General features: G+C 37.9%; 3 protein-coding genes and 2 non-coding genes across 14 annotated transcripts; 3 read left to right on the top strand and 2 right to left on the bottom strand.

Moving 5' to 3' along the window:
• Positions 1-2674: 2674 nt before the first annotated feature.
• On the bottom strand, positions 2675-81912 carry PUS10 (pseudouridine synthase 10). Of its 6 annotated transcripts, none has more exons than XM_069583230.1 (19): positions 81672-81887; positions 76872-77012; positions 75654-75886; positions 74082-74345; positions 73276-73362; positions 31110-31144; positions 27773-27884; positions 25570-25631; positions 25232-25277; positions 23097-23161; positions 21475-21560; positions 20287-20412; positions 16528-16584; positions 15594-15670; positions 15445-15500; positions 14305-14422; positions 9643-9785; positions 6990-7089; positions 2675-4688 (listed from the first exon to the last, which is right to left on the bottom strand). In XM_069583230.1, the coding sequence occupies exons 4-19, from the start codon at positions 74223-74225 to the stop codon at positions 4650-4652; spliced, it is 1353 nt and encodes a 450-aa protein (XP_069439331.1). In that variant the 5' UTR covers positions 74226-74345; positions 75654-75886; positions 76872-77012; positions 81672-81887; the 3' UTR covers positions 2675-4649. The 6 variants fall into 6 exon arrangements, with proteins under 6 accessions (XP_069439331.1, XP_069439330.1, XP_069439333.1 ...); XM_069583229.1 differs by having other exon boundaries at positions 81593-81682; XM_069583232.1 differs by lacking the exon at positions 81672-81887 and adding an exon at positions 81573-81658.
• Positions 81462-115962, top strand: PEX13 (peroxisomal biogenesis factor 13). The gene is made up of 4 exons (XM_069583234.1): positions 81462-82288; positions 106438-107132; positions 110805-110930; positions 113246-115962. Exons 1-4 carry the CDS (start codon positions 82197-82199, stop codon positions 113542-113544), a joined length of 1212 nt encoding a protein of 403 aa, XP_069439335.1. The 5' UTR covers positions 81462-82196; the 3' UTR covers positions 113545-115962.
• Positions 104674-104745, bottom strand: TRNAC-GCA (transfer RNA cysteine (anticodon GCA)). The gene has a single exon. It is a non-coding gene; the product is annotated as a tRNA-Cys (tRNA).
• Positions 115963-135625: 19663 nt separating the features above from the next.
• Positions 135626-195322, top strand: SANBR (SANT and BTB domain regulator of CSR). 5 transcript variants are annotated; one of them, XM_069583220.1, is made up of 21 exons: positions 135762-135883; positions 148530-148688; positions 151577-151763; positions 152579-152672; positions 154722-154960; positions 157771-157829; positions 159211-159371; positions 162169-162255; positions 163659-163769; positions 166481-166604; positions 168858-169010; positions 175164-175309; positions 176160-176256; positions 177234-177266; positions 178725-178824; positions 184933-185024; positions 186353-186381; positions 186460-186533; positions 187021-187109; positions 191406-191497; positions 192485-195322. In XM_069583220.1, exons 2-21 carry the CDS (start codon positions 148539-148541, stop codon positions 192519-192521), a joined length of 2154 nt encoding a protein of 717 aa, XP_069439321.1. In that variant the 5' UTR covers positions 135762-135883; positions 148530-148538; the 3' UTR covers positions 192522-195322. The 5 variants fall into 5 exon arrangements, 4 of the variants coding, with proteins under 4 accessions (XP_069439324.1, XP_069439321.1, XP_069439320.1 ...); XM_069583219.1 differs by lacking the exon at positions 135762-135883 and adding an exon at positions 143110-143237; XM_069583223.1 differs by lacking the exon at positions 152579-152672 and having other exon boundaries at positions 135626-135883.
• A 25658-nt stretch (positions 195323-220980) lies between these two features.
• Positions 220981-221088, top strand: LOC138438438 (U6 spliceosomal RNA). The gene has a single exon (XR_011256371.1). It is a non-coding gene; the product is annotated as a U6 spliceosomal RNA (small nuclear RNA).
• Positions 221089-240210: the final 19122 nt, after the last annotated feature.

The raw sequence follows: 240210 nt of genomic DNA, 5'->3' as shown, positions 1-240210 counted from the left end.
AACATTTGAGGGTAGGAGGGAGGGGAATCTCAGTGATCTTGAATAAGGATGTGGCAATAGATTGGTTATTTATTAAGGGGAATGATCTATTAAGTAAAATGTTAAGGCTAATAGGGGCCAGATTTCTGTCAGAAAGGAACTGCAAATACGGAAAGGGAGAAAACTAGAAGAAGGTTGGAATTGGAAGTACTGGTATAAGCTCGTGCTATGTGTAGGTAAATATATAGGTGTATGTGTACACATGCATGCCATGAGAGGGCTTGGGAGCAGCAATGCCACAGTAGCAATGGGCACACCTAGTGCCTAGATCTTTTTTCCATCATTTTCCATGAAAAGGAACCAGTTCTTCATAGAGAAATGGCCATTTCAGGGCTGCAGATGAAATACAAGATAAGCCTGAAATGTCTTTATATTAGAAAGTAAGAACATGCTTTAGGAATGACGGGGATATGTCAGAAGGACAAAGGAGCCAGCTGGAAGGGGTATCCAGTGGCCAAGTCAACCTTTAGAAATAAAAATAAATGTCAGTAACAAATTATAAACCATCAAATAAAATAGGAAGCCATGAATCCCCAAGAAGGATGTGGATTCAGTGTAATGCCAACCAGTAAATATAAAATGAATGGTGGAATTAGAAAATCATTTGACAATCGTTGTGATTGGTTCAGGTGAAAGTCTTCAATAAATGCTAAAACTAGTGAATGAAAAATTTGATGGTCTCCCTACAAGATACTTATTAAAGGGGGAAAAAAGGGTTAACTTAAAATTGGAGGGGCTTGGCAGACATCACCTTCATTAACTGATCAAAGCCCAGTCACCAGTAACTGCAGGTATCAAATCATGTGACATCTGAGAAGATGTAAGACGGTAATCTCCCATTTGTGGGTATTCTTGCTAGAAAGGTGCAAGCTAAACCTAATTATAAGGGAGAAACTAGAAGAAGGTTGGAATTGGAAGTACTGGTATAAACTCAGTTTTCAGTATGAGATTCAGTTTGTTTCAGGCAAGCCCAAATGAGGAATAGTCAACAAAATAGCCTGAAATCCTCAAAAACATTAAACTAATGAAAATCAAGGAAAGACAAGTTGTATCACATTGGTGAAGATTCAGTTCAGTTCAGTTCAGTCGCTCAGTCATGTCCGACTCTGTGACTCCATGAATCGCAGCACGCCAGGCCTCCCTGTCCATCACCAACTCCCGGAGTTCACTCAGACTCATATCCATCGAGTCAGTGATGCCATCCAGCCATCTCATCCTCTGTCGTCCCCTTCTCCTCCTGCCCCCAATCCCACCCAGCATCAGAGTCTTTTCCAATGAATCAACTCTTCGCATGAGGTGGCCAAAGTACTGGAGTTTCAGCTTTAGCATCATTACTTCCAAAGTAATCCCAGGGCTGATCTCCTTCAGAATGGATTGGTTGGATCTCCTTGCAGTCCAAGGGACTCTCAAGAGTCTTCTCCAACACCACAGTGAAGATTAAAGAAACTTAATTAAATGCAGAGTGTCATTCCTGACTATGAAGGACATAGTTGGGACAACTGGTGAAACTTGAACCAGGTGTGTGGATTAATTTATAGTAGTATTAGTGGGACTTCCCTGATAGTCTATCGGCTAAGACTCCCATGCTCCCAAAGCAGAGGCCTGGGTTCAATCCCTGGTCAGGGAACTAGATCCCACATGCCACAACTAATAGTTTGCATGCCACAACCAATAATAAAGGTAAAAAAATAGTAATATTAGTGTTAATTTCCTGACTTTGATAGTTACATTGTGATGAAGTAGAACAATGTCCTTGTTTGTTGGAATTTGTCCTTATTTGTAGGAATTACACACCTAGTGTATTTGAGGTGATATATTTCAGGAAAAAACAGTCTTTGTACTTTTCTTACAAGTTTGAAGTTATTTCAAAATGAAAAAAATGGAAAAATGTTATAAAATGTATTTTCTCTATAATAATAAAGGCTATCATTTAAAAAAAATCAACTAAAGAAAGCTTAATCAAAGTTCATTTTCTTATATGGAGTTAAAAATCAGAACAGAAGAACCCCATAAGAAAAGATCTATTTAAATAAGATGCTTTTTATAGAAATAGAAATTTAATTTCTAAATTGATTTCACATAATGTAAATGAAACCACTCATCTTACTAGGGAAATTTTTCATTTTAGCAATTTTTTCTTTCACTTTTCCAGCTATTCAGTGTCTTTCTTAAACAAAACAAGACTGTATTGGGGACAAAGATATACTTAAAGTACAAAGGGCCCTTTCCCTTAAGTGTTACTGAAAAACCAAAAACATACATTTAAACAATAGGAGAAGATCACAAAACTAATTTAAGAATATTTTTATATAGGCAAAAAAATATATATTTTTTGGACTCTATTAATGTTTTCAGTTCTAATTAAATGAAGACCTAAATTAATTTTCAACAGTCTGTCTCATGAATAGTTGGAATAAGTATATACAGCTGTTTCCTCTTGAAATTTTATATAATCCCATTAGAGTAAGTATAATAAGTCTTCTAATAATTGCTAAAGAGGTTCTTAATTCTTCCATCTGGACATCTACTAAATGCAAAGCTGAGCCAAGAAGAAACCTACAAAAGACTATTTCTCAAATTATTTAAATCTCTCTTGTAGCAAAATTTCCCTAGAAAATAAGAAACATTCACACAATTACATTTTTACCACAAGTTTATTTCTATTATCCCTTTCTCATTTTCTGGCATTGAGAACAATGAAAAAGTTATTTGCTATTACCAGGTGGCTCAGTGGTAAAGAATTTGCCTGCCAAGCAGGGGACCTGGGTTCGATCCCTGGGTTGTGAAGATCCCCTGGAGAAGGGACCGGCTACCCATTCCAGTATTCTGGCCTGGAGAATTCCATGGACAGTCCATGGGGTCACAAAGAGTCGGACATGACTGAGTGACTTTCACTTTCATTCACATATGAAATTTTTTCATGTCAGTTAAAGCATTTTCCTGATTCCTAAGGTTAATAATACAACTTAGTATCTCTGAAGCATGTTTTTCTGTTTTTTTGTTTTTTTTTTTTTGTCTTTGTTGCTGTGAGTGGTCTTTCTCTAGTTGCAGTGAGCGGGGGCTACTCTTCATTGCAGTGCATGGGCTTCTCATAAGCGGTGGCATCTCTTGTTGCAGAGCACAGGTTCTAGGCTCTCGAGCTTCAGTAGTTGTGGCTCACAGGCTCAGCAGTTGTGGCATATGAGCTAGTTGTTCTGTGACATGTGGGATCTTCCCGGACCAGGGGTTGAACCCATGTACCCTGCATTGGTAAGAGGATTCTTATCCACTGTACCACCAGGGTAGTTCTAAAGCATGTTTAATGAAGAGATGGGAAACTGAGTAATCCATACTATCTAGGTCACACGTGTTCCAAAATAAGTACAGAAAGTTGAATCATGGTGATGAAAATTGCACTTATATCTGAAATTTTAACAAGACTCCTTTCTGAAACTTTTAATGATCCATCCATTTTCTTTAGGTTGTGCTTATTTAATGATTTTCCTTTTCAGAGTACCAACTGGTGATTAACTAATTAACAAATGGTAATCATATGAGCTCACATGAAATTTACTTGGGCTATTTTTTCGTAAGCTTGATTTGGTATCTAAATTCCAAAAGTCAGTTCTCAATGGTTATGTGCATTAAAATGACATTCTCGGTGCCTCCTTCATGTAGGAGGTGCTCAATAATAAGGTTTTTTAGAAACGACCCTAGAGACCAGGAAACTTCAGTCCTAGTCCCAGATATGGAACTTTAGATGAATTTGAGATAAATCAGTTAACTTCTATTCTTTGGTTTTCATATTTATAAAGTGGAGATGATAATACTCTTATCTACCTGATGAAGATGTTTGCAATTAGATAATATATTGAAGCACTCTGGAATAATATCAGCTTACCTTTGTTTAGCAAGTCAGTTTTTCAGAATCTTATCCCTGGGATTAAAGTCATTGAAGGCACTTGTGTCTCCTCATTTAAAAGTCTCTTAACATGGTATGCCTCAATTCCTAAGGTGTTACTTCCTCTCCCCCAGGAAACATACTGACAATTCTAGATTGTCAGAAGAGTAACTTGGAGTCATTAAGATTTTGACAGATCATACCAAAACAGTATTTCTATTGGTAATCGCTTGCTTGAAGCTTACTGGGAAAAGTATTAATGATGTCAGATTTTCATTTGATATCCTAGAATATTATAAGGATACTGTGCTGCATAAATCTAGAGGTAACTTTTATCAAGATTATTTAAAAAATTTAAAACATGATTTTGACATCTTATGGAGGGAAATTTTGCTGAAAGAAATTAGAGCTTCTCAGATTATCAGAGAATGTATCCTGTTTTTGTAACTAAATGAATGGTTCATTATTCATAATTTGGCTTGTTGGGGATTGGAGAAAAATCATAAGACATCCTTAGAATAATTCAACACAAATTATACACATAGTTAGATCCTGAGATGTTACAACAAATTTAAAAATATATAGATCAACATGATCCAAATGATTTCCAAGACACCGTTGGAAAAACAACCATTTTGGTGGTGGGTAGAAACAACCATTTTACAGTGTATGCTGGATGGACGTCCATGCTGAGCTGGAAAAGCCTACTCTTTGTTTCCAAGTATGAAAGCTAGTCATCCAGAGCAGGGGGCCAATCAACATCTACAGACTAGAAGGAAGAAAACAAGTCATTAACACATTATTGTTCTAGTAAGCATTTACTGGTAATGCTGTACATATTTAACAGTTTTAACATAATGCAACAGAGGAAACTGCATTGGAAGAAAACAGCCACAGAACATCTCAATTTAACACTCTAAAATCCACTGTAGGAGTTGGGGTTCTTGGACCTGAGGTCTCTTCCTGAATTCACTGAGTGTTTGGTTACTCAGCCAGTTATTTAATTGTACTTTTTGATCAAGTTTATAGTATATTTATAAACAAGTCAAGAGTATATTTAAATTTTTTAAATGTTATTTATGGGAAAATGAATGAATGCAGGGGGCAATACCAACTTTCCCTCAGAAGTCTCAGCAACTTTTAGTCTTCATTTTCCCATCCTGCATTTAACAGTACTACATTTAAAGTAGTCTTTATACTTACAATGTTAAATAATGTTAAATAAATGTTAATAAAGTAGTACATTTAAAGTAGTCTTTATACTTAAACAATGTTTGTAACTTAGCAACTAAATGTGAAATAAATCATTATGAAAGATCACCTGAAACTAGAAAAGGATTAGAAATTTTTGCATTCACATTAATAGAATTTTTGTTTCTTTTAAAATTGAATTTATCTATCTCTACTCATCCTGGTTTGGCTCTTCTAGAACAAAACCTTGATCTTTAAGTTATAATGGAATTACAGTAGCAGAATATTGGTCTCCACATAAAATATCATGTCCCGGGCATTAGAAGTATGAAATTCCACTTTGCCTTAACTACCTAGAGGGCCTAATTTAGAAGTTAAAACAAACAAACAAAAACTACAAAAAGCAAACAACAAAACTACCATGCCCACATTGTTTTTAATGCCTAAAGTGTAAAACCTGAAATGACTTACTAAAAATTATTTTTTTAAGTTAATCTATGTGTCAATACAAGACTTGGGAATTATTATTAGAAAAGCCCAAATAAGTATTGTGTGTATCTATATATTTTACAAATGCCAAGAAATACTTTGGTTTCATTTCAGAGGATAGCCATAAACCAAACACCTATATATAAATTTATGGGTGGTTTTGCAAGCCTGAAAACCAAACATTACTGATCACAGTATCTAGTGTGTGTTGAGGACAGGGGAAAGTAGGCATATTTATTGGGTTTTTAAAGTTGTACAGGTGATTGTAGTGGACGGTCAAGGCTGGGAAACTCTGGCCTTTGGCTCTTTGACACTCCTAAGCTATCCTAAGAATTAAGGTCAGAGAAGATGAATGCATTTGGAATTTTCTTTAGGAGAAGATTGTCTTCCTGAAAATGAGAGTCTTACTAAGAAGATTCCCTGCAACCCTCAAGGTGCTATCACTGGTTGTCCCACAGGAGGTGTATAAAATCTAACCCGAAAGAACTCAAGGGAAGTGCTGGTAAGGTAATAATGCTCCAGTGATCATTTGATTACCATGGCTGTTTTCACACCAGGTAATTATACCCACTTCTTTTCATTTATACTGAGATGATTCCCAAGTGCAAAAATCCCCCCCCCCTTTTTTTTGTGGGCTAGGGGGCTGTTTTTAATCAGATATTTACCAAAGTGTACAACTTGTGACTCAATACCTATTGGTGCTCACATGAGGAAAATATGGAGAATTTCCTGAAAGATCCATTTATTCCATCCTTCTAATTAAGAATGTAATGTGATTTCAATTCATACGATATGAACGGAGAATTTCTTTTATACCGTATCATAGAAGCCTTGAGTGAGTGAGTGAGTGAAGTCGCTCAGTCGTGTCCGACTCTTTGTGACCCCATGGGCTGTAGCCTAGCAGGCTCCTCTGTCCATGGGATTTTCCAGGCAATAGTACCGGAGTGGATTGCCATTTCCTTCTCCAGGGGATCTTCCCAACCCAGGGATCGAACCCGGGTCTCCCGCATTGTAGACAGACACTTTACCGTCTGAGCCACCAGGGAAGTGTCCTCATAGAAGCCTTATGGGACTGCTTTTATATATAACCATTGACTCATCCCATTTTCTATCCCTACTTGTTTCTGAGTAGGCTGTCTTAAATTCTCTACAAAAGATACCAAAGGATATGTGAAGGGCACTGAAAATTTCTTTCCTTGCGTGGTTCCAGGGTCTCATGTCATATGTAAAGCACAGTTAGTCAATTAGCTATATATTTGTAAGAATCATAAACGAGACCAATTTCAAATATCTATTAAAGTGAACAGTACTATTTGGCTTAGTGCTGCAAGAGCATAATGTTGGCTGAATTCAGTGTATAAACAGGCATTTCCACAATAAAATGGTTTACCTCAACATCCAGCTCAAGAATGTCTGCAGTCACATCCATCAGAGAGCCAATGTTTGGCTTGGTTCTTCCAAAGTCTCCATGTACAAACTCTTTAATGTAGCTGAGGTTTGTTTAAGGATAAAATGAAGATAGTTGTGTAATACCAACTGTTAGGTGAGATTTGACAGGTTGGAGGGGAAATGACAAAAGCAGAAATGCAACAGAAGGGAGTTTATTTCTGAGCCGTGATTGGGACGTATATCTTAGAAAATATAGCTATGGCAATAAACAAGCTATAGCAAACTGATTCCTACCAGTCTGGGAGCCAACACTGGGGCCTAGAGCCTATGTTTACACCAAACTTACCAAGAGTCATGACTTTTCTTTTGGCTCATCTCCAAGTGCCAAAGTTTGAATATGGATTTTTAAAATTAACTGTAGTTCAATACTTTTAAAAAAAGAACTTCAGCTGTTTTCTTTTTTGCCACAAATTCTATTTTACCATCTTCTTGGTCTCATAATTTTTTAGTAGTGACAGCAGATATCTGCCAAATGGTAGGTTCTCACAGGGTCACTCCTGGTGACATTATTGATGGCTTCTCTTGTAACATGACCCAGTGACACAATAGCAGTAGGATGAAAGACAATGTACATATTTAGACTTAACGAAGGCCCTTCATAAGGATTCTAAATTCTAGTTGTTTGCAATTCTTGCATGGTTGGCAACAGAACTAATGCTTTTGTGTGTGTATTTTTCTTATAGATTTTCAAATTTCAAAGTCAGTGACTAATCCTAGAATTATTCAGATTACCTTAATACTCCTTACACAGAACTCTATTATAATCTTAACTGTATTTTACCTGAGAGAGATGTTTTTGCCAGCATTCAGTAAACACTCATTTAGCCTATGTTATCTATAAACCAGCACTTAGTATAAAAATGTAATATAATTTGAATATAAAAGTTTATTCTCAGATGATAAATATAAAGTTAAAACCATAATATGATGATTTGTTCACTGTACTTTCACCAAATATTTTGACTCAAACGTAAGGTATATAGTTATCTAGTTAACTGTCTTCTTCGCTAAACTCATAATTGCTCAACTGTCCCTTTTCACTCACCTCTTTAGAGAGTGCTACTTCTGAGTAGCAATGATGAGGGAGGATGAGAAAAAGTCCCAGAATAACCAATTAAAAGGTCCATAATAGTTTTTATTCATAGCCAGAGGGATGAAGTATAAGTCAAATGAACTAGTTTGGTATACTGAGCAATATACGAGAAAAATTCACATAATTCTGTGAATTATGGAATCTAAAGTTTTACCATGTAATAGTCTTCCTTGGTTAATGCCTTAGACTTATTCTAAAAGTATGTTAGTGAGATTGAAAAGACATTGGCTTCTCCATAAGACCACTGCATTTCTTCTTAGCACATCAAAACAAATGCTAAAATTAGATGAAAATGTATGTCTTTTATATCTGTGATTTCTCTGAAATTCTACCCACTGTCCATCTACAATAAGCAAATGTGCTCCATGTCCCCTGGTCTAAATAGGTCATCACTTGATTGAAACTACAAAAATTCAGATTTTTGGAGTAAATAACCTGTACTTATTTCAGCTTGGTCAGTCCTGGGGTGGAGTAGGTAAAGAGAAGGGGAGAGAAGACTGATGGAAAGGAGTAGCAGACTAATAACAGAAAGACAGTAAGAATGGTATTTGGTAATTAAAACTTGACTTATTTCCCCCCTGTTATTATATCCAATAAGTTGTCATGAGTTTTGTACCAAATAGAAGGTTTCATACTTCATGTTATTCAATCACAAAATAGCATCAAACCAAAAATCAAATAAAAACTTGGGGCACTTCTGAAAAATAAACTAAAACTAAGGCAAAGGCAGTTCCCTGATATATTTTAACCCAGCAACTAAGATCTGATACAAGGACTTCCCTGGTGGCTCAGATGATAAAGCGTCTGCCTATAATGCGGGAGACCTGGGTTCGATTCCTGGGTTGGGAAGATCCCCTGAAGAAGGCAATGGTACCCCACTCCAGTACTCTTGCCTGGAAAATCCCATGGATGGAGAAGCCTGGCAGGCTATAATCCATGGGGTTGCAAAGAGTCAGACATGACTGAGTGACTTCACTCACTCACTCAAGATCTGATACAAAACCACACAAAGCAGAGTAGATTACTAACATGATTTAAACTGGGACTGTTCTCTTGTTCTGGGCCAGTGGCCAGATAACGTGAAGGTCTGCATGTGAAGTGGGGCCACTCCCATCCATCACCCCTGTTTAATCATCTGGGGCAGAATGCTGAAAGGACCTAAATGTGGTTGTCAATATGTGGCCTGCAAAATGTGTAAAGGCATGAATCAATCAAATGTGTTTTCTGAGCCCTTACTATGCTCTCAGTACCTCAGCATTGTGTAAGACACTACCTATTTTAAGGTTCACATTGAATTGGCTGCTGCCTCGTGATTTACAATGTCATTTTGAAAAACAAATTTAATAGGTCAAAATACCTCAGATAGACAAAAAAGATTCTTCTACAACCCAAACCTTTCCTGAATAGTTTCAAGATAAGGTTGAACCTCTTTCCCAGGGTGGCATGAATTCTCCCAATAGGAATCTGGAAGGATTAGTGCTACACAAGGGTGAAAAGATACGTTCCAGCTTGAGTCTTCAGGTAGAGGCGGAAATGGTGCTCGTCCACATAGCATGTCTCCATGGAGTGAATGATGCGAGTTCTCACAGCCAGGGGCCTCCGGTGAAGGACCCGTAAAGGTGTTTTCTGGTCAATCTTTAAGTCCTAGAGAAAGATATGAGAACCATGTTTCAGCTTTCCTGCCCAGTGAAGCCTGTCTTAGCATCTCCTTTGCCATCCCTGGCTCACTATAGATGTTTTCTTAAGGATCCCATCTATTACTATCAGGATAGAAACTAATACTGTAATAAATTGTACTCTCTAGGGTTCAAACTCTGTGGGACTTCCTATAATCTAGTCCACAATTACTTATCTTCTGGGCCCCAGTACACCATTTAAAAACAAATAAAAAAAAGTATCATTGATTTGAAGTAAATGATACCCAAGGTCTCTTTTGTTCTAACATTGAAAAATTGATTGGACCCTGGAGTGTTATCCTGCCCATTAAACAGAGACCTTCTAGAAGATAATGGTCTTACTTTTTTTCCTCCTAACCCAGCAGAGTGACCTAACAGTGAGAAATTCATACTGAGGTGAGAAATGGTGTTTATAGAAAAATGGACATCAGCATCACTTGTGCGCCTGGGCAGTGTCCATGTTGTAGGGATAATAATAAACCTATTCACAAGGTTATTTCTTTTTGTTCTATAAAAGGAAATATCTGGGAAATTAACAGCTGCATCACTGTCTAGGGTGGTGTTTCAGAATAATAATTATAAGTAAATCAGAACCTCTCAATATTTGTCAGCCCAGTTCAGGTTACTTGAGAATTACATTGCATGTTTTTTTTTTTCTACAGCTCAGCTTTTTAGGGACAAAGGCTTGGTTTTCTCACAATTAGAGATGTCCTTTTATGTCACAAGATATAAATAAAGAAATACAGGTTAATATTGTAAAAGGCCAACTAATTCCCCATTTTAAAAATAGATACTGGGCATAACCAGCAATGTAGGTTCACAAGAACTTTGAATCCTCTGCAATTTCTTGTTGGAACAACTCCTTCCTGATTTATGTGATTAGTAAGTGCCTGAAGCCATGCTGAGAAAAGAAAGATTTCTGTCTGGCCTCTCCTCTATCTAGTTCTCCACCAAGAAAGACGAGCAGGTTCTGACAAAGACTACACTCGAAATGGTATGACTGCTTGCTTTTATCAGAGCAGTGAGTCAATGGCTCCTCCTAACTTGTGGGTTTTACGATTCTATAATTCTTTGATTTTAGAAGCACTTTGTTCGGATGAGGTAAGTTGTCTCCATAAGGTCTAACGTTACTCTGGTCAAAAAGACCAAAAAAAAGAAAAAGGACAAGGCTGAATTATTATAGAATCTATAAAGATATGGTCTCCACTTTAGGGCACAGAAGCAGCTGGGCTTTAAAGGTGTGACTAGGTGCGGGGTGCCCTTCCCGTTTCCTTTACGAGTCATTTCTGGGACTCTGACCCAGGAGCAGGCAATGGAGTTAAAGCTGAGCCATAAGACACACCACCGCTTCCGACACAACACTCAGACTGACACACACTCGTGTGTCTTTTTGGTCTCTTGGTTTTTTAGTAAACAAAATGAAACCACTTCATTTACTCCAACACTGTGCTCTGCTTTCCCATACTGCTGAATTTTTCAGAAACACATATAAAGATACACAAATGATTTCTTCCTTACAACTAGGTTGCCCTGGACTTCCCTGGTGGTCCAGTGGTTGAGAATCTGCCTGCCAGTGCAGGGGACATGGGTTTGATACCTGGTATGGGAAGATTCCACATGCCCCGGGGCAGCTGGACCTGTGACACAACTACTGAGCCCAAGCTCTAGCCTGTGCTCCACAGCAGAAGAGGCCACCACAGTGAGAAACCCGTGCACTGCAACTAGAGAGAGAGCCCGTCTTCATCGTGAAGGTTCAGCGCAGCCAGAAAACACACACACAAACTAGATTGCCCTTCAAAAAAGAGGAGACAAAGTAAATCTGAAATGACTTTTTTTCAGAATGGGGCAGTAATCAGTTTTTATATTTTTGATGCCAACAGGAATATCTGAAAAATGTTTCAACCCTAGCACTTTAAGAAAATGATTAGATGTCAGTTATCATCAGTCCACTTGGGCTGCGGTCCATGAAAACAGACCTTTTCACTACCTAGGGTGTACCTATAACAATCATCTCAGCATTATTTCTGAATTAGCTCTATGTCTACTCCCAAACTGTCACTCTATTGTTAAAGTGGGTTTCTATTTTCCCCACAGCATTCTCAATGACATGTATGCATGTCATGGAGTAGAGGCTTAGAAATTTGTTTCACAATCTTAAAGAAATTTGTCTTAGTATAACTCATTCTAAAGACTCTCAATAATAGAGCCAAAAGCCAAAGGGCCTTAGATATGGAATCACAGAAGACAAGAAGTGGAGGGCCCACTGGGGATCATCTAGTCCACCTGTCATTTTATAGATGAACTTCTCTCAGTAGGTGACCTGTATGTTTTCACCAAAATACTCATTATTAAAATAAACACTATTCTGCACCTTGCTTTCCCCTGCCAGTGTTATGGATGTTCCTACAAGTCATAGATGTAGACCTACCTACATCTTTTTTTCACAACAGTTTTAGACATATATACATACAACAACACAAATTAAATGGGATCACATGTTTTAGTTTTTTTTAAACAGCTGCATAATATTCCAACATGTTCTACCATTTCCTTATCAAAGGAAATTTACTTTGTTTACAGTTTTGTTGATTTTCACACTCTGAACAAAGTCAACAAACATCCTTGTGCACATATCCTTATACACTGAAGTTTTATTTCTTCAGGACAGATTGCCAATAGGGGAAGTACTGGGTAGACCATTAAACTTTTATTTTCACAGTCACTGCCACATTGTTTTCCAAAAGGTTAAAACACTTATATTTCTACTGAAAATATAAGTAACTAGCCTTCTCCCTCCAACCGACAGACATTCTTAGCCTCAGAAGAATAAAGTGATGTCATTGTTGCTTTAGTCTAGAGGTAAAGTATCTTTTCAAATGATTCTTGGCCATTTGGAGTTGCCATTTTTTCAGCTGTCTGTTCAAATAATTTGTCCAGTTTTCTCTATTGGGTATTTATGTTTTTCATAAGTATAAATCCTATTTATGGTATTTCTTTTGCCATACATTTTTTTGGTACAGAGTCATACATATGTGTATATATAACCACACACTTTGTGTGTCTAAATCACAATGTATCATCCTCTATATATTCTTTTATTATTTTTTTAATTTACTTATTTTTGGCTGTGCTGGGTCTTCGTTGCCGCACACGGGCTTTCTCTGGTTGTGGCAAGCAGGGGCTACTCTCTAGTTGTGGTGTGCAGGCTTCTATTTACTGTGGCTTCTCTTGTTTTAGACCACGGCTCTAGAGTGCATGGGCTCACTAGTTGTAGCACACAGGCATAGTTGCCCACGGCATATGGGAACTTCTCAGGCCAGGGATCAAAGCTGTGCCCCTGCACTGACAGGCGGATTCCCAGCCACTGGACCACCATAGAAGTCCTTTATATTCTTATAGCTTGTTTTTTTTCCCCCCTTTAGTATTCATCAGGAACATTTCCCTTTGTCAATGAATATTCATCTTCCATAAAATTTCTAACATCTGGCTAGTAATAGTCCATCATACCAGATAAGCCATAAGACTAAACCAGTCCCCTCTAGATTTTTACAAAACATTGCCCATTTAAACAATGCTGTGATAACTACATATTTGTGCCCATTTTTGCTCATTCCTTGCATGTGAAAGTAAGTTATCTTTACAGGAAGAGGTGGGGGCAGGTGGGAAGAAATACTCAAAGGAACATGTAGATCCTCAAGAGCAACATCCTCATGTGAAGGAAAATCTAGCATGTGCCAAAACATTTGTGCCCTACATATATCCCCCTGACATACTGATTTACAATATGTTTTATCTGTGCAGTTAATCTGAGCACCAATTCTATTAGATAAATTCTGTTTTCTATTTCCTTTCTGCAGATGGTCAAATATAATAATAGCATTGTTGAAGGTTTTCTATATGCCAGATCCTATCATAAGGGCTTTATGTGACTAAACCTGTTTAATTCTTCTAACTAATTTTATCGATGAAGAAACTGAAGCACAAAGAAGCTAAGCAACTCATCCGAAGTCATACAACCAAGAAATGCAGAACCAAGATTTGTACACAGGTTATCTGTTCTTGGAGTCAGACTCCTAATCAATAGCAACACTGCTTCTCAGACAGGTTAGATGAATTACTCAGTCATTTAAGGAGTAAATGGCAGAGCCAGAATTTAGAACCAGGTTTCACAGCCCCTGGTGGCTCAGTGGTAAAGAACCCGCCTGCCAATGCAGGACACATGGGTTCCATCCCTGGGCCTGGAAGATCCCCTGGAGAAGAAAACAGCAACCCTCTCCAGTATTCTTGCCTGGGAAATGCAATGGACAGAGGAGCCTGGCAGGCTACAGTCCAAGGGGTTGAAAAAGAGTTGGACATGATTTAGCAACTAAACAACAGCAACAACTCAAGGGTCCCCAAAGCCAGTGTGCTATGACTTGGCAATAAATGAGAAGACAAAAGACTTTCATAGTTAGTAGAAAAACAGAAGAATTAGAGCACTGAACTACCTTTATGTCATCTAGGAATTCAATGTCCTTCCTCTGTATTGCTTTATTTGTCCATATTAAGGCACTGTAGGTCTTGGTCTTCTCTTCTTCACCTTCTTTCATATGTCCTATTGCCTCTCTAAACAAAAACAATAAAAGAAAGTTTGTCTGAGTTTATAAAATACAGATAAGCCTTGCCCCAAACTTCTCTTTCTTTAAAAATAGCTTTAGTGAGATATAATTTACATACAATTCCTCTGTTTAACTGAACGATTCAGTGATTTTTAGTACGTTTACAGAGCTGTGCAGCAATTACCACAGTCTAATTTTAGAACACCTTAATCACCCCAAAAGAGAAACTCCACACCCAACTGCAATCTCTTCTCGTTCCCCATTTCCCCCAGCCGTTGGCAACCACTAGTTGACTTTATAGACATCCCTACTGGGAACATTTTATATAAAATATGAACACTGTAAAATGTACAATATGTGGTATTTGATGTCTGGCTTCTTCATAATGTTTTTAAGGTTCATCCACGTTGCCACATGTATCAGTATTTTAAAGTAAAGTACTGATATTTTACCACTGATTTTCCACTGTATGGATATACCATTTTGTTTATGCATAGACATTTTTGTGGTTTCCACTTTTTTGCTATTGTGAGTAATGTGACTATAAGCATTCATGCAGAAGTCTCTGTGTGGATGTACATTTTCACTTCTCGTGGGTATATAGCAAAAGTGGGACTACTGGGTCAGATGGCTACTATATATTTAACCTTTTGAGAAACTGCCAAATTGTTTTCCCAAGTGGTACTAGTTACCATCCCACAGGAATGTACAAGGGATCCGATTTCTCCACATTCTCGCCAATACTTGCTGTTTTCTGTCTTTTTTGTTAAGTGGGATCTCATTGTGGTTTTGATGTGCATTTCCCTAATGACTAATGATGCTGAACACTTTTTCATGTATTCACTGGCTATTTGTATATCCTCTTTGGAGAAATGTGCACTTAACATTGTCTCTAGTTTTAATCGAGTTGTTTTCTTATTACTGAGTTGCAGGAGTTCTTTATATATTCTGGATACAAATCCCTTATCAGATAAATGATCTGTAACCAAAACTCCCCTCTTGAGACATCACCAGTGAGCCTACCCTTACCTTGTGACAAGCTGCAAGTCACGGACTTGGATTTTGTTAGATGAGTTATTAATTTTCTGTAGTATTAGAAAAAGAAAAACAATTAGCAACTCTAGTTCAGTTACAGAGTTGCAGAAACATGACAATTTCCATGTCATGAAGTGGTTTACCTGCTGAAGTTCCTTAATTTCTTGTGAAGTGAAATGTACTCTATGAGGATTCACCAGCTCAATTGCAAAGGGCCTTCCTGGCAGCACACACCCCGTCATGAAACAGAAACGTGTTGATGGAGTTAACATTTGGGCTAATGCAAGAGGGTTAGGAGGTGTGAAAAAACGAGTTGAGCGCTAGAGGACGGAAAGTTCAGTGACATGACTACATCTGGGGGAGGGAAGAATGTGTGAAAAGAATCAAGGGGTTTTTGGGGGGCTGCTAAACCCCAGCACAGGCAATATGTGAAAATGACTGCTTTCCCAAAAGTCCATGAACGAGCCTGTGTTAATTTACAAAATCATGTCCAAACAGTCACTAAATGACTTGGTAACACTAATGTAACATTGTTATATGCAGCAATGCCCAGGTATACCAAGTTGAAATACATTCTCCTAGCCTAGTGAAATGAAAAGCTGAGATTCCATGAGAAGAAAGGACTATAAATCTAGAATAATTCAGGATTACTCTCTCATCATCTTTCTTGTAATGCAATAATATAAAATGAGAAAAATGAAGGCTAAGAGAGCAGGAACATCTTTTCAACGAAGATGTACACTTTGAAAACTGTACTGGTACTGAAATGTTATTAAAAGGAACAATGAATAATCAGACTTTCGGAAAAAATCAAGTACCTGTTTGTTAATGCACAACTGTAAAAGTCCCTTATAACCTATATGTATGCAATAAAAATGGCCTCTGAAAAAATGATCCCTGTTAAAACATAATCATATAATTTACAAGGGTAGCTCCAAAATCCACAAGGCTTCCTCTCATGGAGAAGCTCTGGGCTCTGCCAACTTTGATTCTGACTAAGTGACTACAGAAAACCTACTGCCTGAAAAGGGTGATAATCTGAAAGTTAGTTCTAGTCAAGTGAGGTCGTAATCTTACCATTTCCTAATGTTCTCACATCTACATCTTCTCTGCCAGAGGAAGAAAAATTAAAGCCTTTGGAAAGCAGATAAAGAAAAAAAAAAATCAGCGACATAATAGTCCTAGGCTTTCATTCCCACCCTTGGTAGAAACCCAATTTGTCTTAATCTACAGGAGAATCCCAAGGAATAGTTATCATCAAAACTCTAGTCCTAATCTCTACTGAAAATAACAATGATAATAATAAATACTATTTATTGAGTACTTATTACATGTTAGACACTGAGCTAAAATTCTGCATACATTATTTCATTTATTCCTTTCTGTAACCTTATGAGGTAAGTATTAAATGAAAGAATACCAAGCTTCTGAAAGGTTAAGTACTTTCCCCAAGGTAACACAATTAAAGGGAGGTAAAAGCCAGATCTTTCTTATCATCCCATGCCACCATCCCATGGGAAAGCCAAAGGCAGAGCACTGTTTGGAGAAAGGCCCTGCTACCAAACTGGCTACAAACTTATGGTGAAAAATCTTTCTTCTTTTTCTTAAAAGATAACAAAATAAAAGCAGTATTTGAGAATTAAACTCCATGAAAGGAAGGGAAAAGAAAAAGTTTGACTCTAAAAGCAAATTCAAACTTAAGCTGGGGCCACAATAAAACTAGTATATATTTTAAGATAGATGGATCATCACAGACTAAAAGCTACAAATACTGGGGTGGGAAAGTGGAAATATGGAGTGGAGCAGAGGGTGGGGGGGGTGCTTCCATGACAACTTTCTTAGATCCAGAACCAACGGATGATTTTACCAGGGCAAACATTACCACAAGCAGGCTGTAGTTTGTCTTATACCTGCGCACCTCCATCCCCAATCCAACCTCAGGGAACTAGGGCCCTACAGTGACTGAGCCGTAACCTGTGGCTGATAGTATGGAGGGAATGAACAGAACACAGAGACGTAGATCTTCCCGTGACTCCTCAATCAGATCAGAAACCTCAAATTCATAAACTAGCCCAAAGAGCTTCCCCAAAATTCCAGCCCATCAACAAGAAAGAAGTACAGAAAAATAGGCTCTTGAGAAGCCCAAAGGAACAATAAATCCAGACTAAGGGATAAAGGGCATTTTCTTTTAGAAAAAATGTTGCAAATTTGGACCCTACACTGAGAAATACTTTGGAGGGCAAACTTTAGAACTTTATTTGTATGCAATTATGAATAACAGAAATTTAGGGGGGTTCATGGAGAAGGCAATGGCACCCCACTCCAGTACTCTTGACTGGAAAATCCCATGGATGGAGGAGCCTGGTAGGCTGCAGTCCATGGGATTGCTAAGAGTCGGACACAACTGAGCAACTTCACTTTCACGTTTCACTTTCATGCACTGGAGAAGGAAATGGCAACCCACTCCCGTGTTCTTGCCTGGAGAATGCCAGGGATGGGGGAGCCTGGCAGGCTGCCGTCTATGGGGTTGCACAGAGTTGGACACAACTGAAGCGACTTAGCAGCAGCAGCAGCAGGGGGGTTCAGGATGGGGAACACATGTGTACCCATGGCTGATTCATGTCAATGTATGGCAGAAACCACTACAATACTGTAAAATAATTAGCCTCCAATTTTAATAAATTAAAAAAAATGCTCATATTATGCCTTGCCTTATCCCCCAAATCCTGTGAGTTCTACAGACTTCTCAATGGAACAGATATTTCAAACAACAACAAAACCAAGAACAAGAATGATCAAGAACGACAATGATAGGGAAAAACAAGGACATGAATGATAAGGGGTTCAGTGGTCTGTAGTGACCCTCATACTTGGGGACAGACAGACAATGGGACTGAAGGAAGGGCAGAGGTCAGATGATGATGGCCTCAGAATATCAAGTTAAATAGTTTGGACTTTACCCTGTAGCTGAAACACTGACCAGTTTTCAGCAGGCAACTGACATGACAAATATTTATTCAATAAGTGAAGTAATAAATGTATTGGGAAAACATTTCTTAGACACATTGGTTTTGAGAGTGTGTCAAAGTTTCACTTATTAACTAGAGAACTGGCAAGTAGAGAATATGACGTGCCAGTCTGAAGTGAATGAAAACAAGTTTGTATCTCCCACTGAGGGGAAGGACCCTTTATAGAAGTAGTTAGGCTGCTTCATGCAATACTGGCTTATTTTCAGAGAGCTGTAAAGTGTAGAGGTTCAACAGTCAGAACCATCTTCCCGGAGCTGTCAGATGTGAATCACAGAAGTGACAAGTAATATATCTGAGAAGCACAAGTTTAGCAAACTGATGCTACTAATCAGGGATTTCAGACAACAAGGTTTTATTTCATGACAAGGAGCCAATCAGCACAGAGGCCCAGAGGTCTGCTTTTTCTCAAGTGGCTCTTTATAAATTTCCTAAACATACAATTAGAGTTTGCTTTCTTTTCAGTTTGGGGACAATTTTTTTTTTTCCTTCTCAAGTGGACTATAACAAGGAATTACCTCATGAAAGATTGCAAGGGGGAAACATACAGGTGTTCAGAACCCCTCTATAGCCCTCTTGGTAATGGAGGATTCCTTGGAACCCAAAAAATCAGAACTAAATCTTGTATCTTCTTACAGAAGGGAAATAAGGTGGCCCCCAACAAGAGTTTGAAAGAGACTTTTCATGCTAACGCTTTATTTTCACTTCTTTGTAACTTGAATAAGTCTTATGAGATAACCAAAGTGTAAATATTAAATTAAGTAGGTAGAAGTTCATGGCAATAGCCCTGAGTCTTTACTGTTAAGATTTTGGAAAATGTTAGGTTGCTAGGTTACTTTCTTTTCCATTCAGTAAACAGTTCCTAAAAGCCTTTTTAAAAAGGGCCCACCTACCTCACAGGCAACAAATGATAAAAGGGATATGGCTTTGAAGTGCTTCTCTTTCCTTTTGACAAGCAGAAAGCTGGAGGGACAGGGCATCTCATTTCGATCACTTGTCTGCCTTTACTAAAGCACATTTGTCTCAGGTTTGCCAGAAAGAAAGATGGATGTCTAGGTGGTCTTTCAAAAAAGATGTTCTAATTATGCTAGGAGACCTACTCCAAAGAGTATGATACACTTACTCACTGACTATGTTTTTTCCTGATATACATGATTTCCTCTGATTGAAATCTTAGTCCCCTTTCTCTAAGTCTAATCCTGGGTGAAATCACGATGCTTTTTGCTCCTTTGACCTGACAGGCCTACTGAGACAAAGAAAGCATATTCTTGACAGGGTCTGACTCAGCTCACAAACCTGGGCTTGTTAATACCTAAGAAATTAAAACAACAACACTACTATTAAGTCTTTGTGAAATGGTTGCTGTTGATCTATCTTCTCTAGGTCTGAACTCTATTCTAGGACATTTTAGCTGTTAAGATGGAAGCCAGGCATTTGCCAGTGGTTACTCTTGAATAAGCAATGGATATAGAAGCTGTGTTTTAATTTCCTCATATTCCCAATAAGAGGCTGAGGCTAAGGTGTCCCAAGGTCAGAGCTTAAGTGCATTCATTTAAAGTAGTTTCAATTGTTTTGAATTTGCCCAGGAAAAGGCAGTTGTCTTGAGAGAACAGAGAAATCTTAGGGCAGCTTGGCTCAAATCCAGCCGTGGGCAGAGGAGCTCAGGACATGGCAATCCCTGTTCACAGGAAGCTGCCAGGCAAGGGGCCCAGACTTGGTGGTGGTTTACAAAATCCAGAAATCTTTCCTGCCACCTCCAATAAGTCTATCTGTGAACAAGTATTTAAAATATGAATATTATAACACTTACTTTCTGCTTTGAACACTTTCAAAAGATGGTCTGAAATTAATTCTTCTACTGAAGATTCCAGCTTCCTTTCTCCATCAATTATCCAAGGAGTTTGTGGTAGATTCCTGGAGTATTTATTATATCTCCCTGACAAAGAAATATAAAGGTTACCTGGCTGGGATGGTGTGATTAACACAGCAGAATAAAAAGGAAAGTAACAACTATCCACTTAAGTGCCAATATTCTAGGGGCTAAGATACAAAACAAGGCTTAGCCTTCGACTAATTTATAATCTAATTTAGTGACTTAGCACATACACATAATTCAGTGAAAAAATTTAAGGTAGCAATAGAAGAGATTGCTAAAGACATGGTATGAATCATCAATGAGATCTAAAGGAATGCTCAGTATACTTATTAACCTGACTGAGTGACTGAACAAGTTACAATATTATGGAACACACCAAGGATCACTTAAAAAAAGAGCAACTACTGCTTTTACGCCTGATTGATAATACTCTCAGTGTAAGAGTCATTGGTGATAATGTATTCCAAAGAGTTCAAATACAGGAAATTTTGAAGTTTTTATAAGTTAAAAAAAAAAAAGAAAACACCCTAACAGAATATGACTCACTGTTTTATGAATAAAGCTACGTTGAGGCAGGTAGCTTTTATTACCCCAGGGCAGGGTATTATAGTCAAGACTAAAGAGTGATTTCATTTCAGCTATTACTATGAAATAGCTATAGCTTTCAAAACAAAAACTGTCTAACCAGATTTACCTCTTGGGAAAGTCAATGCAACAATTTTTTTTTCCAATCAGAAGCCAAGTGTTTAGCCACTCTGCAGATAAATTTTTTTTTTCCCCAGGACTGACTTCATGTTGTAAAACATCCTCTCTGTTCTCTCGATTAGTTTTTGGTCTGTACATCTACCCATATTTCTATTTGGCCATCTCTGATGTAAACTTAAAATCTGGGATGTATCATTTCCTTTTGGCATGGCATTTTAAATATCAAATCTCTTTAGTGATCCATAAGAATACTTATAAAATCTAAATAAACTTGACTATCAGGTCTAGTGCTTAAAAGAGTTAACTAATCAGAAACTAATAACAACAAGAAGAAGGAAACAGAGGAGAAATTAATTGAGTTTTTCAGAAAGGAGAGACAATTGACAGTGTAAGTATATTCTAGACTAAGTATTTTACCAGCCACAAAAACAGCACCATGAGCACATTCAATTTCAAGAACAGTGCATACAGCCTTTGGTGAGTTTGGAGGACAAGGAAACTGCCTGCAAAACAAAATAAATTTTACAGCTACTATTTTCCAGACATGAAATTGAACCACATAACTAAGATGAATCAGCACTGCCTGAGATGCACGGAGCCTGAGTCTCTCAAGGACTAAGCCTCTCCCGAATTTTAAATTTTGGGAATGTTAGGGTCTTCTGGGCCTCTGGAGGACCACTTTTAATACATGAGAACTGCACTAAGTAAATCAGGGCTCTGCTAATAACATTCAGACTCAGGAGGCCTCATGTTCCCAGATGATAGTTTTCAACATCAACCTTGAGATTTCGGGGGAAAAAATCCACACATATGTAGTAGAAGCCTCTCTGGGTTCATTTTAGTATCCATGAACACTTGCTGCTGCTTACAAAATCCTCAATCATTTGGGTAAAGCTGGTGTGCAGTCAGAGATTGGTCATGTGAGTATGGCACACCGGTGGGGAGGGTAGTCCACCATTTTTTCTCTCTTTTCATTTCAACTATGATCTTGGAAATCAGACCACAGAGCCAGAAAAAGTGAAATGTGGCTGACTCTGTCTTTTAGCTAAGAAACTTCAATCCAGCTGAGGACAGACAGGAGAAAGCAATGTATGACTTTATTCTCTGTCCACCAGCTGGGAACTTCCAAGAACTGGAGTCTCTCTATAAATGACTAAATGTGTGTTTAATCCAAAATGCTTGTGTTGAAATTTCCAGTTTCCCAAGATGTCTTAACAAAGAAATCACTTAGAAACTCAGGCACTACTGCTTGTAGAGAGTAACTGTCTTTTGTTTGTAAAGTTTAATAGGGACTTCCTTGGCGGTACAGTGGTGAGGACTCCACACTTCAACTGCAAGGGGTACAAGTTTGATTCCTGGTGGGGGAACTAAGATCCCACACAGCATGGTCAAAACAACAACAACAAAAAACTTAATAAAAATACTTCTATTCTGAGACATGTTTAGTCAGCAAAATATATGAAACCTTCCTCATAGCTTCCTTGTTTGAAGTTTATTCAAGGCTATTTTGGAAGGATAACTATGATAATATCTTATTAATGAAATGAACACACTGAGTATTAAAATGTAAGATTTATTGTAGTTCAGCATACTTTAGCAAGAAAGGAAACTCATGAGCCTTTTCCTCTCTCTTCTGGAGATGTATGATAACAGGAAATCCAGGATGAGGGATGTAATGGGGCTAGTACTAGCCTGGAGAATCAGGAAACCTGGCTCAACATCCAACACTCAATCTTAGGCAAGTCAACCTCCACTTTGGACCTCAATGTTGTTGCTGTAAAGTCGCTAAGTCATCCTCTTCTAAAAGATAAACAAGTTGGACATGATTCATAAATCCAAATATTACTTTGAGAAACATTTATTGAACACCACTACATGCCAGATACTGAGCCAGGAACTGGGGATATAATGGAGATTAAGACACAATTCTGGTCCCGAAAATACATCCAGTCTTGTTTCAGAGATAATCCAGATTACTTCTAACGTTCTCTTTATTCTAAAATTCCATGATTATTTCTTGTTTCTGTACTTCTACTTACTTGCGGAAATCCTCTTCTTTTATCTTATTCAAAGCTTTCATAACTGCCATTCTAGTGAATACTGACTATATAGGGTAAAATGAAAAGAAAAAAAAAACATTTTATTACCTATATAAGAAAACATCAGAGGTGAAACAGAACATGGTTGGAGAAATTATAATCGTTTTAAACCATACTTAAAAGTGAGAAATACTTAATAGCTTCAAGAAAATAAAGAAAATACAGCAGTGTCCATCCTGTCAGTTCTGGACTGGAGGCTTCTCTTCAATTTAGGCTATGTCTGTAACATCAGGTGGATCTCACAGAATACGTCTTCTTCACTGCACTAGCCCACTCCCCTCAAAATGTGGTATTTTTCAAATACAAAAAAATGATGACATGGCAGGAAATGTGCTTCAAATATTTTTTCTGAGACCTCAAAAGAAATTTAGATGGACCCATCTCTCTTTTCTTCTCTACATCCCTTCAAGGGTCACAGTACATAATTTAGGAGTTGGCTGCCAGGATAAGGGGTAAAACAGAGCCAACTAGCATGTCTTGACATCCAGCAATTCAGTATCACCCACTAACTACAGACAAAGTAAATAAAATCCACTATATTGAATAGAAGAGCATCTATAAATGTCCCACTCTGGGTTTCTCAAAATAAGAAAAGCCAAACTTCCTGGTAGACATACTAGAACTAATTAGGGCATATTCACGTGGTCACTATGATAAGTTACAATTATTTCTTCTGTTATGAGAAACTACACTTGACTGAAAATAGGAACAATGTAAATATCTAAACAGTTCAGCAACAAAAGAAATTATTTTCTAAACCATACTCTGTCAGAGGATTAGAATTCAAAATTAAGTGCTTGTTTGTTAAGATATGAAATCTTAACCCTGGAAGAATCTCAAAAGGTCATTCAACTTATTCCCAGCCATGATGTAGGAAAACTACACTTAAGACTAAACAATACCTACTAGCCAAATGGCATGATGTCTGTGATGGTTTGACAAATATTTCCTTACTCTATTATTTGATGCTGGTACTTACATACTTGCTCAAAGATGACAAAAAATAAAGCTAGATCTTTACATAAACATGGCTCACAGGTCATTTGGGCAGAACTTCCCAGTTGGTATGGCAAAGCAGTGAGCTACAGCTGTACCCGGGTCCTTCTAGGTCACGAGGGTTGAGGGGAAGGGCCTGGAACAATGAGAACCCCTCGGCCTACTGCTCACAACTTAGAGCAACTTCACCTGTTAACCTCAGGGTGCTGGCCAAACATGGTGATGTTCTAGATGTACCATGATGTGAGAAAAGGAGGGAAGCAGGGTTTTAGGCTTGATCTGTATTTCTGATTACTTCTGCACAGGGCATTTGGCAAATGTTACAAACTCCCCAAGCCTCCAATCTCCCCCAGGTACTAAAAGATCCAGCAATTAGTCAAAGTAAGAGGAAAGACCAAAAGATGTATCTTTGATGATAAACATATTATTTTTAGCAACCACAACAGCAAAACATCAGTTATGTTTAACAACCACAACATCAGTCAGTAAAACTAGAATCTCTGAGCCTACACAAAACCAGCTAAGTAACTGGGCTGTGAAAAACAGCCTGTCAGTAACATGCCAGGCCATTCCATCTTGGCATGACAGAAACTAAAAATACAAGCTAACTATTTTTTCTCATTAACATGAAGGCCAGCTCACATCAGACAGTAAGGAGAATTTAAATAAAAAACCCTTTTGCAAATGTAGTCTGAAATAGGTTCTATTAACTCAGGACTGTCCTAAATGAAACAATTTACTTTGGATTATATTTTCAAAATACCAATTTCTAGAAAACAAATATTAGACAGAAGTTTGGAATCGTGATGATACTGAAAACATACTCTCCCAGATGATGTGATTTTGGGGAAACAATTCAGACACTGACACAAGCATGAGAATGTGTGTTACGACTTCTGAGCCACACACAAAGGTGCTGAGAGTTTAAAAAAAAAAGGAATGTAGCAAATGGAAATAGTTTGAGATTGATTCTTAGTATAACAGATTGCCAATATTTCTAATGCATATCCTTTTTGTTGTTAATGTGAATATTCAGCTCAGAAAAAACTCACTAAAGAATAAGAAGCAGAAATCCTTACCTGTTTGTTTTTGGCTGGCTTGAAACAATCTGGGCATATTGCACGTCTAAACAAAATTCAAGTTAATATAAAAGATTAATGAGTTTATTTGAGGGTGGATAAAATTCAAATATTTTATACAACATAGCTGCTAAACTCAGGATATCAGAAGCGGACAAAATGAATCCCTATATGAGCCACATTGGTTTGTCTAGACTCATATCAGAGAGCACACTTTAAACCTTCAGAGACACAACAAGTTCTGATAGGCCCCCTAGAAAGAAGAACAAAACTATTTTCATGAAAATCAAAAGGTATTAATAATGTTGCACAATTGGCAATGTTAAGTTGTAACTTACAGGAAGTGGCAATCCTCAACTGTTTCTGGGTGAGCAAAGACCACACTCACTTCAAACAAGCTCTAAAAATTATAAAGACAGTTTAAAAATGAGCAAAAAGAAACTAACATCTAACAACTTATCAATGGAAACAGAATTAACTCTCAAAGACTGGCTCAGAAAAAGTGACAAGGAAAACTGGAAATATTACTGTTTTCAAATCAGCTTGGTCACAGGGCAGCTGTAAAGGAAATAGTCTTTTTTTTTAACTCCTAGAACTCAATCACTAGTGATCCTACAAAAAACAAGTTTAAAACAAATTAAATTTGTATGATTTTCTTTGTAAAGTATATAAATTAGATACGAAGATGAATGAGAACTCAGGGAACTGGAAAGGGGTAAATGAAACAAACGAAGACATACTCCTGTCAGTACTATGATTAGAATTAGCAACTATTATTTATGCACATGCCTAAAAACTCTGTATGAGGTTTCTTTATTAAGTTCTCAAAGTTTTTAATAGATATGACTTTTAAAAGAAAGATTTTAATTTTTTGTTTCCTTAAAAATATAATACATAATAATATTATAAAATAATGGGTTTTCAATCCCACCCCACTGAGGTAGAACTAGTAACAGTTTGACATGTTCCCTTCTAGCGATTTTTAAGAATATAAACATAAATATATGTACTTCTTCGTATATTAGACATTTAGAAAACTGCTTAATTCAGTTAATATTACGTCATGAACATCTTTTCAACTCTAAGGACTGCTGGACATTTAAGTTGTAGTTAAGTTTTACCATTTAAAAAAAAAGGTACAGTGTTGCTATATGGCAAACCAATACAACATTGTAAAGCAATTATCCTTCAATTAAAAATAAATTTAAAAAAAATTTTTTTAAAAATGCTACAATGAATATCCTTGTACACACAAAGAAGCACAATTTCATACTCTATATACATTTACCTCCATGGAGATTATACAAAATTTCACACTGAAAAAAGATATAAATGTCATATAATAATTCTTCCTTTTTATTGAATTTTATATTTATTGATTGCATTGGATCGTCAGCAGGCCTATTAGCAACTCTTAATCACAATAGTGAAGGACTAATTTTTTTTTGTTCTACTCAAATCAACAAAATAAAAATTAAAATTACAACATATTCCTTTTACTTAAGAAAATTTCATTCACGCTGAACCTATTAGAACATTACTGCATCTTTTGTTTTCTATTTTCTGTTCTCACTGATTCAACATGTAAAATTATCTGTGCTTCAAATTGAAATTTGAGGTAAAAATATTTTGCATCAATGACTTCTCTAATTTCCAAAGTACTTTCATCACCTCGTTTCCTCTTCATACTATCTGTGAAGTGGTTTTATTCTCTATTCTTTCAGTATTCAGTTTAAAGGACAGAGTTTATTCTTACTAACAGAGGGAAACAGAGCTACATAATTCAGAATGAGGAAAATTTTTTCATTGTTTAGCTTTGAAAGATGGTTTTGTGATTTTATTTGAATAGGGGTATGTCTGATACCCAGGGAATTTCCTTCAAGCAAAATGATGAAGCAATGAGGCCATACTATTAAAATCTAATTTAAGATGAGCTGGGAATATGTCCTGTTTCCACGTCTGGAAATCTACTGAGCTCTTTCCTAAAATTCAATCCATTTCAAAGGCTGAAGCAAGGTCTACCCTGGAATAGAGGGGATGGGAAGTGTTCTGGTTTCAAAGGCAGTCTGCTTAAAATTAAAGGGATTTGAGATACCAACAAGGCGGGATAGGTTGAGCCCATGCTCCCTATAGTTGAATAGGTTCTGTCTACATATTTGAAAACAAGACTAGCCACAGACAACCGAAATTAAATAGTCCAGAGTTGACTCCACACTTGTTCATAGTTATTTATGTATAGCTTTATATCAGTAAATCTGTCTAATTAAACTATAAATATACTTAAAGGCACAAATTCATTTCTAACCTTTTAAGGTCAGTTAGGGTACACTGCACCTGTTATAAGTGTCTTGATTACCAAGAAATTTAAAAAAGAAAAACTTTAATCTCAATTTTAACCTCAAATTAAGAACTGTAAAAGCTTAAAAACCTTTTATTGGATTATTGAAAGAAGATTCTTTTGGCTAACCAAAACTCTGCCATATAATGAAGTAAAACTAGTAAAACCAGAGAATAAAATTAACAATGCTGATGACCCAATACCTTTCCATCAATGGGAACACCCAGTTCCTCTGAAAACAGGGGGTGAGTTATCCATTTGTAGGCTTCTTTTAGCTGAACTATATCATTTCTTCCCAGCGACAGACTCTGCTTTCTGAATAACATAAAAATTAATTCACTGATATGAAAAACATCATTTTTATGAAGGCAAGAATTTATGCGATTATTAAAATATATTGAGTGCCTACTATGTGAAGGCACTATTTTACACATTAGATAGAAAGCAGAGACCAAAGCAGACAAAGTTTCCTCAGTTCATGGACCTATATTCTAGTAGAATCAAGAAAGTACTTTTGTTTTTTTAATGGACAAATTTTGAAGTTTCAAAAACAAAGGCATACAAATGAGTTTTTCTGAGATAAAATTGCCAGATTCCAGGATTTATATATCAGAAGATGGAAAGAAGGAATAGAGAAGATTGTTTATTGCTCAGAAATTACAAACTGTCTATTACAATAATTACACCCAGACCAAAAATGTTTACATCTACTTTCTTCCTGATAATGGGGACTGACTTTTGGGAAATCAATGTAAAAGCTGTACTCCTCTTTACTGGTAAAGAAGATTAAATCCTAAAGCATCAGTGCTCTAAAATGTTCATTAAGTTAACAACATATGCGTGTCTTAATAAACATTTTACATTCCCCTCAAATCTACTCATAGCCAATAAATAGGTTTGGGGAAGTCCTAATTATGAATTCTAGCTTTTAGTTTGTAACCTAAAATTGAGATAGAAAGGAACTGAAGTGAAAGAAAAGAAAAGCATGATATGGTAATATTTAAACAGCTCTACTCTGAAATATCACTAATAAACAGGCCCATGTCATTCAAATAATTAAAATTTTAAATCAGTTACAGCTATTTACAGGACTGCTTTTTAACAAAAGAGATGTTTAGGCCAACTTGTGAATCATTTCTTTTAGTATCCAATTTTCACTAAAAAAAAGACAATATAGTCAATATCTACTGTATTTAATTCTTCAACACCCAAAGACACTATGAACTATGAGTAGAAAATCAAAAATAATTTTGTTAATTGCTAAATTTAATTGATCTAAAAATGTAATTATATACACACAATATATAAAGACCACTGTTACTCTAAAAATGTAAATTAAGAAATAGCTGATCTACCCATTTTAATCCAGCTGAGATAACTGGTTAAACTGAATGCTTTCCTATGCTTTGGGTTTGTGGTTTAACAATGAAGGACTCTGATAAGCCCTACATCTGACAAAAAATTAGATTACTTCTCTACACTTATGAATTTATTCAAACACTAAGTGTTTGAGCTTCATAAACTGTTCCTAGTTCTCTGAATATCAGAAACATCTTAGGAATTTTCAAAGACTATCTTGATATTGCATCAACAGTTTAACTAATGATATTTGCATAAAACAGCATCACAGTTGAAAGTAAATAATTAAGGTATGAGCACACATTTTAAAGAATAAAAAGGTGAAAACAGAAAACTCAAGAATGGAAAACCTTTAAAACTGTTTAGACTCTAGAGAGTCTAAAATACAAAGGATTGTAGCCAAAGCCAATCCTAAAAACAGATTAAAACATTACTCATTATGTGTTTAAGAAAATTGATATTTTAGGTCCTTCATGGTTTTTGAAATACGTTTCAATTTAAAACACCTTACTCCAGTTTAAAAACTTCAACTACAGGTATTTTTTTCCTTCCAGATTAATGAACTATAGGAAAGGGCTAACAGACATTTTGGAAACCTTAGCCTCACCTTTAAGGCAAAAATACAGTACTTAAAACACCAGATTTTCAATCCTGCAAGCTGAATGTGGCTAATAGCTTTTCTAATATAATTTAGGGTGAATGTTTTCACAGAGGTCCTTAGCTTATGATTGGTGGTCCTTTAGAGGAATCAGTAGTCATTAAGGTAAATTCAGTACCAATTTAATACTTAGAAACTGCATTTCCCTCTCCTCTGTTAGATAACTAATGATGAGGATATCAATTACAATCACTTTTTCTATACATACAACAGGATAACCATTCTTAAGCAAAGATGAACTAAAATATCCAATACCATTTTCCTTAAATTCCTTGAATCAATTCTTTAATGGCAATCCCTCCACAGCCTTTTGACATTATTATTATAGAATGAACTAGGGATATTAAGAGGAAAGAGTAGTATTCTGCATTTTTTTTCCTGTTTTAGTATGCCTATATTGATCAGGATCTTTTGGAAGAGCTAACCTTGGTTTAAAATCATTCAATAAGAAATAACTACAATAACCAAGGAGGATGGAAACTGGAAACATTTAAAAAACATCATGCTCTGACTATGCTATTAATAAAAAACTTATCAAACACAGGATCAAATTTTATTATGCCAGAATCACAAGCATTTGAGACTAATTTAACATAACCTAACAGAACCCCAAAACCTTTGATAAATATGTGGTTACTACCCTTTTAAAAATGCAGATGTGAAATACAACACACACAAAAATGCCAGATGAATTAATTTTCTGTAAAATACCAAGTATGAGATTCTGATACAGAAATTTGTACTTATCTCTGTGGGTTTCTTTCAGGAGTACACAGGAACCTCCAATAGTCACTTGGCCCTTTTCATACTGGTATAAAATTTTTAGTTTCAAAATCCAGAAATCTCTGGGAAATTAAAGAGCTTTTTCCTTAACTCAGTTGGCAACCAAACTCTGACTTGAACATGTAAGGCTTTGTTTATCAAATTTGGTGTGAATATTGGTATGCTTCACTGAAGAAATATTAATGCTTGATAATACAGTACTACCCCAGAGGAGAGAGATATATCATATATGGTATTTATGCTGTATTACATTTCCAAAGTCTAAAATATTCTAAATTCCAAGACACATTTGCCACCAAGGGTTTCAGATAAAGGACGGTGGACCTATGTTTTCTATGTCTTATCTATGTATAAACTTACTGTTGTTCTGCCTTAACTAGGACTTTACTATGTATCTTTTATAGCATAATTAGGTTTATAATTTAGTTTCTAAGACCAGCATAAAATGTGTTCCTTTAAAATAAGCTGCCAAACTACATTATATAAGTGCATAATGATTATAAAATACACATTTATGTTCATGATAAATCTACCAAAAAAATGAGACTACTAATATGCTATGCAATAAACCAGTTAAACAAGGTTAACACCTAAATATATAAAATAAAAATTTTTCTTTGTGCCAATTTTTCTAGTAGCTAGTGAACTTACTCTAAAAAAAGAGTAATAGTAAAAGTACTTTAAGAATGAAGTAGCTTAAATTTAAATGGTAGTAAAAATTCCCTATGTAAATTACTTACCCCATTTCCTGTTTTACCAGCAACCAAGCAGCATGCTGTAGGCAATTTAGTCACACCCAGAAAGAAGAGAAAAGGGAAAAATGTTCATTGAAATTTGGTTCCAATATCATTACTAAAGTGCTTAAGCAATTTGCTAATCAAACTCTCCCCTGTAGAAGAGGACTTACTGGTCAGAAATGTGCCAATGACCTCAGTCTCATTTAAAATCAGAAATGAGGTTAAGATGCCTCATTTGCAGTGCTGGCTTGCTGTGACCTAGGAATTCAACAGGGGTATCCCCCTCCTCCCCACAGATTTCTATTTCTCATTAATAAATTACAAGTGTTTTTTTAATACGGGTAGCTCACATTTTTCTCTTAAAATATCTTCCTGTTTCATGGGGGAAAGCCCAAACTGAATGAGTACATACTATGTCCCCAAAACACAGATTTGAAGGACTCAGTTTATTTGTTTTTTAATAGGGCTAACATTTTAAAATCAAATTAATGATATCCACATGTAAGTGTTTAGGAGTATTATGTACTAATGTCTATAACTCACTTTGAAATACAAGAAAAACTAAGATGTGTGGGTGGATAAATGTATAGGTATATTAAAAAAAGCAAATATAGAAAAATAAGTGTAGAATCTAAGTGGGTATATGAGTGTTCCCTGTACAATTCTTTCAATTTTAATATAGGTTTGAAATTTTTCTCAATAAAATGCTAGGGAAAATGTTCTGGGAAGGATTAATTTTAAAAACTGACAAAAGTTGCCTAAACGAAAACAATAACATTTACAATCACAATTGTTATGAGGATATAGTGAAATTCATGTAAAATGCTTTGTATACTAAGTGTGTGACACCAGATTTCTCAGTTTGCCATTAGACTTCCATAGCTTTCACCTTAAAGAAAGGTAATAGATGGCCTGCCTCATATATATGGCATTTTGTGAACATGACAGAGGCATAAATGTGTAAGTCTCTGCTTCTACATGTCACAAAAAGGGCCAGTCACCCATTTTAAGACCTGGAGAGACAGCTTTTGTCGTTCATATGTCCTTTTAAACTTCAAATGGCTGGTAGGGCACCAGAGACTTCTAAAGACTTAGGATCATTTAGAAACATTAGGTGCATCAATTTGATCAGATATTAGCTAAGCAGAATAAATTAATCACTAGTTAGGTAAGAACTACAACTGTTCCCAGTGCCTAAAAGTCTCATGAGTACCTTCCAATCTATTAGTCTGTTTACTTCGCTATCTCAAACTAATATCATTTATAGTGCTGCAAGACCCCTTCCTCTGGCCTTCCATTTACTCAAGCCTTCTTTGAAAGTGTATGGTCATGGTGGAATACACAAATTAAGGAGTTGGAAGAACTGGCTTTAGGGTTTACCAGATGTCTGGCACTCAATTTCCTACTGTGTAAAATAAGAGAGTTAGACAAAGATGCCAACAAATTTGGAAAACTCAGCAGTGGCCACAGGACTGAAAAGGTAAGTTTTCACTGCAATTCCAAAGAATGCTCAAATTACCGTACAATTGCACTCATTTCACATGCTAGCAAGGTCATACTCAAAATCCTCCAAGTGAGGCTTCAACAATACATGAATTGAGAACAGTTTGTACAGATGTACAAACTGGATTTAGAAAAGGTAGAGGAACCAGAGATCAAATTACCAACATCTGCTGGATCATAGACAAAGCAAGAGAATTCCAGAAAAACATCTACTTCCGCTTCATTGACTACACTAAAGCCTTTGACTATGTCGATCACAACAAACTATGGAAAATTCTTTAAGAGATGGAAATACCAGACCACCTTACCTGCCTCCTGCGAAACCTATATGCAGGTCAAGAAGCAACAATTAGAACTGAACATGGAACAACAGACTGATTCAAAGTTGGGAAAAGGAGGGCATCAAAGCTGTATATTGTCACCCTGCTTATTTAACTTCTATGCAGAGTACATCATGCAAAATGCTGGGCTGGATGAATCACAAGCTGGAATCAAGGAATCAAGATTGCCAGGAGAAATATCAACAACCTCAGATATGCGGATGACATCACCCTTATGGCAGAAAGCGAAGAGGAACTAAAGAGCTTTTTGATGAAGGTGAAAGAGGAGAGTGAAAAAGCTGGCTTAGAACTCAACATTCAAAAAACTAAGATCATGGAATCCAGTCCCATTGCTTCATGGCATATAGATGGGGAAACAACAGCAACAGTGAGAGACTTTATTTTCCTGGGCTCCAGAGTCACTGTAGACAGTGTCTGCAGCCATGAAATTAAAAGACACTTGCTCCTTGGAAGAAAAGCTATGACAAACCTAGACAGCATATTAAAAAGCAGAGACATTACTTTGCTGACAAAGGTTCATCTGGTCAAAGCTATGGTTTTTCCAGTAGTCACGCATGGATGTGAGAGCTGAACCATAAAGAAGACTGAGCACCAAAGATGCATTTGAACTTGTGGTATTGGAGAAGACTCTTGAAAGCCCCTCGAATTGCAAGCAGATAATACCAGTCAATTCTAAAGGAAATAAATCCTGAATATTCATTGGAAGGACTGAAGCTAAAGCTCCAATACTTTGGTCACCCGATGTGAAGAACCCACTCATTGGAAAAGACCCTGATGCTGGGAAAGATAGAAGGTGGGAGAAGGGGATGCCAGAGGATGAAATGGTTGGATGGCAGATTCAACAGACATGAGTTTGAGCAAGCTCTGGGACATGGTGAAGGATAGGGAAGCCTGGCATGCTGCAGTCCATGGGGTTGCAAAGAGTCGGACATGACTAAGCAACTGAACAACAAGAAGACTAAAGATGACTGTAATTTAAACTTTTCTGGATGGCTAAAGGTCACCATTAATGGACATTAGTGGGTATACTGCTCTGTAACAGGGGCTATTAAGACTTCTAGGACTCTAAGATCATAGAAAAAATAAATAATGGTCTTCTAAAGTTGAAACCTTGGAGTCAGTGTTACCCCACCTTTCTTCAGTCTCCATACTTTAAGAGATCAATAAATACTTGTTTCCTCATCTATAAAGGGATATTAATATTCCCCTTGCAGAGATATGATAAGGATTTAATGAAGTTATGTATGCAAAGAACCAAGTAAGATTTCTGGCATGTACTTAATAAATGGTACCTATTATTGTCATTTTTAAGTTAAAACCTTATCTGTAATTCACAAATAATAAAATTATTATCCCTTTAAAGATTTCCCTTTAAAGAGATTTGATCCCTTTCCTTCACAGCCCAGACTGCTCTGCTGTAGGCAGTCCTGGAACCTCCCTCATCAATGAAACCCTCCTGGGTACCTGTACTATAGAGAACTATCTGTCCTTTTTTTCAGAGGACTCAGACTCTTCTGTCCTTTTTTAGTGACCTCTTCATTTCCTCTTTTGACATCTGTTCTCTATGGTCCCTTCCAGATGATGCCATCTAGTCTGTAATCTACCCTGCCATCCTCTGATTATAAAGTAGTGTAGGGTGGAGGTTGCCAAGGGAAACCAGATTACCATGTGTAACATGTTAAATTAAATCAAATGTCTTTAGTACCTGAAATTTGTTAAAGGGTTTTCCCTTCCTAATCCCCTGCAGGCTCCCTGCTCAAGCATGCCAGCAGGGTTGGATTGAACTAATCACACAGCAAGGGCTGGAAGGCTGAATCGCAAAGTAGTCAGTGTTGCTCAATTATTCAGTTTTACCACGTGCTAATAATGCCATGGACTTCTGCTTAGATAAAAGAAGTACATTCCTCTCCTTCAGGTCACCAAGATACTTTTAATAAATGTTCTACTCCTTAGTCAGGGGAAAAAATTCTTTCTCTGGAGTAAGAAATTTAATTCTTCCTCTCCAATAGAACCACTTAAAGTTATCAAGTTTAATCAAACTTGATACCAAAGGTAGCATGTCACCTCCTAAAAACTCAGGACCCACAGAATTTAATCCTGGACTCAGCTTTGCTAAATGGGTAGTTCAATAACGTGCTTACTAAAGTGCTTGTGCACTTTGGCAACACACAGACAGACACACACATACAGAAGCATATACCCATAATACACATATCATGGAAATTCTATGCCTGGGAATGGCTTTTAATCTTAGAGTTTCGAGCTAGGGGCTCATTCACCAGCAAACAATGAAACAAACAATGGGTTATAGTAAGGCCAGGAATTGAGGCTGTTCAAGCAGGGGAGGCAGGCAGGAAGGAAGGAATGAGAGATGGGGGGAGGTATTAAAAATGGCACTTGTCACATACAGATTAATGGAGAGCCCAGAATAAAAGCCCACACACTGTAGGTGTGCACACCTACAGTCAATTAATCTTCAACAAAGGAGGCAAGAATATAAACTGGGAAAAAGCCTCTTCAACAAGTGTTGCTGGGAAAGTTGGACTGCTCCATGTAAATCAATGAAGTTAGAACACACGCTCACATCATGCATAAAAATAAACTCAAAATGGCTTAAAGACTTCAACATAAGACGTCACAATATAGAATTCCAAGAAGAAAGAATAGGCAAAATGTGCTCTGACATAAATTATTCAATGTTCTCTTAGGTCAGTCTCCCAAAGCAATAGAAATAAAAACAAAAATAAACAAATGGAACTCAATCAAACCTATAAGCTTTTACACAGAAAAGGAAACCATAAACAAAATGAAAAGACTGGTAGAAAATATTTGCAAATAATGCAACCAATGAGAGCTTAATCTCCAAAATATACAAACACCTCATACAACTCAACAACAACAACAAACCCAAACAACTCAACTGAAAAATGGGCAATAGGCCTTAACAGACACTTCTCCAAAGAAAACATACAGATGGCCAGTAGGCACATGAAAAGATGCTCAACATCACTAATTATAAGAGAAATGCAAGTCAAAACTACAATGAGGTACCACCTCACATTGGTTAGAATGACCATCATTAAAAAGGAAACTCATTTTTTGAGACAAACTCAAACTTGTTTGTCTACAAGTAACAAACACTGGGAGAGGATGTGGAGAAAAAGGAACTCTCCTACACTGTTGGTGGGAATGTAAATTAAGTATAGTCACTATGGAGAATAGAATAGAGGTTCCTCAGAAAACTAAAAATAGAATTACCATAGGATCCAGCAATCCCACTTTTGGGCATATACCTGGACAAAACTATCATTCAAAAGGGGACACGCATCCCTATGTTCATAGCATCACTATTCACAATAGCCAACTCTTTGGGGTTGGCAAATAGTTGGACATGACTGAGCAACTTTCACTTTCTTTACCAAATGAGCTATCAGGGAAGCCCCCAAATGGTAATATAATAATAATAATGATTAATAAGATTAGTAAAAATAGAAATACAGAGTGGTAGGGGCTGTGACAGGGAAATATTCTGAGGGGACATTTAAGGCATCCTCAGTTCAGTCTTGTTATTAAAACTATCAAGAAGTAACATCTAATCTGAATTCTGAAGAATCAGTTATTGAGAATTACCTGAGAGAAGAGTGGAGAAAATACAATCCAAACAGGGAAAAACTGTTGTGCAAAGGCCACAGAGCATCAGGAAGCTCCTGGGAACTATAGGTTATTGGTCCCTAAAGAGCTGAGGATGTGTGGCTGCAAAGTACAAAGGAGGAAACAGGATTAAAATTATAGAACTAGTGAACCCATGGTAAGGGGTTTAGATTTTACACTTAAGGCAAAATGGAGCCACAGAAGGATTTTAAGCAAGGGAGTAGCATGATCATATTTGTCTTCAGGAATTCTCACTCAGGTTGCAGTGTGAGTTAGAGGAAGAAGATGGTGACTAAGGGAAATGAAGACATTTGGTAAACTAAAGCAGTAATTCAAGTGGGAAATCATATATATGGCAGTGGTGGTAGGCCTGGAGAAGAGGAGGCAGCTTTAAGAGATAAAGAAGACGCAGACCGGCAGGGCTTGGTGATCAACACTGATGCTGGTGTTTCTAAATTACCACCAATGCCCTTAAAATTCTAAGGTCTTTTGAATCCTACACATCTCTTGGGCTCATTTATGACAGCAAGGATAATGCAAATATAGACTTGTACCTACAGGGAAATGACAATAGTAGTGTGAGCAGCTAGAGGCATGACCCTCTGCTCTTCTCCACCCAGCACACACACACACACACACACACACTCTCTTTCCTTCTCTCTCTCCGACTTACCTACCTCCAAGTCTCCTCATCACCATCACCTCCCTGCCACTCTTCTGTTCCCCAGAATCTCTGATGTCAGACCTGTGATGTAATGACTAACACAGAGTCTGAGTGTCTCTTTTGATAAATAAAAGATCTGTTTTTAGCCATGTTTGAAAATCCACCTCAATCCTCTACATTATCTTTCTCTACAGGGTTGAGAAAAAAGAAAACGAAGCCAGATATATGACCTCACTCCAAATTTTCCTACTACTGTTGGCAATAAAAAAAAAAAAAAAACCTTTAGATAACATTAAAAACATTGAACATTCTATTTGTGACAAAGCAAGAGGAAAAAAGCAAGGACAAACCAGCAAAGATAGAATGAATCTGCAGAGTCAAATTAGATATAGCTCTGTGCTGTGTGCTGTGCTTGGTCTCTCAGTCGCGTCTGACTCTTTGCAACCCCATGGATTGTAGCCTTCCAGGCTCCTCTTCCATGGGGATTCTCCAGGCAAGCATGCTAGAGAGGGTTGCCATGCCCTCCTCCAGGGGATCTTCCCAACCCAGGGACTGAATCCAGGTCTCCTGAATTGCAGGCAGATTCTTTACCATCTGAGCCACCAGGGTACAGCTCTACTGATACAATTTCCAAGAGCATTACTACTTCTGTTTTGTGAGTTTTAAGGAGAATCTGGGGGGAACTGGGGAAGAAAAAGGAGAATTTCCATTGCATTTTCCAATACTCTAGATAATTTTTGCCTACCTCTGAAGGATCTGATTGGAAATAATTACAAGAAAAAATTCTTGTGGGTGGGAAGGTGGAATAGAAGTAGAGGAGGAGAGAAGTAACCGGAAAACAGAGCAGCTACAATGAATGAAGGCTCTGGGACAGATATAAATAAAAACAGGGTTCAGTCTTGTCCTTTGGTGTCATATGCTAATGAGGAGATAACCTGGCAACTGAATTTCAGGTAACTCTAGAGTTAAAGACATCAGTCAAATGGAGATAACAACAAATATCTGTTAGTAATTGGGTGAGGCTGAGAGTGCAAAGGTGTTTCCTCTTAGAATTTGATTTTAGAGAATTAGCATCCACTGCCACCCAGTTAGCATATGACACTGAAGGACACGGCTGAACCTTATTTGTCTTTATTTTTATCTGTCCCCAAGCCTTCATTCATTGCAGCTGCTCTGTCTTTTCGGTTCCTTCTCTCTACCTCTACTTATGCTGGTTAATGTGAAGTGAACCTGCGGATTCAAGAGGCTTCATCAACTAGCTCAATTTCAATAGCCATAAATACAATTTTACTTCAAAACAACTACCAAGAAAAACAGCATTTTAAAAATAAGTTTTAAGTTTTGGAATATTAAGGAGATAAACTAACTTGCCGATAACCTATTAATTGTTGAAAAAGGTCTTCAATAAATAACTCAAGAACTCTATAAAGAGAATTATTTTAAAATTATTCCAGGGTCTTCCCTGGTGGTCTAGTGGTTAGGACTCTGGGCTTTCACTTCGAAGGGCCTAGGTTCAATCCCTGGTCAGAGAACTAAGATCCTACAAGTCGAGCAGTACATCTAAAAAAAAAAAAAAAATTCAAATTAGGAAAATTATAAGACTGGAATCATTCCATATGTTGAACTTGATTTGCACTAAATGTATTAATATTCTTAGGGATAAAGATTTCTTTACTGCATGTTTAAAATTAACTTTTAGATATTACTTTTTTAATATATTAAAAGAATATTATCAAAATAATCAAACTTCTGGCTTCAAGATAGTGGAAAAAGGCCCTTTCTGCTCACTTCTCCGGAAAATCACTGCAAAATAAGGAGAATGAGAAACAGAAAAAGACACTCCATCTACAATGAGACAAGAAGACTCATCACCCCAACTCTCAATGTACAGAAGAAAAGGAATGCAGGAGTGGAGAGTAGCAGAGCCCAGGAAGCTGATCCCTCAGTCTCGGCAAAGAGAGACACTAGCTCCTCCAAGCCAAGCCAAGCTGAGGACTGGAAACCTAAGACAATAGAGGGTGAAATGTGGGCTAAAAAGAAGGGGAATAGTTGAAGGCCTGTATAAAGAACAGATGGACTCCCTCCCTGACACCAAGCAATAGGAGACGTATACTCTGGGAAACCAAACTAGAAGTGTCTACACTAAGGAGCCCCTGGCAAGAGGACAGCTGGAGTGAAGCCCTGCAAGGAAAATAGGAGGGGTCCATAAGAGCTTACAGTCTGAACAGAGAGAACGGCAGCCCCCTTTCCTACCTTGCTCTGGCACTCAGGCTGCTGAGCTTATACCTTTCTTGATGGAAGACTAGAGGATTCTTCTCTGGACAAACTGGATAGTTTTTGAGGGAAATTTTTCAGATAATGTGATATGGTCCTTTCATATAAAAAGTCAATTTGCTACCTGTTCTCTTCTAATAAAACTCAGTCAACAGGCACCACCATCCCACACATAACTTTCAATCACCTTTAATGTTCTGTACTTAAATGAATGCACAGAGACCATAAGTCATTTGAAGAAAATCTCTAACATGAAAGGAAGAAACCAAAACACAAACACAAGTGGAAAGAATAGTGCACAAATTTCCATGTGCCCTTCAAGCCAGCTTCAAGTTATCAACATTTTGCTGAACATATTTTACCTATCTCTATTACCTTTTTCATTTAAGAGGGAGGTGGGCTGGACTTACCATAAGAAAATCTCAAATAATTTCACCTGTGAACAATTCCCAATGGAAACATTTTTAAAAGCAATATTCTTTGTTATTTAAACTTACATTGAAACATTTCTGATGTCAATTTAAACATACTTCATGGGACTTCCCTGGTGGCTCAGACGGTAAAGCGTCTGTCTACAATGTGGGAGACCTGGGTTCAATCCCTGGGTCAGGAAGATCCGCTGGAGAAGGAAATGGCAATCCACTCCAGTACTATTGCCTGGAAAATCCCATGGACAGAGGAGCCTGGTAGGCTACAGTCCATGGGGTCGCAAAGAGTTGGACACGACTGAGCGACCTTCCTTCCTTCCTTCCTTCCTTCATGGGAAATAGATGGGGAAACAATGTAAACAGTGTCAGACTTTATTTTGGGGGGCTCCAAAATCACTGCAGATGGTGACTGCAGCCATGAAATTAAAAGACGCTTACTCCTTGGAAGGAAAGTTATGACCAACCTAGCTGTTAAGCTGCTAAGTCACTTCAGTTGTCTCTGACTCTGTGTGACTCCACAGACGGTAGCCCACCAGGCTCCCCCATCCCTGGGATTCTCCAGGCAAGAACACTGGAGTGGGTTGCCATTTCCTTCTCCAGTGCTTGAATGTGAAAAGTGAAAGGGAACTGCTCAGTTGTGTCCACTCTTCACGACCCCATGGACTGCAGCCCACAAGGCTCCTCCATCCATGGGACTTTCCAGGCAAGAGTACTGGAGTGGGGTGCCATCGCCTTCTCCTGACCAACCTAGATAGCGTGTTAAAAAGCAGACATTGCTTTGCCAACAAAGGTCCATCTAGTCAAGGTTATGGTTTTTCCAGTGGTCATGTATGGATGTGAGAGTTGGACTGTAAAGAAAGCTGAGTGCCGAAGAATTGATGCTTTTGAACTGTGGTGTTGGACAAGACTCTTGAGAGTCCCTTGGACTGCAAGGAGGTCCAACCAGTCCATCCTAAAGGAGATCAGTCCTGAGTGTTCATTGAAAGGACTGATGCTAAAGCTGAAACTCCAATACTTTGGCCACCTCATGTGAAAAGCTGACTCATTGGAAAAGACCCTGATGCTGGGAGGGACTGGGGGCAGGAGGAGAAGGGGATGACAGAGGATGAGATGGCTGGATGGCATCACTGACTCGATGGACGTAAGTTTGAGTGAACTCCAGGAGTTGGTGATGGACAGGGAGGCCTGGCGTGCTGTAATTCATGGGGTCACAAAGAGTTGGACATGACTGGGCGACTGAACTGAACTGAAGGAAGCACATGGTTTCTCAAACTTCTTTTGGGACTGGAGAAGGGTACATAAGTAAAAAAGTTTGAAAAGCACTTCCTGAACCTTAGCATAGACAAAGATCATTAGAAATGAAAAGGGACTAGAATCACATATGCGGAGAAGGGTTTTATTTTTTCTCATTTTCTGTTTTTCCTCTCAGATAACATGTAAAAAGTACAGAATATGCTGGTTTTAAACAATATTTATTTATTTATTTGGCTGCTTTGGGTCTTAGTTGCCCATGGCAACTAAGTGGCAACTTAGTGGCATGTCAGAGCTTAGTTCCAGAACCAGGGACCAAACCTGTGTCCCCTGAATTGGAAGGTAGATTCTTAACCACTGGACCACCAGGGAAGTCCCTGGAATATACTGTTATTTATTGTGGAACATAATTTTCTCTCTTACTTTCTCTGTGTATATTATCTCAACCTCAAAGGTTTTTTGTTTTTCACAAATTCCTGACCTTGTAAAATTTATAGTCAAGAAACAGATAACAAGCAAAATAAATAAATGAATCACATGCTATTTCATGTGATAAATGCAATAAGAAATGATCCATTTATCGGTTCAGTTCAGTTTAGCCATTCAGTCAGGTCCGATTTTTTGCAACCCATGGACTGTGTCACGCCAGGTCTCCCTGTCCATCACCAACTCTCAGAACTTGCTCAAACTTATGTCTATCGAGTTGGTGATGCCATCCAATCTTCTCATCCCCTTTTCCTCCTGCCTTCAATCTTTCCCAGCATCTGGGTCTTTTCCAATTGGTCAATTCTTTGCATCAGGCGGCCAAAGTATTGGAGCTTCAGCTTCAGCATCAGTCCTTCCAAAGAATATTCAGGACTGATTTCCTTTAGGATTGACTGGTTTCCTTTAGGATTGACTGGTTTGATCTCCTTGTAGTCCAAGGGACTCAAGAGTCTTCTCCAACACCACAGTTCAAAAGCGTCAATTCTTCAGTGCTCAGCTTTCTTTATGGTCCAACTCTCACATCCACACATGACTACTGGAGAAAGCATAGCTTTGATTAGATGGACTTTTGTCAGCAAAATAATGTCTCTGCTTTTTAATATGCTGCCTAGGTTGGTCATAGCTTTTCTTCCAAGGAGCAAGTATCTTTTCATTTCATGGGTCCAGTCACCATCTGCAGTGATTTTGGAGCAGAAGAAAATAAAGCCTGTCAGTTTGCATTGTTTCCCCATCTATTTGCCATGAAGTGATGGGACTAGATTCCATGATCTTGGTTTTTTGAATGCTGAGTTCTAAGCCAGCTTTTCTACTCTTTCACTTTCATCAAGAGGCTCTATAGTTCCTCTTCACTTTCTGCCATAAGGGTGGTGTCATCTGCATATCTGAGGTTGATATTTATCAGTTACTGTGGAGAAAACTAAAACAGGAAAGAGGAATGGAAGAAGAGCAATTTGCAAGTTTAAATAGGGTAGCAAGGGAAGGCCTCACTGAGAAGCAAAAAAAAAAAAAAAATTGAAGAAGGTGAGGGAATAAGCCATACATATATCTGAGGGAGAAGTATTTTAGGCAGAGAGAACAGCAATGCAAAGACCAGGAGGCAGAAGTGCACCTGTTGTGTTCAATGTGGCTAGGCCAGTCCGGGAGGAGAGCAAGTATCTAGTGATGAAGTCAAAGAACTAAGGTGCAGTGGTAGGGCAGGGCCAGTATAGGCCCTTGCAGGCAATCAGAGGACTCTTGTTTCACTCTGAGCCAGATGGGGAGCCATGGAGGGTAAACTAAGGAAGGACATGAACAGATTTACTTTTTAAAGTGGTAAGGGACAAGCATGGAAGTAGGGACAGTTTTTAGGAGGCCACTATAAAATCCAAGCAATTGCTTAACCTGCCTCTGGATAAGGGAAATTATATTGACAGGTACAGCAAGGAGAAAGACTAGGGTTGTTTCTAGGATCTCAATGCCTTCAAATTAACCAGTCTGTTAATGGGTCAACAGTCTGTGGCCCATTTGCTGGAAGAGTAAGTTGGGGCTTTACCAGCTAAAACTCTGTCCTAGGTCTTGGCCTATAATCCTCTGCTTCACACTGTGCTGGATTATTCTCTTCTAAGAAGGAGCTCCCAGTGCATAGTGGGCAGGCAGGAGGTACCAGACCCAGGCATCTCACCTGTGCCCTGCAGTACGTCTCCACAGGCACTAGCCTTCAGATCCAGAGACTTCTGGTCATTATGGATAAGAAGATGAAATAGTCCAGCCTGGTGGAAGTTGGGGAGAGGGTACACTCAGGACGGACAGTTGACATGCATAGACTGCAGATCCCAGAAAACTACTGACCACGGGATTCATATTGGCCAAGATACTGTACATAGCAGCCTCAATCTAGGGGCTTTTCTGATCCCTACCTTGGACACAAGACGGGTTTCAAGAAGTCCAATGCAACCGTCAGAGGATGGGGCTGACCTATGATAGCAACTTCCCGGGGGAGCCTCCCATTCTCCCTGCTACGGCTCGGAACTCTACGCCTTTCATCCAGGCCTAATCAGAAGTTGGCCACTTCATGTACCTAAATCAATTCTGTAACCTTGGCCTGTGGACCAAGTCAGCCACAAAAAAGACCCAAAATATTAAGAGGGCCAGTTCTTCCATCTACACTGGGGTTCTGCTCACAAGCACACATGAAGAAATACACAATGAATACATAAAAAACAAAGATGCATGCACATATGTATGTGTACATACAGATGCAAACATATATACAAACATACACACACACACCTATACAGCAGAATATTCCATTCAAAGAAGACGTCAAGAAAGAGTTGATGAGTATGTGCATTTTCAAAAAAACCTGTTAAATCTAGATCAGTGACTCTCAAATTAGTTTGGTTTCAGAGCTTTTAATAGTTTAAAAATTTTTGGAGAACCCAATATAGCTTTTGTTTGTGCTGGTTATATCTACCAATATTTATCATATTAGCAATTAAAACTACAAATTTTTAAAATATTAATCCCAAAAAGAGTCAGACACGACTGAGTGACTGAACTGAACTGAACTCATCTAAAATTGATAAGAAAGTGATAAATCTACTACATGCGAACATAAATAACACTTTAAAAGTACTATATTGTTCAAACAAAATAATTCAGTGACAATAGTGGCAATGCAGTACATGTTTGCAATTTCTTTAGTATACTGTGCCTTCCAAGGAGCAATACTATGCCTTTAAATTCTTTAAAAAAGACATCTGGATTTTCATATCTGCTTTTACGTTCAATTTGCTACAACAGTATGTATGATGTAGCCTCTGGAAAACTCCACTGTATACTCTTGAGAGGATGAGAATGAAAATGGCAAATAATTATATATTACTATGAAAATACTTTTGACTTCATGAACCTCTTACAAGGACCCTGAGTAGTCTCTACACCACACTTATGAGAACTACTGATGTGACTGAAACGGACAATTTTGAAGGAACATACAAATAATTACAATCTGACTAAGATGAATGAACGAAATCATATAGACCAATAACCTTGAAGAGAATAAATTGAAAAAGTAATAAAGCTATCCCCTTAGTACTCCCTAAAATAGTCTGTTAAGAATAGTCTATCAGAACTTCAAGAAACAGAACAAATCACTTCTTTTTGCTAAAATTTTCCAAGCACAAAGGAAAGCCTGATAATTAAATCCACAAGGATTACACAAATATCCAAACCATAATCTAATATGTAATATATTTGCATAATTTAATACCCAAACCAAAGTTAGCATTAAAGTAGTAGATAAGAGGCTATTTTTATTTACATATATATACATACAGACTTCCCAGGTGGCGCTAGGGGTAAAGAACCCACCTGCCAATGCAGGAGACTTGGGTTTGATCCCTAGGTTGGGAAGATTCCCTGGAGGAAGGATCCTACTCTAATATTCTTCCCTGGAGAGCCCCACGGACTGAGGAGTCTGTTAGGCTATAGTTCATAGCATCACAAAGAGTCAGACACGACTGACGTGACTGAGCATGCATGCGCACATATATATAAAAATCCTAAATAAAATATTAATAGTCAAATTTTTATTTTTATTTAAATAAAATCAGGCTAAAAAATGTTATTTAGGAAAACAACAAAAGAAAACCAATTCATTTACTTGACTACAATAATAGTTTAAAAGAAAAATATAATGACTGTAAATACTCATTTTTTATTAAAACACTTACTAAACTTGAAATAGAAGCAAATTTCCTTAAATAGAGAAAGAATATATATAAGAAGAGAGTTAACAATGCAATTACTACTAAAACTTCAGAAACATTCCTATTACTGAAGAGCAAGACAAGAGTCACTATTAGTATTACCATTATGTAACATGTTTTGGAGGTCCTAATCAAGTCTATGAGATAAGTACACATACAAACACACATAGACATATATATCATATATATATATATGTATATATATAGTGAAAAAGAGTAGAAAAGTGATCATTATTTGCAAATAAAGTAACAGTATATTTAGATAATTAACCAAAAAAAGAAAAACACTAGAATTTTTAATCAGTCTAGTTCAGTCTCTCAGTTGTGTCCGACTCTTTGCGACCCCATGAATCACAGCACACCAGGTCTCCCTGTCCATCACCAACTCCCGGAGTTCACTCAGACTCACGTCCATCGAGTCAGTGATGCCATCCAGCCATCTCATCCTCTGTCATCCCCTTCTCCTCCTGCCCCCAATCCCTCCCAGCATCAGTCTTTTCCAATGAGTCAACTCTTCACATGAGGTGGCCAAAGTATTGGAGTTTCAGCTTTAGCATCAGTCCTTCCAATGAATACCCAGGACTGATCTCCTTTAGAACGGACTGGTTGGATCTCCTTGCAGTCCAAGGGACTCGCAAGAGTCTTCTCCAACACCACAGTTCAAAAGCATCAATTCTTCGGCACTCAGCTTTCTTTACAGTCCAACTCTCACATCCATACATGACCATTGGAAAAACCATAGCCTTGACTAGATGGACCTTAGTCAGCAAAGTAACGTCTCTGCTTTTGAATATGCTATCTAGGTTGGTCATAACTTTCCTTCCAAGGAGTAAGCATCTTTTAATTTCATGGCTGCAGTCAACATTTGCAGTGATTTTTGAGCCCCAAAAAATAAAGTCCTACACTGTTTCCCCATTTATTTCCCATGAAATGATGGGACCAGATGCCATGATCTTAGTTTTCTGAATGTTGAGCTTTAAGTCAACTTTTTCGCTCTCCTCTTTCACTTTCATCAAGAGGCTTTTAATAGAGACTAGAAAATTGGGCAATTACAAGATAAATATCAAGACATACAAACATACACATATTGCTTTCCTAGTAACCAAACAGAAAATGTTATGAAAAAAAGGAACCCTACTCAGATTGCCTTTAAATAAAAAATGCAAACATGTTTAAAAAAAACAAAACACATAGGAATAAATTTATGAAATGTGAGATGAAAATGATAAAATAATTGTAAGCCCAAATGAAGAACTGAAACACTGTAGAGACATTTGCTCCTCGTTGAAAAGTTCCATAAAAACTAGAAACTTAACTTTTCTGAGTGACTATAAACAAAGGTAAATAATAAATGACAGACTGGAAGAAAAACTGTATAAAGGATCAATAACAATATGTCCAAAGAGCTCTCACAAATCAGTTTTAAACAGCCAAATAATCAGATAAAAAGGAACCCTAATGATTAACATACATGCAAAAGAAATGTGAAACCTCACTTGAAAATCAAATAGCATAAATTAAAACAAGATAACTTTTGCATGCAGTTTAGAATGTGAAAGAATATGATATACCCAGTTTGGGTGAGGGTACAAGGGTGTAAGACACTGTTGTTAACTGGTAACATCTTGTGGGAGGGCAACTTAGAAATACTTATCAAAATTTCAATTAATTCAAAGACAAAAGCTGTCCATTTTGAATGTAAACCTCATTTGCCATAAATGCAATAGCTCATTTTAGAGGTGCTATGATGATAGGATGAATGTTTTGTAAAGGGTAAAATGTACACACAACACATGCACCCCCTCCCACCCCACACACCATGATCCTGTTTTTGTTAATGAATTTTATTATAATTTGGAAAATAGATTATCAGTCAAGGTATCAATACTGAAGGTTTTCTAAATGTGTTGAAGCAATGTACCAAAAACTTCAAACAAAATCTTTTCAAATACATGATAAACTCCTCTGATCTGGTAAGGTTTAGTGTGCCAACCACTTTTTCTCCCCAGGGACTTGCCTAAGTAGTATCAGAAGCAGGACAGGAAAGAGGTCAAAAAGTATCCTAGAAGATGGGACTGACATACATACACTACTGTGCATAAAACATAATTAATGAGAACCTACTGTTCAGCACAGAAAACTCTACTCAGTGATCTGTGGTGGCCTAAATGTGAAGGAAATCTAAAAGGACAGACGTATACGTATAACTGATTCATTCTGCTGTACAGCAGAAACTAACACAACACTGTAAAGCAACTATACTCCAATAAAAAATTTTTTTTTTAAGTATCCTAGAAAAAGCATGGGATTCTGAAATAGAACTGGGTTCAAGTTCTCTTCCTACTTAGCAGCAAGTCATTTGAGGGCGATTATATGCCCTTTAGTTGCTTGTTTCCTTATCTGTAAAATAGTCAGAATGCTGTTTCTCGTATAAATGAAAATTTAAATGAGATATTCTACCAAAATGTTAGTTGTAGTTTTTATAATGCAGGTCTCCTAACTCAGTCCAGTAGTGCACATTAAACAAAAAGGGGGATTTCCTCAAGCCTTGCCCCTTCCAAACTTTCAGTTCTAGTTTTAGTCTAAAAGTTTAAGGAAGGTCATTTGTTGTGAATTTGAGTATGGAACAGCATCTGCTCTGGGCCAGTTTCTAGCTATGAATGCTGGTTAACAGGTATGCAAAACATAAAGGCAAATGACCAAGGCAGATCAAATCATACACCCAACAACAAAATGCAGTAAGTCCCTGGGGAAAGGAGAAAGGCAGGGGCCCTGGGACCTTCAATCCTGTCCAGTTTAAATCCTGTCAAAATCTTTATTAGGTGACCTTGTGTATTTGGAAGGAGAGGGAGGGAGGCAGTGAGGGAGGGGAGGAAGGTAAGAGAGACGGAAAGGGGTAGAAAGATAGAGAGGATGAGAGAAAAAAGAGGGAAAAGGAACCACAGATCCCTAAGAATAATTTGGGGAAGCCTATCTAATGGCAAGATCTAATGCTAAGCTTTGGCATTTTGGCTGGGAAATTTCAAATGCATTTCTAGAATATGGCAGAGTGATGAACTATTCATATACAACCACTAATTGATACAATATGATATAAAAATAGATGCTACAACAACTAAAAAATTAAAAAGGCCTAAGTTCATGAGCTATCAAAAATGATTATTAAATACACTCATGAGTCTAATTGATAATGAATTTTTTCTACCCTTTACTTCTATCTACCACTCCTCCATTATATAAACTTAAAATATGCAAACATTGTAAGGATCACTATTGGGTATGAGTCCTTCTATTAACTCTCAAAAAAAAGAATATAAACTCTACCACAAATAATTTTTTGTGTGTATTTGTCTGAACTTAATTGATAGATTTTCATTCAGTTCAGTTCAGTCGCTCAGTCGTGTCCGACTCTTTGCGACCCCATGAATCGCAGCATGCCAGGCCTCCCTGTCCATCACCAACTCCCAGAATTCACTCAGACTCATGTCCATAGAGTCGGTGATGCCATCCAGCCATCTCACCCTCTGTTGTCCTCTTCTCCTCCTGCCCCCAATCCCTCCCAGCATCAGAGTCTTTTCCAATGAGTCAACTCTAAGGGTTGTTATTGTATAAAAAAAGTATTTCTAACCTCACAGATGAAACAAACAGGACAGTACACTCTGATCTTAGTAATTTGTTTAATGTAATAAATAAAAATAATGTAATATAATAATTAAAATGAAACAAATGCAAAAATTTACATTTTAAAAGTAAGCAAATATATTTTGATTTCTTGGTAAAGAAGAGCAAATTCAGGTATATATTTTTGCTAATTCTATAAAACACATAATGAGATTTGTACCCAGAATGGGGACAGTGGGAGTGTAATTGGAAATCTGGAAGCTGGAAAGCAGAGGAGTGGTAAGAGACAAAGACACATATACACACAAAAAAGCTGAATCCCAACCAGGCAGAATGGGAAGCTGATACTCTGTGACTAACAGAAGTTTGAAGGGTAAACACCATCACGGAATTCTCAAAGTTGGGATAGAAGGAAGAAAAAGGAAGATTGACTAAAAATATGTTTGAAAAAGACGTAGACCCTCAAATCTACCATACCACTCCATTCAGCCAGGTGAATGCCCCTCCCTAACTCCTGTAAAAGGCTAGTTATTTTTCCTGTAGAAGGTAAAATGAGGGTCTTTTCAATGTGGGTTATGAGTCAAATGAAGGGAAATGACACCAGATGGCAACTTGGATCTCCAGGGAATGAGGAGCACTAGAAACGGTAAATTTGTGGTAAATATAATAGGTAGGTGTCAGGCCTCCCAGGTGGCTCAGTGGTAAAGAATCTACCTGCTAATGCAGAAGACGCAGGCTGGATCCCTAGGTTGGGAAGATCCCTGGAGGAGGAAATGGCCACCCACTCCAGTATTCTTGCTTGAGAAATTCCATGGACAGAGGACCCTGGCAGGCTATAGACCATGGGGTCACAAAGAGTCAGACATGACTAAGCAACTGAGCACATTGTTTTCATCTCTTCTTTTAAAGATACATTTTCAGGGCAAAAATTATAGCACAGTATTGTAGGGTTAAAACGTATATGGACATAACAAATATACAATAATAGTACTAAGAACAGTAAATATAAATATAATGTTGTAAGATTACAATATTTACCTGATAGAGTTAGGATAAAGATGCTTATTATAGTCCCTAGAGCAAAGGCTGGAAAATTTTTACGTAAAAGAGCAGAAAGCATACATTTTAGGCTTTGCAGAACATAAGCATCTAGCACCTCATCAACTCTGCTATTGCTGAGTTGCTCAGTCGTGTCTGACTCTTTGCAACCCCTGGGACTATAGCCCACCAGACTCCTCTGTCCATGGGACTTCCCAGGCAAGAATACTAGAGTGGGTTGCCATTTCCTTCTCCAGGGGATCTTCCCCACCCAGGGATCAAACCTGCATCTCCTGTGTTCGCAGGTAGATTCTTTACCACTAAGCCATCAGGGAAGCCCACAATCAACTCTGCTATTATAGCACAAAAGGAAAAAAGCCTAAAATAAACTATCTAAGCTCCCAATTATAAGAAACAGAAAATGAACAATTAAAGGCAAAATAAGTAGAAGGAAGAAAACAATAGAGAACAGAAATCAATGAAATAGAAACATATATAGAGAAAATCAATGAAATCAAATGCTGGTTCTTTGAACAAATCATTCACATTCATTGGTAAGTCTCCAGCTGAATAGATCACAGAGGAAAAAAAGAGAAGATACAAATTACACTGTCATGGAATGAAACATTAAGCGATAAGAAGGGAATGCTGTGAAAAACTTTATGACAGTAAATCTGACAATGTAGATGAAACAAATTCCTCAAAAGATACAAATTAACAAAACTGACACAAGATGCGATAGGAAACTTGAATAACCCAATATCAACTAAAGAAAATGAATTTGTAATTTTAAAAAAGGGTCAAATATCCTAAGGAATCTACAACAAAACTATTAGAGCTATTTTTAAAAGTTTAGCAAGATTTGTAGTTACAAGTCTGCAAAAACCAATTATATTTCTATAGATCAGCAATGAAAAATTGGAAAATGCAATAAAACTCTAATTCCACTAACAAGAGCACCCAAAACAATGAAATTCTTAGGGACAAGTTATTTAAACTATGTGTGAAATCTGCACAACTAAAAACTATATACCATTGTTGAAAGAAATTAAAGATCAAAATACATGAAAAAATATACTACATTTATGGGTTACAAAAATTCAATATTGTTAAGAAGTCAGTTCTTGTCAAATTTATCTATGCTGCTGCTGCTAAGTTGCTTCAGTCGTGTCCGACTCTGTGCGACCCCATAGACAGCAGCCCATCAGGCTCCCCTGTCCCTGGGATTCTCCAGGCAAGAACACTGGAGTGGGTTGCCATTTCCTTCTCCAATGCATGAAAGTGAAAAGTCAAAGTAAAGTTGCTCAGTCATGTCCGACTCTTAGCGACCCCATGGACTGCAGCCTACCAGGCTCCTCTGTCCATGGGATTTTCCAGGCAAGAGTACTGGAGTGGGGTGCCATTGCCTTCTCTGAAATTTATCTATAAATTCAAGCAATTCCAGTGAAAATTTAAGCAAGTTTTTTTTTTTTAAGAAATTAACAAGCTGATTCCAAAATTAGTATGGAAATGGAAAGTACCTAGAATAGTCAAAGCAAAGCAAATTTTAAAATGGACAAAGTTCAAAGACTTATGCTATATGTTTTTAAGACATACTATAATGTCATAGTAATCAAGACAGTATAGAACTGACATAAAGAATGGGCCAATGTCAATGGAAGAGAATAGGGAACAAATACATTTATATACACATTCAAGCACACTGTCAGTTTATTTTTGACAAAGGTAGGAAGAAAATCAATGGGAAAAGAAACATGAGATGGTACTAGGGGAAAAAAACTCATCAACCTTTACCTCACAATACAAGGAAATTTAACTTGGAATGGATCATACATCTAAACATAAAAGCTAAATGTAAGAAACTTTTAGAATAAAACACAAGAGAAAAATCTTTGCAACCTTATAGTATACAAAGATTTGTTAGCCAAGACACAAATAACATGAATCAGAAGAATGAAAAGCTGGTGAACTGGACTTAATCAAAAGTAAAAACTTCTCCTCTTTGACAGATACCATTAAGAAAACTAAAGAGCAAGCCACAATATGGGAGAAAATATTGGCAACATATTTATAATACAAATTTGTACATGAAACATATTAAGAACTCTTACAATTCAATGAAAAGAAGACAATCCATCTCTTTTAGATGCACAAAATATCTGTTAAGAAAGCCAAATGTGAAGAGTCTTTACAAAGATATATGATTGGCAAGTAAGCACATGAAAAGATGCCCAGTATCATTCAGTTCAGTTCAGTCACTCAGTCGTGTCTGACTCTGCGACCCCATGAATCGCAGCACGCCAGGCCTCCCTGTCCATCACCAACTCCCAGAGTTTACCCAAACTCATGTCCATCGAGTCGGTGATGCCATCCAGCCATCTCACCCTCTGTCGTCCCCTTCTCTTCCTGCCCCCAATCCCTCCCAGCATCAGGGTCTTTCCAATGAGTCAACTCTTCGCATGAGGTGGCCAAAGTCATTAGTCATTAGGAAAACAAATCCACAACCTCTACACAATCACTAGAATGTCTCAAATGAAAGGGAAGGACAGCAACAAGTATGGACAAGGATGTGAAGCAAGTGGAATGCTTATACACTGATGGTGGGACATAAACTTAAACTGATAAATCCACTTAGAAAAATCATTCAGCAGTTTCTCATAAGGTTGAGCACAAAGCCACCCTATGACCCAGATATTTCACTTCAAGGTAGAAAAATGATGACATATAGCCACACAAAGAATTGTCCATAAAAGTAAATCTATAATATCTGAAAGTAGATCAGTAGTTGGCTAGAGTTGGGAGTGGAAGCACTGCAACAGGCACAAGAAACGTTTCCATAGGTTGGAAATGTTTTATATCTTGATTTTGGTGATGGTTACTTGGATATATTCATTGATCAAAATGCAGTAAACCAGTTTTTAACCGGGTACAGTTTACTGTTCATAGTTATAAGTTGAAACATATACATGAAAGGAGATACCATTAACACTCACTGAAATACCAAAATTAAAAAAACTCAATACTGGGACTTCCCTGGTGGTCCAGTGGCTAACGCTCTGTGCTGTCAACGCAGAGGACCTGGGGTTGATCCCGGGGGTCAGGGAAATAGATTCCACATGCCACAACAAAGATCAAAGATTTTAGGTACGACAACTGAGACATGGTGCAGCCAAATAAATAAATACTTTTTAAAAAGACACAATACTAAGAGTCAATGATGATACAACATAACTGTAACTCTCATTCACCGTTGATGGGAATGGAAACAAGTAGAACCTCTTTGAAAATTGTTTGGCATAATCTGGTAAGCTCAAAGAAATGTATTCCTTATGACTCAACAAATTTAGTCACAGGCATATATCATAGATGAACTCCTGCATGTGTGTAAGATAAGCTATGAGACTGCTGATGGTTTCACCGCTGAAAGTAGCTCCAAACTAGAAATGCCCTCAATATCCATTAATAGTAGTATGAATAAACTGTAGTATATACATGCAACTGAATACTGTACAGCCATGATAACACAGTACAGTTTCACATGGCACTATGAATGGATCTCTTCAAAAATAAAATCAAGTGAAAGAAGCCAGACAAAAGATTTATCATGTTATGATTCCATTTTATATAAAGTTCAAGATCACATCCATTTCAATTCTAGCTTGAGGTGTAAAGACAATGGTTACCTATGAGAAGAAGGAAGGGGTTAAATGCTGATGAATACAAAAACAGTACATTACTGAAAAGAAAATGAAAATATTTAACCTCTGTGTTTTCTATGAGGCAATTACTTAAAATGTGAGAAATATGAAAGATAAAACAAACTAGAAAAAGACTCTCTAAGATATCCAACAAGCTATCCTACATACCTACTATATCACAAGCTCAGAGAAAGAAATCTCTATGCTAATTGATATTGTTTATCTGAACACTCACTCTGACTTATTACACTATACCTGTAGTGAGTGTGATTAAAAGCTCTTCAGAAGACACGTGTGGTGCATCTTAATCTTATTTGCAAAATAACTCAAGTTGCATCATGAATAAAAATGTGATCCAACAGAAGTGCCCTGATTATATGTCTTCATTTTAAAAAATCTTTTGAAATACCAATTTAGCATTCATTACTGATTTACTCACTAGGACTTGAGCGTACATGCCCACTTTCTTCATCAGGAAAGAATTTCACCTTGATAGGTAATGCTTTCAGAAATATGATCCAAAGTCTCACCAAAATCACTCTCCCATGGTTTTTAATAGAAATTTATAGTGGTAATAACAAATGAATATTATATTATTAAAACACATAACACCAGCTTCATGGAAAATTTAAATCCTAAATGAGAACTGAAATCTAAATGGAAACTATTTTATGATTCTTTTTTATTTACTTACTTTTTAAAATTTAAATTTATTTATTTTAATTGGAGGCGAATTACTTTACAATATTGTATTGGATTTGCCATACATTAACATGAATCCACCACTGGTGTACACGTGTTCCCTGGCCTGAACTCCCCCCTCCCACCTCCTTCCCCGTACCATCCCTCTGGGTCATCCCAGTGCACCAGCCCCAAGCATCCTGTATCCTGCATCGAACCTGGACTGGCGATTCATTTCTTATATGATATTATACATGCTTCAATGCCATTCTCCCAAATCATCCCACCCTCTCCCTCTCCCACAGAGTCAAAAAGTCTGTTCTATACATCTGTGTCTCTTTTGCTGTCTCGCATTCTTTTTTAATTGCAATAAATTGGTATATAACATTATATAAGTTTCAGATGTACAACATTATAATTTGACATCTGTATATACTACAGAGTGATCACTACCAAAAATCTAGTTACCATCCATCACCACAGTTTGGCCCCTTCACTTATTTCACCCACCCTGCAACCCTCTTTGCCTCTGATAACAACCTATCTGTTCTCTGTATCTGTGGATGTGTTTTTCTTTTGCTTTATTTGTTCATTTGTTTTTCCTTAAGTTCCACAGGAGTTAAATCATACAGTTTTGTCTTTCTCTTATTTCATTTATCATAATATCCTCAAGGTTTGTTCATGTTGTTGTAAGTGGCAATATTTTATTCTTTTTATGGCTGAGTAATATTTCATTGTGTATTTATATCACATCTTCTTTATCCATTCATCCTTCAGTGAACATCTAAGTTGTTTCCATATCTTGGTTATTGTAAATAATACTAAATGAACATAGTCAATAGTGAAGCTGGATTTGCCTGACTTCAGGCTGCTACCAGGTCCCTCTTCTTGGACATTTGGATATACACATGACAAAAGAACATCACTGAAGAGCCTAACTGACATGTCCGATAATAACTCTAATTATGGAGGGAATAACATGATAATTCATTATCACACAGGCTGAACAACTGTCTTAAGATCAAAGGAAAATCAGAAGTGGCTCCTCACAAAAATGACTGGAAATTCCTCTATAATAGAGATATCTGCCTTGATAAAATATTTTATTTAAAACCTCTTCTGTACAGTCAACTGATAACAAAACTTGAATACAATCATGGTGAGGAAGTGCTAAAAAATATAATGTTAATTTTACTTTCAAAGTGGTAGTCTTAGAGAATCACCAAATAAACTGTTGGTTTATCATCATGCTTGTTAAATTTTATATATATTGTTTAATCAAGAATCTTTTCATTAAGTTTGAAGATAATGGCCCTTTTGAGTGTGAAGATCAAAACCTAAACGAGGTCTCTCCTGTAAACATAGATATACAATAACCTACTTCTGATATCTAGCTGACCAAATCACATTATAGGCAGTAAGTAGGGCATGGATTATGCATGCTCAGTCGTGTCCAGCTCTTTGCAATCCCATGGACTGTAGCTCACCAGGCTCCTCTGTCTATGGAATTTTCCAGGCAAGAAATACTGAAATGGGTTGCCATTTCCTTCTCCAGCAGATCTTCCTGACCCAGGGATCAAACCAGAGTCTCTCGAGTTTCCTGCATCAGCAGGTGGATTCTTTACCATTTCCACCACCAGGCATGGCAATAATCAAAAGCATATACTTTGGAGCTGGATCCATGAGTATTAAATCCTAGCTCTGTTATTTATTAGCAGTGTACCTTTGAGTTTCAGTTTCATCATCTATAAAATAGAGATAATAACCTCACCTACTTCACGGGGCTGTTACAATTAAATGAGACAGCACAGGCAGCACGCCATCCTACAAATACTAAATGGTGGCAGCTACTGCTCCCTGTGTTCCCAGGAAAGGGGTGATATCTTGCTGCTCCTAAAACATCAGCACACATTGTGGTGTGGCTGTTTCACAAATAAATGATCACTTTATATACATATATACATTTATATTATACATATAAATTATTATGAGTGATTTCTCAGGAATAATAATTTAATAGCTGGGAAGTACTAAGTCTAAAACAACGGAGCTGATCTCAGCAGAAAGGGTAACTGAGATGACTTCTCTATGTAACAAGAGAAACTCCAATCTGAAAAAGGCAGAGTCTAATTTAGAAGTTCCCTTTTTTCTGAAATTTAGTCCACTCAGCCACACAGTCCTAAAACTGAGTGAAAAGAAAACGTTTGACAAGGAAATAGTTGGTAAGTAGCAATGTGCTAAGTAGCAACAGCATTCGATGGGGAAATAGAAAAAAGATGCGCTTTATATCTTGTATTCCTATTTAATTCTTTTATATAACCATTTCTCACTATAAAATTTAAAGATGCAAAAATATGACAGTTCATGAGAATAAGACCATACAAATTAGAACAATAAATTTCAAAATTTCAAGGCTGCCTAATGCTCTTAACACCCTCTGCTCCCTCTCAACCACCCACACTGGTGGATTGGCCACAGCAACCTTTTCTTTCCCATTGCCTCCTCTACCAGTGCTTAGCTGGGTCAGGCCGAGAAAAAAGCAAAGCTTGGAAGTAACCATATGCATCTTCAAGTATTTAAACATACATCTGAATACTCTGCCAATAGCATTCCTGAACCCAACATGCATTCTATTTTTGTGGTGGCTTTTAGAATTAGTCTTGATCCTAGTTCTATTGCACCATGCCATCTCATTCGCAGGAATGTGATTTGTTCCTCCTTGCTGCAAGCCTCAGTGACCTTAGGAAAGGGCTTTTGCTTTATTTGTTGGCCTCCCTGCACCTTATCCTCCAACTGGGAGTTATTAAACCATTCAATACTTACTCTGACTCCCTGACAGCTAGACTCCTGACTGCTCACCCTAACCAGAACTTGGGTTCTGTACAAACCTTGACTAACCACATGTCACTCATCCTTTCTCCCTGGGAACACACGTCCCACTTGTAGATCGAGTAACAGAATCCTAAACTTGCTCCCATGTCCAGTCCCAAGGCCCCCAGTGCAACACCTCTGCCTGGACTGTATCATTCTTGTGTCCCCTGACCTTTTTCGAGTGTATGATTTAACAAGGGCAGTAGTTAGGAAAAGGCAATGCCCATAAAGCCAAGGTAGTTAAGTAAATAAAACACACCTAAATATAAAAGATGGAGAGACAACACAGATTTAAAACAAAAAAAGAGCATGAATCAGGGAGACACATCCAAATTCCAATAAATGTGACACATTGGACAAGCTTTGGTTTTTCCCTCTTCACATGAGATGAGATGACTAGTGAGGTAATCCCAATCACCCAAACATATCCTCTTTCCAATTCACAGACACTGGGGATCTGTTAAATTTTCAGATTGAAAAGTGGGGAACTGCTGGCTCTCCATTAGAGATTCTCCACTAGAGATTTTAATGCATTTACACCTGGGGTGGTGGCCTGACCAGACGTTCATATACTGATGTGCTCACAGAGGCATGCTATTGGGGTTACCTTTTATAAGGAAGATGGGTTTCAGTTGATGCCTGTCCTCTGAATGGTTTAAAATGCTGCAGCCTATGTATGCAAAACATTAGCAAGGTTATTTCCCCCCAACCCATCCATAAAGAGTACTGAAAAATCTTTAAGAGGCAGAGACAGTGATTGCTATAATTTTGCATGTTTTTCAATGCCTCAATCAGCAACCTTGTAAAAATGCATTGCATGGATAAATGGATCATATAGAGATCGCAGCACATGCTACCTAACTATTCCAACCAAAAAATAAAGCTACAGATTCTGGAAACTCCTTAGTAAACCTAGAAAATTTGTCGATTGAAGTGAACCTTAAATTGGTGTTATACTAAATGGTGGGTAAGAAAGAACAAGAACTGATTTAGGCAGGATGTTTGTCATACAAATAAAAATTGAGAAGTCATGAAAAATGAACAAAAAGTAGAAAATACGCATGTTAAATGAGAGTTGGGTTGATGAATGGAGAGAGCCAGCTTAGGCCTGTATATACAACATGAACTTGAAACTGTATCTCTCTGTACTCGAAGTCAAAGAGATATCATCAAATTCTGTTCTATGAGCTAAACATAATTAGAAAAGGCACTGCCCTTTAGACAAAATAAGCACATGAGTCAATTATAGAGGGTAAAATTACTGGAGTGTCCAGTTAAGAAAGATCCTAGGTTAATGATTGGGAGTTTAAGAAGATTAAAGCTCAACATTCAGAAAACGAAGATCATGGCATCTGGTCCCAGCACTTCATGGCAAATAGATGGAAAAAGTGGAAACAGTGTCAGACTTTATTTTTGGGGTCTCCAAAATCACTGCAGATGGTGATTGCAGCCATGAAATTAAAAGACGCTTACTCCTTGGAAGAAAAGTTATGAGCAACCTAGATAGCTTATTCAAAAGCAGAGACATTACTTTGCCAACAAAGGTCAGTCTAGTCAAGGCTATGGTTTTTCCAGTGGTCATGTATGGATGTGAGAGTTGGACTGTGAAGAAAGCTGAGTGCCGAAGAATTGATGCTTTTGAACTGTGGTGTTGAAGAAGACTCTTGAGAGTCCCTTGGACTGCAAGGAGATCCAACCAGTCCATCCTAAAGGAGATCAGTCCTGGGTATTCATTGGAAGGACTGATGCTAAAGCTGAAACTCCAATACTTTGGCCACCTCATGCAAAGAGTTGACTCATTGGAAAAGACTCTGATGCTGGGAGGGGTTGGGGCAGGAGGAGAAGGGGACGACAGAGGATGAGATAGCTGGATGTCATCACCGACTTGATGGACGTGAGTTTGAGTGAACTCTGGGAGTTGGTGATGGACAGGGAGGCCTGGAGTGCTGAGATTCATGGGGATTGCAAAGAGTCGGACACAACTGAGTGACTGAAGTGAACTGAACTGATAAATACACCCAAATTTTTGAATATGTGCATTTTTAGGACAAGGAAGTCATTACTTTCTTTAGATTCTTAATGAGGTAACATTACAAACCGGTTAAGAACCCACAGGTTTAAAATTCAAAGTCTTTTGCATACCCATTTGTCAGAATTTAAGGAAAAAAAAAACAAAACAATTTTGTACTGCTTTTAATTTTGGCTAATTTCCCGGGGTTATGTATAATTTATAGTACTTAGTGCAAAGCCTGGGGCTATTACAAAGTATAACAAATGAAAGGGAAGGGAAAAGGTTTTGAGTTGACAAATAAAATCCAAACTATATCAAGTTGCATATAGAGAAGTAGCTGTTTCATAAAACCAAAGTAACATTTAAGGGACACTAAATCCATGCAAAGTCAACAGTAATAAGGACCTACTGTATAGCATAGCACAGGGAACTCTACTTAATACTCTGTAATGACCTATGTGAGAAAAGCATCTAAAAAAGAGTGGATATATGTATATGTATAACTGACTCACTTGGCTGCACAGCAGCAACTAACACAATATTGTAAATCAACTCTACACCAATAAAAATGAAAAACAAAGCAAAGTCAATAGCAAACAACTGTTTCCACATGCAGCTCCTCTGGTGGGGCCACTATGCCAAAATGATAGTACCATATTGCCCCCTACTGGACTGGACTGGGAAAGGTAAACCTAAACAGGACTTTTATATTAAAGCACTTAACTTTTTTTTTTTAACTGTTTACTTTTAAAAGGACTTAATTGGAATGCTCTTTTCCTACAATTCAAGTTTAATCTAATATTAGCATAAGTCTAGGTTATTCATTCTATTGTAATTTTATTATGGCAATAATTAAATGTGATGGAGATGTTTAGAGGAATCAATCACTAACATAAGGTAACACTATATTTTTCTAAAAACTATACAGGATCTTATAGTTTAAAAAGGCTGAGCAAAGTCTCTAGTCTAACCAACTATATGGTGCACATCTCTGCCAAGTAGTTGCCCAGCGTTGGTTTACACATTCTGGTGACAGAAAACTCACTGTACCTGAAAACAGGATAATTCCACTTAGGGCTGAAAATTACTCTATCTCTCCAGGAGAAAATCCCTCAAATATTTAAGCAGAGCAAATTCATCCCCCTGAATCGTCTATTCTCCAAACTAAGTAACGCAAGTTCCTTTGGCAGCAGCTCCTGCGACTAGGGGTCAGATGTCTCCACCATTCCAAATACACTCATCTAAATGTGTGTTTGTTTCCACTGCTGCTATTATAACAAATTCCTGCAAATTTCGTGATTTAAAACATACATTTAGTATATTAGTATTCTTTAGGTCAGAAGCCTGACACTGGTCTCACTGTATCAACAGGACCACATTCTTTTCTGGAGGCTAGGAGGACCTGTTTTCTTGCCTTTTCTAGCTTGTAGAAACCACTCATTTTCTTTGGCTCATGACTCCCTCTCACTATCTTTAAAGGGAGCAACAGTGCATCTCTCTGACCATTCTTCCACAATCACCTTTTCCTTTTACCACCATGTCAGCCAGGAAGGGTACTTTTAAGGACTCACATGATTAGGTTGAGCCCAACTAGAAAATTCCTGGATGGCTCAGCAGTAAAGAATCTGTTTGCCAATACAGGAGAGACTGTGGTTCGATCCCTGGGTTATATCCTCCGGAGGAGGAAATGGCAACCCATTCCAGCATTCTTGCCTGGATAATACCATGGGCAGAGGAGCCTGGCGGGCTATAGTCCAAAGGGTGGCAAGGAGTTAGACACAACTGAAGGAGCACATTGAGTCGTGTCCGACTCTTTGCGATTCAAGAGTTGATCCAAGAATTCTCCAAGCCAGAACACTGGAGTGGGTAGCCTTTCCCTTCTCCAGGGGATCTTCCCAACCCAGGGATCGAACCCAGGTCTCCCACATTGCAGGCAGATTCTTTACCAGCTGAGCCACAAGGGAAGCCCATAATTACGGATAATCTCTGTTATCTCTCAGAGAAGGCAATGGCACCCCACTCCAGTACTCTTGCCTGGAAAATCCCATGGACAGAGGAGCCTGGTAGGCTGCAGTCCATGGGGTCGCTAGGAGTCAGACACGACCGAGCAACTTCACTTTCACTTTCACTTTTCACTTTCATGCATTGGAGAAGGAAATGGCAACCCACTCCAGTATTCTTGTCTGGAGAATCCCAGGGATGGGGGAGCCTGTTGGGCTGCCATCTGTGGGGTTGTACAGAGTCAGACACGACTGAAGCGACTTAGCAGCGGCAGCAGAAGTGGCTGTTATCTCTGCATCCTTAATTTTAATGACATCTGCCAAGTCCCTTCTTTTAAGGTATGGATACATATTCACTAGTTCGGGGGATTAGTACATGGACTACTACAAAATGCATTCCCATCTGTATTTGTTCCTCATAAAGTAGAACATTCTATCTGAATGTGGGACTCCAGAATGACCAGCACTGAGTGAAAAAAGGACTGTCATTTTAACCTTTGCAAATTGTTGTTGTTCAGTCACTAAGTCATGTCCAACTCTTTGCGACCCCACGGACTGTAGACTGCCAGGCTCCTCTGTTCTCCACTATCTCCCAGAGTTTGCTCAAATTCACATACATTGAGTCAATGATGCTATCTAACCATGTCATCCTCTGCCACCCCCTCCTCCTTTTTCCCTCAGTCTTCCCCAGCATCAAGGTCTTTTCCAGTGAGTCAGCTCTTCTAATCAGGTGACCAAAGTATTAGAACTTCAGCTTTAGCAAGTCTTTCCAGTGAATATTCAGGACTGATTTCCTCTAGGATTGACTGGTTTGTTCGCCTTGCAGTCCAAGGGACTCTCAAGAGTCTTCTCCAACACTACAATTCAAAAGCATCGGTTCTTCAGCACTCAGTCTTCTTTAGGGTTCAACTCTCATATCCATTACTGGAAAAAAACCACAGCTTTGACCATACTGTCCTTCGTTGGCAAAGTAATGACTCTGCTTTTTAATATACTTTCGAGGTATGTCATAGCTTTCCTTCCAAGGAGCAAGCATCTTTTAATTTTATGGCTGCAGTCACCATTTGCAGTGATTTTGGAGCCCAAGAAAATAGTCTGTCACTGTTTCCACTTTTTCCCCTTTCTACTTGCCATGAAGTGATGGGACCAGATGCCATGATCTTAGTTTTTTGAATGCTGAGTTTCAACCCAGCTTTTTCACTCTCCGCTTTCCCTTTCATTAAGAGGCTCTTTAGTTTCCTCTTCACTTTCTACCATTAGAGTGGTATCATCTGCATATCTGAGGTTGTTGCTATTTTTCCTGGCAATCTTGATTCCTGCTTATGATTCATCCAGTCCAGCATCTCACATGATGTACTCTGCATATAAGTTAACATGACAATATACAGCCTTGCCATACTCCTTTCCCAATTTGGAAGAAGTCAGTTGTTACATATCCGGTTCTTTTGCTTCTTGATCCACATATAGATTGCTCAGGAGACAGGTAAGATGGTCTGGTATTCCCTTCTCTTTAAGAATTTCCCACAGTTTGTTGTGATCCACACAGTCAAAGGCTTTAGCATAGCCAATGAAGGAGAAGCAGATGTTTTTCTGGAACTCCCTTTCTCCATGATTCAGTGAATGTTGGCAATTTGATCTTGGTTCCTCTACCTTTTCTAAATCAGCTGTACATCTGGAAGTTCTCAGTTCACGTACTGTTGAAGTCTGGCTTGAAGGAATTTCAGCATAACATTGATAGCATGTGAAATGAGCCCAATTGTGCCGTAGTTTGAACATTCTTTGGCACTGCCCTTCTTTACAATTAGAATGAAAACTGACCTTTTCCAGTCCTGTGGCCACTGCTGGGTTTTCCAAATTTGCTGACATATTGTGTACAGCACTTTAACAGAATCACCTTTTCGGATTTGAAATAGCTCAACTGGAATTCTGTAGATTTGTTAGTAGTAATGCTTCTTAAGGCACACTTCACAATCCAGGATGTCTGGCTCTAGGTAAGTGACCACACCATCACAATTATCTGGGTCATTAAGACCTCTTTTTGTAGAGGTCTTTTGTGTATTCTTGCTACCTTTTCTTAATCCCTTCTGCTTCTGTTAGGTCCTTACCGTTTTCTGTCCTTTATCATGCCCATCCTTGTATGAAATCTTCCCTTGACAGCTCTAATTTTTTTAAAGAAATCTCTAATCTTTCCCATTGTGTTGTTTTCCTCTGTTTCTTTCCATTTTTCATTTAAGAAGTCCTTCTTATTTCTCCTTGCTATACTTCTAATATCTGGAGTGAAATCCAAAGAGTTTATCTAATCACATCCATAATTCACATTGGGCTACTAACTAAAACCCCTAAGCCTTGCTATAAACAGAGCTCTGAAGCTACTCCTGCCTCATCCTTTACTTGGCAGTTGTTTTTCTAAACACAAGTATAAAAACATATGTTTAATTCTATTAAATTTTATCTTGTTAGATTTTCCCTATTCTTGAGATCTTTTTGGACCTCAATTCTAACAGTTAACCTGTCTGTTATACTCTTAAGTCTCTGTCATGCACAACTACAGTAAGGGTTCCTCATCATCACATGTTCCATCACCAATGATAGAAATCATGAACAGGACAAGGTATGAAAAGAGTCTTATAGCACACCAGAAATGTCCCTGAAGTTTGGTGATTCTTGAATTCTAATATGTACCTAACTTGTGGAGGGGCTTCTCTGACCCCTCTCTAGAGATCATGATTTAGGAGGTCTGAGACAAGGCCTACCATGTTTTTGACATCTTTCCTAAAGTGAGTTTCAAGTGGTTGATTTGCAGAGCACCTTTGGAAAAACATCCAGTCTGATACCAGTCATTAATCAGCTCCTTCTGGGTATGACCAAAATCCACCCAACTGTTTTCACATCCTGGTCACATTTCCTGCCACTTTTTAGGAAGTTACCATGGGAAAGAAACCTGATCAAATGCCTAGTCCCAGTCATATAGGTGCTACTGCATTCCCCTGTTCTACCAGTCCTGGTTCGGGAAGATCCCCTGGAGAAGGAAATGGCAACCCACTCCAATATTCTTGTCTGGGAAATCCCATGGACAGAGGAGCCTGGCAGGCTACAGCCCACGGGGTTGCAAAGAGTTGGACACAACTGAGCACGCACAGACAAACCAGTCCCACTAGACTGCAAATGCAAGAAATAATACAGACGTGACTTGACTTTAGTGAATTTGTTCAACTAAGTTTTCCTTATCCTCACTGTCCACAATTTACTCTTTAGTTTCTGATCTAGAATCTTGCCGGGCTTTTAGATTCAAGGTCACCAGTTGGTAGGTAACAAAACCAACTTTCCTTAGCTTTGGAAAGTTACAACTGCCCTCATCTGTCTCCAGACATTTGGAAAATCTGCTTTTGAAACCTCTCAATGGTCATAGAGGCTGCAAGTTTCTTCTCAATCTATTCTGGAATGTAATTCATCCAGATCTGAACACCTGAACCCATTTGGAAATGCTTAACAATCTGGACTGGGGACTGGGGAAACAGACTCTTGGAGGGCACAAACAAAACTCTGTGCACACCAGGAGCCAGGAGAAACGAGCAGAGTCCCCACAAGAGACTGAGCCAGACTTGCCTGTGAGTGTCCAGGAGTCTCTGGCAGAGGTGTGGGTCGACAGTGGCCTACTGAGGGGTCAGGGGAACTGAAAACAGCAGTGCATGCACAAGTCCTTTTGAAGGAGGCCGCCATTACAATCCTCACAGTGACCATAGTTTGGCCTGGGCCAAATTAACAGGGAGGGAACACAGCCCCACCCATCAACAGAAAATTGGATTAAGATTTACTGAGCCCTCAGTTTCCCCCACAGTCAGTCTCTCCCATGAGGAAGCTTCCATAAATCTCTTATCCTTATCTATCAAAGGGAAGAGAGAAACTAATCAAACTGATCACATGGACCACAGCCTTGTCCAACTCAATGAAACTATGAGACATGTCCTATAGGGCCAACCAAGACAGATGTCACGGTAGAGAGGTCTGACAAAATGTGGTCCACTGGAGAAGGGAATGGCAAACCATTTCAGTATTCTTGCCTTGAGAACCCCAAAAACAGTATGAAGAGGCAAAAAGATAAGACACTGAAAGATGAACGCTAGGTGTCCAATATGCTACTGTAGAAGAGTGGAGAAATAACTCCAGAAAGGATGAAGAGGCAGAGCCAAAGTGAAAACAATGCCCAGCTATAGATGTGACTGGTGATGGAAATAAAATCCAATACTATAAAACACAATATTGCATAGGAACCTGGAATGTTAGGTCCATGAAGGAAAGCAAATTAGAAGTGATCAAACAGGAAATGGCAAGAGTGAATGTTGACATTTTAGAAATCACTGAACTAAGATGGACTGGAATGGGTGAATTTAATTCAGATGACCATTATATCTACTATTGTGGGCAAGAATCCCTTAGAAGAAATGAAGCAGCCATCATAGTCAACGAGAGTCTGAAATGCAGTACTTTGGTGCAATCTCAAAAATGACAGAATGATCTCTGTTTGTTTCCAAGGTAAACCATTCAATATCACAGTAATTCAAGTCTATGCCCCAACCAGTAATGCCAAAGAGCTCAAGTTGAATAGTTCTATGATGACCTACAAGACCTTCTAGAACTAACATCCATCATGGGGGGCTGGAATGCAAAAGCAGGAAGTCAAGAAACACTTGGAGTAACAGGCAAGTTTGGCCTTGGAGTACAAAATGAAGTAAGGCAAAGTCTAACAGAGTTTGCCAAGGGAACACACTGGTCATAGCAACACTCTCTTCCAGCAACACAAGAGACAACTCTATAGATGGACATTACCAGATGGTCAATACCAAAATCAGACTGATTATATTCTTTGCAGCCAAAGATGGAGAAGCTCTATACAGTCAGCAAAAACAAGACCAGGAGCTGGCTGTGGCTCAGATCATGTACTCCTTATTGCAAAATTCACACTTAAATTGAAGAAAGTAGGGAAAAACCACAAGACCATTCAGGTATGACCTAAATCAAATCCCTTATGATTATACAGTGGAAGTTACAAATAGATTTAAGGGATTAGACCTGATAGAGTGCCTGAAGAACTATGGACGGAGATTTGTGACATTGTACAGGAGGCAATGATCAAGATCATCCCCAAGAAAAAGAAAAAGGCAAAAATGGTTGTCTGAGGAGGCCTTACAAATAGCTGTGAAAAGAAGAGAAGTGAAAGGCAAAGGAGAAAAGGAAAGGTATACCCATCTGAATGCAGAGTTCCAAAGAATAGCAAGGAGAGATAAGAAAGACTTCCTCAGTAATCAATGCAAAGAAATAGAAGAAAACAACAGAATGGGAAAGACTAGAGATCTCTTTAACAAAATTAAAGACACCAAGGGAATATTTCATGCAAAGATGGGCACAATAAAGGACAGAAATGGTATGAACCTAACTGAAGCAGAAGATATTAAGAAGAGATGGCAAGAATACACAGAAGAACTATACAAAAAAGATCTTCATGACCCAAATAACCACAATGGTGTGATCACTCACCTATAGCCAGACATCCTGGAATGAAAAGTCAAATGGACCTTAGAAAGCATCACTATGAACAAAGCTAGTGGAGGTGATGGAATTCCAGTTGAGCTATTTCAAATCCTAAAAGATGATGCTGTGAAAGTGCTGCACTGAATATGCCAGCAAATTTGGAAAACTCGGCAGTGGCCACAGGACTGGAAAAGGTCAGTTTTCATTCCAATCCCTAGGAAAGGCAATGCCAAAGAATGTTCAGAGTACTGCACAACTGTACTCATCTCACACACTGGCAAAGTATTGCTCAAAATTCTCCAACTTAGGCTTCAATAGTACATGAACTGAGAACTTCCAGATGTTCAAACTGGATTTAGAAAAGGCAGAGGAACCAGAGATAAAATTGCCAACATCCACTGGATCATTGAAAAAGCAAGAGAGTTCCAGAAAAACATCTATTTCTGCTTTATTGACTATGATGTCAAAGCCTTTGACTGTGTGGATCACACAAACTGGGGAAAGTTCCTCAAGAGATGGGAATACCAGACCACCTTATCTGCCTCCTGAGAAATCTGTATGCAGGTCAAGAAGCAACAGTTAGAACTGGACTTGGAACAATGGACTGGTTCCAAATTGGGAAAGGAGTACATCAAGGCTGTATATTGTCACGCTGCTTATTTAACTTATATGCAGGTTGAGTCATGTGAAATGTTGGGCTTGATGAAGCACAGGTCAGAACCAAGATTGCTGGGAGAAATATCAATAACCTCAGATATGCAGATGACACCACCCTTATGGCAGAAAGTGAAGAAGAACTAAAGAGCCTCTTGATGAAAGTGAAAGAAAAGAGTGAAAAGGCTGGCTTAAAACTCAACATTCAAAAAACTAAGATCATGGCATCCAGTCCCATCACTTCATGGCAAATAGATGGGGAATCGATGGAAACAGTGGGAGACTTTATTTTCTTGGGCTCCAACATTATTGCAGATGGTGACTGCACCCATGAAATAAAGAGACACTTATCCTTGGAAGAAAAGCTATGACCAACCTAGACAGCATATTAAAAAGCAGAGATATTACTTTGCCAACAAAGGTCCATCTGGTTAAAGCTATGGTTTTTCCAGTAGTCATGTATGGAGTGAGAGTTGGCCTATAAAGAAAGTTGAGCACTGAAGAATTGATGCTTTGAACTGAGGTTTTGGAGAAGACTCTTGAGAGTCCCTTGGACTGCAAGGAGATCAAATCAGTCAATCCTAAAGGAAATCAGTCCTGAATATTCATTGGAAGAACTGATACTGAAGCTGAAACTCCAATACTTTGGCCTCCTGATGTGAAGAACTGATTCACTGGAAAAGACCTTGATGCTGGTAAAGACTGAAGGCAGGAGAATGGATGACAGAGGATGAGATGCTTTGATGGCATCACCAACTTGATGGACATTCTCAAACGCAAGCTCTGGAAGTTGATGATGGACAGGGAAGCCTGGCGTGTTGCAGTCCATGGGGTGCCAGACACAACCGAGCAATTGAACTGAACTGACCATGTGGAGCTTTCATTCTCTTAGCAGTGACCATTCGACCCTTTTCATTTGCAAGTCATTTTCCCTGGAGAAGGAAATGACAACCCACTCCGGTATCCTTGCCTGGAAAATTCCATGGATGGAGGAGCCTGGCAGACTACAGTCCATGGGGTTGCAGAGAGTCAGACATGACTAAGCGACTTCACTTTCACTTTCCTTAACAAACAAAATAGGATCTTCAGGGTTCTGCTTTCTTTATATCATGCATCAGCAGTATACCTTCAGTATCAAAAAGCAGATCTATTCCCCTTTCCATCACTTTGTTGATCTAAATATAACTTTAAGTACCCTGAGTCTTCCTTAGCAATTCTTGCAAGTTTGTGCTCATTTTTCCATTTGCTATTATTATAGATCTAAGCCTCCTTCTACATTTGCCTTAATTTGACTTCACCTTTTCTATATTTTTTAAAAATTGATCTCAGGCTGGTAAAATAAAAACAAATTAACTGTTGGAGTTGGATAATACACACATACGATTCATTAGGTTAGTCTTATTACTTCTGAAACTTATCAAATAAAAAAGTCAAACAAATATATAAATACAAATGTTTATACACACACACACACAGAAAGTGAGAGAAGATAGCCTCCATTTTTTCTTCATCAGGATGTATTTTTCTCCCTAAACATTATTTTATTGGTTGGGGTAATTTGCTTTATTTTTTGGTCATGCCTCATGGCTTGCACGGAGAAGGCAATGGCACCCCATTCAGTACTTTTGCCTGGAAAATCCCATGGACAGAGGAGCCTGGTGGGCTGCAGTCCATGGGGTCGCTAGGAGTCAGACATGACTGAGCGACTTCACTTTCACTTTTCACTTTCATGCATTGGAGAAGGAAATGGCAACCCACTCCAATATTCTTGCCTGGAGAATCCCAGGGATGGGGGAGTCTGGCAGGCTGCCGTCTATGGGGTCGCACAGAGTTGGACACGACTGAAGCGACTTAGCAGCAGCAGCAGCATGGCTTGCAGAATCTTAGTTCCCCAACCAGGAACTGAACCCAGGCCATGGTAATGAAAGCACAAATCTTCATACCTGGACTGCCAGGGAACTCACACGGATAACCTGGCTTTAACTAAAATCTGAATTGCACTTTCTCTTAATTTCCCAATCCTTTTATTTTCCAGCCCAGATTCCTATGCCAGTTTTTCTTTGACTGCCTTTTCTTCTTAACTGTTTGAAGTCTACATATCAAAAGTCTAGTATATATTCTAATTACGCCTACTTCTCCCATCCTATCAGGAATACAAATTTTAAAAGGTTTTTTCACTTAGGAGTAGATTAGTTCCCCCATTATCCTTTAGAGCAGTGGTTCCTAACATGTGGTCTTTATAGCAGCACCAACATTGCCCAGGAGCTTGTTAGAAATGCAAATTCATGCGTCCCACTCACCTACTGTATCAGAATCCCTGGGGATGGGGCCTAGGAAACTGATTCCTATGCACATCAAAGTTTGAGAACAACTACTTTAAGAAAGTAAACTGTTCCAATTCAAAAGTTGTCAAGACAATGTGCTTTAAATTGTGATTTCCACCAAGTGCCTTAACACCAAAAGTCCCTCATAGTACTGCATACTTTCATGACTCTCTTCATGTGTGCAACTCATCACTTCTGCCCTTGACCAAGGGACATACAACACAGTTCCACTCCTGTCATTGATGCTGTTTCTCTTTTTATGCTTCTCTGGGTGTTCAGCATCCTTCCACTTGCAGGATCTCAGATCTCAATGCATGTACATAATTTCTTGCCACATTGCAATATTACATCTCTCCTTTAAACAAATCTGAATCTTGCAAAAAAAAAAAAAATCCTTCCATAGTTACATTCAAGTGGTAAGGCCAATTTCAGAAAGTCACCATGATAGCTAAGAGATATTTATTACTTTCTCTTATAACTAACTTTATCATCCAAATTTTGTATGCTGTTATGAAGTGAACTCCAGGAGTTGGTGATGGACAGGGAGGCCTGGCGTGCTGCAATTCATGGGGTTGCAAAGAGTAGGACGTGACTGAGCGACTGATCTGATCTGATCTGATCTGATGAAGGCTTTGGAGCATCTAAATATTATATCCAACTAGCTTCCATATTGTTATCTTCTGTGAATCCCTGGATACGGTCTCCATTTATTCCATTATCATGTTTTACTTGATGTCTAACAGGTGTTTTTGTCAGTTCATCACTTGTTTTTCCACTCTTTAGCAATGCTAGTCTGTAACTGTCCTGACCAGACCAACTAGTCCAGCTAGTTCCTAGGAAAACATGTACAGGAACTGTACTCCATCCCTCCCTCCATATTCTCCCAAACTCAGTGAACATGATGGTGATTATACTAAATGCAAGTTTTTCTTCCAGAGCTTTTAAATTAGCGCTTTTATAATGATGATAAGCTAAAACTATAGCTTAGCCAGAAAGGAACTGGTAGGGCCAGAAATATGGAAGAGTGAATATAAATTTAACAGTTTGATTTTTAATTAAAAAAAATTCTTTATTTAAGCTCATCCCTTTCCTAGGTTCTTCTGTAAAATATAATAAATACTACCAGGCTAATGAAAAATAATTTGCTTTCAAATCAATTTATCTGTGATCATAATTTTCTTCTTTAGAAGTAGGAAAAAGGTGAATGATTTCAACTGACTCAATTGTATATTCCAACATGAATTATGAGATAACCAGCATCAGTGAATAGCACATAGGTTAATAGTTAATTTTAGATATAGACAAATAAGTTCCAAGTTTTATAAGATCTAAGCTGACAACATAGAAGAAACACGGCAATAGAGATGCACAAAATTTATGTTTAAAATACGAGAATATTCTGAAGATGTATAGTTTGTTTAAACTGGGTCGAGTAACAAATAAGTTAACTAGTTTGAAAAGCAATTTATATCCCACTTGGCTAATAAAACATAACTCAAGTCCAAAGAAATAATAAGAGATAGCAATAAAAGTAAGTATCAAAACAGAATAATAAAAGAAAATGACAAAGTGAACCATAAACATGATTTGCTGAAAATATCTGGGTTGCAAAAACAGTATACTGCAAACTTGTGAATAGTTATCATTCTTAAGAAAATATGGGTAAAAATATATTACTCATTAATACAAAGGAAAAACTTTATACACTAAACTGTGGAAATGTATTAATACATTAAATGTATTAATGTATTAATTCCCCAATAATTGGATTAGTTATATATTTCTGCTAAGAGTTTAATGATTAAAAATCAATTATAAAAAGCAAGAAGAGTTTATGAAGAATAATTCTACTTTTTATTTAAAGAAGCATCTTCTATTTCTAATATGGAATATAAATACTTCATAAGTATTCAACAAATATTAAGTTAAGAGTGTTAAAAAATCACATATTTGGTAAAAACGGACACTACAAATTTTAATGTAAAAACATAAACATTCAGATGAAGAGGTTGGTAGCAAGATATATAACCACACTTAGAAAATACATTTCTTTTCTTATCTCTGTTACTCAAATACTGAAACTTTTTGTGAATCAGTTAGCTTTTCAAAGTCTGTTTTTCTCTACCAGAATTGGACCTATCAGTGAGAAATGCATTGATGACTGACTAGAAAATCACTTTAAGTGTTCATGAACCTTGGTATCACATCAGCATCCCCTTTACTCTTCCATTTGCTCTGTTATCTTGTCATCAGCAGAGATACTACTGAAAATCACTCTCCTCTTCTTCACACCCCACCTCTTCTCTATCATTTATTCAGCTTCAATAAGTCTTAAGTTGTTGAAGTATGGCTAATAAACATACTCACCCAAAGAAAGTGATGGTACAGACGAAAGGTGAAGTTTTGGGATTCTTGGGGAAAAGATACTTCATACATACAAATGGTTGTGTTTACAGCTCGTTATAAGTTAAGATTACAGAGGTCATTCTCTCTAGCTACATTTAACAGTTTTAGGAAAGATAGCTTTGTTTTCACATCAGTTTCTACACACAGGAATGTTACGATAATGCCTGCTATTATTTTTTTCACTTACTAAAGAAAAAAGTTAAAATAAAGTACTTTCTCTCCATTTTTCCATTGACTAAAAGAGGTGTCACCTTTTTATATTTTACTTTGGAAGAGAAGGCTCATCAAAATTAAAATGACCTTAGCCTAGGACCATTATAAAACACATACATTTGGCCCCAAAGATCTCTGAGTAGTAGTAGTAGTAATGAAAGTCACTCAGTCATGTCAGACTCTTTGTGACCCCATGGACTATACAGTCCATGGAATTCTCCAGGCCAGAATACTGGGTAGCCTTGCCCTTCTTCGGGGGATCTTTCTAACCCAGGGATCAAACCCAGGTCTCCCACTTTTCAGGCAGATTCTTTACCAGCTGAGCCACAAGAGAAGCTTAAGAATACTGGAGTGGGTAACCTATCCCTTATCCAGAGGATCTTCCCAACCCAGGAATTGAACTGGGTTGTCCTGCATTGCAGGCAGATTCTTTACCAACTGAGAGAGAAGCCCCAAAGATCTCTGAAGTCCTGGTTAAATCTCTTTGACCACCATGTCTCACACAGAGCTAATGCTCAATGAATGTCGCTACTGAATAAGGACCTTTAAAAAAGATGGCAATCCTGTGAGGGATAGACTAACTTGAACCAATAATTCCTTTTTTCATTCATTCACTCAACATTATTAAACATTTATAATAATATAATGCTTTCAGTCATTCAATAAATACACAAATTGTGAAAACATAAGATGGTAAGGAATATTTATACTTCCCTATTTTTTAGGAATTCTATTGCATACTTCACATATTGTTTTATGAATGTAAATGACCTTACCTCTCTTACAGATAGCTGCGGTGGGAAGGAGACTGACAATACCAAGTTGGTGAATTCAAACCCAGAGGCCTCAACCTTTTGGCACACCTAAAAAAGTATTACATAGAAAGTATTTTTTATTTCATAAAAAAAGTGTTATACAGATTTCTAAGAATTGCTGAAAATTTTATAAGAATCTTCATAACTTAAATTTTTGGTCCAAGAGACAGCACTGCAAAACTTCTAAACTTTTATCTTTGAGTAGGAAACTCTCAGAAACACCCTGAAATCAAATATTTGATATCACAGGCACCAAAAGAGCCAGGACTCACCTGCAGAACAATCTATCGAATGTCAAAATACTTTTCTATTAAGTCACCTGATAATTCAGAAAGTATTTTAAACAAAATAAAGCCAAATAGGCACTCTTAACACCTGGCAACAAAAAGCAATCTCACCTTCAATCATGTACCTTTCACAAAGCTGTAATACTCATCTTTTCTAGACATGGAGAAGTCTCAAAAAGAACTGTTTCTCTAACTCCTTAGCTATGTTAAACAGCAAAAGGGAAACTGCCATATTTTGTTCAATTAAACAGCACTCATAACAGAAATACATGAATAGATACTTCATTGATTTTTTTCAGACATGTTGATAAAAAAGGTAATTTGAGAATAGTAGACTTCATTTTTTAAAAAAATTAAGAAAATATTCCAATGATCCATTTGTGTGAAATGAGTTAAAATGAATGGCATTCTTCCTTTGGATACAGGCCTTAGAATAGAAAATCTTTATATATTACACATTGATTAAAAAAACCAGTGTACCTTTTTAATGAACTCTTTTTCACAGAAATCTTGAAGAATTCCTAGGCATACATTGCATACATTTAAATTCGAGTTCTTGGAAGAACTGCTTCCATCTTCAGTCACTGAGAGCTTTCCCTCTCCATTTTGACTCAGACTGTCCATCCCATCAATCTGATCTTCTGGTTCCTGGAGTCGAATTTTCTTAGGAGGTGGGTTTGGAATTTCAGAAACTAATTCATCTTCTTCAGCTTTCAGAAATTTTTGTAGTTCACTGAGCAACTCCTGAAAAGTTAATTTAAAAGAAAATATAATGACTCTTTGACAATATCCTTAACAGGAATGAAAATTATGATATCTCATAGACTTATACAATGCTGATTTACATCAATTCTGGAGCAACAGTTTGTTTTATTAACCAGCACTGGCTTTCAGGAGAATTTAGACGAGATTTACCTAGTTCCTATAATATGTGTGTGAATATTTTTTCAAAAGGGTTTCATACATCAGTGGAACTAAATTCTTAAATCTGAGATGGAAAAGCTCCATTAACAAATTTACTAATTTGATTTGTAGTTCTGTTTTGATTGATGAATGATCATTCACTTGCTAATTTCAGCAACACAAACAAACAAAACAAAAAACTTCAATTCTAATTATTAACAGGTAGAAATGCAAACTGAATTTCCATTCATGTTAGGTTATTTAAAATCTCACAACCATGAAAATCTCATATGCACAATGTTTAATATGAAATCTAAAAAATTAGATTAAAAGTCTACTAAGTAAAAATAATTTCAAGGCAATCAACTACACAAAGGTAAACAGATGCTGGCAATGCTGAAATTTGACATCATAATTACATACCACTAACAGGCAATTATTGAAAAAAGCTCTTTACTACATTCTGGTTTCCCTAATTTCTGTCATTCTTAGTATCAGAATGTAAATTGTGGCACTGGTTTCAAACATTCTCATATTTCAGACATTCCACTCATCTAAATATTCTGAGGACTTTTCTTCTGTTTTGTCTAAATTAGGCAGATATTATTCAGTTGCTGAATAAATATCCCTTTGAAATTCACTCACATTATAATTTACTGACTCCAAAGGGAAAAATCTTTCACTCAAACAAATTTAATTCATTTTATTAAGACATTAGTTTTCCTATTACATCTTTAACAGAGAAATATGTACTCATACATATATACACATACAGGTATATTATGGCCCACACAAATATGTTTATTATTACCTAAGATCTATAATGTCAATGAACATTGTACAGATATATTAATATGTATGTGCACATATATGACATGATTAGAAAATACCAAAATATAAGTATATTTACCCAATAAAGTCCTCAGATATTTTCATGTTTATTTACATAAAATGATATATTAGTTGGTAACACTAAGTCTCTATACAAAACTTACAACATATGTATAAAACAATGTATCTGAAAATAATTGAAGAGAGTTACATAAACTCAATCTTACTACTTTGTAATTATGCATATAAATGATAGATATATTTATTAGTTATCATAGCATATGTACCATTTTCAGTTTTCAAAGTGTTTTCACATACGTTATTAGATATTGTCCCTTAAAATCCTGTGAGGTGGATGTTATCATCAATCCCATTTACAGAGGAGAAAACTGAAGCTGGAAAGTGGTGGAACTGGGGTTCAAATCCATGTCTTCTAGCTCCAAATTCTAGGCTTTGGATTCAGACAGACAGTTCATATCCTAGCTTGCTCACTTAATAGCTGTGTAACTTTGGGCAGGTTGTTTAACCTCTCTGTGTTTCAGTTTCGTCATCTGAAAATAGAGACAACCATAGTATGTACTTACCTGATAGGTTATTATGAGGATTATATGAGCACTTGACATATAAAACTGTATATGAATACTGGACATAATTTCTAATTTCCAAGATAATAGAAACGATTAATACATAGAAGGAATGACTGCTGCTGCTAACTCCTGGGAAATTTTTTTTCTGTCTGTGCCATGTGCAGCATGTGGGATCTCAGTTCCCCAACCAGGGATTGAACCCATGCCCCCTGAAATGGAAGCACAGATTCTTAACCACTAGACAGCCAGGGAAGTCCCTGGGAAATTTTTTTTTTAATTACAGGAAACTGAGCGTGCAGGCATGCGTGTGTGTGAATTTGTACTGCTTATATAAGTACATATTTATATACATAGATAATTACTATCTGCCTCTTAAATGAACATCACTATTGGAGTAAAATATATTTCACAAAATGTTATATATCTTATATGAAATATTCTATAAAATGTCAAAGCTCTCTTATATTACCATAAATATCAAAGACCTCAGTATATTACTTTTTTGTTATGAATAGCAGCAAGTGATGATAGATGATAAGCATTTACTTCTAGAAAGTTACAAGTACCCCTATTTGTAAATGCAAGTGGTAAACAGGAAAAGAAAAAAAGGCAACCAAACTCATAATGCTTTCACCCACTTCTGTTATATTTTACTAAAATCTGGTGAGAAACACTATTTTGTGATATTCTATCTAGATAGTCTTTAGGAAAGGTCTATGCAAACATTAAATGTACCAGGGAATTGTTCCACAAAGCTCCTACTACATTAAATGCTACACATAATCACTTAAGAAGGAACTTACATTTACATAGTAATGGAAATTATAAAATTATCATTATCAGTAATTATTTCATTACAGTTTTTTAATGAAGATACTTGCTCTCAAATACACAGCTACTGACTTTAAAAATAGAGACCCTTTCTTAACTTTAGAAAGAAAGAAAATACCTTGTAGGGAAGTTTGTATGGTGCATGAAAATCCACACCACAGAATCTGAAGATACATCTTGGACAGGTACCAGTACTGAGCAACAAGTGGGCCACATGCTTGTTTTCCACAGTCAGAGGAAACATATTCAGTAACTGCAACTAGAAAAGAAAATAAGTAAAACTAATGAGCATCTTTTGTGCTTTACTTTAACAGACAAATATATGGTCACCTTTAAGGATAAGACTCTTTAAGGATAAAAAATTCATATTTGGAAATCACTATTTGGTACTTTCCAATAACGTTGCTTTCATTACATACATATTGAAACATAAACTTGAAGGCAATTTATTAGATGGATCAGGTAAAAGTTTCTAGTCATCGAGGATTCAACATTCTAGATTATGATAAGTGCATCAACATAACTAAATCAATCAAAAGAAATAAAAATAAAACAAATAAAATATGGTTGTTTCTGAGGAGGATAATGAAAACAAGAGTAGAGACTGTAATTTTGCTTTTTATTTTGTACATTCAGTATTGTTTGAGAACACAGAGTAGTAAATTCGATCAACTTTCCTCTTAGAAATAAAAAATGAGTTTGCTAGCGGTTTCCCTGGTGGTTCAGTGGTAAAGAATCTGCCTGCCAATGCAGGAGACACAGTTTCGATTCCTGATCCAGGAAGATTCGCCATGCTGCGAAGCAACTAAGCCCACATGCCACAAGAGAGCAGTCCCCACTTGCCACAACCAGAGAAAAGCAGGTGCAGCAATGAAGATCCCTACAGCCAAAAATAAATATTTTATATTTTTGCTAGAAAAAACAATCAGATCATTCTATGTTATATAATACCTGACTGTCCTTAATGATAGTTAAGCAGACAAGTATTCAAAATAAAATGATCAGTAGATTCAAAAATGTCAATTTTACTCTGATGAAATAATAACAACAACAACAAAAAACTATTAGCAAAGTGAGAACAATCTATTCTTATCATACACAAGTAAAAAGTCCAACAAAAATGAATTAAATGCAAAATATTTCAGAGTAATTGTTGTCTAAAACAACTTACTACTTTTCAATTTGAAAAAACTCACTTAGAAGTAAATACTGCATAGAGAATGGGCTCTTGTTGCTTGGAAGGAGGGGTAATAAAAATTAAATTATGAAATCATTCTTCTTGGGGGCAGGGTCTTCTGATTAATTAATCAGCTTACATTAATTTAAAATGAGGAACTAGTGATGTTTTATAAAACCATAATTGCATGGTAATGGTACTGAGGTACTGATAAAAGACTGGCACCTTTAATTTGTGCAATGTCATAATTCAAACAAACTTGCTTAATATTAGTGGGAGAGTGAAGCTCTTACCAACTGCTTACTATGGCGATGTGACTCTTAGAATCAGTTTATGTTTTCTAACCTTTTAAACCCACTACTAAATGCAAGTTTCTAAATGTTTGTGGCCACTTATCAAGAGTAGATCCTTGACAGAAAATAATGAAGACAGGTAGATAATTCTATGGAATTCTCCACCATAAAAATCAGTTGAGCCGGCAAGACTACAAACAGATTGCCTGTGGCTGGGTTCTAATTCAGTTAAATATATGCAGTCGGGAGGGAGAGGCAGGGAAGGAAATCAGGTCTGTCTGGACACACCAGTGAGAACTTTCAGACACCCAGATCGAGAAACACTGATTTAGGGTTGCCGAATAATGCTAAGGAGAAGGCAATGGCACCCCACTCCAGTACTCTTGCCTGGAAAATCCCATGGACGGAGGAGCCTGGTAGGCTGCAGTCCATGGGGTTACTAAGAGTCGAACACGACTGAGCGTCTTCACTTTCATATTTCACTTTCATGCATTGGAGAAGGAAATGGCAACCCACTCCAGTGTTCTTGCCTGGAGAGTCCTAGGGACGGGGAAGCCTGGTGGGCGTCTATGGGGCCGCACAGAGTCAGACATGACTGAAGCAACTTAGCAGTAGCAGAAGCAATGATGCTAAAGCGGAAACTCCAGTTCTTTGGCCACCTCATGCAAAGAGTTGACTCACTGGAAAAGACTCTGATGCTGGAAGGGATTGGGGGCAGGAGGAAAAGAGGACGACAGAGGATGAGATGGCTGGATGGCATCACCCGCTCGATGGAAGTGAGTCTGAGTGAACTCCGGGAGATGGGGATGGACAGGGAGGCCTGGCGTGCTGCGATTCATGGGGTCGCAAAGAGTCGACACGACTGAGCAACTGAACTGAACTGAACTGAAGTAAATTGGAGCTTGGAAAGTAAAGAAAATGTGGAGAACACTCATTACAAAATGAAGCTCTTTGTGACCATTATTTACAAAAGATCTGAATCTCTTCCCCCAGCCCATTTAATCTAACAGTTTGGTGCTGAGAACAGGTTGGCATTCTTTAAGAAACTGATTGTCAGCATTTAAAGTGTATCCCTGATGCACTGGCCTCACAGAGAAATTGTTTCTATCTTGCCCCTTTATCTTTTCTCCTCCTTTCCATTAGCTAAGGTTAAGGATTTCATTTAATTGAGAATTAAGCTTTAACTAGAAAGAGAAACAAATAAACCCTCCTGACCAAAAAATAAATCCATGAGTGATGTTAAAAAGGACACTTTGTACCGAAGGTTTCCCTGGAGACTTTACTCTGTTAAAATGTGTTTAACCTTTCCTTCCGCTTAAAGAGTTTGTTCCTCTAGTGGGTTGACTAGAACGAAAGTATTACACAAGTCAATAAATGACACATCATAATTTCTTAGCTGTAAAAAATTCTCAAACCTGTTCAGAATTAGGAAACCTCCCGACTTGAGTAAATTGAAGAGGTCTTAAACAGCAGAACAAAACCATCTTCTATAATTATGTTCAGTTCAGTTCAGTCGCTCAGTCGTGTCCAACTCAGTGACCCCATGAATCGCAGCATGCCAGGCCTCTGTGTCCATCACCATCTCCCGGAGTTCACTCAGACTCATGTCCATCGAGTCAGCGATGCCATCCAGCCATCTCATCCTCTGTCATCCCCTTCTCCTCCTGCCCCAAATCCCTCCCAACATCAAAGTCTTTTCCAATGAGCCAACTCTTTGCATGAGGTGGCCAAAGGACTGGAATTTCAGCTTTAGCATCATTCCTTCCAAAGAAATCCCAGGGTTGATCTCCTTCAGAATGGACTGGCTGGATCTCCTTGCAGTCCAAGGGACTCTCAAGAGTCTTCTCCAACACCACAGTTCAAATGCATCAATTCTTCGGCGCTCAGCCTTCTTCACAGTCCAACTCTCACATCCAAACACGACTACTGGAAAATCCATAGCCTTGACTAGATGGACCTTATTCGGCAAAGTAATGTCTCTGCTTTTGAATATGCTAACCACAACTACTGGAAAAACCATAGCCTTGACTAGACGGACCTTAGTCGGCAAAGTAACGTCTCTGCTTTTGAATATACTATCTAGGTTGGTCATAACTTTTCTTCCAAGGAGTAAGCGTCTTTTAATTTCATGGCTGCAGTCACCATCTGCAGTGATTTTGGAGGCCCCCCCTCCCAAAAAAGTCTGACACTGTTTCTACTGTTTCCCCATCTATTTCCCATGAAGTGATGGGACCAGATGCCATGATCTTTGTTTTCTGAATGTTGAGCTTTAAGCCAACTTTTTCACTCTCCTCTTTCACTTTCATCAAGAGGCTTTTTAGTTCCTCTTCACTTTCTGCCATAAGGGTGGTGTCATCTGCATATCTGAGGTGACTGATATTTCTCCCGGCAATCCTGATTCCAGCTTGTGTTTCTTCCAGTCCAGCGTTTCTCATGATGTACTCTGCATATAAGTTAAATAAGCAGGGTGACAATATACAGCCTTGACGTACTCCTTTTCCTATTTGAAACCAGTCTGTTCCATGTCCAGTTCTAACTGTTGCTTCCTGACCTGCATGTTAGTGGATTTAGAAACTTCTCAAGATCATTTTCATCTGGCAACCATCTAGCGACTTCCCAAGCACGTTAACACTATTGGGAGAAAATACGCTGTGCCTTAAATTTGGTTTCAAATGTACAGCGCTGAAATGAAAGGATTTCATAAAACATGAGAAATCAGTTATTGTATATTAGATTTATTATCTTTGAACGCAAGCCTTGAGAAATACATCCTGTGCTGTAAGGTTTTCATTGTTGGCTGCCTTCAAGATATTTGCTTTTAGTTTACGTGTGTACACAAAGAACTGGAACATATTGGAACAGAACCTCTTCCCAGGTGTCAGGATCCTTAGAGTCTCTTCTCCACAAACCAGCGGTAACTCGCCCGGTCCCTGGTTTACTAGAGGAGAGGATGAATTTTCTCGTCCTATCTCCGACGATTACAGAAACTATTTATGGCAAAGGAGCAGGAAAATACCCAGGCTGAGTCTCACATCCTGGGATCTTTTAAAACTCATTTCCATACAGAAGGGGGTCATTCGTTTTGTGGGGTGGGGTGTGGATTTTTAAATAAGGAGGTGCTCGTAACTGCATCGCGCTACCGATACGCTCTGCAGTGGAATCTAATTTCTGGAAAGTTCATCCCCAGGTCTAACCTCGAGTCTTCGGCCAACCAAGCAAGCCCTTCTCCCCTTCACTCAGATCCCCAAAACTTCTCACGCACCCCTCCTTGCTATCAAAGCCTCTCCAGAAGGAAGGCAACGATCCCCTCCACCCACACCTCTCCGGCACCCAGTCCGCAACCCCTCACCTCAGACCTCCTAGCCTCACCTTCTCCCAGGACGCCGGAGCCTGAAAGTTAACCCCTTCCAGCCCTCCGAGAGAACGGGGAAGACTAAAGACAACGCACCTATTGAGTCTAGCAATTCTGTTCCCCGAGGAAACAAGAGCTTTAGAACGAAAGTACCAGGTCCCTCACGCGAGGACTGAGAGAACTCTCTCTCCCCTGCATGTTGGCAAGGAAATCAGTCAAGGTGCCTGGCCAGTCGCAACACACCCTGCCTCTTCCGCGGGGGGAGAAGTGCGTGGAGCATTACTCCGGGAGGGTGCGGGACTTGTCTCAGGGAAGCCTCCGTGGGACTCCGACGGCTGGGGCAGTGTAGCCGCTGCCGGAAATATCGATGAACTCTTATCCTCGGTTTAAAATGGAAATTCTTTCTAGGACAAATAAAAAGAGAGCATTTCTTCCCATGGATTAGTGGTATAGACCTAGACTGTAATCCCAAGCAGCAAAGCACCACGAGCCACATCCTGACTTCGGGGGCGGTCCGGGTGGAGGGCTCGGCGCTCTGCAAGTTGTGCCTGGCGTTCTAGCGGCCGGTGTCCCGGGGCCTGGAGAGTCCCAGTTCCGAGCGGGAGCTGAGAGGAGGCGGAGATGGCGTCCCAGCCGCCGCCTCCCCCGAAACCCTGGGAGACCCGCCGGATTCCGGGGACCGGGCCGGGACCAGGACCCGGCCCCACTTTCCAGTGAGTGTGCGATTTTTCAAGTCGCAAGTTTTGTGGGCCGCAGCGCGGACTTGGGAGGAGGCGGTTGAGGCCGTTGTTGGTGCTGAGGCGTCCCCTCCCCCTCTCCACCAGCTCCCACCCGTACCCTTCGAGGGTCGAGGTGCAGCCGGGGCGTCTGCAGGGGTCGTTTCGGTGTCAGACAGCTGTTTCTGATTCGGCAGCTCTCGATAGCGACGTTTTCCAGGGGGTTCCTGTGCGCCTGTGTGGCTGTGGGTGCTCGGAAGCGAGGGGCAGGTACCTTTCTCTTTTCAGTGTCCCTTCTCTTTGAGGGACTGCTTGATTCTTTTTCCCCCACCATCTCCACCTTAAAGAGACTTTCGGTCCGTTGTAGGTGAGAGAGACATTTGCCCAGCCCCTCTTATTAGGGAGCAAAGTCTCTAAAGCCTTTAACTATCTCTCGACAAGTTGGTGAAAGCCCAGAAGGTCACTTTTACGCAACTACAACTCAAGCCTGTATTCTGCGTTCTTTTCCAGCATAACCCAGCCTTGTTTCGGATAGAGATTTGTGAAAGCAACTTGAAAAAGGGAGAGTTCAAAACTGAGGCCTAACGGTGGCCTTTGTGTGCTAGATAGCGAGTGATTTTTTTTTTCCTAAGGCTTATGGTTTTTTGTTTGATTTTAATCAGTGTTAAATGAATCTACAACTCAAATAAGGTTAAAATAGAATAAAAGAGAATTTCACAGCCTCTGTGATATGTGTTGGGTGGATCTGGACTTCTTTTTAATTTTTTAAAATTTAATAGTTTTATATTATATTGGAACCTAACTGTTGTGTTAGTTTCAGGTGTACAGCAAAGTGATTCATTATACATATACATGTATCCTTTTTCACATTCTTTTCCCATTTAGGTTATTTCAGAATATTAAGCAGCTTGCTCTGTGCTATACAGTAGATCCTTGTTGATTATCTAAATACAGTAGTGTGTACGTATGAGTCCCAGACTCCCACTCTATTCTTCCCCCACACCCTTCGCCCCCTGGTAACCATAAGTTCCTTCTCTAAGTCTGTGGATCTGGACATCTTAATTCAGATGGTGAGACTGGAATGTCAGATCACCTACTATGGTACGTTTCCTTACAAAGAAATTCTGAACATACTGGAATGAATTTCTGCTATGTTCTGAAATCTTGTTATCTTTTATTAAGATGTTTGAGCACAATTGCTACTTTACTTAATGATGATAGGCACATAAATAATAAGGTTTAATTATGCTGTTAAGCTGGGTGACACATTCTGCTACCTCTTTTTATGAGTGGTTGACTTTCTTTTTTTTTTTTTTTTGGTTGACTTTCTTTAAAAATTTGGACTGCTCTTGGGAAGAGCAAACTTTTATTCTTGCTTCTGGTTAAGTTCTGTTTATGTAAAATTAATCATTTTCCCACTTTTTAAGAAAATGTGAATTGTAATGTGTTAAACATTTAGAGACTGGTAGAGACTAAGATGATAAATACTCATGTATTAACTCCCAGCTTTAAGCAGTTAATAACATTTTGCCAGACTTGCCACAGGTCTTTTACAAAATAAAAATTAGAGTAACGGTTAAACCCTCCCATTCTTCTTTCCTACAGTAACCACTGTCCCTATTTGGTGTTTACTGTGCATAATGTTTTTGTTGGAGGAGGAAATGGCCACCCACTCCAGTATTCTTGCTTAGGAAGTCCCATGGACAGAGAAGCCTGGTGGGCTACAGTCCATGGGGGTCGCAAGAGTCGGACACAACTTAGGAACTAAACCACCACCACCAATGTTTTTATACTTTAGTATTTGGGTTTGTGTGTGCATTACATATGTATGTATGTATTACTATTTAGTATTTTTTTAAACTTTAAATAAATATTATCAAACTGTATGTTATCATTTGCAAAGTGTTTTTCCACTAAGTATTATTTGAACTTTATTTTTTTCATTCATATAAGCTGTACAGGCATACCTGGGAGATAATGCAGATTGGGCTCCAGACCACTGCAATAAGTGGAATATTGCAGTAAAGCAAGTCGCATGAGTGTTTTGATTTCCCAGTGTTATGTTTACACTCTATTGAAGTCTATGCAGTAGCATTTTGTCTAAAGAAATAATGTACATACCTTAAAGATACTTTATTACTAAAAAAAAATTGCAAACTATCATCTGAGCCTTCAACCAGTTGTAATCTTTCTGTTGGTAGAGAGTCTTATCCCCATTGCTGAAGGCTGGAGTGGTTGTGGCATTTTTTTAAAATAAGACAATGGTGAAGTTTGACACATTGGTTGACTCTTCCTTTCTCAAATATGTCTCTGTAGCATGCAGTCCTATTTGATAGCATCTTACCTACAGTAGAACTTCTTTCAAAATTGGAGTAAAGCCTCTCAAACTCTGATGCTGCTTTATCAACTAGATTTACGTAATAGACTATATCCTTTGTTGTCATTTCAACAGTCTTCATGTCCTCACCAAGAGTGGATGCCATCTGAAGAAGCCACTTTCTTTGCTTATCCATAAGAAGCAGTTTTTCACACATTGAAGTCTTATCATGAGGTTACAGCAATAAAGTTACATCTTTAGGCTCCACTTTAGTTCTCTTGCTGTTTTCAACACATCTGCAGTTACTTTTTTCACTGGAGTTTTGGGGCTGCTCAAAGACATCCATGAGGATTGGAATCATCTGTTTCCAAACTCCGGTTAAAATTGATATTTTGAACTTGTCCCAGGTATCACAGATGTTTTTAATGGCATCTAAAAGGTGCTGTTAAGAAAACTTTACAGAAAGGTTTTCAGTTTACTTTGCCCAAGTGCATCATGGAAATCACTATTTATGGCAGCTATAGCCTTATGAAATTTATTTCTTAGAAATCAGACTTAAAAGTTGAAATGCCTCTTTGATCCATGGGCTGCAGAACGGATGTTTGTTAGCAGGCATGAAAACAACATTAATCTTGTTGTACACCTCTGTCAGCTCTTGGGTAACCACTTGCGTTGTCAGTGAGCAGTAATATGAAAGGAATCTTTTTTTCTGAGCACGAGGTCTGCACCGTGGTCTTAAAAATTTTTAGTAAACCATATTGTTAACAGTTATGCTGTTGTGGAGACTTTGTTGTCCCACTGATAACAGCATAGGCAGAGTAGATTTAGCATAATTCTTAAAGGTCTTAGGATTTTCAGAATGCTAAGTGAGCATTGGTTTCACTTTCAAGTCACCAGCTGCATTAGCCCCTAACAAGAGATTGTCCTTTGAGGCTTTGAAGCTTGATATTGACTTCCCTCTGGATATGAAAGTCCTAAATGGCATCTTCTTCTCATAAAAGGCTGTTTTTTGTCTGCGTTGAAAATCTATTATTTAGTATTGCCACGTTCATTAATGGATAACTTGCTAGAGTGTCTGCATTAGCACTTGCAGCTTTATCTTGCATTCCCTTGTTAGAGAGACAGCTTCTTTCCTTAAACCTTGTGAACCAACCTCTGCTAGCTTCCGAAGTTTCTTCGGCAGCTTCCTCACCTTTCTCATCCTTCACAGCATTGAAGAGTTAGGGCCTTGCTTTGGATTAGGTTTTGGCTTAAGGGAATATTAATGACTGATTTGAGGTAGCCAGACTACTAAAATTTTTGTCATATCAGCAATAAGGTTGTTTCACTTTCTTATTCACATGTTCACTGGAGTAGCACTTTTAATATCCTCCAAGAACTTTTCCTTTGTATTCACAAGTTGGCTAACTGGTGTAAGAGGCCTAGGCTTTGGCCTGTCTTGGCTTTAGGCATGCCTTCCTCACTAAGCTTATTCATTTCTAACTGTTTTCTTTTCTAGAAAAATATTTACCTATTTATGTTAGCCATATTAGGTCTTAGTTGTGTGGCAGCACACAGGATCTTCATTGTGGCACACAGATGTGTGGGCTTAGTTGCCTCTCAGCATGTGAGATCTTAGTTCCCCAACCAGGGATTGAACTCATGTCCCTTGCCTTGCAAGGCCAATTGTTATCCACTGTACCACCAGGGAAGCCCTCATTGCTAGCTTTTGATGTAGAGATTTTTGACTCTTCCTTTGACTTGAACACTTAGAGGCCATTGTAGGGTTGTGGATTAGCCTTATTTCAACATTTTTATGTCTCAGAGAATAAGAGGATCCTGCAAAGAGAGAGACTTTGGAGGAAAGGCTGGTCAGTGGAGCAGTCAGAACACACACAACATGTATTTTGACAGTTTGCTGTTTTATGAGTGCAGTTCTTGGTGTCCTAAAACAAGTAGAGTAGTAACATTAAAGATCACTGATTTCCATAACAAATATAATAATAACAAAAAAGTTTGAAATATTGTGAGAGTCACCAAAATGTTACTCAGAGACACAAAGTGAGCAAATGCTGTTTAAAAAAAAAAAATGGCGCAGACAGCCTGGGTGGAAGGGGTGTTTAGAGGAAAATGGATACACGTATATGTATGGCTGAGTCCCTTTGGTCTTCACCTGAAACTACCACAACATTGTCAATTGGCTATACCCCAATACAAAATTTTAAAAAGTTTGGGGGGAAAATGGCGCAGATAGATTGTCTTGACACAGGATTGCAACAAATCTTCAATTTGTAAAACACACTATATGCAAAGCATGATAAAGCAAGGCGTTATAAAATGATGTATTCTTGTAGTACGTTTTAATTGCCATAGAATATTCTGTTATATAGGGGCTTCCCAGGTGACTCAGTGGTAAAGAATCTGTCTACTAGTGCAGGAGATGTAAGTTCGATCCCTGGGTTGGGAGGATCCCCTGGAGGAAGAAATGGCAACCTGCTCCTTGCCTGGAAAATTCCGCAGACAGAGGAACCTGGCGGGCTACAGTCTATGGAGTGACAAGAGAGGCACGACTGAGCATACATATTCTGTTACATAGAAGTAAACTGTATTCTGTTTCAGATATTAGAGAATTAGTTGTTTAAAGCTACTACTACTTTCAGTAAACATTCTTGTGTCTTTCTCCTTGTTCACATTTCCATGAAGTTTTCTAAGAGGTGAGTTACTTAGTTGGAAGGATATGCTTATCCTCAACTATTGACTCTTACATGCTGCTCCTCAAAGTGGTTGTATACCAATTTTTACATTTTCACTAGCAAGGTATTCTGTTTCTCTATATTTTTTTCAACTCTTGATGTTATTTTATAGTACTGTATTTATGAATCTAATGTGTGTGAAATATTTAATTTGCACTTCTCTGATGATAATAAAATTTAGGATCTGTTTTATATTTCTGGCTTTTCTGGTGGATCAGACAGTAAAGAATCTGTCTGCAATGCAGGAGACCCCAATTCGATCCCTGGGTCAGGAAAATCCCTGGAGGAGAAAATGGCAACCCAGTCCAGTACTCTTGCCTGGAGAATTACATGAACAGAGAAGCCTGGTGGGCTACAGTCCATGGGGTCACAAAGAGTCAGACACGACTCAAGTGACTTAGCACACAGCACGTGATGTGTTCTGTTGTGCTATTTATCTATACTTATGCTAACACCACACTGTCTTTATAATAAGTTTTTATATTTGGTTTGTCAGAATCCTTCATGCATTGCTGTACTTCATAATTGCTTTTGTCACATTTAGCCTTTATAAAAAGACTTACTGGGATATTTTTTATTGGAACTTTATATTTTATTGGAAATTCCATTTATATATAAATAAGTCTTTTCATCCATAAGTATTGTGTAAGGTAAAGTTGGTGAAAATTTTATCCTTTTTTACCTTGTCTAATGTTTTATTGTAGTTTCCATGAAGTTCTTCCCTATCCTTTATAAGATACAGATATTATATCCAGCTTAATGTCAGACTCTTAATTTGCCCTGATGATTTGGTTGAAGTTTTTTAAATCCCATGTTGACAATCCTGTCATTTATAAATAAGCCAGCATAAATAGCCAACATCCTTGTATTGGTCCATAGACCTAACATTCTAGGTTCCTACGCGATGTTGTTCTTTACAGCATTGGACTTTACTTCCATCACCAGTCATATTTATGAGTAGGTATTGTTTTTGCTTTGGCTTAGCCTCTTCATTCTTTCCTGAGCTATTTCTCCACTCTTCTCCAGTAGCATATTGGGTAACTATCAATCTGGAGAGTTCATCTTTCAGTGTTAGATCTTTTTGCCTTTTCATGCTGTTCATGGGGTTCTCAAGGAAAGAATTCTAAGGTGACTTGCCATTCCCTTCTCCAGTGGACCATGTTTTGTCAGAACTCTCTGCCATGACCTCTCTTGGGTGGCCCTACATGACATGGTTCATAGTTTCATTGAATTAGACGAGGCTGTGCTCCATGTGATCAGTTTAGTTTTCTGTGCTTGTGCTTTTCATTCTATCTGATAGACAAAGTGCCTGAAGAACTCTGGATGAAGGTTCGTAAAATTGTACAGGAGGCAGTGATCAGAACCACCCCCAAGAAGAAGAAATGCAAAAAGGTAAAATGGTTGTCTGAGGAGGCCTTACAAATAGCTGAGAAAAAAAGAGAAGCAAAAGGTAAAGGAGAAAAAGATATATCCATCTGAATGCAGAGTTCAGAAGAATAGCAAGGAGAAATAAGAAAGCCTCCCTCAGTGATCAATGGAAAGAAATAGAGGAAAACAATAGAATGGAAAAGATTAGAAATCTCTTCAAGAAAATTAGAGACACCAACGGAACATTTCATGCAAAGATGGGCACAATAAAGGACAGAAACGGTATGGACCTAACAGAAGCAGAAGATATTAAGGAGAGCTGGCAAGAATACACAGAAGAACTATATAGAAAAGATCTTCATGACCCAGATAACCACGATGGTGTGATCACTCACCTACGGTAAGACATCCTAGAGTGCATCTCAAGTGGGCCTTAGAAACATCACTATGAACAAAGCTAGTGAGGTGATGGAATTCCAGCTTAAGCTATTTTAAATCCTAAAAGGTGATGCTGTGAAAGTGCTGCACTGAATATGCCAGTAAATTTGGACAACTCAGCAGTGGCCACAGGACTGGAAAAGATCAGTTTTCATCCCAGTCCCAAACAAAGGCAATGCCCCAAAATGTTCAAACTGCTGCACAATTGCACTTATTTTACACTCTAGCAAAGTAATGCTGAAAATGTCCAAGCTAGTCTTCAACAGTGCATGAACCAAAAACTTCCAGATGTTCAAGCTGGATTTAGAAAAGGCAGAAGAACCAGAGATCAAATTGCCAACATCCGTTGGAACATCGAAAAACCAAGAGAATTCCAGAAGAACATCTATTTCTGCTTTATTGACTATGCTAAAGCCTTTGACTGTGTGGATCACAACAAACTGTGGAAAATTCCCCAAGAGATGGAAATAACAACCACCTTGCCTGCCTCCTGAGAAACCTGTATGAAGGTCAAGAGGCAACAGCTAGAACCAGATATGGAACAATGAACTGGTTCCAAATTGGGGAAGGAGTATGTCAAGGCTGTATATTGTTATGCTGCTCATTTAACCTCCATGCAGAGTATATTATGCAAAGTGCCAGGCTAACTGAAGCACAAGCTGGAGTCAGGATTGCCAGGAGAAATATCAGTAACCTCACATATGCAGATGACACCACCCTTATGGCAGAAAGTGAAGAAGAACTAAAGAGCCTCTTGATGAAAGTGGAAGAGGAGAATGAAAAAATTGGCTTAAAACTCAACATTCAGAAAACTAAGATCATGGCATCTGGTCCCATCACTTTATGGCAAATAGATGGGGAAACAATGCAAACAGCAAGAGACTATTTTCTTGGACTCCAAAATCACTGCAGATAGTGACTGCATGAAATTAAAAGACACTTGCTCCTTGAAAGAAAAGCTATGATCAACCTTGGCAGCATATGACAAAGCAGAGATGTTACTTTGCCAACAAAGGTCTGTATAGTCAGAGCTCTGTTTTTTCCAGTAGTCATGTGTGGATGTGCGAATTGGCTCACAAAGAAAGGTGAGTGACGACGAATTGATGCTTTTGAACTATGTTGTTGGAGAAGACTCTTGAGAGTCCCTTGAACTGCAAGGAGATCAAACCAGTCCATCCTAAAGGAAATCAGTCCTGTATATTTGTTGGAAAGACTGATACTGAAGCTCCCAATACTTTGGCCACCTGATGGGAAGAACTGACTCATTGGAAAAGACCTCTGATGCTGGGAAAGATTGAAGGCAGGAAGTGAAGGGGACAACAGAGGATGAGATGGTTGGATGACTCAGTGGACATGAGTTTGAGCAAGCTCCGGGAGTTGATGATGGACAGGGAAGCCAGGCGTGCTGCAGTCCATGGGGTTGCAAAGAGTCGGATATGAAAGAGCGACTGAACTGAACTTCTATTGGTCTAGGCTTTCACTGGAATTATTCTCAAGTCTTGCTATCAATTACGATGTTTGCTTTTTGTTTTTGATAGATAGCCAGCAAACTTCTATTTTGCTACCTTGCTTGGATTTTTATTATGGAGAGTAAATTTTATAAATTATTTTTATCTGTTGGGATATTTTGTGTCTTTATTTTATTATAACTGTTTGTTTTCTTGCATCACTTAATGGTCCAGTGTTGAATCATCCTTGCATTTCTGGATGAACTCTGCTTAATTTTGATTAAAAAAAATACAATGTTGAAATATAATATTTTAAGATATTTGCATATATGTTCCTAGGTGAATTTGGCCTCTAATTTACTTTCTTTGTATCTTTCTGGTTTGGTATCAAAGTTTTAAAGCTACAGAATTTTTTCTATGGAGTCTAGTTTTTATTTCTTTACAGACTTTACCTGAGCATTTTTCAAAATTTTACCTAATATCTTCCTTCTCTGCAGCTTTATTAGGCTCTTTGTTGTTCAGTCACTAAGTCATGTCTGATTCTTTGTGACCCTATGAAGTACAGCATGCCAGTCTCCCCTGTCCTTCAGTATCTCCTGGAGTTTGCTCAGATTTATGTTCATTGAGTCAGTGATGCTATCTAACCATCTCATCCTCTGCTGCCCTCTTCTCCTCTTGCCTTCAATCTTTCCTGACATCAGGGTCTTTTTCAGTGAGTTGGCTCTTTGCATCAGGTGGCCAAAGTAGTGGAGCTTCAGCTTCAGCATCAGTCCTTCCAATGAATATTCAGGATTGATTTCCTTTAGTATTGACTGGTTTGATTTCCTTGTAGTCCAGGGTTCTCTCAAAAGTCTTCTCCAGCACTACAATGCAAAAGCATGTATTCTTCAGTCCTCAGCTTTCTTTATGGTCCAGGTCTTACCTACGTACATGACTACTGGGAAAACTTCAGGTTTAACTATATGGACCTTTGTCAGCAAAGTGATGTCTCTGCTTTTTAATATGATGTTTAGGTTGGTCATGGCTTTCCTTCCAAGGAGCAAGTGTCTTTTAATTTCATGGGTGCAGTCACCGTCCACAGTGATTTTGGAGCCCGAGAAAAGAAAATCTATCACTGTTTCCACTTTTTCCCCATCTATTTGCCATGAAGTGATGGGACCACGTGCCATGATCTTCGTTTTCTGAATGTTGAGCTTTATGCCAACTTTTTCACTCTCCTCTTTCACTTCCATCAAGAGGCTCTTTAGTTCCTCTTTATTTTCTGCCATTAGAGTGGTATCATCTGCATATCTGAGGTTATTGATATTTCACCCAGCAATCTTGATTCCAGCTTGTGTTTCAGTCAGCCCAGCATTTCACATGATGTACTCTGCATAGAAGTTAAATAAGCAGGGTGACAGTATAGGGCCTGACATACTTCTTTCCCAATTTGGAACCAGTCCATTGTTCCATGTCTGGTTCTAACTTCTTGACCTATGTACAGATTTTTCAGGAGACAGGTGAGGTGATCTGATATTCCAATGTCTTTAAGTACTTCAGAGTTTGCTGTGATCCACACAATCAAAGGCTTTAGCGTAGTCATTGAAGCAGAAATATATGTTTTTCTGGAATTCCTTTGCTTTCTCCACAATCCAACAAATGTTGGCAATTTGATCTCTGGTTCCTCTGAATTTTCTAAACCCGCCTTAAACATCTGAAAGTTCTTGGTTCACATACTACTGAAGCCTGGTTTGAAGGATTTTGAGCGTGATCTTACTACCATGTGAAATGAGTGCGTTTGTACAGTCGTTTGAACATCTTTGGCATTGCCCTTCTTTGGGATTGAATCTGGGTTCAAATGTTCAGATTAATGTATGTATATGTATTCTCCTGTTCAGCAGCTACAGTGTTTGTGCTTGGTACCCACAGTGCCCAATCTGAGGATTCATGTCTTTATTACAGGTAAACTCTCACCAATCCTGTTTTTAAATATTGTGTGAGCACTATTCTTTTCCCATCTCTTCTAGAATTCCTATTAAACATATCATGGGTAGTTCTGCTACATGTAACGGTGTCTGACTTTCTGTGCTTTGGACTATAGACACAGTTATTCTGTAGTTGACAGGAAGTCTAGAGATATGCTAACTCAGCATTGTCATCGGGGGACCTACATTTTTGGGGGCTTCCTTTTTGTGTCAGCTTTCTGACAGTTTCAGTCATCCCTGTCTTACTCTTGCTCCCTCAGAAGGAATCTCTTTTTTTGCTCGGGCTGCTTTCAAGATTACCACCCCCCCCCCAACTTTTAGCAGTTATACTTTGTTGGGCTTTAATGTATTTTTAATTATATTGTTTTTAATGGAATTCATAGATAACTTGAATCTGCCTTGATGTCTTTCATTGATTTTAGGAAAGGCTCAAGCATTACCTCTTTAAATATCACTTCTGCTCATCATCTTTTCACTTCTCTGGCTCTAATTATATATATGTGCTCTATTTTTCACTATACTCTCCATGTCTTACACTCTTTTTGGTATGTGTCCTTTTGTTACTCATGCCTCATTCTGGGTATTTTCTTCTGAGCACTCTTCTAGTCCGCTGCTGTTTTTCTTTCAGTCATCTAATCTGATATTAAATGAGTCAGTCATTGAGTTCATAGTTTTAGGTACTTTATTTATTTATTTTTTTTTTAGTTTTAGGATTTTCATTTGATCCAGCTTTAGAGTTTCTATTCCCTGCTGAAATTCCCAATCTTGCCTTTTTTTCCCCTTGAGTATTTGTGGCATAGTTATTTAAAGTCTCTGCCTCATAATTCCATTATCTGAATATATATCATTTTTATTGTCTGACATTGCTCTTTTTTTTTTAACATGTAGTTTTGTCGTATTAGAGGCTCAATTATTTTTCAGTGAGAGCTGGACATTATATATAGACAATGTAAGGCGACTTGAGGCCTAGGATGGTCTCTTCCCACAGAGGGTTTTACTTTTGACAGGCCCCCTTGGGCCACTAGCAGTCCAGGGTCATTTTAATAATTTCAAATTTGAACTAATTTGAAATTGTGGTTTTCAGTTTCTGCCTGGGCTAGTCTATTTCTTGTTACCCTTTTCCCCCTTACCCCTAGCATATGACCTTTTAAAGTCCCAGTCTGAAGTGTGGGCATTACCTTGTCCCTCCTCTTTGGGCTTCTGAACTCTAGTCTTTGTCTCCTTAGCTCAAAGAAGCTTTAAAAAGCTCTGCTCAGCTTCTCATACTGTCAGCCATCTCTGGAACTGGCTCCCATCCCTTGAGAAACATCTAAAATGGGCTCTCTAGCTTTTCTGATAGTTTTCTGTGGAAGGGTTCATCTGGTTGCTTAGAATGCCATACTTGAAGTAGAATTCCCCAAGTTCTGTATTTCTTCTCTGTTCTTTTTTGTACAACAGCTAATTTTCTTTTTGCCCCATAGTTACAAGATCCTTGTGTCTGTGGGCATTGTGTATAAGAGTCCTAATGAAATTTTTTCATACTTACATCTTTTTTTCACTTTTTATTTTACAGATGTTATGATTTCACTTATGTCTTTGACTTTTTTAATCAATTCATTCAATCTTTAATTCTTATTCTCATCTCTTCGACCATTCTAAACATATTTAAAATCTTTGTTGTTATATAAACTAAGTTTTTCCTTGAATGACCTTTAATTCTTATTGTTGATTTTTGTTACTTTGGTGTCCTAGTGTTTTTATTTCTTCTTGTATATAGTTTTGAATATTTTTAATGTGACCATTTTGAGTAGGAATTTGTGAGTTCTGTTGTCTCACCTTTCCCTTCTATATTCAGTACTCTGTGCCGGGTAGGTTTTTTTGCTGCGTCTACCTCCCTCTCAACACCCACTCCCCACGTAAGAATCTGGTATAAAGATGGTGGCTTAGATTAAGGATATCACAGATTAAGTCACTGAGTCAGTTGTTAACTTGTTTCATTTCCCGGGTTTGAGGCTTTATCAGAATCTCCCCTGTCAATGCTTTATCAGAGTCTCTCCACCTGCAGTGCAGGAGACCCAGGTTCAATTCCTAGGTCGGGAAGATCTGCTGGAGAAGGAATAGGCTACCCACTCCAGTATTCTTGGGCTTCCCTTGTGGCTCAGCTGGTAAAGAATCCGCCTGCAATGCGGGAGACCTGGATTCAGTCCCTGAGTTGGGAAAATCGCTTGGAGAAAGGAAATGCTACCCACTCCAGTATTCTAGCCTAGAGAATGGGTCACAAAGAGTCAGACACGACTGAGCGACTTTCACTTTCTTTCCCCCGTCTTAGTTCCGTAACTTTCTAAAACTCGTAATCTGTTGTTAGCAAATTTTCTAATCATTTTTACCACTGTAAGCAAATTTTTATGAACCAAGGTGGCTCTTCCTAGTGCCTAGCCTCAATGAAGTAGTTTCATTTGAGTGGAACACTTACACACTGAGCTGCTTCATCCAAACCTGGGTGTACTACACTATTTGGCAGTCCACTGACCCTTTTTATAGTTTTGTTTCTTTTTTTAATGATGTGATTCAGTCTGAGGTAAAAAACTTCCCTGATGATTTATGCTTGCCAAAACCTTTAGATTAGACCTTTCGATGCATACTTTAGTTTGGAAATACAGAAGGTGGGGTACAAGTTAAACAACATTTAGGGGAAACACAAGTTCAGAACGTGGGACATTCATTAAGGAAACTGGCTGGACTCTTCTGAAAGTCCAGGACATTATTGTTGTTTTTAGATGAGAATGAGGACACAACCAACCAAATGCAATGTGTGAGACGTAATTGAATTTTTGTCTCCCCCCCCCCAAAAATATATAAACGACGTTTTGACTTTTACAACTCAATGATAAAGACTAACAGCCTATTTTTTTTTTAATGGGCACAGTATGTGAATAGACATTTCTCCAAAGAAGATATAAAACTGGTCAGTAAGCATATGAAAAGAGACTCTATCATTAACCATTAGGGAAATGCAAATCAAATGCACAGTGACATACCATTTCACACTCATTACGATGGCGTTTGTAAAAAAATGGCAGATAATGACAGGTGTTGACAGAATGTAGAGAAATTGAAACCCTCATGTACCGCTGGTGAGCATGTAAAATGGTACAGTTGCCTTGGAAGACAGTTTGGCAGTTCTCAGAAAGGTTAAACACAGTGTTACCGTATGACGCAGGAATATCATTCTAGTCATAATAGCCCCAAGGTAGAAACAACCAATCTATGGATAAATACAATTCAGTAATAAAAAGGAGTCATGAAATTAAAAGGCACTTACTCCTTGGAAGGAAAGTTATGACCAACCTAGACAGCATATTAAAAAGCAGAAACATTACTTTGCCAGCAAAGGTCTGTCTAGTCAAGGCTATGGTTTTTCCAGTAGTCATGTGTGGATGTGAGAGTTGGTCTGTGAAGAAAGCTGAGCACTGAAGAATTAATGCTTTTGAACTGTGGTGTTGGAGAAGACTCTTGAGAGTCCCTTGGACTGCAAGGAGATCCAACCAGTCCATCCTAAAGGAGATCAGTCCTGGGTGTTGACAGGAAGGACTGATGTTAAAGCTGAAACTCCAATACTTTGGCCATCTGATGCAAAGAGCTGACTCATTGGAAGAGACCCTGATGCTGGGAAAGATTGAGGGCAAGAGGAGAAAAGTATGACAGAGGATGAGATGGTTGGATGGCATCACTGACTCAATGGACATGAGTTTAGGTAAACTCCGGGAGTTGGTGATGGACAGGGAGGCTTGGCGTGCTGCAGTCCATGGGGTCACAAAGAGTTGGACACTGCTGAGCTGAACTGAAGGTACTAATACATTCTACAGCATGGATGAACCTTCAAAACATTAAGTGAAAGAAGCCAGTCACAAAATGCTACATATTGTATGTTTCATTTACAGTAGATCCTCCTTATTTGCAGATTCCCTATTTACAAACTCTCCTACTCACTGAAATTTATTTGTAAGTCTGAAATCAGTACTTGAGACATTTTCATAATCTTTTCAGACACACACAGCAGTGAAATATCTGAGTCATCTGTTTGCTGAGGCTAAACCGAACACAACACTCTGGCTTCTTGCTTCAGCTCACATACTGTAAACAGGTGTCTTTCAAAATCTATTAAGTGCCAGCCACATTTTTCACACTTTTGTTGATTTCACAGTCTTAAACTGACCCATAAGCATAGTAGTGAAGTGCTATCTAGTATTCTTAGGAAGCTTTTATGGAAAAAATATTAGCATTAGATAAACTTTTTTCGGACTTGAATTGTGCTTTAGGCCAGGAGTTCATTATTAATGAGTCAACAATATAATTAAAGTAGTTATATAACAGAAACATATAAGTATAAAACAAGTATATGTGTTGATCAGATGAAATGTTTTGACCAGAAGCTTGAAGGAACCTAACTCGTTTCCTTCTTGAGCAGTGTTTGGTACTTGCTAATTCAGTGTTTCCAGCTTTATGGGAACATAAGTATGACAGATAACAAGGATCAACTATATACGAAATGTCCAAAGAAAGCAAACCTATAGCTAGATAGTAGATTAGTGATTACCCAGGATTAGAGGAGAGTAAGAAACGGAGTGACTGCTAATGAATATGGGATTTCGATTTGGGATGATGAAAATTTTCTGAAATTGCGTATAGTGATAGTTGTACACCTCTGTGAATATATGAAAAATCTTGCTTTTTACACTTTAAATGGGTGAATTTTATGGTATAAGAATTATATATCAATAAAGCTATTTAGACAAAGATAATAGAGTAATGGACATGTTTTGAATTATCTATTGAGTAACAGAGAATATTGATTTGTTAATTTTCAAAGATGGGAAACCAGTATTACTGTTTTGTATGAAGTGTCTTTGTTGTTAGGAAATGCCCGGAGAGAGATTTAGGAGTAATTTATTCGGTCTGCAGGTTAATTTCAAATAGTTCAAGAATTTTTAAAATACTGTAGAGCGAGAAAGAGAAAGCAAGTGTGGCAAAATGATAGCAGTTGTTGAATCTAGATGGAAGGTATGTGGATATTCATTGTACTTTTCTTTCATGCTCTCTTTTCTTTCCTGTTTGAAACTTTTCAAGGTAAAAAACTTGGTGGGGGAGACTTTTTGCTCTTTCAGCACTATGGAAAAATCTTTTGTTCTTCTAACCATAGGCTTCTTTAGTTATGCTTGTTGTAACATAAAGCAAAACCATATATACCCACTGAATGTATCTGTGTACGCCAGAAACAGAGACCATTAAAACCAAAGAAGAGGGAATTCCCTGATGGTCCAGTGGTCAGGACTCCAAACGCTCACTGCTGAGAGCCCAGTTTCAGTCCCTGATTGGGGAACTAAAATCCCACAATCCAAGCAGGGCAGCCAAAAACAACAACAAAGAAGAGTAAGAGGAATATGCTACATTTCATACATAGTATATGAAATTATGAAACAATACAAGGATATATAAAGAAAATCTATATTAATAGTCTGTGTGATTCTTGTTTATGAAATACTTATTAAGGAAAGACTCCACATAGAGTTTGTATGTGTGCATATGTACTCAGTTTGGTTTTAACACAGGCAGATTCTTTACCACTGAGCCACCTGGTAAACCCTATAGTGTTTGTATCAGTACCTATTTATCTGCTAAGCTCTATAGTAGGTGATGGAGAAGCAAGGATAACTCCTGTGCCTTTGAGGAGTTCACTGTTTACAGGAAGAGTCAGATGCATAAGTAAATGTAAGATACTGTAGAATCCACCTGCCAAGGCAGAAGATGCAGGTTTGATCCCTGGGTTGGGAAGATCCCCTGAAAAAGGAAATGACAATCCACTCTAATATTCTTGCCTGGGAAATCCCACGGACAGAGGATCCTGTCCATGGGGTCGCTAAAGAATCATATGCAACTTAGTGACTAAACAGCAACAACTGTATAAAATATGGATAAAGAATTATAGGAAGTACTTTTGATGATGGCAGAATAAGTAATTTGGGGGAAAAAAGTAATTGAGGACAAGTTGAAAGGTAAGCAGAATATAAAAACATCTGCTAGAAGGCATTTTAGAGCAAAAAAGAAAGTAAAGATTTATGGAGCTTAGATTCAGGAAAGCTGAAAATTCATAAAAGTGAATGTGGCCTTTGGACACAGTTTTTCCATATAAGCTTCTGCTGATTTCAGAAAAAGTAGCTTAGATAATGAAGCTAGTAGAATAGCACTTTTTTGAAGCATGGTTGGAGTTCAGATGCCCTGCAAGAGGAGTACTGATAAATTACCCATGCATTTATGTTAGACCCTGAAAAGATACATCTAGATATAAGGATATAAAAGGAGTAGACAGGCCCTGATAGAAACAGATGCCCAGCTTTAAATAATCAATTCCTGAAATTAAAAAGGACATTATGAATTGATAGTAGCCTTAGAAGCGTGCCTGAACCAAACTAAAGGATAGTTCAGAAAACACTATCCAGGTATATACTACTGTATATAACATAGATAAACAACAACAAGGACCTACTGTATATAGCACAGGGAACTAATGTACAGGGAACTACATTCACTATCTTGTAATAACGTATAATAGAAAAAAAATCTGGAAAAGAATATATATGTTCAGTTACGTATATGTGTGTGCACTTATTTTGTTGTTCAGTCACTCAGTCATGTCTGACTCTTGTGACTCAATGAACTGCAGCATGCCAGATTTCCCTGTCCTTATTATCTCCCAGAGTTTGCTCAAACTCATGTGCATTGAGTTGGTGATATCATCCAATCATCTCATTCTCTGTCGTCCCCTTCTCCTCTTGCCTTCAATCTTCCCCAGCATCAGGGTCTTATTCCAGTGAGTCAGCTCTTCCCATCAGGTGGCTATAGTATTGGAGCTTCATTTTCAGCATCAGTCCTTCCAATGAATATTCAGGGTTGATTTCCTTTAGGATTTGACTGATTTGATCTCCTTTGCTATCCAAGGGACTTTCAAGAGTCTTCTCCAGCACCACAGTTCAAAAGCATCGATTCTTCAGTGCTCACTCAGCCTTATGTCCCAACTGTCACATCCATACATGACTACTGGAAAAACCATAGCTTTGATTGTACATGTGTATATATATATAGCTGAATCCCTTTGCTGTATACCTGCAACTAACAAAACATTGTAAATCAACTACATTTCAATTTTTAAAAAGAAACAATATCTAGAATGAAGCACATCTAGAGAAAGAGAACATCATCCAGAATCTCAAATTATTGCTACAATAATGATTGCTGATGCTCAGAAATATCAAATAGCCAGACCCAGGAGGACATTATACAACATAAATGTTAGCTAAGTAAACGGCTACGAAAAAAAAGATTCATAGGGACTCTAGATATTGGCATTATCAAAGAGACTCTATTTTTTTAAATATAAATTTATTTATTTTAATTGGAGGCTAATTACTTTACAATATTGTATTGGTTTTCCCATACATTGACATGAATCCGCCATGGGTGTACATGTGTTCCCCATCCTGAACCCCCCTCCCACCTCCCTCCCCATCCCATGCCTCTGGGTCATCCCAGTGCACCAGCCCCAAGCATCCTGTATCGTGCATTGAACCTGGACTGGCGGTTTGTTTCACATATGATAATATACATGTTTCAGTGCCATTCTTCTAAATCATCCCACCCTCGCCCTCTCCCATAGAGTCCAAAAGACTGTTCTATACATCTGTGTCTCAAAGAGACTTTAAATTATGTTTAATACGTTGAGGGCAATAAAAGAAGAATTTTGACAGAGAATTGGAAACTACTAAAAAAGGAAGGGAATTTCTAGAACAAAAATAGCAATCAAGAGTGATAACTTGTTGGGTTAGAAACTGATTAGACACCACAGGTGTGTTCTGTAGCTACTGAGAATCTGTGGGGTGGATACTATTTTTCAAACTATGTACTAGCAGTCCACAACAAGATAGGAAATTTGTACCAGCATGTAGAACATTGACCCTAAACACACTATTTAGTTCAACTGGCATTAAAAAAAATTTTTATTGGAGTGTAATTGATTTCAACGTGGGATAGCTCCTCTAGGCCCTCCTGTGCCTGCACAGCCACCACTCCTCGGGTGGCTCCTCCCAGCTGCCGCCCCTGGCCTCGAGCTCAGGGTGGCTCCTCAAGGTCACTGCCCCTGGCCTCGGGCGCGAGGTGGTTTCTCCTGGCCGCCCCTGATCTCGGACGCGGGATGTCTCCTCCCGGCTGCCACTGGCCTCAGACGCAGGGTAGCTCTTCCGCCGCCACTGACCTGGGACGCGGGGTAGCTCCTCTTGGCCGCCGCCCCGACCTCGGACTCGGGGTGTCTCCTCCCGGCCGCCACTGACCTCGGACGCTGGGTAGCTCCTCTTGGCCACCGCCCCTGACCTCGGACGCGGGATAGCTCGTCCCAGCTGCCGCCACTGACCTCGGACGCAGGGTAGCTCCTCTCAGACGCAGCCCCTGACCTCAGACGCAGGGTAGCTCCTCTCGGCTGCACTTAGTGAGCCAGCTCGCTAAGATCACTAATCTAGAGCCAGACATCTTGGAATGTGAAGTCAAGTGGGCCTTAGAAAGCATCACTACGAACAAAGCTAGTGGAGGTGATGGCATTCCAGTTGAGCTGTTTCAAATCCTGAAAGATGATGCTGTGAAAGTGCTTCACTCAATATGCCAGCAAATTGGAAAACTCATCAGTGGCCACAGGACTGGAAAAGGTCAGTTTTCATTCCAATTCCAAAGAAAGGCAATGCAAAAGAATGCTCAAACTACCACACATATGCACTCATCTCACATGCTAGTAAAGTAATGCTCAAAATTCTCCAAACCAGGCTTCAGCAGTACGTGAACCGTGAACTCCCTGATGTTCAAGCTGGTTTTAGAAAAGGCAGAGGAACCAGAGATCAAATTGTCAACATCCACTGGATCATGGAAAAAGCAAGAGAATTCCAGAAAAACATCTATTTCTGCTTTATTGACTATGCCAAAGCCTTTGACTGTGTGGATCACAATAAACTGTGGAAAATTCTGAAAGCAATGGGAATACCAGACCACCTAACCTGCCTCTTGAGAAATCTGTATGCAGGTCAGGAAGCAACAGTTAGAACTGGACATGGAACAACAGACTGGTTCCAAATAGGAAAAGGAGTACGTCAAGGCTGTATATTGTCATCCTGCTTATTTAACTTCTATGAGGAGTACATCATGAGAAACGTTGGACTGGAAGAAACACAAGCTGGAATCAAGATTGTCGGGAGAAATATCAGTTACCTCAGATATGCAGATGACACCACCCTTATGGCAGAAAGTGAAGAGGAGCTAAAAAGCCTCTTGATGAAAGAGGAGAGTGAAAAAGTTGGCTTAAAGCTCAACATTCAGAAAGTGAAGATCATGACATCTGGTCGCATCACTTCATGGGAAATAGATGGGGAAACAGTAGAAACAGTGTCAAACTTTATTTTTGGGGGCTCCAAAATCACTGCAGATGGTGACTGCAGCCATGAAATTAAGAGACGCTTACTCCTTGGAAGAAAAGTTATGACCAACCTAGATAGTATATTCAAAAGCAGAGACATTACTTTGCCGACTAAGGTCCGTCTAGTCAAGGCTATGGTTTTTCCAGTAGTCGTGTTTGGATGTGAGAGTTGGACTGTGAAGAAGGCTGAGCACCGAAGAGTTGATGCATTTGAACTGTGGTGTTGGAGAAGACTCTTGAGAGTCCCTTGGACTGCAAGGAGATCCAACCAGTTCATTCTGAAGGAGATCAACCCCGGGATTTCTTTTGAAGGAATGATGCTAAAGCTGAAATTCCAGTACTTTGGCCACCTCATGCGAATAGTTGACTCATTGGAAAAGACTCTGATGCTGGGAGGTATTGGGGGCAGGAGGATAAGGGGATGATCCAGCATGAGATTTCTGGATGGCATCATGGACTCAATGGACGTGAGTCTGAGTGAACTCCGGGAGTTGGTGATGAACAGGGAGGCCTCGTGTGCTGCAGTTCATGGGGTCACAAAGAGCTGGACACGACTGAGCAACTGAACTGAACTGAACTGATAATTGATTTACAATGTCATGTTTCACATGTACAGGAAGTGAATCAATTATGCATATACAAGTATCCACTGTTTTATATTCCCATATAGGCCATTACAGGGTACTGAGTAGAGTTCCCTGTGCTATACAGTAGTTTCTTATTAGTTATTGATTTTTTATATATTAGGTTGGTGTGAAAGTAATTGTGGTTTTTGCATTGTTGAAATTTGCCAGTTGATATTGGAACCACTAGGCTTCCCAGGTGGTGCCAGTGGTAAAGAATCTACTTGCCAGTTCGGGAGACACTAGAGATACAGTTTCGATCCCTGGGTCAGGAATATCCTCCACTTAGAACCACCACTGTACTGTACATTCCTTAAAAATAGAAAAGGAACTACTAGATCTATAACCTATAGCAAACATAATAATTGGCAGTGCCATCTTAAAAATTTTCCCTTTGAGACTGGGAATGAGACTAGGATGCCTTCTATCATTCTGTTTATTCAAGATTGTACTGCAAGTCCTAGATGCAATGCCTTAGTAATCAAAGCTATAAGAATTGAAAAAAGGAAGAAAACCTATTGTTATTCACATACAATATGACCACAGATATTTAAGATTCTAGAAAATACAAAAGAATCCAAAATAAGGTTGCTAGATACAAGGACTATAATTTTTTTAATCAATTATTTCTATATAACAGCAACAAAGAGAAATTTTAGAAAGACACCATTTCCAATAACATCAAAACCCCCCAAATATATATAAGTAAATCTAAAGAAAGACCTCCACACAGTAAACTATAAAACACTGAGACTCGGTGGTTATTTTAAAAAAATTATTGAGAAAAATCCTTAAGATATAAGTAAATGGAGCATATGTTATAATCTTAAGTTTAAACTCAGTATTTTGGAGATGTTGGCTACCTGAAATTAATCTATGAATGTAGTGTAATCCCAAATCAGAATCTTAATAGGGCTTTTGCAGGGAGAGCAATATAGTACTTCAAGCTCTGATTCTAAAATGTATCTGGATATTCAATGGGTCAGATAGCCAAGACACTGCTGAAGGTGAAGAATATTGTTGGAAGACTTGTTTTATTGGCTATTAAGAGCTATTATAAAACTACAGTGGTTAAGATAGTGCCATTTTAGGTGTGAGGATGGATAGATACCAAGTTGTAACTAACTGAGAAAATGGACATACGTCTTTAAAAGAAACCCCAGGTTGAAGATACTACTACTAATGCAAGCACAAGTAAACAAGAAAAAGAGTTTAGTCAGCCATTTTATCTTATCCAGTTTCTTCTTAACACAGATTCTAAGCATTTGGATATTAGAGATTATTCCTTACTCTAGAAAATCTTTAGTAGAACCTATTTATTAGATTTAATAGGCTCAGATCATGAACTCCTTATTGCCAAATTCAAACTGAAATTGAAGAAAGTGGAGAAAACCACTAGACCATTCAGGTATGACCTAAATCAAATCCCTTATGACTATACAGTGGAAGTGAGAAATAGATTAAAGGGACTAGATCTGATAGAGTGCCTGATGAACTATGGACAGAGGTTCATGACATTGTACAGGAGACAGGAAACAAGACCATCCCCAAGAAAAAGAAATGCAAAAAAGCAAAATGGCTGTCTGAGGAGGCCTTACAAATAGCTGTGAAAAGAAGGGAAGCGAAAAAAAAAAAAAAGGAAGTGAAAAGCAGAGGGGAAAGGGAAAGATATACCCATCTGAATGCAGAGTTCCAAAGAATAGTAAGGAGAGATAAGAAAGCCTTCCTCAGCAATCAATGCAAAGAAATAGAGGGAAACAATAGAATGGGAAAGACTAGAGATCTCTTCGAGAAAATTAGAGATACCAAGGGAATATTTCATACAAAGATGGGCTCAATAAAGGACAGAAATGGTAGGGACCTAACAGAAAAGAAAAGTGAAGTCGCTCAGTCATGTCCAACTCTTTTGTGACCCCATGGGCTGTAGCCTACCAGGCCCTTCAGTCCTTGGAATTTTCCAGGCAAGAGTACTGGAATGGGTCGCCATTTCCTTCTCCAGGGGATCTTCCCAAACCAGGGATTGAACCTGGGTCTCCTGCATTGCAGGCAGACGCTTTACCGTCTGAGCCACCAGGGAAGAAGAAGATACTAAGAAGAGGTGGCAAGAAGACACAGAAGAACTGTACAAAAAAGGTCTTCATGACCCAGATAATCACGATGGTGTGATCACTCACCTAGAGTCAGACATCCTGGAATGTGAAGTCAAGTGGGCCTTAGGAAGCATCACTACGAACAAAGGTAGTGGAGGTAATGGAATTCCAGTTGAGCTCTTTCAAATCTTGAAAGATGATGCTGTGAAAGTGCTTCACTCAGTATGCCAGCAAATGTGGAAAACTCAGCAGTGGCCACAGGACTGGAAAAGATCAGTTTTCATTTCAGTCTCAAAGAAGGGCAATGCCAAAGAATGCTCAAACTACCACACATTTGCACTCATCTCACATGCTAGTAGAGTAATGTTTAAAATTCTCCAAGCCAGGCTTCAGTAATACAAGAACCGTGAACTTCCTGATGTTCAAGCTGGTTTTAGAAAAGGCAGAGGAACCAGAGAGCAAATTGCCAAATCCGCTGGATCATGGAAAAAGCAAGAGAATTCCAGAAAAACATCTATTTCTGCATTATTGACTATGCCAAAGCCTTTGACTGTGTGGATCACAATAAACTGTGGAAAATTCTGAAAGAGATGGGAATACCAGACCACCTGACCCGCCTCCTGAGAAATCTATATGCAGGTCAGGAAGCAACAGTTAGAACTGGACATGGAACAACAGACTGGTTCCAAATAGGAAACGGAGTACGTCAAGGCTGTATATTGTCATCCTGCTTATTTAACTTCTATGCAGAGTACATCATGAGAAACACTAGGCTGGAGGAAGCACAAGCTGGAATCAAGGTTGCCAGGAGAAATATCAATAATCTCAGATATGCAGATGACATCACTCTTATGGCAGAAAGTGAAGAAGAACTAAAGAGCCTCTTGATGAAAATGAAAGAGGAGAGTGAAAAAGTTGGCTTAAAGCTCAACATTCAGAAAACGAAGATCATGGCATCTGGTCCCATCACTTCATGGCAAATAGATGGATAAACAGTGAAAACAGTGACTGACTATTTTTCTGGGCTCCAAAATCACTGCAGATGGTGATTGCAGCCATGAAATTAAAAGATGCTTACTCCTTGGAAAATTATGACCAACCTAGATAGCATATTAAAAAGCAGAGACATTGCCAACAAAGGTCCATCTTGTCAAAGCTATGGTTTTTCCAGTAGTCATGTATGGATGTGAGAGTTGGGACTATAAAGAAAGGTGAGCGCAGAAGAATTGATGCTTTTGAACTGTGGTGTTGGAGAAGACTCTTGAGAGTCCCTTGGACTGCAAGGAGATCCAACCAGTCCATCCTAAAGGAGATCAGTCCTCGTTGTTCATTGGAAGGACTGATGTTGAAGCTGAAACTCCAGTACTTTGGCCACCTGATGTGAAGAGCTGTCAATGGAAAAGATACTGGGAAAGATTGAGGACAGGAGGAGAAGGGGACGACAGAGGGTGAGATGGTTGGATGGCATCACCAACTCAATGGACATGGGTTTGAGTGGACTCTGGGAGTTGGAGGTCTGGCGTGCTGAGGTTCATGGGGTTGCAAAGAATTGGACACGACTGAGCAACTGAACTGAACTCAATAGAACCATAATACTGTTTATATAGCAAGTTTAGTAGTTACTTTGAATGAATTTATTGTGTGCTTAAGTTACAATTTTGAATCTTTTTCGGTTTTAGATCTGCTGATTTGGGTCCTACTTTATTGACAAGACCTGGACAACCAACACTTACCAGAGTGCCACCACCCATTCTTCCAAGGCCATCACAGCAGACAGGAAGCAGCAATTTGAACACTTTCAGACCTGCTTACAGTTCATTTTCTTCTGGATATGGTGCCTATGGAAATTCATTTTATGGAAGCTATAGCCCTTATAGTTATGGATATAACGGGCTGGGCTATAACCGCCTTCGTATAGATGATCTTCCACCTAGTAGATTCGTTCAGCAGGCTGAAGAAAGCAGCAGAGGTGCATTTCAGTCCATTGAAAGCATTGTGCATGCATTTGCCTCTGTCAGCATGATGATGGATGCTACTTTTTCAGCTGTCTATAACAGTTTCAGGGCTGTATTGGATGTGGCAAACCACTTTTCCCGATTAAAAATACACTTCACAAAGGTTTTTTCAGCTTTTGCATTAGTTAGGACTATAAGATATCTTTATAGACGGTTACAGTGGATGATAGGTTTAAGAAGAGGCTTGGAGAATGAGGACCTATGGGCAGAAAGTGAAGGAACTGTGGCTTGTCTTGGTGCTGAGGACAGAGCAGCTAACTCAGCAAAATCTTGGCCAATATTCTTATTCTTTGCCGTTATCCTTGGTGGTCCTTACCTCATCTGGAAACTGCTATCTACTCACAGTGATGAAGTAACAGGTAAGAGTAATAGAATGGGTTTAACGACCATGTAACAAGGATTTCCCTGGTGGTCCAGCAGTTAAGACTTCATCTTCCAACGTAGAGGGTGTGGGTTCAATATCTGGTCAGAGAGCTATGATCCCACATACCTCACAGACAACGAAAACATCCAAACAGAAGCAATGCTAAATTCAATAAAGACCTTTAAAAAATGGTATACATCGAAACAAAAAATACTGTATATATGTATAAATCTTAAATTTTAATAACTTAGTTAATTAGCTTTTTTATATTCATTTGTATTTAATCTTTTGATTGAGTTATTTTTTTTTTCAGTTAAGAACTTCAAAACTGGAAGAGGAACATATAGCAAAAACAGACTTGTTTTATTCTTGGTTAGTTCAGTTTAACAGCACACATGACTTAACTGCTGTTCAGAAAGTACTACACTTCATGCTGTAGAAGATACAGAGATAACATAGGGAATTAAACCCCTATCCTTTTTAAAATGTACTGAGAGAGAAGTAAGTGAGGTACATATATAGGTAATTGTAGTGAGGCATAAAGAGTGTAAGGAGTATGACAGTTGGTGAGAAACCTAAGATTTATGGAACCTTTTTTATATGAAAGACACTGCTATGTATTTTGAGTATTTTACTCATTTAATTCTTAAAACAATCCTAAGAGGAATTATCCTCATTTTACAAGTGATAGAACTAAAGTTCAAAGAAGTAGTTGCTCAGGGTCACATCTTTAATAAGCCAAAACCAAAATGAGGCATCTTTTGACTGTTAAGCCCCTATTCTGTCAACTGGTACAGAGTATTATCTCTATTTAGAATTGAAGCTGACGTTTTTTGACTATTCGTATCTAGAAAGAAGTAGCATCTAAGTTAGATTTTGGAAAGACAGATACTTTTCCATCAGTTATGTAAGAAAAAAACAAGACTGTGAAGCAGATGAAATAGCTTGAACAAAAGTATATAGGCAGGAACTATAAGAATTGTTCATCAACTGTCCTATAATATTGGATAGAAGGATACTGGAAAGTAAGGCTGAGAAATTATATTGGAACCTAGAAATGGAAGATCTTAATTTCCACAGAGAGGAGTCAAAAGATGCAGTTTCCTGTAAGAGAGTAGGAAAGGAAACAATCCAAGACAGGTGAAAAGGAGAGGTGATTTTTTAATCTGAGGCCAGAGAGGGAGCATGTGTCCATTAGTAAAGTTTTATTAGAACATAGCCACATTCATTCATGTGCATTTTATTATGGCTGCTTATGTACTGAAAGACCAGAGTTGATTAGTTTATAACAGAAACCCTGTCTTTGTTGGTACTCCTGTTGCCTTGCACTTGTTCTACACACTGCATATCTCAGTATTATAACTTGACAATGTATTGAGTGAGACATGTAGTGTTAAACTGCAGTACATATTTTTTATTATGAGTGTAGACATGCCTCATGAGAAAGGAACAGTGAAGTATACTTTGAATGTCACACTTTGAAGGCGCAGTATTGTCTGGATTGAATATATTGAATTAGGTGGCAAAAAGCATTGCATTTGTTATGCAGTGACAACATAGCTATGTTAAAGTGACACAATATACATCACCATTCCCAGACTGAGCACTCATCACAGTATTCCCAACTAACAGGAAGTCAACAGTCAGAAAAATCAGAAAATTCAAAATGGAATATCTCATCAGAACAGAATTCCCTCACCTGAAAACAGGGTTGGGGAGAAGGAGCAAACAAAGAAAAATAAGCCTGCAATCAAAGTAAGTTTCTGAGGGGCTGCTTTGTCAGATTAGCAAGGAAATCTGTTTACCATTGGTTATTGCAACAGCCAAGGAAATATGTTCAGAGAAAGTAAACTTGTTTGAGACTGTTATTCTAGGGAGAACAGTTTCTGGAAGAGTATTTGAAACAACAGCAATAGTCATTTTAAAACTAGGCAAATGGATTTACTTGGCTTGAATGGATTTACTTGGCTTATGAAGACCCAGTAGATATTGATACTGTTCAGTAGTTTATTGGAAGAATCCTGTTGAGTTTGAAGTGGTTGAAGATGTTGCCTCTGTGAACAGACTGCAGGGAACAACTACAGATGAGTATTTTCAAAGCAGTTGGAAAACACTAATCCAACTTGAAGTTACATCTACAGAGATGTGTTGTAACTAATGGTAAAAATTTGTGTGTAACAGAAGACTGGGCAGGACAAAATTTACAGAATTTTGAATATATAGTTTTTAAAGCCTATAGTTATTCATAGTATTCTTCATCAGCAGATATACTGCAGAAAATATTTGAACTTATCATATCTTATTGAACTAGTAATGTCAAAGATGAACTTCAGCCATTCTTGTGGACATAACTGTTACCAGTTCTGTGAATTCTTATCTGAAGAAGCTGAAGATACTGACTTGCCCTACCATACAGCAGTGAGATGACTGAGCACTCAGTGGTTAAGTTTTATTACTGTTTTGGGAGGATCAAGGCCAAGATTGAAATTTTTCTGAAAAACAAGAATCACTATGAGCCACTATTAGAAAACACTAAGTGGCTTTAAAAATCAGTCTTTGCTGCAGACTTGGTAATCTTCTTAATGAATCCAACCTAAAACTGTAAGGCAAAATAGCATTGGAGTAAAATTACTTTTACAACAAATATTGTTTGAATCACAAGTAATGTCACATTGCTTTTATACCTCATAGGCTGTCAAAAGTTAATGAAACAAGATTTCCGTTCCCACATGAATTTGCAGCAGTTACACTTTTCTATGTCATTCTACAATTCAGAGGTGTTTTTGGACCTCCATGCAAGTGTGGAGGAAATGTCCATAGTTCAGAACCCATTTAACTGCCATTGAAGACCTTCCATTTAATGTTCATTTGAAAGTGATTAGTTTCTAATGAAATGACATGTTAAAAGGTTAATATCAAGAGAACTTAACTTCTATGATGTTCACCTTCTTAGGATGAATATGCTTATTAAAATCACATATTCAATGAATTGGCATTAGAATTTAGCAATGCATATCTTTGAAAAAACATTTCCAAAATGAGATACCTTAAATTTCATTACAAATTAGTGTCAACAGATGTATATTTGCAATCGATAATAGATGATAGAAAATATTATCTTTGAACCCCAAATTAAATGAAATATCCTACCCCAAAAAGATTCCATTCTTTACAATAGATCTATATTACAAAAAAAGAACTCAATTATTATATTTTGAATTTTTCATAAAATGTATGGAAAATTTTTTTCTGTCATTTTATAAGAAACTACACAACACGTTCAATTTTGCCTCATGGCCTAAAAAGTTTAAAATATTTCCTATCAAAATTATTTTACTCTTTAAAAAAAAAAATTATTTTACTCTATTAAAAAAAATTGCCAACCTCTGGCTTAAAATAAGGAAACTAGAATTTGGAACTTAAAGAAAAAACTGTATAAAAGATATTGTAATGAACATATTATTGATCTTACATAGTGTTAATTGTGGAAATTACTTTGCGGGACAGCTCTTCTCTTGGTAAATAAGTTTATATAGCTTGCAAACCACAGCCACTGGAATATCTTTTTTTTAACTTCCATTCATAGGGTCGCAAAGAGTCGGACATGACTGAGCGACTTGAACTGAACTGAACTGAACCTAATCTTAATTCTTAATTTGGTTTATAGACAATACCAACTGGGCAAGTGGTGAGGATGACCATGTAGTTGCTAGAGCAGAATATGATTTTGTTGCTGTATCTGAAGAAGAAATTTCTTTCCGTGCTGGTGATATGCTGAACTTAGCTCTCAAAGGTAAGAAAACATGAATAAATGGGAATTACCTGTGCACTTTTAGAATTTGTAAATGTATTGAAAACTGCATTAAAGCATCGTGGGGGACAAAAAGGATCTTGGTCATTGTTAGTTAACTCAGAGGTAGTTACTAGAATTTCTTTTTGTCAGTGTAAACCTTTGAAATCTGGGGGAGTGGGAGAGAAATGTCTCAGCAAAGTTGTTCCAATATTTCACTGAGATAAGGAAAGATTTTGTTTATATGATCTCTTCTAAACTTAAAACATTTGAATTCCAAGTTAATTACCAAACCCAAAACATGAGGTAAGCACTAAATGTGAAGAACCTAATAAACCAAAGTAATTGCCTGGCATCATCTAAGACATCCCTGTTGGTCTTTTGTTGCTGAGACTAGTGTTGCTTTTTTACTTGAATCATGTTTGCCTTAGAGACTTCAACATGAATATTTAGGAATTATTATCGTAAAGTATTAAAGAACCTCAGCCAGAAATTTATAGACATTCAGGTTAATTTTCAGACCAGGTTGCTAATAGTTTTTAATGGCTCCAAACAAAATGGCCTTTTCCTCCACTTAATGATCAGAAGTTTTATAGATTTACCAAAAACAAAAAATGATTTTTTGTATGTGTGTATTTGTAGGGATTGTTTTTGCTATGAAAAGTCACATTTTGTTGGTAAAGATACTAGTAACAATAATAAGAATGCTTAGTATGTACCAGGGGGGAATTCCCTGGCAGTCCAGTGGTTAGGACTCAGTACTCTAAACTGCCTAGAGCCAGGGTCCAACCCCTGGTTGAGGAACTAAGATTCCACTAACTGCAGAGTGGTCAAAAAAAGAAAAAAATAAATATACTAGACACTGTACATATTTCATTTAAACCTTATAATAATACTGGGAAGTAAGTACTGTTATTATTCTGTTCCTGGCTTACACATGAGAAAACTGAAACTCAGAATGAGTGAGTTGTCCAGTGTTACCTAAACTGTAATGGAGATGGACTGTGAACCCAGGTTTATCTGACTTCAGAACCTATATTTTAATCCATGTGATCTGTTAATGGAAACTGCCATTTTATTGGTGTTAGTCACTCTTTACATAAGGAAGAAACATCTTCAGTGTTCAAATGATTAGTTTAATTCAGTAACTAGTTGAAAATCTTGGATCAAATTTACTAAATCTCTGCCTCATCTCTTCACACACAAAACCTAGGCTTCCAAGAAAAAATTTTAAATAAGGTAAATTTAAGAAAAATTCTGGCTGTTAGGTATTATATTCATGTTTTTCTTCTAGTCAAAATAGTGATTTACTTACATTTCAAAACAATTCTTTCTTTTTAAGATATATTGTTAGAGGAAGATACAGATAATTAGTTTTAATAAATTAAAAGTAAAGATCAAATGTGGATTCTTTCAATTATAATATTCCAGAAAAATTTTATGTCTCAAATTATTCTTTAACTAATAGTGCCTTTTAACACTTTGGCTTTGCTTCTTTATTCATTGCTAACATAGATATGTTAGGGCATTTAGAACAAAATCAGTCACAGACATGGTTAATTTAACTTTTTTTCCTTCTTATAGAGAAACATGAAAATGTCATATTATGCTGGAATTACAGTTTTGAACTAAAACTTAACAGCTTTTTAAAGACATAAATAAAAATAGCACAATATTGTAAAGCAACTATGCTTCAGTAAATTTTCTTTTTAAATAGGTGGGAGTATTTAAATAATCTTTTCTACTTTAAGCTTAGAGTATTAACTTTTTGTTATGTGGCTGTAGGTAACTGAGGTCTTCAATTTTTGCCCACCTTGGGTTAAAATTAACATTCATTGTCCTTCAGGATTGTGAATCGTAATCACATAGAATGGATTTTTTTAAATTTCAGCCAAAAATATATAAAGAAAGCTGGCTTATATAAATGAATGTATCTATTTTCTATACTCACTCTAACTTATCAAGAAGTAGTGAGATACTCATTCCTTAAATTTCAGTTTAAAATACGAAAGACATTGATGTTAATTTTCAGCTTTTGAGAGAACTGAATTTTTTTTCTCTATGAATGCACCCACTGACATAAACTTTATGTTCTTAAAGGCTGAAAAAAATTTTCATAAATACAAAATTAAAAATGTTATAAGAAGGGATCCTAGAATTGAGCCTAGTCATCTTGATTTTAAATATTCATGTGCACTATTTATTTATGAGTATACTATATTATGTAAGTATAACACAGATTTTAACATTTTGCTATCAATATTCTGTTGGACCTTCAAAGTATGTTAAAATTACAAGGCTGTCTTTTCTTCCATCAGAGCAACAACCCAGAGTGCGTGGTTGGCTTCTGGCCAGTCTTGATGGTCAAACAACAGGACTTATACCTGCTAATTATGTCAAAATTCTTGGTAAAAGAAGAGGTAGAAAAACAGTGGAATCCAGTAAAATTTCCAAGCAGCAACAGTCTTTTACCAACACAACACTAATTAAAGGAGCCACAGCTGCTGATTCTTTGGATGACCAGGAAGCTGCCTTTGAATCTGTTTTTGTTGAAACTAATAAGGTTCCAGTTGCATCTGATTCCACTGGGAAAAATGGAGATAAACAAGATCTTTGATAACTTTCATTGTTTGCCTGAAGTTGAACTATACAGTACTTTTTAAAAATTTCTTCTTACAAAGAAATTAATCTACAATCCAATGAAAACATTTGTTAATGACTATTTAAGATGTTTTGCTGCTAGAAGTTATTAAAGTTGTACACTAGTATGTTGGTCTAGTGACCTGGTTATGTTTTACGAGTTATTGGACCATGAGGATATTTGTTTAGCCTAGATTATAAGATTATGGAGACTATCATTTTCATCTTATTTGAAACCCTGTGTTTCTCCTGAAAGAGTAAGATTGATGAACTGTAGAATACAGTTTGCTACAGTAGGGATCACTAATACATTTTAAAATTCTAGTTTAATTGACTTGGAATCCTCAGGAATTGAGTGACTGCATGAGAACAGGCTAATTTTTCTACAACTTTAAATAAACTGAATAATAAAAATTTTCTGATGTGTATTACATCCAGTATTGGGTTTGCTTTAGACAGTAGTAAAATGTTTTCACCCAACAACAATTAATGCTATTATGTTTTATTGTATTTTTGAAAATTCTATCTTAGAAAGGTTGCTAAAAGCATTGTGAAGGAAATGGTTCCAGGGTGATAGTTAGCCTGAATAGTTTTCCTTGCTAGTAAAAAGGCTATAATTTATCTTTCTTACAGATTGCTTCCTTTTCTTCAGAGGGTCATATGACTTTTTATATGTATGACTAGTTTTCATCCTAGGTGAATTAGAATTCTTAATCTGAAAGATTTACTTTGTTTTTCTCCAGCCTAGACTCAAGTTCTTTAAGTTTGCAACTCAATTCTAGCAGTAATGATTTTAAATTTTTTCACAGATTCTCTGCTTTTACCTATTAAAATTATTTTTTAAATTCCATATTCAGGCTATTCCTTAAACATTGAGAGTGTATCACATTAGGTACATACTTCTTTTAGGTTCAGTTTTTACTACTGAGACTATAAATGCTGAATTGCCATTTAGAATATGATAATATTATTTGACTTGTTTAGGAATGATTTTAGGTACAGTTAAATTTCAGTACACTGAATATTTCCCCACAAAATTGGAAAATTAATATACTTGCTATTGTCATATTACAAAGATATCAGTTATACAGAGTATAAAAATATATTACAGATATTGTTGAAAACTTGAAATTATTTGATGAAGACTTTGATCTTTTTCTTATAGAGTTTATGTTCAACAATTAAGTAATTCTGGAATAGTTGAAATTAAAACATTCGGAACCAAGTATATGAATAATCAACATAGAATTTTACTAAATGCTTCTTGGGAAACTCTTTTGTGACAATATAGTAAGTAATGTATTATTTAAAATACAGTGTTGACCCCATGCAGAAAAAAGTAATAAAATAGTAAAATTGTTACCTAGACGTATTTTTCTAACACCTAGTTCTTCAGACCTTCCAGTTGAGGAGATTAAGTTACTTATATACTATTTTCCATTTGTATTCTATAGTTAGAGGTTCTGCTCTGCTTTGTTAGAAAGTCATTTATGGAAATTTTGTTTTTGAAACAAATTTTTTATAAAACATTATCAAATTTGATGTTGAGACATCTAAATTGAATGCAAGTAGAGGTGAAATTTTGAGTTGGTGCTATTTAGATTAGAAAAGGGGTCTTTATGATTGCTATTAAAGATGTATAGGGACAAGAGTATAGCACAAAATAAATGACAAAAACAATTTTACTTTTTTTTTGGTTAAGAATGCTAAATTGCAACATATATTTTATGTACATTATTTGTGTCTAAAAATTCTTTTTCTAATAAGAATCTAGAAAAGGAATTTAGGAATAAGCAAAGAAATTTTGTAACCTTTCTTATCATGACAGTTTTAGGTTTCAATATTGTTATTTTTAGAAACTTATTTAAGGACTGCTTTGTAGAAACTTGTTTAAGGACTGCTTTGTAGAAATTACAAACTGAAACAAAAACATTTTCAATTAAATACAATAATCACAAGTAACAACAATAAAACAGGTTTCATTTAATTTTTTTTCTGATTGTAGTTTATCAGTATAGAAAGGAAAAAGGTAAGCTTTATAAATTTTCATGTTTTAACATTTTATTTAGGTATTTGATTTAGTCTATCAGTGTGTCATATATTCACTTGAATACTGATGTCCTTTATCTTGTGCTAAGAATAAATATTAAATGCAGATAACATTTTATTTTTAATAGATTGTGAAGTTATTTTATTGGACAAATAAAAATATATTAAAGTTGATTGACATTTTCTGAAGACAAACTGTTAACTGCTTTACAGGATTGCAATTAATGTAAAAGTCTGTTTTTCTTCATATCATTGTGTATATTAGCTACTGCAGATCCATGTGTCTTTTCTATTGTGATTAAAGAAAATATTGAATTTACACTTATATAAAAATTACCTTGAAGATGAGTTAACTCATTATTGACCAGGGAATTTTTGAAGAAACTAACACCTATGGCCAGCAGTTTTTATTTCAGCCACCCAAAAGTTAATTCTGTTATTTCACTAGCACCCTTCGGGTTATTACATCCAGTAGTTATACCTGACATACCTGTAAAGTCTCCAGCCCAGTGAGTTTCATTTTCACTCTCCGTGTCAGAATCCATCACAGGTTTTTTTTCTTTTCTTTTTTATTCTTTTTTCTATCTGAATCAGAACTGTATTCTGAAGAACTATCATCTTCTGAGACACTAGTGTATATGTCCCTTACACAATCAGAGAAGAGAAAGTATCTACATAAAATTCACTGAAAAATGCTTCTTCCTCAAAATTTTATGAAATAAACTTGCATTTTAAATATACACAAGGTTGGAACAAAAACCCAGCAGAGCAAAATGGGAAATGATAATGACAATCATAAGTTGTATAATGAGCCCTTGATCAATTTCAAGCTCTAACAACTTTTCACAGTGATGCTGATTATATCACTCTCTAAAAAATGTATTGATACATCTCCAGTCAATAATGTATTAAAATAAGACCTCATAAAATAAATAAATTTATATTTTAAAAAAAGACCTCAGATCTAGTTTTTGGGAGACCTAGATTGTAGTCTGGACAATACTTAACTGTGAGGTTTACTTACTGTAAGATTATTTTTCAGTTTCCTCATTGATAACTGGTGATAGCTGCTATATCTGCCTCACGTAAGAGTGCTTTTTTAAATGTAAATCAAAAGAGATTATGGCAGCTATATATTTTGTAATTTTTTCCATGTTTATTTGAACTCACATCCTATTAAAATGGCACAAGGTATTTATATCAATTTCAAATTTCATATTCACACATAATTAAAAGTTGAAATTAGTTCACTAGTACTTATAACTTTGCCTGCTGCTGCTGCTGCTGCTAAGTCGCATCAGTTGTGTCTGACTCTGTGTGATCCCTTAGACCGCAGCCCACCAGGCTCCTCTGTCCCTGGGATTCTCCAGGCAAGAATATTGGAGTGGGTTGCCATTTCCTTCTCCAGTGCATGAAAGTGATAAGTGAAAGTGAAGTCGCTCAGTCATATCTGACTCTTGGCGACCCCATGGACTGTAGGTAGGCTTCTCAGTCCATGGGATATTCCAGGGAAGCGTACTGGAGTGGAGTGCCATTGCCTTCTCCAACTTTGCCTGAAATGTAATTTTAAATTACTTTGCTGAATACTTGAACAGCCTAGAAAAATGCAGTGGAATATTTATTCAACACAAAGAAATTTTGTGTTTTAAGCATTGCCTTGAAGTATCCTTTCATATTGTATGTTGTTTTTATGTAGGTTATCTCATTTGGGAGAAGGAACTGTTTCTTTTAAATTAAGACAAATAAGTCATGAATCCTCTGGAGTACTTACTATATTATGCCCTATGAATAGTTTTTCACATTTAAAGAAGTAATGTTTTAAGTATTCTAACCTAACAGTGTTTCTCTCATAAATTATTGTTTTTTAAGAATTTCACATGCTCAGAATTGACTCAGTTATTGATTACACTCTAATAATGACACCAGTATCATTGGTCTAGAAAATCTATAGTTTTATTCTGCTTCATTTTACCCTAATACTTTTTTCATCTGCTGCCTGCAATTCCATACTCTCCACTCTCTTCTGTATTTAATGTTTATCCTTCCAAGCCATCTTCTAAATGTTTCACATATTTCTTTAAAAAACTGATAACATTTATTTTGTATAACTGTCAATTTTATATGTGATATTATCGTATAAAACTCATTTTACTTCTAACTTTCATAAAACATTTGGATTTTAAGAACTATTCATCTTACTGTATATAACATGCTTTCTGATGCATATTATTCTGTTATATTCACATACTATAGCTTATCTTTTCCTCTAGTCATAGATACTCAGGTTATTTCCAGCTCTTCACACTTCTACAAACTTGTACGTTTCTTATGACTCTGCCCTGTAGTTTCTTTGGTATATATGTCCTAGAGTAGAATGGCTGGTGTTTGGAGTATATGCATATTTAATTTCAGTTAGTAATGCTGGATTGTTCACATGAATGGTTGTACAATTTGCACTTACACCAGCAAGACATGAGAATATCGTTTCCTCTACATCTTCAGCAGCACTTGATATTTTCTGATTTTGTATAATCTGTATATGAAATTGTACGTTGTCTTAATCTGCATTATCTGATTACTAATAAGCCCACACATATACTTTTTTTTTTTTAATGACTGCACTGGGTCTTCATTGCTGCGTGCATACTTTCTCTGGTTGCTGCAGTTGGGGTCTACTCTTTAGTTGTGATGCACCGGCTTCTCATTGTGCTGGTTTCTCATGTTGTGAAGCAAGGGCTCTAGGCACGCACGCTTCAGTAGTTGTGGCGTGTGGACTTGGTAGTTGTGGCGCACAGGCTCAGTAGTTTTGGGGTGTGGGCCCAGCTGTCCCATGGCATCTGGGATCTTCTTGGACCAGGGATCAAACACATGTCTCCTGTGTTGACAAGTGGATTCTTTACCACCAAGCCACAAGGGAAGCCCTGAGTATATACTTTTTAGTCATTCTGGTTTTCCATTCTATGGATTGCCTATACTTATAGACAGTGGATGGCCTGTACTTATGTCCATTTTTCTATTAATTTTTCTCTTTCTTGTTGATTATAGTGCAAGAAATTCTATATTCTAGGTAATGTTTCCTTGTTAGGTGCACATATTGGAAATAACTTAGGCTTGTCATTTATTAATTCTTTTCCTTGGTGTCACTGATGGAATAGAAATTTTTCTTCCAGTTGTTATATTTTTTTAGGTCTTTGTCCATCAGTGTTAATAGTTTTATATTTACATTTAATTTAACTGGAGTTTAGTTTTGGATATAATCAGTCAGTCAGTCAATTCAGTCACTCAGTTGTTTCCAACTCTTTGTGAGCCCATGAACTGCAGCATGCCAGGGTTGTCCGTCACCAACTCCCAGAGCTTGCTCAAACTCATGTCCATCGAGTCGGTGATGCCAACCAACCATCACATCCTCTGTCATTCCCCCCTCTTGCCTTCAGTCTTTCCCAGCATCAGAGTCTTTTTCAATGAGTTGGCTCCTTGCATCAGATGGCCGAAGTACTGGAGCTTCAGTGTCAGCATCAGTCCTCCCAATGAATATTCAGGACTGATTTCCTTTAGGATTGACTGGTTGGGTCTCCTTGCAGTCCATGGGACTCTCAAGAGTCTTCTCCAGCACCACAGTTCAAAAGCATCAGTTCTTTGGCACTCAGCTTCCTTTATGGTCCAACTCTCATATCCATATTTGACTATAGGAAAAACCACAGCTTTTACTAGGCAGACCATTGTTAGCAAAGTAATGTCTCTGCTTTTTAATATGATGTCTAGATTGGTGATAGCTTTTCTTCCAAGGAGCAAGCGTCTTTTAATTTCATGGCTGCAATCACCATCTGCAGTGATTTTGGAGCCAAAAAATTAAAGTGTCACTATTTCCATTGTTTTCCCATCTATTTGCCATGAAGTGATGGGACCAGGTGCCATGATGTTAGTTTTCTGAATGTTGAGTTTTAAGCCAGCTTTTCCACTTCCCTCTTTCACTTTCATCAAGAGGCTCCTTAGTTCTTTGCTTTCTGCCATAAGGGTGGTGTCATCTGTGTATCTGAGATTATTGATATTTCTCCCAGCAATCTTGATTCAAACTTGTGCTTCATCCAGCCCAGCATTTCGCATGATGTACTCTGCATATAAGTTAAATAAGCAGGGTGACAATGTAGAGCCTTGATGTACTCCTTTCCCAACTTTGAACCAGTTGGTTGTTCCATGTCTGGTTCTAACTGTTGCTTCTTGATCTGCATATAGGTTTCTCAGGAGGCAAGTAAGGTGCTGTGGCATTCCCATCTCTAAGAATTTTCCACAGTTTGTTGTGATCCATACAGTCAAAGGCTTTGGCATAGTCAATAAGCAGAAATAGATGTTTTTCTGGAACTGTCACTTCTTCATTGATCCAGTGGATGTTGGCAGTTTGATCTCTGCTTCCTCTACCTTTTCTAAATCCAACTTGAACATCTGGGAGTTCACAGTTCATGTACTATTGAAGTCTGGCTTGGGGAATTTTGAGCATTACTTTGCTAGTGTGTGAGATGAGTGCAGTTGTGTAGTAGTTTGAGTATTCTTTGGCATTGCCCTTCTTTGAGACTGAAATGAAAACTGACCTTTTCCAGTCCTGTGGCCACTGCTGAGTTTTCCACATTTGCTGGCATATTGAGTGCAACACTTTCACAGCGTCATCTTTTAGGATTTGAAATAGCTCAACTGGAATTCCATCACCTCCACTAGCTTTGTTCCTAGTGATGCTTTCTAAGGCCCACTTGACTTCGAATTCCAGGGTGTCTGGCTGTAGGTGAGTGAGCAGACCATTGTGGTTATCTGTGTTATGAAGATCTTTTTTGTATAGTTCTTCTGTGTCTTCTTGCCGCCTCTTCTTAATATCTTCTGCTTCTGTTAGGTCCATACATTTCTGTCCTTTATTGTGCCCACCTTTGCATGAAGTGTTCCCTTGGTGTCTCTAATTTTCTTGAAGAGATCTCTAGTCTTTCACTTTCTATTGTTTTCTTCTATTACTTTGCATTGATCACTGAGGAGGGCGTTCTTATCTGTCCTTGCTGTTCTTTGGAACTCTGCATTCAGACAGTTATACCTTTCCTTTTCTCCTTTGCGTTTCACTTCACTTCTGTTCTTTTCTCAGCTATTTGTAAGGCCTCCTCAGACAACCATTTTTGCCTTTTTGCATTTCTTTTTCTTGGGGATGGTCTTGATCACTGGCTCCTGTACAATGTTAGTTCTTCAGGCACTCTATCATTCCTAATCCCTTGAATCTATTTGTCACTTCCATTGTACAATCGTAAGGGATTTGATTTAGGTCATATCTGAATGGTCTAGTGGTTTTCCCTACTTTTTTCAATTTAAGTCTGAATTTGGCAATAACGAGTTCATGATCTGAGCCACAGTCAGCTCCTGGTCATGTTTTTGCTGACTGTATAGAGCTTCTCCATCTTTGGCTGTGAAGAATATAATCAAAGAATGTAATATAATATACCTCAAGAGCAGATGTCAGCCTGGCTCATGGGCTCTGGGATCCAAAACTATTGGATATAGTATGAGATATGAATTCAACTTATTCTCCAGCTAATCATTAAAAGGGTTATTAATAAAACCACTTTTCTCTCTCTCTAGAGGAAAATTATCTTGGATTTACTTTGTTAGCACTATTTCCGTGAAATTGTGGGTTAAGATATATAAGAAATGCCTGCTGTTTATCCAGCAGCATATATTTGGTTGCAAAAAGCACAGGCTTTGACATTTCTGAGTAAGATAGAACTGGTAACCAAGCTTGCGAGGAACCCACCCTCAGGGATTTTTACACCATAGTGGTTTCTGTGGCATATGCAGCTTGCCTAAGGTGGATGCCAGGTTTACTGTACTCTGCCCTTTCTGGCAAGCCAAGTGACCTTAGTACCAGATTATATCCTTTTAAGTCTTGTGAGTATGAATATCTGCTGGGCATGAAGAGTAGAATTGTAAGGCTGTTCTAACACCATCTGTTAAATCCATTTTTCACCCATTTCACTACATACCAATTTGTCATAAACATGAAACTTGGGGCTCTCTGTTCTGTTTATTGATGTCAGTTCCTTTCCCAGTTTAACATTGTCTTAATATAACTTTGTAATATGTCTAAATAGCTGAATCTTTTTGTTCTACTTTGATAGAATTAACTTTTGTCGATTTTTTTTTTTTTAGTATCCTTTTAGTCAAGTTCCCAAAAACAAGCTGCTGAAATTTTTATTGAAATTGAATTTACAAATTACTTTAGAATTAACGTTTTTATAAGGTCAAATCAGGGTATGTTGATCTTGTATTTGTAGCTTTGATGAATGCTTTTTAGTTCTAAAGTTAGTGATTCTCTTTGGTTGTCTGTGAAATACAAATAATGAATTTTATTTCTTCCTGAAAAGCCTTATACCTTTCTTTCATTTTGAATGTTTTGGCCAGGTTGCCAGTCTCTATTTGACAGAGCTGTGGTAGCAGACGTTTTTTAATCAAATTTCTATTTCAGATTCTAAACTTGCTCTGTTAAATGCTATGTTTGCTGTAGTTTTATGCTAGTTAGTCTTTTTCAAAAGAAGTTCCCGTTTATTGATATTTTATATATGCCTTTTTTCAGGTGTTCTTTTGTTTTCACCTTTAGTTATAGTAATATAGAGAATAACGTTGATTTCTAATATTGAGCTATTCTTGCATTCCTACTTGATGTTATTTTTAATGAAATGATTTATCAAAAATACACATATAAATGAGTATGGTGGTTTAGTTGCTAAGTTGTGTCCGACTCTTGTGACTCCGTGGCCTGGGAACCTACCAGGCTCCTCTGTCCATGGGATTCTCCAGGGCAAGAATATTAGAGTGGGTTGCCACTCCAGGGTATCTTCCCAGCCCAGAAATCAAACCCTGTCTCCTGCACTGCAAGGAGATTCCTTACTGACTGAGCTATAAGGGAAGCCCATAAATGAGTATGCTGCTGCTGCTGCTAAGTCACTTCAGTCATGTCCGACTCTGTGCAACCCCATAGACAGTAGCCCACCAGGCTCCCCCGTCCCTGGGATTCTCCAGGCAAGAACACTGGAGTGGGTTGCCATTTCCTTCTCCAATGCATGAAAGTGAAAAGTGAAAGTGAAGTCTCTCAGTTGTGTCCGACCCTCAGCCACCCCATGGCCTGCAGCCTTCCAGGCTCCACCATCCATGGGATTTTCCAGGCAAGAGAACTGGAGTGGGGTGCCATTGCCTTCTCCGATAAATGAGTATAGAAGATGATTAAAAGTGGAGTATTATGCAGAAATATAACTGTGTTCAGAAGGCAGAATTGCCACTATTTGATGAGGTGTCCTAGAAGAATATAAGCTGAAAATGGGCTCTGGGTTATGGTCTGGCCTCATTTTCTCTGATATTTTACAAAAGCCTTTTCTGGAGAAAGTCATTGAGCTAATACTAGGAAACCTAGGGTTATCCACATTTTATGTACTGGGTTGGTGGGAAAGATCGTTTGATTTTTCCGTACAATAGTACAGAAAAACCCGAACCAACTTTCTGGCCCACCCAATATTTTGAAAGATGTGCCAGCACCTAGAACTAGATACCTGCCTGTAACACTATCAGGAGGATTGGGCTGCTTAGGCTTTTCCACTTTAAAGCTTTTGGTGGCTATCCTTCAGCACTCAGAAGTAGGTCAAAGCAGAACATTTGTGTGTTCTTGAAAGATCCAGGGAGCAGAAGGAAAGAGCTAGACCATCAGCAAGCCAACTTAGGTCAGGCTCACCCAGGCATTGTGAGATATTTTTTAAAATATGGTACCACGTAAGAAAGCATTATGTTGAAGTATCGAGTCACTCTGCACAAATCTGAACTGGTCACTCTCTCTGCCTGGTACAGTTATCCTGGATTTTGTTTTTATTTTCCTGAAGAGTCCTATGATCTTTCTATTTCTATATCCTACTCTTATGTCTTTCTTGGTTTACTCTTTGATGTAAAGCACATTTAGCAGCTTCCTGAGAAAGGCTCTATGGGAGATGAAGTATGGGTCCTTGAATGTCTGGAAATTGTCTTTAATTCTGCTCTCGGTTTAAATAATAGTATGATATAAAATTCCAAGCTGGCTGTTGTTTTCCGTTAAAAATTTGAAGGGATTTCTCTGTTGTCTCCAGCTTCCACTGTGACCACTGAGAAGGCTTGAAGCTGTTTTGATTCTTGTTCCTTTATATGTGCCCTATTTTGTTTTTTGTTTGTTTTCCCCTCTAGAAGCTTGTAGGATCCATCTGAGGATATTAATGATTGTAAGTTACTTTGTTTTCAGGTTTCTATTTTGCTACGAAGTCTTTTCCCCCCTGTATTACTGTGTGTCTATTTATGTTTTATCTCAATCACAATAAAGATTTTCTCTCAGGTTTCTGCTGAACCTTGGTTGTCTGCTTATGTTCAAGAATAAGAGGCTGAACAGCTGATTGAAGGCTTTGAGCAGACAGGCAGGGTTTGTTTTCAGTGAACTTTGTGATAAAGCCAATTCAGGGGGCATCACATAGGATTTGCTAATATTTCCCTGATTTAAACATTCTATCCAGTCTCAGGCAGAGTGACCCACCAAACTTACAGAATGGTCAGAGAAGCAGACCAGAAAGCTCTTCAACTTTAGATAGGTAGGCAGCTCCAGTGAGAGAGTGGAAAGCTGCATGTGTATGGTTTCTCCTTCCAAACTCACCATTCAGCTGAATCACTCCTCACCTAAGAAGCTGCTGGTAAGAGAGAGGGAAGGAGAAAGAGGCACCAGTGTTATAGAGAAACACTGCTATGTGAAAACAGAGAGTAGGGAATTGTGGTAAATTGAACACTGTGTTGAAAGTGAATGTATATTTTAAATTTATATTTGCTTGGGGGAGGTCTCTTTGCTGTTTCTAAGAGAAATACATGTAAAAATCTCCAGTTGTTGATATATTCTCATGGTTTTGTCAGTTATTTTATGTATTTTTGCTACCTTATAAGTTTTGTACTTAGCATGCTTTCTTTTTTTGTTTTTGCTTTTTAATAGATCAGATTTTCTTCTGCAAGTTTGAAAGCTATACATTCTATTTTTATTCTCATTGTGGTTATTTCTAACCATATTTATGATTATCTTTCTCTACCAGTATTTAAAGTTATCAACATTGGAGTCTTACAGTAACACAGAAGTATTGACAGTCATTCTCCCTCCTCCCCCCACCCATACACTTTACCTGTTGTCTCTGCTCCTCTTCACCCACGTTGATATCTTAGAGTGTTTATCCCAGTTAATTTTTCATTTTGAATATTTGCTAATTGAACAAATAACTTGTCTGAGGTTGCTGTTTATTTCCTGTATACATTTTATCCATTTATGTGTTTAATCATCAAATTAGTATAATCACCTGGTTTTAAAAACACATAAGGAAATAAGAGCAGTGAGTGACTTGCCTCACTCCAAAGTCCAGATCCCAGAATCAGTTGTGTTTAACTCCATACTATTGTTTTTACCTTCTTACTTGTAAGTAATGTGCTCACCTTGCTATTTTGACTTACCAATGTTAGAGGTTATCTATTACCCTCTCCTTCCCACCCTCCATGGAGGATTTGACTGCCTTTACTACTATCCCACTCTTCCTCTCACCCCTCTTCCTAATATTGTTTTAATTTTTAGTCAATTCCATTCAGTCGCTCAGTCTTGTCTGAATCTTTGCAACCCTGTGGAATGTAGCACGCTAGGGTTCCCTGTCCATCACCAACTCCTGGAGCTTGCTCATGTCCGTCAAGTCGGTGATGCCATCCAACCATTGCATTCTCTCTCGTCCCCTTCTCCTCCTGCCTTCAATCTTTCCCAGCATCAGGGTCTTTTCCAGTGAGTCAGTTCTTCGCATTAGGTGACCAAAGTATTGAAGCTTCAGCTTCAGTGTCAGTCCTTCCAGTGAATATTCAGGACTGGTTTCCTTTAGGATTGACTGGCTTGATCTCTTTTTGATCTCCTTGCACTCTAATTTTAGTCAAGTCACTGAAAATGTTTACATTATCATGACCGTGTAAATATTGTTTCTTTCTTCCCTGTTGGTCATTTCATGTATGACTTTCTGGTTTTCCCGGTATTGCCACTGCCTTGCTTATTTGCCTCGTTTCTGTGTACTGTGCCTGGCTACAAGTTGTGGTGCCTAACGCTTTCGTGCTGGGCCTTTCAAGAGTTCTGCAGTGTAAACAGCTGTCAGAATCCCTGTAGGGAACAAGGTATAAGGAAGGTTGAGAAGTGCTTGCAAACGAGACTCTCAACCAGGGCTGAACATTCTTGCGAACAAGATGTTCTGCCCAGTGTAGGGAACTAGGTATAAGGAAGGTTGAGAAGTGCTTGCAAACGAGATTCTCAACCAGAGCTGAACATTCTTGCAAATGAGATGTTCAGCTAAGAATCCTGTTTGTTCCCGTGGGAAAAGAACATTTCTTGCACACAAGGATGTTTCTCTGATTCCTCAAAAGGAACAGACCCAGGGACAAAACGGATTCTAAGTTGATAAGGAAGTTCCCCAAAACAAAGTCTTAGCTGCAGTAAATAAGCCAAGGTAAAGGTTATCTCGCCCTGCGCCTGCGCACTGTATAGTCTCTGAATCATAGCGCTTGGCCACATGCCCTGTAAGTTGTTGTGCAAGGGATATAAAATAAAGCAGCTGTAAGAAGCAAGTGTTAAAATACAAAGATTCAAACCACTCTGCAGTGTTGGTGTTTCATTCCGTCGCCAGCAAATCCCAGTCTCAGGTATAATTTCATCACCTCTGCTAATTCAGTTACCTCACATTCATTTGCTTTTTTACTGCTTCTGAAAGTCTCATTGTTGTCTTCTCTTTTATGCTTTGACTTGGTTTAATACCTCTGATTCTTTTATTGTCGTTTTGGGGGAGATTTTAAGGGAAAAGAGAATAAGGTGAATAGTTAATCTCTTGTATTTAACTAGAAAACAAACTAGTTTTCTCTAATCATGTTGTATACACCCTTGAGAGACTTATCCATAGTGCTGTCCACCTCACTTCCCTCCCCCTGTTCTGTGTTGAACTCAATTCATTAAGAGGTTTTTCCCACCACCACCCCCCCCATCAAAGCAACTCTTCTTGAGGTCACTAGTGACCATTACACTGCTTTCCAGTGACCAGTTCTGTGTCTTTGTTCTACCTGATTTACAGGGGCACAGTTGATTACTTCCTCCTGCTTGAAAATCTTTTTGTTTTTTCCCCTTGGCTTCCAGGACACCATACTCTTCTGCTTTCCCTGCAATATCATTAATCTCTTCTTTTTCAGTCTTCATTGCTGATGTCTCTTCATATCCCCTACCTCTAAATATTGAACGGCCTCAGAGTTTAGACCTTGGACCACTACTGTAAACTTACTCACTTCCCTGATGAGCTTAACCAGTTAGCCAGTCTAGTGATTTATGATGCCATATGTTTTGATTCTAGAGTTTGTATCTCTTCTTTTATCTGAATTCCAAAATCATGTCTCTACCTGCCACTTCACTATCTCCACTTGGTATCTTCTAGGCATCTTAGGTTTAGCATGCTTAAAAATCCTGATTTTTCTTTCAAAACCTATTTCTCCTCCATTCTGTATCAGTAAATGACAACTCTGCCTTTTTGTTTAGGCCAAAAATTTTGGAATCCTATGTTTCTCTTTTTCGTTCATACCCCATATTGTCAGGAAATCCCATTCATTTTAACTTTAAAATAGATTTTGCATTCAGGTACTCCGTCCTCCACTGCCTGCTCTCTGGTCTAAGCCGCATCATCGCTTGCCTAGATTATTGTGATAGCCTTTTGGCTCTGCTCCTGCCTTTACCTCACCAGACCTATAGTCTGTTGTCAAGAGTGGACCAGAGTGATTCTTTTTTTTAAAAAAATCTTAATCATTACACTCCTCTGCTGAAAACCCTTCAATGGCTTCATATTTGACTCAGTAAAAACTCAGAAGTCCTTATATTGGTCCGCACGGTATTAAGCTATCTGACCCTCTAGTCTTTGCCTTCTGCTTCCCTCGCAAGAGCTTCCATGGTGGCTCAGATGGTAAAGCGTCTGCCTACAATGTGGAACACCAGGGTTCGATTCCTGGGTTGGGAAGATCCCCTGGAGAAGGAAATGGCAACCCACTCCAGTATTCTTGCCTGGAAAATTCCGTGGACTGAGGAGCCTGGTAGGCTACAGTTCATGGGGTTGCAAAGAGTCAGACACAACTGAGCAACTTCACTTGACTTCCCTCACAAGAGTCACATTGGCCACACTTGTAGTTATTTCAGTACTTGAGGCATGCTTCCCATAGGAGCTTTGAACTTTGTTTTTCTCATGTCTGGAGCACTTTTCTCCTGGATATCCTCAGGGCCCTCTGCACCTTTCTGGTTATTGCCCAAAAGTCATCTTCTCAGTGAGCCCATCCATATCACCTATTTTAACCTGCAACCCTTTCTGTCTCCCTCTGCATTTCCTTATCCTCCTGCTTTTTTTTTTTTTTTTTCCTTTGCAGCACATATTACGTATCCTCCTGCATCCCCATACTTGAAAACAGTACCTGGCAAATTTAGGCACTCAATTATATTGAAAGAGTGAGTGGATAAATTGTAGTAGTAATTGCCTGTTCCTAATACTCTCATTAATGGCAAAAAGTTTCACTCTGAAAAGAGCATAAGTGACTATTATGAAATTAACAGTAACGTTAATAGTAAACAATCAGTTCAAGGTAAATTAATGGCTTAAATTCATAACTACTAGCAGTCCCTAGATATTTATAGTTCATCAATGTTTTGTTCTTTATACTACTAATAGACAGTAATAAAGATTTAAATACATAGAAACATCAAACTATATGCCCTTTATTATTTAAATTTTGTGTAGTTTAAATTTGGTTGATTTTTAAACACAAATAATACATTCATAACCTAGCATACTTGAGGAAATCTTAGTTTAAAGCCAGCTTTATTAAGCTTCAGTTGGAAAATACACCACAGAGAAAAGACTCCAATCGTTCAGATAGCATACACTTTTTAGATGGCATAATTAGAATTGATACTGTAATTGCCCCCAGCAACTTGATTTTATGCATTGTATTCAGCATACATTTGATTTTAGGATCTGTGGATCTTTGGATGCATCTTTAATCAATTCTGGAAATTTTACAATTATCTTCTGTCATCTGTAGAATTCATATTAGACATATGTTTAGTCCTCATCCTACCCTTCATATCTTTGTCTTTCATATTTTTCACCTCTGTCTTTTTGCTGCAATCTGGTTAATTTTTCATGTATGTAGTATTTGCATGTTCAAGTATGCTATGTTAATGTTGACAAGAACTCCAGATCCTGCAGTCCTTCGAAGTTAAAATGCTTGTTGTTTGTGCTGACTCTCATGCATAGTATCTGGCCTCTTCACATTTATGGTCACCTTTATTAATTCATTCTTTGTTAATCTGTAAATTCTGCAGGCCAAATCTGGTCAAGGCTTGATTGTAAAGAATTCACTTCTGCTGCTGCTGGTATAGAGGCATCATTATTTGGGGGCCATTTCAGCCCTTTCTTGAAGATCTTGAGTGAGAGTAGTTCATTTTCCCTCACCCTTACTCTACTTCTGAGCCCAAAGCTCAGAATCCTCACAGCTAAGTTTCTCTGGGCAGGGGTGCTCATACCCCTCGCTTCTGCCTGGACTTTCCTGCCCATTTTGATTGATTTTGCCTCTCCCCCTACTTCATATGAGATCAGTACTGCTCTCATGCATGTGTCTGAGCCAGAATCTCTCTTGTTGAACAAGAAAGTCTCATGTGTAGCCCACCATAGTGCCAAAAGTAGAAGCCCTCTACAATTTCCAGACTTTTATAGACAGTTATTCCAAATGTTACATTGTGAAATATCAGATATATCTATGTTTTTGTTTTCTTTGAGACTTTTTCATAAAACTAATATTTTACTATAAAAACGAATCTTTACATTGAAATTAACTGGGACACTCAATATCTCCAGTGGAACCTGAGGAGAAACAAGAAGGAAGAAAAGATATTAATACTGGAAAGTAAACAAAGCATAATTTCTATTGTAAACTTAAGAAAACCAGCAAGCATGTATATTTCGTCTTATTTTTCTCATGTGCTGCAGATCGTCACAGATCCTTAAATTAAGACAAACATTCGGGGGCATTCCTGGTGGCTCGGTGGTAAAGAATCTGCTTGCCAACATAGGAGACACAGGTTTGATCCCTAATCCAGGAAGATCTCACATGCTGCGGAGCAACTAAGCTCAATTTAGAGCCAAGAAGACACAACTACTGAAGCCTGTGTACCCTAGAGCCCGTGGTCCCCCACATGAGAAGCCAATGCAGTAAGAAGCCCATGCACTGCAACTAGAGAGTAGTCCCTGATCACGGCAACCAGAGAAAAGCCTGAGAAGCACTGAAGACCCAGCGCAGTCAGAAATAAAAATAACTTTTAAAAGCAAACATCTGGAGAATGTAAGATGTAGGAAGATTCTTAAATGCCTTCTGACTAATTAAAGGAAAAATCAGATACCTCTTTAATAGTGAAGTTTAATGTATTTTTTTGTAGTCTATGGCAATACTGTCTGAAATTCTTTGAAAATTGTTCATCCGTATATGATAAGGCAACTGAACTCAAATGGATTGGAAAAACCCACTTCTTAACCATTGTATTAAGGATTAAACATTTAATCCTTTACTCATTTTCCATTTGTATGTAAAAGAACAACTTTTTTAAAGCCAGCAAAAATTAATTTCTTAGTATGAATGGTTAATGCACTTTTCAATCTGAAGCTCAGTAATAGTAAGTTCAAAATAATATCTATTTAGTTGCTGAGAGGTCCAAAGGATATTCTGCATTAAGCAAAGTACCTGGCATATAATAAGGTCTCTGGCTAAAGTGATAAGTACTCCTTGCTGCTGCTGCTGCTAAGTCGCTTCAGTCGTGTCAGACTCTGTGCGACCCCATAGATGGCAGCCCACCAGGCTCCCCCGTCCCTGGGGTTCTCCAGGCAAGAACACTGGAGTGGGTTGCCATTTCCTTCTCCAATGCAGGAAAGTGAAAAGTGAAAGTGAAGTCGCTCAGTCGTGTCCGACTCTTTGGAACCACATGAACTGCAGCCTACCAGGCTCCTCCGTCCATGGGATTTTCCAGGCAAGAGTACTGGAGTGGGGTGCCATTGCCTTCTCCAAATCTCTGTTCCTATAGGGCACCATTTTACCTGATCTCCTAGCAGATCCTTAGTCCTTAAAGATAGCTCCTGATTCAAAACTGCATTTTGATAACATTGTTAATAAGTACTTCTTAACATTGTTAACACTGCATTTTGATAACATTGTTATTAAGTACTTTTTAATTAACATTGTTATTAAGTACTTCTTAACATTGTTAACACTGCATTTTGATAACATTGTTATTAAGTACTTCTTAACATTGTTAACACTGCATTTTGATAACATTGTTATTAAGTACTTTTTAACTAATATTGTTATTAAGTACTTCTTAACATTGTTAACACTGCATTTTGATAACATTGTTACTAAGTACTTTTTAATTAACATTGTTATTAAGTACTTCTTAATAACAATGTTATCAAAATGCAGTTTTGAATCAGGAGCTATCTTTAAGGCCTAAGGATCTGCTAGGAGATCAGGTAAAATGGTGCCCTATAGGAACAGAGATTTCTATGAAAAAAAGTGAAAGTGGTAGTTACTGAGTCATGTCCAACTCTGCGACCCCATGGGCTATAGCTGATCAGGCTCCTCTGTCCATCGAATTCTCCAGGCAAGAATGCTGGAGTGGGTAGCCATTTCCTTCTCCAGGGGATCTTCCTGACCCAGGTCTCCTGCATTGGCAGGTGGATTCTTAACCCATTAGAAGAGGGGGAAATTATCTCTACCTGTTACTAGCACAGATACTGAGGGACAAGTGGAAAAGTTACTGTTCAGGAGTAAGCAGTCAAGATTTTGACAATGTTGAGCACTGAGCTGCTCACGCTTAGCACGTATGTGTGGACTATGTATGTTTATGTACACAGATGGAGGGCTTGCAGGCTGAGCATTTGACATCAATTTAAGTCGTTATTGTGAACAGGGACCTCTACTTCATGGTAGTTTTTTTTAAAAAAAGCTCTATGCTGGGATATGGGACATTTTGGGGAAGTAAATATGGCCCCCAACACACCCTTTTTCTTTCAGACCTTAAAGCAGATGAAGGAAACGTGCTTTTATGGATAACTTTCACTTTACTGTATTAATTTTGTTTTTATTATTGTTTTATTCAACCCTTTGCCTTGTCATAAAGAGATATGTTTAATTTTTTAAGAGTAGTTCTTTTTTAAAAAAAATTTAATTTGGCTGCATCAGGTCTTAGTTGTGGAATGTGGGATCTTCATTGTGGCATTTGGGCTTAGTTGCCCTACAGCATGTGGGTTCCTAGTTCCTCGACCAGGGATCAAGCCCACATTGCCTGCATTATAGGGAGGATTCTTAACCACTGGACCACTAGGGACATCCCTGTTTAATTTTAAATTATGTTATCCAGTAATATTTGATGGTAGCTGAAGTCTGAAAGGCATTTGCATTTTTTATTGTCTTTTATCCATAAACGTTTTTCCATGTTATGTTTTTTGCAGTGCTGATGAAGTCCCTTTTCAGTTCATATTTCACTGTAGTTAAAAATATTTCAGGGAATTCCCTGGTGATCCAGTGGTGAGAACTCAGTGCTTCCACTGCAGGAGGCACAGAGGTTTGATCCCTGGTCAGGAATTAAGATCCCTGCAAGTTGTGTAGCACAGCAAAAAAAAAAAAAAAAGATTAAAAAAATGATTCTAGTGAAGTGAGTAATAGAAGTCTGAGTATGATATAATCCTAGAAACCAGGCTGTTGGGTAGAGACTGGTCACTGGCCACCAGTGTTTCAGTTCAGTTCAGTCGCACGGTTGTGTCCGACTCTTTGCGACCCCATGAATCGCAGCATGACAGGCCTTCCTGTCCATTACCAACTCCCGGAGTTCACTCAGACTCATGTCCATCGAGTCAGTGATGCCATCCAGCCATCTCATCCTCTGTCGTCCCCTTCTCCTCCTGCCCCCAGTGTTTACTCTCCTGTAATTCAAAAATAGAACTCCCACCTTTTAGTTGGCCATGTAGCTGATCACATGGTTTCTACCTTTTCTAGCCTCCTCCTTTGTGGTTACATTGTAGCCACTGGGATAGAAGTGGAAGTGATGCATGTGACTTCCGGATCCTGCCTCTAACAGTACTGGGCATGCATTCTTTATCCTGTCTCCCATTCCCTCTGTGGGCTGTGCAAGTAAGAATGTCATCTGCAGCCATTTCAGAGGCCTGTTTCGGTGACTGTATTTTGGGTCTCTTTGTATTTTGGATCTCTTTGTTAAAGCAACCTGTGTGTACGTGCTCAATCAAATCAGACTCTTTGTGAACCCCATGGACTGTAGCCCATCAGGCTACTCTGTCCATGGAATTTACCAGGTGAGAATACTGGAGTGGGTTGCTATTCCCTACTCCAGGGGATCTTCCCAACCCAGGGATTGAACCTGTGTCTCAAATCTCCTGCATTGGCAAGTGGATTCTTTACTACTCTGCTACCTAGGAAGCTCCTAGATCAATTTAGTCTGTACTAAAACTAACAGAGGGATAGCTATCTTATGAACACAAAAGGTTTAGACTGGAGAAGGATAGGAAGTGGATCAAAGTCTTCAAGTGAGACTGCCTATTCCACATAAAAGGGCTCAGGATGAAACATCTGCACAATGCCCAAGATTCTTCCTTGGGCAAAGACTGGTGAACCGAATGAGGTGGCTATTTGACTTTGGACAAGTCACTTAAACTTTCTCTGTTTGATCTTAAAATGGAAAGATTGAAGAAGTTCTCTCAAGGATCCTTTCTAGCTCTGTCATTCTGTAGATGTATATTGTTCTAGAAAAGACAGGCGAGTAGTGAGGAAAAACTTCAGACGTTATTAATAAGTATTTAAGTTGATCCCTCAGAGAAGGACGATAGTATATGGATCAGCAGCAGGAGTGGTTATGGATGGAGTCCAGTAGTAGAGCTCTATTCTATCTCTGCTTGCAATTGGTTCATTCTTAACTGACTTCATTTCTTTTGGTCAAAACTTACTAAAACCAAGGAGTGGCAGACAACAACAAACTCACATTCTGACCTTTTCTAAACCACTTCCCTCAGAGCCATGGGCTTGATAATCAGTCTTTAAAGTTAGTGCGGATGAAAATACCTTTGGGAAAAGTCACCAGCCTGCAATCTGTTTGTACCCACCAGTGTCCTATGTATCTTAGATCTTTGTTATTGCAGTGCACTACTTTCAGGAGCCTTATCTTTTAGGGAATACACTATGCTTCTGTAACAAATAGACACACACGAAAAAATAAAATACAGTAGCTAAAGCAAGACAAACATTTTCCTCATGTAACAGTCCAGAGGTAGGCAGGCAGTCTAGGGTCTGTTAGGCAGCTTTGCTTCACAAGGTAAACATCAAAACCCAGGTTCTTTCTGTTACTGCTCTGCAGTCAGTCCTGTGTGGGTTCTTATCTTCATAGTTTAAGCTGGCTCATCACCATTATAACTGAGTTTCAGCTTGTGTGAAAGTGTTACTAGAAAATTGGGTTGCAATAAGGAGAACACGGGATCTTTATCAAAGCGATGTCTCCCTGAACAGCAAATAGGTAAATTTTAAGCTAAGGATATATGCATATTCATGAAGGGGTTTGAGCAGAGAGAATTCAGCATAAAATTGGGGCAAAGGTCAACAGAGTTCGAGTCTTATTTGATTGAAGTCAGGCGGGTCAACATCATCATTCCATCCTTCACCTGAATGGGGGCCTTAATTCCTGCAGAACTCAAAGATATAATTTTATTATATATATCCCTTGAGGAGGAACTAAAATTGCTTTACCACTGCACCATTGCTTGACTGCCTTTTCTCTATTTCTGCTTTCCCTTTGTTCCCTTAAGATCATTAATTACTGAGACCTGTTTAAGGGCAAACATTGCAGCCAGGCGTGGATTATGAAATGGCTTAGGCCCAAATGGCTTCTTTTATGTTCATAGCAGCTCTGTTTACAATAGACAAGACATGGAAATAACCTGTCCCTCAACATATGAATGAATAGAGATGTGGTGTGTGTGGGTATGTGATGGAATACTAGCCATAAAAAGAATGAAATAATGCCATATGCAGCAACATGGATGGACCTAGAGATTATCAATCTAAATGAAGTAAGTTGGAGAGAGAAAGACAAACACTATATGGTATCACTTATATGTGGAATCTGAAAAAAAATACTGTAAATGAACTTATCAATGAAACAGTCTCAGAACAGATCTGTGGTTGCCAAGGGTGGAAGAGGGTGGAGGAGAGCTAGACTGAGTTTGGGATTAGCAGATGCAAACTATTGTATATGAAATGGATAAACAACAAAGTCCTGCATAGCATAGGAAACTATATTCAACATCTTGTAATAAACTATAATGGAAAATAATATGGAAAAAAGTAACTAAATTGTTTTGCTGTACAGCAGAAGCTAACAACATTGTAAATCAACTAAAATAAAATTTTAAAGGAGAAAAGATACTGACATGTAGCATTTACCCCACAAGACTGGGCCTTACACATCTGACTAGGTTCCCAGTAGTAGTCACCAAAGTAAGGTCCTTCCTGAACCTATTAATGTACAAAACCTCAAGGAGTAACCCAAAGCTATTTACATTTTTCAAGAGACGCTTCCTGATGAAGACCACGCTGCACCCAAGATATTTCTTGCATCCTCAGATCATACGATTTTCCTATTCTACCTGACCTAAGCGGGTATATCAAAGCCACCAACAACTTCATTCTGTATGAGTTCTTTCTCCCCCATTTCACCCTTTCTTCTGGACTCAGAGACGATCATTCTGAGTGAAGTTCTGGCTCTAGAGGGCATCTGGTTGCTAAGAGACAGGACGCTGGGAGGGTGGGGACGCTGCACTGCGACAGGCCTGAGAAAGAATTAGAAGGGGGGCAGGGAAGAAACGCTAGGCCGAGTAGCCGCTCTTCGCAGCACCCGCTCCCTGCAGCCCGAAAGGAGCTCGTCGTTCATTGGCTGCGCCGTTGCGGCGCTGGCCTGCGATTGGCCAGGCGGCGTCAATCTCCGCGTTCCCCGCCCCGCGGCGCTGGTACCCCAGCGGTTGGGTTTGAGGGTCTGGTCGCGGCCGCTTCATGGCGCGGGGCTCTGCAGGTGACGCGGGCGAAGCGAGGGCCATTGCGGCCTAGAGGTGAGTGACGAGCCGAGGAAGCTCGGGGGCTGGTTGGGGGCGGAAAGTGCGGCGAGAGGCGTTACCATTGGCGGCTAGCGGCCCCCTCTGCGGCCTCCTCCGCTTTAGGGCCGGGTCGGAGTCTCGCTAGTGGAAAGTGCCCCCGAACCGCCCCCACGTGCATCGAGCGGCCCGCTGGCTCTGCCTTCTCCAGATCCCCAAAGCCGGCCCCTCCAGTGAACCAGCTGAGGGAGCACAGCGTCTGCAGTCCTGGCCCCACCCCTAGTCCCTGCCCTGCATCTTCCCCTGCCTCGGCCCACTGCTTTCCCCGCGCCTTTGTCCACCCCTCACCCGCTCAGCGCCCAGAGTTTCTGCACCCGAAGGCAGGCGGGAGACCACCAAGGTCTGGGGTGCCTTAGAGGACGTGCAGTGCAGCGAGCCTTTGGGCCTAAGGTTGCGGGGCTTTGATATGTTCTTTCTAGGTTTCAATTGTGGTTTTATTTTCTCCTTCACTATGAAAGCCAGAGGCCCATTCTCGTGGTCAGAAAGCCTTGGGCACAAGGCTTCTACCCTGGTGATGACTCAGTGTTGTCGCCCATCCTCTGTTATGCCAGAAGCCTTTGACCTGCCCTGCTGGCTCCTCTAGCACCTATCCTTCTCAGCCTAGGGGGAAAGTCTCTGTCTACCAGATCTTTTTCTATTTGAAAATAGGAAAAACAGATGCCAGTCTTGGACCTCTGTTTGTCTTGTTAGTACATTTAAACTCCCATCGTGGAAATGGAGAGGGCATGAGATGTGTTAAAAAGTGTATTTAGAGTAGTAAACAATTTTTATTTTTGGTAAATAACATTTCTCATACTAAACAGTATGTTTTTAATATTTTATCATGAATGGGAGTAAAATCTAGTAATAGTATAATTTGAGCTTCAAACTTTTTCTTATTGGCAGTTTTTGATAAGTCTGTACTTCTTTTCCAGAAGGGGATGCACAGTTGCAACTACTCGGAGAGAATTCTGACTCTAGGGATGCTTTCTTGAACATCTGTTTAATTGGAATTAATACTGGGTAGTTTTCCCTTGCTTGGTGTGATTCAGTTGTGTACGGAAAATATCAACAGAAAAAAATTGTTTTTCACATTTAGATGTTCAGTTCAGTTAGTTCAGTCGCTCAGTCATCTCCAACTCTTTGTGACCCCATGGACTGCAGCAGGCCAGGCCTCCCTGTCCATCGCCAACTCCTGGAGTTTACTCAAACTCACGTCCATTGAGTCAGTGATGCCATCCAACTGTCTCATCCTCTGTTGTCCCCTTCTCCTCCTGCCTTCAGTCTTCCCCAGCATCGGGGTCTTTTCAAATGAGTCCGTTCTCGAATCAGGTGGCCAAAGTATTGGAGTTTCAGCTTTAGCATCAGTCCATCCAATGAATATTCAGGACTGATTTCCTTTAAGATGGACTTGTTTGATCTCCTTACAGTCCAAGAGACCCTCAAGAGTCTTCTCCAACACCGCAGTTCAAAAGCATCAATTCTTCGGTGCTCAGCGTTCTTTATAGTCCAGCTCTCACGTCTATATATAACTACTGGAAAAACCATAGCCTTGACTAGATGGACCTTTGCTGGCAAAGTAATGTCTCTGCTTTTTAATATGCTGACTATGTTGGTTGTAACTTTTCTTCCAAGGAGCAAGTGTATTTTAATTTCGTGGCTGCAGTCACCATCTGCAGTGATTTTGGGCCCCAAGAATATAAAGTCTATCACGGTTTCCATTGTCTCCGCATCTATTTGCCATGAAGTGATGGGACTGGATGCCATGATCTTAGTTTTCTCAGTGTTGAACCTCAAACCAACTTTTTCACTCTTCTCTTTCACTTTCATCAAGAGGCTTTTTAGGTCTTCACTTTCTGCCACAAGGGTGGTGTCATCTGCCTATATGAGGTTATTGATATTTCTCCCAGCAACCTTGATTCCAGCTTGTGCTTCTTCCAGCCCAGCGTTTCTCATGATGTACTCCTCATAGAAGTTAAATGAGCAGGGTGACAATATACAGCCTTGATGTACTCCTTTTCCTATTTGGAACCAGTCTGTTGTTCCATGTCCAGTTCTAACTGTTGCTTCCTGACCTGCATACAGATTTCTCAAAAGGCAGGTCAGATGGTTTGGTATTCCTATCTCTCTCAGAATCTTCCACAGTTTATTGTGATCCACACAGTCAAAGGCTTTGGCATAGTCAATAAAGCAGAAATAGATGTTTTTCTGGAACTCTCTTGCTTTTTCCATGCAGATATTGGCAATTTGATCTCTGGTTCCTCTGCCTTTTCTAAAACCAGCTTGAACATCTGGAAGTTCACGGTTCACATACTGCTGAAGGCTGGCTTGGAGAATTTTGAGCATTACTTTACTAGCGTGTGAGATGAGTGCAACTGTGCGGTAGTTTGAGTATTCTTTGGCATTGCCTTTCTTTGGAATTGGAATGAAAACTGAGCTTTTCCAGTCCTGTGGCCACTGCTGAGTTTTCCAAATTTGCTGGCATATTGAGTGCAGCACTTTCACAGCATAATCTTTCAGGATTTGAAAGAGCTCAACTGGAATTCCATCACCTCCACTAGCTTTGTTTGTAGTGATGCTTTCTAAGGCCCACTTGACTTCACATTCCAGGATGTCTGGCTCTAGGTGAGTGATCACACCATCGTGATTATCCGGGTGGTGAAGATCTTTTTTGTACAGTTCTTCTGTGTATTCTTGCCACGTCTTAATATCTTCTGCTTCTGTTAGTTCCAGACCATTTCTGTCCTTTATTGAGCCCATCTTTGCATGAAATGTTCCCTTAGTATCTCTAATTTTCTTTTTTTCCATGTTAAGTGTTTGTTAAAGTAAGATTTATTTTTCAAACAGGATCATTTTCTGCTCTACAAAAGCAACCAATAGCCTACAAATTTCAAACAATGTTTAACCAAGAAAATCTAGAACAGCAAAAGTCTGTGGGTACTTCCATAGAAGCTGTGTAATAGCATTTGAGTTCTACCATCCTGGTTAAGTCTTCTGTCAGAGGCTCTGGCATTTTTGCCCATCATCTTGTCAACATATTTTCCTGTTGCTGCTTGCATATCACAGTTGGGTATCTTTGAATTTTTATCTTTCCAATTTCATTGTGTGAAATTATTTTCTCAAAATTTACTGATTCACATTTTATGAAGTTAAAATGTATTTCCTCCTCATTTTTTTCCTTTTAAACGTAAAAAAAAAAAATTGGCTTTCTTTTCAGTCTTTGCTGTTGTTTGTGTCACTCCCAAATTTAGAATAATCTCTAACTTTCCTTTTGAAGCTTTATTTTCCCTCTCTCTTAGAAAAACCTTTGAAAGTTGACTGCCACATTTCACATTATTTATGGCTTAAAACTGCTGGGTTCCCTGTAGAAGTTCAGTATTTACTTTAAGACAATATCCTGACTTATTATTGCAAATTTATTATTCCTCTGTACATCCTTCTTTTAACTAGACTGGCCATACTGTTATACTTGCTTTATGATAGTTTTTTTTATTTTTTGAATATAAATTTATTTATTTTAATTGGAGGCTAAATACTTTACAATATTGTATTGGTTTTGCCATACATCAACATGAATCCTCCACGGGTGTACACATGTTCCCCATCCTGAACCCGCCTCCCACCTCCCTCCCCATACCATCCCTCTGGGTCATCCCAGTGCACCAGCCCCGAGCATCCTGTATCTTGCATCAAACCTGGACTGGCGGTTCATTTTACATATGATATTATACATGTTTCAATGCCCTTCTCCCAAATCATCCCACCCTCCCCCTCCCCCGCAGAGTCCAAAAGACTGTTCTATACATCTGTGTCTCTTTTCCTGTCTCACATACAGGGTTATCATTACCATCTTTCTAAATTCCATATATATGTGTTAGTATACTGTATTGATGTTTTTCTTTCTGGCTTACTTCATTCTGTATAATAGGCTCCAGTTTCATCCACCTCATTAGAACTGATTCAAATGTATTCTTTTTAATGGCTGAGTAATATTCCATTGTGTATATGTACCACAGCTTTCTTATCCATTCGTCTGTTGATGGACATCTAGGTTGCTTCCATGTCCTGGCTATTATAAACAGTGCTGCAATGAACATTGGGTTACACGTGTCTCTTTCAATTCTGGTTTCTTCAGTGTGTATGCCCAGCAGTGGGATTGCTGGGTCATAAGGTAGTTCTATTTGCAATTTTTTAAGGAATCTCCACACTGTTCTCCATAGTGGCCATACTAGTTTGCATTCCCACCAACAGTGTAAGAGGGTTCCCTTTTCTCCACACCCTCTCCAGCACTTATTGCTTGTAGACTTTTGGATCACAGCCATTCTGACTGGCATGAAATGGTACCTCATTGTGGTTTTGATTTGCATTTCTGTGATAATAAGTGATGTTGAGCATCTTTTCATGTGTTTGTTGGCCATCCGTATGTCTTTGGAGAAATGTCTGTTTAGTTCTTTGGCCCATTTTTTGACTGGGTCATTTATTTTTCTGGAATTGAGCTGCAGGAGTTGCTTGTATATTTTTGAGATTAATTCTTTGTCAGTTGCTTCATTTGCTATTATTTTCTCCCATTCTGAAGGCTGTCTTTTCACCTTGCTTATAGTTTGCTTTGTTGTGTAGAAGCTTTTAATTTTAATTAGGTCCCATTTGTTTATTTTTGCTTTTATTTCCAATATTCTGGGAGGTGGGTCATAGAGGATCTTGCTGTGATTTATGTCAGACAGTGTTTTGCTTATGTTTTCCTCTAGGAGTTTTATAGTTTCTGGTCTTACATTTAGATCTTTAATCCATTTTGAGTTTATTTTTGTGTATGGTGTTAGAAAGTGTTCTAGTTTCATTCTTTTACAAGTGGTTGACCAGTTTTCCCAGCACCACTTGTTAAAGAGATTATCTTTTCTCCATTGTATATTTCTGCCTCCTTTGTCAAAGATAAGCTGTCCATAGGTGTGTGGATTTATCTCTGGGCTTTCTGTTTTGTTCCATTGATCTATATTTCTGTTTTTGTGCCAGTACCATACTGTCTTGATGACTGTGGCTTTGTAGTAGAGCCTGAAGTCAGGCAGGTTGATTCCTCCAGTTCCATTCTTCTTTCTCAGCTCTAATTTTCTTGAAGAGATGTCTAGTCTTTCCCATTCTATTGTTTTCCTCTATTTCTTTGCACTGATTGCTGAGGAAGGCTTTCTTATCTCTCCTTGCTGTTCTTTGGAACTCTGCATTCAGATGGGTATATCTTTCCTTTTCTCCTTTGTCTTTCACTTCTGTTCTATTCGCAGCTATTTGTAAGACCTCCTCAGATAACTGTTTTGCCTTTTTGGATTTATTTTCCTTGGGGATGGTCTTGATCACTGCCTCCTGTACAATGTCACAAACCTCCATCCATAGTTCTTCAGGCACTCTGTTTCTCACTTCCACTGTATCATCATAAGGGATTTGATTCAGGTCATACCTGAATGGTCTAGTGGTTTTCCCTACTTTCTTCAATTTAAGAATAAGTAGTTCATGATCTGTGCCACAGTCAGCTCCTGGTCTTGTTTTTGCTGACTATATAGAGCTTCTCCATCTTTGGCTGCAAAGAATATAATCAATCCGATTTCCATATTGACCATCTGCTGATGTCCATGTGTAGAGTGGTCTCTTGTGTTGTTGGAAGAGGGTGTTTGCTATGACCAGTGTGTTCTCTTGGCAAAACTCTATTAGCCTTTGCCCTGCTTCATCCTGTACTCCAAGGCCAAATTTGCCTGTTACTCCGGGTATTTCTTGACTTCCTACTTTTGCATTCCAGTCCCCTATAATGTAAAGGACATCTTTTTTGGATGCTATAAGGTCTTATAGGTCTTCATAGAACCGTTTAAGTTCAGCTTCTTCAGCATTACTGGTCAGGGCATACACTTAGATTACTGTGATACTGAATGGTTTACTGTGGAAATGGACAGAGATCATTCTTTTGTTTTTGAGATTGCCCCAAAGAACTGCATTTCAGACTCTTTCGTTGACTATGATGGTTACTCCATTTCTTCTAAGGGATTCTTGCCCACAGTAGTAAATATAATGGTCATCTGGATTAAATTCACCCATTCCAGTCCATTTTAGTTCACTGATTCCTAAAATGTTGATGTTAGATGATGTAAATTAAACATGTATTATAAATGAGTATTTATACAGGTGTGGAATACACATACAAGTTTGAAAATATTTTATATGAATTGTATTTTTGATTGGCTAACAGGTACCTCCACACTGTAGGCCACAATAAATATTTTAGAAATTTTTAAGTAATCTTTTTGGAAATAAAGTAAAAAACAGCACCCAAATCCTTGCCCTGTATTCTGTTTCAGACTGTTTTCTATTGAGGCTCAAACAGAATTATAATGAAATACTCCATGCCTCAACATAGTTCTCAAATTGTGTGGTATGAAGTGATGATGCGCTAGGTACCCAAGTAGAAAACAATGAAGTTCTGTAAAATCTATTTTCAGCTGGGCTCAAGGCAGTGTTTTATAGTTCTTAAAGTAGTTTTTGAAAATTTTTATGCCAGTAAAGTGGCCAAAATAAGAAATAATTATTGATCACCTTCTGTGTGCCAGGTAGTGTGTTATATATATTGTCTAATCCTTACAATAACATCAGAGGTAGGTATTATTTTCCTTGTGTTATACCCAAGACCATTGAAATCATAGGTTGTATTGCTGGAAATGGTAACTAGATAAGAATCTAGATCTGATTTTGTACTCGTTTTGTTGAGAGCTTACTTCATTGGAAAGTCACTGTCTCTCCTTTCATCTGTTACATTTATCTTTATGAATCTGTTTAATCCTAGGCTCTTTGGAATGATAATGTTACTGTTATAAACATTGCTGCTAAGCTGCTAAGTCACTTCAGTCGTGTCCGACTCTGTGCGACCCATAGACGGCAGCCCACCAGGCTCTGCTGTCCCTGGGGTTCTCCAGGCAAGAAGGCTGGAGTGGGTTGCCAATGCCTTCTCCAGTGCGTGAAAGTGAAAAGTGAAAGTGAAGTCGCTCAGTCGTGTCCAACTCTTAGTGACCCCATGGACTGCAGCCTAACAGGCTCCTCCATCCATGGGATTTTCCAGGCAAGAGTACTGGAGTGGGGTGCCATTGCCTTCTCCGGTTAGTACTAAGTGCCAGGTAACACTGTCCGTGTATCTTCAAAAGTATATGGCCTAGCTACTATTATTCTTTGTTTTACAGATGAGAAAACTGAAGCATAGAGTACGTAATCTGAACCAGATAATACCTTAACTGGTGGAACCAGGACAAAAATTTGGGCAATCTAGCTCCAGGGTCCATATGCAACACAATTCTGGGCCATCAGCAAGGTACCTGTCTGGTTGCTAGGAAGCTGTAATTTTCTTGTTTCTCTCTAATGTTCATGCAGAAATATGTAGGATAAATCTATTATGTCTACCACCCGATGTCCTGCATCAGTGTTTTATGGTACTAATCATTGTTAACGCTTCACTGAGAGTTTCTGCATTAGTTAGTTCCCCATTCTAACATTTAAACATCTCACATTATCCTTAACTTGATACTAGGTGATCAGTTCAGTTCAGTCACTCAGTCGTGTCCAGCTCTTTGCAACCCCATGGACTGCAGCACCCCAGGCCTCCCTGTCTATCACCAACTCCCAGAGTTTACTCAAACTCATGTCCATTGAGTTGGTGATGCCATCCAGCCATCTCATCCTCTGTCATCCCCTTCTCCTCCCCACCTTCAGTCTTTTCCAGCATCAGGGTCTTTTCAAATGAGTCAGCTCTTCCCATCAGGTGGCCAAGTATTGGAGTTTCAGCTTTAGCATTAGTCCTTCCAATGAATATTCAGGACTGATTTCCTTTAGGATGGACTGGTTGGATCTCCTTGCAGTCCAAGGGACTCTCAAGAGTCTTTTCCAACACCACAGTTCAAAAGCATCAATTCTTTGGTGCTCAGATTTCTTTATACTCTAGCTCTCACCTCCATACATGACTACTGGAAAAGCCATAGCCTTGACTAGATGGACCTTTGCTGGCAAAGTAATGTCTCTGCTTTTGAATGTGCTGTCTAGGTTGGTCATAACTTTTCTTCCAAGGAGTAAGTGTCTTATTTTCATGGCTGCAGTCACCATCTGCAGTGATTTTGGAGCGCCCAAAAATAAAGTCTGACACTGTTTCCCCATCTATGTGCCATGAAGTGATAGGACCGGATGCCATGATCTTAGTTTTCTGAATGTTGAGCTTTAAGCCAACTTTTTCACTCTCCTCTTTCACTTTCATCAAGAGGTTCTTTCAGTCTTCACTTTCTGCCACAAGGGTGGTGTCATCTGCATATGTGAGGTGATTGATATTTCTCCTAGCAACCTTGATTCCAGCTTGTGTTTCCTCCAGTCCAGCGTTTCTCATGATGTATTCTGCATATAAATTGAATAAGCAGGGTGACAATATACAGCCTTGATGTACTCCTTTTCCTATTTGGAACCAGTCTGTTGTTCCACGTCCAGTTCTAACTGTAGCTTCCTGACCTGCATACAGATTTCTCAAGAGACAGGTCAGATGGTCTGGTATTCCCTCTCTTTAAGAATTTTCCAGAGTTTGTTGTGGTCCACACAGTCAAAGGCTTTGGCATAGTCAATAAAACAGAAATAGATGTTTTTCTGGAACTCTCTTACTTTTTCGATGATCCAGTGGATGTTGGCAATTTGATCTCTGCTTCCTCTGCCTTTTTTAAATCCAGCTTGAACATCGGGAAGTTCACGATTCATGTATTGTTAAAGTGTGGCTTGGAGAATTTTGAACATTACTTTGCTAGCATGTGAGATGAATGCAGTTGTGCAGTAGTTTGAGCATTCTTTGGCATTGCCTTTCTTTGGGATTGGAATGAAAACTGACCTTTTCCAGTCCTGTGGCCACTGCTGAGTTTTCCAAATTTGCTGGCATATCGAGTGCAGGACTTTCATAGCATCATGGTTTTGGATTTGAAATAGCTCAACTGAAATTCCATCACCTCTATTAGCTTTGTAGTGATGCTTCCTAAGGCCTACTTGACTTCACATTCCAGGATGTCTGGCTATAGGTGAGTGATCACACCATCATGATTATCTGGGTCGTGAAGATAATTTTTGTACAGTTCTTCTGTGTATTCTTGCCACCTTTTCTTAATATCTCCTGCTTCTGTTAGGTCCATACCATAGGTACTGTTATTTTATGCTGCATCAGATTTGTGAGGTGCTTTTTTCACAGTGCTTTCACAAAATAATCTCTTTGATTATTTATATAAAGTCAATTAGAGTTATACCTCATAGCTCAGTTGGTAAAGAATCCGCCTGCAATGCAGGAGACCCAGTTCGATTCCTTGCTCAGGAAGATACGCTAGAGAAGGGATAGGCTACCCACTCCAATATTCTTGGGCTTCCCTTGTGGCTCAGCTGGTAAAGAATCCACCTGCAATGTTGGGAGACCTGGGTTGGATCCCTGGGTTTGGAAGATCCCCTGGAGAAGGGAAAGGCTACCCACTCCAGTATTCTGGCCTGGAGAATTCCATGGACTGTATAGTCCATGGGGTGCAAAGAGTCTGACATGACTGAGCGATTTTTACTTTCACTTTTCATAGGTATTACCATCACTTAATTTCACTGCAGAAGTTCAAGTGACCTGCTCTGACTAGTTTGTGTGGAGTTAAACCTCAAACCTAAGTTTCAGATTTCTGTGTGCATTGCTTCTTCCACTGTAGTAGTGCATCAGTGTATCTGTGCTTTATACTTCTTTCCTAAAATAGGTAGCATTTTTCCATAAGAACGGTTTTGTTTCGGGGGATTATATTTCCAGCACAGATTCAGCATCAATAAAGTCATTGTTGTTGTTGTTCAGTTGCCCAGTTGTGTCTCACTCTGCAACCCCATGAATTGCAGCATGCCAGTCATGCCCATCCCTCACCATCTCCCGAAGTTTGCCCTACGTTCATGTACATTGGATTGGAGATGCCATCCAGCCTTCTCATCCTCAGATGCCCTCTTCTTCTGCCCTCAATCTTTTCCAGCATCAGGGACTTGTCCAGTGAGTCAGCTGTTCGCATCTGATGACCAAATACTGGAGTTTCAGTTTCAACATCTGTCCTTCGAGTGAGTGTTCAGGGTTGATTTCCCTTAAGATTGACTGATCTGATCTCCTTGCTGTCCAAGGAACTCTCAGGAGTCTTCTCCAGCAACACATTTCAAAGGCATCAGTTCTTTGGGGCTTCACCTTCTTTATGGTACGAACCTTTGTCGGCAGAGTAATGTGTCTGCTTTTCAACACACTGTCTAGGTTTGTCCTAGCTTTCCTGTCAAGAAGCAAACGTCTTCTAATTTCATGATTGCCGTCACCATCTGCAGTGATTTTAGAGCCCAATAAAGTCATAGATAGGAGAAGGCAATGGCACCCCACTCCAGTACTCTTGCCTGGAGAATCCCAGGGACGGGGGAGCCTGGTGGGCTACCATCTGTGGGGTCGCACAGAGTCGGACACGACTGAAGCGACTTAGCAGCAGCATGGCTAATTATAAATCTTTTCATCTGTGAATTTACATTCTAACTTCAGATACAATGCCTGGCCCATGGTGGAGGCTCAGTAAATGTTGTTATTATTATTTTTTTAACAATTTCAGCTTTGTTGAAGTATAATTGACATAAATTCTCAAAATTTTTTAAATTTGAAGGGAGTAGCTTTTCTCCTTCAGTACCACAGCCTTTTCCCTCCCTTGGCTCACATGCAGAAGCTTTGGAAATTGCTTCGTTGAGTCATTACTAACTTCATAATGTTTAGACTCTGTCTCTCTCAACCCTAAGCCATCATTCCCATTTGCTATCTCCCCTATACGCTACTTCTCGAATGTAATGGAAAGAACATGGATCTGAGAGTCAGTTTGACCTGGGTCTTTGTTCTGCCTCTTAGTAGCTCTGTGGCCTTGTCCAAATTATTTAACTTTTCTGAATGTGTTTCTTCACCTTGTAAAATTGGGGAAAGACTCTATCTTACAGGGTTGTGGTGAGAATTGAAATAAGTTCTATAAAAGCCTTAGCACAGCTCCAGGCTCCTAGTAAACACCCAATAAAGAAGTTCTTAAAATTATCTTAAGGGTGAAGGAGATAGATTCTTTTTCTCTTTAATACCAGTCATCCCCACCTCCACAACACCAGCAGTTATTATTTGTCCCTCCTCTGCCCTTGCATGGCTCCCCAGTGCTTTGACTCCCAGCAGATGATATTAAAATCATCTGTTTGTCTACCTGCATCCTCAGCTCTCTGCTAGTAAACTCCTTGAGGACAGGGACCATGCCATATTTATTGTGGTATTCCCAGTGCTTGGCCTGGCTTATAGTTGGTACTCACTAAATGTTTATTGAGGTACATGCCTTTGGAAAGCCTTCTAGAGACTTTTTTTCTTGTCGCCATGTTGCCTGAAGATTTTGGACACACCCTTAATCACCTGAGTCAAGGTCTCCTGGATTGAACCAGAGGGTATGTGATAGTAGGACCAGGGCGGGGAGCCAAGTGAAAAAGCAGGAAGCCACCACCCTGCAGGAGCGAGTGTGAGTGTATATGTGTGTAGAGGTGCTGCAGCTTTTTATGTATGAGAGTCAGAGGGTGTGTTTGGGCGTGTGTAAGGGTTAAACCTTGTCAGGCCAGTCGCCACATTGCTTCCGAAGAAAAGAAATAAGAGGACTTTACAAAAAATATTTCAAACATATAAAAATAATGCTAATTACATTTGTTAATATAATCTCCTCACCATATGTAATTCATAATCACATGCACAATAACTATTATGTTTATCCTAAAATGTCAGATTAACTTGGTTCTAAGTTTCATTTGATTACATCTATCAAATTAAGTATACTCAGCCTTCATTGTAGCATGGACATTCAATCACAGAGAAAGAAAGTATGGCTTGGGACTGCAATGAAACTATCATGTAACTATCTTTTTTCCCCCACTGTTTAGCTCCACCATCCATGAACTGCTAATAAAAATATAAATCAGCAACACATAAGAGGTTTTTTAATGAAGATATATTATATTCAACTTTTTCTCTGTTTTGTTATGAAAAGCTTTTAATATACAGCAAAATCAAAAGAATTTTATAGTGAACACTTGTATACCCATCACTTATATTCTATCCTTAACATTTTATCATATTTTTAAAATCACATACTTACCCAGCTGTATATCCTTCTAGGCTTCCCCGATGGCTCAGTGAGTAAAGGATCAACCTGCAGTGCAAGAGTCATAGGAGATGTAGGTTTGATCCCTGGGTCGGGAAGATCCCCTGGAGGAGGGTAGGGCAGCCCACTCCAGTGTTCTTGCCCAGAGAATCCCATGGACAGAGGAGCCTCATGGGCTGCAGTCCATGGAGTTGCAAAGAGTTGGACACGACTGAGCAACTAAGCACGCACATCCTTCTAGCCATGTATCTACCAATCCATAATATTCAAGTGCTATTATATTTGAAGAGACTTGAGCTGTATAGTCTGTGTTGATTTTTAGTTCAGTTTCATTTTTCTTTTTTATAGTAGCAGTTAATTCTTAGTATAACTGATTTATAATGTTCTGAAAACATTTGGATTTCAGATGCAAATAAATTTGTCTTCTCTATTTCTAGTTCCAAAAGATGAGTCGTGGATATTCAGAAAACAACAATTTCCTAAACAATAACAACCAGATGGTATTGGACATGATCCTTTACCCATTAATTGGAATCCACCAGGCCATCAATTGGGAAACTGTGGCAAGGCTTGTGCCTGGATTAACACCCAAAGAGGTAAATAGTAGTCTTTCAGATAGCTACTGAAAAGAAATCAGAAAAAGTGACTAATTTAAAGGTGTAACTACTAAGAAAGAAGTATTTGAGTTTCACATATTCATATGCATGTAAAAACTAAATATGCATAAAATATGGCTTGACTGTATGTATAATCTATGTAGATATATGATTTATTAACCCACCTGCTATGATTAAATTCATTTTAATTATTTTACATATTTACAACTTATTTTACATATTTACAACTGAATGGGTAGATAAAACTTTTGTAAATCCAATTTTATTATTAAATTGCTAATGCTATGCTTCTCAGAATTGAGTAATATACAGACCTTTGTAAAGGAAAAAACTTGAAAACTTCCAATGATGACCCAAATTACTCTCACAGTGGAAATTAAATGTGCACTAACAATACCAGGTATAAACACACCTATACAATCATAAACCAAATTTTACATTTTATAGACACAATTGAAAACTCAAACCAACATAATTCAAACTAATAAGCTTAATGTGATCAGTAATAGTGTTTTGCTGAAATTAAATTGCGATTATAATGCAAATATTATATAGTCTTTTGTGGCACAAAATTTTTTGTGTTCAGCCTATGTTGCCAAAAGCCCTTCAAAGCCTGTATTCTTTCTCCACTTTTCTCTCTCTAACTTGTGGTGAAGCCTTGTTTTGCACCAAGACATTACTTGCCTTCCCTTGGCATTAACACATCTCTTCTCTACTAAATCTGTTTTCTACCTTTGTCTTAAAATATTCTGTCATCCTAATGATTCAAATGATTTTTATTACTGTAATCCTCAGAATCAAAACTTGCAACCTGAAAACTCTTATAGGGTACTCTTTCTGGTAATTCATCTCTGATCTCTAGTTTGAGAACACAGACCTCAGAATTTTTGCTGTTAAAAGGAACCCTAAAGTGAGTGAATCTTCTTGGGTTTCTAGAAGTGGAAAGAACATTAGCGATTTTATCCAGTAGATTTTAAGCATTTTCACTACTGCCTTTCCCATGATATACTCTCAATACTTACAGAATCAGTGAATGAACCAAGTTCTACCCTGTTCTTTGACAGCTGAGAAAACACACCCACAGAGATTACTTGCCCTTGATTGTAAGTCTTTGTGAAATGATGAAGGAACTTACTTAGTGTATATTGTCATTCCTTAATCTATACTTTTTCATCTTTTGGACTTTTACATGCTAGGTTTAAAAATGAGGCCAATCTGTGAATTTGACTATTTTTCCAACTTTTTATTGTGAATATTTTCAAACATATAGAAAGGTTAAAAGAAGAGCATAGTATCCCTATATCCTTTATTTGGCGTCAGTAATTCTAGATAATTTGCTTGATTTCTTTATATAAGTTTTGTTTTGTTTTTTTTTTTTTGACATTTAAAAGTAAGTTTCGGGGACTTCCCTGGTGGTCCAGTGGCTGAGACTCTGAGCTCTCAATGCAGGGGGCCTGGGTTCAGCCCCTGGTCAGGAACTAGATCTCACATGCTGCAAATAAGACCTGATGCAGCCAAATAAATAAATATTAAAAATAAATAAAAGTAAGTTTCAGACATCACTCCATAGACTGCAGCATACCTCTTAAAATAAGAATATTATTATGTAACTACCTAGCTACAGTACCATGGTCAAACCTAGGAAAATGAACAGTAACTCCATCGTATCGTCTAATATCCACTGCGTATTCAGATTCACCCAATTGAAAAAAATTTCTTTTTTTTTTTTTTGGCCACACTGCATGGCTTGTAGGATCTTAGTTGCAGGAGCAGGGATCAAATTTGTACCCCCTGCAGTGGAAGCACAGAGTTTTAACCACTGGACCTCCAGGGAAGTCCTTTACTTATATATCTTTTAAATGTGTTTTCAAAGGACTAAACCTTGAGTAGGCATTTGTTTGTAGTAATAGTACTATAATACTATTAGTAAACAATCTTCATTAAAAAGGTGCTCAATATCTAGTGGGCACTTGGTAAATATTTGTGTAGTAAATGAATGATGCCATACTCAATGCGTTATTCACTTACCATGTATGTGTGTACATAGTATATATTTTTCTCCTTTTGTACCTCCCATATTACTTGGTCTGCTCTATAACTTGCCATCCACATTGCTACTGATGGAGATTTAAACATGAATACTATTAGAAGTGCTATCCGACAAAGACCCACATTAAGGAAGGCATTTTGTGTTGTGACCTGAGAAATGACATTTTCATGAACAACTTAGCCTTACTATACTTAATGCACTCTTGATATTTTCCAGTCTATTGTATTTTCACTGCTAATCTGGTCTTTCTAAATTCATTCTATGACTAAAAATGAGTTAAGGGAGAACACTGTGCTAGAACAAACTGCCCAAATACGTGGCCATATATTTAAAAGTGTTTTTAAGCGTTACTACAGTATTTTGTGCAAGGTGAACCTCACTGTTGGTAAGAACAAAGACTCATTATTTTAATGAAGAAAATCTAGGATCACAAATCAGATACCTTTTGATTTGTTTTCTGTTGAAGGTTAGAATTTCGTCTTGTTCCTGTTGGAAACTCAAGTGTGAAAATAACAGCCAAGTTTTTAATTAAAGTTTTTAAATTGTCAACTGATAATAGACATAGATCATGGGGAAATATGGTTAGTGAAGGCATTCTTCATTTTCCTACAAGTGTATAAATATATTAGGGCTTTGAGTTACAGCATGTTTTAAAAAATCTACCCTGAATTTTAAAAAAGAAAAAAGTAAGTCAGAGGCTTTCACGTATTGAAATATGCACTGGTTTTCTAGATGTTACCCAAGAGATTAATTTTTCACTTATAAAAGATGATTAAAATCCCCCAGACCTGCATTTCTTTCCTTTATGCCTTTACAGTGTGCAAAGAGGTTTGATGAGCTGAAGAGCAGTGGAAGTTCACCTGTGGACAACCAGTATAGTCCCCTCATGGCTGCCGGAGAGAGTCCTGTTGAAACTTTAGCCACATACATCAGATCCTCGCTTCTTGACACACAAGGAGAATTTCAGGAGACTCCAGTTGGTCAGGATGCAGTTTCTAAAACAGGTAAGGTTTTAAAAGCAAAATGCAGTACTGTCCTTACGATAATTCTGAAAAATATTATGCATTCCAGTCAACTTTATTTAAAGGGTAATAGAAACCTTAATAGGAAAAATCTGTTAGTATTTGTATCTTCCTGAGCTTTAGAAATTTGTCTTTGCTGTATTTTTTAAAAATTTAGATGTTAACATATAGGGCAAACACTATTACCAAAAAAAAGATTTTCACTATATTAAAATCTACTACTCCATTGTGTTAGCCTATTTGTGTCATAAAATTTAGAGGAATTTGACCTGTACCTTTTACTTAATTTTTTTTTAACTGAGAGAATCTTGCTTGTCTCTCCCGATACCTTTTTTACAGCTCCCCTCTATGAAAGTCAACAGTAGCTTCAGGTAACACAAAAGCAGGGTATAGGAGATGTTCTCCACATTACGTTGAAAATAATAGCTGGTTTTAGACATCTTCAATGTAGTGAATTGTTTTAATCTCAGCAGTAGCAGAATATTGATACAAAAATTTGCTTCAGGAAGAGAAACTATATTGTAGGCTTTTGAACATTTGACCCCTGTCCCTACATACCAGGTTAGTATTTTTTTTTTTTAATCTTTAGTGTAATGTTAGCAATTTGTGACTGGTTTTCATACTGTTTCTTTCATATAGCTTTAGAAATATTAAGGCACCTAACAAAATACCATCTTTAGCTACTCTTGGAAACCATGCGTTTATAGTATAACCATTCAATAAGTAAAAACCCATTTTCAGCTAGAAATGCTAACCTCCCCCCTTTGTTTTTGTATGTGTTTGTTTCTGTATTTAAGGAAGACATAGTATAGCTTCCACAAGGAATTGTTCTTCAGAAAGTGAAAATTGTACTACTCATAATGGTGGAGAAAAGACTGAAGAATCTGAAGGGTAGGAGGCTGGTTCTTTGCTAGATAAGCTTTTAATATGAATATCAACTTCAAATTATAAAATACATGAATGATGATTTTATATATCAGTTACCATAATTTAGGAATTGCATATTACACAGTTGCTGAAACAATTGATATCAGGGTAGTTGATGTGTTGAACTATCAACAACTGCTTAATAGGTGAACATACGGCTTATTCATACTACTTATAAGTTAGACAACAGTTTTCCACTTTAAAAATTCATTTTCATCTTATAAATATTAGAAATAACATCCATTAACATAAAGTTTTAGAAAGTAAAATTTAAAACCCAAAGAAAAATCTCTGCCATTAGTTCTACAACTTTATTAAAGAAATTGGATGTGTATTTTAGAACTATTTGGATATAATTACTCATTATAGAAACATTTAAAAATTAAAATATGTATTTCAATGTCATGCAAGTTTTAATAATTTTGTATTGTTTTGTGTATTTTACATACAATAAACTACACATATTTTAAGTATTCACTTTTGATGAATGTTAGCCATATAACTGATGAAGATAACATTTTCATTATCTCTAAAGGTTCCTTTGAGTATTTTCAGTTTTGATAGTTTTTTAATAACACATATCATAAAATTTACCCTTTTGAAAAGTTCTGGGGATGGATTCTAGAGATGGATGGTGGTGATAATTGCATAATAATATGAGTGCATTTACTTTATGTATATTTTACTACAATAAATAAAAAATCACCCTTTGTAGCTTAGTGAATTTTACTTTACTTACATAGATTTTTAAAAATTTTATTTTTACCGTGACAGATATTCAAACAATATATTCTTAATGTTCAACAAATACTTCTTCTTGGTTGCATGGCACGTGGGACCTTAGTTCCCCAATCAGAGATCAAACCCGTGTCCCCTGCATTGCAAGGCAGATTCTTAACGGCTGGGCCACCAGGGAAGTCCCCTCACGTAGATTGATAGGTTTGTTTGTGTAGCATAAAAATTTATCCGGTTGATTTTTTACTGTTATTATTTAGTGTTTCATGTTTTGGCCCAAAAATTCACTGAACTTTCATGTTTCATTATACCAGCCATTACCTGTTTATATTTTGACCGTAATATCTTTGGAAGCGCAGTTTGCAAAGTTGCTTAAATTCCTTTATTTTGACAAAGCACTGATTATTAATCCTTTTTCTGTTGCCAGTGTTACTTCAGATGTAATTTCTTTGTGTTAAAAATTTTTGAAGTTCATTTAAATATACATTAAGTTCATATTGTAGATTAGTGTAACTCTTCCTATTTAATCTTTTCCTTTTGTAATGTAATGACATGAAGGCAGCTGTGGATCACACTAGTCTGTCTTTTTGAGGTAATATAATTTTCAAGGGCATATAAATTCAAAGAGTATATAATTTTTGAAGTAGTCTTTCTGATATATAAACCTATTCTTAAAATTGTTTTTTAAATAAGTAAATAAGCACATTGTAGTGTTGAGTTTTTAAACCACATTTACTGATTTATATTTATTGAATGCCTAGAAACAAGCTTTCTAGCTGTTAAAAATAACAAAATAGCTATGCTAATTATTCACTATTCAATGAATAATTTTAACTTTTTCCCATTCACTAATAGTAAGAAAATTCTAGTGTTTCATCTTTATCTCCTTTCTGTATCCATTGCCATGTAAAAGTGCCATTTTATGTTCCTCACAAGAACTAGAAATTGTAATTTAATTTTTTTGTGAATTAGTATTTTTTAAAAATACTATAATTATGATTTGAAAATAATAAGTTTCAAACCTTTTATAAGTTCTATAGTAAAAAAATTTTGTTTTACTAAGTCAGTAGCTTAACTAAAATTAGTCATAAGTTTTCAGATACAGATCAGGGTAGAAAGGTGCTAATGTAAACTTCTGAATGTCAAGCCTTGTAAAACTGATATGTGGTTAAAACCTTGAAAAACATCTGGTTCTGATACTTCCAATAAATGTCAATATTATTGGCTCTTCTACTAAAACTCTAATAATTTCATTTCTGTGTAACATTTTTCATGAAGGCCAAACATGGTGATCCATGTATGTGATGAAGCAAAAAACTTGAAAGAAGATTTTATTTGCCCACGAGATCTTTTGATATCAGAAATGAAGTACTTTGCTGAATATTTATCTGTGGATGCCCAGCGCTGGGAAGAGGTGGACATTTCAGTTCATTGTGACGTTCACATTTTCAACTGGTTGATAAAATATGTTAAAAGGAACACTAAGGAGAATAAAGATTGTGAGATGCCCACTTTAGGTAAAAGACAATCTATTACTTACTTTGTAGTGAAATTTTTATGTCAGTTGGTAGTTGCTTCAGGCAAAATAGGAAATGTGGAAAATTGTTCAAACCTTAGTATTTATGTTCAGATTAGTAATCACCGTTTAGGAAACTGATACCTCATTCTTTTTTAGCAAATTTTAGTGAATTTATGGCAAATAGACAGGTTTCTAGATTAGCCGTTTTCACTGTATGTTACGGTGACTGACCGCTGGTGTCCTGAAGATCCTTTTAGGGGATCCACAAGGTCAAGGGAATCTGCTTAATAATGCCAGGATGTTATTTAGCATTTTTCCCTCTGTGTTGACATTTGTCCTGAAAGTGCAGAAGTAATAGAGGATAGAACTGTTGGAGCTTTAGCACACATCAAGGAAGGAGCATCACATTGTATGAGGGGGTCACTGTGTTCTTCAACCCATGTGCTCACAGTAAAAATTGGAAAAAAAGAAAAGGAAAAAATAGTTTCTCTTAGGAATATCCTTGATGAGTAACAATGACTAATTTTATTAACTCTTGACTCTTGACTAGACATTCTTTTGACATTCTACGTGATGACGCAGGAAGTGCACTCTTGCTGCACACCAGAGTATGATGGTTGTCTGAAGGAAAAGCACTTGTACAGTTGCCTGAGTTGCAAGCTAAATTAGCTGCTTTCCTACAAAACCATTTTTACTTGGAAGAATGGCTGATAGACTCTCACTTGAGCATCTGGCAGATACTTTCCTCCTTTTTTATTTTTTAATTTTTCTTTTGGCTGCACTGCACAACTTGCAGGAACTCAATTTGCCAACCAGGAGTTGAACCCAGGTCACGGCAGTGAAAGCTCAGCATCCTAAGCACTAGGACTAGGGAATGTCCCAGGCAGATAGTTTTTTGAAAATGAATCAAGTGACCCAGTCAATGAAAGGGAAATAACTAACAATATTTGTTGCCAGTGATAAAATTCATGCTTTCAAGTAAGAATTAAGAGTTTTGGAAAACTTGTGTCTGCTTCCATGTGCTTGATATTTGCTCTATATTTAAGGACTTTTCTTTATTAACAAATAAGACTTTTTAATATAATGTATAATGAAATGTTTCAACATTTGGAAGATCTGCATAACTCAGTAAACCAGTGTCTTTCAAATGATTGATGCATGATGTTAACAAAAAATCATGCATAGATTAAAGATCCATTCTAAGTATAAGGTAAATGAGAGGATTTTGAGACAGCAGAATAGGAAATGCTCTTAGTATGATTTTGATTCCCATTGCAACTAACCTTTAAGAAAGACTACCCACAAATTCATTGTGGAAACAGATGTGAGAATCAAACTGTCTGCCCTTAAGTCAAACACTGAAGAGATTTATAGAAAATGTCAAACAGTGTTATTTTCATTTTGTTTTGAAAAATACAGTTATTTTCATAAAATTATGTTAATATGTAATGAGTTTATTAATTCATTGAAAAAGAATAATAAATATTTTAATTTTTTTCTGTTTTATTTTCCAGTATAGTAAATACGGATAGATATAACCCACTTAAACAGAAGCTCTCTAGGAATCTCAGCTTTTAAGATTTTTTTTTTAAAAGAGGTCTTGAGAGCAAAAGTTTGAGAACCAATGTTCTAGATAATAAGAAGAGTAATTACTAAGTAATCTTTTTTGGGCATTAACTTATATAGGAAATCACACTGGTGGGGTTTAATATAAGTATTTCTGTGCACTAGAATTACAATTTACAGTAATATAAAAATATTTCTAATTTCTTACTAGTAAATAAATCTATACTGACAGTATAAAAGTCTTCTGAGGAAGTTCATAATTTAATACATTTTTGTGACCAAATTAAGGGAAAAATGTGTCTAATGGTTCTTAAAATTACAAAATTGCTAAATCAGAATATTCAACCAGTCAAAAGTTTAAAAAAAAAAAAGTGGAGCAAACTTGGTCATTCTGTAGTCTTGAACCTTAAATCAGTAGCTACAAATGTTAAGCTTCTATAAAAGCAATCTTTAACTAGGAAAACTAGCAAAATGCTTAATTACATTGCTAATAATCCAGACCTTCGGTCTTAACTGGAATGGATCATATTATAGTTGAAATTTTTCACCAACTCCTTCCTCTCTTTACCATTTCTTTCTGAGAGCCTTCCATATAGAACTGTTATTTAAGAAAAGATTGGGATTACTTATTATAATTATTGTGTACATAGTCCTTTATTTAGGAGGACTGTCTTAGGACTATAATAGTAAATATCAAAATGTTTCTTTTTCCTTAAATATAACTCATGGAAAATGACTGAGGTTTACTGAAATGATAGCATCAGCCAGCATATCCTTTCCATGGTTGTGCCTTTGAAGTCTGCCTGTAGGAAGTAATTTTTCATTTCTGCAATAGTAAATTTTCTATTATCTTTAAGAATCTTTTAAATTAAGCATTTGTTCATAACAAGCATTTGAACCACTTTTGAAATAACTTCACTGTGATTTTTGTGTGATGAGTTATATTCTCAATTTTAATTATCTGGTTTAGTTAAGGAGGAATTAGTATATATCATATCTTTAGCTGGAGTCTTTTTACTTGATGTAAATCTAATTCCAGGGCAAATTTGCTATATGTTTTCTCTATACCCTAAATTTTAACTTTGCATTTTCTTTCTTTCTTGCATATAAGCCATAGTAAGATTTTATTCAATTGTTCTTATTAAAGTAACCTCGTCTTTTAAGGTGAGAAGGAGCCTGTTCTAAGGAGATTGAGATGAAAATCAAAAGGAGAATTTAATTTTCTCTCTCTCTCTTTTTTAGAGCCAGGAAATGTCATTTCAATTCTTATTTCTTCAGAGTTTTTGAAAATGGATTCACTGGTAAGTATTAACAAAAGATCCAACTCTTCTATTCACCTATGCTTGATTTAACATATAACTTGATGTTTTCTTAAAGTGTCTAGAAAATTTGGAGATATCTTCCTAAAGTAGTTGTTGATTCAAGACTGTGATTCATTAGAAAAAGCTGCTGGTGTTTGGAGGTACTTTGTTCTGTTGGGAAAGGCTTAAGGCTACTGTGTATTGTTTGCGCAGGATGCCTATAAAGCTAGCAACTTATTCCCAAGGGAGGAGTTAGCTGTTGCATCAGATGAAACTAAACAGAATTAATTTTGCCCCAAAAGGGATTTGGCCATAAAACCAAATTAAAAGAAAATTAATTGGAATATATTTGTTTTACTATTTAAATAATTATTTAAGCTTGTACTGCTTATTTGTGTCTTTTGTTTATAGTTAAGCAAACTAAGAAACTAATGCCCAACTACTGAAAGGTGTAATTTTGTATGTGTAAACCACGTGCTTATGTCTGTTGTTAAAAATAGTTGATGAAACATAAAAGCACAATATGTACATATCAGACTCTTAACACTAAATATATTTTTCTTCTTTTTCCTTTTAATAAATTTCTTTATTATTCAAATGTGGTTTTTTTATGTTTTTTGTAGTTTTAAATGAATATTTGCTCTTAACCTCTGGCAAAACTACGCAGAGTATTCCTTTACTGTGTTAACAGATGTGAAGTTCATTTATTTGTTTGAGGTTTTATTGTATTTTTGTACCCTTAGTCCCTCCCTTCTGTTGTTGGTATTAATTGCTTCAGGGGAGGGTTATAGAGAAAAAAGGGAGACTAAAAGAGTCTCTGAGTTTTGATTTTTGTAATCTAAGACCTAAAGCATGATTTTTATGTCATAGCAAAATATTTAGAAGAATACGTAATTAACCAGTGCTGTTTTTCCCAAAAACACAATCTACCTTGTAAAGTAAATAAATATACCTGACATTGAAGAAAGGCAGAAAGCAAGCACAACAGAACTGAGAAAACCCTAAAGTGACTGAAATTGTTTCTGTTAGAGAAATGGCGACGTAAAATTGTCACTAAGTTTAGTAATAGAAAGTCACATATCTGTACCCTTGAGTTTGTGGACTTAAGATTTGTATCTGCCACAATTATGAAAGATGTTCATTACATTGTTGTTCAAAATATTCTAAGAAGTTTGAAATTTTTTCTAGCTATGTTTGTATAAATTTGACCTACTAGACCACTTTGGAACAGTATAGTTTAATGCAAACAGGCAGAGCTAAGTTATTGCCTAGCAATACATGGATTAAGCCTTTAATGAATCTTTATCTTCGAAAAGTATTAATATGACATTATCGTTTCTGTTTCTATCTTCAACACTTATTTTCTGTGTTTTTTGTTTAGGTTGAACAGTGCATACAGTATTGCCACAAAAATATGAATGCCATTGTAGCTACTCCATGCAACATGAACTGTATTAATGCAAATCTTCTTACACGTATAGCTGATCTGTTTACACACAATGAAGTTGATGATTTAAAGGACAAGAAAGATAAGTTTAGGAGGTAATTTTTTAAATTTAATTTTAAAGGTAATGTTCCTATTAGAAAAAAATGTGTTATTTAATTCTATATTTAGAATATATTTGGAAATCTATTTCCATTTTATTTTAAATGAATTAAAATATGGGGCTTCTCAGGTGGCTCAGTGGTAAAGAATGCACCTGCCAGTGCAGGAGATGTAGGAGATGCAGGAGATGTGGGTTCAGTCCCTGAGCTGGGACGATCCCCTGGAGAAGGAACTGACAACCCACTCCAGTCTTCTTGCCTGAAGAATTCCATAGACAGAGAAACCTAGTGGGACAGTCCACAGAGGCATAAGGAGTCCGACATGACTGAGCAACTGAGCGTACCTGCCTGAAGTAAAATATATTCTGAGCTGATGGCTCGAGGTGAAAAACAGTAACTAAATTAGTTACTTTGTATGAGGCGTATATAAGCAGATTAGGATGGTGAATTATGTTAGAAATGATCAAGACAGGGCTTTAGGGTAAAGGGGAAGAGTTGTGTGAGATGAGGTCAACAGCACTAGGCGCTGTTTAGGTCATACAAGGAGTGTATACTTTATTCTAGGTGGAATGGAAGCAGAGGAGTGGCATGATCTGGTTTGTTTTTAAGAAATCGATCTATTCTGTCTGGAGAAAAGACTATAAGGATATAAGAAGCAAGACCTATTTGAAGTTTAGTGCAGTGGTCTAGTGAGAGATGGAAAGCTTAGGACTAGAGTAGAGGCAGGGGCTCTGGAAGGAAGTAGGTGGATTCAGAGTATGTTATTACAAAAATTTGACAAATTTTCAAATGTGATGATATGGGAAAAGAGAATATTTTAGGATAATTACTAGGTTTTAAGGTTGAGTAACTAAGTGAACGATAGTGTCATTAATAGAGCAGTGACTGGGGTGAGGGGAATCAGAAGATGTGTTTGGATCTCGTTAGGTTTATTTAATATATTTAATATACTTCTTGGACATTCAGGTAGGATGGCAGGTAGATGTAAGTCTGAAGTTTAGGTCAGAGTTCGGGGCTTAAAATAAAAATATGAGTAGATGAGGTTTAAAGCCACAGAACTGAATGAGATTTCTTAACCAGACTGTATGTTCTCTATTGAATTGCAGTGGCACCTTTACTATAAATCAGGAGACTATATATGTGAGGTCTCTTTCTGAATTCCCCATTCTGTTCTGTTGATTTCTTTGTCTATACTTTTATCAGTAGGACATTGTCTTAATTAGAGTAGCTTTCTAATATTTTGTTGGTATCTAGTAATCTAAAATTCTGGAGAAGGAAATGGCAACCCGCTCCAGTATTCTTGCCTGGAGAATCCCATGGATAGAGATGCCTGTCAGGCTACAGTCCATGGGGTTGCAAGAGTTGGACACGACTTAGCGACTAAACCACCACCACTACCACCACCAATCTAAAATTCTCCAGCTTTGCCATTCTCCAAGATTGCTATCTTAGTCATTTTATGTCCTTTGCGTTTCCATATGAATTTTATAATTAGCCTGCCCATTTTCTTTCTTTTTCTCTCATATACGTACACACACACACCCCCACACACACACCTGCAAATTTGAGGGTTAGTATTGGACCTGTAGATTTGAGAAGAGACATCTTAATAATATTGAGTCTTTCTGTTCATGAACATGGTATAACTTTATTTTAGCAGTGTTTTATAGTTTTTGGTATAGAGACATTTTTTCCTTTTTTTAAGTTAAATCTTTTCCTAGGCATTTGAATTTTTTGGTGCTATTATAAATGCTATTTTTGTTTATTTCCTGATTGTTAACAAGAGCATAGTGATAAAGACTGCCCAACATTTGGAAGATTCAACAAAGGAGAGTTAAGGAGCCTGAGAAGGAAGAGTCAGGGTCAAAGGGAAGGCAAAAGGAAAGAGGGTTTCAAAAAGGAGGAAGCAATTAAGTGTTCAAATATGTGGAATGCTGCTACCATGTAGAGTAAGATGAGGACAGAAATGTGGTTGGTTGGATTTAAACAACTTTTTTCCACATGTTTGCTCTGAATGATTACAGAAAAACTAAGTTCATGTCTAACATTATTGTGTTATGTGCGTGCTAAGTCACTTTAGTCATGTCTGACGTTTTGCAACACCACTGATTGTAGCCCACCAGGCTCCTCTGTCCATAGCATTCTCTAGGCAAGAATACTGGAGTGGGTTGCCATACCCTCCTCCAGAGGATCTTCCCAACCCAGGGATCAAGCCTGCATCTCTTACATCTCTTGCATTGGCAGGTGATTCTTTACCAGTAGCATCACTTGGGAGGTCCAGATCATTATATTAGGCATAATAGTAAAGTATTAACATTTATTGAATGTTTAATACTATGTCTGACACTCTTTAAAAATACTATCTCATTTAACCCTCTTAAAATCTTATGCATGTGAAATTAGTAGCCCCATTTTCTAGATGGAGAAAATAAGTTTCAGAGATTTTAAGTTGCCAAAGGTCATGTATGAAATGATTGGTAGTCCCAGGATTGTTAAACTTCCCAAATCCTCAATCTGGAATTTTCCTTAACAAAGAACTGAAAGAGAGGTAGATATCCATGTGTCTCATTTTTCTTGTGAAAATTGATTCTTGATCAAGCAATTCTCATTAGTAGGTTTACTTACTTAGAGCAGCAAAAAATGTATTATAAATTCCCAAGGAAGGACTCTCTAAGGACTTACTAGTCTTATTTTCTACGTGTGCAAATAGGTCAGCGTTTATTTTCATCACTATCAAGTAATTTTGGTAAAGTGGATAGAGAAAATTAATTTGTTGGTCATTTGTTGTTACTAGTAAACTTTTTTGTAAGAAGATTGAGAGACTGTTTGATCCTGAGTACTTGAATCCAGATTCTCGGAATAATGCAGCAACATTATACAGGTATATTTTTCTTTAGTATGGTATATATTGCAGCTAAATTCTTTAATTTTAATACATTTGAAATTTTCTTCTTGAATGTTTTTTATATCATCTTTCTTTGTTGTTTTTTAATTTTTATACAATTTTAAAGGTTACTTTCCATTTACAGTTATTATAAAACATTGGCTATATTTCTTATGTTGTATAATACATCCTTGAGCTTATCTTATACCCAGTAGTTTGTATTTCCCACTCCCCTCCTCCTATTTTGCCCTTCCCTACACTTTCCCCACTGATGACCGCTAGTTTGTACTCTATATTAGTCCGCTTCTTTTTTATTATATTCACTAGTTTGTTGTATTTTTTAGATTCCACATATAAGTAATATCAGACAGCACTTGTCCTTCTTTGTCTGACTTATTTCACTTAGTGTAATGCCCTCCATATTCGTTCGTGTGTGTGTGTGTGTGCGTGTGTGTGTGTGGTCACCACATCTTCTTTATCCATTCCTCTGTGAATGGACACTTGGGTTGTTACATGTCTTGGCTGTTGTAAATAATACATCTGGTAACATTGGGGTGCATGTATTGTTTCAAATCAGGTTTCTTGGTCAAGTAGTATTCGTGTGTGTGTGTGTGTGTGTGTGTGTGTGTTCTTGTGTTCTTGGTCAAGTAGTATTCGTGTGTGTGTGTGTGTTCTTGGTCAAGTAGTATTCGTGTGTGTGTGTGTGTGTTCGTGTGTTCTTGGTCAAGTAGTATTCGTGTGTGTGTGTGTGTGTATATGTGTTCTTGGTCAAGTAGTATTCGTGTGTGTGTGTGTGTGTATATGTGTTCTTGGTCAAGTAGTATTCGTGTGTGTGTGTGTGTGTATATGTGTTCTTGGTCAAGTAGTATTCGTGTGTGTGTGTGTGTGCGTGTGTGTGTGTGGTCACCACATCTTCTTTATCCATTCCTCTGTGAATGGACACGTGGGTTGTTACATGTCTTGTCTGTTGTAAATAATGCATCTGGTAACATTGGGGTGCATGTATCGTTCAAATCAGGTTTCTTTAATGTGTACCCAGGAGTGAAATTGCTGGATCATATGATGGTTCTGTTTTTCGTTTTTTTGCGAGCCCTTATGCTGTGTTTTACAGTGGCTGCACCCATTCACATTCTCGCTGACAATGTACAGGTGTTCCCTTTCTCTATATCCTCACCAGCATTTGTTATCTGTGTTCTTTTTGATGGTGTCCATTCTGACAGGTGTGAGGTGATATCTCATTGTGGTCTTCATTTGCATTTCCTTGAGGATTAGATGTTGAACATCTTTTCATGTCTGTGTTGGCCATCTATATTTCCTCTGTGGAAAAATGTCTGTTCATTTCCTCTAGCCATTTTTTAATCAAGGTTTTTTTTTTTAATTGTATCTTTGTGTTATTATAGGTGCTGTTTGTGTAAGAAACTTCTAACAAAAGAAACAGAAAGAAGAATTCCTTGCATTCCTGGAAAAATCAATGTGGATCAGCATGGAAATATTATATACATTCATATAAGGTGTAGTAAAAATAAAATACAGCTTCTTAAATGTGAATTAATGGTGTATTTATAAAGCAAAACTACTTCTAAAAGGAATGGGACAACATTTTTTCTTCATGTGATCCAACTTTGATTTAGAAAGATGGTACTTTCAAAACAAAGTTGTTGTAAAAGTATATTTTATCTTGAAAGATGTTCTGATCAGTGCCATTAAAATGATTTTTCACTGATAGATTTTAAGTGTTATATTGAATTTGACAAGAGAACCAGATTTATTTTCAGATGAATTTTAGAGTGAGGCAAATTGTCTTTAAAAATCGGATTTTCTGTATTCAGTCTTTATACTTCTTCAGTATTATATTAATGCATAGTTCTTTTCCATTCCCCTTAAGTGCAAAACTAGTTCTCATCCTGAGTTGGGGAGTAGGTGGAAAGGGTTATAAATAGGAATAATGTCTCAGGAAAACAAAAACTTTAAAATACATTATGTGTGTTCTCTGACAGTGTCCTACTGCTAGTGATTTATTCAGAGAGGTAATGTTGATTTATGAAAGCACTTAATAAGGACATTGATTGGTATATATCAATAAAAAATAAGCACTCGAACTAAAATATGTCTGTGTATTTGTATAAAACACAAAACATATTTTGTATTTGTATAAAACATCTGTATTTAGCACATCTAATTGATTCTGAATGTTCAGTCTTTGAGAATGTAAAAGAATATGTAGTGTGTGTTAGTTGCTCAGTCGTTTCCAACTTTTTGCAACCCCATGGACTGTAGCCCACCAGGCTCCTCTGTGCATGGAATTCTCCAGACAAGAATACTGAAGTGGGTAGCCAAGAAAAAGAAAAAAACAGGTCATAAAACAAAACTCAAGGGTCTTCCCTGATGGCTCAGTGGTAAAGAATCTGCCTGCCATGCAGGAGACACAGATTCGATACCTGGTCTGGGAAGATCCCACCTGCCGTGGAGCAACTAAGCTTGTGAGCCACAACTTCTGAGCCCACAGGCCACAACTACTGAAGCCCAGAGTCTGTGCTCTGCAAGAAGAGGGCCCACTACAGTGAGAAGCCCATGCACCACGGCTGGAGAGTAACCCCCCTGCTCACCACAACTAGAGAAAAAGCCTATGCAGCAAGGAAGACCAGCACAGCCAAATAAATAAATAAACTCTATTTTTTTTAAACCAGAAACATGTTCATTAAATAGAAACTGTGGTGTTACCTTTGAATGAGAGTATTATGGATGATTTTCATTTGCTTTTTGCTTTTCTTCCTATATTAAAAATGTGCAGTACTTTTATTATAGAAAAAACTACAAATGTTAATTTCATATTGTAAACATTAAGACGGAAATCCAGAGAAAAACATGACATTTGACTCTAGTATTAATCGCACAGTCAACATTAAAATGTTTCATTTTTCTCTTCATATAATAAAGGGAATATAAGCACTTGGGATTTTATACTTTTTTATCTTGAGACTTGACTCACCTTTTGAAAATTACTTCCATTTTAACAACAATAACAATATTACTGTATGAAAAGAGATACTAAATTTGATATCTGTTTCGTTGTTTTATTCAAAGTATTTTTTCCTGCAAGTTAGCTGTTGATGACATTTTTAAAAATGTCTTAAAATAACTTAAAACAGATGTAATTTGTAATAACATGATGGCATTTTGTTGTGTCTTGAACTAAAGACAAAAATAACAAAAATTCAAAAAGATTAGGGACTTAGAGAAGCATAGGAACTTGTTAGATGTAACCATAGCAAGTGGAGTTTTAAGTCTTGTTTGTTTATTTAAATTTATATCATTGAAAAAAATGCATATTACTGAGACCTGATTGTATATTACTTTATTATTCCATTACTAGAAAATAATTTTGAAAATAATGTATAGAACTAATACATTAATGGAGTGTTTAAAATTGCCAATAATTTATGATATGTACAATTAAATATGTTCCATTTAGTGACATATGCTTAAGTCCCAACTGTTAGCCTGCTTAAACTGTGTTTATTTTTTAAAAGAAACTCCGTACCTCTTTTTTCTTTGGGCTGTGCTGGGTCTTTGCTGCCTTGCACAGGCTTTTTCTGGTTGTGGAGAGCAGGGATACTCTTTGCTGTGCTGTGCACAGGCTTTTTCTGTCGGCTTCTCACTGCAGTGTCTTCTCGTTGCAGAGCACAGGCTCTAGGCACACGGGCTTCAGTAATTGTAGCACGTGGGCTCAGTAGTAGCAGTTGAGTGGGTTCTTAGACAGGCAGGCTTCAGTTATTATGGCACACAGGCTTAGTAGCTGCAGCTCGCAGGCCTTAGTCCACGGGCTCAGTAATTATGGTGCATGGGCTTAGTTGCTCTGTGGCATGTGGGATGTTTCTGGACACTAGATCAAACCGTGTTACCTGTATTGGCAGACAGATTCTTAACCACTGGACCACTGGGGAAGTCCTTAAATTATATTAAATTTATAACCCTTTATCTTGAGTAGTAAAATAATTTGGCATTCAGTCTGTGACACTTTTTTCTTTTGTCCAGAGAAAAAAAACAGAATAAAATTCCCAAATGAAATTTTATCTAGCATTCAGTGTAGTCCCTTCCATAGCCATCATTTGAGGCGTGTTCTTGAAAATAAGCCACAAATTTTAAAATATTTGTTTAAAACAAATTGTTTATATTGCTTACTTGTGAAATAATATAACAACTGAGGCTCTTTATTCCCTAGAGATAAGACTTGGGATGTTCATGAATATTTGAATAGTCTTTTTGAAGAATTAAAATCTTGGAGAGATGTATATTGGCGCTTGTGGGGAACAGTCAACTGGCTAACTTGTTCAAGATGTTATCAGGTGAGGTTTTTTTTAATATCCTGTTGTGTAACCACTGAGAGCAGGCTCTTTTGACATATGCTATTTAATTAATTAGGATGTGTTTGTACAATATCTGACATCTTTTTAATAAAGTAGTGGCAGAAACAATGGTGCTATTAAACATTGCTTGCATCTGACCTCATTTCTGTTACTGTGATTCTTCCTCTTTTTTATTTCCATTGCTGAAACAATCAATGATTTGATGAATTTTTATAAAGCCAACAGGGTTTTAAGTGATCAAATTCATTTTTTTCAATGGAAAAAAGATACAGAATTCTTGTTGCCTTTCATTTATTTCCAGCCAAACTGTTTCTCTGCTAGCCCATAAATTTCTTTAGAAATTCAGAAACGCCTTTGCAGATAGAATGCTACTGAGATGTGCCCTTCTTGTTATTAATAAAATAATTGTGTTACCAAAAATGTTTTGTCCACTTCTTCTAAATGAAGGCTTAAAAGCAGAAGAAAACTTACAATTTGAAGGTATTTATAATAAATCCTTTTATAAAATAATTAGATCTTTATTGATCTGTTTACTGTCTCTGTAATTTTGACTTTTCCAGAATGTCATATAAATAGAATCATACAGTATTTAGCTTTTTGGTTCTAGTTTATTTTATGTAGCAAAATGGATTTGAAATTTATTCACGTTGTTGTATCTGCCCATTTGTTCCTTTTTAGCCTTAGGTAGTAGCTCGTCATAGTGAAGTCGCTCAGTCGTGTCCGACTCTTTGCGACCCCATAGACTGTAGCTTACCAGGCTCTGCTGTCTATGGAATTTTCCAGGCAATAGTACTGGAGTGGATTGCCGTTTCCTTCTCCAGGGGATCTTCCCAACCCAGGGCTTGAACCCGGGTTTCCCGCATTGTAGACAGACGCTTTACCGTCTGAGCCACCCGGGAAGTCCAGTAGCTCATCATAGGAATATACTATAGTATGTTTATCCACTTACCAAAGAAGGACTGCAGGTGCTTCTAGTTTGGGGCCATCATGAAGAAAGCATCTATAAACATTCCTATACAGGCTTTCGTGTGAATATGTTTCTCTTGAATATATACCTAGAAATAGGATTGCTGGGTTGTATGGTAAATGTAAATTAACATTTATACCATGCCTAACAGTTTTCTAAAGTCCCAGAACCACTTTTTATCCTTTCCAGCTATGTATAGGAGTTCCAGTTGCCCTATATCTTTTCTAACACTTGATATTGTCAGGTTGGTTTGGGTGGTTTTTTTTTCCTACTTAATAGGTATATAGTTGTCCTCCTCACAATGGACTGTCACTTATAATCAAAGATAAAAGGCTCCTAAAACCTGGTTTGTTTAGCATGTCAGAATGCAGAAAATTTGAAGGATTTTTTTCCCCTTCTTCAAAGCAAATTGAATATTGATTTATAATATTTAATATTTATTATGGGGAGTTTATAAACTCATAAAATAGTTTGTATGCAAAATACTTTGTATGAGTATACATCTTATAGCTTTTACCTGACTCAAAAAATTTTAATTGAAAGCTATTATTTGAAAATCATAATTGGAACTAACTGCTAAGAATTCTGAATTACAGACTACCTTCTGTGTTCAGGATCAGTGCTTAAAATTCTTCATTTTATTTTCTTCATTTTACCAACTTACAAACGTATCTGGACATAACTATTAATCTTATAATTAAACGTCAGTAAATTTTTCCCTAGCGATTCAGTTACTCCATAGTTGTCACAGACAGAGTGATGTTAAGTATTTACCTTAAAAAATATATCCAAGAATAAGGGAGGCAAAATTTTATTTAATTTTTTCCATTGGAAAACCTTCTGTGATTGGCCAATTATAAAATTAGATGTACATCAAGATCAATTTAACTCCTCTGAAATTCAAATAGCGTTTTTGATTTTGCTTTTTAATAGCTTTGTTGAGGTATTATTACATGCCATAAAATTCATTCAAGTGTACAATTTACTGATCTTTAATAAATTTGGAATTGTGCAACCATCACCACCATCCAACTTTAGTACATTTCCATCACCCCAAAAGATCTCTTGCATCCATTTGCAGCCACTCCCCAGCTTAGTCTCACTTTTAATCCCAGGCATCCACAAATCTGCATTCTAGCTCTAGAAATGTGCCTTTTCTGTATATTTTATGTGATGGAACATACAGTATCTGGTCTTGAGTATTTTTGAGATGTATAATTTCACTGTGGGAATAATACTTGATTTTATGTATTTCTTTTATTCAGACTTTTCTGTGCATAGAGTTTTCACACTGTCAGTATCACTCAGAGACAGTGATTTATCCTACTGCAGGAAGTTCGCTGAGTTCTGTTGGCACTGGAATTTATCCCTGCTGTAACCAAAAAGTTCTTCGATTTGACCCCACTCAGCTTACAAAGGTAGATTTTGAAGGTTGACCTTTTGTAATTACAGCACTTATTAATACTTTGTATTTAAATATTTTCATCTTTTATTGTTTTTAAAATGTAAATATACATTCATGTAGAAAAGATTTAACTACATAGGGAAATATAGTAAAAAGTAGAAATCTCATTTCATACCACTCCCTCATTCTACTTTTCTTCTTAAAGATAACCACTGTTCACAACTTCCCTTGAGACCTTGTTTTATACATTTTAGGCACAAACTAAATGTTGTTTTTCACACTGGAAATAAAATCAGACTGTTCATCTTATTCTGTAATTTGCCTTTTTCACTTAACAGTGTACCTAGGTTATCATTCTGTATAACATTAACTGCTGTGTAGACTGTGTAGGGGTTAGGCTAGAGATAATAATTTGTAAGTCTGCTTGTAAATGAGTGATCATTGAATCCAACAGGTATAGGTGAGCATAAAATGGGGATGGGGGAGGGTGATACTGGCTTACACTATCATTTTCATAAACCTCAGTCATCCCCCTATGCAGTACTATTCTTTGGACTTTACTTCCATCACCAGTCACATACACACCTGGGTGTTGTTTTTGCTTTGGCTCCATCCCTTCATTCTTTCTGGAGTTATTTTTCCACTTTTCTCCAGTAGCATAATGGGCACCTGCCAATCTGGGGGGTACATCTTTCAGTGTCATAGCTTTTTGCCTTGTACTGTTCATGGGGTTCTCGAGGCAAGAATACTGAGGTGATTGGCCATTCCCTTCTCCAGTGGACCACGTTTTGTCAGAACTCTCCATGATGACCCATCTGTCTTGGGTGGCCCTACAGGGCATGTCTCATAGTTTCATTGAGTTAAACAAGGCTGTGGTCCATGTGATCAGTTTGATTAGTTTTCTGTGGTTGTGGTTTACATTCTGTCTGCCATCTGACAGATAAAGATAAGAGGCTTGTGGAAGCTTTCTGATGGGAGAGACTGACTGTAGGAAACTAAGAGAAGCAGAAGATATTAAGAAGATGTGATAAGAATACACAGAAGAACTATACAAAAAAGATCTTCATGACCCAGATAACCACGGTGGTGGTGTGATCACTCACCTAGAGCCAGACGTCCTGGAATGCGAAGTCAAGTGGGCCTTAGGAAGCTTCACTATGAACAAAGCTAGTGGAGGTAATGGAATTCCAGCTGAGCTATTTCAAATCCTAAAGGATGATGCTTTGAAAGTGCTGCACTCAATGTGCCAGCAAATTTGGAAAACTCAGCAGTGGCCACAGGACTAGAAAAGGTCAGTTTTCATGCCAATCCCAAAGAAAGGCAATGCCAAAGAATGTTCAAACTACCACACAATTGCACTCATCTCACACACTAGCAAAGTACTGCTCAAAATTTTCCAAGCCAGGCTTCAATAGTACATGAACCGTGAACTCCCAGATGTTCAAGCTGGATTTAGAAAAGGCAGAGGAACCAGAGATCAAATTGCCAACATCCGTTGGATCATGGAAAAAGCAAGAGAGTGCCAGAAAAACATCTACTTCTACTTTATTGATTATGCTAAAGCCTTTGACTATGTGGATCACAACAAACTGTGGAAAATTCTGAAAGAGATGGGAATACCAGACCATCTGACCTGCCTCCTGAGAAATCTTTATGCAGGTCAAGAACAACAGTTAGAAGCAGACTTGGAACAATAGACTAGTTCCAAATTGGGAAAGGAGTACATCAAGGCTGGATATGGTCACCCTGCTTATTTAATTTGTATGAAGAGTACATCATGTGAAATGCCAGGCTGAATGAAGCACAGGCTGGAATCAAGATTGCTGGGAGAAATATCAATAACCTCAGATATGCAGATGACACCACCCTTATGGCATAAAGTGAAGAAGAGCTAAAGAGCCTGTTGATGAAAGTGAAAAAGGGGAGTGAAAAAGCTGGCTTAAAGCTCAACATTCAGAAAACTAAGATCATGGCATCCAGTCCCATCACTTCATGGGAAATAGATGGATAAACAATGGAAACAGTGACAGACTTTATTTTTGGGGGCTCCAAAATCACTGCCAATGGTGACTGCAGCCATGAAATTAAAAGACCCGTGCTCCTTGGAAGGAAAGCTATGACCAACCTACATAGCATATTAAAAAGCAAAGACATTACTTTGCCAAGAAAGGTCTGTCTAGTCAAGGGTATGGTTTTTCCAGTACATGTATGGATGTGAGATTTGGACTATAAAGAAAGCTGAGTGCCAAAGAATTGATGCTTTTGAATTGTGTTGAAGAAGACTCTTTGAGAGTCCCTTGGACTACAAGGAAATCCAGCCAGTCAATTCTGAAGGAAATCAGTCCTGACTGAATGTTCACTCACAGGACTGATGCTGAAGTTCAACCTCCAGTACTTTGGCCACTTGATGCAAAGAACTGACTCGTTGGAAAAGACCCTGATGCTGGGAAAGATTCAAGGCAGGAGAAGAAGGGGATGACAGAGGATAAGATGGTTGGAGGGCTTCACCAACTCGATGTACATGAGTTGAGCAAGCTCCGGGAGTTGGTGATGGACAGGGATGCCTGGCACGCTACAGACCATGGGGTCACAAAGAGTCGGACATGACTGAGTGACTGAACTGAACTGAACAGCCATCTCCCATGAGTTATGTTTAAGGAAAAGAAAACTGTGGCTTTTACCATTTTCTAAGACAATCCCCCTAAATAAAGGACTATGTACACAATTATTAAAATAAGTACTGGCAATCTTTGCCCTAGATTAAAGGTTCTCAGAGAGAAATGGCAAAGGGAGGAAGGAGCTGGTGAATAATTTCCTCAGGAAGCTATAATATGACTCACTCCAGTGAAGACCCAAGGCCTGGATTATTAGCAATTTAATTAAACATTTTGATAGTTTTCTTGGTTAGAATAAAGATTGCTTTTATAAAGGTTATATTTCTGGCCAGCAATTTAAGGTCCAAGATTACAGAGTGACTAGTTTTGCTTTTTTTTTTTTTTTTTTGCCTTTACTGTATTCATAAACATGCTGGATCAGACTGTTTTTTTCCTTTCTACATATTTTGATTCTTATTTCACACATATATCTCCATGGTCTGGCGTATTGGGCTCTGTCTGACTGAAAATTTTGACTTAGCAATTCTGTAATTTTAAGAACCATCAGAAAATTTTTCTATTAATTTGATCACAAAAATGTATTAAATTATGAACTTCCTCAGAAGACTTTTATACTATCATTATAGATTTATTTACTATTTATTATAATTCTAATGTACAGAAAGACTTTATTAAACCACCAGTGTGATTTCCTATACATGTCAGTGCCCCGAAAAGATTATTTAGTAATTATTCTTCCCATCATTTAGAACACTGGTTCTCAAACTTTTGTTCTCAAGATCTCTAAAAAAATCTTAAAAGCTGAGATTCCTAGAGAGCTTTTGTTTCTGTGGGTTATATCTATCACTATTTATCACTGGAAATTAAAACAGAAAAAGTTTATTTTAATTCATTAAAAAAGAATAATAAGCTCACTACATGTTAGCTTATATTTATGAAAAATAACTATTTTCCAAAGCAAAAAAATAAGTGAAGATAACACTGTTTGACATTTTTTGTAACTCTCTTCAATGTCTGAATTAAGAGAAAACAGCTAGATTCTCAGATCTGTTTCCACATTGAATTTGTGGGTAGTCTTTCTTAAAGGTTAGTTGCGATGGGAATCAAAATCAAGGAACTTTTCCTATTTTGCTATCTCAAAATCCACTGATGTGGGACTTTGCTGGACATCTGGTGGTTAAGAATCCACCTTTCAGTGCAAGCAACAGAAGTTTGAAACCTGGTCCAGGAACTAAGATCCCTTGTGCCACATGTCATCTGAGCCTGTGTGTCTCAGCTAGAGAACTCTCACACTGTAGAGCTTGTGCTCCACAACTGGAGAAACCCCCTTATGGCATCTAGAGAAATTCCACACACTGCAATGAAAACCCAGCACAGCCAAGATAAATAAATAAATGTTCCCCAGTCTGACCTATGATCCATGTGATCTCAATAAACATCCTAACAGGTTTTTTTTTATCAGGAATGTTGCTAAGCTGATTCTAAAATTTTTATGGAAATACAAAAGGCCAAGAATAGGTAAGAGACTCTCAAAGAATGCAAAGGTAGAAGTACTGGGTTGGCCAAAATGACTTATCAGGTTTTTCCATAAGAGCTTAGGGATCTGAAAGAACTTTTTGGCCAACCCAATACTTTTCTCTGCTTAATATCAAAATTTATTGTAAGTCTTGGTGATTATGACAAGGTGACATTGATGAAGATTAAACAGATGGACCAATACAAGAGAATGAAATACACTTGGACTTTGGACAACACTGAACTACGTGGGTCCACTTATACCTGGATTTTTAAAAATAAATACGTACTGTACTATATATATAATATGCAGTTGGTTGAATCCATGGATTTTTGTATATATGGGGCTTCTAGAACCGGTTCCCCAGAAATACTGAGGAGTTCTGTACTCGAAGCTACCTGGATACTTCACTGTGACAGAGGTGACATTACAGAGCAGTGGGCACAGGACAGACTTCCCAGGAAGAGGTACTGGGACATTGGGACATCAAAACCGGAAAAAAATGGTCCAAACTAGTTCCCCAAAGGTCTGTATGTGGAACTTGCCTGGTAGTCCAGTGGTTGAGAATCCAGCTGCCAAAGCCGGTGACACAGGTTCAATCCCTGGTTGATCCCTGGTCTGGGAATATGCCACATGCCACTGGGCAGCTAAGCCCACGTGCCACAACTACTGAACCTGTGCCTTAGAGTCCATGTTCTGCCACTAGAGAAGCCACCTTAATGAGAAGCCCACGCACCGCAGCTAGAGAGTAGCTCCTGCTTGCTGCGGCCAGAGAAAGCCCACTCGCAGCCATGAAGACCCAATACCGCCTTAAATAAGTAAATATTTTTTAAAAGCCTATATATGAGGCAAAGCTGATAAAGCTATTAAAAGATAATACCATAAAGGAAGAAATTTTAAATTCCTTAGCTACATTAAATGACAAACTGAGGAGACAGGCTCACTGGTGGGACCAGATATTAGCAACATGTAGCCGTAAAAGGCTCATATTAAGATTTTTTTTAACTTGTACAAATTAATAGAAAAAGACAATAGGAACTTCACACAAGGAGGTTCCTCATTGTCCACTAAACATGGAAAGGATCTCAACCTCATTTTTAATTGGGGAAATGCAGGTTAAAACCACAGTCGAATACTGCTACATGCTCACCAGAATAACTACAATTACTAAGTGTTACCAAGAGCGTAGAGTAATGAGCACTTTGATACACTGCTGTTAGTCATTTAATTTGGTACACATGAGCATTTGTGTATCAGGAAACATGTTAAAGAATGTTCATAATACTGCTACTAAGGATAGTTCTGAACTGGAAACAAGCCACCCACCAACTATGGAATAGATAAGCAAATGATAAGTATTCATATAGAGAAATACTGTGCATATATTAGTTACATGCAGTAACATGGTTGAATCACAAAAACATAGCATTAAAACAAATGAGGCAAAACTAAACTGTAGTGTTTAGATACGTATCCTTAAGTGGTAAAAGGATAAAAGGAAGGAAGGAAGTACCAAAAAACTTGAGGTAGAGGATATCCTTTGAAAAATAGGAGGTGATTTTGGTTGGTAGCTCAGAGGTTAAAGCGTCTGCCTCTAATGTGGGAGACCTGGGTTCGATCCCTGGGTCGGGAAGATCCCCTGGGGAAGGAAATGGCAACCCACTCCAGTGTTCTTGCCTGGAGAACCCCATGGACGGAGGAGCCTATTGGACTACAGTCCACGGGGTCACAAAGAGTCGGACACAACTGAGCCACTTAACTTTCACTTTCACTAACTTTGGTTGGGAATGGCCCTGTGGAAATCCTGGAGTATTGGCAGTATTCTGTTTTTTAGTGTGGATTGTGTTAAATGGATATTAAGGTATACATTTATGTTTCATGCTTTTTTCTATATGAGTAATATTTTTTCTTAAGAAAAAGTTGTAAACTCATTCATGGGATGGTGTAACAGAGCCAAAAGGAACAGAAACCATCATCTTTAAAGGAATGTTTCTGTAATGAACCAGCCTCTCAGATTTAGTCTTTTACATAACAGGGTTGTAAAGTAAAGGACCATATGGTTACTCTTCGTGATCAAGGTGAAGGTGAAGATTTGCTGTCCTGTCCAACTGCCAAAATACTGGATGATCTGCACAAACACAAAGATGTCATCCTTGTGCCTTTTGCTAAAGATACAATTAGGTGAGGTGAGGGAAACCCTGTACTGTAGCTTTGTTCAATCAGTGGTTCCCATCCTAGAATCTTCTACCCTCAGTGCTTCCCCCAATCAGTAATGGTAGTCCTTAAGTAGTTTATGTTATTTCAGAAAGCCTAACTGAAATTGTGTTAGCTTACAATAAGAGCAAGCATGTGTTTGTTTGATAAGGGGGGGAAAAAAAAACAAAATATTGGAAGTCCAAGGGGAAGAGAAACTGATAATAGGAGTTCCTGGTGACTGAAAGGGTGAGGCCCACAATCCAGTTTTTGAGGGTTTTAAAAAATGTTCCTAAGTTACTCAAGACCATCTTAGCTTGACTGATTGAACTAGAAAAAAACTGATGGTTGCAATAAGTTATCTTTGCCTAGGTTTGAATTTCTTGGATTCACTAATTAATGCAATCACTTACATCATTCTGCAGTTGCAATAGGCTATCAGGTTGAGGGTAGAAGGACCCTCTAACAAAAGCTATTCTCAAAGTAGTATCCACCATTGTAGCCTACTTTAACACCAGGCAGGTATGATGCTTGGGTGTAAGTAGTGCTCCCCCCATATGGGGTGACTTCTGCTGAGGGAATCATGAGATGCATTAAGAAATGTAAATGTTGAATGGCACACCTTATACTTGAGAACTGTATTTCTGAAGAACGGTTTATAGAACATTTGCAGTTAAAGCAGTATTGTTTGCATTTAAATTCTTAAAAAATTGGGGCATTCCCTGATGGTCCAGTGGTTAAGACTGTGTTTTCATTACTGGGACCTGGGTACGATGCAGAAAAAGAAAGAGCTTAAGAAATTGGACACTTTTTCCTAAAATGCCTTTTTCTTTTCAAGTGATTCTGGTGGTCCCTGTGATGAAAAGGGTCTAGACTGTGATGTTTTACTGGAGCCAAATACACCTTGGGGCCCCAAGAGTGGGGAGCTTAATGCTGTAAGTAGCTTGTTTCATTTATTCTTTATTTATAAAAACAACTGATGATATTTAATCTTTGACAGAACTATGATCAGTTTAAATTAATACTGCAATTTTCATTAATAGACATTTACTGACTATCATAACAAAGTGTTATGCTGAATTAACAGGACTATACTGCTGATATTTTCTTGCCCTCAGAGAACTAATAATCAAATTTTGGGGGAAAATATAGTCTTCAGGGTTTATTATGGACAAATAGTGATTTTCAGAATAAAGATCATATGAATGGGATATTTTATCCCCTCTTAGCCTATAAACTTTTTTGGTTTACAATCAAATACAATTTTTAAAAATTCTCTTTTTTTAAATTATATTCAGTAATGCATTTAGTTTTTCCAGGGTTTCAAAACTGAGATGTTTTTAAGGTGATTGGAAAGCTTTGATGTGTTTGATTCCTGTGACTAACAGCCAGGGAGTCTCTCTTTGCCTGTGAATGTCCTGTCTTTGTGTTAGTTGAAGTAGCATTTACCTAAGAAAGTGAAATATTCCATGTAAAATGTGCTATAAGCTTCAGATCACTATTAGTGTTTAATTATTGACATTTATTTATAAATTGTATATAAAATAGCAAATTAAATTTCTTGAATATCCATATATATATGGTTCCTTAATTTGTTATAAAATATAAACATTAAAAAGTGAAATAATTCACAAAATAACATTATATTATCTCTGTATGTGATTTATTTGTCCTTTAGAAATTACACTAGGAAATGTTGATTATTTTCTTTTTTTTATAGACATGCACATCTTTTTCTAGGCAGGGAATATAAAAAATTGTATTATATCATTTTTAGATGAGATATTTCACCCTAGAAGGGAGCCATACTTGTAACTTTCTCTAACTCTTCTTTGATATCCACATGAAAATAAGGAGCTGCAATCTTAAGTAGATGCATATGTATTAATTTCTTATTTGGCTTTTTTTATAGTTCTTATCACTGAAAAATTGGACTCTGCAGCTGGTAAGTGAGAAGTGAGCAACTATATTTCACTTTCATAAATCTTTTTCCCTACATCAAAGTTTAGTTTAATAGAATCTTATAAGTATCTTATTTTATAGTGAAGCGAGTAAAGTAAAAGTCGCTCAGTCGTGTCTGACTCTTTGTGACCCCATGGACTATACAGTCCATGGAATTTTCTAGGCCAGAATACTGGAGTGGATAGCCTTTCCCTTCTCCAGGGGATCTTCCCAACCCATGGATCAAATCCAGGTCTCCCGCATTACAGGCAGGTTGTTTACCAACTGAGCTATTATAGAAAACCCTTATTTTATAGGTGTTAGTTAAATGTATAGCATCCTTTTCAGCATCTATAATTTCACATTTACTAAAAATATTATTGGCTTCTCTCATAGCTCAGTTGGTAAAGAATACACCTGCAATGCAGGAGACCCCAGTTTGATTCCTGGGTTGGGAAGATATGCTGGAGAAGGGATAGGCTACCCATTCCGGTATTCTTGGGCTTCCCTTGTGGCTTAGCTGGTAAAGAATCCGCCTGCAGTGCGGGAGACCTGGGTTTGATCCCTGGGTTGGGAAGATCCCCTGGAGAAGGGAAAGGCTACCCGCTCCAGTATTCTGGCCTGGATAATTCCATGGACTGTAAAACACGTATACTCCATTATCTGGCTGCATAACCCTTAAGTTTTCTTAAAGGGCTTCTTAAACAAGTCACTTGGAAGTCACATTTAGAATATTGAACAAAACAACAAATCAGTTAAGTTCCATTTATTTGGTTGATTGATTGACTTACTGTTTTTTCTTACCTGTTTGCCGTTACTATGCCATCTGCCACCAGTATTCATAAGAATGGAATAGAAATTTGTATCAGTGATAACAGACAGGAGGGTGGTTGGATGCATGAAACTGATGTGGGTATGTTTAATCCAGGACCACATTCACCCAGAGAATGTGCACATGTACTTATTTGTTGTTTAGTTGCTAAGTCATGTCTGACTCTTTTTCAACCTCATGGACTGTAGCCCACCAGGCTCCTCTGTCCATGGGATTTCCCAGGCAAGAATACTGGGGTGGGTTGCCATTTCTTTCCCATTGCTTGTTTATGAGACTACATTAATATTGACAATTACTGTATTTTAACTTAATTTTAGTTATCAAGGAAAATATTTTCAGTTGAGAAATAGGGTTGGAGTTCAGCAAATACTAAGTACCTATAATGTGCCCATCACTCTGCTAGAACCTATGAAAATAGTAAATTTTCTAAATATTTAATATAAAGTTATCCTGTCTTAAATGTAGAAATTCTTAGATCTATTTCCCAAATGTTGTGCTAGACAGTGGTCATTTTATCAGTTTTTGTTTGGCTTATTCATCCAGAATAAGTAGATAAATGTGTTTGGAAGAATTCATTGGTGATGTGATAAGATAAAATTTTAATATGGTATGTTTTGTCTTTTATTTTAGAAACAACAGTCATTATTTTCAGAAGAAGAAGAATATACCACTGGGTCTGAGGTCACTGAAGATGAAGTTGGAGATGAAGAAGAAGTATCCAAGAAACAAAGTATGGATTTCTAAGTTGAAACTCATCTCAGTTTTATGAGGAGGCTATATCCTGAAGGATTTAATGCAAGGGATGAGTTCTTCATCAAGATTCTCTAACCCTGACACTAACACAGAACACTCATAAAGTTATTTTTAAAAAGTGTGGTATACTAAGAAATAATCCTCCGAGTTTTCATTTCAGGTATAACTTAATGGGTTTCTCAAAATATGTGACTACATCAGTATACCTGAGATGATTTGAAATGACACTCAAATGAAGCATTAAATAATAGTCATCAAAGTATGATTTTTTTTAACAATTAAAAAACATTATTTTATACAACTGTAAATTGAACTTGTATCAAAAATTTTTAACTCATTAAAGTTAAAATGAGAGAACTAGCAGAGAAAAGTTAGGGTTAGGGTTAGGCATTTGACAACTCAGGTATTTATAGGCATTTTAAAAAAAGAATGTTGAAAAAAAGATTGCAAATTAGATACAAAACTGATTAATGTTCTATAGGGCAGTAAATCCATAATCTTTGGGGTTATCTTTCCTGTTAGAAATAATTTGCATTTCTGTTAGACATAAAAATTTGCATGGTAACATGAAACTTCACAGCACCTAGGCTTTCATCAATAGACATTTTTCTCTTTATATATTACTATATTTCACTTGCTTGTATGTACTTTGTTAAAGATTTTTTATTAGTGCTCATGAGGGATATTTGCCTGTAGTTTTTTTATGATGTCATCTCCAAATTTTGTTATCAGGTTAATACTGACCTCATAAAATGAGTTGGAAAATGTTCACTACCCTTTTCTGAAAGAATCTGTGTAGTATTTGTATTCTTTGGCCCTAAAATGTACGATAAAATTTAGCAGTGAAGTCATTTGGGCCTGGAGTCTTCTTTATAGGAAGGTTTTTAACTATGAATTCAGTGTCTTTTATTAATACAGTGCTATTCAAGTTTTCTATTTCTTCTTAAATCTGTTTCGACAACTTCTTTCGAGGAATATGTCCATTTTATCCAAATTGTCATTGTCAGATTTATTAGCATGAGGTTGCTCATAGTATTTTCTTATCCTTTTCTATCTGAAGGATCTCTGGTGGTGTTCTTCTTTCATTCCTGGTATTGTTAATTTGTGTTTTATATTCCTTTTTTCTTGATCAGTTTAGCTACGGGTTTATTAGTTTTATTGATCTTTGCCAGGAACCAGCTTTTGATTTCGTAGACTTTCCCTGTAGTTTGTCTATTTTATATTTCATTGATTTTCAGTCTTATATTTACTGTTCCCTTCCTTGAACTTAATTTGGACTTAATTTCCCCTTTTTTCTAGCTTCTTAATGTGGAAACTTAAATCTAGTATAAGCATTTAAAACTATAAGACTCACTCTAAACACTGCTTTTTAAGTATTTCTCATAGATTTTGGTATATCTTGTTTTCATTTATATTTAGTACAAAATATTTTCTAATTTCGCTCATGATTTTGTCTTTGACCCATGTATTGCTCATTAATGTGTTTAATTTCCAAATATTTTCAGATTTTCTGAATACTTTTCAGTTGTAGATTTCTCATATAATTCCATTGTGATTGAAAAATGTACTCTCTGTGCTTTCATCTTCTAAGTTTTATTGATACATGTTCCAGATGTGCATGAAAACAATGTGAATTCTGCTCTTTTTGGTGGAGTAGTCTGTAAATGTAGAGTGAAGTCGGTTTGATTTTCTAGTGCTCATTTTCTGACTTCTTGTTCTATCAATTAGTAAGAGATTAGTATTGAAATCTCAAGCTATCATGTTAATTTATGTATTTTTCCTTTCAAGTCTGTCAGCTTTTGCGTTATGTGTGGGTTAGAGCTTTGTAACTGGGCACATATACAATTATAGTGTATTGACTCTTTCATCATGATATAGTTTCCCAGGTGGCGCAGTGGTAAAGAATCTGCCTGCCAGTGCAGGAGACTCAAGAGACATGGGTTCAATCCCTGGTTTGGGACGATCCCCTGGAGTAGGAAATGGCAACTGACTCCAGTATTCTTGACTGGAAACTTCCATAGAGAGAGGAGCCTGATGAACTACAGTCCATGGGGTCTCAAAGAGTCAAGACATGACTGAGCAGCAGGCATGGCATGGCATAGTATGTGTTTGAGCTTTGTAACTAGGCATATATACATTTATAGTGTACTGACTATTTTATCATGATGGAGCCCTCTTTATTTATAGTAGAACTGCTTATCTTAAAGTCTGTTTTGTTTGATTTTAACATAATCACTCTAGATTTGTTTTGTTTACCATTTTAATGACATATCTTTCTCCTATCCTTTTATTTTCAACAATATTTTAATTTGAAGTATGCATGTTATAGATAGCATATTATTGGAAATGGCTTTCTTGTCCAGTTTGACAATCTCTGCATTTTGACTGGACCATTTATTGTATTTATATTTAATATGTTTATTGATATGGTTGTGTTAGGTTTGCCATTTTGCTATTCATTTGCTAATTGGCTCAAATGTTTTATTTCTGTGTTTCTCCTTTCCTGCTTTTTTTGTACTAAGAAAATAATTTTAGTATATTATTTAAATTATTAGCTTTTTAGTTATATTTCTTTGCATTTGATTGTTCTAAAGATTTCAACATGCCTTTTTAATCTGTCACAGTCTACTTAAAGGTAATATGAATTACTCCAGGTAAAATATTAACATAAGAACCTTTAGAGAAGGGAACAAAGAAAAATATATACCTTTAGTCCTTTATATTCACCAACGAGTTTATCATTTGTGTCTATATCTTTGTTACCATCTGATGTTATTTTCTTTCATTCATTCATTCATTCATGAGTGAAAGTCTCTCAGTGTGTCCGACTCTTTGCGACCCCATGGATTCTTAACCAACTGAGCGTGAAGGACTTCTTATTTCCTGTAGCGCAAGTATACTGCAAGTGTACTGGTGAATTCTCTTGCCTTTATTCACCTGAAAATGTCTTTATTTTGCTTTTGTTTTTGAAGTACAGTTTTCTCAATTTATAATTCTTGATTAACAGCTTTTTTCTTTTAGCACTTCTTTTTAAATTTGGAAGATAATTGCTTTATAATGTCGTATTGGTTTCTGTCATACAGCAGCACTAATCAGCCATAACTGTATAACTATATATCTATATATTGCCTTCTTTCAGCACTTAAATATTTCAGTCTTCTGCCCTCCATTGTTTCTGAGAAGTTAGTCCTTGTGATAAAAATTTCCCCTGTTATGTATATAATGTATACTTTTAATCTTGCTGCTTTCGAGATTTACCTTTTTATTTTTGACTTTTAGAAGCTTGACTACAGTATGCCTAGATGTGATTTTCTTTGTGTTTATTTTATTTGGGGCTTGTTGAACTTTTTGAATCTATAAATTGTTATCTTACAGTCATTATTTCTTTCAAGTATTTTTTGTGCCCCTTTGTCACATTTGTTTTCTGGGTCTCCAATGGCCTTTTGATACTGTTTCTGAGGCTCTGGGTCTTTTCTTCAGTCATGTCTCCCCCCGACTGGATAATTTCTAATCCTTGACTTCACATTCATGATTCATTTTTCTGCCATTTCAGATTTTCTTTTGAGCCTATCTGGTACATTTTTTAACTTTTTCAGTTCAGTTTTTCCTTTCAGCTCTAGAATTTACCCCCTGGTTCTTCTTTTATATTTTCTGTTTATGTGTTGAGATTCTCTCTACCATTTTTCCTTTGAACATGTTTGTAACAGTTGCTTTGGAATTATTGTCTCCCAGATCCAACATGCTGGCCTTCTCAATCAGTTTCTATCAACTGTTTCTTCTGAGTGGATCATACTTATTTTCATTATCTCATGACTTTTGGGTGAAAACTAAATTCTGTAGATTATCTTTGTGCAACTCTGAAACCTTTTATTCTCCTAAGAATTGTTGGGATTTTTGTTCTCATAAGCAGTTAACCTGCCTAAGCCATGCTGCAAAATCCGTCTCCCTGCTGGTGTCTCTGCACAGGTTTTTTTGCCTGCTAACTGCTGCTGCTTTTGGCTGCCGTCACCTCAAAGGCCACACCAGCCTGTGTAGTTTAGTGAGCCTCTTCTGGTACTATGTCTTGGTTTCTCATAAAGTTCATGCGGAAGAAAGAAATCTGCTGTGGGTTGCTTCATGGTCACCAAAACTGTTGACTGAAAATATATATTCACATTCTGAAAGTAGAGAGCTATTTTATCTGGTGGGAATGTTTAGGACACTGAGCCCAAGACACAGCATCTCAGTAGCTCTGAGAAAACTGCTCCATGGAGGCAGGAGGATGTTAGGCTATATACAAGTTTGCAACAAATAGAGCAGGCAGTCTGAACATCAAGATCAGGTATCAGTGAAGGAACTGAGCATTCTGTGTATGAGAAGATGCAAGCCTCTGGGCTCACTGAATTCATTTCTTTCATGTGCACCTCAGCTATCTGGGGTCAATCCTGTTCCTTGTTCACCTTGCTTCTTGCATTCCCCCAGCTCCTCAGCAGTCACCATGGAGGGTGGCAGCATCTGCAGGATGACAGTTTGGGGAGTTTAGTGGTCAGCCAAGGAAAGAATTTACTGGGGGCTTACCTGCTTGGTGGTTTCCTTGCTTTGGAGTTCCCCCTAGATTCCTACTTGTTTTTCCAGTCCCAGGTCTGACCTGTGATAATTCAAGCCAGCAAGACTCTCAGAAGCTCAAGCTAAAAACAGTTTGGGGAAGTCATTCAAAGGCACAGGAAATGTGCCTCCTCTCACAGAGAGCAGTTCTGTCTTCCAGTGATCAACACCCCACCCTGGTTTCTGCTTGCCTTTTTAGATGAGCTTCCTAGGGTCTCCTGTGTACTTGCATAGTTTAACATTCAGCTCAGAATTTGGGCATAGTTTATGTTCACATTTTAGGCCTCAGATCTCTTTCTTGTTTTCAAAATTTTCCCCTTTGAATTCCTAGCACCTCTGTTGCTTTGAACTCTATCATTTTCTCCCTGCAACTCAAGGTTATAATTTTTCTCCCTGAGCTGAGGAGGGAGAAAGTGCCGTCAGATAAGGAAGCTTTTTTCACATGTAAACAGTGAACTTTCTCTCTTCCTTTGATTATTCTCCAGTATCTGCAGATGATTGGTTATACGATTTTTGTTCTGTTTTTATCATTATTGTGGGGGGAGGAATTGTCCACCCTTTCACACTGCTGTTATCATGTAGCCCACCCTATCATGGCTTTTAGCAATATAACACTTGTTAATCTCCCACATGAACAGAGAGACACATGTCAGGGGCCCAGGGCCAGCAGAAAAATAAATCTATCTAGATTCTAAATGTTGTTTTGTCTTTATTCTGTTATCTTCAAGATTGTCTTCTATGTAGCACATTTTATAGGCTTTTCATTTGGTAGTGATGAAGTTTCTTTTTTAAGATAGAGCAAAAACTATAAAGATGATGTGCAAATAATTGATAATTGGGAAACAGCAATCTAATGTATTATTATCAACCTTCCAACCTTGTTTTTAGAGAAATACTTCTTTCCCCTCCCTCTTTTTTTGCCTGTCTCCTTTCTCCACTAAACTGTCAGCCAAGAGTAAGGTCTGAATGTTCATTACAGGAATGCCCTCATTTTGAATACAGTTTATCCCAGATCTGCTTCTTCCTAGGATCATTTATGTTCTACCTCCATTTTTACCCTCATAGCCCAACCTCCTGTGTGAACAAAGGCATTTTAAAGATTTTGTGTATGTGAACTCTTCTTTCCTCCCCTTCTCAATTTGTGATTTTTGGGGTTACAGTTATTTTTTATATTGAAAAATTTGGAATTAGGAGATGACTCCACTGTCACATTAGATTCAGGGAAATAAATATGTGTAATTTCCCCAACATTTTTCTACATTTAATTTCACTGGGACTTGGAATTCATTGCCCTCATTTTTTCCCTAAGATTTTCACCAAGTAGAAAGAAGAAAAGTCAAGGAACCTCTGTAAAGCACTTTTAGTTTTGTTTCTTCACATATTTACTATTTATCTAAAGGTAATTTTTTAGTTTTTAAAAACAGTATTTTGTTTTTTCAGTGATTTTATTGTTTGGATGTGACAAGTGCATGGGCTGATAACACTGATGTTCTATTATCAGGGAAAAAGGAGAAGCCAAAGAAGTTCGCTAAACAACCAAAAAAGCAGATGTCTTCACCCTGTGGTCAGAAGAAAGAAAAGGCGCTGGAGAGGGTAACTATAAATTATCTATTACTGTTCTAAAGTTTGTATTAAGAAATAAGCAGGAAAAATCTGAAAAAGAAGAGCTATGAGTACCACAGTGAAATGCTAGCAGTGTAAAGATGAGTAAAGAATCTCTGTAAAGACTGAGATTAAAGATCTCTAAGGTATATTGACACATGAAGAAAGGAAAGTGAAGTATAAGAAAGATAAATTAGCGGTTTTGGATTAGCATATACAAACTACTATATATAAAATAGACAACAAGATCCTATAGCGCAGAGGACTATATTCGACGTCTTATAATAAACTACAATGGAAAAGAATGTGAAAAAGAATATATATAAATATATATATATCATGGGCTTCCCTGGTAGCTCAGACAATAAAGAATCTGCCTGCAATATGGGAGACCCAGGTTTGGTCCTTGGGTTGGGAAGATCCCCTAGAGAAGGGAATGGCTATCCACTCCAGAGTGTGTGTGTGAAAATATATATATATAAGCTGAATCACTTTATACCAGAAACTAACGCACCATTGCAAATTAACTATACTTTAAGAGAAGAAGAAAAAAGGAAAAGTGCAGAGCAGTATGTATAGTGGTATATTATGCTACCATTTATGTAGAATAGATAAAGAAATACATATGAATTTTCTTATGTATCCATAAAATGGCTATAGAAAGCTATTTCAGAAATTGATAAAATTGGTTGCCTCTAAGAAAGGGAACTGAATATCTAGGGGGAAGGACAGAAACTTCTTTACTGTGTGTCCTATTTATACTTCTTGAATTTTGAACCAATATTTCTTATTCAAAAAATAAAAGTTTTTAGAATTGATTATATTTTATGACCTTTTAAAATTATTCTTATTTCCTCATGCCTTCAAAGGAAGGAGTAAAAAGCCAGGTAGGAATAAGAGAACAGTGTAACTACTGTTGGCTAAAAGAGGAACTGTGGATTCTAAAAATGTGTGAAAAACTGGGGCAGAGACACATTCCACACAGTATATGTTGGATGGATTGCACATTCATCTCCATGTTAAGGACCACAGGCATAGAATGAGTGAATTCTAAAAGACTGCATTAGAGGTGGGGGGCTTCCAGGTCAGATAAATAAAACAGGTTCAAATTCTAGGTCTCTTTCCCTTTGGATAAGTTTCTTAACTCCTCTGAAACTGTTTTAATATAGAGATAATAATAGCATCTATCTCACATGGTTGTTGCAAAACTTCAATGAAACAATGTACCCAATAAATAAAAACTCTTTTTTGTTATTACCTATAACGCTAATCAGTAAATATGTTCTAATTGGGCCTTAATGTTGTCTACTTTTTTTTAGTCAACTTCTAGAGATGTGTCTCCTTTCATGTGAGTATTATTCCTTAATCCAGTCAGATGTTCACTCTAAAAACATCAATGCTGATTTTTGTTTAATTTTTTCAATAGTGTGAGTATGCAGAAGAATAAGTGGGATACCACAAGATCCTTGAGATTCAACCAAGATGCACAAAGAGAAGATGGTAAGTAGTAGTATTTGGGTAATGTACAAATTGGCTATAAATAGCAATGATAGGAGTCTTTTATGAAGTATGCTGAATAGCTTTAAAGGTTCCAACTGGAATAAGGCCCCAAATTAGCACATTTCCTCAGGCACCAACCAGAGTTTCATTACTAGATAATAGATGTGATAATAGATAGATAATGTGTGGTTTCATGCATCCATCGTTCTGAGGTCTCTCAGACTGACTTTCATCCACCGCTTCCACTTTCAAGAAAGCTGAATGTCTTCAGCTGATTTACAGTCATCTTAAAAGCAGCCCAGTTATATATATATGAGCCATTTTGCTACTTGAAGCCTAAAGTCCTTCAAAGATAAATAGGTGTATGTGTCTACAAATAATATACAGTAGTGTTTTCATGGACTTTTAATAATTGCAGTCTTCTTTAAGAAATAAAAATTACTAAACATCCTCATAAAAGTAAGATTTATTAATTTTTACCTTTCAGATCAGCGGCGGATGTCTGAAATTACTGGGCACCTAATAAAGATGAGATTGGGAGATCTGGATCGAGTCAGGTCAAGGGAAGCCAAAGAAGTAAGAATTACCTACTCACGTATGGTGCTTGCTTAGTACTCTTTCCTACTTTATTTTCATCATAAGTATAAAGATGCTTTATGATTTTAAGAGTAAATTTTTAATATATTTTTATATTCTGTACCAGTTAGCCAGTTCATTCACATAAAAGTTTTTCACCACCTCTTATGGTCCATAGACCTGTGTAACACACATAGTAAAGTACACTGTCGCTAAAAGTATAGTATCCAGGAACAGATTAACTTCATTGTGAAAGGTGACCTCCTGGATTTGCTAATTTTATCAGCTCTGTATCGGTGCTTAGATGTTATCTTTAAAATAAGATGTTATCTTACTATAAAAATGATAACAAGAAATACCTGTACTCTTACTGAATTACATATTAGTTATAACATTATATATCATTGTTAGTATCAGTATTATATATTTACAGTCACTTTTGCCCCTAATGCTTTTATTGAAAAATTTGTTTCCCTACAAGAAGAAACAGGAAAAAAAATCTTTATCACCATGGGTTAGACAAATATTTCTTAGCTACAACGCCAAAAGCATGATTCATAAAAGAAAAAAGTTGGATTTCATCAAAATTTAAAACTTTTTTTTGAAAGGCATTATTAAGAGAATGAAAAAGCAAACCATAAACTGTGAGAAAATAAACAGCCCAATAAAAAGAAGCAGGCAAAAAATTAACCATAGACTTCATGAGAGAAGGTAGCACAAGAAAAGATGGCAACATCATTAGTCATCTTTTTTGTTTGTTTTTGCAGTCTTGTCCCACTCTTTTGTGACCCCCCCTGGACTGTAGTCCACCAGGCACCTCTGTGCATGGGATTTCCCAGGCAAGAATACTGGAGCAGAGGATTTCCTTCTCCAGAGGATCTTCCTGACCCAGGGATTGAATTTCTGTCTCCTGCAGTGCAGGCAGATTCTTTACTGCTGAGCCACCACCAGAAATGCCATTAGTCATTATTATTGTTGTTCAGTCACTAAGTCTTGTCCTACTCTTTGTGACCCCATGGAATGTAGCATACCAAGGCTGCTCTGTCCTCCACTATCTCCTGAAGTTTGCTCAGACTCTTGTCCATTGGATCAGCGATGCTAACTATCTTATCCTCTGCTGCCCACTTCTCCTCTTGCCGTCAGTCTTTTTCAGCATCAGAGTCTTCGCCAGTGAGTCAGCTCTTCACGTCACATGGCTACAGTATTGGAGCTTCAACATCAGTCCTTTCAATGAATATTCAGGGTTGATTTCCTCTAGGATTGACTGGTTCGATCTCCTTGCCGTCCAGGGGACTGTCAAAGAGTTTTCTCCAGCACCGCAATTCGAAAGCATCTGTTCTTTGGTGCTCAGTCTTCTTTATGATCCAACCCTCATATCCATACATGACTACTGGGAAAACCATAGCCTTGACTATACGAACCTTTGTCAGCAGAGTGGTAGCTCTGCTTTTGAATATGCTGTCTAGATTTGGCTTAGTTTACCTTCCAGGGAGCAAGCGTCTTAATTTCATGGCTGCAGTCAAAATTTCACCATGAAATTTTGGAGTGTCCACAGTGATTTTGGAGTCCAAGAAGGTAAAATATGTCACTGCTTCTACTTTTTCTGCTTCTATTTGCCATGAAATGATGGGACCAAATGCCATGATCTTAGTTTTTTGATGTTGAGTTTCACTACCCCCCATCAAGAGGCTCTTCAGTTCCTCTTCACTTCCTGCCATTAAAGTGATATCATCTGCATATCTGAGGATGTTGATATTTCTCCTAGCAGTCTTGATTCCAGCTTGTGATTCATCCAGCCCAGCATTTCACATGATATACTCTGTGTAAAAGTTAAGTAAGCAGGTTGACAGTATTTAGCCTTGACGTATTCCTTTCCCAGTGTTGAACCAGTCCATTGTTCCATGTCTGGTTCTAGCTGTTACTTCTTGACCCACATACAGTTTCTCAGGAGACAGATAAGGTGGTCCAGTATTCCCAGTTCCTTAAGAATTTTCCAGCTATTATGATCCACACAGTCAAAGGCTTTAGCATAGTCAATGAAGCAGAAGTAGACATTTTCTGGAATTCCCTTGCTTTTTCCGTGATCCAACAAATGTTGACAATTTGATCTGTTTCCTCTGCCTTTTATAAATCCAGCTGTACATCTGGAAGTTCTCAGTTCACATACCGTTGAAGCCTAGCTTGAAGGATTTTGAGCATTACCATTCTAGCATGTAAAATGAGTACAATTGTGCAGTAGTTTGAACATTCTTTGACATTGCCCTTTTTTTGGAATGGAATGAAAACTGACCTTTTCCAGTCTTGTGGCCACTGCTGAGTTTTCCAAATTTGCTGACATATTGAGTATAGTACTTTAACAGCATCATCTTTTAGAATTTGAAATAGCTCAACTGGAATTCCATCACCTCCACTAGCTTAGTTTGTAGTGATGCTTCTTAAGGCCCACGTGACTTCATACTCCAGGATGTCTGGTTCTAGGTGAGTGATAACACCATGGTGGTTATCTGGGTCATTAAAACCTCTCCTGTATAGTTCTTCTGTATATTCTTGCCACCTCTTCTTCATCCCTTCTGTTTCTGTTAGGTCCATACCGTTTCTTTCCTTTATCTTGCCCATCCTTGCGTAAAATGTTCCCTTGACATCTCCAGTTTTCTTAAAGAAATCTCTAGTCTTTCCCATTCTGTTGTTTTCCTCTTTCTTTGCATTGTTCATTGTAGAAGGCCTTCTTATCTCTCCCTGCTTTTTCTCTGGAACTCTGCATTCAGTTGGGTATATCTTTCCTTTTTTCCTTTGCCTTTCACTTCACTTCTTTATTAGCGAAGCCTCCGCAGATAGCCTCTTTGCCTTCTTAGTCATTCAGTTCAGTTCAGTTCAGTTCAGTTCAGTCACTCAGTCGTGTCTGACTCTTTGCGACCCCATGAATCGCAGCACGCCAGGCCTCCCTGTCCATCACCAACTCCCGGAGTTCACTCAGACTCACGTCCATCAGGTCAGTGATGCCATCCTGCCATCTCGTCCTCTGTCGTCCCCTTCTCCTCCTGCCCCCAGTCCCTCCCAGCATCAGAGTCTTTTCCAGTAAGTCAAGTCTTCGCATGAAGTGGCCAAAGTATTGTAGTTTCAGCTTTAGCATCATTCCTTCCAAAGAAATCCCAGGGCTGATCTCCTTCAGAAGGGACCAGTTGGATCTCCTTGCAGTCCAAGGGACCTCAAGAGTCTTCTCCAACACCACAGTTCAAAAGCATCAATTCTTCAGTGCTCAGCTTTCTTCACAGTCCAGTTCTCACATCCATACATGGCCACTGGAAAAGCCATAGCCTTGACTAAACAGACTTTTGTTGGCAAAGTAATGTCTTTGCTTTTCAATATGCTATCTAGGTCATTAGGGAAACGTAAATTAATCCCTCAACAAGATACCACTATACACCTACTAAAATGTCTAAAGAAAATTTTTTTTAATATGCTAACAACGATATAGAGCAACTGGAACTGTCATATATAACTAGTAAGGATGCAAAAGGGAATGGCTACTTTGGACAACAGTTTGCTTGTTTCTTATATTGTTTAATGTTTACTCACCATACAGATCATTTCACACATCTTTACAGGGGCTTTATTTAGAATTGTTAAAAACTAGAAACAACCCAAATGTCCTTTACTTGATAAGTGAATTAAGACTGTGGTACGTATAAAAAAGAATGAGCTACTGATACATGCTGCAACATAGGTGAATCTCCTACACATTATGGTAAGTGAAAGAAGCCTTATTCAAAAGGCTGTAAGCTATATGATTCTGTATATATATAAGGTTCTGGAAAATGCAAAGGTATAGGGACATAAAACAGGTAAGTAGGGGAATTCCCTGGCGGTCCAGTGGTTAGGACTCTGTTCTTTCACTGCCAAGGGCGCAAGCTCTATCCTTGGTCAGGGAACTAAGATCCTGCAGACTACACAGACCAGCCAAGAAAAATAGCCCAAAAGTTGATGGTTGCCAGAATTTGTACTGTAAAGTCATCAAATCATTGGCCTTAAAAGGGGGCACTAGGGGATTTTCTTGGGGTGATAGAACTGGGTTATGTCTCCATTATAAGTGTTCACACAACTGTATGCATTTGTCAAAATTCAACTCAGAACAGTACACTAAATAGGGTGAATTTTAAAGTAAAATAGCACGTATAAATTATAACTCAGAGACAGTTTTTAATTTAAAAAATTAAAAAATTGCTTCTAAATTCAAAAGTAATGCTGTTTCAATTATTGGTTCCATATAGATAGTAACTTAATTTTGCTCCTTTACAGTTTGCAGGAGGTATTTATTCCAGGCTTGAAGCACAAATCAAGGCCTCAGTGCCAGTCAGTGCTCGGCAGAGCAGCTCGGAAAAAAACGCAAGGTAAATCAGCAGAAGTGAATTCAGAATGCCAGCTTTGAAGTGATGATATATTTTTTTTTTCTTAAGGGAAAAACCATATGAACACTAGAAGCACATAATTTGAGTTTGGTTTTATTTTGCTTGAAACAAGACATTAGTCAGAACGAGATTTTAACTTAAGAGTTAAGACTTTAAAAGGTCATGATGACAAAATTTAATGAAAGTATAGCTTTTTAAAATCAGTTTTCTGTTTATTGAGTCAGCTTGGTTCCAAGTCAACAACTGACAAATGTAAGCTGTAGTGCCACTGCAAACTAGCAGGATTTTTATGCTGTTTATTGATAACATATTACTACTTTATATAAATCATTGAAATTTTCTTATTTCTTGTTCTCTCTTTATAAAATCTAACTTGTGGGACTTCCCTGGAGGTTCAGTGGTTAAGACTCCATGCTTCCATTACAGGGGGCTGGTCCGGGAACTAAGATCCCTCATACTGTGCAATGGGGCCAAAGAAAAAGAATATCTAACTTGTATGTTCTGTGTCACTTTACAGCACAAAATTTTCTTTGAAAGATTAGCAGTTCCTGAAAATTGATCATTAATTCTACAGATCCAAATGCCTTATCTGCAATTCTGAAATCCAGAAAACTCAGAAAGCCCAAAGTTTTTTTCATACATTTGTGGCAACTCAAACCTGATCTGAGCTACTGTGGTGCTATTTGTAGTTTTTATTTATCCTACTTAATATAAATGCTCATTTGTGTCAGTAAAGAAATACTCATGTGTTTGGTTAAGGGGGACTACTACAGACTCATAATATTAAAAATTTAAAAATACCTGAATTCCAAAGTACATTTCACTCCAAGAATTTTTAAAGTGGATTATGGAGGTATATGAATTTTCATTAAATTTTGACAGTGTCAATCAGACTTAACCTAAAGCAGTGGCAACTTCTTATTGTTTTAGAAGCACCTCTTACGTTCTTTTCTGTTTAAAAAAATCTAGGTCTAAAAGTCGTCTTGGTCAAGGTCGTCCTATGTAAAGTATCTTAAAATATAAGAAGACAGAAGACATACCTCTGGACACTTGAAACTGCTTACTTGAAGATCTTCGGAATGATTACTTCTAAATGTTTTAAGTTATTTATTAAATATTCTTGCAAGCCACATAAATCTAGTGGTAAGGGAAATATATAAGTTAAGTCTTATGAAATTATAAATATGAAACTTCTTAAATCTGATTTTCCTTTGGTGTTGAGAGAATTCACTCTTAAGTAGGTTGATAAGGAATCTGGGGCCCTCAAGCAGGAAGGAGTCCAGGGCCCTCACAGAGGAGGAAGGGATCTGGGGCCCTCGAGAAGGAGAAAGGGGTCTGGAGCTCTCAAGGAGAAAAGGACAAACATTTTTTTTCTACATTAGTCACATAAAACATTTTTTCTTTAAGCCCAGGCTCAGACGGTAAAGCATTTGCCTGCAGTGTGGGAGACCTGGGTTTGATCCCTGGGTGGGGAAGATCCCCTGGAGAAGGAAATGGCAACCCACTCCAGTACTCTTGCCTGGAAAATTCCATGGACAGAGGAGCCTTGTTGGCTACAGTCCATGGGGTCGGCAAGGAGTCGGACATGACTGAGTGACTTCACTTAATGACTGAAGGGTATGTTTTTCCTTAAGCTCTGTACTAATGATTAGGTATGGCTTAGACAGCAAAGCGTCTGTCTACAATGTGGGAGACCTGGGTTCGATCCCTGGGTCAGGAAGATCCCCTGGAGAAGGAAATGGCAATCCACTCCTGTCCTATTGCTTGGAAAATCCCATGGACAGAGGAGCCTGCTAGGCTACAGTCCATGGGGTTACGAAGAGTTGGACGTGACTGAGCTACTTCACTTTAATGATTATGTAACAGCAATATGTCTTGCTCTAGGACATGTTTATCCTTCTTAATAAGAACCTTCTGACTAATCTTGTTATGATGTTTGTTGTGAGAGTGAGTCTGGTAAGACCTTTCTATTGTTAGTTGAATCTTGTTAATTTAAGATTAATTTAAGATTATGTTTTGGGAGTGGGTCTGATAAAAGTATATAAGGCCTTGATAAGACTATGGAGGGGGGACACTCTCCATCCCCTTTCTGATGTCTGTGTCAGAAGGTTTCTCTGTCCCTTTTTATACTTTAATAGAACTCTCCTACACAAAAGCTCTTGAGTGATCAAGCTTGGTCCCTAGTCCTGAAGCTGAAATCTTCAGAGATCACGAATCCAACATCATTCACCATTAGCTATCAGTGTGATGCTAGGCTATGTAAAAAATTAGTATTCAGGAATTTACATAGTTAAGACTCCCAGGTATTTGTTATGCTTTATTTATTTGAAAGAGAAGAGGCCTAAACTCTCAAATAGCTAAGAGTTTTTTAAGATCTTAAAAAATTAGGGGAACACATCTAGCAGTGGTACTGTACATGTGCACTGATTACAGTGTGTCTTTGGGCTGTGAATCTGGTGATAGCATTGAGAACTGCCATTTATGCAACGAAATTTCCAGTGATGCTAATTTTATGCTTGCATGACTTTTAAGGAGTGACAGATCTCAAAACTGAATTACGTAAAGTTTTAGCATGAAGTATTTCCTGTTTTGGGCAGAAGGCTTAATTTTTTTCAGTGTTATTCCAGAGAAATCACAATGTTAATCCAACTCTTTTTTCAGTTTTTAATATGTATTTATTGGTCTGGAATTAACTGATTATTACTTCTTTCTTCTGTGAAGCTAGTTAAAACAGCTGAATTTGTTAAAACAAATTTGGATTCTGAATTTGTTAAAGCAACTGTTGATAGTTTTAGGATAGTAAATCATTTCAGTTGTACAAGACACCCACTGTACAGTTCTCAGAGCACTAAAACTCAACCATAATTGTATAGCCATTCAAATAGCCCCTTAAAATGGTTATAATCAGTTATTACTTTAGAGAGTCTGGAAGGAAAGATTCCCAGATACACTTGATGGATGAAAAATCGAATTATTCAGGAAAAATCAGTTTTTCTAACCAAGCAGAAAGAGTGCTCAGGGAAAATTTGTTCCAAACCATAATCATATAACAATTATGTGTTTGGAAATTACTTATATGTAGGTCTCTAAAACACTTTAATTTGCATTGTTTTTATTTTTAGTCTTCATTTATCTTATAATTGAAATTTTATTCAAATTATTGAGAAAACAGAGTTGATCGTGTATGACAGAACAGCAATTTCTATTGAAATGTTGAAGTGTTATGTATTTTTAATGACTATTTTATTTGGTAAATAAAGCTAGATTTTATTTGATGTTACAGGCATAGCTTTGCCAAGATTTTTGAACTTCTGTTTGGAAATTTTGTTGCAGTCAACATATTTTTCACTGGTTTGATATTTTTGAAATAGTTTATACATTTTATTTGCAAAAGAAAATGTTTTATACTACATGATCTGTAAGACCTGTTAAATACCAGTCTTATTTACTGTATTCTCTGATCAAAAGGATTTAGGTTTGTATGTGTTATATAGTGCTGTGACGGTCACAACTAAAAGAGGAAAATATCTCATTTGATTTTTAATTGATGGTAACAAGGCAGATTGGTTCTTCCCCAGGGGGACTGTACCACTGAATTGATTTTTACAAACAGAATTTATCAGAATTTTATTTTTTTCAGAATGTGCTTTAAATTTTGTGAATGTCTGTAGTTCATAACACAGGTAGCACAAATATTTTAATCAAACTCATAATAGCATTTGTTTTGCTAAATACTTTGAGGTTTTATCTTACATTAATTCTGAATTCACATTTATTTAATTGAAATAAACATTAATGACAAAAGTTGTTTGCAGAGTCCCTTGATCTGAATTATTCCATGTTCTCAAAAAGTTCAGATGGGCTCCAGATCATAGGTTTTCATGGAAGAAATGAATTTTGTACATTTCTCAGGTGGCTCAGAGATTAAAGTGTCTGCCTGCAATGGGGGATACCTGGGTTCAATCCCTGGGTCAGGAAGATCCCCTGGAAAAGGAAATGGCAACCCACTCCAGTATTCTTGCCTGGAGAATCCCAAGGATGGAGGAGCCTGGTGGGCTACAGTCCACGGGGTCGCAAAGAGTCGGACACAACTGAGCAACTTCACTTTAAAAAAAAAAAAAAAAAAACTAACCTGGTAAAGATTCAGCGAACATTTACAGGATAAAATATTGCAGAAAAGGTGATTGATAACTGTTGCATCATTTTGTTATTGTCCTTCTTCAGAACTCTTAGCCAGGTATTGTGAGCTGTGCTGAGTGCTTTGGAAGCTGAAGCTGAAGCCCTGTCGTGCTAATTGTGTGTGTGTGTGTGTGTGTGTGTGTGTGTGCCCACTCAGTTGTGTTGTAGCCCACTGGGCTCCTTCATCCAAGGGATTTCCCAGGCAAGAATAGTGGAGTGTGTTGCCATTTCCTTCTCCAGGAGATCTTACTGACCCAGGGATCAAACCCACATCTGCTTGGCAGGCAGATTCTTTATCTCTGAGCCACCTGGGAAGCCCACAGAAAAAACCAAAATACCTTTTATCTTCAACATCTTGAAGTAATTCTTCAATCCGCAACTATTCTCACACCTTGCAGTTAAAAGGCATAGGGGCTACGTAGCCAGTCCAATTCTAAGAGGCTGCTATTCAGTTCAGTCACTCAGTCATGTCCGACTCTTTGCAACCCCATGCACTGGAGCACGCCAGGCCTCCCTGTCCATCACCAACTCTCAAACTCATGCCCATTGAGTTGGTGATGCCATCCAACCATCTCATCCTCCTCCTCCTCGTCATCTCCTTCTCCTCCCACCTTCAATCTTTCCATCATCAGGGTCTTTTCCAATGAGTCAGCTCTTCGCATCAGGTGGCCAAAGTATTGGAGTTTCAGCTTCAACATCAGTCCTTCCAATGAATATTCAGGACTGATTTCCTTTAGGGTGGACTGGTTGTATCTTCTTTCAGTCCAAGGGACTCTAGAGTCTTCTCCAACACCACAGTTCAAATGCATCAATTCTTCAGTGCTCAGCTTTCTTTATAGTCTCTCAAATCCATACATGACTACTGGACAAACCCTAGCCTTGACTAGATGGACCTTTGTTGGCAAAGTAATGTCTCTGCTTTTTAATATGCTGTCTAAGTTGGTCATAACTTTTCTTCCAAGAAGTAAGCGTCTTAATTTCATGGCTGCATTCACCTTCTACAGTGATTTTGGAGCCCCCAAAAATAAAGTCAGCCACTGTTTCCACTGTTTCCCCATCTATTTGCCATGAAGTGATGGGACCAGATGCCGTGATCTTAGTTTTTTGAATGTTGAACTTTAAGCCAACTTTTTCACTCTCTACTTTCACTCTCATCAAGAGGCTCTTTAGTTCTTCTTAACTTTCTGTCATAAGGGTGGTGTCTTCTGCATATGTGAGGTTATTGATATTTCTCCCGGCAATCTTCATTCCAACTTGTGCTTCATCAGCCCAGTGTTTCTCAGTTAAATAAACACAGTGACAATATACAGCCTTGACACACTCCTTTTCCTATTTGGAACCAGTCTGTTGTTCCATGACCAGTTCTAACTGTTGCTTCCTGACCTCCATACAGTTTTCTCAGGAGGCAGGTCAGGTGGTCTGGTATTCCCATCTCTTTCAGAATTTTCCACAGTTTATTGTGATCCACACAGTCAAAGGCTTCGGCATAGTCAATAAAGCAGAAATAGATGTTTTTCTGGAAATCTCGGGCTTTTTCAATAATCCAACAGATGTTGGCAATTGGATCTCTGGTTCCTCTGCCTTTTCTAAAACCAACTTGTACATCTGGAAGTTCACAGTTCATGTGTTGTTGAAGCCTGGCTTGGAGAATTTTAAGGATTACTTTACTAGTGTGTGACATGAGTGCAATTGTGCGGTAGTTGAACATTCTTTGGCATTGCCTTTCTTTGGGATTGGAATGAAAACAGACCTTTTCCAGTCCTGTGGCCACTGCTGAGTTTTCCAAATTTGCTGGCATATTGAGTGCAAGCAACTGGAATTCCATCACCTCCACTACCTCTGTTTGTAATAATGCTTCCTAATCTAGAGCCAGACATCCTGGGATGTGAGTAAAGTGGGCCTTGGAAGCATCACTACAAACAAAGCTAGTGGAGGTGATGGAATTCCAGTTGAGCTCTTTCAAATCCTGAAAGATGATGCTGTGAAAGTCCTGCACTCAATATGCCAGCACATTTGGAAAACTCAGCAGTGGCCACAGGACTGGAAAAGCTCAGTTTTCATTCCAATTCCAAAGAAAGGCAATGCAAAAGAATGCTCAAACTACCGCACAATTGCAGTCATCTCACATGCTAGTAAAGTAATGCTCAAAATTCTCCAAGCCAGCCTTCAGCAACACATGAACCGTGAACCTCCTGATGTTCAAGCTGGTTTTAGAAAAGGCAGAGGAACCAGAGAGCAAATTGCCAACATCCGCTGGACCATGGAAAAAGCAAGAGAATTCCAGAAAAACATCTATTTCTGCTTTATTGACTATGCCAAAGCCTTTGACTGTGTGGATCACAATAAACTGGAAAATTCTGAAACAGATGGGAATACCAGACCACCTGACCTGCCTCTTGAGAAATCTGTATGCAGGTCAGGAAGCAGCAGTTAGAACTGGACATGGAACAACAGACTGGTTCCAAATAGGAAAAGGAGTACATCAAGCCTGTATATTGTCATCCTGCTTATTTAACGTATATGCAGAGTACATCATGAGAAACGCTGGACTGGAAGAAACACAAGCTGGAATGAAGATTGCCGGGAGAAATATCAATAACCTCAGATATGCAGATGACACCACCCTTATGGCAGAAAGTGAAGAGGAACTAAAAAGCCTCTTGATGAAAGTGAAAGAGGAGGGTGAAAAAGTTGGCTTAAAGCTCAACATTCAGAAAATGAAGATCATGGCATCCGGTCCCATCACTTCATGGGAAATAGATGGGGAAACAGTGGAAACAGTGTCCGACTTTATTTTGGGGGGCTCCAAAATCACTGCAGATGGTGATTGCAGCCATGAAATTAAAAGACGCTTACTCATTGGAAGAAAAGTTATGACCAACCTAGATGGTATATTCAAAAGCAGAGACATTACTTTGCCAACTAAGGTCCATCTAGTCAAGGCTATGGTTTTTCCAGTAGTCATGTATGGATGTGAGAGTTGGACTGTGAAGAAGGCTGAGTGCTGAAGAATTGATGCGTTTGAACTGGGGTGTTGGAGAAGACTCTTGAGAGTCCTTTGGACTGCAAGGAGATCCAACCAGTCCATTCTGAAGGAGATCAACCCTGGGATTTCTTTGGAAGGAATGATGCTGAAGCTGAAACTCCAGTACTTTGGCCACCTGATGTGAAGAGTTGACTCACTGGAAAAGACTCTGATGCTGGGAGGGATTGGGGGCAGGAGGAGAAGGGGATGACAGAGGATGAGATGGCTGGTAGCATCACTGACTCGATGGACGTGAGTCTGAGTGAACTCTGGGAGATGGTGATGGACAGGGAGGCCTGGCGTGCTGCAGTTCATGGGGTCGCAAAGAGTCGGACATGACTGAGCAACTGAACTGAACTGAATTGAAGGCCCACTTGACTTCGCATTCCAGGATGTCTGGCTCTAAGTCAGTGACCACACCATCGTGATTATCTGGGTCATAAAGAATTTTTTTGTACCATTCTTCTGTGTATTCTTGTCACCTCTTCTTAATATCTTTTGCTTCTGTTAGGTCCATACAATTTCTGTACTTTATTGTGCCCTTCTTTCCATGAAATGTTCCCTTGGTATCTCTAATTTTCTTGAAGAGATCTCTAGCCTTTCCCATTCTCTTGTTTTCCTCTAGTTCTTTGCATTGATTCCTGAGGAAGGCTTTCTTATCTGTTCTTGCTATTCTTTGGAACTCTGCATTCAGATGCTGGTATCTTTCCTTTTCTTCTTTGCTTTTTGCTTTTCTTCTTTTCACAGCTATTTGTAAGGCCTCCTCAGATAGCCATTTTGCTTTTTTGCATTTCTTTTCCATGGGGATGGTCTTGATCCCTGTCTCCTGTACGATGTTGCAAACCTCCGTCCATAATTCATCAAGCACTCTATCTAGTCCCTTAAATCTATTTCTGACTTCCACTGTATAATCATAAGGGATTTGATTTAGGTCATACCTGAATGGTCTAGTGGTTTTCCCTACTTTCTTCAATTTCAGCCTGAATTTGGCAATAAGGATTTCATAATCTGAGCCACAATCAGCTCCCGGTCTTGCTTTTGCTGACCGTATAGAGCTTCTCCATCTTTGGCTGCAAAAAATATAATCAATCTGATTTCGGTGTTGACCACTAGTGATATCCATGTGTAGAGTCTTCTCTTGTGTTGTTGGAAGAGGATGTTTGCTATAATCAGTACATTTTCTTGGCAAAACTGTATTACCCTTTGCCCTGCTTCATTCTGTACTCCACATTCTGAAAACCACAATCACGGAAAACTAAACAGTCTAATCACATGGGCCACAGCCTTGTCTAACTCAGTGAAACTATGAGCCATGCTGTGTAGTGCCATCCAAGACGGACGTGTCATGGTGGAGAGTTCTGATAAAATGTGGTCCACTGGAGAAGGGAATGGCAAACGACTTCAGTATTCTTGCCTTGAGAACCCCATGAACAGTATGATAAGGCAAAAAGATAGGACACTAAAAGAGGAACTCCCCTGGTCAGTAGGTGCCCAATATGCTACTGGAGATCAGTGGAGAAATAACTCCAGAAAGAATGAAGAGATGGAGCCAAAGCGAAAACAACACCCGGATGTGGATGTGACTGGTGATGGAACCAAGGTCTGATGCTGTAAAGAGCAATATTGCATAGGGACCTGGAATGTTAGGTCCATGAATCGAGGCAAATTGGAAGTGGTCAAATAGGAGATGGCAAGAGTGAATGTTGACATTTTAGGAATCGGTGAACTAATAGGCTTAATGCTCTCATTTAAAACTGATCTAGAGACTTCCCTGAGGGCTTTTCCTGTGGCACAGTGGTAAAGAATCTGCCTGCAGTTCAGGAGATACAGATTCAATCCTTGGGTCAGGAAGATCCCCTGGAGAAGGAAATGGCAATCCACTCCAGTATTCTTGGCTGGAAAATTCCATGGACAGAGGAGCCAAGGGGTGGCAAAGGGTTGGACATGACTGAGCACAGATAAACTTCCCTGGCAGTCCAGTGGTTAAGACTCCAGTTTCCAAGGTAGGGGGACAGGTTCAGTCCCTGGCCTGAAAACTAAGGTCAGGGAATAAGATCCTGCATGCCTCACTCACAGCCAATAATAATGATAAGGCTGATCTATTGAGAAGGATGATATGGGAATGATATTATTTCCAAAAGGATAGTTGGAGGATTGAATGTTTTAGAGATCAATAATACAATGTTTTCTGGCTAATAGAAATATTAACTAGTATTATTGCTGCATTGTTATTTTAATAGTTGGGAATTGGCCTTAAAGTTTTTAAAATGAGAGATGGATACTCCTTTTCCTCTAACTTGAGTTGTTAAGACTGCTGTATCTTCAATGCAAGAAAGGTGAGAGGTGCCTAATACTTAAGTAGTTGCTGTGGCATCATTTGTTATTTTGTTATACTGAAAGTCTTGCTTTACTTAAGCAGTGTAAACAGGATTTATAGGAAGAGTTAGGTAGGAAATCTATTTCCTGATAGGTGGTAGTGACCTGTGCTGTTTTCAGTGAGGTGTACTGAAGCAGAGAGGGGCTGCAGCCATTGTTTTAGAGCAGCTCTTCTTCCAAGGGTATCTTTCCTTCAGAAAATTGTAGCTGGTTTTGCTTTTTCTGCTTGCCTATGCCAAGACCAGTTCTTATGAACTAGAGGTGGTGGTAGAAGTGTAGTCGCTAAATGTATGTGCTGAGATGTTGCTGGCTGTCTGAGTGCCTCTTGCCTTTAGTCTTACAGGCAACCCCCAGACCGGGTATTACCCCCATTTTCCAGGTGGAGAAAAACTTTCAGGGAGCTAAAGTAGCTCACATACTAGGCCTGTAGCATTTGAAACAGTTTCACTGTGGATTGCCTAAAACATTCTCTCCTAGAGTGCCTTCTGCCTTACTGGCAGCTCCTTCACACTGAAAACAAGTGACCCCAGCTCCCTCTCTGTGGTTCTAGTCTTGTTTAATCCAACTGCCTACTTGACGTTTGTATTTGGAATATCAGTGTCACCAACTTGACATGATAGAAGCATGACTTGTGATGTAGCTCCCCAACCCACCACCAACTCCCTACGTGCTCAGCAAATGGCACCACTGCCCACTCAAGTGCACAAGCTGAGTATCTAGAAATTATTCATCATTCCTCTTTTCCCTTCACTCCCCACATCCAATTTCATCAGCAAGTCCCGTACATAGGCTGTATCCATTCGCTTCTCTGCATCGCTGTAGCCTACCACCCCAGGTTAGTAACATCTCCAAGGCTCCTACATGCTTCCAGCTCTCCCTTCAACCTCTGTTATCCACAAAACAATTACAGTAATTTTGAAGTGTGATTCAGATCACATCACTTCCCAGCTTAACACTGCAGTAGCACTTCTTCAAAATGAGAAAAAAACCAATTTCCATTGCCCAGGTTTATACAGTCACTTTCGGCCTAGCCCTTGGCTGCCTGTTAGGTTTCCTTTTCCTTCTTGTTACTACATTCCAGTCGCATGGTCTACCTGTTCCTCCAGTAAGTCAACTCATTCCCAACCTTTAGTTCCTTTACATTAGCTGTCCCACTGCTAAGAGTATACTTCAGATTTTAGATTTCCTCCCAGGAGGCATTTCTATGTACCCAATCTGAGGTAGCTACCCAAGTCACTCATTACATCATCATAGTTTATTCCTGTACAAAAACAAATCTGACATTGTTGTTTCATTATTTTTCTATATTTGTTGGTTTGCAATTTGTCTCCAATGTCAGAAAATGAAATGCATTCAAATAGAAAAAGTAAATATACCTAATCAAGAATACTGGAGTGGGTAGCCTATCCCTTCTCCAGCAGATTTTCCCAACCCAGAAATTAAACCAGCGTCTCCCGCATTGCAGGCGGATTCTTTACCAACTGAATATGAGGGAAGCCCATGTCTAATCACAGATGACATTATCTTGTATATAGAAAATCCCAAGAAATCCACCAAAAAAACTATTAGAACATATAATTAAGTTCAGGATGTCAGGACACAAGATCAATATACAAAAATCCATTTTTATACACTAGAAAATATGAAAATAACATTTTAAAAAATCCTTTATAATAACATCAAAAATAATAAAATACTGAAGAACAAACTTAACAAAAGAAATGTAAAACTCTTAGAGGAAGGCTCAGGGGTAAATCTTAACTTTGGATTTGACCGTGGATACTTAGACATGACACTAAAAGCACAAGCAACAGCAACAAAAGTAGATAAATTGGACTTCACCAGGTTGAAAACATTTGGATGCAATCAAGAATGTGAAAAGACCGCCCATAGGATGGCAGAATATATTTACAAATCATATATCTGATAAGGGACTTACACCCAGAATATGTAAAGAACTCTTAAAACTCAGCATTAAAAAGACAACCCACTTTTTTAAATAGTAAAGGATGTGAATAGACATTTCTCCAAAGAAAATGGCCAAAACTGCTTGAAAAGATACTCAACTTCATTAGCCATCAAGGAAAGGCAAATGAAAGCCACAATGAATTACCACTTTATACCTTGTAGAATGGTTATGAGCAAAAAGCCACCTAATAATGTTTCCAAGAATGTGCAAAATTGGAATCTTCATGTACTCCTGGTCAGAATGTAAAATGGCGCAGCTGTTTTGTACTTTGCAAAACAGTCTGGAAGTTCCTCAAAAAAAAAACAAATAAATAAATAGAGTTACCACCATTTATCTACCAATTTACCGTAACAAGTATATCATTTTCTATGTAGTCTTTTCTTGTGTTTACCTGTACACTCATATACGCACAGTGCAGTATTATCTGCCTCTTTTTTTAAACAGGTGGAGAAACTGAGTCCCAGACATGGCAGTTTGTCTAACAGGAACAGAAAAGAATGACCCGAGTAGTGTGCTCTGGGTGACAGTAATACTGTGTTAAACCAGGTAACGTGTGTGAAGCACTTAAAACGTGCCTGGCCTATGTAAATGTTCAAAAGATGTGAAACATTATTAGATCATTATTATTTTGAAATACTGTATTATGCTCATTCCCATTTTTTGGCCTTACCTCATGCTGTTCCCCCCCATCTTGATTGCTCATGTGCTTTTTGCTACCTGCTGAAGTTTTCCTCTAGCTCCAAGTCCCTACTCAACTCTAACCTCTTCCATGAATCTGCTGACCTCTCTCTTCTCTGAATTGTGTTCCATTCACAACATGACCACAGTTTAGCAGTCAGATGTTCTCACTGCTCTTGTTATTGATCTTGACTCCCTACACCTCTAATGCTGTTAGCAAAATTATATATGAAACAAGCAATACAGGGTTCACGTTTGTTCTTTTTGAATGGTGGGTTGTTGTTTTAGACTATGCTTATCTATAGATAATACATTTCTCAAATTAAAAGAAAAAATGAGGCAACCAGAAACTATTGCTCATTGAAATTATGAGAACTTCAAAGAAATTAAGAAAAAGTGAAGCTTCAGCAAGAAATGCAGGCAACTGTCAAAATTATTTTATATCAGGAACAAATACTTGAGGGAAAGGGTCTCTAAAGTATATTCATTCCTAACAATAAGTAGTGATATGATAATATGATAGTGTTTAAGTGTATGGAGTTATATACTCAGGGAAGAAACATGACTTTTACCCAATAAGTAGCGTAGCTGAATTTTTGTTAAGTGACATCTATCTTTGTCCAACAAATCAGTGTGAGTCTCTCTGATGGTGGTTTTGGAGTAGGTAGGTCGAGGTTAGTATTTTTTTTTAAATGAGTTTATCAGTTGGGTTGTTTTGTTTTTTTTTTTTAGTTGGCTGTGCTGGGTCTTGTTGCTGTGTACAGGCTTTCTCTAGTTTTGGTGAGCAGGGACTACTCTCTAGATGTGCTGTGAAGTCTTCTCATTGTGGTTGCTTCTCATGTTGCAGAGCACAGGCTCTAAGGGCATGTGGGCTCAGTAGCTGTGACACTGGGGCTTAGTTGCTTTGAGGCATGTGGAATCTTCCCAGACAAGGAATCGAACCTGCATCCCCTGCATTGGCAGGTGGCTTCTTAACCATTGGACCACCAGGGAAGTCCTAAATTAGTATTTTTTTTAATTATTTTAATTGGAGGCTAATTACTCTACATTATTTTGGTGGGTTTTGCCATATATCAACATGAATCAGCCACAGGCGTGTGTGTATCCCCCAACATTGAACCCCCCTCCCACCTCCCTACCCACCCCATCCCTCTGGGTTGTCCCAGAGCACTGGATTTGGGTACTCTGCTTCATGAATTGAACTTGCACTGGTCATATGTTTTACATATGGTAATATACATGTTTCAATGATGTTCTCTCAAATCATCCCACCCTTGCCTTCTCCCACTGAGTCCAAAAGTCTATTCTTTACATCTGTGTCTTTTTTGCTGTCTTGCATATAGGATCATCATTACCGTCTTTCTAAATTCTATATGTATCCATTGTACTGTATTGGTGTTTATCTTTCTAATGTGCTTCATTCTATATAATAGGCTCCAGTTTCATCCATCCCATTAGAACTGACTCAAATGCTTTCTTTTTTATAGCTGAGTGATATTCCATTGTGTGTATATACCACCATTTCTTATCCCTTCATCTGCCAGTGGACATCTAGGTGATAGCGCTGCAGTGAACATTGGGGTACTTGTGTCTCTTTCAATTCTAGTTTCCTCGGTGTGATTGCCCAGCAGTGGGATTGCTGGCTTGTAGGGCAGTTCTAGTTCCAGTTTTTTAAGGAATCTCCACACTGTTCTCCATAGGGGCTATAGCAGTTTGCATTCCTACTAACAGTGTAAGAGGGTTCCCTTTTCTCCACACCCTCTCCAGCATTTATTGCTTGTAGACTTTTTGATGACAGCCATTCTGACCAGCGTGAGATGATACCTCATTGTGGTTTTGATTTGCATTTCTCTGATGATGAGTAATGTTGAACATCTTTTCATGTGTTTGCTAGCCATCTGTATGTCTTCTTTGGAGAAATGTCTGTTTAATTCTTTGGCCCACTTTTTGATTGGGTCATTTATTTTTCTGATATGAGCTTCATGAGCTGCTTGTATGTTTTAGAGATTAATTCTTCATAAGTAGTTTCATTTGCTATTATTTTTTCCCATTCTGAAGGCTGCCTTTTCACTTGCTTATGGTTTCCTTCATTGTGCAAAAGCTTTTAAGTTTAATTAGATCACATTTGTTTATTTTTGCTTTTATTTCCATCACTCTGGGAGGTGGATAACAGAGGATCTTGCTGTGATTTATGTCAGAGAGTGTTCTGCCTATGTTTTCCTCTAAGAGTTTTATAGTTTCTGGTCTTACATTTAGATCTTTAATCCATTTTGAGTTTATTTTTGTGTATGGTGTTAGAAAGTATTCTAGTTTCATTCTTTTACAGGTGGTTGACCAGTTTTCCCAACACCACTTATTAATAAAGAGCTTATCTTTTCTCCATTGTATATTTTTGTCTCCTTTGTCAAAGATAAGGTGTCCATGTGAAAATGAAGTCGCTCAGTCGTGTCTGACTCTTTTTGTGACACTATGGACTGTAGCCTACCAGGCTTCTCCATCCATGGGATTTTCCAGGCAAGAGTACCAGAGTGGGTTGCCTTTTCCTTCTCCAGGGGATCTTCCCAATTCAGGGATTGAACCCAGGTCTCCCTCATTGCAGGTAGACGCCTTACCCTCTGAGCCACCATGGTCCATAGGTGCATGGATTTATCTCTGGGCTTTCTATTTTGTTCCATTGATCTGTATCTCTGTCTTTGTGCCTGTCTCTATGACTGTAGCTTTGTAGTATAGTCTGAAGTCAGGGAGGTTGATTGCTCCAGTTCCATTCTTCTTTCTCAAGATTGCTTTGGCTATTTGAGGTTTTTTGTGTTTTAATACAAATTGTGAAGTTATTTGTTCTAGTTCTGTGAAAAATACTGTTGGTAGCTTGATAGGGATTGTGTGGAATCTATATATTGCTTTGGGTAGTATACTCATTTTCACTACATTGATTCTGCCAATCCCTGAATATGGCATATTTCTCCATCTCTTTGTGTCATTTTTGATTTCTTTCATCAGTGTTTTATAATAATTTTCTATATACAAGTCTTTTGTTTCTTTAGGTAAATTTATTCCTAAGTATTTTATTCTTTTTGTTGCGATGATGAATGAGATTGTTTCCTTAATTTCTGTTTCTGTTTTCTCAGCTAGTATATAGGAATGCAAGGGATTTCTGCATATTAATTTTATATCCTGCAACTTTACTATATTCATTGATTAGTTCTAGTAATTTTCTGGTGGTGTCTTTAGGGTTTTCTATGTAGAGGATCATGTAATCTGCAAACAGAGTTTTACTTCTTCTTTTCCAATTTGGATTCCTTTTATTTCTTTTTCTTCTCTGATTGCTGTGGCTAGGACTTCCAAAACTATGTTGAATAGTAGTGGTGAGAGTGGGCACCCTTGTCTTATTCCTGATTTTAGAGGAAATGCTTTCAATTTTACACCATTGAAGATAATGTTTGCTGTGGGTTTGTTGTATATGGCTTTTATTATGTTGAAGTATGTTCCTTCTGTGCCTGCCTTCTGGAGAGTTTTGATCATAAATGGGTACTGAATTTTGTCAAAGGCTTTCTCTGTATTTCTTGAGATAATAATCTGGTTTTTATCTTTCAGTTTGTTAATATGGTGTATCACATTGATTGATTTGCAAATATCAAAGGATCCTTGCATCCCTGGGATAAAGCCCACTTGGTCATGATGTATGATCTTTTTAATATGTTGTTGGATTCTGTTTTCTAGAATTTTGTTGAGAATTTTTGCACCTGTGTTCATCAGTGATATTGGCCTGTAGTTTTCTTTCTTTGTGGTATCTTTGTCTGGTTTTGGTATTAGGATAATGTTGACCTCATAGGATGAATTTGGGAGTTTACCTTCCTCTTCAGTTTTATGGAAGAGTTTGAGTAGTATAGGTGTTAACTCTTCTCTAAATTTTTGGTAGAATTCACCTGTGAAGCCATCTGGTCCAGGGCTTTTGTTTTTTGGAAGATTTTTGATTATAGTTTCAATTTCCATATGGGATGGGTATGTCAAGATTTTTTGTTTCTTCCTGGTTTGGTTTTGGAAGGTTATCCTTTTCTAAGAATTTGTCCATTTCTTCCAAGTGGTCCATTTTACTGACATATAACTGCTTATAGTAGTGTATGATCTTTTGTATTTGTGTTGTCTATTGTGATTTCTCCATTTTAATTTCTAATTTTATTGCTTTGATTCTTCTCTCTTTTTTTCTTGATGAGTCTGGCTAACAGTTTGTCTATTTTATTTATCTTCTCAAAGAACCAGCTTTTAGTTTGTTGATTTTTGCTATAGTCTCCTTCATTCCTTTCTCATTTATTTCTGCTCTGATTTTCATGATTTATTTCCTTCTACCAACTTTGGGGTTATTTTCCTCTTTTTCTAGTTGCCTTTAGGTATAAAGTTAGGTTGTTTATTTGATGGTTCTCTTGTTTCTTGAGATAGGCTTGTATTGCTATGAAACTCCCTCTTAGCACTGCTTCTACTGAATCCCACAGATTTTGAGTTGTTGTGTTTTCATTTGTATTTGTTTCTATGTATATTTTGATTTCCTTTTTGATTATTGGTTATTGGTTATTCAGAAGCATGTTGTTTAGCCTCCATATGTTTGTATTTTTAATAGTTTTTTTTCCTGTAGTTGATGTCTAATCTTACATCGACTTGTGATCAGATACATTGATATACAGATACATTGTGGCCAGAAAAGATGCTTGAAATGATTTCAATTTTTAAAAATGTAACCAAGGCTAGATTTATGGCCCAGGATGTGATCTATCCTGGAGAATGTACCTTGTGCCTTTGAAAAAAAGGTGAAATCCATTGTTTTGGGGTGAAATGCCCTATAGATATAAATTAGGTCTACCTGGCCCATTGTATCATTTAAAGTTTGTGTTTCCTTGCTAATTTTCTGTTTGGTTGATCTATCCATAGATGTGACTGAGGTATTAAAGTCCCCCACTATTATTGTATTACTGTTAATTTCCCCTTTTATACTTGTTAGCATTTGCCTTATGTATTGGGGTGCTAAGTTAGTATTTTTTTTAAAGGTCACCAGGTGACTGTTGTGAGAGAGGTTGAGAACTCTTTTATGTGACATTCCATCTTTAAGTGACCAATACTGTAAACCTCAGCCAAAGTTGTGTTCAGGAGCATTAAAAAAATCAAGAAAGCATATATTCTGATGTTTTCAGAATATATGAAAGCATATATGTTGCACAATATATGTGCTACTCACTCCAGTGTTCTTGCTCGGAAAATCCCAGGGATGGGGGAGCCTGATGGGCTGCTGTCTATGGGGTCGAACAGAGTCAGACACGACTGAAGCGACTTAGCAGCAGCATATATGTGCTATAGTACAGGGCACTCACCAGAGTGCTGCCATAAGGTGGCACCAAAGTACAAGAAAACCATAGTTTAAGTCTCATTAAGCTTGATGCTTGCTTAGTCTTCCTTGCCAAGTACACATATGCATATTGGTTGTAAAGGGAAACAGAATATTGAGGAAAGAACTGTTAAAAGGAATTTTAGCTAAAATACATTAGGAATCCTAGAAGGCAAATGAGAAAAAAGGAAGAAAAGGATTTAAAAAAAAAACAAGGAGCACCACTTAAAATATCAAATTTAAATTTCATGCCTTTTCTTCAATACCAGAATTGCCTATTCCCATAATAGTGCTTTTATATGTTTATTCTATAGGTCTGTTATGCCCATGCATGTTGTTAAACTTTTATTACATATACTATGTATCCACAACATAAAATATTATTTAAATTTAGTATAATGAACGCATTCTATGTATCTCATTTGATTTTTTTATGCTCTGCATTTTTGAGATTTATACATTTTTGAGACAGGTAACTTCTGTTTATTTATTTTAGCTACTCCATAGTCATCTATTCTGTGAATCTACAAAAGTATGTGTTTATTTCCTGTAAATAGGCATTGAGTTTATTTTGAAAAATTTTTTGTAAAATAATACTGCAGTAGAAACATTTGATCATTGTCTTTGTGCATCTGTGAGTTGCACAAGTGAGCTGTTCTGCAGAGTTGCCCCACCGCCTGGCCTGCTAGCATATATGTGAAGGTCCCCATCATTTCCGCTTTGTCACCAACAGTGAAGGTTATATCAATTAGGATGACTAAATTAAGCCACAACAACCAAGAACTGGGCTTCCCAGGTGGTACTAGTGGTAAAGAACCCATCTGCCAATGCAGGAGAGAAGAGGCGTGGGTTTGATCCCTGGGTGGAGAAGAGCCCCTTGAGGAAGGCATGGAAATCCACTCCATTAGATTTGGACACAACTGAAGCAACTTAGCACACAGGCACACAACCAAGAACCACCAGTGGCTTAATTCCAAAGTTTATTTCATGCTGCAACTGCAGTGCAGGTCAGCAGTGAAAGGCTATTCATTGCAGTCACTCAGGGACCTGGGCTGAGAGGATCCATCCTGACACATGCTTCTGAGAGGCAGGGACAGAGAACTAAAGGGCTTCCACTCTGGCTGTGAAAGTTTCTGCACAGAAGTGACACACATCATTTCTGCTCACATTTAATTGGCCAAAACAAATGATGTGATCACCTCAGAATTCCAGTTTCTCCCTTGAGAGTCTGAATGTTTGTGAATGGTTACCACATACTGATAGACTTTAATTTTTATCAGTTCAGTGAGTATGAAACAGTGACTTGTTATTTTTATTTGTATGTCCCTAATTATTACTGAGGTTGGGCATATATTCAGATGTTTTTTGTCCGTATGTGTTTACTCTTTTGAAAATTGCCTGTTTTTATCCCTTGCCCACTTTTCTATTGAGTTTTTCAAATCTGATTTTGCAGCATATCTTTATAGTCTGGCTACTAATCCTTTATTGACTCTATCTTCCAGACTGTGGCATTGCTTTCCACTTTGTTTAAGGATCCTTTGTTAATGGAATGTAATTTTAATGTGGGGCTTCCCTGGTGGCTCAGAGTAGTCATTTTTGCCAATTTTTTTTCTTTATGGTTAGTAGTTTCTGCATCTTATTTAAGAAATCCTTCCTTTGGGACTTCCCTGGTGGTCCAGTGGCTTAAGACTCTGAGCTCCCAGTGCAGGGGTCTGGGTTGAATCCCTGGTCAGGGAACTAGATCCCACATGCCACAACTAAGGATTTGAATACTACAGCTGTAGATCCCGCATGCTGCAGCTAAGATCCAGAGTAGCCAAATAAATGAATATTGCTTTTTTAAAAGGAATCTTTTCTTGTTCAAAATTTATAGGAATAGTTACTAGCAGAAGTTTTAAAGTTTTGTGTTTTCACACTTTGATCTTTAATCTGCCTGATATTGACTTTGGCTCTGCTATAAAATGAGGATCTGATTCTTATTTTTTTCCATTTAAATATAAAATGATTTCAGCCTCATTTTTAACTTATAATGATGCCTGTCATATAGTGTCATGTTTCTGAATATGTATAAGCTTTGCCAGGATCCTACTTTTATCCATTGATCTTTGTCTAATCCTGTGCTAGAACTACAGTGTCTAATTTACTATGGCTTTATAAAGACCTTTGTATCTGATTAAGTCCAACCACCTTGTTCTATTTCTTTCTTATTTTTAAAAATAGTTTACATGGTTTAAAACTTAAAGGCTATGAAACGATTGTATGTCAGCAAATAGAAACCATATTAGGTGTTTTAATGTGCTGTGCTGCGCTGTGCTGTGCTGTACTGGGTTGCTCAGTCATGTTCGACTCTTTGCAAGTTCACAGACTGTAGCCCGCCAGGCTCCTCTGTCCATGGGGATTCTCCAGGCAAGAATACAGGAGTGGGTTGCCATGCCTTCCTTCAGCAGAATCTTCCCAAGCTAGGGGTTGAACCCAGGTCTCCCGCATCTCAGACAGATTCTTTACCAGCTGAACCACCAGGGAAGCCCAAGAATACTGGAGTGAGTAGCCTATCTTCCTGGCCCAGGAACTGAACCAGGGTCTCCCACTTTGCAGGCAGATTGTTTACCAGAAGAGCTTCCAGGGAAGCCCAGGTGTTTTAATAGATGGGTGTCAATACTAGAAAGCAGACAATGGAGAATTAAAAAAATGAAAAGAAGATATTGAGGTACAAGAGTATTTACAGGTACAACCACCACCCTTAGGGGTGAGAGAACAAAGTGAAGAAGTTTTCTATTTATCATTTTTCCTTTTACTTGGTGAATGGTGTGTTTTGGTCCTTTCTTTACATTAAGCTTGTCACGTTTAACAATCTAATCTTTCATGACTTTAGATTCTGACTCATGTGTAGAAAGGTCTTTCACATTTAAAAGCTATAAAGAAATTCTCCATGTTTCCCTGTAGAATGTATATGATTTTATTTTTCCCATTTAAGTATTTGATTCATTTGAAAGTTTTCATGGTATAATATGTGAAGTATGGATGCAACTTTGTGTTTCTTTCAGATGGTTACCCAGGTTCCATGCTGACAATAAATACACATATTAGAATTCTTTCCTCCACTAGTTTGAGATGCTGAATTTTTTACACACCGAATCCTGGTGTAAGGTAATTCTAATTGCAAACACCTCAAAGGGCTCAAGCACAATAGAAGTTTACAAACCCCCCAAAGGGCTCAAGTACAATAGAAGTTTACATGTCGTATGAGTAAATTTCAAATACATATTCTTCATTAGCAGACAGCTTCCTGAATTGGTAATTTGAGGACCCAGGCTCTTACTATCTTCTGACTCCACACTTTTTAAAACAGGCTTCCAAGAAGCCATGCTTATCAGAGGACGGGGAAGAGACAATTACATGTGGGCAGGCCTGGTAATGGCTTACATAACTTTGCCTCAAATTCTGTTGCTTTGAACACAATCACATGGCCTCACCTGTTTTTCCATAAATTTCTATTTTTTAATTTTTAAAAATATTTATTTGTTTTTGGCTACATTGGATCTTCATTGGTACTCACAGGCTTTATCTAGTTGCAGTGAGTGGGGGCTATTCTCTAGTTGAGATGCGTGGGCTCCTCATTGCGGCGGTGTCTCTTGTTGCAGAACACAGGCTCTAAGGACTGTGGGCTCAGTGATGGTTGGGCTTAGCTATCCCACAGCATGTGGGATCTTCCTGAACCAGGGATTGAACCCATGTCCTCTGCATTCCAAGGCGGATTCTTAACCTCTGAACCACCAGGGAAGTCCCATAAATTTCATTTCTAGTTAGCGTTTCCTGAGGCTGCTAAGAGTTGGACACGACTGAGCGACTTCACTTTGACTTTTCCCTTTCATGCATTGGAGAAGGAAATGGCAACCCACTCCAGTATTCTTGCCTGGAGAATCCCAGGGATGGTAGAGCGTGATGGGCTGCTGTCTGTGGGGTCGCACAGAGTTGGACACGACTGAAGTGACTTAGCAGCAGCAGTTGCCCTCTATGTTTTCTTTTTTTAAAGATGTTTCTGATGTAAACCATTTTTAAAAGTCTTTATTGAATTTGTTACAATATTCTGTTTTATGTTTTGGTTTTTTGGCCCCAAGGCATGTGAGATTGTGGCTCCCCAACCAGGAATCTTCCAATTCACCACCTGAATTGGAAGATGAAGTCTTAACCACTAGACAGCCAGGGAAGTCATTCTCTTCCTTAATCTTGTCAGAGGCTAATATATTTTATCAGGTTTTCAAAGAACCAGCTTTTAGGAAAAAAAAAAAAGCCATTGGATGAAGAAATTTAAGATTATGACCCATTCTTCCTCACCCTCATTCCCACCCCCACAAACGAAAATGTTTGAAGATCAATACAGTGGCTGACTTTATTTTTTTGGGCTCCAGAATCACTGCAGATGGTGATTGCAGCCATGAAATTAAAAGACGCTTACTCCTTGGAAGGAAAGTTGTGACTAACATAGACAGCATATTAAAAAGCAGAGACATTACTTTGCCAACAAAGGTCCATCTAGATAAAGCTATGGTTTTTCAAGTAGTCATGCGTGGATGTGAGAGTTGGACTGTAAAGAAAGCTGAGCACTGAAGAATTGATGCTTTTGAACTGTGGTATTGGAGAAGACTCTTGAGAGTCCCTTGGACTACAGGGAGATCTAACCAGTCCATCCTAAAGGAGATCAGTCCTGGGTGTTCATTGGAAGGACTGATGTTGAAACCGAAACTCCAGTACTTTGGCCACCTGATGGGAAGAGCTGACTCATTTGAAAAGACTCTGATGCTGGGAAAGATTGAGGGCAGGAGAAGAAGGGGACAGCAGAGGATGAGATGGTTGGATGGCATCACCGACTCAATGGACATAGGTTTGTGTAGACTCTGGCAGTTGGTGATGGACAAGGAGGCCTGGCATGCTGCAGTTCATGGGGTCGCAAAGAGGTGGACACGACTGAGTGACTGAACTGACTGACTGACTCTTATGAAATGCATGAGGTGAGTTACAGACCGTGTTTGCTAATGTGAATAAAAATTTTCTCATTCCTTGATGATGAAATTTTAAAAAATTTAGTACAGAGAGCATTTTTTAAGAGCCCAGCTAGCAAGACTATACAGTTACTTTGTAAATACATGAATTTTCCCAAATTTGCAAAGCAATTTATAAAAGATTCTTGTCAAAACTCAGCTAGCTAGCAAGCTAACAAACTATTTCTTCCTTTTTTTTTTTAGTTTAGAGAAATGATGTATATTGCAAAATCCTCTGTGTGTGTGTGCTTAGTCGTTCAGTCATGTCTGACTCTTTGCAACCCAATGGACTGTAGCCTGCCACGTTGCTTTGTCCATGGAATTTTCTTGGCAAGGATACTGGAGTGGGTTGCCATTTTCTCCTCCAGAGGATCTTCCCAACCCAGGGATGGAACCCTCAGCTCTTGTGTCTCCTGCATTGGCAGACAAATTCATTACCACTGCACCACTAATATTCCATAAACTTGTGTAATATGTGACATAGTGAAACCCATATTTTCTGTATTAAACTGTGCATTATAGAGACAGAGAGGGCCTGGACAGAGGTAAATGTAACCTGAGTATATCCTGTGATAATACTATAAAAGCTCTGTTAAAGATAATACCATAAAAGCTCTGTTAAAGAATAATTAGTATGGACTGGTCATTTCCTATTAAACTACAATTCTGTCTACTGTATTTTTGTTTCCTATTTCATTAATGTTAGTTTTTTACTTGAACATATACAAAAAGCAACCTTTGTTCATGGATAGGTTTACAATATTATAAAGTTGTTCATTTTCCGCCAATAAGATACAAATTTAGTGTAATTACAATAAAAATGCCATGTTTTTCATGGAACTGGATGAATTGATAATGAAGTTTATATGGAAAAAAATATGCAGGAAGAGCTAGGAAAATCTTGAAAAAGAAATGAAATGTAGTGTGCAGAATAGACTGGCCCTATAAGATGTGAAAGCACTCTATGAAGTCTCTACAACTGAAACTGGGTGTGGATCTACTAGAATCTAGAAATAGACTCAAGAAAATAAAGAATTTGAGTATATGACAAAGGTAGCATCTCAAGCCTACTGGGAGAGACGGACTTTTAACAAATTAAGCCTTGGGACAGCTGTATATTTTGAAAATGACAGATTTGCACTGTACCTGATCATATACTAGAGTAGAATCTCAAAATATCAGAGAGCTATTTATAAATAATTAAATGAAAAAAGAAGTAGAAAAAATGTGTATGAATTCCTCTATAATCTTGGAGTGGGGAAAGCAATAAAGACGACTGGTGACTACTTTTTAAAATAACTTCATGGCATAAAGAAAATGAATAAATAAGTCAGGAAAGATTGCAACTTGGAGAAAATATTAAAGGTTTTATTACATAGGGCTGAGGATGAGATGGCTGGTTGGCATCACCGACTCGATGGGCATGAGTTTGAGTGAACTCCGGGAGTTGGTGATGGACAGGGAGGCCTGGCATGCTGCAATTCATGGGGTCGCAAAGAGTCAGACACGACTGAGCAACTGAACTGAATCTCACTGATATATAATACTTATTTAAAAATCAAGATGAAAAATATAAAAGACAAAAACTGATGAAAAAGGAACAAAATATTGGATAGACAGTTCACAGAAAAAGATATATGAATGGCCTTCAAACAAACAAAAGGTGCTGAGTGTATTATAGGAGAAACACAGCTTAAAACTATACTGAAGTACCAATTTTCAACTTTCAAAATGACAAAAAAAAATTGAGAATAATAAAATGGTACTGCCTTAAGGAGGGAAATTTGGCAATGTCTAGCAAATATACATGCACATTTATCCTTTGACCCAGCAACACCACTTCTGGGCTTCCCTCATAGCTCAGTCAGTAAAGAATCTGCCTGCAGTGTGAGAGACCTGGGTTCAATTCCTGGGTTGGGAAGATCCCTTGGAGAAGGAAATGGCAACCCACTCCAGTATTCTTGCCTGGAGAATCCCATGGACAGAGGAGCCTGGCAGGCTACAGTCCGTGGGATCTCAAGAGTTGGACATGACTTAGCGACTAAACCAACCATGCCACTTCCAGGAAATTACTATGAAATTACATCCTGACAAATGTAAAATGATACAAAAGTAAAATTAGTCCTTATAGCGCTATTCATACACAATAGCAGTAATGTGAAAACAACTCAAATGTCCATCAGCAGGAAACTGGTTGAATAAATAGGGCAGCAACAAATTAGAGCTGTCCTCTCCAGTATTCTGGCCTGGAGAATTCCATGGACTGTATAGTCCTTGGGGTCGCAAAAAGCTGGACATGGAGTGACTTTCACTTTCAGCACAGTAGAGTACTGACTACCATTACCAAGAACAAGGGCAAAGATTATTTCTATGAATTTTTAAATGTGGTTTTTATTTATTTACTTTTGGCTGTGCTTGGCTTTCATTGCTATACAGGCTTTTTCTTTTTCTATTTCTTTCTCTAATGTGGTGAGTGGGGGCCACTCTCGAGTTGCCTCGCACAGGCATCTCACGGCAGTGGCGTCTCTTGTGGAGCATGGGCCCCAGTAGTTGTGAGGGCTTCAGCAGTTGTGGCACGTGGCCTCACTACAGCTCCAGGCTCTAGAGCACAGGCTTGGTAGTTGTGGTTGCTCTGAGGCATCTAGGATTCTCCCAGATCAGGTATCAAACCCATGTCCCCTGCATTGGCAGGTGGACTACTCACCACTGAGCCACTAGGGAAGCCCTATTTCTGTGAATTGATGTGGGTGTATTGAGCAGAAAAGCAAGAAATGTATACAGTAAGAGTCTTTTGTTTAGGAAATAGAAATAAGAAATTCATAGACAATTTTTAAACAGTATACTCAGTTTTACTTAACAACATATCCACATTAGTTCAACAATAAATATGTTTATTTTTGCAAAAAGAAACAGAAAACATCAATCAAAAAAAAATGACAAAACTGATTATCTCATTATAATCAGATGGGGCACAGGAATAAGGTGGAGAGGTTAGGAAAAGCTAGGCTTCTCTGAGCATAACTCTTTACATAGTTTTGATTTAAAAAACAATTTTATTTTGAAATCATTATGTAAAAGGAAAAAATGGGACATGAGAGGGTGGTCATGTCCTGGGGTCTTGAATGAGTCCCTGGGATCAGCCACCAAGTGAGGGTTCTTGACTTTGTGAAGAAAAGAATTCAAGAGCAGGCCATGGTAAAGTGAAAAGTATGTTTAGAGAGATATATACCCCACAGACAGACTGTGGGCCATCTCAGAAGATGAGAAAACTGGAAAAGAGAGATCGCTAAAGAAATCTTTAAAGATTATTCAATCAAATTAGGAAGCATTGTGTGGCAGATAATGTTGGGTTGCTTACCCAGCAGCCATTCCCTTCCTTCTTGGCTAATAGAATTCTAGATTTTCTCAAGTGTTAAGTAGTAAGATGCTTATAAGGGAAGCCAACCCTTCACTAGCCCCAGAAGATGAATTTTGATTAGTCCAGGCTAGTAATGGTGATTCAACTTGCCTTGCCAGTGATTCATTTAAGAATGAGCAGGTGATTATGGATAATGAGAGGTGAGGGAAAGTCTGTTATAACATTTCTGGGAAATTTTCTCTGCTATTTAAAAAATAGGTGTGAGTAAGGGATGCACGCTTCTTCCCTTTCAGACCTCAGGATTTTGTAATGTCATAACATGAAGCTTGGAATTGCTGAAACCATACTGCAATCAGGAAGAAAGCCAAAAGAGGACAAAGTTGCTACACTGAAAAATGGATTTCAATTTAGTAAAAGTCTTTGGCTAAACTACTTCAGGACATTTTGTGAGAACATGCTTTTTTTTTGTTTGTTTGTTTCAATAGTTGAGTTGGATTTCCTGTTACTTGCAAGCAAATACATCCTAACAGATCCAAAAGCATTCTTCACACACACAAAAAAAGGAGGGGGGTGGGCGGGGGGAGGAAAATACTTCTAAGGAATTCTGGCCAACATAATAAATATAAAAAATGATTTCTGAAACTAATGGATTTAATCTTTTTAAAAGTTTATTTTGAAATAATTCAGAGCTTACAGGAAAAAATTGGCACAGAGAATTCCCATATACACCCAGAGACTGCATTCAAGTTTTGTGAATTGTCCCGATTATATTTTTTATATTACCTATTAAGGATCCAGTCTAGATTCATGCCTTGTACTTAGCTGTCATGTCTCATCACACTCTCTCAATCTGGGACAGTTCCTGGGTCTTTGAGTTTCATGCCCTTGACATTTTTGAAGATTATAAAGCAAAGAATTTTATAGACTGTCCTTGATTTGGATTTGTCCAGTAAACCCTCATATCCTACTGAGTGGCACAGTGGCAATTTGTACTTTGTTGGTGCTATTAAACTTGATCATTTGAATAAGATCATATCTTCTAATCTCCAGTTCAGTTCAGTTCAGTCGCACAGTCGTGTCCAACTCTTTGCGACCCCATGAACCACAGCACACTAGGCCTCCCTGTCCATCACCAACTCCTGGAGTTCACCAACCTCACGTCCATCAAGTCGGTGATGCCATCCAGCCATCTCATCCTCTGTCATCCCCTTCTCCTCCTGCCCCCAATCCCTCCCAGCATCAAAGTCTTTTCCAATGAGTCAACTCTGCATGACGTGTCCAAAGTACTGGAGTTTCAGCTTTAGCATCAGTCCTTCCAAAGAACACCCAGGGTTGATCTCCTTCAGAACAGACTGGTTGGATCTCCTTGCAGTCGAAAGGACTCTCAAGAGTCTTCTCCAACACCACAGTTCAAAAGCATCAATTCTTCAGTGCTCAGCTTTCTTCACAGTTCAACTCTCACATCTATACATGACCACTGGAAAAACCATAGCCTTGACGAGACAGACCTTTGTTGGCAAAGTAGTGTCTCTGCTTTTGAATATGCTATCTAGGTTGATCATAACTTTCCTTCCAAGGAGTAAGCATCTTAATTTCATGGCTGCAGTCACCATCTGCAATGATTTTGGAGCCCAAAAAAATAAAGTCTGACACTGTTTCCACTATTTCCCCCATCTATTTGCCATGAAGTGATGGGACCAGATGCCATGATCTTCGATTTCTGAATGTTGAGCTTTAAGCCAACTTTTTCACTCTCCTCTTTCACTTTCATCAAGAGGGTTTTTAGTTCCTCTTCACTTTCTGCCATAAGGGTGGTGCCATCTGCCTGTCTGAGGTTATTGATATTTCTCCTGGCAATCTTGATTCCAGCTTGTGCTTCTTCCAGCCCAGCGTTTCTCATGATGTACTCTGCATATAAGTTAAATAAGCAGGGTGACAATATACAGGCTTGATGTACTCCTTTTCCTATTTGGAACCAGTCTGTTGTTCCATGTCCAGTTCTAACTGTTGCTTCCTGACCTGCATATAGGTTTCTTAAGAGGCAGGTCAGGTGGTCTGGTATTCCCATCTCTTTCAGAATTTTCCACAGTTGATTGTGATCCACACAGTCAAAGGCTTTGGCATAGTCAATAAAGCAGAAATAGATGTGTTTCTGGAACTCTCTTGTTTTTTTGATGATCCAGCGGATGTTGGCAATTTGATCTCTGGTTCCTCTGCCTTTTCTAAAACCAGCTTGAACACCTGGAAGTTCATGGTTATGAAGTTATTTTTCTTCTTTGTAATTAAAAGTATTTTATGTGGAAATACTTTGAAACTATACTAATATATAGTTACTCATAACATTTTTATCAATTAGTATTGGAACCCATTGATTATTCTTCCTTCAGTCAACTACTACTATGATAGTTGCCAAATGGTATTTTTCTATTTCTCTCTTACTGTAAGAAAAAGTTGTCTCTTATCCACATATTTGATTCATTTGTTTATTGCATGCATCCTTTTTAACTCAATGAGTTAAATAAATATCAGTGTGATGCTCAAATTATCCCAGACTTGACCAGTGGGAGCCCCATCAAGCTGGATAATGTTTCCTCTTGACATCTCCCCATCATTTATTTTTGGGACTTCCATCTTCTCAGCACAATAAGATGTTCCAAGCTCAACTTGTGTTTTCCCTGTTCCACTCTGGAATCAGAGTCTTCAAGGAAGACTGGTTCCTTTTAGTGACGAGTGGTATTTAGAAGCCAATGTCTGGGTCCTAGATGTGTTCATTTCTACTGGGATATTTCTGCTTCTGGGCCCACACTGTGGTCAGAGCTAGGAAATATAAATATATACTTTACTTCCATATTTATTTCTGTAACTATTCACCTATATTATAAACTATTAATTCACACTGGTAATGCCAAACCATTTCAGTACTGCAGGATTCATCTAACATTTCCCTTTTCGTTTTTGTTTCTTCAATCTCAGTTGGTGATCAATCTGGCTACCATTATCTGAAATATCTTTTCTCATGTATTGAATCACCCATGTGAGCCAATCTCCTAACCACCCCCATGCTGCCCCCACCACTCTCTCCAATGCTGTCCTCACAATGGGTTGCGATGACCAGCTGCCATAGTGTTATCCCTCTTGCCCTGCTCTGATCCCATCCTTATATGGACCACCATTACATTTTCACTTGTGAAAGAAATTGATTCTGAAAATAAATAGCATGGGAACCTTTTCTTTGCTAATAAAAAGATACTAGGTGAAATGAAGAAATCACTCAAGTTTATTCAACTTTTTAATATTTGAATGGTGGTATTCAAAAAGGTATCTGGTCTAAAAACACTGTTGGCTTTTAAAAGTACATTTAAAATATCTTGAACAGGCAATAATAGGAGTAAATCACAAAAATATTATACAATGCAAAAACAAAAAACCCATATATGAAAGAAGTCTTTATATACTGTGTTTTACATACCGTGCCCACTTTGGCACCATGTATACTAAAACTAGAACTCTACAGGAAAGATTAGCACGACCTCTGTGCAAAGACAACACAAACTTATGAAGAATTCTTCTATTTTGTTATACATAAATGTTAAAAAATAATAAACTAGAAAGGGTATATATTGTAACATTCCATCTAGATGAAATCTGGAAATAGGAAAAATTGAATCTATAGCAATAGATAGCAGATCAGTGGTTGCCTCATTCTGGGGAATTTGCTGCAGAGGGGCATGAGGGGAGCTATGATGGAAATCGAAATTCCATTTTGGGGTGACAGAAATGGTCTATAACTTGATTATAGTATAAATTTGTCAAACACTTGAAATGCCTTTTATTATATGTAAATTATAGTTCAACTAAATTGATTTTTAAAGTATTGAAATTATAGAATTCTAAAGAGCTGGAAAAGATCTAAGGGTCTCCTGCTTTTTCAGATGATAAAAATTGAGGTCTAAAGAGGCTAAATCATTAGACCAACTAGTTGGAGGATAGACTTAAGTTTTCACATTTTAACTAGTTCAGTATCTTCCCGTGCCTGTGTCTTTTTTCTTGACATGACAGGATGTCTGACCAGAAAAGTACTCTGCAAAAGATCAAATCTGTGTTTTTCCTTTCATAGTACAGGTTAGGGTAGAGAATGACAGAGGGAAGCTTTACTTAGGATAGGCAAGCAGTAAGGAGCTCTGAATGTCCTGGGAGAAAGGCATAGCAGGACTTTCTGTGTTACTATAAAAATTTTTTTTAAACCGTCTCATTTTTTGGCAAGTGGTGCTTGCTGTAGAGAAAGGGAGAAATAATGGTTCTGGAACTGCTGCACATTGAATCATCCTGACCCAGCCCTCCTGTAACTGTGTGTGACCTGCTCAGTTGATTGTGAAGAGTAGGCTCTTGGGAGGCCAACTGTGGAACATCCTTGGCAAACAAACTAAGTTGTCTTCCTTGTTCAGCCTCATAGCAGGAATATAGACCTACAAGGGCCTCATCTATAAGCAGTGGACAAGTACTGCCTTTTGGATCAAGGGGGACGGCTTTCCAAAAGTGACAGTGTGAGATGAGAAACTATGGCATTAGCCAATTGATCAGTGGCATTAGATCAATTGATCTCTAATTAAGAAGAGAACAGAGCCCACTATAACCTGCATAAGTCATTGCTTGTGATATCTGGGCAATCTATGGGGGGGTGTTCTCCAGGTGGGATATAATGGGCATCCTGCTAAAAGGGCTTTGGGTGATTAAGCAGTTGTTTGGAAAAAACAAAAGCATTGCAAATACATAGGTATCTGAGTTTGTGAAGCAGGTTATAGTAATTTTACTGGAAATGTTAATTCATCCATGCAGCAGTATTTATGAGCATGTACTTACTGTGTGTCAGTCCTGTGCTAAGAGCTAAGGATAGTAGCTACACTCCTAGAGTTTAGGGGGTAGAGATAAGATACTTCACAAAATAGACTGTTGTGCAGTGGAGAGCATGAGTTCCAACAGGAATTCAGAGAATAGACCCCTAATCTACCCTTCAGGTGAGGGGAGGGGAGATCAGGAGATGCCTCTCCAAAGAAAGTAACATTTGAGGAATAAAGCTGAAGTAGAGGCTATTCATAGGAAAGGGATGACATTGTTCTAGGAAGGTGGAGACAGAATAAAGAAAGCCTGGAGATAGGATTTGAATCTCTAATGGAAAGGCAAGTATAATTAGTTTGATGCACCTGGAATAGAGTCAGAGTAGCAGGAAAAGACGTGAGATGAAGCCCTGGAGACATAGGCTTTGATCCTAAGGACAATGATAAACCACTGAAGGGTGTTAAATGAGACAGTGGCATGAATACAATGTCTAGAATATTTTTTCTGTTTTTTTGTTTTCTGGAAAGGATGGACCAAAGAGACTTGATATACATGGTGACCATTAAGACACTTTTGGATTGAGTGAGAATGATGGAGGGAAATAGATTTGAGTTAGGAGATACAGGACTTCCCTGATAGCTCAGTTGGTAAAGAGTCCACCTGCAATGCAGGAGACCCCGGTTTGATTCTTCAGTCAGGAAGCTCTGCTAAAGAAGGGATAGGCTACCCACGCTAGTATCCTTGGGCCTCCCCCTATGGCTTGGGCTTCCCTTGTGGCTCAGCTGGTAAAAAATCCACCCACAATGCAGCAGGACCTGGGTTCGATCCCTGGGTTGAGAGGATCATCTGCAGAAGGGAAAGACTACCCGCTCCAGTATTCTGGCCTGGAGAATTCTATGGACTCCATAGCCCAAGGGGTTGCAAAGAGTTGGACACATCTGAGTGACTTTCACTTTAGGAGATACAACTGTTCAGGACTTGATTGGGTTTTAGGGATGAGGGAAGAGAGAGAAGTACTGGATGATGCACAGTTTTTGATAGATGATACATCTGAATAATTATAACATTTTTATGCATGTATGTGTTAAATAACACTCTAGGCAACCCTTGCTATCCAAAATCAGGGACTTGATATTCAAGAAAATTTTTGGGTAATTTCTTTTTTTTTTAAATAGAGCTTTAAACCTTTATTTTTATATATTTTTAGTGTTTTTTTTAATTTAATTTTATTTACTTTACAATACTGTATTGGTTTTGCCATACATCAACATGAATCCACCACAGGTGTACATGAGTTCTCAATCCTGAACCCCCCTCTCACCTCCCTCCCCATACCATCTCTCTGGGTCATCCCAGTGCACCAGCCCCAAGCATCCTGTATCCTGCATCGAACCTAGACAGGCGATTCATTTCTTACATGATATTATATATGTTTCCATGCCATTCTCCCAAATCATCCCACCCTCTCCCTCTCCCACAGAGTCCAAAAGTCTGTTCTATACATCTGTGTCTCTTTTGCTGTCTTGCATACAGGGTTATCATTACCATCTTTCTAAATTCCATATATATGTGTTGGTATACTGTATTGGTGTTTTCTTTCTGGCTTACTTCACTCTGTATAAATGGCTCCAGTTTCATCCACCTCATTAGAACTGATTAAAAAAAAAAAAAGGACAAATTCAAATGTATTCTTTTTAATGGCTGAGTAATACTCCATTGTGTATATGTACCACAGCTTTCTTATCCATTCATCTGCTGATGGACATCTAGGTTGCTTCCATATTCTGGCTATTATAAACAGTGCTGCGATGAACATTGGGGTACATGTGTCTCTTTCAATTCTGGTTTCCTTGGTGTGTATGCCCAGCAGTAGGATTGCTGGGTCATAAGGCAGTTCAATTTCCAGTTTTTAAAGGAATCTCCACACTGTTCTCCATAGTGGCTGTACTAGTTTGCATTCCCACCAACAGTGTAAGAGGGTTCCCTTTTCTCCACACCCTCTCCAGCATTTATTGCTTATAGACTTTTGGATCGCAGCCATTCTAACTGGTGTGAAGTGGTACCTCATTGTGGTCTTGATTTGCATTTCTCTAATAATGAGTGATGTTGAGCATCTTTTCATGTGTTTGTTAGCCATCTGCATGTCTTCTTTGGAGAAATGTCTGAATAGTTCTTTGGCCCATTTTTTGATTGGATTGTTTATTTTTCTGGAATTGAACTGCAGGAGTTGCTTGTGTATTTTTGAGATTAGTTGTTTGTCAGTTGCTTCATTTGCCATTATTTCTCCCATTCCGAAGGCTGTCTTTTCACCTTGCTTATAGTTTCCTTTGTTGTGCAGAAGCTTTTAATTTTAATTAGATCCCATTTGTTTCTTTTTGCTTTTATTTCCAGTATTCTGGGAGGTGGGTCATAGAGGATCCTGCTGTGATTTATGTCAGAGAGTGTTTTGCCCATGTTCTTTAATCCATTTTGAGTTTATTTTTGTGTATGGTGTTAGAAAGTGTTCTAGTTTCATTCTTTTACAAGTGGTTGACCAGTTTTCCCAGCACCACTTGTTTAGAGATTGTCTTTAATCCATTGTATATTCTTGCCTCCTTTGTCGAAGATAAGATGTCCATAGGTGTGTGGATTTATCTCTGGGCTTTCTATTTTGTTCCATTGGTCTATATTTCTGTCTTTGTGCCAGTACCATACTGTCTTGATGGCTGTGGCTTTGTAGTAGAGCCTGAAGTCAGGCAGGTTGATTCCTCCAGTTCCATTCTTCTTTCTCAAGATTGCTTTTGAATAATTTATTTTTGTCTCAGTTCAGTCGCTCAGTCATGTCCAACTCTTTGCGACCCTATGGACTGCAGCATGCCAGGCTTCTCTGTCCACCACCAACTCTCAGAGCTTGTTCAAACTCATGTCCATTGAGTTGGTGATGCCATCCAACCATCTCATCCTCTTTCTATCTAAACTCCTGCTATCAGTTGAAACTCAAGAACAAATAACACGATCTCTTTGGATTTCCTAAATCTAGGAACGGAAGTTCAGGATTTAGATAGTAGCGTATTTGTAGTATATTTATTTATTTATTTTTAATATTTTCCTGGTTGTACCATGCAGCATATGGGATCTTAGTAGTTGTAACTCCTGGGCTCTAGAGCTTGGGCTCAGTAACTGTGGCACACGGGCTTAGCTGCTCCACACTAGGTGGAATCTTCCCAGACCAGGGATCAAACCCATGTCCCCTGCACTGGCAAGTTGATTTCTATCCACTGTACCACCAGGGAATCCCCTGGTTCTGCTTTTTAAAGAAAGTTTTGTTTTGTTCTGTTCCTTGCCATGTAGGTTCAATATTTGAAATTAAAAAATTCTATATAATGAAATATGAAGTTTATATTTTAATCAGTTGGTATTTAGGAGAGAGCTCCCAAGACATATGGTATATTAAATATATTTGTATGACAAATTTAAACTTTTAAATATGAGTAGCTCTATTTTTTAGCGTTTTAGTTTCACATAATTAGCATGTTAAGAACTAAGGAAATATATTTTCTGTCAAGTGACCAATTTGACAAAAATCTGTTAGCTTTACAAAGACCAATACAATTTTTAAAATACTCAGTTCCCATTGTAAGATTTCAATAAAGAAAACAAAACAAATTTGATTTTAGTAACAAAACACTTTTAGCAGAGTTTTAAAATAAAAATTCCATATTCACTTCTGGTATAAAAAGGACTTTTATCACTATTTGACTTATATGACTATCATATTTTTTTTCTCAAATTTGACTTAAAATGTGTGTGAAAATATCTGAAAAATATCGGTGATGATTCTCTGGTATTCCAACATAGTTTTTCAGAGTCAGAGGTGACAATATATATCAAATGTCAAGGACATTTTGAGATTTGTGAGGTTTCAAAATGTTGAAATATGACTGAAAACTGCAATAATATTTGTATGGGATTGGATAATAGGAAAATAATTTTAATGTTTTCTCTCTCAGCAAGAATTCCATCACTGGAGTTCCCTTCCATAAAGCAAAAACATAAGTTTTTCTATAGGCCACCAGACACATTTGGACCTCTATCTAGGCTATGTAGATTTCAGATAAGCTTATACTTACATGTAATGTATTTATCACCTACTTCTCAACATCTCCTAAACTCTCACAACATCCAACCCTCTCAACTAATGCCCCATCCCACTCCATTTTTTACTGAAAAAAAAAATCCTTTCATTACATATATATGATTTACCTACACCTGCAGTCACCTTTTCCTTGCCTCCCGCATCAAAATTGACTTTGTTTTTGCCTGGATCCTTTGGGTTGTCACCTTGCTAAGAATGCCACTCCCCTCTCCTACATCAGCTCTATCAGGATATGCCATCCCCAAATATGCCTTTTTGGTATATTATTTTGAGCCGAAGTCACTTAAGAAACAGCAGATGCAGGAAGAGCTCTTTGACCTCCTTTTTTTCTACCTAAAAACAGGCCATAAAATTTTCCAAGAGAAAGGTGTTCTCCATGTTTCAGGAAGAGAAGAAAACCCTTTTCACCATAGACTGGGAATCAATGCTGAAACGAATTTCTACAAACAGACTTACTAAATAAAATAACTCGTCTATGTCAACCTGCCCCCATACATGTCATAGCCACTTTCTTATAATTTACTCTACCAGCTCAAACCTTTGTCATTTCTTCACAAGTTTATTGTGTCTTTGTCTAAAAGGTATACAGACTTTCTAATCTGGTCACTTCTTCATATCTTCAGTCTCTTGTGAAGGGCCCATGTGCATGTAAAAATTTAACAAAACTTGTATGCTTTTCTTCTGCTCATCTAAATGTCAGTTTAATTCTGAGGTTGTACCCAGAGGGTAGAGAGAATTTCCCCCCTCTCCGTACTCATCAGCTTCAAAACATGTCTCAACTCATATTTTAAATCATTCCTCTTGACTCAACATTTACCCTTCAGCCACTACTCCATTTTGCCATTCTCCCTCACAGCAAAACTTGAATTTTTCTTCAGCAGTGGTCTTCAAAGTTTTTGTTTGTTTGTCTGTTTGTTTGTTTTTGCCTGCCCTGGGAGATTTGGTAAAGCTAGGTACCCCCCTGGCACATAGCTTTTCAGTTTTCAGTTTCCCCTTGGCAAACATTTTTAGTTTAACATTTAAATTTTTTCATGCTGTTTATATAGTTGAAAAGGCTGTAATTTCCAGAATATTGTACGTATTGGTGTTTTAACACTGCCACATCATTCTTTAAAATATATTCAGTACATCTAATTATAATACTCATCATTCACTAAAAAAACAAAAACAATTTAAAAAGCTCATCTTTAGCACACAAATTTTATTTAAAATCAATAAAATTATTAATTTTAAAAATGATTATTCATTATTCTTTTAAATTCCTAGTTCTAATTTACTTCCCTCACAGAATTTTATCCTAATATATATTTGCTTCGAAGTCTTTTATTAACTACCTATCATACTTCTTTGAAAAACAGTATACAGTTTACAGTTTTCCTGTGACTAGAAGCCTCTAAAACTTAAACAGTGTCTCGTGGGTTCATTGTAATTATTAAACATAACACAGCAAAATCACACTAAAGTAAAATTTTATTAGAAATGCTATCTTTTTTAATGTCAAATTGACATATTTATTTATTACTTTACAATATTGTATTGGTTTTGCCATACATCAACATGAATCTACCACAGGTATACACGTGTTCCCCATCTTCAACCCCTCTCCCTCCTTCCTCCCTGTACCATCCTTCTTTATTTGCCTGCACCAGGTCTTAGTTGAGGCATGCGGGATCTTTAGTTGTGGCCTGCAAACTCTTAGTTAGGGCATGTTGGATGTAGTTCCCTGACTAGGGATCAAACCCAGACCCCCCGCATTGGGAGCCTTAGCCACTAGACCACCAGAGAAATCCTAGAAATCCTATCTTAATGAAGCGAGTAGATTTTTTTTTTGATTGGCTTACATATTTTCTCTCATTTTTTGTCTTTTTTTGGCTGCATTGGTTTGTGGGCTTAGTTCCATAACCAGGGAACAAACCTGGTCCCTCAGCAGTGAAAGCTTGGAGTCCTAACCACTGGATCACCAGGAATTTTCCTGATTGGCTTGTGTTTTTGAGCATAGCTTACTGCTCAGAATGCTGGGCTCAGCATCAGTTTACATTCCAATTTTTCATTTTTATGTGGGAAGAAGCTTGTTCACATTACTAAGTAGAAGTAGAAGAAATTGATACAGCAATATCAATCGTCTCTTTGGACTCTTAAATTAATGCCCCAAAAGACTCTTGTACTGTCATCACATTGTTATCTGTCATCTTCAATTTGGTTGAAAGGAAAGACTATGAAAACACCCAATGTTCAAAATAACTTTGAATGTCCAGATTGGGGAGACTCTTCCGAGCAGGCACTGTTGGGTCCTGGCTGCAGTCACCAGTTTCTGCTTTTTCAATTCATTGTTCAGTGTTGTAAATTGTCCCCTTTGCTTGTCATCCCTGGACATTTTACATCCTGGGCAACATGCTGTTGTTATACAGAGATGTATGCCTTCTTTTGTAAAAAAGGGAAAAGCAGTGACTGTGAAAACTGACATGGGAAAAGGGGAAGCTGTACCCGCAACACAGGCTTGCTCTTGGGAAGAGTGTTTTTAGGAAAACACAATTTTAGAAAAGAGTTCATATGAAACTGAGGACCTGAAAATTGGTCCCTTGGAAAGTCTTTGTGTGCCCTAGTTTGAAGACCACTGGTACACACATGCTTTTTCTACTGACTCCTAAAAATCCACCCTAATTGCACCTCTGTCCCCACAGGCCACTGGACATGCTTTAACAATGGCCATCAACAATATCCACTTTACTAAATTCCAATAAACATCACCTAAGAAACAGTTAAAGCTTCAGGAAAGAAGATAAAAAGAAATTCTAACGGAGAAGTCTGACCCAAAGTAGCTATTAAACAATTTACCCTCACAGTGGTCAATACAGTAAGTGCATTTTATAACTAAACATTAATAAAGAAAAGGACACAGGATACACTAGTTTAGGGACAGGTCTCCTGGTCCAACTGGCTCCAACCAGGAGTGTCATGGTGGTGCAAAGCTGATTTCTGAAGTCCATTTTCTGAAATAAGCTGTCCTATTAGAGCTTTGGTGAAGCATCTGGCTAGGTATGGACAGCTTCTGAAATGGTAGGAAAAGCTGAGCACTTCAAAGAAATCTTTGGTTCAGCCATCACCATCTCCCCCACTTCGTAGCAGGTACTATCTGACATTCCAAACTTATTTAGAAAGATAAATTTAAAATACGAAGGTAACGCTTGGCAGGACTTACTTAAAAAATTGTCTGGTCCCTAAAGAAACTTCTTCGGGCCATATATAACCAGCTATTGAACACAAGACGCTTTGCAGGGTGAGGAGAGTGGAGCTAACATTATAGCTTATTGGGGAAAACAGTCTTTGAGCATCCAGAACTACCTCTCTAAGGATTTAGTTTAAAAACCTTGGGCACTGTCTCCAGAGCTTTCAAAAAGTCTCACAAAATGCAGAAACATGACTGGTGCAACATCCTTTTTGGAGTCAATGGTACCTTTCGGTAAGGTTTAATTCTCCATCTCAACCAAACTGGAAAAGCATCTTTTTCTCTGTGAATAATAGATTCCTGCCGCCCCCGCTCCCCAGCCTTTTCTTTCTGCGCGTCTCTTTCTCTGTCTAGTAAGTAGTGTACTGTTAAACTCCTGACACGTTTTAAAGTCCTTTATCATCTATTTCGTCCTCAATATAAAGCATCAATTTTAAACACTCGCTTTAGATACTGTTTAGAGAGGCTGTGATGAATACCCACTGACGTGATGCGGTGGGGTTTTTTGTTTAAGAGCCATGGGAAGAAGTCTGGTTTTGTAGTGGAATTCCTTCTTCAAGTCGGGGACGTTTTCCAACAGCAGGTGGCCAGGTGACTCTCACAGCATCCGCAACGCGCAGGCATAAACGCCTTCAGTTTTTTGTGGGAAATGTCCCAGTAGGGCGGGTTTAGGAGCATGCGCAACAGATGTTCCGTTAGGAAACCGCTGAGCACGCGGACGCGACATCCGGATTGGGGAGACTCTTCCGAGCATGCGCTGTTGGGTCCTGGCTCCCGCGACATCCGGATTGGGGAGACTCTTCCGAGCATGCGCTGTTGGGTCCTGGCTCCTGTCAACTGCGACAAGAGAATCGTTGTGTGTAGCTCACGGCTACCTCTTGACCAGATTCCAGACTGCTGGAAGAAAGGCTGATATATTTGTTTTTATGACTGGAGTTTTAACATCTGTTTTTCCTTCTTGAATAATTCCCTACCCCCCCCCCAATACAAATATATATTGAATACTCATTGTAAAATATCTAACAATTTACATTCAAAACCCACTAGAAAAATAGCCAAAGAACCGGGGAACAAAGACTTCACAGAAAAATGATTACAAATAGGCCTCAAACATACAAAAAGATGTTTACCATCAGTTGTAATGAAAAAGTGAAAGTGTCCTCTTTGTGGCCCCATGGACGGTAGCTAGCCAGTCTCCTCTGTCCATGGAATTCTCCAGGCAAGAATACTGGAGTGGGTTGCTATTCCCTTTCTCCAGGGCATCTTTTAGACCCAGGGATCGAACCCAGGTCTCGTGCATTGCAGATGGATTCTTTACCAATGTAGCCACCAGGGAAGCTGCACGGAGTTACTGTTATGTATTTATTGGCTTGGCAAACAAGGAAATGTCCGGAGACATACTCTGTAAGAGGATATGGGGAAACAGGCACTGCCTCAGTGCAGATGGAAGAGGAGAATGTCACAGCCCTAGTGTTTACCAAACTGTAGGTGTATTTACGCTTTGATTCAACTAAATCCGTCTTTGAGGAATTCTGACTATAGACACACTTGCTTACATATGAAATGATGTATGAGGCTGTTGGTTGTAATTAGGTGGAAAATTACCCAAATAACCCTCAGAGGGCTGATTTTAAAAACTATAATGCATATGGACAGTGGAGCATTATGCAGCTGTGAGAAAGAATGAGAAATTTCCCTGTGTACTGATATGGAAAGATCTCCAGGATGTCTTGCTAAGTTAAAATACTCTTGTACTTGGGCTTTTTAACTTAGCAAGTAAGGTATGCCTTTTGTGTAGGAGAGGAGAATAGGATTTTATGATCATTTCTTGCTTCCACATAAATAAATTCTGGGAAGATACACAGGAAACAATCATAATTTCTTGTGGGGTGGAGGGAAAGACAGGGTGAGGGACTTCTCGATGCATGTGTTATAATTTATTGGTTTTTGAACCAGGTGAATGTTATCCATTAGAAGTAAAAAATTATAACTTTTAAAATATTCAGAAATGTGTACTATTAATAAGACAAAGAGCTTTGGTTTTAAAGAACCCTTTTCCAGGACTTCTCTGGTGATCTAGTGGTTAGGAATCCACCTGCCAATGCAGGGAATACAAGTTTGAGCTCTGGTCCAGGAAGATCCCACATGCCACAGAGCAACTGAGCCCCTGTACCACAACTGTCTTCTTCCAACATCTTACTTTATTTAATCCTAAATGTATTTTAAAAATATAATTATCATACATGTTATTTACATGCTTCAGAAATATGGAAGAAAGGGTTTTTAAAATTTTTATTTATTTAAGGAAAGAGTTTTTTAAATTTTTGGCCGTGTTGGGTCTCCGTTGCTGCGTGCAGGCTTTCTCTAGTTGTAGAGTGGGGCCTGCTCTTCATTTTGGTGCTGGGGCTTCTCTCTGTAATGGCTTCTCCTGTTGCAGAGCATGGGCCCTAGAGCATGCCTTCCAGTAGGTGTGGTGCAGGGGCTTAGTTGCTCCATGGCATATGGGGTCTTCCTGGACCAGGGATCAAACCTGTGTCCCCTGCATTGGCACATGGATTCCTAACCTCTGGACCACTAGGGAAGTCCCAGAAAAGGGTATTTTAAAACCAAAAGCTCTTGGTCTTTTATATCTTTAAATTTATCCACCATTTATTTAGTCGTTTGAATATCCTCTTGTGTGAAGTGTCCATTTGAGTCTTTTGCCCATTTTCTGTTGGGTTATCTTTTTCATATTTACAGAAGTTCTTTATAGTTTCTGAACATATTTCCTTTGTACATAAACACTTTTGGCTTCTTTTTTCACTTTAATATATTTTGATGAACAATAGGTCTTTATACAAAATTTATTTATTTTTAAGTGGAGGATAGTTGCTTTACAATATTGTGTTGGTTTCCGCTGTATAGCAACATGAATCATTCATAGGTATACGTGTGTCTCCTCCCTCTTGAACTTCTCCCTCACCTCCCACTCCATCCCACCCCTCTAGCTTGTCACAGAGCACCAGATCTGAGCTTCCTGTGTCATATAGCAAATTTCCACTGGCTAGCTAATTTTACAAGTGAACAGAAAGTGTTAATTTTAATATGGTCCAAGTATCTTTTTTTTTAATGAGTGGTGTTTTTTCTTTTGTACTGTTTAATCTCCCTTTAAACCTATTTATTGTGTTCTTAATTTCTGGGTTATCTGACAAATTTGTCTTTTCTCTTTGAACATATTAAGCATTGCTATTTTAAAATCTATATCTGATAACTCCACTCTCTGGTTCCCCTCTGGGTCTTTTTTTTCCCTTGATTTTTGAGTACATCAACTTGTCTCCTTGTATGCCTGGCTTTTTTTTTTTAATGTGGTTATAGAGATAATTTGAAGACTCAAATAGTGTCCTTTCCCTCAAGAGAGAATTCATGTTTCCTCCTGACAGGTGGCTACGGACACTACCAATCTCAGAGCTACTTAATCTCTTCCAAAACTGAGATAATTCAGAATTGGGCTTTAGTGCTTATGAGGCCCTGTTCAACCTACTCCTAGAGTGTGACCCTTTGCATCTCAACCCAAAGCCTGAAGATTTGCTTTAGATCATGTTCCCAAACCCCATGAGTCTGTACAAAGCTCTGTTTAGCTTCACATCTGCATCTTCTGAAACTGGAAGATTGGCTGAGCCCCCAATACTGGACTCAGCTACCTAGACTTCCATCTTTCTGTTTTCTCCTGAATCTTGGCACATAAGTCTTCATGGCCTTATTTGCTCTTGTTTGCTTTCAAACAGATATTTTAAAATAGTCATTTCCAGTTGTCCTTTAGAAAATTGGTCCAAATTGCTTATTCTGCAGAACTTTTTTTTATAACTTAAAAAAAGTGCTTCAAGACTTCTTTAAGGGGAAAAAAAGTTCTTTAGTTTTATATTCTTTGTGTGTGTGTGTTTTGAGAGTAAGACTGGGTCTTGGAGCTTTATTGATATGGTAATTTAAAAAATAATTTGAAGTATTTTACAACTGATTTTCAGACAGACTTTTTAAAAGCTATTATTGCTCTTTAAACCAGAAGCTCTCAGGACTTAAGTGCTGTGTGTTGAGGTCATGGGTGGGAGAGTTGAGTTGGAAGTAGAGGGTGCTTGGAGTACCTTCAAGTTGAGTTTGATAGCAGGGTCTCTCTTTTGTACTAACACTTCTCTGTCGTCATCTCTAGCTCTCAGTAGTGCTTCATGCAGGTGACCATTCTATTCTTCATTTTCTCTGAGACCTGGTTCGGCTGCTCTTTTTCTGTCTCATTTTTAATCTCTATTTTGCTGACTTATTTTCCTTTTCCCAACCTCTGGTTCCCTAGTGCTTAATCTAGAGGTCTCTTCTCTATCTAAATTGTCTTCCCAATTAATCTCATGCAGATCTATGAGGTTAAATATTTTCTGGGCAGAAAAATCTCAAATTTACATCACCAGATATCTTACCATATCTTCTATACCATTACCTCCTTTTTTTCCATTAAAAATTTGAGGTATAACTTACATACAATGATGTGCACAAATCTTAAGCATATAGCTCAATGAATTTTACATCCATGCAGCCACCACCTAGATCTACATGAGGCATTTCTATCATGCCAGAAGTTTCCGTTGTGGACTCTCCATTCAATATCCCCTTCTCAGAGATCTCTGTTCTGACTAGAGTTTTGCCTGTTCTTGAACTTCATGTAAATGGAATCAGGAGATCCAACCAGTCCATCCTAAAGGAGATCAGTCCTTGGTGTTCACTGGAAGGAGTGATGTTGAAGCTGAAACTCCAATATTTTGGCCACCTGATGCGAAGAGCTGACTCATTGGAAAAGACCCTGATGCTGGGAAAGATTGAAGGCAGGAGGAGAAGGGGATGACAGGATGAGATGGTTGGATGGTATCACTGACTCAATGGACATGGGTTTGGGTAAACTCCGGGAGTTGGTGATGGACAGGGAGGCCTGGTGTGCTGCAGTTCATGGAGTTGCAAAGAGTTGGACACAACCAAGTGACTGAACTGAACTGAACTGATACAGTGTCTATCTTTTTGTGTCTGGCTCCTTTCACTCAACAGAATGTTTTAAACATGTATCTGTGTTGCTCGGTATATCAGTAGTACATTCTTTTTATTACATAGTATTCCATTATATGAATATTCCACAGTTTGTTTATTCATTTTCCAGTTGTTAGATGTTGCTCTTCTCCCAGTTATATTTTACTGTTATGAATAGAGCTAGTATGTTATGAACAATTTTGTACATCTTTTTTTTTTTAAAGATGTACAGTTATTTCTCTTTATCCCACCACACTCTTGGAGGATCTGTTTGGATGGCTTACACAGTAAAAAATTCTAAGAGAGAAACAATGACCTTGACTTTTTCAAGTTCTTAAATTCAGTAACAGTTAAAAAACAAAAACAAAAACAAAAACCTAAAACGAAGGGTTACAAATATGTAGAGATAACTGAAATCATCAGTTTACAGAAAATTATAATTTTCCAATCCTAAGAAAATTTTCAAGAGAACTTGCAAATCCAATGATTTTCTTTCTTCAAGGCACTTGCAAATCATTAGCAACTTCTGGATCAGGTGAAGCAATGCTGCTGCTCCTAAGTCGCTTCAGTCATGTCCAACTCTGTGCAACCCCATAGACGGCAGCCCACCAGGCTCCCCCGTCTCTGCGATTCTCCAGGCAAAAACACTGGAGTGGATTGCCATTTCCTTCTCCAGTGCATGAAAGTGAAAAGCGAAAGTGAAGTCGCTCAGTCGTGTCTGACTCTTAGCAACCCCATGGATTACAGCCTACCAGGCTCCTCCATCCATGGGATTTTCCAGGCAAGAGTACTGGAGTGGGTGCCATTGCCTTCTCCGCAGGTGAAGCAATATGTGCACACAAATATTTGGTTTCTTTATGCTGGTTGTAATTGCACCAGGGGGACAAACAGCAACATGTGCAGTGGCTGAGACACTCTCAAACCACAGATCCAGTGCCTTCTGTTGACTACTTCAGCCTTCTTCAGTGATCTTATTCTTTTCCTTTACTTCCTGGCTACTCAGAGTGTGGTCCTCAGAACAGGAGCATCAGTTTCACTTAGGAGCTGCATTACTTATTTTCTGTTGTGTGACAATTTATCCCAATATTTATCAGCTTAAAGCAACACACTTGGATGGTGTTGGGGAAACAGGATATTCACATGCAAAAGAATGAAATTGTACACTTATCCTACACCATACACAAAAAGAATTTTAAAATATATTAAACACTTAAAAATCTTAAGCTGTTAAAATTAAAAATTAAAATTCTTAAGGGAAAATCTTTATGGCACTAGTCTTGGCAATGATTTATTGAATATGATGCCAAAAGCACAGGCAATAAAATAAAAAATAGACAAGCAGGACCACATCAAATAAAAAGCTGCCTAGCAAGGGCAACAATCATCAGAGTGAAAGGCAACATACAGAAAGGGAGTAAAATACTTACAAACCATGTATCTGATAAGAGATTAATATCCAAAATATATAAGGTACTATCGCAACTCAATGACAAAACAAAACCACTACCAACAACAAAACCTATTAGCTCAACATCACTAATCAGGGAAAGGCCAATCAAAACCACAGTGAAACATCACTTCACACATTAGGATGGTCAGTATCAAGCAATCAGTCAACAAGCGTTGGCAAGGTTGTAGAGAAACTGGAATATTTGCACACTGTTGGGTAGGAATGTGAAATGTGCAGTTGTGAAAAGCAGTATGGAAGTTCCTAAAAAGTTAAAAATAAGACTACCATTTTTGTTCTTGATTTAGTCACTAAGTTGTGTCCAATCCTTTTGCAACACAGTGGACTGTAGCCTAACAGGCTCCTCTATCCATGGGATTTCCCAGGCAAAAGAAAAGAATATTGGAGTGGGTTGCCATTATCTTCCCCAGGGGATCTCCCTGACCCAAGGATCAAACCCAAGTCTCCTGCACTGGCAGGCAGATTCTTTATCACTGAGCCACCAGGGGAGCCAGAGACTACTATATGATCTAGTAACCCTATTTCTGGGTATTTATCCAAAAGAATTCACATCAGGATCTTGAAGACATATTTTCATTCTCACACTTATTACAGCACTTTTCACAACAGCCAATAGGTATGGAAACTACCTAAATGTCTATTGTCCAATGAATGGATAAAAAAATGTGGTATATATGGACAGTGGAATATTATTCAGCATTAAAAAAGAAGGAAATTCTGCTATATGTGACAAAATGAACTTTGAGGACATTATGCTAAGTCACAGGAGGATAAATACTGCATGATTCCACTTATATGAGGTACATAGAAGAACCAAACTCTTAGAAGCAAAAAGAATGGTGACTGCCAAGGGCTTAGAGGAGGAGAAATTGGGCATTAAAGTACAACATGTAAAAAGTTTCAGTTAAAAAGTAAAAATTCTAGGGATCTGCTGTACAACATTGTGTTTATAATTAACAATACTGCACTGTACACTTAAAAACTTGTTAAGAGGGTAGATCTTATGTTAAATATTTTGAGCATTATTTTCTTAAACGTATTTTCTAACAGGTCAATCTGTAGAGCTAATTTGGCTAACAGCAGTTTACCGTCAGGAGCATGATCCCCAAGGGTATTGTGACTCTTCAATCTCAGGACAAGGGACCATCATACTAAGTACTCAAAGATAGATACTGCACAAATGGAAACAAAATTAGGTCCATAATTTTATGGATGCATTTCCACAATAGGCAAAGTCACTTCAGTTGTGTCCAACTCTGCGACTGTATGGATTGTAGCCTGTCAGGCTCCTCTGTCCATGGGATTCTCTAGGCAAAAATACTGGAATGGATTGCCATGCCCTCCTCCAGGGGATCTTCCTGACCCAGGGATAGAACCTGGATCTCCTGTGGCTCCTGCATTGGCAGGTGGGTTCTTTAGCCCCACTAATAAGTGTTTTTAATTCCCAAAGGAGAGAGCGATACCTTACTTATGTAATTTCTCAAAAAAATTGTTCTCTGAGAAATCTGACATAGTTTTGGCTTAAAACTGAAAATATATCTATTACTTAGAACAATAGAGAATGAAAAGGACTATAATGAGAAAGGAGGCAATTTCCAAAAGATTGACACCACCCTCTGTAAGTAGCACATTTCTCACTAGAGGGAGCTCAGGACCCACTGATTAATGGCCAGAGAAGCTAACTAAAATGTCATTTTCACTGTGGAATAAATGATTTGTTTGAGTAAATATGACATCAATTTCTAAAACCTGGGAATATTTCATATGACAATTTTCTTTCAATTATTAATCTCTGCAATTTTAAATTATATGAGATGAATAATGCAAAGTTTCCTAATAACCTTTTATTAATTTAATAAATTAGCATTGTCCTGGAGAAAGAAATGGCAACCCACTCCAGTATTCTTGCCTGGAGAATCCCATGCACAGAGGAGCCTGGAAGGCTACAGTGTGTGGGGTTGCAAAGAGTCAGACATGACTAGGGAACCTCTGTCTTATTATTGCTCTTTAAACCAGAAGCTGTTCCCTTTTCCAGGGGATCTTTGTGGAGAATGTGGGATCCAACCCAGGTCCCCCACATTGCAGGTAGATTCTTTACCAGCTGGGCCATAAGGGAAGCCCAAGAATACTGGAGTGGGTCGCATGAAGCGAGACACGACTGAATCAACTGAGCACATACGAAGACTAGTGCACAGGTGTTCATAACAGTTTTGTGTGTAACAGTAAACAAACAAAATCCCCCAGATATTCATCAACAGATAAATGAATAAGCACATTTTATACACACATACTGGCTTTTCCAGTAGTCATGCAGGATGTGAGAGTTGGACTATAAAGAATGCTGAGCACTGAAAAATTGATGTTTTGAATTGTACTGGAGAAGACTCTTGAGAGTTCCTTGGACTCAGTCAATCCTAAAGGAAATCAACCCTGAATCTTCATTAGAAGGACAGATGCTGAAGCTGAAGCTCCAATACTTTGGCCACCTCATGAGATGAGCTGACTCATTGGAAAAGACCCTGTTGCTGGGAAAGATTGAGGGCAAGAGGATAAGGGGAAGACAGAGGATGAGATGGTTGAATGGCATCACCAACTCAATGGACATGAGTCTGAGCAAACTCTGGGAGATAGTCAAGGAGAGGGGAGCTCGGTGTGCTGCAGTCCATGGGGCTGCAAAGAGTTGAATACAACTTAGCAACTAAACAACATGGCAACAACAATACATACACACAATGGAAAAATACTTTGCAATGAAAAGGAATGAATAACTGAGGCATGAAAGCATAGATGAATCTCAAAATAATTACGCTGAGTGAAAAAAAGACAAAAGAGTACATACTGTAAAACTGCATTTACATAAATACCTAGAAAATGCAAACTAATCTATAGTGACAGCAGATCAGAGGCTACCTGGGGATGGAGAGGATGTGGGGAAGAACAAGCGAGAGAGATAACAGAGGGCACTGAAGATGTTCAGTCTCTTGATTTTGGTGACAATTTCATAGCAAAACATCAAAGTGTACACTTGACAAATGTGAAATTTATTGTATGTCAATTCTACCTCAATAAAGCTGTTAAAATTTGGAAATGAGGAAAAACAATAAGATAGTACTGTAAATGGGGGCTTCCCTGGTAGCTCAGCTGGTAAAGAATCCACCTGCAATGCAGGAGACCCCAGTTTGACTCCTGGGTCGGGAAGATCCCCTGGAGAAGGGATAGACTACCCACTCCAGTTTCCTGGCCTGGAGAATTCGATGGACCATATAGTTCATGGGGTCGCAAAGAGTTGGTATGGTGGGGGCAAATAAGATGTATGGTGTTATTCATGCTCTCTTGGGGAAAAAACTTCCTAGTGTTCATGAGACAGAGCAAATGATACAAGGTAGTGATTATTATGGGTACCTGGGAAGGCTTTTCGTTCCCTCATTGCTCTTTATCTATTTCTTAGGTAATTCTGTGGGGTTGTCCTTATCTCTGCACTTCTTTTTAAACAACAACCATTTTTTCTGATACATATTGTTTTCTTCTGGACCAAAGTATTTAACCAAGCTTGACTGAAGCTTTGATGCCTGGAAGCAACCATTTGATTTTTATTTGTGCACCTATCATTTATGTGCAGATTTTGCTGTGTAGATTTTACTGCTTAGCTTTCAAAGACAATCTCAGATACACCCATACCTGGGTTGTTGTTGCTGTGTTCTTTTTTTTTTTGGTCTGTTTGTGTCAATTAAAGAAAATAGTCACAACCTAGAGGTTGAGAGCTATGTTTTATTTGGTGGGAATTTTTAGTACTTCAAGCCCAAGAGACAGCTTCTCAAGTAGCCCTAAAATAACTGCTCTAAGGAGGTGGGGGAAGGAGTCAGATTTGAATTGATCCTCAGTGATCAATGAGGAATGATTGATCAGAGAAAAACAATAGAATGGGAAACACTTGAGATCTCTTCAAGAAAATTAGAGATACCAAGGGAACATTTCACTCAAACATGGGCACAATA

Source organism: Ovis canadensis, chromosome 3 (genome assembly GCF_042477335.2).
Source record: "Ovis canadensis isolate MfBH-ARS-UI-01 breed Bighorn chromosome 3, ARS-UI_OviCan_v2, whole genome shotgun sequence".
In the NCBI taxonomy this organism is placed as follows: domain Eukaryota; kingdom Metazoa; phylum Chordata; class Mammalia; order Artiodactyla; family Bovidae; genus Ovis; species Ovis canadensis.
Note: the sequence above shows the minus strand (reverse complement) of the source record. Positions and strands in the feature narration are given on the sequence as shown.

Coding starts and splice junctions, on each gene's coding strand:
- SANBR (XM_069583220.1), top strand. CDS start 148,539: ATGAGTCGTGGATATTCAGAAAACAACAATTTCCTAAACAATAACAAC. Junction 148,689..151,576: donor CTGGATTAACACCCAAAGAG/GTAAATAGTAGT, acceptor ATGCCTTTACAG/TGTGCAAAGAGGTTTGATGA. Junction 185,025..186,352: donor AAGAAAAGGCGCTGGAGAGG/GTAACTATAAAT, acceptor ACTTTTTTTTAG/TCAACTTCTAGAGATGTGTC.
- PUS10 (XM_069583227.1), bottom strand. CDS start 76,997: ATGTTTCCTCTGACTGTGGAAAACAAGCATGTGGCCCACTTGTTGCTC. Junction 25,632..27,772: donor GTGTTCCCATTGATGGAAAG/GTATTGGGTCAT, acceptor TATAATTTTTAG/AGCTTGTTTGAAGTGAGTGT. Junction 15,671..16,527: donor TGTGAGAACATTAGGAAATG/GTAAGATTACGA, acceptor GTGTGCTGCCAG/GAAGGCCCTTTGCAATTGAG.
- PEX13 (XM_069583234.1), top strand. CDS start 82,197: ATGGCGTCCCAGCCGCCGCCTCCCCCGAAACCCTGGGAGACCCGCCGG. Junction 82,289..106,437: donor GGACCCGGCCCCACTTTCCA/GTGAGTGTGCGA, acceptor TTTCGGTTTTAG/ATCTGCTGATTTGGGTCCTA. Junction 107,133..110,804: donor TCACAGTGATGAAGTAACAG/GTAAGAGTAATA, acceptor TTTGGTTTATAG/ACAATACCAACTGGGCAAGT.